At 46.2% G+C, this 269,810-nt stretch overlaps 3 protein-coding genes across 7 annotated transcripts; 2 read left to right on the forward strand and 1 right to left on the reverse strand.

The window, feature by feature from the left end:
* The first annotated feature begins 54,208 nt into the window (after positions 1-54,208).
* Positions 54,209-209,065, forward strand: Flnb (filamin B). 5 transcript variants are annotated; one of them, XM_070018781.1, is made up of 47 exons: positions 54,209-54,622; positions 114,567-114,815; positions 117,376-117,473; positions 119,618-119,765; positions 131,013-131,131; positions 131,854-131,931; positions 133,700-133,862; positions 133,958-134,155; positions 137,764-137,901; positions 139,526-139,652; positions 141,034-141,170; positions 142,535-142,728; positions 143,748-143,861; positions 144,956-145,099; positions 145,293-145,416; positions 145,737-145,897; positions 146,917-147,007; positions 147,254-147,423; positions 154,580-154,697; positions 156,990-157,252; positions 158,336-158,933; positions 159,526-159,699; positions 160,914-161,076; positions 162,967-163,127; positions 166,222-166,389; positions 167,626-167,718; positions 168,482-168,605; positions 169,453-169,609; positions 170,634-170,823; positions 174,778-175,025; positions 177,890-177,928; positions 178,656-178,758; positions 179,330-179,470; positions 181,707-181,835; positions 183,341-183,514; positions 185,661-185,819; positions 186,336-186,539; positions 187,414-187,566; positions 187,667-187,789; positions 190,722-190,988; positions 191,582-191,719; positions 193,692-193,807; positions 197,446-197,578; positions 199,987-200,163; positions 204,013-204,231; positions 206,173-206,376; positions 207,416-209,065. In XM_070018781.1, the coding sequence occupies exons 1-47, from the start codon at positions 54,331-54,333 to the stop codon at positions 207,601-207,603; spliced, it is 7,869 nt and encodes a 2,622-aa protein (XP_069874882.1). In that variant the 5' UTR covers positions 54,209-54,330; the 3' UTR covers positions 207,604-209,065. The 5 variants fall into 5 exon arrangements, with proteins under 5 accessions (XP_069874882.1, XP_069874886.1, XP_069874883.1 ...); XM_070018785.1 differs by lacking the exon at positions 204,013-204,231; XM_070018782.1 differs by lacking the exon at positions 177,890-177,928.
* A 9,555-nt stretch (positions 209,066-218,620) lies between these two features.
* LOC138824744 (protein SPMIP1) lies at positions 218,621-222,565 on the forward strand. The gene is made up of 2 exons (XM_070018934.1): positions 218,621-219,119; positions 222,447-222,565. The coding sequence occupies exons 1-2, from the start codon at positions 218,621-218,623 to the stop codon at positions 222,563-222,565; spliced, it is 618 nt and encodes a 205-aa protein (XP_069875035.1).
* A 5,160-nt stretch (positions 222,566-227,725) lies between these two features.
* On the reverse strand, positions 227,726-251,122 carry Dnase1l3 (deoxyribonuclease 1L3). The gene is made up of 8 exons (XM_070018786.1): positions 250,846-251,122; positions 245,151-245,239; positions 239,940-240,029; positions 239,146-239,258; positions 238,094-238,206; positions 233,520-233,677; positions 229,836-229,932; positions 227,726-229,155 (listed from the first exon to the last, which is right to left on the reverse strand). The coding sequence occupies exons 1-8, from the start codon at positions 250,993-250,995 to the stop codon at positions 229,039-229,041; spliced, it is 927 nt and encodes a 308-aa protein (XP_069874887.1). The 5' UTR covers positions 250,996-251,122; the 3' UTR covers positions 227,726-229,038.
* Positions 251,123-269,810: the final 18,688 nt, after the last annotated feature.

The following is a 269,810-nucleotide window of genomic DNA, read 5'->3' on the forward strand; positions in this document are numbered from 1 at the left end:
ACCAGAGAGGTTCAGGAGACTATCACTAATTAGCAAAAAAAAAAAAAAAAGCTGAACGTGTGGCTCAAATGGTAGAGTGTCAGCTGCATAAGCAAGCCTAGTGAATTCAAGGCCCTAAGTTCAGCCTGTGGTACCACAAAAGAAAAGCAGTCTGATGATCAGTAGTCCTAACCTAGCAGTCAACTCTAGTCCTGGGACCAGTGGCAGTGGCAGCTGGAAAGAAAATGAGGCTCCAACTGGAAGTATAGCTATTTAGGACTGTTACCAATGTCCTCTGAGTTTTCAAGAGCCCTGGGAACTGGACTTTATTTCATTTTCTGCATTAAGAGGGGGAGGGGTAGAGAGGTCTGTGCAAGATGAACCATGCCAAAGGCCATTTGCCAGCCGTCACCCTCTTTCCTAAGCAAACCTAGTTTATAAAACATCAGCGGTAGGGCTGGGAAGGTGGCTCAGTAGTAGAGTGCTTGCCTTGCATTCAGGAGGCCCTGGGTTTGATTCCTCAGTACCACATAAACTGAAAAAGCTGAAAGTGGCACTGTGGCTCAAGTGGTAGAGCGCTAGCCTTGAGCTGAAGAGCTGAGGGACAGCGCCTAGGCCCAGAGTTCAGGCCCCACGACCGGAAAAAAAATAAAACATCAGCGGTGACTTATGTTGCAGCTGGACTTCTCAAACAAATTAAATGTTCTCAAAATCTTAGTACTAAATTCACAGTTGTCAGACTTTAGGATTTTACCATGCTTCTTTTGGATTTTGTTAAAAAAAACACACACACACAGCTACTATTAACACATCATTTCATCAAAACCATTATAATTCTAAACAAAGACACATTTCATGTACTAATACATCTAATCTGCAATTCCTTCTGAAACTGTAAAAGCCAATTAGAATTGAAGGTTTATATTTTGAAAGGTAATGTGTCTACACTCCATAATAAAATGCAAGTTTCTGCAGTAAACCTTACAAATATTCGATTAAGTGGAGTAAGTAAAAGCCATAAATTACCATATGTCAGTTCAAACCAGGCCATTCTGCCAAATGAGTTTTGGTGTTGAACCAAAAAACTTGGTTTTCAGAGACTTCAGATTTTGATCCTGTATCATGAAAGGAAAAGTTTCAAGTTTATAATGAACATCCAGCCTTGCAAGTCACCAACCATGCTTAGAAAATTTTTGCCTCATGTTGCCCTGGTTTCTAATCATTGATGCCTTATAATTTAAGCAAAAAAGCTCAGGGACAGCCCCCAGGCGCTGAGTTCAAGCCCCGCTGTGGGTACACATACACATAAAAAAATAGCTGGGGGCTGGGAAGGTGGCTCAGTGGTAGAGCGCTTGCCTTACATGCAAGAGGCCCTGGGTTTGATTCCTTAGCACCACATAAGCAAAAAGAAAAAAGCCGGAAGTGGCACTGTGGCTCAAGTGATAGAGTGCTAGCCTTGAGCTGAAGAGCTGAGGGACAGCGCCCAGGCCTAGAGTTCAGACCCCACAACTGGACCCCCCCCCCCAAAAAAAAAATAGCTGGGCACCAGTGGCACAGGCGTGTAATCCTAGCTATACAGGAAGCTGAGATATGATGATCGCAGTTCAAAGCCAGCTTGGGCTGAAAAGTCCCCATGAGACTTTTATCTCCAATTAACCACCCAAAAACTGGAAGTGGCACTGTAGCTCAAAATGGTAGAGCACTACCCCTGAGCAAAAGAGCTCAGAGACAGCTGCCCAGGCCTTGAGTTCAAGCCACACAACTGACAGAATAAAAATTAAAAAGTCGTAACAGACAAGCTTTAGGGCTATTTGTGGAGTTAAGAGATAATGCCTGTGCTCAGCATGTTACCCTTCTCTTCTTAGGTCACTAGACCACTAGAGACTGCACTAGTGATTGGACGTCTAGGTGCTTCTGATTGGCCAAGGCAAGGGAAACCTTGCCTTGTGTACACACACACACACACACACACACACACACACACACACACACACACACACACACACACACACACACACACACACACACACACACACCGTTTACCCTACTCCCTCTTACAGCATGGAGCGCTCACACACACACACACACACACACACACCGTTTACCCTACTCCCTCTTACAGCATGGAGCGCTCATGCTTAGGTGTGTGAAGTATTCTTGCCATTGGAATCCCAGTCTGTCTCCTAGCACCTCAGCTGTGTGGGCCCTGGTTTCCCACTCTGTGCGCCCAGACTGACTCCTCTTCAAGTACTGGAACACACCTCTCCCAGCTGATACAGGCCCTTGGACCTGGCTGCCTCCATGTGGCGAGGTTGCCCTTCGTGCTGAGTGCCCTGTTAGCTTTCAGTGATGGCTCTCTAAAGGATCTGAACTGCAAAGACGGTGGTAGGATTGGTCTGTTCCTGTCTATACATCCTGAGGGAGCATAAAATGTTTGACCATTCAAGTCATATTGTGTTTTTCATTGACTCTGAATCAAATGACTTCTCCAGGGAGCAGTCTGGCCAGATAGAAGGGAGTGAGGCTTCCAAGACAGACCTTGGAAGACAGGCAAGATTTGAGCTATCAGAAGAATGTACGAGTTGTTGGGGAATGCCATTCAGCCATACATCCACAGGTTCTCCCATGCAGATACAAAGGGCATGAAGGCTATCCCATGACAGATTTGTGCTCTGCATTATGAAGAGCCAGGGGGGAAAAGGTAGGTAGGTAGGTAGATGTTATCTATGAGAGGCATATCTGTTTCTGTCCCAATGTCTATCAGGAATTGCCAAAGCAGGCCAGGCATGGTGTTTCATGCCTGTAATCCTAACTATTCAAAAGGCTGAGGCAGAAGGAATATGGGTTTCAGGACAACTTGGGCTACACAGTAAGACTTTGTTTCAAAAATAAGAGCCAAAATGACCCCTTTTTGTTCTCAACATCTGGAAGGCTTCGTCTGTGTCTTTCCCATTGCCATGAGCATTTCCCACTTCATGGTAATGGCTCTCCTTATTAAGCTATAAATGTCCAACAGGGCTGTGTATGGGTCAGTGCCACCCTTCGGCCCCCCACAGCCCTGGGAGGCAGAGCCTGCCATTTTCAGATTTTCCTCAGTTTCCTCTTGCGTATTAACTCCTTGCAGAGATTCTGGCTCCAGACACTTACTGCATTTTTCTGATCAAAGCTTTCTTCAGAACAGGGTGTTCTCCATACCAGGAAGCTTAGAGGGACCTGGACTGAATCATAGGAGGAAGGGCTAGGCAGTCACAATCCTCTCCAGTTCCTGTATGTGTTGGTTTAACCGAAGGCAATGCTGCTGCTTCCATGAGCTCAAGGTGAGCAAGTTAGTTAACTCAGCACATAGACTTACTTTTTGTAGTAGTTTTCTATTGATGGCAGAAACTCTGGCAGAAACTTCAGCCTGGCACGGGAAGTAGGCACTACTATCTGTAGGTTGCTGCTTCATATCAAGTGGTCCCAGACAGTTTCTTTGAAAAGGTGAAATGTGAGCAGAAATGAAGAAGCTGTGTGACTATCAGAGGAGAGAACCAAACTGGCAGTGGGAATAATATGTGCAAGGGCCCTGAGGCAGGAACATGCCCGGTATGTTGTGTAATGCCCATTTCTGAGACCTTCAAAGACCACCAGAAGCCAACACCGATGTAAAGGCAAAAGAGTCTTTATTGCAAGCTCGAGCTTGGTTCTCGCGCACTTGGTTGCAACCAGTGATGCTAAGCAGCCCTGAGCTCAACTTTTACAGCATTTTTATACTAGTGAATAAACAAGTTTAGGGACCTTCCAGCTTGGCAATTATATGATTGGTTGGCATTTAAAAAGTGCACCTGTCTGTCTATCACTGGCTAGTGCACCCAAACTGAACTGCAGAAGCTATTGAGCACAATACCTTTAGGTTAAGGTACAATTCTCCTTTCTGCTGTTTGGCTTTTGCTAGGGCCGTTGGGACCGTTGGAACACTTTGTGATTTTTTTCGGGAATATGAGGTTATTCATCGGTCACCCTATTGTTCCCTAAGATGGTGGTTAGGTAGCTAATTTTTAAGATGGAGTCACTTTGGTCTCACAGTTGGAGGACAATAGGAGAGGCCTGGGCTGAGTGGGTAAGGGAGCAGAAAGGGCAGAAGTCAGGGAAGTAACAGGAATCCAACTAGCAGGACCCCACCGGGCTGTTGTAAGAATTGTAGCCATTCCTCTGAGTGAGAAGGGGAATGTTAAAATCTAGCCCTTATTAGATCTCAGTATGGATGTGTCTGCTGTGGTTAAAGTAAAAATCTGTGCACAGCTCCCTGGAACCATTGGAGTCACAACAATAGACACACAAAAAATAAAGAATTGTCTCAGCAATATAAAAATCTACTTCTGTGCAGAAGGGCAGGCCATTAGCCAAAAATCTGGCAAGCAAGCACACAGAGCAAGAGGGCTGCTCCCTTATTATCCCTAAACCCAGCCGGCCCTGTCCATTTGATCAGATTGGTAGAGCTCAGGTTTACAACCTGCTTGTGATTGGCTAGTTTGAATAGGGTAGAATGCATTCCCATAAGGTAACTTTGACATCAGGTAATCTCAAAATATATCCACACTCTCAGCTATTTGTGGAACAGTTTGAGGTATGTCTTACTACCATCTTGAAAAGAAACCAGTTTAAGACAAAACGTTACATTTCAAAAACTCTTGCTGGAAGTGGTGCTATGGCTCAAAGTGGTAGAGTGCTAATCTTGAGCAAAAGAGCTCAGGGACTGCAGCTAGACCCTGAGTTTAAGCCCCATGTCTGACAAAATATAAAAACAAAAACAGGTAAAACTCATGGGGCTGGGAATGTGACTTAGTGGTAGAGTACTTGCCTAGCAGGCATGAAGCCCTGGGTTCAATTCCTCAGTACCAGATAAACAGAAAAAGCTGGAAGTGATGCTGTGGCTCAGGTGGTAGAGTGCTAGCCTTGAGCAAAAGAAGCTCAGGGACAGTTTTCAGGCCCTGAGTTCAAGCCCCAGGACTGGCAAAAACAACAACCAGAAAACCCTCTTTCTTATCCCAAAGGAGGAACTAACACAGTTTGATAGAAAATACAGTTTTTCTCACAACTCTAACAGCAGCCCATGAACAGCTCTCCTTCCCCAGTGTATCACTTATTCCACAACTTGCTAGACATATTGCAGCTACCCTACAACCATCCCCTGTTTCTCTGTAGACTGACATTCAGGCAACATACCCACATGCTCCCAGTCTAGACCATGGTGTGCCAAGCTTTAAAGCAATCATGGCAGCTAAAGACTGCCATAGAATAAGATATAGCCAGCCTCTTACTCCTTCATCTTCATGCCCAGCCTTCCAGACAGCCATACACTGGTGCTATGATTAACTCCTTCCATGTTCCAAAGCTGGCAGTCTATCAAATGCCCAAGGACGTGGGCACGGTGATGAGGAAAGCATAGTACCTGCTTGCCTGGCACACCTCCATCCCTGGCCACCCAGATAGAAGACTGTATGGATCTCTGCTCTTTGACCTTCTCTAAACATCAAGAATACGTCTGAGACAAGCCAGGCACAGTAGCTCAGGCCTGTGATCTGATCTACGTAAGAGGCTGAAATCTGAAGATCATGATTTGAAGCTGGCCCAGGTAGGAATATCCATGACTTATATCTCCACTTAACTACAAAAAAAAAAAAAGTGGGGGGCTGGGAAGGTGGTTCAGTGGTATAGTGCTTGCCTTGCATGCATGAGGCCCTGGGTTCGATTCCTCAGCACCACATAAGCAAAAAGAAAAAAGCCAAAAGTGGCGCTGTGGCTCAAGTGGTAGAACGCTAGCCTTGAGCTGAAGAAAAAAAAAAAAGTGGAAGTGATGCTGTGGCTCAAGTGGTAGAGTGCTAGCCTTGAGCAAAAGAAGCTTAGGGACATGCCCAGGCCCTGAGTTCAAGTCCTAGAATGAGAGACAGAGAGAGACACACACACACAGAGAGACAGAGGTCTGAGCCAGCATTTTCAAACTATTAAACATTACCCTCATATGGGCGTAGTTCTGAATGAAATGAGGTGTCTGAAACCTCAGGCTCTGGTTGGCCTCTTGCTTTTCTGCTTTCTGCCTTCTCCTAAGTTAGCATGCTAGCCCCAAACACCTGAGCATCCTCAGACCTCAGCATATGCCCCTTCACCACCTTCTCCTTTGCTTTGCTTCAAACAAAGCAGGTCTTTTCTAAGTGAGGGAGGGGGTGTATGGTGGACTTCCCATGGGGAATAGGCCCTCCCTCCAGTTCATTGTTTCCATACAGAATTCCAGATGCACTGGCCAGGCAAGCAGAAGACTCATTCATAGCCAGAGTCCCCAGGCTGGTGTTTCTATGTCTCCTTCCCCCTCCCTATCTTCCCAGGCTCCACAAAAGGCCATAAAGGTAGACTCAGGGCAAAGGAGATTTTGTATGTCTCTGATGGGGCAGGGAAGAGGTGGCCATACTGGAAAGAATCTTGGTTGGATTTGCATCCACATAGACTAGACCACACTCAAAGTAGCTTCTAGCAAGTGCTCCTGGGAAAGTCCCTTCTTATCCCTTCTCTTTTAACATGTGATTCTCTTGCTGGGTACCAGTGGCTCACACTTGTAATCTTAGCTGCTCAGTAGGATGAGACCTAAGGATCACTGTTTGAAGCCAGCCTGGGCAGGAAAGTCTATGAAACTTTTATCTCCAACTAACTACCAAAAAAAAAAAAAAGGCCAGAAGTGGAACTATCGCTGAAGTGGTAGAGGACTAGCCTTGAACAAAAAAGCTCAGGCACAAACCTCAGGCCCTGAGGTCAGTGACCCACACTTATAATCCTAGCTACTCAGAAGGCTGGGATTTGCAGACTGCAGTTTGAAACCAGCTCAGAGTGGGAAGGCTGTGACACATTTATCTCCAATTAACCAGCAAAAAGCCAGAAATGGAGCTGTGGCTCAAATGGTAGAGGACCTGCTTTGAGTAGAAAGAAAAGCAAAGGGAGAGTACCCAGGCCCTGAGTTCAAGCCCAGAATGAGCAGAATAAAAAAAGTATTTTCCATTTTTTTGCTGGTGGACTGTGGGGGACGGGGGTTACTTAAGATGCTTTTGCCTCCCATCTTCCTGTTCACAATGATTTCTCCAGCAAAGCTGAGGGAGTTGTTTGAGGATGACTTAATTTTTATCCATGCCAGTCTCATGTCAGACCCTGTGCTTTCTCACCGAATCTGTCAGGGCCTTTTGGGAACTAGTAGGAAGAGAGGTCATTCTCCAAATAAGGAAAGAGAAGATCAGGCTCCTGTTCCTGCTCTTACAGTTAATAAGCAAGGGATTCGAACTCATATGCTGCCTGCTCCTATTCCCCTTCTCTCCCAGGCCTCAGGTTTAAAGGTGTGAAAGGAGGCACAGTGGAACCTGAGCCCCCTCAGGAAGCATCTTCATTCGCAAACATCAGTGCTCAGGCTTGTTCCCAGCCTGTCCCACGAACTGACTGACGCTGCTCACATCTGCTTCCTCTGCCCACATTTCTCTGCCAATCTTTGTGACTCAGCTTCAAAATGACCTCCCTGTCCTCAGGGCTGTTTGCCTGTTTCATGTCATTGAACCCTGGTCCCAGTGCTTCCAACACAGTATAAATGCTTAAGGTTTGAAAAGGCCATCCTTCCCTTTGGCCTTTGCCTCTTAGCTTTCTGCTGCCAGACTAGTAATGCTAAAAAATAAAAATAAAGATGATCAAGGATTAAGAGGACTGTTTCTCTGGGGCAAGATGGGGGCACGAGTCTGCATGTTCCCAGTGCCTGGAAAAGGGGTGGATAACGAAGACCATGCTTAGCAGACAGTGGACCAAGTAGCAGTAGCAGCTGAATCTATACGTAGTGGGTTTGAATTGTCCTTTGCAAGTAATCATGTTGAACTTCTTTTTCTTTTGTTTTGTTTTTTTTTTTTTTTGGCAGTACTGAAGTTTGAATTCAGGGCCTTCTATTTGCTAGGCAGATGTTCTACCACTGAGTCCTATATTCCTAACCCTTTCCATTTTGGTTACTTTTAAAATAAGCTCTTGCTTTTTGCCTGGGCCATCTTTGGCTGCAATCCTCCTATTTAAGCTTCCCACCATAGCTGGGATGACACGTGCATACCACCAAGCCCAGCTTTTTGTTGGTTAAGATGGCGTCTCCATGATTTTCTTTTCCCCAGGCTGACCTTGAACCTTAATGCATCTGATCTCAACTTTATGGCATGAATCACTGCACTCACAGTGTTTACTTATTCATAACAAACTAGCAAAATGGCCTAGCTTGTTTCTGAGCAGGTTTGAGAAAGTGACAGAGTTTGCTGGGGCAGCCGTAACAAAACCACCTGCTGAGTTAGTTAAAACAACAGAAACTAATCTCACGACTCACACAGCCCCAAGTCTGCAAACCAGGTGTCAGAAAGTCTGGTTCCTTCTGGAGGTTTCCAGAGAGACTCTTTTCCTGCCTCTCTTAGCTGTTGGCAGCTTCTGGCAGCCCTGGGAACCCTTTGGCCTCAGACTTCCTGTCTCAGTGTTCTGCCTCTAACTTCACACATTCTTCTGTCGCTTGGAAGGATGGATGCCATTGGATGTAGGGCCTGTGGTGGTGCGGAATTAACTCATTTTGAGAGCTTTACCTTAATTCCATTGACAAAGTGGTGGCTGGATGCCCTTGGCATTTCTTGGCCTATAGAGGTATCACCCCAAACAATCACTGCTACCAGAACCAAGAAGCTTCTTCCTCATGTGTGCACCTGTAGGCTCTGAGCCTTCCTAAGTATAATGAGACCAGGCAAAACGAGTGCTAATGGCTTACACCTGTCATTTTAACTACTCAGGTGGCCAAGATCTGAGAAGCACAGTTTGAAGCAGCCTGGGCAGGAAAGTTCATAAGACTCTTATCTCCAATTAACCACCAAAAAGCCAGAGGTGGAACTGTGGTTCAAGTGGTAGAACACTAGCCTTGAGCATAAAAGCTAAGGGGCAGTGTCCAGGCCCTGAGTTCAAGTTTCAGAACCAGTTCAGACTTCAGAACCATCACGTGCCTCACAAAGCCACAAACAACTTTGGGGTCAATTTTGATCCATTCTAGGATTAAGCACTTAATCCTATTAATAGGGTTCAGCAGAAGGCAATTACTGAAAAGCAGTCAGTACTGCACAGGAAATAAAGAAGGACCTTAGAGTCAACCTCCTGGGCAGCAACTAGATCCACCCCCTAGCCATCCAAACTCCCTGCTCCCCACCCTGGCCAATCCCAGTTGGATGAGTCCTGACAGTACCTCACCTCTCTGGGCCTCAGTTACCTCCTCTGTGAAATGTGGTGCAGATTGTACATATCCCTAAAATAGTACTTAGCATAGACAAAGTGCTGATGAAATGCTGTGTGTGTGTGTGTGTGTGTGTGTGTGTGTGTGTGTGTGTGTGTGTGTGTGTGTGTGTGTGTGTGTGTGTGTGTGTGTGTGTGTGTGTGTGTGTGTGTGTGTGTGTGACTGAAGATAAAAGTCTCACAGACATTCCCGTCTGGCTAACTTCAAACCCTGATGCTCAAATCTCCTGAATAAGGGCACACACTAGCATATGGCTATTAACTGTTTATTATGATGATCCTAATTGTCTCCACTGACATTAAAATTTGCTACTTTTGAGGTGAGAAAGGCCATTCTGCAGGACACACTGGAAAATCTCCAGTCCCCTCCTCCTTTAAAACATGGCAAGATAAATTCCTAATACAGACAACAGAGACCTCTCTGATTTTTTCCTGCTCCAGTGATTTGTAGGCCAAGGCCAGCCCTGTACCACTGGCCCTCCTTCCAGCTTGCCCTACTTCTGTAAATAAGCTCTCCTGATGTTCATTCTGGGTCTGATTTAGATGATTTCTCCCATCTCATGGTTGGTGCAGTACCTTTCTGAACATTAATGGCCATGGTCAGCTTGGATGAGTGCTTTCCAACTCAGGGGCAGAGTTTGGGCACCACAGCTTTTCTAGCTGGACCTAGCACTGCCCTGATGAGAACCAACAGTCCCTCTAGCACCCAGCAAGCAGATTAGAGGCCTAAGCAAGCACTAGGCCTAGCCCTTGCCATCCAAGCTTGAAGAAACAAGATATGTCGTATGTATGTATGTATATATGTATGTATGTATGTATGTATGTATGTATGTATGTATGTATGTATGTATGTATGTATGTATGTAAGTATGTATGTATTTTTGCCAGTCCTGGGGCTTGAACTCAGAGCCTCAGCACCGTCCCTGAGCTTATTTTGCTCAAGGCTTGAGCCACAACCACTTCTAGATTTTTCTATTTACGTGGCACTGAGGAATCAAAACCAGGGCTTCATGCATGCTAGGCACGTACTCTACCATTAAGCCACATTCTCAGTCCCTTATTTTTTATTTTATACTTTCTGTCCATTTTGTGGCTTGAACTCAGGGCTTATGTGCGGTTCCTGAGCTCTTTTGCGCAAAGCTAGCATTCTACCACTTTGAGCCACAGCTCCCCTTCTGGTTTTTTGGTGGTACATTGGAGATAACAGTTTTATGGACTTTCCTGCCTGGGCTGGCTCTGAACCATGATCCTCAGATCTTAGCCTCCTGAGTAGCTAAGATTTCAGGTGTGATTCACTAGCACTCAGTGTGTCACATGTTAAATGGCCTCTGGGTTGGTCTTTAGGGAGTGAGGGCATTCTGCCTTCTGTCTCCAGATCTCTCTTTTTTCAAGTAGTCAACAGGTGACCAGGCCAAGCCAAAAGAGAGACTGCAGCTGCCCTTGCTGCTGTTTCTGGTACATGGAAGGCAGGCGTGGGCTGATGAGAACCCATAGGCCTGAGCCTAAGGCTCATCTGAATTGAACCAGGAGGAATCTGGCCAGGTGTCCCTAGCTAGCCTCCTTCTTTGCCCTGCCTCCTTCCTGCCCTTTTCTGCAGGAATAGGAGAGGGCAGGGGTTTTTTCTCAGTGGTTGGTTTGTTTTTGTCATTTCAGAGAGAGAAATCTGGAAATGTAGCCCAGGCTGGCCTGGAACTCAATATCCACTGCCTCTGCCACCTGGGTGATGGAATTAGAGTCACTTTGCTTGGCTTCTTTTGGAGCAGGTTGGGTGGGAATGAGGATAAATTCTGGAAAGACTATGATTTTCCCCAGGGCTAGTATGGGGTTGGCTTCAGATGGAGATATGGCGTGAGAAACGTATATAAAAACTGCTCGCTAAGGAGATATGACAAAGTAAACAGGCCTCAAGAAACAAAGGACCTCTACTTAATTTGTTGCATCATTTCTAAATGACTCCATGTTCTTGATCTCATATATGGTAGATACATGTGCACATCTGAGGGAAGCTAGGAGGAAGGCACAGAATCAGAGGGAAACAGAAAAATACAGCAGACGGACCCATCAGCTGCACTGACATTGATGAAAATAAACTAAGCAACTCAAGGGCAGCGATGGGAGGGAGGGAATGAGAGGGATAGAAGGAACAGCTTACACTAAGCAAAAGGAAATAAATGTATCACCCAATTTGGAAGAAATAGTTGTATTGTCAAAGTTTATAGAATTCACAAACGTTACAGACCATGATAATGACAATTTGGCCTTGTGAAGGTTAAAATGTGTTTGTGCACCAGCAGCTCATGCCTATAATTGTCGCTACTCAGGAGGCTGAGATCTGAGGATAATGGTTCAAAGCCAGCCTGGGCAGCAAGGTCCATGAGACTCTTTTTTTTTTGGGGGGGGGGAGGTGGAGTCTAGTCATGGGGCCTGAACTCTGGGCCTGAGCTCTGTCTCTCAGCTCTTCAGCTCAAGGCTAGCACTCTACCACTTGAGCCACAGCTCCATTTCCAGCTTTTTTCTTTTTGCTTATGTGGTGCTGAGGAATCAAACCCAGGGCCTCAGGCATGCAAGGCAAGGACTCTACCACTGAGCCACCTTCCCAGCCCCTCCATGAGACTCTTATCTCCAAAAAACCACCAGAAAACTGAGAGTGGCGCTGTGGTTCAAGTGGTAGAGTACTTGCCTTGAGTTGAAGAGCTGAGGGACCAGCGTCCAGGCCCAGAGTTCAAGCCCCATGATCGACCAATAAATAAATAAATAAATAAATAAATAAATAAATAAATAAATAAATAAATAAATAAATAAATAAATGTGTTTGTGCACCGGGCACCAGTGGCTCACGCCTGTAATCCTAGCTACTCAGGAGGCTGAGATCTGAGGATCACAGTTCAAAGCCGGGCTGAGCAGGAAAAGTCCATGAGACTCTTATCTCCAATTAACCACCAGAAAACCAGAAGTGGTGCTATGACTCAAGTGGTAGAGGGCTAGCCTCGAGGTGAAGAGTTTAAGCCCCACGACCGACAAAAAAAGAAAATTTCAATTGGTGAGGACTGCCGTCTACTAAGTACTTTCTAAGATGGCCTCAGTGATATTGAATTAGATCAAAAGAGAAAGAGAAGCTGAATGGGAAGGTATGGCCTATTATGTGACTGAAGCAAATCCATACCCATTCTGGCCTCAGTTTCCCCATCTGTGACATCCTGATGCTCTTAGGCAGAGTGACAGATACTAGGTTGCTAGAGATATGATTCCTATGCCTCCTTCAAAAATGCTGTGGGTGTTGGGGTCACCCCAGATGCCACTGCAAGCTTTGTCCTTGCCACAGGAGCACTCTGTCTTCCTGTCTTTGTACAGAGAATTTCCTCCCTCCAGCCCCATGCGGCAAACATGTGTCCAGGAACAATTGGAAAATCTGGGTTGGCCTAACCTTGTTCCCCCTCCTCCTCTAGTTCTGGCCCTTACCTTTGACCTAGACCAGGACAGCAGCCAAGACTGCCCTTGAGAAAACCCTCATCACAGATGGAGTGGACCAAGCACCTGCTGGCATTTGTCCATCCTGCCCACTTTACTTGCTAGGCGCTGGCACTGCTGTCAGGCAGTAGCAGCTCACTGTCTAGAAAAGAAGCCGTTTATTAGTCTCACAGACTTTCCTGCCCAGGCTGGCTTTGAACTGTGATCCTCAGATCTCAGCCTCCTGAGTATCTAGGATTACAGGCATGGGCCACCAGCACCCAGCATAGCACAGAGTTGATTATTTGGGAGCTATCTTTCTTCCTCTCCTACTTTTCTTCATGTCATAATACCAGGACATTGGGATGCCAGTGGCTCAAGCCTGTAATCCCTACTATTCAGGAGGACAAGGTTTGAAGATCAAGGTTCAAAGCCAGCCTGGGCAGGAAAGTGCATGAGGCTTTTTTTTTTTTAACCAGTCTTGGGGCTTGAACTCAGAGCCTGGGCACTGTTCCTGAACCTCTCTGTGCTCAAGGCTAGCACTCTACCACTTGAGCTAGAGCGCCACTTCCAGCTTTCTCTGTTTATGTGGTACTGAGGAATTGAGCCCAGGGCTTCACACATGCTATGCAAGCACTCTACCATGAGACTTTTATCTCCAATAAACTACCAAAAAACAAAACAAAACAAAACTGGAGATGGAGCTGTAGCACAAGTGGTAGAGTGCTAGCATTGAGCAAAAGAAGCTCAGGTACAGTGCTCAGGCCCTGAGTTCAAGCCCCAGGATTGGCAAACACACACAAAATATCAGAATAACCAAAATGCTACCTTCTCCAGGAAGCTTTCCGCCAAGGGTCTATTCACTCAACTGTGAGGCCAGGAGGACCTGGGGTGGGTACTTCTTAGGAAATATGTATGATTAGTTTCATAGGAGACCTTGGGAATCAGGAGGGGGGAAAAAGCTGGTGCTGTGGTCTATATGTTTATATTCCCCTAAAATCCCTGGATTATAAACCACCTGATTAGTCCATGGCATTCTATATGGTTTAAGACCTCTGGCTGCTCCCCCAAGGGCAAGTGGGGACCAGCACATGTGATTTAAAAGAAGGAGGCTCTGGGGCTGGGAAGGTGGCTCAGTGGTAGAGCGCTTGCCTTGCATGCATGAGGCCCTGGGTTTGATTCCTCAGCACCACATAAGCAGAAAAAGCCAAAAGTGGCACTGTGGCTCAAAGTAGTAGAGCGCTAGCCTTGAGCTGAAGCACCCAGGCCCAGAGTTCAGGCCCCATGAACGACAACAAAAAAAGAAGGAGGCTCTGGCTTCAGGGTGGATGGAGGGTGGAAGGTAGGAGTGGAATCCGGAAGCTGGAGGCTGGGTGAGGAGGCCTCAGCAATAGCTAGAGGTGTGTGAGGCACACCTCAACTTTTACCTTTGCCCTGCCCCTCCTTCTCCACTCTTCCTGTCCCCTGCCCCACTAGGGCCAACCTGCAGGATAAATTCCAGGGAGTGCCCACTTCCTGGCCACCTGCCCCTCCCAGGGAGTGTTGTAGCCTGTTTCTTCTGATAGGTGGTGCTGGAGAGCTGAGTGGTTAAAAAGTCAGGCAGTTTGGTGTGGGGCAGCAGGAGGTCAGGGCAGGGCCTGGAGCAGGCCCTGGGCTGGGGAGAGTTCTGAGCCAGCTACTCCAGGCTGACTCAGACCCTCCCGTCTGTCTTATCAGCAACAAGGCCAATTCCTGGACTACTGGTTCTAGGCCTTTGTTTGGGGCCGCCAGGAAGTGACTTGAGGGTTTTGCTGTAGCTTAAAGAGTGGGCTGACTCATAGGGGCGAGGGGCTGGGTGTGGTAGGGGAGCTTGCAAACACCAGGCCCAATGCCCAGCACCAGCAGACTAGTAGGGAAGTCCCAAGGGTAGCCATTGGACCTCCACACCCTGCCCCTGACAGTCATGGGGAGGATTCGGCCCCTAGCTAGAGAGGATGGATGGGCCCAGGGTGTCTCCTCTTTTCAAACAAAATATTTTCAGAATATGATTATTATCCCCCAGATATGCTGGCTGTTTGACAAGTGACAGACATGAAGTTCTTCACCTGTCCATCTCCTTTCATCTTTACCCCTGGGTGGCAGGCCCCATGGGAGGAGGGGGGGTCGGGGGTTGTCCTAAGTCCTAGCTCCATTTTGCAGATGAGAAAACTGAAGCTCAGAGGGAGGAAGGAAATCACTCAGATTCATTCTGCTTGGAAGCAAAAGATTCAGCGTTCAAAATTCATCAACAGTCAACAATCAATTCATCAGAGATTAGGATAGGGTGGACAGTGGGCTTCAGTGATGTGAATCCCTGGGGAGCTCTCTCCGGATTCCCCTCCCTCCCCCCCAGCAGTTTTCAGAGTCCTCAAATGAGCCCAAGCCATCCCGCCAGTGATCCCACCAAGATGACAAGGGGTCATTCTCAGACACAGGTCCCCTTCTCTGTTCAACAGAGAAGCAAGCTTCAGGTGTTCTCCGTAGGCCAGAAATTCAGAGAAATTCAGTTCATAAACGAGTTGTTGGGTAATCTTGGACAGCCTTGGATTCCAGGCTCAGGAAGGGAAGGTTGAAAGGAGGGCGTGGTGCTTGAGAAGATAAAAGAGCAGGAAATTCCCAGCCCAGTGAGAGGGACCCGGCCTTATTAGTCAAGACAGAAAAGCAATTCCAAAAAAGGGAAGGTTCTGACTCAAGTCACTGAACAGTCTAGAGTCTTGAGGGCTCAGCCCCTCTCAGCGTTTATCAGTGACGTCAGACATTGTTCCCTACAGGCCAACCAGCACGTCCATCGAATGACGCCCCCCACTCAAATCCTACCAGCATCTGGCCCTAGCGGAGAGGCTCTGGCAGAGAAATTCAGAAAAAGAGTCCGATTGGCTTATTTAGAATCACATGCCATCTCTGAGCCAATCACCATAGTCTGGGAAAGAGGTTTTTGGATTGGCCAATCCAGTCGTGCATGCTCATTTTAGGATGAATGGCCAGGTAAGGCAGAGATCTTAGGTGCTAAAGAAAGAAGTAGATAGGCAACACCAGACTATTACCTTCCAGGGCTAACTCCTCACTCATACTGCTTTCCCACAGTCAGGCTCTACTGGGCCGTCCCTGGGAACCAGGGAAGAGCCACTGAAAGTTCTTCATTTTAGGTCCTGGATTGGTTGTTTTTGTTGTTGTTTTGTTGTTGTTGTGCTGTTACTAGAGCCTTGAACTTATGGCCTGGGTCTTAGAGCTTTATTGTGCAAGGCTAGCACACTACCTCTTGAGTCACAGCTCCACTTCTGGCTTGTTTGGTGCTTAATTGGAGATAAGAGTCTCCTAGAGCCAGGCACCAGTAGCTCATACCTGTAATTCTAGCTATTAAGGAGGCTGAGATCTGATGATCATCATTCAAAGCCAGCTGGGTCAGCAAAGCCCATGACACTCTTTAATCTTCAATTAACTACCAAAAAGCTAGAAGTGGTGCTGTGGCTCAAGTGGTAGAGCACTAGCCTAAAGCAAAAAAAGCTCAGTGACTTTACCCAGGCCCTGAGTTCAAACCCCAAGAGTAGCCTGCCAAAAAAGTGACCTTGAGGAGGTAATGAGGTCCTGAAGGCTCTAGGTGGGATTAGTGACTCATTCATAAAAGAGCTTGGGAGTCAGCTTGACCCTTGACCCTTCCACTTTCCATTTAAGGATTAATATTGTAAGCTTGTCAGCTAAGAGTGGCCTCAGTACACTGATCCCGCTGGAGCCCGAATAGTGGTCTTGCCAGCTTCCAGAACGGTCACAACATACATTTCTTACAGGAAATGGAAACAAGAGTTTTTGTTTTGTTCTAAATAAAGAAAACAAATTTCTGTTGAAGGGTTGGCTAGTAGTGTATCTCAGTGTTAGAGTACTAACGTAGCATACAGGAGGTCTAGGGTTTGGCCCTCACCATTAAATAGACAAATAGATTTGGGTTTTGACATTGAAAATAAATAAAACACCCAGTGTGAGGTACTTTGTTACAGCAGCCGAAACAGACTAAGACTGTGTTATGTGGGTTGAAAGCATCAACATGCCATCAGTAATACAATTAGCTAACTTCACTGTCTCTCCTCCCATTACAGACTGCAAGACTCTAAGGGAAGATTTGTCCTGCTAGTATTCACAGGAGAGCCAAAGCCAGGACCTTGAAGGCCCTCCTTCAGTCTAGGGACAGTCAGCTATCTAGAGAAGGCTGAGTCATTGCACAGGGAGAGGTCCAAGAGGGAGTCAAGAACCCTGTGCACTGCCGTTGGCCAATTGCAGTCCCCAAGGCACTTGCCCTGGATGGAGCCCGAAGGTTCCCACCCACCAATGCTTCCTCCAAGCTCTTAGGAAGCTGACAGCACTGATGAGAACTTGTAAGCAGACCTCTACCACTGGCCACTGTGTGATTTAGACTATTGTCCTTCACCTCTCTAGGCTCTTCCTCCATCTAAAAAATGGAGACCACTGGAAATGTTTTTTGTTTTGTTGTATGGTGAATCATCCCAGAAGCCACATTTTGTGTAAGCATTAGGCTTTCCTTTGGTCCTCAGCTCCACCCAGACCTGAGCTCCTCCCAGACCTGGAGTTCCCGCCCTACAGCTGGCCCCTCCCCCTCTCCACCCAGACTCCCTACCTCACTTCCTACCCCCAGACTCTCCTGCTACCTGGATAGCAGGGGGCCAAGTGCTCCCTCTCCTGGGAAATAGGGCTCCTCTAATAAACCCTGTAATAATCTTTCTCCTGTGCCTAACTGCCTCTGTGTGGTCCCCTGCAATATAGACTATTGGAGTCTTTATTATACAGTTAGCAGGCTGCAAGCAGCCAGTTGTTACAAAGGCCTGCAACACTCATACACATAACACAGTTAGGAAATAGGCTAAAGAGGAAAAAAGGAACAAAACCAATACAACAGGGCTGGGAAGGTGGCTCAGTGGTAGAGTGCTTGCCTTGCATGAATGAGGCTCTGGATTCGATTTTTCAGCACCACATAAATAGAAAAAGATGGAAGTGGTGCTGTGGCTCAAGTGGTAGAGCACTAGACGTGAGCTGTGAGGGGCAGTGCCCAGGCCCAAGAGTTCAAGCCCCACAACCGACCAACAAAACAAAACAAAGCCAACCAACAATCCAATGAAAAAATTACCAACCAACAATCCAATGAAGAGCTGAATTGGGTCGCTGTGATGACTGGAGACAAGCCAGAAGATAGGACACAGGAGACAATCTCGGAGAGACATGTGACATGGCATAATGGTGGCTGGGCTGGGCTGGGCCTAAATGGAGTCAGTGTAGAGGGCAGATCCACAGGAAATTCCCAGTCCCAGTCACTGGACTGACAGGTTCAATAACCTATCAGCCAAGTGTCCACTACTGCTTCCAGGGATCTGGGTGTACCCATCACCTGGGGGGAGAAGAGCAGGGGGTTTCTCTTTCCCTCAGCATGAAGACAAGATGCCAGACCCTACAATCCACCATCTGGCCAATATGGCACTAGCAAGACTGGACCTCCTTACTTCAATTTTATTCTTTCTGAGGCATCTCCCTAGGTAGCCCAGATTAGTATTGAACGCTTGATCTTCCTTGCCTCCACCTCCCAAGATTATAAGTGTATACCGTCATCTCAATTCAACTGGAAGGCTTTTGCCAGAGATAATCACAAAATCTGGTGCTTGTTAAGCACCTGCTCTGTGCCTGTGTTACATGTCTGAATCTTGACAAGATGAGGCATCCTAAACCAGGCGCCAGAGCTCACACCTGTATTCCTAGTTACTCAGGAGGCTGAGATAGGAGGCTGAGATCTGAGGATCACGGTTCAAAGCCAGCCCAGGCAGCAAAATCTATGAGACTCTTATCTCCAATAAACCACCAGAAAACTGAAAGTAGTGCTGTGGCTCAAGTAGTAAAGCGCTAGTCTTGAGCTGAAGAGCTGAAGGACAGCGCCCGGGCCCAGAGTTCAAGCCCCACGACTGACAAAAAGAAAAAAAAAAAAAAAGATGAGACATCCTATTCTTCTCTCTATTTTACAAAGATGGCAACTGAAGCTCAGAGGAAGTAGAGTGGGGACATCATTCAGAGGTGTCGTCCCCTTCCTGCAGCTCCACTGGAACACTGGAAGGGGGATGCTCAGGCCGCTGGGCCTATCCCACCCTTGTCAGGATCTGAATCCAGCCCATGCTGAGAGTCTTTCCCAACCCACCAGAGGTGCTGTGACGTCAGCAAACAAGCTCATTCTAGAGAACAGGAACAGGCTGACATCACAGGCTAGTACGAACTGATTAGACAGGAATTGAACCCAGAGCAATCAAGTTGTGTGAACTGACAAGTCCTAGCTCCAGGCCCAAGCAGGACCCAGCTATGGAGGTCCTGGTAGTCTCAGCATGGAGAAGCTCCTCTGTCAATCAGGACTGAGAGGCCCAAAGACTATCCCTGGCCAGAGAGTGAGTGGCTGCCAGTTTGGGTACTGCCCTAGGAAATGGGCACTGTGTTCCCTCACTCCCAGCCTGCTTGCTCAGGAGTGAAGGCAAGGCCAATACCTGGGCCTAAGCAGCAGTGGGTATTCAGAAAGAGGAAAGCAGATCACTGTGAGGGCTCCACCATGTGGGAACATTACATGCTCACCTGGAAGAGTTTTACAGATTTAATCCACCACCTCCATGAAACCCTTGTGGGCTGTCTATCACTAGCTATCCTCCTCCATTCTGCCTCTAATAGGCCTAAGGTATTCCAGCTTAATCAGTGACAATTGGTGGATTTTTGAGTCACTAGGGTGAGGTGAGGGTTCTGCACATCTAGAATAATCTAGAATAATCTAGAGGCTCTGGGACTGTTCCACCTGCAGCAGAGTTTACTTTGCATAGAGCAAGTGCTAAATAAACAGACAGACTGACAGATTTCCCCCACTAGCTAGTAAAAGTGGAAATGATCACCCAAAACTTCTATTGAAGTTGATTGCTACTGGCTCACACCTATAATCCTAGCTTCTCAGGAGGCAGAGATTTGAGACCAACTTGGGCAAGAAATCTCCAATTAGCCATCAAATCCAGAAGTAGGACTGGGAATGTGGCTTAGTGGTAGAAGTCCTGGGTTCAATTCCTCAGTACCATATAAACAGAAAGAGCCAGAAGTGGTGTGTGGCTCAAGTGGTAGAGTGCTAGCCTCGAGCAAAAAAAAAAAAGAAGGAGAAGGAGGAGGAAGATGAGGAAGAAGAGGAGGAGGATCTGAAGAAGCGGCTCAGGGACAGTGCTCAAGCCAAGTTCAGGCCCCAGGACTAGCAAAAACAAAAACAAACAAACAAAAAACCCAAAACATAAACAGAAGCTGAGTGCTGGTGGCTCCCACCTGTAACCCTACCTATTCAAGAGGCTGAGATCTGAGCTCACAGTTAGAAGCTAGCGAGGGCAGGAAAGTCCAAGAGACTCTTATCTCCAATAAACAATCAGAAAAAGCCTGAAATGATGCTGGGGCTCTAGTAGAAGAGCACTAGTCTTGAGCGGCTCAGGGACAGACCCCAGGCCTTGGATTCAAGCCTCAGGACCTGGAAAAAAAAATCCAGAAATGGAGCTCTGGCTGAAGTGACAGAACACCAGCCTTGAGCAAAAAAGCTAAGGGATAGCACCTAGCCCCAGAATTGGCACCTAAATAAGTAAATAGTATGGTGCTGGTGCCTCATGCCTAATCTTAGCTCTTCAGGAGGCTGAGATCTGAGGATCATAGTTCAAAGTCAGCCTGGCAGGAAAGACTGTGAGACCTTTATCTTCAATGAACCACCAAAAACTGGAAGTGGAGCTGTGGCTCAAGTGGTAGAGTGCTTGTTTTGAGCAAAAAAGCTCAGGGCCTTGCACATTCATTCAACATTTTCCCTCACAGCTATCACTCTACCACTTGAGCCATGCCTCTAGTCCGCCATTTTTGCTAGTTAATTAGAGATGAGTCTCACCAATTTGTTTGCCCAGGTTGGCTTCAAACTTCATTCTTAAGATTTCAGCCTCCTGGGACTGGGAAGGTGACTCAGTGGTAGAGCACTTGCTTTGCATGCATGAGGCCCTGGGTTCGATTCCCCAGCATCACATAAGCAAAAAGAAAAAAAGCCAGAAGTGGCACTGTGGCTCAACTGGTAGAGAGCTAGCCTTGAGCTGAAGTGCTGAGGGACAGCGCCCAGGCCCAGTTCAGGCCCCACTGTTAAAAAGGTATGAGCCACCAGTACCCAACTATAAACCATTCATTCATTCATTCATTCATTCATATATGTGTTTATTATCTCTCTTCCTATTCCTCCATTAAAATATAAACACCAATACAGCAGGAATCACATTCATCTTGTTCTCTGTTGCATTCCCCAGGTACTAGAATAGTGTGCAGCATATAATGAACATACAGTAAGTAGTTGTTAAGTAAGGTTTTCATGTAGGAAGCTCAAAGCCTTACTATCTTTATAGTAAGTGAGGGGATCCTCAGGCTTCCCACCTCACTCCTGGTCTCTTCTTAATCTTACTTTCATTTCATCTTCTTTTTCCTACTTATTTATTTATTTATTTATTTATTTTTTGGTTGGTCGTGGGCCTTGAACTCTGAGCCTGGGTGCTGTCCCTCAGCTATTCAGCTCAAGGCGAGCGCTCTACCACTTGAACTACAGCACCACTTCCAGTTTTCTGGTGGTTTATTGGAGATAGGAGTCTCACAGTCTCTCCTGCCTGGGCTGGCTTTGAACTGCGATCCTCAGATCTCAGCCTCCTGAGTAGCTAGGATTACAGGCGTGAGCCACCAGCGCCCGGCCCTACTTATTTTTTATCTGTCTTACCTTGCTGTAAAGAATCCTGAGTATGAGAATTTATGGGCTTCTAGTAACATCACTTAGTTTACTAGGTTGCCTTAAATTATAAGCTCATTTCATTCAGCAAATATGTATTGGGCCATTCAGTATATGTTAGGAACTGTTCTTGGCCCAGTGATATTTCAATAAACAAAAGTCCCTTCCCTTGTAGAGCTGGTAGCCGAATGAAGGCAGATTAAGAGCATAGCAACCAACACAGCAAGTTCTGTGGTACACTGGAAAGTAAAAGTTAGAGCAATATGACGATTGAAAGACGAGAGGTTGTAATTTGCAAAGCTTCTAAGGAAAATAGGTTGCATTAATTTTATTAGGTATGACAATAGGATTAGGGTTATATATAAAATGTCCACTTTTTAAAATTTTTCCTTCTTTTTTTTTAAATTTATTTTTTATTGTGAAAATACTGTACAGAGGGGTTACAATTACATGGGCAAGATAATGAGTACATTTCTTATCAAGCATTGTAGCCTCCTCCTTTGTTTCCCCTTCCCATCCCTTCCCAGCCTCCCCCCCCACTCCTCCCCCCCCCCCCCCCGCCCCGCCACCAAAGTTGTAAAGTTCGTTTTCGACATGACAACTTGTTGTTTTATAGTGGGGAGGTCTGAGAATTTGCACTGAGATTTGTGCTTCCTAGGCAGGGGCTGTATCGTTGAGCCACACCTCTAGCTCATTTCAAAAACTGATGTTCACGTGTGTGTGTGTGTGTGTGTGTGTGTGTGTGTGTGTGTGTGTGTGTGTGTGTGTGTGTGTGTGTGTGTGTGTGTGTGTGTGTGTGTGTGTGTGTGTGTGTGTGTGTGTGTCCTGGGGCTTGAACTCAGGGTCTGGGCACTGATCCTGAGCTTTTATTTGCTCAAGGTAGCGCTCTACTTCTTGAGCCACAGCTCTACTTCTGGCTGTTTTGGAGATAAGAGTTTCATGGTCTTTCCTGCCTGGGCTACTTTCAAACTTCAATCTTTAGGTCTTATCCTCCTGAGTAGTTAGGATTACAGCTGTGAACCACCATTGCTCTGTTAACATCCACATTTTTCAGGAGCTGAATATTGAGATGGAAGGACGTGAGATCAGGAATTTGCTTTCAATACTTTGTTACCCACATTATGTACAAGTAAGAGAGAAAACATGGAGAAGTGAAACAAATCTGAGCAAATCGTATTGATGATTCAAGTGAGATAATAGGTATATGGAAACGTTAGCTAATGTCATGGGTTACCAAATACCCATCAAGTAAATGTGGTGGTGGTCTATGTCTAAGTCCCAGTCCTGAAGAGGAGGGTTTCAGAAAGCTGAGATGCAAGGCTCAATGCTAGCCTAGGTTACACAGCAAGACTGTCTCAGAAATAAAGGCAAAGACAATTCTGCACAGAATGTGGTTTCCATCTGGGGTGATTTGGGGAAGAGATCAAATTGAACAGACTAGCCATACGAAATCTGCAGAAATCTCCCAATGGGGGAGGAGTCACCTCAAACATTGGTGGGATGCCATCACGATTGGAGCTAAAGCTGTTCAATCCTAGAGAAGAGGGGACCCTGAGGTCATCTTGCCCAGCCTCCTGACTACACCCCAACCAGGCCTGGAGACACCCCACCCCCGAAGTTTCACTGGAATGGGAAGCTAGCTCCCTTCTTATTCTGCCTTCCAGGAAAACTGGCCTTTCCACATACCCAGGGGCCTCGCGTGGAGATGGGTGGGGGAGGAATTGGGGGAGGCTGACCAGATCACATCCTTACAGCCAGGGAGGATGGGAGGCCTTCCCCTCCCATCTTCCCCAGATCTGCACCTGTGAGTTATGAACTGTGACTTACAGATGGGATAAGAATCAAGTGGGTAGCCAGGCGCTGGTGGCTCACGCCTGTAATCCTAGCTACTCAGGAGGCTGAGATCTGAGGATCGCGGTTCAAAGCCAGCCCGGGCAAGAAAGACCATGAGACTCCTATCTCCAATAAACCACCAGAAAACCGGAAGTGGCTCTGTGGCTCAAGTGGTAGAGCGCTCGCCTTGAGCTGAAGAGCTGAGGGACAGCGCCCAGGCCCAGAGTTCAAGCCCCACGACCGACAAAAAAAAAAAAAAAAAAAAAAAAAGAATCAAGTGGGCCCCAGAAACCCAGGAAAGTCTCTGCAGGAAGGGGCCTGTGCTACCTCTAGTGGCACAAACCAGGACTCCATGTCCTGGAGCCTGCCATTGAGCAAGATTCTTAAGCTGACTGAGCCCAGTTCCTTCTGCAAAATGGATAAGCTTCGTGTCTAACACAGGCTTGTGCTGCGGATTAAATGAGATATCTCAGGGCTAGGGATGCTTTATTCGGCCAAGGGCTCTCTGGGTATTTAGAACATCATTCCAACACCAAACAAAATTATCAGTACAGCTGAGCGCTGCTGGCTCTAGCCTGTAGTCATAGCTATTCAGGAGGCTGAGATCTGAGGATTATGGTTCAAAACCAGAAAAGTTCTTGGGACTCTTTTTTTTTTTTTTTTTTTTTGGGTCCAGTCGTGGGGCCTGAACTCTGGGCCTGGGCACTGTCCCTCAGCTCTTCAGCTCAAGGCTAGCGTTCTACCACTTGAGCCATAGCGCCACTTCCGGCTTTTTTCATTTTGCTTATGTGGTGCTGAGGAATCGAACCCAGGGCCTCAGGCATGCAAGGCAAGCGCTCTACCACTGAGCCACCTTCCCAGCCCCTCTTGGGACTCTTATCTCCAAATAACTACTCAGAAAAAGCCAGAAGTGGCACTATGGCTCAAGTGATAGAATACTAGCCTGGAGCAAAAGGGATAGGTTCTGAGTTCAAGCCTCAGCACCTGCACCCACACAGAAATGATCAACACAGGCAGACAGACAGTTGTGGGCAGCAGATGGAAGCCTCCATGCCTGTCTGGTCATATACCAAGTGATTCTGAGAGCCTTGTGTGTTCGCCACTACTGCATCCTTTGCATAATTCCTGTTGGTTTGTTTTGTTTGGGTTGATCATAGGGCTTGAACTCAGGGCTTGGGTGCTGCCCTTCAGTTCTTTTTGCTCTAGGCTAGCACTCCACACTTTGAGTCACAAGCTCTACTTCCAGTTTTCTGGTACTTAATTGGAGATAAGCGTCTCACAGATATTCCTTACCTGGCTGGCCTTTTCGGTATCCTCAGATCTCAGCCTCCTGAGTAGCTAGGATTACAGGCATGGGCCACCAATGCCCAGCTTGGCTATGGGGTTTTTTGTTTTATTTTTCTGTGGTTTTCTTTTTGTTTTCGTATTTGTATTTTTGCCAGTCTTGCGGCTTGACTTTAGGGCCTGGGCACTGTCCCTGAGCTTCTTTTGTTTAAGGCTAGCACTCTACCACTTGAGCCACATGCCACTTCTGGCTTTTTCTGTTTTTGTGGTACTGAGGAATTGAATCCAGGGCTTCGTGCATGTTAGGCAAGCACTCTACTACCAAGCCACGCTGTGGTTTTTGTTTAGTCCTTATTAACTAGTTGGAAAGAAAAACAAAAGTCAAACAGCTTTTTCCTGAGGCCATGGGGAAGCAACAACCGTTCAGGTAGAACTAACTGTGCTCCCTGCCCGGGGAAGGTTCAAGGCTGTGTGGAGGTGGCTGAGAGATAACAACATGGTAGGCAAGGTTTAGCCTTGAAGCCAAACTGTCTAGATTTAAACCCTGTTCCACCAGCTATTACCTGTGTAATGTTGGGCAAGTCATGGAACCGCCTATGGGAACCACAGTTTCCTCCTCTGTAAAATGGAGAAAATAGTATCTGCCTCCCAGGGAAAGCATGCGAATTAAATAGTTTCAAAATGAGCACTTGGATCAAGGGGCTGATGATTCACACCTATAATCCTAGCTACTCAGGAGGCTGATATCTAGAAGATCACAGTTCAGAGTCAGCCTAGGCAAAACTTAGATTTCATCTCCAAAATAATGAGCAGCTGGATGCTAGTGACTAACACCTGTAATCCATCCTAACTACTCAGGAGGCTGAGACTGGAGACTGTTCGCTCATAAACTACTCAAAAAAAAAAAAAAAAAAGCTGGAAGTGAAACTGTGGCTCAAGTGGTAGAGTGCTAGCCTTGAGCACAAAAGCTTAAGGCCAGTACTAGGGCTCTTATTTCAAGAGCCAGGACTGGCAAATAAAAGCAAAAATCCAGGTTAAAGGTGTGGCTCAAGTGATAGAACACCAATGGAGCCATCAAGCTAAGCAAGGACAAGGCCCTGAATTCCAAACCCAGTACTGTTAAAGAAGGAGGAAGGCAGGGCGCTGTTGCTCACACCTGTAATCCTAGCTACTCAAGGATCCAAGTTCAAAGCCAGCACGGGCAGGAAAGTCCATGAGACACTAATCTCCAATAAACCACTCAGAAAACCGAAGTGGTACTATGGCTCAAGAGGTAGTGTGCTTGCCTTAAGCTGAAGAGCTGAGGGACGGCACCCAGGCCCAGAGTTCAAGCCCCACAACTGACCAAACAACAACAAAAAAAAAAAAAAAAAAAAGGAAGAAGGAGGAGAAGGAGGAGGAGTAAAATGAGGAGGAGAAGGAGAAGAAATCCTTACAATTAACCCAGAATCTGGTAGGTTGGCATTTTTGTACATGTGCTGGTCCTGGGGCTTAAACTCAGGGTCTGGGTGCTGGTCCTGAGCCTTTTTTCCCCCTCAAGGCTAATGCTCTATCTCTTTTTGTTTTTTGGTTGGTCTTGGGGCTTGAAGTCTGGGCCTGGGCACTGTCCCTCAGCTCAAGGCTAGTGCTCTACCACTTGAACCACAGCACCACTTCCAGTTTTCTGAGTGGTTTATTGGAGATAAGAGTCCCACAGACAGCCGGGCGCTGGTGGCTCACGCCTGTAATCCTAGCTACTCAGGAGGCTGAGATCTGAGGATCGCGGTTCAAAGCCAGCCCGGGCAAGAAAGACCGTGAGACTCCTATCTCCAATGAATCACCAGAAAACCGGAAGTGGCGCTGTAGCTCAAGTGGTAGAGCGCTGGCCTTGAGCTGAAGAGCTGAGGGACAGCGCCCAGGCCCAGAGTTCAAGACCCACAACCGACAAAAAAAAGAGTCCCACAGATTTTCCTGCTCATGCAGGCTTTGAAACATGATCCTCAAATCTCAGCCTTCTGAGAGGATTACAGGCGTGAGCCAGTGGTGCTCTGGCTAACCATAGCTCCCGGCTTTTTGGTGGTTATTTGGAGAAAGGAGTCTCTTAGACTTTCTTGCCCAGGCTGGCTTCTAATTGCAATCCTCAGAGCTCAGCCTCTGGACTAGCAAGGATTACAGGTGTGAGTCACCTGTTGCCCAGCTAGGTTGGCATCTTTTCTTTTTTTTTTTTCTGGCCAGTTGTGGGGCTTGAACTTAAGGCCTAGGTGCTGTCCCTGAGCCTCTTTGTGGTCAAGACTAGTTAGTGCTGTACCACTTGAGCCATAGAGCCACTTCTACATTTTTGAGAGGTTAATTTGAGATACGAGTCTCACAGGGAGTTTTTTCTGCCTGGGCTGGCTTTGAACTACTATCCCCTGATCTCAGCCTCCTGAGTAGCTAGGATTATAGGTGTGAGCCACCAGTGACCAGTTCAAGTTAGCATCTTTATTGGCTGCTAACATCTGTATCATTCTATCCACAGTTTTTCTCATTCCCCTCCCCCTAGTCAAAATAGTAATGTCTGTGTCTGGTATTCTCACTTCTACATTATCTCATCAAGCCCATACCATCAACTTTACCTCATAAGTGGGAAACTATGACTCAGGAGTGGAAACTATGACTCAGGAATGCTAAATAAGAGTCCCAAGATCACACTGTTGGAGCCAGGATTCAAACTCAGGTCTTTCTGACTCCAGTGCTCACACTCAGCCAATTACAATACGGAATTTCACTTTTTCAACTTAGTTGGGCACAATGAAGGAGGTGAACACCTAGCACAAAAACCACCATAGAAAAGAAGTTGAAGCCGGGAGCTGATGGCTCACACCTATAATCCTAGTTACTCAGGAGGCTGAGATCTGAGGGTTCAAAGCCAGCCTGGGCAGGAAAGTCCATGAAACTCTTATCTCCAATAAACTACCAGAAAACTGGAAGTGGTGCTGTGGCTTAAGTGGTAGAGCGCTAGCCTTCAGCTGAAGAGCTGAAGGACAGTGCCCAGGCCCAGAGTTCAAGCCCCATGACAGACCAAAAAGAAAAACAGAAAAAAACTTGAAACCATGCACCAGCCACACATAGACTCTGCTGTGGCCTGTTGTGCTACAAGTGTTCAGAGGAGAGCTAGGGGCTGACCAGGCTCGGGTCTTCAACCAGCATTTGGATTGGAGCAGTGAAGGAAGGGGTTTGGTTTTAGTGGAGCAAAGGTGTGGAGCTGAGTGAGAAGAGCAGGCACCGGAAGGAAGGACGTGTGAAGCTCGCCAGAGGCAGTGTGTGTCAGGTCAGGGGCTGGGAAGGGGCTGGCCAGCATCCAAGTGGGATCCAGGCACCAGAAGAAGGCCAAGGCCCAGGCCAGGATCTAAGTGCCTTCATTTCCTGTAAGCGGGGTGTCTTTCTCTGACACCCAGAGGAGGAGCTCTGCTCAGAGTAGCAGGTTAACAGGTGTCCCTGGTCAGACTCAGCCTTGAGTGGAGATCAAGAATGCAGCTGGAAGCTTCAACTTGTTTATTGGTTTATTATGCTCTCACAGAGAGTACACCCAGCTAGTGGCTGGAGTCAACCCAGGCTCTGTTCTTCCCTCTTGCAGTGATGTGAAATGGGACTCACCCTCCCTCCAAAACAAAGTCCAGTGCTGGGTACCTGTAGCTCATGCCTACCCAGGAGGCTGAGATATGAAGATCAAGGTTCAAAACCAGCCTGGGAAGGAAAGTCTGTGGGACTCTTTTTTTTTGGGGTCCAGTCGTGGGACCTGAACTCTGGGCCTGGCCGCTGTCCCTCAGCTCTTCAGCTCAAGGCTAGCGCTCTACCACTTGAGCCACAGGGCCACTTCCGGCTTTTTTTTCTTTTTTGCTTATGTGGTGCTGAGGAATCGAACCCAGGGCCTCATGCATGCAAAGCAAGCGCTCTACCACTGAGCCACCTGGCCAGCCCTCTGTGGGACTCTTATCTCCAATTAACCACCAAAAAGCTGGAAGTGGAGCTGTAGCTCAAGTGATAGACTGCTAGCCTGGACAAAAAGCTAAGGGGCAGAGTTCACGCCCCAGTTCCAGCATATACGCCTTACACACACACACAACTCTCACTGAAGGTTTTTTTCCTTTCTCTCCTTCCTTCTGTCTTTCCTACCTTCCTTCTTCACTCTCTTTCTCCCTCTTCTTTCTCTCTTCTCTCTTTCCTTTCTCCTCCCCCCTCCACCCCCAGTCCTAGTCTTGGGGCCTGGGCCTGGGCACTGTCCCTCAGCTCTTCAGCTCAAGGCTAGTGCTTTACCAGTGAGCCACAGCACCACTTCCAGCTTTTTCTGCTTATGTGGTGCTGAGGAATCGAACCCAGGGCCTCATGCATATGAGGCAAGCATTTTACCACTTGGGAAGGTGGCTACCTTCCCAAGCCCTCTTTCCTCCTTTCTATTTTTTTTTTCCTGTCCTAGTATTTGAACTCAGGATCTCATGCTTGCTCAGCTTGCCAATCTGATCATCTGGAGCTCTCTACTTGAGCTATACCTCCAACCACACCTCCAGCATCTTGCTGGTTATTTGGAAGATGGAATCTCCAAGGCTTCTTCTTCTTTTTTTTTTTAACCCAGACTGACTTCGAATCTCACTCCTTCAGGTCTCATCTTGAGTAGGAACGATTACTGGTACCGGGCAAGATTTTTCTTAGAAATTTAAAAGGTAAGGCCTGGAAATGTGGCTTAGTGGTAAAGTGCTTGCCTAGCATGCAGGAAGTCCTGGGTTTGATTCCTTAGTACCACATAAACAAAAAAAGCCAGAAGTGGCCCTGTGGTAGAATGGTTCAAGTGGTAGAGTGTGAAAGTAATTTAGGGACAGTGCCCCAGCCCTGAGTTCAAGCCAGAGGACTGGGGGGAAAAAGAACTTCAAAAGTTGAGACTTCCAGTTTAATAAGAATTCCTAAGACGTTCATTTCCCATTCCAGGTCTTCTCGGGAATGTCTCCCTGCCCCCCTCCACACCCTCTCCCACACCCTCTCCCACACCCTCCCCCACACCCTCCCCCACACCCTCCCCCACACCCTCCCCCACACCCTCCCCTACACCAAAGCTGCAGCCCATCCCTGCTGCTCAGCTCATAGCCTCCTCCCTGCCCATCCAGCCATTCCTCCTGCTCTTCCCTGGCCCTCGTACACGTACAGCCAGTATAGACGATGGAGAGCATCGTTTGCAGAGCCTGATGCAAAAGGAACATGTGGAATGTTTGATTAGAAGCTACAAAGAATTTTCAGCCACAGCAGAAATTCATGTGCCAGGCGCTGCTGTGCACAGAAGCCCATGCACAGTCACAGGCCCATGACCCTGACTGTGAGCTCTGAGTATAGAACGTCAATTTCTCATGAATTTTAACATTAAAAAAATCTGAGCTTCCTCCTGTCCTCGTCCTCAACAGCATATTTTGAGAAGGGCTGCTGGGGACTTCCCCACCCCCTCCCTCTCCCCCTCACTTTCCATCCTGTCCTTAAGCGAAGCTTGAGGTCTCTTTCCAACAGATCACACCTTTTGCAAAGTGCTTTCCAATGGCCTTGATGAGAGGGATTTTTGGTCCCATTTTACAGGTGGGCACATTGAGAATAATTCAAAAACTCCTCATCCCCTTGCTGGACAGTAACAGATGCAATATTTGAACTCTAGCCTCCAGATCTTCCCCTTGAGCCATGTCCACCAAAGGAAGCCACTGGCCCCCATCTGAAGGGAGGTACAGATGCTGCAATCCTGGGCAGTGAGGGGACTCTGAGCAGAGGTCAGACTCTGCTAGGGGTCAGATGAGTCAGGGAAGGATGGAGATGCTCCTCGTGTTTCTACCTCCAGAGTTCTGCTGACCCTGTGTGACGTAAGTCTGGCCTTCATCTAGGATGGGGCTGTTTCAACACAAGAAATGGCTGTTACCATCAAAATAAAAGATGAAGATGGCCCTGCTGGTTTAGCAGAAGGCAAGTGGAGGCAAAAAACTCTGAGGAAGGGGATTCTGTAGAAGAATATAGAGCAAACAGGTCCCAGCTAAACCCAGAAGGGGTTTAGCACCTTCTGAAGGGACATGTGGGCAGCTAGTAAGGGATACCATACAGGGCTCATAAACATGAAGCTGTTTAACTTGGCTTTCCTGGTTTATTTATTTACTTATTTTTGGCCAGTCCTGGGGCTTGAACTCAGGCCTTGCCTCTGAGCTGCTTTTGCTCAAGTCTACCACTCTACCACTTGAGCCACAGTACCACTTCTGGCTTTTTTGTTGATGTGGCACACTAGGCCAAGCACTGTACCATTAAGCCACATCCAAGCCCCCTGGTTTACTTGAGTGAGCTACACGATCACTGTGGAATGAAATACATGTCCATAAAACAAGCTCACTACTCTATTACCAGGAAATTAATCACCTCGCTGACAGTAATTGGGCATTCTCTTTATGCCAAGCATGTAACAAGGATAAAACAGTGTCCCCTTCCCAAAGATGAGGTCACAGAGGCCAAAAGGGGAATCCATGAATTTATGCCCAGGGCTCCCCCAAAAAACAACCCCTTTATTCAAGAAAGTTTAGGGGGCATGGCTCAAGTGGCAAAACACTTGCCCAGCTAGCTAGAAGCCATGTGTTCAATCCCTAGTACCTCTAAATAATGGTACATAAATGGGATATTTTTCTTGTTTTACTCCACTAAAAGTTGGGAGGCCCTTCCTTTTTTTCTTTTCTGTTCTTTTTATTGTTGTTAATCCATCTTGGAGTATGAACTGAGGGCCTCACACTTATTAGACATGCACTTTCCTACGTAGCCAAACCTAAATATTTATATGTTCCTCCCCACATGGCAGTACTGGAGTTTTGAACTCAGGGCTTTTTGTGACTTTTTTGTCCCAGTTGGCTTTAAATTGCAATCCTCTGAATCTCAGGTTACAGCATAGTTAGAATTGCAGCAGAAATGTTTATCCTTGTAATCTGGTAGCTTGTGGATCACTGTTATCCTAGCTACTCAGGAGGCTGAGATCTGAAGATCACCATTCAAAGCCAGCCCAGGCAGGAAAGTCTGCAGGACTTTTATCTCCAATTAACCACCAGAAAACTGGAAATGGTTCTGTGGCTCAAAGTGGCAGAGCACTAGCCTTGAGCAAAAGAGCTCAGGGACAGTGCCCAGGTCCTGAGGTCAAGCCCCACCGTCACCAAAAAAAATTTTAAATATATGTTTATATATACACAATGCCAATTTAATTACCTTAAAATAATCAGCCAGATACTGTGGCTCACATCTGTCATCCTAGCTACTCAGGGGGCTGAGATCTGAGGATCTCAGTTCAAAGCCAGCCCAGGTAGGACTCTTATCTCCAGTTGACCATCAAAAAAAAGCCAGAAGTGAAGCTGTGGCTCAAGTGGTAGAGTGCCAGCCTTGAGTGGTAAGAGTTAAGCAAAGTGCCTAGGTCCTGAGTTCAAGCCCCAATACTGGCTCTCTCTCTCTCTCTCTCTCTCTCTCTCTCTCTCTCTCTCTCTCTCTCTCTCTCTCTCTCTCTCTCTCAGGAATGCAAAATATACCCAAAAATAGAAGTCTCTCCTAGCTCTGTCACTGTTTTCTTGTGACTCATTCCAGAACTATTTTGTGCACAGGCAGGCCATAATATATGTTTTGTTCCACCTTTATTTCACAAAGACAATGGCTAGGCCACAATGTTCTGCACCACCCCAAGGCTGCTTGGACCAGTGAGATCCTATAGGCAGCTAGTTGTCCCACACACAGGAACAACCTTCTGTATAGCAAGGGCCTGGCCATAGCCACCAGCAGTTACACAAGCTAGTATCTCACCTCATGAAAACATAAGGTGAGGGATGAAGATAAAATTGAGGGAATGTACATTATGATTCCAATTGGATGCACATTAACTTTTACGAGAACCAGGGGTGAAATAAGCACAGCAAATGGCAAATGACTGAGATGAAGTAAAGGCTGTGAGCTTTATGTTTCCTTATAGATAAAAGGGAAATGGAAAGGTGGGATTGTGCCCTCTGTGGAATACAAAATTCAGGATTCTGAAGCCAGCCACAGGTAATAGCAAGATCTGTTCCCCTATTTTCCTGTTCAAGTAGGAGGGCCCGTTTGGCCTTCTAGAATCTGTCTCCTTGGATTGACAGTGTTTGCAGTTAATTGCCTTGTGGAAATGAAAGGAGAGCAAACACCCAGACCAGGGCAGGGACAGGATGTAGATTCTTAAGGCTTGAAGTTCCAGAGTGAGGCAACTCATTTGTGAGGGCCATTTGTGAGTGTTGAATACCCAGTGCTGGGGCTGGGAATGTGGCTTAGTGGTAGAGTGCTTGCCTACCATGCATGAAGCCCTAGTTTCAATTCCTGGGTACCACAGAACAGAAAAGACAGAAGTGGCTCCAGTGGTAGAGTGTTATCCTTGAGCAAAAGAAGCTCAGGGACAGTGCCCAGGCTCTGACTTCAAGCCCAAGGACTACCAACAAGTACATAAATACATAAATAAAGTATCTAGTGCTATTCACAGTCTATAGGACGAAGGCCGCCCTTTAGCCTGGCACCTGTTCATCTGTTCATCCATCCACTCATCCCTCCATCCACCCATCCATCTCTTCATCAGTCCATTTATCTATCCATTCATCCATTTCTTTTTTCCTGCAGACTAGTATATTCTGTCTGAAGCTGTTTTCCTCAGGCTCAGATGGTTCCCACATTGTGTGTGTATGTTTGCATGTGCGCGTGATCGCATGTGTACCTGTATTGGAGCTTGAACTTGGGACCTGGGCACTGTATCTGAGTTGTTTTTTTTTGTTTTTGTTTTGTTTTTTTTTTGGTCGTGGGGCTTGAACTCTGGGCCTGAGCGCTGTCCCTCAGCTCTTCAGCTCAAGGCGAGCGCTCTACCACTTGAGCTACAGCGCCACTTCCGGTTTTCTGGTGGTTTATTGGAGATAGGAGTCTCACGGTCTCTCCTGCCCGGGCTGGCTTTGAACCGCGATCCTCAGATCTCAGCCTCCTGAGTAGCTAGGATTACAGGCGTGAGCCACCAGCGCCCGGCTTCTATCTGAGTTATTTTGAGAAAGGTTAGAGCTCTACTACTTGAGCCATAGCTCCACTTACAGCATTTTGTGGTCTAGGGTGGCTTCAAACCATGACCTTCAGATTGCAGCCTTCTGAGTAGCTAGGATTATAGCACGAGCCACCAGCACCAGGCTGATTCCCACATTCTTTCCTCTCAGTAGAGAATCCTCACTATTTGTTGGCTCTTCTTCCTTCTCTTTACATCTTTGTCATGGTGTTCCTGCTTCCTGTTGGTTGAGGAGGTTGAACTCAGAGCCTGGGTGCTGTCCCTGAGCTCTTTTGCTCAAGGGTAGTGCTCTACCACTTCCCGGTTTTGAGTGGTTAATTGGAGATAAGAGCCCAGGCTGGCTTTGAACTAGGATCCTCAGCCTCCTGAGAGGCTACCAGCATCTGGCCCATCAACATAATTTTATCCTTTAATTTTAAGTCTTTTGAGAGCCTGTTACTATATGGCCCAGATTGGCCTCAAACTCAGTATATAGCCCAGGGTGGCATGGAACTTGTGATCTCCCTACCTCTCAGATTATGGGATTATAGGCATAGAGTATTATGCCTGGCTTTGGGCCTTTATTTGAAGCCCATTTCAAACACAGATCTGAAGCATAGGAGCGGCCTTTCCTCTCACCAGCCATGTGACCGCAGCAGTCGCCTTAGCTGCTGGAGCTTTGCTCTTGTTTCTACAATGGGCATTGGGAGCATTCTCTCCCTTCGGGGTGTTATGATGTCCCGTGATGATGTCCTGCGGCCATGTGCCTGTGCAGTCATAGGTCAATATGAGTCACTAGCTACTAGTCCACTAACATTTTCTTTCCTATTTTATTCATTGGCTTCATAAATATTTCCTTTTATTATCTTTAAATAGTTGTGCAAAGGGGTTCCAATTCATCTCGGTCAATGTTACCCCTTCTAGTATCCTCATGAATATTCCCAAGAATATTGGCCCAAGGCCAAGCAGACAGAAGGTATTTAAGCACTGCAGATGGAGTAGAATGACATGAGCTAGACTCTGAATGTTGAAACAACCTGCCCCCATCACTGGGAAACAATGAATTTGTCTCTGAGACCCTCCACTGAAAGCTTCTTGGCCTTTCAAACGGAAACCCTCTCAAAAAGACCATTTTTACAGAAGTTAAGATGTGTGGTAGGTGGGGGCCATGGTCACTAAGTCAGAGTTGGCAGCTCAGGGAGATTGTAGGGGAAAGTTATGATCCATCACAGCAAGGTGGTTTACTCTGAGGGGCCATATAGGGTGCTTGGAGACCCAGCTTCAATCATTATCAAAATGCATAGTCAGGCACCAGTGGCTCACACCTGTAGTCCTAGCTATTCAGGAGGCTGAGGTCTAGGGATTGTGGTTTGAAGCCAGCCAAGGCAGAAAAGTCTGTGAGACTCTTATTGCCAATAAACCATTCTTAAAAAGCTGGAAGTGAAGCTGTAGCTCAAGTGGTAGAGTGCTAGTATTGAAGGAAATAGCTAAACAAGAGCCTAAGCCCCTGAGTTCAAGCCCCAGTACCAGCATTAAACACACACACACACACACACACACACACACACACACACACACACACACACACACACACACACACACACACACACACACAAAACAGGCCATACACTGGTAGCTCATACCTGCAATCCTAGCTACTCAGAAGGCTGAGATCTGAGGATCAAAGTTTGAGGCCAATGCGGGCAAAAATACATGAGACTCATCTCCAGTTAACTACTCCCCAAATGGAAGTAGAGCTGTAACTCAAAGTGGTAGAGCAATAACCTTGAGCACAAAATCTCAGGGATAGCACCAAAGTCCCAAGTTCAAGCCCATGACCAACAAAAAACAAAACAAAACAAGGGACTTGCATTTGAATCTTGAAACTCAAACTCAAACTAACACAATGTTTGTTCTAATTTTAAATTTTTTTTCTTGTTCAGCCATTCTGGAGAGCAGTTTGTAGATTCCTTAAAACACTAGACCTAGAACTACCCTATGATCCAACAATACCACCCACACTTGGGCCTTTATCCAAAAGATTGCAGATCAGGACATAATAATACTACTTGCACAACCATGTTCATTGCAGAACTCTTCACCATAGCCAAGGTATGAAAACCGCCTAGATGCCCTCAATGGACAAATGGATTGAACAAACATGGTATTGAAACACAATGGAATTTTACTCATCCATTTGGAGAATGCTATCACATCGTTTGCAAAGTGGATGGACCTGCAAAATGTCATGTTAAGTGAAGTCAGTCAGGCCAAGAGAGACAGACAAAGGACGCATATTTTCTCTCATATGTGGAGCCAGAACTAATTTATAAATGTTCAAGTAAATGCACACAGGGTTGTAGACAAATGTACACAATGTATTAACAAAAGTATGGTATTTGCAGGGGAGAATTCAAATGGTGTAATTCAAAGGTGTAGCTAGTTAGAAAAAGTTGGGGTCCAGCAAAATGAATCACAAGAAGCGGATACCTAGTATGTAGGGTTAAGGTCAAGGAGAGGGGCTAGAAAAATGAAGAGAGGGAGTCACAACATTCAATGCATTTCCTAAGAAATGAGGAAAATTAAGGGAAGGAATTGGTATGGGAGGGATGGGAAGGAGGGATGTTGGACAAGATACATTGTATTCACATACTACTTTGTTGAATGGCAACTCCTTTGTACAACTACTTAAAGATAATAACATAATTTCTAAAAGTTGCTTTTTGCAGAGCTGTGGATGGCACCCGGGGTCTGGTGCATGTCAGGTAAGCATGCTACCACTGCGCGACATGTCCAATTGCCAACATTTACTGAGCTCACTTTCTCTATGCCAAGCATTGAGGTTAGCAGCTACTCTGTCTCCACTCATTTAATCCTAGAACAGCCAGTGCTGTGAGGTTGGGCCTGTCACCCTGTCACCAGGGACTTTTACTCATGCGGAAGCTGACTCAGAGCCAGGGCTCACAGCCAAGACCTGCCCGTGAACCACTCCTGGCCAGTCTAAATTGCTCTCAGTTTTTCTCCGGGTACTGCCTGACCTCTGCCTCGAGGCACGGGGAGGTCAGATCCTTTTGTCTCATACTTGGGGAGAGGTTGGACCGCCTAGTTTAAGAGCCACTGCCTCCAGGCTGTGCCTGCATGAGGTTCTGAGGTAGGCAGAATAATGTCCCTTGAGAGGTTCTTGTTGTCATCCTGGGACCTTGGAATGTTACCTTACATGGTCAAGAGACTGGGCAGATGTGATTCAGTTCGGAATCTGGAGTTTCTCCTGGATAACCCAAATAAGCCCAGGTAACCACAGCATTCCTTAAGAGAGGGGTTTCGCTCCTATCTGTCTGAAAGATAGATGACAATGTGGTGACAAAGCAGAGGGACAAAAATAGTGTGGGGGAATTTGGTTTCTTTTGAGGTAGGATCTTAGCCCAGGTTGGCCTCAAACTGTGATCCTCCTACTTTGGGCTCCTGATTGCTGCGATTATAGGCACGAACTACTACCCTAAACCAAAAACAGATTTGAAGATGCTACACTTTTGGCTCTAAAGATGGAAGGAAGGGCCAGGAGCCATGAGATTAGAGACAGACTTTGGAACCTAAAGGACAAGGAAACAGATTCTCTCCAGACCCTTGGGTGGCCTCAGGCCCTGCCAACACCTTAATATCAGTTTAGTGAGAGTGAGTCCTAACATGAACCTGAGAACCGGGGGGGGGCGAGGGGGAGGGAAGCATATTTGTATTGTCTTAGACAATTTCATTTGGTGATATGTTTGATCATTTGTCATTTTCTAAAAAATCAGTTTCCTTAAGAAATTAATTTCTGGGGGCTGGAAAGGTGGCTCAGTGGTAGAGTGCTTGCCTTGCATGCAGGAGGCCCTGGGTTTGATTCCTCAGCACCACATAAACTGAAAAAGCTGAAAGTGGCGCTGTGGATCAAGTGGTAGAGCGCTAGCCTTGAACAGAAGAGCTGAGGGGTAGCACCCAGGCCCAGAGTTCAGACCCTACGACTGATAAAAAAAACAAACAAAAAATCCCAACAAAATAAAACTGCAGTTTCACCAACCTAGATGTTTGTTTTAGGCTGTGTGTGTGTGTGTGCGTGTAGTTTCCAGAGAAAGTTATTTATTAAAATCGATTCAATATACCATTATCATCTGGGTGCCAGTGGCTCATGTCTATAATCCTAGTTATTCAGGAGGCTGAGATATGAGGATCAAGTTTAGGAGCCAGCCCAGGCAGATAAATGGAGAGACTATTATCTCTTATTAACCAGCAAAAGGCCAGAAGTAGAGGTGTGGCTCAAGTGGCAGAGTGCCAGCCATGAGTGAACTCTAGGTCCAGGTCAAGCTCCTATGCTAGAAAAGAAATGCCATTATAATGTTGTGCTTTTTAAACTCTGAATTCTATCAGAAGAGCCCTGTAGACAAAGGGTGAACAAATGCAGCAGTGCTACTCACTAGACACTATGCTGAAAATGAGCTATCCAACTTGTGGGTGGGAATGGGAGGGAAAAACTGGGAGAGAGAGGGGGAAAGGGAGACATTGTCCAAAAAGAAATGTACTCATTACCTGACCTACATAGCTATAACCCTTTGTACCTCACCTTTATAATAACAATTTTAAAAATTAATGAAAGAAAGAAAGAAAGAAAGAAAGAAAGAAAGAAAGAAAGAAAGAAAGAAAGAAAGAAAGAAAGAAAGAAAAGCCCCATGTGTGGGGGATGGATCAGATGCCTCCTGATTTTCACCATGGCTGTCAGCCAGTCAGAACGACCTTCCCACCAAGCACACCAAGAAAAGTGTTCCAGGCTGGGAATGTGGCTTAGTGGTAGAGCACTTGCCTAGCATGCATGAAGCCCTGGGTTCAATTCCTCAGTACACATAAACAGAAAAATAAATCCAGAAGAGGCTCTGTGGCTCAAGTGGTAGAGTGCTAGCCTTGAGCAAAAGAAACCCAGGGATAGTGCCCAGGCCCTGAGTTCAAACCCCAGGACTGGCAAAAAAAAAAAAAGAAAAAAGAAAAAAGAAAAAAAAAAGAAAAGTGAGCCACACAAGTAAGCCTAGAATTTGGAGTTACCTTCAGATTATGAGGTAGGACTAGGAACTATGATTTAGGAAATTAGATGAGAAAAATTTCAGCAGAAAACTATGAATATATATATACATACATATGAGTCAAATATATGACTCATATATATGAATAGCTATACATATATAATATAACTGAATCACATATATGAATATATGAATCATATATACATATATGTATATATATGAATCAGATATCCCAGAACTGAAAAACATAAAACAAGCCACTCAGCCTCCTGATTAGGTAGGATTACAGGTGTGAACTACCAGCACTCAGCACAATTAATGTATACTAATAAAAAACTTGGAAAAAAATGTTTTGCATGTGAACCATATACCTAGAATCAGGACCTATCCCCAACCTGTACTGTTTATAACACCAGAGCTTGTTTCCTTCCTTCCTTCTTTCTTTTTTAATTAGATGAAATCGTGTAACATACACTGAAGTTTTTTAAAGTGTCCAATTTAAAGGCGCTGAGTATATTCACAGTGCTGCCTAAATACCAGCTCTCTCTAGCTTAATATCTTTTTTTAATTTAATTTAATTTTATTTGTGAACATACTGTACAGAGGGGTTACAATTACATGGGCAGGATAATGCGTACATTTCTTACCAAGCATTGCAGCCTCCTCCTTTGGTTTACCCTTCATGTCCCTTCCCAGCCTCCCCCCTACCCCCCTAGCTTAATATCTTTTCATCACTCCACAAAACAACTTGAACTCATTGAGTAGCGCCCTTCCATTCTGTGCCACTCCATCCCCTTGGTAACCTTCAATTTTCTTTCCAGTTTTTTGGATTTGCCTATTACATCACAGAAGTAGATCACGCCAGATGCTCACCCTTGTGATCCTAGCTACTCAGGAGGCTGAGATCTGAGGATCATGGTTTGAAGCCAGCCTACGCAGACTCTAATTAACCACCAAAAAGTTGGAAGCAGAGCTGTGAAGCCAGCCTACGCAGACTCTAATTAACCACCAAAAAGTTGGAAGCAGAGCTGTGACTCAAGTGACAGAGTGCCAGTCTTGAATGAAAATGCTAAGGGACAGTGCCCAAGCACTGAGTTCAAAGTCTAGTAGTGCCCCCTCCAAAAAAAAGTCATGTAACCTTTTGTGTCTGATTTCTTTCACTTGTTGTAATGTGCTTAAGGTTCATCTAAGTTGTAGCAGGTAGCAGAATTTGTTTCATGGCTGAACAATATTGCATTGTCTGTCTATACTGCATTTTGTTTATCTGTTCCTCCTTCTGTGGACATTTGGTGTTTTGGCTTTTTGGCAGTGTGAATAATGTAGTTTTTGGCATACAAGGTAGGGGCTGAGAATGTTGCTCAGTGGTACAACATGTGCTTAGTATGTATGTCTCTGGGTTTGACCTTCCCCTACCCCCCCAGAAAAAATCCATGCACTACTCTGTGTGCACATACATCTTTATTGCTCTTGGGCAGACACCCAGTTATGGACTATCGCTTGCTTGCTTTTCTTTCTTTCTTTCTTTCTTTCTTTCTTTCTTTCTTTCTTTCTTTCTTTCTTTCTTTCTTTCTTTCTTTCTTTTTCTTTCTTTTTCTTTCTTTTTCTTGCTTGCTTGCTTGCTTGCTTGCTTTGTCAGTCATGGGGCTTTAACTCAGAGCCTGAGAACTGTCCCTGAGCTCTTTCCCTCAAGGCTAGCACTCTACCACTTTGAGCCATAGCATCACTTTTGGGTTTTGAGTGGTATTTCTGTTTATGTAGTACTGAGGAATCTAACGCAGGGCTTCATGCATTCTAAGCAAGCACTCTACCACTAAGACACATTCCCAGTAAGTGTATGAAATTGTTACTGAGCTGGGTGCCAGTGGTGCACACATGTAATCCTAGCTACTCAGGAGGCTGAGATCTGAGGATCGAGGTTCAGAGCCAGCCTGGGGAGGAAAATATGTGACTCTTATCTCCAATTAACCATTAAAAAGTCAGAAATAGAGCTGTGGTTAAACCGGTAGAGCACTGGCCTTGGGCACAAAAGCTCAGGGACAATGCCCAGGCCCTGTGCTCAGAACTGGCACACACACACACACACACACACACACACACACACACACACACACACACACACACACACACACTCAAGGCTGCTGGTGGCTACTTTACAGCATTACATGAGAGAATGCACCTTGCTTACAGTGGCTGAGAGCCTACTTAGTCAGGTTGGAAGTATTTGTTGACGTGTCTGTCTCCAGCTAGCCTCCAGGTTCCCGGAGGGCAGGAGCTGTCTGACACTCACTTGCTGGAGCCTGTGTCAGCATCTGGCAAGGAGCAGACCCTCAGCAGCTGTGTCTGGAGCATGCGCAGGTGGCCCTTTCCCATGCCTACCGTGCCTTCCCCTTAGGCTTTGCCAGTGACATCAGAATCAAAGATGTTACTTCTCTTTCTCTACTGAGGAACACAAGGCAGAAGTAGACGATTTGATTAATGTCGCCAGACTGAGAGAAGCCTCTGATATAAAACCTCTAGTAAGAATTCATTTATTTGTGTGACATTAATAAATATTTACAGAGCATCTGCTATACACCAGGTATGTTCTAGGCAATGGCATCTTTTGGGTGGTATTTAGGAAGGCAGATATATGCAAGATCCATGAGTTCTACAGGGCACGTAGTGGACACTATGAGCTGATGTGTGGCCTGGAAAAACATGGCCAAAAGGGAGGTAGGAAGTTGCCAAGGCTGCAGTGAGAGGGCGTCAAGTCCATGGGGTTGTCAGAGTTAAGAGAGCAGAATTGTTGAGCTACAACCTCAGCTCTTGTTATTTTTGAGACAAAGTCTTGCGCAGGCTAACCTCAATTCATAATCTTCCTGCCTCAGATCTTTCTTTCTTTTTTTTCTTCCTCCCCCCTCGTTCTCTTCTTTCTTTCTTTCATTTTTTCTTTTTTCTCTTTTTTTTTTCTTTTTCTTTTTCTTTTTTTGATTGGTCACGGGGCTTGAACTCTGGGCTGAGCCATTGTCCCTCAGCTCTTCAGCTCAAGGCGAGCACTCTACCATTTGAGCTACACCACCATGTCTGGTTTTCTGGTGGTTTATTGGAGATAAGAGTTTCACAGACTTTCCTGCCTGGGCTGGCTTTGAACCTCGATCCTCAGATCTCAGCCTCTTGAGTAGCTAGGGTTACAGGCTTGAGTCACCAATGGCCAACTCTAATTGTTTTCTTGTTTGTCAATAATCTTCTGTAGTCAAAAGCTTCCCTAGTTTAGATGGCAGGGAAATCAAGTTGAAAAATGTAGTATTGGCTCTAACCCCACTCTCTTAATTAAAGATGAACAGACAGCATTTGCAGCAAGAACTGACCTCCAGCTAATTTGGAACGACCTATCTTCTGTCAGGAGCTGTTGGGAGCCTGAGTTAAAGATATATTTACTGGCCAAAGTCTACTCCAAAGTAAACACATCATCACATTCCTGCTTGACTGGAACTTCCAAGGGGAGAGGCTGGGCTCCGGAGGTGAGGAAAGCTTATCTGACTCCATTTCAGCAGGATCCCACATCTTTAGCTCTTGATTCCACTTCATTTGTTCTCCTGGGAGAAAGGAAGACATAACTTTCAAGAAACTCAATAGTAGAGCTGAAATGATGGCTAGGGGCAGCAAGAAGATTTATTTAGAAAGCAGACATGTGAGGAGCATATCTTTATGAGGGTGTTTGGTCCTTGTTGCTTTTTGTCTGTCCGTAAGAGATTTGCTTTCTTCCCTTTTGTCTTTTTTCCTTTGTCTTTTATAACTAAAGTGTATTACACATGAAGTATACAATCTGATGTTTTATACACACGTATGTAAACGTGTGTGTGTGTGCGTGTACATGAAGATATACTATAATAAAAATGGTGAGCACTAGGTGCTGGTGGCTCACGCCTGTAATCCTCGCTCTCAGGAGGCTGAGATCTGAGGATCATGGTTCAGAGCCAGCCAGGACAGGAAAGTTCATGATACTCTTATCTCCAATTAACCACAAGAAAATCAGAAGTGGAGTTGTAGCTCAAAGTGATAGAGTGCCAGTCTTTAGCAAAAGAGCTCAGGGATAGCTCCTCTCCCAGAGTTCAAGCCCCATGACTCACCAAAAAAAAAAAAGATCAATATCAATCACAGCTGTGGGACTTGAACTCTGGGCCTGGGCGCTGTCCCTCAGCTCTTCAGCTCAAGGCTAGCACTCTACCGCTTGAGCTATAGCGCCACTTCTGGTTTTCTGGTGGTTTGTTGGAGATAAGAGTCTCATAGACTTTCCTGCCTGGGCTGGCTTTGAACTGCTATTCTAAGATCTCAACCTCCTGAGTAGCTAGGATTAGGGGCATGAGCCACCGGTGCCCATCTTCCCATAAGTTTCTTTACATTTCTCATCTGTAATCTCTCCTGGAATCCCTCTCTCCCAACCCTCTACATGCCAGGGCAATACTGTTCTATTTTATGTTACTATAGATTACTTTGTTTTCGAGAATTAAAAAAATTTCATGGGTTGGGAACGTGGCTTAATGGTAGAGTGTTTGCCTTGCATGCATGAAGTCCTGGATTCGATTCCTCAGTACTGCATACATAGGAAAAGCTGGCAGCTCAAGTGGTAGAGTGCTAGCCTTGAGCAAAAAGAAATTCAGGGACAGTGCCTAGGCCCAGAGTTCAAGCCCCAGGACTGGCAAAAAAAAAAAAAAATCATAGCCAGGCATTGGCTGGTAATCCTAGCTACTCAGGAGGCTGAAAGGAACACACACACACACACACACACACACACACACACACACACACACACACACACACACACATGCAGAGATTAGTATTTATAGGAATGTCAGCATATAAACATATATGCCCCATAGCAAAATACACAAAGTACCACATTCTTTAGACTTCTTTTTTCTTTATTGTGAAAATACTGTACAGAGGGGTTACAATTATTCTTTAGACTTCTTTTATGGTAATTTCTACGTTCTGCCTCTTCTGATAAAAAAAAGACCAGCAAAAAGTCATGCTGAAGATATGGTTTAGATGGTGGAACATAAGTTAAACAGGTCAAACACATGAATTCTAGCCCTAATACCACCAGAAAAGAAAAAAGGAAAAGAAAGAAAAGAATGCACTATTGTGGTATGTGTTGTTTTTCTCCCGTTGGTGTGGCTCCTTTCGCTTAGCATAATTATTCATTCAGGTCATTGTGCACATTACAGTTATCTTCTTTCCCTTGCTCAGGTCTGTTCTGTGTGAATACACCACGTGGTTCATCCATCCACTTGTTACTAGTCTGTGGGTTATTTCCAAATTTGGACAATTATATATAAACCTGGTGTAAAGATCCAGATGTAACAAAGGACTTCCACTCATCTGGTAGAATCACTACTAAATAACCCCATGCTGCTGATCACATGTATGGTATATATATATATATATATATATATATATATATATATATATATATATATATATATATGTCAGGGAAAAAACATATAACGGGGGACCTAACGGCTGCACTGGACATTGACCAAAATGAACTAAGCAATTCAATGGCAGCGATGGGAGGGAGGGAACAAGTGGGAAAGAGGGAACAGCTGATGCTATGCAAAACAACAGAAATGCACAGATCACCCAATGTGGAAGAAATAACTGTATCGCAAAGCTCACAGAACTCATAAATGTTATGGACCATGATAGACAATTTGCTCCAGGAAAGTTAGAATGTGTTTGTAACTTTAACTAAGCATTACTATCCCACAATACTGTGAAATTTGGGAAATAATGTAACCACTTAATCACAATAAAAAATTTGGAAAAAAAAAGATCCAGATGTAAGATGTGTAATAGCATCTGTTTTTGCTTTTTCGGGGTAATGACCTGTAAGTGGAATGGCTAGATCATATGGTAGGTAGGCACATGTTTAACTTTTCTTTCTTTGCTGAGGACTGAATCCAGGGCCTCTCACATGCTAGTCATGTTTAACTCTGTGTGTGTGTGTGTGTGTGTGTGTGTGTGTGTGTGTGTGTGTGTGTGTGTGTGTGTGTGTGTGTGTGACTTGAACTCAGGGCAGAGCCTGGATACTCTCTCTTAGCTTTTGTTTGCTCACTCTTTTTTTTTTTTTTTTGTCATGAGGCCTGAACTCTGGGCCTAGGCGCTGTCCCTCAGCTCTTCAGCTCAAGGCGATCACTCTACCACTTGAGCCACAGCGCCACTTCCGGCTTTTTCTATTTATGTGGTGCTGAGGAATTGAAACCATGGCCTCATGCTTGCAAGGCAAGTGCTCTACCACTGAGCCACCTTCCCAGCCCCAAGAGTAGCACTTTTGAGCTACACTTCCATGTTTGGCTTTTTGCTTGTTAAATGGTGAAAAGAGCCTCATGGACTTTCCTGCCTGGGCTGGCTTCAGATCTCAGCCTCCTAAGTAGCTTGGATTACAGGTGTGAGCTGCCAGTGCCTGCTTCATGTTTAACTTTCAAAGAAATTGTTTTCCAAAGTAGGTTTGCCATTTCACATTTGCACATATATATATATATATATATATATATATATATATATATATATATATATATGCATACACACACACACACACACACACACACACACACACACATATATATATATATATATATATATTTAAGATTGTCAAACCACTTAATGTCGAAAAAATCTCTAAGGTAGAAAGTAAAAGTTCTTAGTTTGCTTCTTTAATGATTACCCTAGTTCACTGCCAGAAATTCTTCCATGTTTTTTCTTTCCCCAGTTGTGTGCAGAGCCAGACTGAACCATGTGCTTGTTATGGATCGTCTAATTATCTGGCATCCTCTCAATCTGATATTAAAAAAAAATTACACAAAATTTATTTAGGAGAAAGTAACTTTTCGTTAATAAAAGATAACATTCCTCCTTCTTTTCAAAATAAAAGATTTTTTTCTAACGTATCCAATGTAACTTGGCCTTTTAGCTCCTTTGGAATGGTCCTGGAATAGCAGTCAGCCAAGCCAGTCAGCATCTTGTCTTAAAGGGATGCAGTTCAGGCAATGCAAAAACGAATTGCTAGGGGCGGCGGGGTGTGGTGATACACTCTCAATGCCGGGGAAGCTGAGGCAGGAGGATTGCAAGTTCAAGGCCAGCCTAGGTTACATAGTAAGACTATGGACTATGTATTAAGACTATGTCTAAAAAAAAAAATCTCTAGCCAGGCGCTGGTGGCTCACACCTGCAATCCTAGCTACTCAGGAGGCTAAGATCTGAGGATCGCGGTTCAAAGCCAGCCCGGGCAGGAGAGACTGAGAGACTCCTATCTCCAATAAACCACCAGAAAACCGGAAGTGGCGCTGTAGCTCAAGTGGTAGAGCGCTCGCCTTGAGCTGAAGAGCTGAGGGACAGCGCCCAGGCCCAGAGTTCAAACCCCACGGCCGACAAAAAAAAAAAAAATCTCTAGAGCTGGTTACTGGTGGCTCACACCTGAAATCCTAGCTACTGAGGAGGGTGAGAACTGAGGCTTGTGGTTCAAAGCCAGCTGAGGTAAGGAAGTCCAAGAGACTCATCTCCAATTAACCACCAGATAACTAGAAGAGGTGCTGTGGCTCGAAGAAATAGAGCAGTGCTGGGCACTGGTGGCTCATGCCTGTAATCCTAGCAACTCAGGAGTCTGGGATCTGAGGATCACGGTAAAAAGGCAGGAAAGTCTGTGAGACTCTTATCTCCAATTAATCACCAGAAAACTGTGGCTCAAGACGCAGAGCACTAGCCTTGAGCTGAAGAGCTGAGGACCAGCTCCCAGGTCCAGGTCCAGAGTTCAAGGCCCATGATCGACAAAAAGAAAGAAAGAAAAAAAAAAGGAAATAGAGCACTAACCTTGAGCAAAAAAGCTCAGGGACAAGGCCAGGCCCTTCATTCAAGCCCCATGACTGACAAACAACAATGACAGCAACAAAAATCTCTAGGTGTTAGAAGCATGATGGGACCTGTCAGCTGGACTCTGTCTTGGTGGAAAAATTAGATCAATGGTGCAGTCTATGTTTCAACTTCCCCTGGGTTGGAGCAGTGCTGTCTACCTCTCACTACCTCTCACTTCACATTGGGACAGGTCTGTCCCTGTGGCCACCTGAGGGGCGGTTTAGCTCCTCTCAAGACTGGCACTCTGAGAAACTATTTAGCTTTCTGGCAACTGAATGCAATGGTATACATATAATTAACATGTATTAATGCTATGGTTTGCTGCTGGTAATTTTTTTCTTTTTTTTTTTTTAGATCCAAGATGGGGACTTGAACTTGGTACCTGACACTTTCACTCATTGACTAGCATTCTAGCAACGGAACTATGCCTCTAACCCCAATTTCCTCGTGTTTTTTGTTTGTTTTTGTTGTTGGTGGTGGTGGTTTGGAGGCTGGAATTGAGGACTTGGGTGCTGTCCCTGAGCTGATCCTCTTTGTGCTCAAAGGTAGTTCTCTTCCACTTGAGTCACAGCACCATTTCTGGCTTTTTCTGAGTAGGGTATTGAAGAGTCTCATGGACTTCCTACCCTGGCTGGCTTTGAATTGTGATCCTCAGATGTCTGCCTCTTGAGTAGCTAGGATTACAGGTGTGCACCACTGGTGCCTTACTTGCTGATTGTTTTTAAGACAAAGTCTCAGGAACTTTGTTTTTTGGTCTTGGCTGGCCTGGACTGATATCCTCTCATTCTCAACCTCTCAAGTAGCTAGAATATAGACATGAATCACCCAACCTAGTTTTTTTTTTTTTTAATTAATTTTATTTTATTTGTGAACATACTGTACAGAGGGGTTACAATTACATGGGCAGGATAATGCGTACATTTCTTACCAAGCATTGCAGCCTCCTCCTTTGTTTACCCTTCACATCCCTTCCCAGCCTCCCCCCTCCCCCCCAATCCCAATCCTTCTGCTTCCCCCCCCTTCCCCCCCCCCCCCCGCCCCATGGACGTTGTAAAGCTCGTTTTCTACATGACAACTTGTACTTCTCATTGTTGCAACAGGTCTGCCTGTATCCTTAAACAACTGGTTTTTCCCCATCTCCTCCACAAGTTATACTGACATCAAATATAGTGAAAGCAGGCCAACCTAGTTTTTGTTGTTGTTGTTGTTTGTTTTTAAAAGACAGTATCACCCTATGAATCCTAGGCTGACCTTGAACTCACAATCTTCCTACCTCAATCTCCTCAGTATTAGAATTACAGGTATGGGCCACCATGCCCAGCTGTTGCAATAAACATCTTTGGACATAGGTTTTGGATCAGGAGTCAGGCTAAAGAGTATCAAGGTGTAACGTTGAGTTCTGATTGTGTGGCCCTGTGACTTCATCTGTGACTGCCAGTCAGGCCTTGCTCAACGCTAATTCATAGTAGTTCCAATCACAACCTCTCTATTAGACCAGCAGGATCAAGATAAGCAGTTTCAGTCCTTGGGAGGGCTGAGCGTAAAGCTACTTCCAGGCTTGCTGGGGATAAAGACTGGAAGGGGCACGGGGGGGGGGGGGGGGGGGGGATGCGGGGTGGGGGGGGAGGAGTGCTGTTCTATTTGGAAGGCACACTGGGTTTGTCAGGTGACCAGAGGCTAGACAGAGCTTTCTTTAGCACAAAAGTTCTCTGTAGCATTTGTCTGCAGTAACAACAACAACAAACTCATACATAAATCTTAGGAAGAAGTGAAAGCCAAACTGGGTGGAGAAAGAGAGCCACAGCCATTTGCATTTTTTTCCTTCCAATTCCACCCAGGCCAGGGATGGAGTAAGCTTTGGCTTTGGGTTCTGCCCTGAGCTGGGCAGGCCCTGGGAGTTGAAATCAAGGTCCTCAGCAGGCCCTGCCTCCCGGTCTTGTTGAATGAACAGCACACAGATGGAATGAGCAGTGGTTGGCTTCATTCCTATAGCCTCTGGGCAATCAAGCTGTGCTTCAGGCAGTCAGTGAGGCCTGGGTGTTCGGAGGAACTGAAGAGCTTAAGGATTTAAAGCTGCTTCTAGACAGGGTTAGACCAGGTTTTTTTTTTTTTTTTTTTTTTTTTTAATTTGTATATTTATTTTTTCTTTCTTTCTTCCTTTCTTTCTTCTTTCCTTCTTTCCTGCTTTCTTGCTTTCTTTCTTTTTGTCAGTTGTGGGGCTTGAACTCTGGGCTGGAGTGCTGTCCCTCAGCTCTTCAGCTCAAGGTGAGTGCTCTACCACTTGAGCCACAGTACCACTTCTGGTTTTCTGGTAGTTTATTGGAGATGAGAGTCTCATGGAGGGCTGGGAAGGTGGCTCAGTGGTAGAGCGCTTGCCTTGCATGCATGAGGCCCTGGGTTCGATTCCTCAGTACCACATAAGCAGAAAATTAAAAAAGCTGGAAGTGATGCTATGGCTCAAGTGGTAGAGCGCTAGCCTTAAGCTGAAGAACTGAGGGACAGCGCCCAGGCCCAGAGTTCAGGCCCCATGACCAGACCCCCCCTTTCCCCCCCAAAAAAAAAGAGTCTCATGGACCTTTTCCTGTCCAGGGTTAGCTTTGAACTGTGATCCTCAGATCGCAGCCTACTGAGTAGCTAGGATTATAGGCATGAGCACCGGTGCCTGGCTATATTTATTCTTTTGGTCAGGCCTGGGCCTTGAACTCTGAGCCTGAGTGCTGTCTCTATACTCCTTTACCATTTGAGCTATAGGACCACTTCTGTGACTAGTTGAAGATGAGTCTCAAGGACTTTCCTGCCCGTGCTGGCTTTGAACCACAATCCTCGGATCTCAGCCTTCTGAGTAGCTAGGATTACAGGTGTGAGCCACTGGCACATGGCTTTCATATCATTCTTTTTTTTTTTTTTTTTGTCGGTCGTGGGGCCTGAACTCTGGGCCTGGGTGCTGTCCCTCAGCTCTTCAGCTGTAGACTAGCCCTCTACCACTTAAGCCGCAGCCCCACTTCCAGCTTTTTCTGCTTATGTGGTGCTGAGGAATTGAACCCAGGGCCTCATGCATGCAAGGCAAGTGCCTCTACCACTGAGCCACCTTCCCAGCCCCTCATATCATTCTTGAGGGAAAAAAAAATGTTTTTTGGCCAGTCCTGAGGCTTGAACTCAGGGCCCAGGCACTGTCCTTGAACTTCTTTTTTCTCAAGGCTAGCACTCTACCACATGAGCCACAGCACCACTTCCAGCTTTCTCTATTTATGTGGTACTGAGGAATCAAACCCAGGGCTTCATGCATTCTAGGCAAGCACTCTACCACTAAGCCATATTCCCAGCCCGAGAAAAAGTTTTAAAAAGATGATTGTTGTTAAGGTGCTTATGTGCTCTCTCAAAGTCAGGCACAGTGATGTAGGCATGTAATTCCAGTACTTGGGAGGTTGAAGTGGGAGAATCAGGAGTTTGAGTCCAGCCTGGATTACATATCAAGACTCTGTCTCGAAGAAACAACTATACAGCCGGGCACTAGTGGCTCATGCACAAAGTCCTAGCTAGTAAAGAGGCTGCCATCTGGAGTGTTGCTGTTTGAAGCCAGCTGTGCAGAAAAGTCCATGAGACATCATCTTCCATTAACTAGCAAAAAGGTGGGCTGGAGGTATGGCTCAAGTGGTAGAGTGCCAGCTCTAAGCAACCAAGCCAAGCAAGTGCACAAGACCCTGAATTCAAGCCCTATTACTGACATACCATACTCACAAAATGCCTTACCTTAGCTTTTGGGCTGGTAGTGGAAAAGTTGGGTGAGAGAGCCAATGCCTTCTTTAAGAAGCGTGCCTGCCAGCAACCTCCACCTTATCTCAGGGCCAGGCTGGCAGGATCCTTTGGAACTTCAAACTCCATCAGCTTTCTTTGGGAAAGCTTGCTCTCCCAGCACCCTCCTCCCCTTCCCACAGAGCGGCTTTCTCCATGCAAGGACCTAGTTGGGCTTAGGTCCCCACAGCCAGTATTAGAGCTCTGTGTGTGTGTGTGTGTGTGTGTGTGTGTGTGTGTGTGTGTGTGTGTGTGTGTGTGTGTGTGTGTGTGTGTGTGTGTGTGTGTGTGCTGTCATGTACTGTCACCTTTCCAGTGAGTTGCTAGGGGTATGGGCTTCCTTCCCTGGGGGGGAGAGGCTGAGCAAATATTTTAGGATAGATTTTGCTTTCCTTTCTTGCCAACAGGGTGTGGACAGTGGAGTAAAATTACCACTAGGAAGGCCCCACCCTGGGGCAAAGAGGCCTGGAACTCCACCCTGGGGAGAAGGCCAGTGGTTTTGCAAGGCCAGGTTCCCTTATCTTATCTTTGTTCCTTGTGGAAAGAGGGCTTCACCCTCTGGAACTTGGTGTCGGGGATGGAGTTTAATGATAGAGAGCCCAGCAACCTTAGCTCTCACCAGGCCCTGGGCTGGATCCCCAGACCTCAAAACCAACTAAAGTCAATACGGATCAATGGATGTGCAGCTTTCAGCCCCGGTTTTTTGGGTGATTATGATATAGCTGCAGCAGCCCTTCGGAGGGCATTTCTATGCTGCATGCTCTAGCTGTTTCTCACTGATTCACACTATTGTACTTTGTTCAGTGTTGTTCCAGCTGGTCATTTGGGGGACAGAAGCAAAGTCCTGGAGCTTCATGTATCTGCTTTAATTTTTTTCATCTTCTAGAGCTGGGAATCAAATTTAATACCCCCCCATTCCTACCCCACTAGTAGAGGGCTTTATGATTGTGTTACATTCCCAGCCCCAGGCCCCAGTGCTAAATCATGACTACGGCCTTGCTTCACATCTGTGCTCTGCTGCTTAGTGACCTTAAGTATAGAACTACCTCTGCCTGCCTCAATTTCCTCACCTATAAAATGGGAATAATCAGGGCTGGGAAGTTGGCTCAGTGGTAGAGTGCTTGCCTTGCATGCCTGAGGCCCTGGGTTCGATTCCTCAGCACCACATAAGCAAAAAGAAAAAAAGCCGGAAGTAGTGCTGTGGCTCAAGTGGTAGAGCGCTAGCCTTGAGCTAAAGAGCTGAGGGACAGTGCCCAGGCCCAGAGTTCAGGCCCCACGACCAGACCCAAAAAAACCCAAACAATAAAATGGGAATAATCATACCTCCTAGTGCTCTACCACATGGACCACAGCTCTATTTCCAGCTTTTTGCTGGTTAATTGGAGATAAGACTCTCTGGGACTTTCTTGCCTGAACCAGCTTTGAACCTCAATCCTTAGATATCAGCCTCCTGAGTACCTAAGATTACAGGTGTGAGCTACCAAGGTCTGGCTCTATTATTACTGCTATTTTAAAGTATTATCAATATCCTAACATGTTATAATGGTAGTAAACCCCAAGATAGCAGAGAATTGAGATTCTCCTGGGATGTTCCTCATACACTGAAGTTCCAGAGGTGGATTTCACAGACAGGGATAGAAGCCCCACAGTCAGGACTCTAGACACGTACTGCACATCTCCAACTTACAAACTGGCTTATTCACCATCAAGTGTTTCTATCCCTGCACTATCCACTATGATAGCCACTAGCAGATAAGGTGACCGTTCAGAGGTGATACATGTAATGAGCAGAACATATACATCACTTCAGACGTTGACTTCAATCCCCAGCCCTGCAAAAACAAGCAGGCAAACAAACAAAGTACACATTGAGCCAGGTGCAGCTGGCTCACACCAGTAATCCTAGCTGCATAGAAGGCTGAGAGCTGAGGATCTAAGTTCAAAGCCTCAGGCAGGAAAGTCAGGGAGACTCTTATCTCCAATTAACCACCAAAAAGCTAAAAGTGGAGCTATGGCTCAAGTGGTAGAGCCTGGACTGGAAAAATGCTGAGAGACAGCACCTAGGCCCAGAGTTCAAATCCCAGGACTAGAGAAAAAAATGGGGGGAGGGAGAGGAAGCACACATCAGATTTGAAAGAACCAAAGGAGAAGAAACTTGAAAGCATTTGCAAATATTGATTGCTTGTTGACATGATGGTGTTGTGCATGTTTTGGAGGTTCTGGTTTGCCAGGGGTTCTCCTGCTTTTAGCACTGAAAGACCTGCATCTCAAGAAATGCCTTCATCCTGGGTTACTATGATTAATTTTATCTTTGTCTTTGAAAATATTTTTAGAGGAATCTTACCCCATAAGTAGCCTGTTGACTGGGCTGAGTTGATCCCTCTGGCTGATAAGTTTTGCTGGATGAGTTTGGATAGAGCAAAGTATGTGAAACTGAGCTTTGGGCCTGAGGGGAAGCTGAGATTGCTAATTTTGCCTTCAGTAAATCTGCTGAGGGGGAGGGGAGTGATGAGTCCTCATGGGGACAAAGGCTAATTCCAAGGGATTAGGGGACTTCAGGGAACAGTATAACCGTGTTTAGTCTTTACCAGCTGGCCTCCAGCAAATTGCTTTGCTTAAGCACTAATGGGGGGAATGAGAATTTAAATCATCATTGAGTCCTTATTGAGCCAGGCACTATACTCTTTCCTCCAAACCTAGGTTAAGAGCCCCTTCTCTGGACCCAGATTACCCCAAATCTTTCCTCCAGCCTTAGCTTTCAGTGATGAACATAAAGCCTGCAATCCTAGCTACTCAGGAGACAAATTTGAGGATTGTGTTCCAAAGTCAGCTCAGGCAGGAAAGTCCTATAGACTATTATCTCCAATTAACCGACACAAAATTGGAAGTGGTGTCGTGGCTCAAAGTGGTAGAGTGCTAGCCTTGAGTGAAAAAGCTTAGGGACAGCACCCAGGCCCTGAGTTTAAGCGCCATGACTGACAAACAATTAAAAAAAAAAGTTTATCGTAACCTATAAGTGGATGATGAATGCTCCCCCAGCAATGCCATCTAAGCAGCACAGTCCCTGCCTAGTTTATCTACCCCTGCCTCAGCTTGCCTTCTTATTCTAGGATTGTTCCGGTGACTTTCTCCTTAAGGAAGATATCCTACTGGGGAAGCAGTGTCTCACCTCTGCAATCATGTTCTGAAGGCTGAGATCTGAGGATCCTGGTTGGAAGCCAGCCAGGCAGAGCATCTGAGGAATTCATCTCCAATTAACCATCAGAAAGTGGCCTGGACGCTGGTGCCTCACGCCTGTAATCCTGGCTACTCAGGAGGCTGAGATCTGAGGATCATGGTTCCAAGCCAACCTGGACAGGGAAGTCCTTGAGGTTCTTATTTCCAGTTATGCAGCAAAAGCTGGTCATGGAGCTGTGGCTCCAAGTGATAGAGTGCCAGCCTTGAGCTAAAAAGCTCAGGGACAGCGCTCAAACCCTGAGTTCAAGCCCTAGGACCCACGCTGGGAGTGGAGGCGTGGCTCTCGGAACCAAAAAAGAAGTAAAAGAAAAGATACCCTGCTGGGGTGGTAGTGGGAAGGAAGAGAGGCCCCGGGACACGTCGGAGACCCTGGGCGCAGTGCCCTCTTCGGGAGGCAGGGGGCGAGCGTGGCCAGGGAGTTCTAGCTCTGGGGTCGGACGGGGCGGGGCTCTGGAGGGCGGGGCGTCGCAGCGCGCAGGCGCGGGGCCAGGCGCCTCTCGCGCTTTGGGTCGGGCGACCTCAGAGCAGCTCCGGCCGCGGCTCTGGTAGCAGCGAGTTCGAGCCCTACTCCCGCTCCGCTTTGGTTCTCTCTCCCTTGGCCTGTGGGCCTTCGGACACCCGTCCCGTCAGCTCGTTGCGCTTAGCGCTCTCTCCCTGCCGCCAGGATGCCGGTGACGGAGAAGGACCTGGCGGAGGACGCGCCGTGGAAGAAGATCCAGCAGAACACGTTCACGCGCTGGTGCAACGAGCACCTGAAGTGCGTGAACAAGCGCATCGGGAACCTGCAGACCGACCTGAGCGACGGGCTGCGGCTCATCGCGCTGCTCGAGGTGCTCAGCCAGAAGCGCATGTACCGCAAGTACCACCAGCGGCCCACCTTCCGCCAGATGCAGCTGGAGAACGTGTCCGTGGCGCTCGAGTTCCTGGACCACGAGAGCATCAAGCTCGTGTCCATCGGTGAGCGCCCTGGGCCGGCCCTGGCACCGGCGGGGGGGGGGGCGTCTTCCCGCCCGTGCGCCCCCGCCACACGCGGGGTCTCCCTGCGGTGCGCCCCACCGCCGCGCCCAGGCCTGGGGAGTCACCTTGGGGGCGATCTAAGGACTCAGGTGCCACCCCCGGTGCCATCCCTGGGCTGCGCCCCCCGCCGTGCGTCCTGGAGTTAGCTGTGGGGTACCCGAGGGCGAGGATGGAGACGTGCGTTCTCTCTGCGCCTGGGGCGCCCCTAGGAGGGCTGGGGGAGATCGGGACCCGGATCTGTGGTTCGTCCCCGTGGGCGGGTCCCGGAGGACTCGTGGGGTGCACCCCGGCCTGTGCGCTGGCTGCCCCTGAATGGGCGTTGGCTTGGAGTCGGGCCGCGGAGACCCGGGAGGGAGCGTTCACCGCCGGGGACCTCCGCGCCTGGGTGCGGACGGGAGCTGGCGCGCGCCCCCGCCGTCGGGCAGGCGCCGTCGGGCAGGGCGAGGGCACGCGCTGCGCAGCGGATCGCGGAGGTGTGCCCTCCCAGCTCCCGCGCGCCGCCTCGCTGCTCGCCGCTGGCTGGGATGGTTTGGAGACTCGGAGGTGGTGTGAAGTAGTCATTAACCCCCTCCTCTCCCCCCCCCCCCCCCCCGTGGAGAGCCCAGCGGCGACTCTACCGTCTTCCAGGTTCATCGCAGTCATCTCAGCGGCGGAGGGGGCCTGAGACCCCTTTTACAGATGGCAGGTCCGGAGAGTTGACTTATCCAAGGTCACACGAGTAGGGGCCAGACAATTGGAGACAATGGGGAGTTTGTTTTCCTCTCCCCCCCCCCCATAATCTTCCTGAGAAGGGAAGGGGAGTTGGATTTGGGCACCTCTTCCCCCCGCCCCCCCCCACGCCCTGCACTGAGGAGCAAGAATGGGGATGCGGTCTCTCTTAGGACCTGGGGTAGTTGAGGGCTTCTGAGAGGGTCACAGAGGATGAGGTTGGGGCTTGTTATACTAAGGACAATATAATGTATGTTCATGTGTGTCCATTGTCAGCACACATACACTAGGCATGTAGGAGCGCACTGTATGAATGTACTCTGCATATTTAAAGAGTACACGTGCAGTGTGAATGTGCAATTATGTATAGTGTGTGTGTGTGTGTGTGTGTGTGTGTGTGTGTGTGTGTGTGTGTGAGAGAGAGAGAGAGAGAGAGAGAGAGAGAGAGAGAGAGAGAGAGAGAGAGAGTGTTAGAGTTTGTCTTTCTGGAGAAATACTGACCTGGGGCTGGGGTCTCTTCCTGAGGAAACCAGGTCATTCTAACCACTACAGCCAGAAAGAAAGGACTCCAGTCAAAAAAGGGTGTGGCTGCTGGGACTTTCTCCGGTGCAAAAGGGGTTCCCTCTGGGCTGAGCCGCCTGGCAGCCTTGCCCTCCCCCACACCTGTCCTAGCAGGTAGAGCCGCTTCCTGCTTCCTGGGCCTAGGCGGCTGCTGCTACCAAGCCAGACTCCGCAGGCCTCTCTTCCCAGGGCTGGTGTCTCTGCAGAGGGGAGCTTGGGGTGGGGGAAGCTGTTGTCTTTTTTGGGGGGTTCTTCCCTTATGTTGGAGCAGAACCTCAGAATTCTCCTGGAACTCTTTCCTCTTCTGAGGAATGAATCTCAAGGTCTCAACTTGGATCTATTCTTCTTTGTTTAAAAAAGTGTGTATTTATTTAATTAACTGAGCAAAGAAACTTAAAGTAAACCAGGAGAATCCAAACATGACATAGAATCTCTTAAAAAAGAAAAAAAGAAAAAAGAAACCACAGTTCAGAAAAAACTCTGGGCTGCCTAATTGACCAACTATTTATACAGCAGCAGCTGTGTCCAGCATGGCTTTGCTTTAGTGCTCTGGGCTTGGGTATGTCATTCTCCAAGCTGGACAGTGCTAAAGGCCACCTTTACATTTTTCGACTTGGTCCTTGTAATTTTCATTCCTGAAACCATTCAGGGCCCCAGGCCTCCATTGCCCTGGCATTGCAGGAATGGCTTCCTTTCCTCTACTGGTGGGGCTGTGCGCTGCTGACAGCCTTTTTGTAGACCTCCACAATTTACATTGTGTGATTCTTCTTTTTCTTTCTTTTCTTTTGTGTTTGCTGGTCCTGGAACTTGAAATCAGGACACTGTCCCTGAGCTTTTTCACTTAAGGCTAGGGCTCTACCACCTGAGCCGCAGCTCCATTTCCAGCTTTTTTTTTTTTTTTTTTTCTGGTTTGCTAGAGATAAGCATCTCATGGACTCTCCTGCCTGAGCTGTTTTTGAACTGTGACCTTCAGATCTCAGCTTTCTGAGTAACTAGGATTACAGGCATGAGCCACTGGTACCTGGCTTTTCATTTTTCTTTTAAAATATTGCTTGGTTCATATTCCCCAAGGTGGCATTCCCGGGTCAATGGGTATGACCATATATATGACTCCTGCCTAGTTGCTGTCCAGAAAGATCTCATAGCAAACAGGTTTTCCAGCCTCTAGAGACAGACAGTCATGCAAGTTGCCCAGAGGGCTAAAGCCTGAGTCTTCTTCCCACTGCTTCTGGGACAATACTGAAAAAGACTTCAGTTCACGTATTCATTGCTGATATAATGTTGGCTTGGACTGAGAGTGATGCTAGCTAGTTCCATTTGGAGTATGCCAGGTATTGTGTTATATTGATTCCTGCCATTGAATACCCATGAAAGTCATTGGCAGATAGCAATTCTTACCCTTTTCAATAGAGATCTTTTCTGAAAACTCTGGAAGGGTAAAGTTTGGCTCTATCCTGCCTGCCATATGGAAGGTACTAAGAAAGTGGTTGCTGTGGTTACTGTTGATGTTGCTTGTATTATTGTCCCTAAAGAAGGGAAATGGGAGGGAAGGAACTTGTAGAAGTGACCCAGCTAAGCAAGCCCATCGCTGTGATCAGAACTCAGGTTTCCCAAGCGATTTAAATTGAGCCTTGACTTGACTTTGCTTCTTATGTCAGAGAGTGGTAAAACTGAGCCCTCCTTCCTCTATCAAAGGGCCCCCTAATCCACTACGTTTTTTCCTTAGGTCTGGGTTGTTGGGATGACAACTGGATACCCATACTTTAAATCTCTCTCATCAGAGAAGACAGCTCTCTGAGTGACAGGATTAGTGCTCTGAGCTATAAAGAAGGTCTTAGGGTTTGAATTTAGTGTCACCTTAGGAGGTGGGGTCAGCTGGCCTTGATCTGTTGAGGAATGCCTGCTGTATTATCAGTCTTCATTGGTGTGTGTGTGTGCACGAGCGTGCATGTGTGTGCCTGGGTGCTGTCCCTGAGATCTTTTACTCAGAGCTAGTGCTCTACCACTTTGAGCCACAGCACCACTTCCGGTTTTCTGGTGGTTAATTGGAGATGAGTCTCACTTCCTGCCTGGGCTGGCTTTGAATCTTGATCCTTAGATCTCAGCCTCCTGAGTAGCTAGGCTTACAGGAATGAGCTACCAGTGCTCTGCTTATTGGTGTTTTTTGTTTTTGCTTTTGAGATTTCCTGATATCAGTACATCATGTTTTGCTCCATAATGAGAGACCATACCATTGGATGAATACAGGGTTTTATGGGCCTTGGGTAACTCCCAACAATATACATTATGGGAACCATCAGAATTGTGTATATGAGTCTGCTTATGAGACCACAGGATACCAGAGGGCTGGCATGTCTGTCTAGAATCCACTGAAAAGTCAACTCTGCCTATTTAATTACTCACATTTGTGGTTCATCAGAAGATGGGCCCACCCTAAAGCTCCATCCCAAAGTTGAAAATGTTTCTTTACTTTCTTGTTATAGCTGGAGACTTCAGCATATTTAGCTCTACTTGTTTGCTAGAGCTGGCAGTTTTATTTACTTGTCTTTCCAGAAATCTTTCTGACTCTGGGCAGCCTAGCTAACTTGGAGAAAAAAGGGTCTCCCAGAGTCTCATTGACTTTCCTGCTTCAGGTGGCTTCTAGCTGTGACCTCTGATCGCAGCCTCCTGAATAGCAAGGATTACAGGTTTGAGATACAGATACTGACGGATGGATGTGGCCTGACCCTAAATGCTTAATTTACCTGCTTGTGGGTGGGCCTACCCAGGAAGGTCGCTGGGCTGGGTCTTTTTGTGGCATGCGTGTTGGGGGTGGAGGAGGGGGGGATAGTGGATTAATTACTGTTCTTTCTCTTATCTCCCCCTTTTGTCTCATCACCATTGAATTAGGTTCCCAAAACTCAAGTTCTGCTTGTTTAACTGCTCAGTATATGTTAGTGTGCTTTGGACACAATGTAGTCCAAACCCAGAGAACACTTAAAAAGTAGTGAAGTGAGGCACTTTGTTACAACCAACAAGTCCTGTGCCATTTGCAACAATGTAGCACATGACTGTATACGGTTAAGGGTGAGGAGTCTTGATTCAAATCCCACTTGTCACAAAGTAGCTATTAAGAAATTTCTGAGAAGTGGCACTGTGGCTCAAGTCATAGAGGATAGCCTTGAGCTGAAGAGCTGAGGGACAGCGCCCAGGCCCAGAGTTCAAGCCCTATGACTGACAAAAACAAAGTAAAAAGAAATTATTGCTAAAATGAGGATAATAACTACTTCTTTGAAAGGTTGTTATAAAGATGGAACAAGTTCATATGTTAAGAAAATGCTTGGGACAGGTTCAGGGTATATAATAAGTGCTCTGTGAATACTTGTTGACTAAACAAGGTACCATCCCATAATATTCTCAGAAGTCATGCTGGAGGACTTGCATGCTGAAGGGATATTTAAAGTCAGTGCCACGCTGGGAGATCAGCTTGGTGAGCTGATGTTGATCCTCCTCCTTGCCAAGATTGAGTTGGGAGCTGTCTAAAGGGTGCCCCCCCTGGGAGAAGGGTGACCCCGGTATGTTATGGCTGCCTCAGGGGCCTATTCACACCCACTTTGTTTCCGAGCTGGACAGGAGCTCCAGGCGGCTGGTCATTCCAACTTTCCACCCCGGTCAGGAATATCTGGGCCAAATCACTTCCAGATGGTGGTCCGGCCTCTGCCGTGTTCCTCTAGCAACAGCAGGGCCGGCATGCCAGCCAGCAGCCGCCTTCATTCTTGGAGAGTGTGCTTTCGGAAGGAGGGCTTTGATTTGGAGCCAAGTATGCCTGCAGGCCCTCCCACCCACGGGCCTGGGCGCTGCGCTGAGAGGCGGGCATCCAGGGCTGCCGGCTTACTTGAGGGTTGGTTGTCTTGTTTTTCAGAGCAGTAGATGCTCAGAGTTGCCTCCAGCAGCTCCACGGCCACTGGTCCTATTCATCTTGCACATAGTCATCTATATTCAGCCTCCAGGTCCACACTGATGAGGCTCTACAGAAAGCCACATGATTCAGGGCATGGGCCTGAAGCTGGCCTACCTGGATTGTGATCCCCACTATTCTCCTAATCGCTGTGCAGCTCTGGCTTGGGGTTTTAGCTTTTCTGAGTCTGTTTCTCTATAACTTGTAGGAACACTGTAGCTCTGACTTAATGACAGCATTATATTTGATTAGGTTAAGTTAAATAACAGAATACTAATATTATCATTATTAATACTGTGTGTGTGTGTGTGTGTGTGTGTGTGTGTATTTGTGGTGGTACTGAGGTTTGAACCCAGGGTCTCACACATGCTGGACTGGCACTCTATACCACTTGAGCCACACCTCCAGTCTTTTTTTCTTCTGTCTCTGTTGGTCTCTGCTTCCTTCTCAATCTCTCTCTCTCTCTTTCTTTCTGTCTGTCTGTCTCTCTCTCTCTTGCTGTTTGTTTTTGAGATAGGGTCTCAAGAACTTACTACTGTGGTCCCCAACCTCAATCTTTCTGCTCTTAGCCTCTCCAGTAGTTAGGATTACAGGTGTGAGTCACTGGCATTCATCCTGTGGTTTTTTTGTTTGTTTGTTGTTGCTTTGAGACTGTCTCAAGTGAACTTCTGCTCCTCCTGTCTCAGCCTTTAAAGAGTGCTGGGATTATAGGAATGTGCCACCACACTTGGTTTATTATTGGTTTTTGAACCCCAGCCCAGATCTTTGTTCTGCAGCCAGTTGAATGTGTTGGAATCCTGTTGCTTTTGTCTGCTGTTAGGACTAATGCTGAACCAAATCCAATTCTAGTTGCAAAAGCCCATAGGAGGGCTGGGAAGGTAGCTCAGTGGTAGAGCGCTTGCCTTGCATGCATAAGGCCCTGGATTCGATTCCTTAGCACCACATAAGCAGAAAAAGCTGGAAGTGGCGCTGTGGTTCAAGTGGTAGAGTGCTAGCCTTGAGCTGAAGAGCTGAGGAACAGCGCCCAGGCCCAGAGTTCAGGCCCCACGACTGACCAGAAAAAGAAAAAAATGTAAACTTGCTTGAGTGGGGCTGGGAAAAAGGCTGAGGTCTCCTTTTCCTACCAGCTCTGGGCCTAAGCAGTGAGGATCCAGACGCAGCCCCTCACAGGAGGTGCTAGAGGCTGAGGCAGGAAGTTCAAGGCCAGCCTGGGCTATGTAGTGAACTCTCCCCCCATCTTATTTTAAGGTACTTACCCCCAGGCTGGAGTGGGCAATTTGGAAGATTCCTTGGAGGAATGGACCTTTATGTAGAAAAGCTTGACTAAAATGAGGTGAGCAAAATAGGCAGTAGGTGAGCACCAAAGAATGGGTCAGGTTGAAGGTCAAAGTACTTGGGTGAGAGGGATGTTGGAGAGGTAGGCAGGGTTATTTGCGGCTGGAAGGATGTCTGTCCAGTGACAAGTTTAGGACAGGGTGGGTGAACCCAGTCCAGGTCATCTGAGCTGGGGTGTCTCTGGTGTGGTGTTCTATCATTCCTGTCAAGGAAAACTTTAAATGTTCCCCTTTCTTATATATGTCTGGGGTGTGTGTGTGTGTGTGTGTGTGTGTGTGTGTGTGTGTGTGTGTGTGTGTGTGTGTGTGTGTGTGTGTGTGTGTGTGATATGTATATGTGTTTGTGTATCAGTGTGTATATCAAGTATTAGTAAAGCTTAGTCACTTTGGAAAAGAGATCCAAATAAATATCTATGGCCTGGTGACAGTGGCTCACACCTGTAGTCCTAGCTACTCAGGAGGCTGAGATCTGACAATCATGGTTCAAAGCCAGCCAGAGCAGGAAAGTCCAAGACTCTTATCTCCAATAAACCACTCAGAAAACAGAAGTGGTGCTGTGGCTTAAAGTAGTACAGTGCTAGCTTTGAGCAGAAAAGGCTCAGGGACAGTGCACAGACCTTGCCTTCAAGCCCCAGGACTGGCCCCCAAAATAATAATCTGTCATTTCTTGGCTATATGAATTAATATGTGTCTTTGGTATCCTTAGGGTGTCCTGAGGGCCCACATTTCTACCTTTAGTTTAGTTTTTCTTTTAGTTTTGTTTGTGTGTGTGTGTGTGTGTGTATCTGGTATTGGGATTCAAACCCAGAGTCTTGTGCAAAAACTAGCAAGTGGTATAGTACTTAGCTGTTTCTGTAGCCACTTAATTTTCCTTCTTTTCCCATATTATTTTGAATTTAATTTTCTTCTTTGGTTAATCTAAGGAACCGGACCCGTGTTGTATAACCCCATCCCCCAATAAGTTTAACCGAATAAATCTGGTGGAATGAGCCATTTCAGTGTAAGTCAGTGCTATTGCCTGTTTTGCAGTGATTGCAGTTGCTTTTCTTGATATTTGACTAGAAGCTAGGTTACCTTTCTGTTGTAAATCTAGTTATTCATTAACGTGTTTAGTGGTCCTAAATGAGTTTAGGCTATTATATAGTGAGCAACAGTACTTCAGGGGTTGGGAAATGGGCTTCCCTGTGGTTTTTAGGAGCCTAGTTCACTTTCCATGGGAAATGAACTCCATGTTTTTGGAGAACTTGAGAAAGATGCAGAAAACCACAGTTTTCCTTAAGAGTTCAGTGATGAAAGGGAGAGTAGCTATGCACAGGGTAAAGGAAAAAGCTGGGTATTATTAATTAGTTTTTTTTTGAAGTACTGGTAGTTTGAACTTACTTGCTTTGCCACTTGAGCCATGCCTCCAGTCCAGCATTTTGCTGGTTATTTTTGGAGATGGAGTCCAGTGGACTTTTCCACATGGGCCAGCTTCAACTCCTAATACTCTAGATCTCAGCCTCCTGAGTGCTGGGATTATAGACATGTATTGTCATGCTTGGCTACTACTAGATAATGACAAAACATACTGAAGGACAGTTGTCATCGTTCATCTCCTTCCAACCAGTCTCCAAGCAGAAGAATATCCTTGACCAAACTTTCTTGTACCATATATAAGTGAAGAAATTGTTTGCTTGTTTTTTTGGGTCTAGTCGTGGGGCCTGAACTCTGGGCCTGGGCACTATCCCTCAGCTCTTCAGCTCAAAGCTAGCGTTCTACCACTTGAGCCACAGCGCCACTTTTGGCTTTTGTGTTTGTTTTTTTTTTTTTGCTTATGTGGCACTGAGGAATCAAACCCAGGACCTCAAGCATGCAAGGCAAGCGCGCTACCACTGAGCCACCTTCCTAGCCCCTGTTTGCTTGGTTTTGCTTAATCAGTACTGGTGATAATTCTGAATTATTTTGACAGAGCATCTGATTTAACCTGGCTTTTTCTAAGCAGTGCAGCAGGTAGAAAGCTTGGCAGGGAAGACCCTTGTCCTTCATTTTCCTAAGGCTGTTCTTGATACCAATAATGCATACTGATGTTGCTGCTTGTGTGCACAGAGTTGACGTGATGTTCTCATCCAGCTTCATATATACATAAAATACAGAGTATGTTTGCATGTCTCCTCTGCTGAGCATTGTCTGCATGCCTTTTGTTACTTCCAGTCCTTATTCCAAACTCTTCAAGTCTTTATTTATTGAAACAGTTTTACTACGTAGCCCAGGCTGGCTTCAAAACTCATCCTTCTGTGTTAGCCTACTTAGTGCTGGAAGTAAAGGAATGTGCCACCATAACCAGCTACGAGTAGCTTCTTTCTTTTTTGTCTGTTGTGGGACTTGAACTCAAGGTCTGAGTACTGTTCCTGAGCTCTTTTGCTCAAAGCTAGTGCTCTACTTTGAGACACAGTTCCATGTCAAGTTTTCTGGTGTTAAGTAGAGATAAGAGTATCATGAGCTCACGCCTGTAATCCTAGCTACTCAGGAGGCTGAGATCTGAAGATCATGGTTCAAAGCCAGCCCAGGCGGCAAAGTCCATGAGACTCTTATCTCCATCCAATAAACCACCAGAAATCTGGAAGTGGCACTGTGGCTCAAGTGGTAGAGTGCTTGCCTTGAGCTGAAGAGGTGAAGGACAGCACCCAGGCTCAGAGTTCAAGCCCCAGGACTGACCAAAAAAAAAGAATATCATGGACTTTTCCTGCTCCATCTGGCTTTGAACTGTGATCCTCAGATCTCAGCCTCCTGAGTAGCTTGCATGCATGAGCTATCAATGCTCGGCAATCTTTTTATTCTTATAGATGAGAAAAGCAAGACTCAGACCTGCCTCACCCCACAGGTTGGGCTTAATGCTTCCCCTGCATCATGCTGTTAAGTATTTTTATGTGTCTGTGCTTGGCTTGCACACATTGTAAGGTAAAGTAGGTTGATTGTATAGTGAGAGGTGGTAGGAAGGACTGTTTTCTACTTGTGTCAGTTGTGTTTGGTTTGTATCATGGTTTGTTTTCCTCCAAACTTTACACATTTGTGCTTGATTAATGTGATGCTGGAATTGCCTTCCATAAGACAAAACTTCTGGGTTCCATCCTTGATCAGGGCCTCTCCCACAGTTTCTGGAGCCATTTCTCTTTCCTGGCCATTAGTTCCCTAGGGCAGTGACATCATTGCAAATGTAGACAGTAGGGGCCAGCTAAATAAAAGTTGCTTTGCTTGGAGGGGGCTGGGCAGCACTTGTGGTGTGAGGCCAGAAGACAGAGGTGAGAAAGAGGGTGTCTTTGGACTTCCTCCTGGCTTCTCTCCTGCATCCCAGGGGCTCCAGTGCATCCCACAAGGCAGGGGTATGTAAGTGACACCACACACATGTGTGTGTGTGTGTGTGTGTGTGTCTGTGTCTGTGTTGAGGAGAGTCAGCATGCCAGGAGATCTTGGTGACAGTGGACATTGGCCCAGCTGGGATCTATCAAAATGACTCAACCACATCCCTTCCCTGTGCTACCTTTAAACATTAACCCGGGAGAGGGTGCCTTTCTTGACCTGGCACTGGCCTTTGTCAGGCCAGTGGCTCTGGCCCAGTGTCCAGCTTGCTTGCAATCCAAACAAGAGGCATTGTGCTCAGTTTTAGGCAGTCTGGTCGGCAGGCAGGCTGTTCTCGGCTCCCACAGCAGCTGGGAGCCGGGCCTGTTCCCCAAGGGCTTCTCTGAGAGAAGGTGGTGTGTTCAGCTGGTTCAGCGCTCAGCCTCCACAGCCATGCAGGGCTGGCTTGTTGAAAGGTCTGGGCGTTAACACAACACTCCTGTTCTCCTTCTCTGAAGGCCCTTTATGCTGGCATGAATTCCTTTTCTCATGGAGATCTGAAAGCTCTTTTGACTAAATGGGTCACCTTTCTGGGTATTTTCATAAGGCCCAGGCAGCCTTTGCCATGCCAGACAACTTTTCTGGAATTTCCTTTTAGATATAAAGGCAACCAATGAGGTAGAATTTATTTGGAACCTGGAGTGGAATGTTGGCATTCTCACTATATAGGGAAGTGGGTGGGGATTTGTGGCAGGGCAGTGTAAATTTGCTGTGGCGCATGCATTCAGCTTTTTGGATGCACAAGGCCTGCAACAGGGCCTCCTTCTGCCTTGTGCCTAGTGGACATTAGACTCCACAAGGTTTCCAGTGACTACAATCAGATCCTTGATGTCTCCTTTAGGTATTCCCTCAAGAAAACAGTCCAACTTCTATCAGGCTGGTATTATGCTTGTGTGATTTGAGTGTAAGTCACTTCCTTGTGCCTCCCTGTAGTAACTTATCAGATTCTAAGGAAACAAGAATGATTTGGCTTTCTGCAGCTTATCAGGGTGCTGGCTGCACCTGGGACTTCTTGCCTGAGAACAAAGTGATTGTATATAGTCTTCCTTGGGGTAAAGCAGCCAGAGGAGGACTTCAGGGGCTGAGACTCTAAAAGGCCTTTTGCCACCTGGCAGTTCCAGGAATTGAGCAGAGATTTGGATTCTACCTACAAGATACTTTTTCACAAGAGGGCAGTGGGCAGATGCACGAAGGGCAGGAACCTCTAGCTGAACTTCTTCATGGGGGGTGGGGCAAAGTGCACGGAGAGCCAGGCATTGGTGGCACACACCTGTAATCCCAGCCACTCAGGAAAGGCTAAGCTCTGAGGATTGCAATATAAAGCCAGCCCAGGCCAAAAAAAAAAAAAAAAAAGTCCAATAGACTCATCTCTAATTAACCACCAAAACCAGCTGGAAATGGAGTATGTCTCAAGTGGTAGAGTGCCAGCCTGGAGCAGCAAAGTTCTAAGGGACAGTGTCTAGGCCTTGAGTTCAAGCCCCAGTACCAAAACAAAAAATGAAACAGTGTGTTCTGTGCCCAGGAGCCTTGGTGGGTCCTGGCTCGGAAGCGCCTGTATGTGGCTTGTCACATTCCTCATCTCGGCTGAACGAGCCAGCTGGCACCTGGGATGCTCCTGGGTCTGGGAGCCCTTTACTGGAGGCATCCACGTGTCATATTACACTTCCTGCAGGCCTGCCTCTCACCATAACCAGCTCTCTGTCCCTGTTCCTTGGCCTTCGTGTTGGGCATTCATGGAGAGTTACTCCCTAGTTGAAGGCCAGACCCCTCTCTTGGCCCTAGTGCCCTTCTCCCTGTTTCCCCCATATCCTTACATGAATAATGTTCTTATATTGACTTGTTTGCAATGCTTCTGTTTGAAGAAAATGCAAAGCACTGGGCCCTTGCAGCCTGCAGTGAAGCAGGAATGATGTCTAGTGGAACTGGACATGGTGTCCCTGTGGTGGTACCACCTTGGTTTGGGAACTGTGACGTGGAGCCTGGAGACCTCAGCACTTCAGAGGCCTCTTTCCTGGACATCGATGGTTTGAGAACAAGGTCTTTTCCTAGTTGCCCCGTGAAGTTCCAGAAACAGATGTAATAAGAAGCCACTGAGAGCCACAATAATCACAGTATCAGTTTCAGGAGACACAGGGACTATGTATGGAGCTCATTCACCGTGTACCAGGCGTGTGATTAATGCTTCCCCACAGTAGCTAAAGGAAACCTCATGGCAACTCTGCAGCGTAGTTATTGTAGTGATCCGTTATACTGATGAAGATGAGGAGACCAAGGCACACCCCACCTAGCAAGTGGGGATGTGCAATACTCCTATTACTCAAACTCTCTTTTGAGATTAGAATCTTGTCCTACTGGCTTTCCCTTGAAAGCCTTCGGCTTGGCTCAGAAGTCTTTGAGATTTACTTCCAATGCTCAATTTTTTTTTGGTTAGTACAAAATTCTATTTGTTAGCCAGGCAACAGTGGCACGCATGCTTAATAATCCTAGCTACTCAGGAGGCTGAGAGATCTGAGGGCCTTGATTCAAAGCCAGCCCTGGTAGGAAAGTCTGGGAGACTCCTATCTATAATTAACCACTAAAAAGGCTGAAAGTGGAACGGTGACTTAAGTGGTAGAGTGCCAGCCTTGAATGAAAATGTTAAACAAGAGTGCTTTTGTCCTGAGTTTAAGACTCAATATTGGGGAGGGTGGGAGGAAGGAGCACAGATTTCCCCTATAACTAATGTATACTACTAAAGAGAGAGAAAGGTAGAATATTTTAGCTGGGTGCTGGTGGCTCATGCCTGTAATCCTGGCTACTCAGTTGGTTTGGATCCCGAGGATTGTGGTTTGAGGCCAGGCAGAAAAGGCAGTGAGAGTTTCCAAAATAACCACCAGAAAAAGCTGGGCTGGCATGGCTCAAGTGGCAGAGCAAAGCACGAGGATCAGATGTGGATCCAGAGAAAAGAAAAATCACCTGTGAAGAACAAACTTCTTTCTCCTTTCAGAGTTTTGCTAGTCAATTGCCTTTTGGTTGGAATGTGAAGAGGGAGATACATTTTCCCATGGAAGAAGGAGACTGGACTAGAAATGTCTTGTGAAATTATTTTGGTCATAACGGATGGTGGTAACAAGATTTACTTTTGAGTTATTACTGTGCATTGGCCAACACTAAAATTGGAGGTCTTATTAGACTCTTATTATGGTTTGGAAGTCATTATTGGTCCAGGAATTTGTACTGGTCAACCATAGAGCTGGGGTGCTTCAGCTACTTTCTGTCTCTTGAAAGTTTTTAGGACCAACTTTTATTGGAATTGCCAGGTTCTGTTAACAGCAGTTATTATGGTTGGTAACTCGTGACTTATGTCTCATGGTTCGCCCAGCATAAAAATATAGAAACAGCATAGTTTTTAGTTGCTCAGCTCCATCTGCAATTTAAATATGTTTTGAAAGTGCCCAGATGAGCCAAGTATCAGTGGCTCATGCCTATAATCCTAGCTACTCAGAAGACTGAGATTTGAGGATTGAGTGAGGTTCAAAGCCATCTAGGGCAGAAAAGTCTGTGAGACTCTTATTTCCAATCAACCAGCAAAAAACCAGGGCTGAAAGTGTGGCTGAAGTGATAGGATGTTGGCCTTGAGCAAAAAAAGCCAAGGGAAAGCTTGAGACCCCCCAGTTTAAACCCCAGTACTGGTACATGCTGCTCATGTATGTGTGTACGTGTGTGTGCACACACACACTCCAAATAAAAAAAGAAGAACAAAAGTACCCAGATAGGTCTGGGCAGCTTGGCTTTCCCCTTGCTGCCCTTCAAGCTTCATAGTACATTGGGCTCCATTTTCCCATCAGCCCTCTGGACACCACGTTCATGGAATCACACATTAGCCTTGCTGGAAATAAAGGTAATGGAATGGAAACCAGTTTCTGAGTGACTGGGATTATGGATTCTGAGTGATTGGGATCGTGGATCAGACAGACTGTGCTATTGCTTATTGCTGTGGCAGTCAGTACTCAGCCCCCTGCTGGGGCTGGTGAAGATTTTGTGCTGTAGTCCCAATTGAGCCCAGCCCTTGTCCCAGGGAGGATTATAAGTACCCTGTGAATGGTCGTTGTGCCCACACCTCTTCTTTCCCTACATCCCTGCCATGTAGCTCTGATGCGTCCCTCTTCCTCAGGCTGGAGGAGGAGGTGTCCGAAGTATCAGTGAACAGATGGGGTGGAATTATGCCAAGAAATTGCCCATACATGTTCCTATTGGAAAGATTCTTTTCTTTTCTCTCTTTTTATAATATTACTGCTATTATTAAGTTCTTGTAAAAAGGGGTTATGTTTCATAATTCAGGTAATGAGTACATTTCTTTTTGGACAGTGTTAGTCCTTCCTTCACTTCCCCCAAGTTTCCCTCTCCCATCCCTGCCCACAAGTTGCGTAATTGGTTTTCCACATAGTGTCCACTGAGTACCATGCCTGCATTTGTTCATCCTTCCTCCATTTCTGCACCAAGTCCCCCCAGGCCTCTAAAGACTATTGTCAGAAGAAGAGGTCAGCTGAGTTCTTAGTAAGTATTAAGTAGGAACCATGGTCCAGTGGCATTTTCTTGTCTTCTGGACAATATTACTTTTCCAGCCCGGGCTGGCCTCATACGTGCTGCAGCCTCTCCACAGAAACCAGTTCTTCTATGTGGCTTCCTCGGTTTCTCTTGTTATCTAGTTTCCTGTTTGCCTAATTGATTTTTTTCTTCTTACCTCCTTTACCCTCTCCCATTCTTTCTTTAACCTGTTCTTTCTTTTTGTCCCTTGGAATGCCTTGCCCTCCCCTCTCTTTCCTGGTGGTGTTTTATTTCAGGACCACCTATGGAGAAATGGTCTTGTGAAAGTGGGTGTAAATGTAGCATCCTCCTCACTGTTTGCTCCTGGCTCTGAGCCTCGGCTCCGCCCCTTTTTAGCTGGCTACTCTAGGAATTGGTCTCCCTCCTAGAGCTGTCTTTCAGATGCAAAATGTGATCATAAAATACCTTCCCAGTCAGGTGTTGTGGCCTGTAGTCCTAACGACTCAGAGAATGGGAGGGTCATTTAAGCTTCTGACTTAGACACCACCCTGGGCAACAGAGTCCTTGTCTTTAAAAAAGGGAAAGGTGGTTGAAGAGAAAGATCTGGAGTTCCAGGGCAGATTGGCTTATATAGGGTGAGACCTCAGCTATAAAGAACAGAAGCAGCCAGGCACCTGTGGCCCACATAACAGTTAAAACTAGAAGTAATAATAAAATAGAAGTGGGCACACTGGTAGCCCATGCCTGTAATTCTAGCTGTATAGGCTAAGATCCAAGGATTGCGGTTTGAAGCTATCCTGGCAGGTAGATCTGTGAGACTCTTATCTCCAATTAATCACAAAAAAGCTGGAAGTGGACCTGTGGCTCAAGTGGTAGAACACCAGCTTTGAGTGATCCTGAGTGGATCTGCTTAGAGACTGCTGGGTGCTGTTAGCTCACACCTAATCTTAGCTACTCAGGAGGCTGAGATCTGAGCATTGCGGGTCGAAGCCAGCCTGGGCAGGACAGTCCATGAGACTCTTATCTCCTAAAACTACTCAGAAGTGGTGCTGTGGCTCAAATGGTAAAGTACTAGCCTAGAGCACGAAAGAGGCTCAGGGACAGCTTCCAGGCTCTAAGTTCAAGTCCTAAGACTAGGAAAAAAAAAGAAAAAGAAAAAAAAAAGCCAGGCGCTGGTGGCTCATGTCTGTAATCCTAGCTACCCAGAGGGCTATTTTAGGATTATGGTTCAAAGCCAGCCTAGGTAGGAAAGTCCTTGAGACTCTTATCTCCAATTAACCACCAGAACACTGAAGTGGTGCTGTGGCTCAAGTGGTAGAGTACAAGCCTTGAGCTGAAGAGCTCAAGGCTGAGGGACAGCACCCAGGTCCAGAGTTCAAACCCCATGACCGACCAAAAAAAAAAAAAAAGGCTGAGAGACAGTGCCCAGACCTTGAGTTCAAGCCCTAGTACAGGCATAAAAAACCAAACCCAAACAAAGAAAAATACCTAAAGCAAAAACAGAAACACACATACAAAAAGACCCATTGAAAATCCAAACTACTCTCTCCTCACAGAGTTCTAAGATAGGAAAGAGAAAGTGAACCCAAGTTCTTCATACTATGCCTGGTGCATGGTGAGTGCTGGTGCTTAGCAAGTGTGCCATCAGCCGAGGCCACATTACTGAGTCCCTGTACCTCCTGCTTCCCATTAATGCTATGGTGGCATTTGGCCTCAAGCCAAATGAGAGGTATGCCAGCCACTCCCACTCTCAGAGTCTGGTTGTCGCTGCCTTGGCCCTGGGCCTCTTTTTCTCTTCTTTTTTTTGGGGGGGGGGTCGGTCCTGGGGCCTGAACTCTGGGCCTGGGCGTTGTCCCTCAACTTTTCAGCTCAAGGCTAGCGCTCTACCACTTCAGCCATAGCACCACTTCCAGCCTTTTCTGCTTATGTGGTGCTGAGGAATTGAGCCCAGGTCCTCATGCATGCAAGGCAAGCACGTTACCACTGAGCCACCTTCCCAGTCCCTTTTTCTCTGACTTCTAAGCCTAGCCTTTTGATATCTGGGTACACCATAGAGCTATATATACCCCTTGACAAGATCTTCACTGTCCTGGGTGTGACCTTAAACCTGGCACCAACAATCCAGCCTTCACTCAACCTCATGTCACGTCATTGTCACTGTTTTTACATGACAATGTTTTTACACTAGTGCTTGAAGACTAATCTTTTTGTAGATTGATGGGCCAGGGAAGTGGCCAAGATGGCAGGTCAAGTTCTGTGGCTCTTAACCCAGAAAATGTGGGAAGTAAGTGGTGCTTGGGTAGGGGTCGAGAGGCCAGTGTTTCTGACTTCTTTTCGGGGTCAGGCCAGCCTTTCCCCTGCCAGGATGAAGATCCAGCTGCCTGTGACTTGTGTAAGCCGCCTACTTCCCCAACTTGCTCCTTGAACACAGCTGATTTCCATGGATGGGACAGGTCTTCCTCTCCTTCCCCACCCCTCCCTTCACTTCTCCTCCCCTCCTTTTTTTTCTTTTTTCTTCTGTGGCAGTGCCAGGGTTTGAATCCAGGGCCTTGTATAGTAGAGACAAGCAGTCTACCACAGGTTTTCTAACAGTGCAATGTGACGAGGTCATCTCTCCTGGGCTCAGGAAACACCCACCACCCCTCCCAAAGGTGGACTTTGGAAAGGTTTAACTGGAGTGAGTGACTAATGCAGATCATTAGTTTTAGCATAGGGAGAAATTAGTCAGCCCATGTGACAAGGCAAAAGTGTAAGCCCTTGTACAATGGCTTTTGTTTCTCCAGCTATTAAAATTGACTCTCAGGTGTGATCGATAAAAATCAGTAGGTGTTAACCATTACCCCTCAGCAGGCCAGTCTCTGACCGTGGGAAAGGTCTGGGCTTGCAGGTGCCAGGTGGATGGTAGGCCCAGACTCTAGCTCTTATTCTCAGCCTGGCTTCCAGTATCAGGCTTACTCCCATCTCTGAACCTTTTTCTCTGTCTGCAAGACAGAGAGCAGACTCGGCCTCTGTTTCCCACACTTAAGTCATTTGGAGAGGAACCTTACCTTTACCATTTTGCCATATCCTGTGGCTGTCTCCATGTCAATTTCACTTCATATTATTCTTCCCTGCAGTTGACTCACCTTTTACAACAGCTAAGTATTTGCAAAGGAGACTCAGTATCACTATCATAATGGAAAAGCAGTGTCACTAAGTAAATGGAAGGTAACCACATAAATAAACCCAAAACAGTGTTATTAAATTCCAGCCAGCAGCTTGCCCATTCTCAGCATGAGGCCTACACTTTCTTCTAAAAGGAAACCAGCCAGGTGTTGGTGGCTTTCTTCTGCAATCCTAGCTACTCAGGAGGCTGAGATCTAACTCAGGATGTTTGAACTCAGCCTAGGAAAAAAGTCTGTGAGACTCTTATCTCCAGTTAACCAGCAAACATCCAGAAAGGGGTGTGTGGCTCAAGTTGTGGCATACCAGCCTTGAGTGAAAAAGCTAAGGGCCCGAGTTCAAGCTCTAGTACCAACACACAGGCATACAGACACATCCTATGCAAAGATTGCTAATCTACCTGAAGAATTATGAAGGACAGGGTTGTTTGTTCTAGCTTTATTGAGATACCTCAGATTACAGAGCTACTGCCACAATGCACAAGTACTTAGTTAAAATGCAAAGGCAGCTGGGTGCTGGTGGCTCACCCCTGTAATCCTAGCTACTCAGAAGGCTGCGATCTGAGGATCAAGTTTTGAAGCTGGTCCCGGCAGAAAAGTACCCATGAGACTCTTATCTCCAATTAACCACTCAAAAACTGGAAGTCACACTGTGGTTCAAGTGGTAGAGCACAAAGAGGCTCAGGGACAGTGCCCAGGCCCTGACTTCAAGCCCCATAAGTGGTCAAAACAAACAAACAAACAAACGCAAAGGAAGATATGGAGTTCAGTACTGTCTGCTTTGACACCCAGTGGGAGTCTGGGGAAGGATTCCCCATAGATAAAGTGGGGGAGGCTAGGCTACTATGTAGACGTTGTTCAGATACCTGCACAGCCTTTAACACATGCTTGGGAGTGTAAAGGTGACTTTTTTTTTGGGGGGGGAGTTGGTCGTGGGGCTTGAACCCTGGGCCTGGTGCTGTCTCTGAGCTTTTCAGCTCAAGGTGAGTGCTCTACCACTTGAGCCATAATTCCACTTCTGGCTTTTTCTGCTTATGTGGTGCTGAGGAATTGAACCCAGGGCCTTATGCCTGTGAGGCAAACACTCTACCACTGAGCCACCTTCCCAGCCCCAGAATCTTTTTCTTTTGAATTTGAATTTCCTGTGAAGAGTACACTAAACTTTCTTCAATCCAAAATGATTGTGGAAACTCAAGAGTTTTATGCAATGGGATTACGACATAACTAACTCCCTTAAAAGCTAGCTTGAATTTCAGGCTCTCTCAGAATTATGTTGATTTTTTTTTTTTGGGGGGGGGTCCAGTCATGGGACTTGAACTCTGGGCCTGGGTGCTGTCCCTCAGCTCTTCAGCTCAAGGCTAGCACTCTACCACTTGAGCCACAGCGCCACTTCCAGCTTTTTTCTTTTTGCTTATGTGGTGCTGAGGAATCGAACCAGGTCCTCATGCATGCAAGGCAGTGCTCTACCACTGAGCCACCTTCCCAGCCCAGAATTACATTGATTATAACTAGATGAGATAAACAAATTGTGCCAAGCCTGGTAGCAGTATTGGGAGGCTGAGGCAGGAGGATAAGGATTTAGAGGCTAGCCTGGGCTATATAGTGAGGCTTTGTTTCAAAAATCCTCCACCACCACCAAGAACAACAACGCCTTCCAAACAACAGAAAAACCCAAGATGTCTTAACAGAATCTTTGCAAACTCACCCCACCCCATTAAAGTAAGGCGCACGTCAGGAATGGGTCTCTGCAATGCTATTAATCTTAAGACTGAATAATGTCCTCTGAGGTAATACAGTGTCCTTTGATAGGCAGGTGTGATGTTTCTGCCTGCCAGTCAGGTAGCTGAGGGAACCACTTGCTTCTCTAAAGTTTCTGAGAGAAGACAGCCAGGCAGCTAGCTCTGAGGCTGTCTGGGGTTTGCTCTGGGACTCAGAGTTGAGTCTTATCGTTTCTGTGGACTTGGTAAACTGGGGAGAAACATAGTCTCCCAGAGAATGAGTGTGAAGATTTAATGAGCTAATTTTGTTTTATTAGAGTACAGTAGTTGTACAAGGAAGAGGGGTTCTGTGACATTTCCATACCTCTCTCCTGGTCAAACTTACCCTTCTATCACTCTCCCTCCCTCATCCCATTCACCTTTCTAAACAATTTCAATTTTTTTTGGGGGGGAAGGGTCGGTTTTTATCTGTCTGTCTGTCTGTCCATACATCCCCTTCTCCCTCCATTACTAGTGCTTGAACTCAGGGCCTGGGTGCTGTCCCTTAGCTTTTTCACTCAAGGCTGATACTCTACCCCTTGAGTCATACCTCCACATTTTTTTTTTTGGGTCCGATCATGGGGCCTGAACTCGGCCTGAGCACTGTCCCTCAGCTCTTCAGCTCAAGGCGATCACTCTACCACTTGAGCCACAGCGCCATTTCCGGCTTTTTTTCTTTTTGCTTATGTGGTGCTGAGGAATCGAACCCAGGGCCTTGAGCATGCAAGTCAAGCGCTCTACCACTGAGCCACCTTCCCAGCCCCACCTCCACATTTTTTTGAGATAAGAGTCTCACAGACTTTCAGATCTTAGCCTCCTGAGTAGCTAGGATTACTGGTATAAGCCTGCATGAATTTTCTTTTCTTTTTTAATTTTATTTTATTGTAAAGGTGATGTACAGAGGGGTTACAGTTACATGAGTAAGGTAATCAGTACATTTCTTGTCAAACAGTGTTACCTCCTCCCTCATTTACTCCTGCTTTCCATCTCCCCACATTTTCTTTTAATTAAATGAATTTATTACTATGTATTTCTTGTATTAATATGTATTTCTTGTAGGATTACATCATGTGATTTGGAACAGTTTCTGGATAGATACATTTTTGTGAGAGTGCATTTAACAAAGTTGGAATCCCAAATCCCACCACTAAATCTTTTTTGATTATTTCATGACACACATACCTTTTGATTTGGGGAGGGAGGGAGCAGGCTTATCATGCTGTTAGTAATATTTCTGTCACTTAAATATAATTTTTTTTTTTGGTCGGTCATGGGGCTTGAACTCTGGGCCTGGGCACTGTCCCTGCACTCTTCAGGTCAAGGTGAGAGCTTTACCACGTGAGCCAAAGTGCCACTTCCAGGTTTCTAGTGGTTTATTGGAGATAAGTCTCACGGACTTTCCTGCCAGCACTGGCTTTGAACCATGATCCTCAGATCTCAGCCTCCTGAGTAGCTAGGATTACAGGTGTGAACCACCGGTGCCCGGCTCATTTAAATATAATTTTATAACATTTATTCTTTTTTTGTGTGCGTCAGTCATGGGGCTTGAACTCTGGGCCTGGGCCTGGCCCCGAGGGCTTCGGCTCAAGGCTAGAGCTTTACCACTTTACCACTTCCTGTTTTCTGGTGGTTTATTGGAGATAAGAGTCTCATGGACTTTCCTTCCCCAAGCTGGCTTTAACCTGGATTCTCAGATTTCAGCCTCCTGAGTAGCTAGGATTACAGGCATGAGCCACCGGTGCCCAGCAGCATTTATTCTTTTTTTTTTTTTTTTTTTTTTGGTCCTGTCGTGGGGCCTGAACTCTGGGCCTGGGCCCTGTCCCTCAGCTCTTCAGCTCAAGGTTAGCGCTTTACCACTTGAGCCACAGCGCCACTTCCGGCTTTTTTTCTTTTTGCTTATGTGGTGCTCAGGAATTGAATCCAGGGCCTCATGCATACAAGGCAAGCGCTCTACCACTGAGCCACCTTCCCAGCCCCAGCATTTATTCTTTTCCTAGATAGGAACTATATTTTTTAACACAAAAATGTGGTTGTGTAATCTGGTATAGTGGTTCAAGCCTGAAATCTAGTCTCAAGGAGGTACATTAGAGAATTCATGTTTTGAGGCCTACTTGTGCAAAAATTTGTCCAGCCTATGCAACATAGTGAGATCTAGTCTCAAAAACAATGCTGGCTGCAGGGGACAAAGCCTATCATCCCACCTCTGCAGAAAGCATGAGGGGATTATAGCTGGACCCAAGCAAAGATGTGAGATCCTACTGGAAAAATAACTAAAGCAAACAAAGCTAGCAATGTGGCTCAAGTGGTAGAGCACCAGTTGAACAAGCAAGACTGTAAGGTCCTGAGTTCAAACACAAATACTAGAGAGGAAAGAAAGGAACCCAGGAGGTTGGGGCTAGTCTGGGCAACATATTGAGACCTAGTCTTAAATAAATAAACAAATAGTCTTGGTACCTTGTTCAGCTTGACCAGGGGAAGGAGAAAAATACTTTTTAGGTTTATTATTTTGTTGGTCTTCATTAAAGACAAGTTTGGGCCAAGATTGTAAGAATGAAATAGACCGTCAAGCTGTCAGGAATGATATTAAGACAAAGGCATTCATTTGTGTTTAGCAAGATTAACCTCCATTCCCCCCTCCCCCCCCCCCCACCTCTCCATTTCCAAGTGTGTTGAAATATTTGAGTCAATTACCTTCCAATGTAAGGCTCTCCAGTGGCTTGTGAACACGGCAGTTTGGTGTTCTCAAAGTCATAGAGTTTCAGAAGTTTGCCTCGGGAGCTTCTTCCACTCAATAGCTTTTTGTCCAAGTGCAAGAGATGTTTCTCAAGGCAGTATTTCAAGAGACTGCTGAAGCATTTGCATTGTCTCTGAAAGTAGGTGAAAGTCCAGGAAAAGGATAGTTCAACAGTGGAATGAGTGTTACAGAGAGAGGATACTAGTACTGGGGCTTGAACTCAGAGCTAGGGCATTGTCCCTTAGCTTTAAAAAAGCCCTAGTAGCCTACCACTTGAGCTACACCTCTTTTTCTTGCTTCTTTGGTGACTAACTAGAGATAAGAGTCCCACAGACTTTCCTGCCTGGACTGGTTTTGAATCTTGAGCCTCATTTCAGCTTCCTGAGTATCTGGGATTACAGTGGTAAGTCACCATTACCCAGCTGAGAGGCATGTTCTAGGAATACTTTTGTACTGTGGCCACACTTTGCTGATGTAGTAGTTGTCCCCACTAGTGTTTGGATACCTAGCATCAGGACAAATGAGCTCAAAAGTACTTTACTGAATATGACTTATGTGTAACAGGTGGCACTTAAAAGCATACCATTTTACAAGTTTATGCATACCCCCACATATATTGTATTATATATATATATCTAACAGAATATGTCACATTATCTATTTATATGTATAAACATATAAACATATGTATAAACATCACCACGATCAAGACAGTGAACATAGCTAGCTTCAAAAGTTTGTGTCTTTTTTTTTTTTTTTTTTTGAGATGAGGGAGATCTTATTATGTAGCTCAGGCTGGATTTAAACTCATGATTCCCTGCCTCAGTTTCCTGTGTGCTGGAATTATACTGTGTGCCACTACTTCCACTTTGTGTTTTATTTTGTTTCTTTTTTTTTTTTGGTGCCAGTACCAGGGCCTGATCTCAGGCCTCATGTGGTTGCTTCCTGGCGTTTCCACTCATGGTTGTGACTCTACTACTTAGCCAAAATTATAATTCCCAGTTAACTGAAGATAAGGTTCTACTGCATTTGTCTCCCTGGTCTGGCTTTGAACCTGGATCCTCAGATGTCTGCCTCCTGTGTGGCTAAGTTTATTGTTTTGAGCCCACAGCTGCCTGGCTCAGCTTTTTTTTTTTTGGGGGGGGGGTAAAAATTGTATTTTTAAAACTGGTTGTTGACCTTTAGTCACTTTTTTATTTATCTGCCCTCTGTCCATAGTTTCTATGACTAATTACAAGAAAACATCCTTGTGGTCCTAACCCAAGGCTTATTGGGGTGGAGTGTGGACACTTCTTGCAAACAAAATATAACCTGACACAGCCATCAAAGATGGGCAAGGGAGCCAATATCTACTCTGTCTCTGGGATTGTGCTAACTTGCTGCTTTGCATCACATATCCCAACTAATTCTAATGCTCATCTGAAATGGGCATTACCTCCCTTTTAAACATAGGGAAATGGAGGCACAAAGAGGTTAGGTAACTTGCTGGGCAGCCAAGGAACAGTACAGATAGCCTTTGAATGTGTACCAGTTAGAATGTATACCATTAGTTCCAAGTCATAAGAAATCCAGCCAATTCAGGAATATATACAAAAATCATCTGATTGGCTCCAAACTGTGAAGTCTAGGAATAGGGCAGGTGGTTTGAATGGAAGGTAGATCACCCGAGAGCCCTGGCTCTTAGACTCCCTGAGACACACCTCATACTACTCTGAAAGAAGGTAGGCATGGGTCCTAGCAGATCCAGAAAAGCCCGAGCTTCAGTGTGATTAGTCTTACCTATGTCACCTGCCCATTACTCGACCAATCACTGGCCAGGGTGTTTATTGGGCTGGTTTCACATGGATCACAGGTTGTGTAACCCCAGTCTGGAATGGGAGATACTGAAGAGGAAAGTCATAGAACCCACTGTTACTTACCATTTTCTCCCCTTAATTTTGGGAAACACGGTGTCACAGACTGTGACGCAGGATTAGTACCTTGTCTGCATCTGTGAAGGAAGACTACCTCTTCATGGACAGATCAAACAAGATGCCTGTGCATGCGTAAATTGTAGAGTGTTTGAGGTTTCTTTTAAGCTGTCTATATAATTAAAAGGCCTTAGATGTGGATAGGAAATAAAATCTGATTTCAAACTTAAGTGGCATAATTTCCATGCCTTCTAAAATACAAAGTAACTTCATTCGTGAACCTCAGGCTTACAGACTTGGATTCCCATTTGAAGAGGAGGCAAAATGGCATCTTAGTGAAAGCACCCCACCTTCACCCCCCCCCCCCCCAGACTTGAAAGGAAGAATGAAAGTGTGTCGAGGAGCTGGTTTGAATGTGTTCCAGGGATTGTGTTGAAGGAGAGGAAAATGTAGCTCAGCCACAGTGACTCTCCCCAATTAAAAACTAAGAAAAGATCGTGGTTATAGCGCTTGGACTTCTGACAAGCCAGCAGCCTCAGTCATTTTGAATGTTATTCCAGATGGGAGGTTCTGTTAGTAGCAAAGTGGAAGCTTGGAGAACTCCTAGTTGGAGTCAGAATGGCCTCTTATGACAGAGCACCATCTTCCTCATCTGACAGATAAGCTGGCCCAAGGCTTAGCTTGGGGTGGTAACAAGGAAAGATTTTGATTGGGGCCAACTTTCTGCAGATACGTACTTGCAGTCAAGATCATCCTTTTCTCTCTGGTGAGCTCACCAGAGCCCTTATTCCTCAAAGCTTAATTGTTTTGAATGCATAAATGTAAGCTTCTTAATTAATTGCCTCAAGTCTTAGGACAGATTTATTTTCTTTATAAATAAATCCATGGTCTTAACTGCTTGTGACTCAGATGGAAGAGGATCCTGGAGCACAGAACAAGAAAGTCAGGGAGTCAGAATCTCCCCCCCCCCCCCCCCCGCCGTGTGTGTGTGTGTGTGTGTGTGTGTGTGTGTGTGTGTGTGTGTGTGTGTGTGTGTGTGTGTGTGTGTGTGTGTGTGGTGTGTATGCTAATATTGAACTCTGGATCTGGGTCTTTTTTTTTAATTTTTTTTTTCTGGGTCTTTATCTTAGCTTTTTCACCCAAGGCTGGTGTTCTACAGCTTGAGCCTCATCTCTACTTCCAGATTATTATTATTATTATTGTTGTTGTTGTTGTTCCAGATTATTATTATTATTGTTGTGGTGGTGGTGGTGGTTGTTAATTGGAAATAAGAGTCTCATGGATTCCTACCCTGGTGGCCTCAAATCATGATCTTCCAATCTCAGCCTCCTGAATAGCTATGATTGCAGGTGTAAGCCAATGAGGTCTGGTTTCCCAGTTTTTCTGGTGACTGCTCATCACCAGCTCTGTGTCCTTAGGCCTCTGTTTCTTCATCTGTTAATTTTGAGAACCATATCAGAATCAGGCTCAGTAAGTCATGAACACTGTTTCTGTACTTTCTCTATGACAGATATCCCAGGTCAGTCATAATGTTCTTTCCTAGCTAACCTAAGCTTGACACTAGTTTGATCTTAGATATGAAATCTATTTATATCTTGATAAAACTACCTGAGGGTTGGGCACCATGATGCATTACCTATAATCCCAGCTAAGCAGGAGGCAGAGGTAGGAAAATCCTGGTATGAGCCCAATTCTGGTCAAGAAGCTTAATATCTTATTTGAAAAGTAAACTAAAGCAAAAAGCACTTACTTAGCAGGGAACCCTCTAGCTAGGCAAGTGCTCTTACCACGGAGCTACATCCCTAGCCCCTGTCTGAGGTTGTTTGAATTTTATCCTGGGAAATGCCTGGGAAGCAAGTTGGGTTTGGTGAACTGCTGCCACGGACTTCAGCTTCCCCAGCGGCGGTAGCAGGTTCCTTCCTTCTGGGGCTCCTTGCTCTTGTCTCTGGCCACTGATTCCTTCTTGTAATTCAAGAACCAAGTGTGTTGGATGAGGTTGAGATCTAAGGATCCCAGTTCAAACCCAGCATGGGTAGAAAAGTCTGTGAGACTCTTTTTTCCCATCATTCAGCAAAAAAAGGAAGAGCTGGAGGCATGGCTCACGTGGTAGAGTGTTAGCCTTCAGCAGAAAAGTCAAGTGAAAATGATGTAAGGCTCTGAGTTTAAGCCCCAGAACTAGAAAACACACACACACACACACACACACACACACACACACACACACACACACACACACACATCCCCAGAACTAGAACACACACACACACACACACACACACACACACACACACACACACACACACACACACACACACACACACACACACCCCACCCCCTCTCTAAGACGTCCCATTATTCCTTATGGAGCCCTCCTCTAGTCCTGACAGTGAGTCATTTCTTCCTGTGTGTTCCCATAGCACTGGACATACAGATTACAATCACATGGTCATGATTCCATTTATGATCATGGCTCACCACCAGCCCAGCCTCTAAGCATTTGGCTTTGTTCTGTCACCACCGTTTTCAGTATTAGTTTCTGACTAGTTTTCTTTACATCTACGCATTTTTATGTTCTTTTGCTTCAAAAGGAAATTATAGAACTTAAATATAAATAGAAAACAACTATCACTTGCCAAAAGAACAAGCAGCTGCTCTTTAAATGGCAAATAAAGCCAGTGAAAGTAACTATTACTCATTTCTTGAAAAGCTTGTTGAAGATTGTTCTTAACTGTTATAGATAGATTAGTGTGTAGTTACTGAAGTGTTTTTTTTTTTTTTTTTGAGCAAATTAAGATGGGTTTGCTTCTTGAACGAATATGCCTCTTTCTTTCTTTTTTTTGCGGGGGGTCCGGTCATGGGGCTTGAACTCTGGGCCTGGGCGCTGTCTCTCAGCTCTTCAGCTCAAGGCTAGCGCTCTACCACTTGAGCAATAGTGCCACTTCCGGCTTTTTTCTTTTTTGCTTATGTGGTGGTGGGGAATCGAACCCAAGGCCTCATGCATGCAAGGCAAGTGCTCTACCACTGAGCCACCTTCCCAGCCCCTGCCTCTTTCTTTTTTATTTGGAAGTGGAGATTGAACCTTGGACATCACACATTATAGGCAAACACTTTTCCACTGAGCTATATCCTCCACACTACAGTGTGATTTGTGATTCTTTGTGAATGAATGGATTTTAAAGGTCTATCACACTCCAATCCTTTTTTTATTTTTTTATTTTTTGGTCATGGGGCTTGAATTCTGGGCCTGGGCACTGTCCCTCAGCTCTTCAGCTCAAGGCAAGCACTCTACCACTTGAGCCACAGCATCACTTTGGGTTTTCTGGTGGTTTATTGGAGATAAGAGTCTCATGGACTTTTCTGTCCAGCTGGCTTTGAACTGCGATCCTGAGATCTCAGCCTCCTGAGTAGCTAGGATTACAGGCGTGAGCCACTAGTGCTCAACTCCATTTTTTTTTCTTGTTTCCATTTTCCTATATACTTTGGTTTTTTTTTTTTTTTTTTTTTTGGTCCGGTCGTGGGGCCTAAACTCTGGGCCTGGGTGCTATCCCTCAGCTCTTTAGCTCAAGGCTAGCACTCTACCACTTGCGCCACAGAGCCACTTCCAGCTTTTTTCTTTTTGCTTTTGTGGTGCTGAGAAATCGAACCCAGGGCCTCAGGCATGCAAGGCAAGTGCCCTACCACTGAGCCACCTTCCCAGCCCCTTTTTTAAAAAATAGAGTTTTGAGTTTATATTCAAATTGGTCCAGAATCTCCATCCTTCTATTGGTGCTGGGGTGATAGATGTATGCCACCACGCCCAGCTATGAGTTGAGTTGAAACTTTTGCCTGGCTGGTCTTAAACTACTCATCCATGTCAGCTAGGATTACATGCATGAGCCATGGTGCCTGGCTTACTTTTGAGCAGACTCTTAATGGAAGAGGGCATTTTTACCATTTACTATTTTATAAACGGGGAAGTGATGAGGTGCTCCCAGTTGAGCTGCAGCCAGTCTGACTTGTGTGGACAGACAGGAGATGATCTCTCCATGCCTTGTTCCTACTCTATTTCCTACTAGATTTTATTCTGTTCTCCTTTAACAATCACCCACCACAGTGACATTCAACAGAACTTTCTGAGGTCTCAAGTGGAAACCTATTGATTCTTTTCCTCACAAGGAATCGGAAGAGCTCTGACTTGCTCTTGGAAAGACTCCAGTTATGTCACTGTCTAGTATTCTCTTTTTGCCCTGTACAGACAGTACCAGGTTATTCTGATGGGCAGGGGAGTTTCAGCTTTGGCTCAGTTGTTCAACAGAAGCCCCTGGCCCTTCCAGGAGGCTTAGTCTCCTACTGTGAAGAAGTGGCAGAAGGTAGGCAGATAGGGGTCAGGGCAGGGCCCCCTGGTGCTCTGTGGCAAGGCCCCCAGCCCCTCCAGCAATGTGTTTAACAAGCCCTAGGCTCTCCTGCAGGATTCATAGTAAACTGTTCAGGACACTCTGACCCAGGGAGCAAAAGTAAACAGGCAGGAACTCTGCACTAGGCAGGAGATTGAGTAAACAGTTTTACCTTCCACCCCCATGGAGCTGGCCATTTTACGGCTTATTCTCCTGGAGCCTTTGGCTTTACTTAAGTTGAAATGGGGGATAGGGTAGCGTCTTTTGCTCTTTGCCTATAGATCCTCATGGATTAGGGGCTAGGTTGGAGGAAATGGTTTTCTTTAAAACATATATCTGCCAGGCAAGGTGGTACATACATACCTAATCCCAGATAATGTGGGAAAGGTGTTTGTCTGGGCTATAGTAACTTCAAGTCCACTGAACTGATGCTCACATAGCAAGACTTGGCTTAAAACAAAACAAAACAAAACAAAAACAAGCAACCCCTTCCACAAAGCTAGGCATCAATAGACCATGCTTATAATCCTAGCTCCTAAGGAGGCTGAGATCTGAGTATCAGAGTTTGAAGCCAGCCAAGATAGGAGAGTCCAGGAAACTCTTACCTCCAATTAACCACCCCAAATCTGGAAGTAGAGCTGTGGCTCAAGTGATAGAATACCAGCCTTAAGCAAAAATAGCTCAGGGACAGCACCCAAGGCCTGAGTTCAAGCCCCAGTCCTACAACAAACAAACAAATAAGTAAACAAAAAACCACCCCAAACCTAACAAAAACAAAAAACAAACAGCTCCAACCTTCTTTTTCTCCAATTCATAAATAGGAATTGAATGCATCTGTTTTTATTTTTTCTCATTTTTTCCTAAGTTTTTTTGTCTCCCCCCACTCCTACCCCAGGTACTGGGGAGAACTCAGGGCTTCCTGCTTGCTAGGCAGATGCTTTGTAGCTTAGTGGCAACCCCCCCCCCCCCCAGTTGGCTCCTTAATTTTTATTGTTTTTGGTAGATCATAAAAATAGATACATTTGCCGGGCGCCGGTGGCTCATGCCTGTAATCCTAGCTACTCAGGAGGCTGAGATCTGAGGATCGCGGTTCAAAGCCAGCCCGGGCAGGAAAGTCCATGAGACTCCTATCTTCAATAAACCACCAGAAAACCGGAAGTGGCGCTGTAACTCAAGTGGTAGAGCGCTCGCTTTGAGCTGAAGAGCTGAGGGACAGCGCCCAGGCCCAGAGTTCAAGCCCCACGACCGACCAAAAAAAAAAAAAAAAAGGTACATTTTTGTTTACAAAAAGTTTGATCCTTTTAGAGACTTAGAACACGATTTGGTTGCTAACCATGTGATTGAAGGCCTATCCTGTGGACCAGGGCTTTTTGTTCCTCATCTCAGGTAATCCTCACATGAGGTCTGAGGAATGGTGCTAATTCCCACTTCACAGGTAAGGACCAAGGCATCATCGAAGGTTACCCAGCTGGTAAGCAAGTGACTGAGTCTGGTCCTGGAGTAAATCTGCGTGGAATCCACAGACCAGAACTTTGGGATCTCCGTGGACAGAAGGATTTAACTGTAGCCAACTGCCTGGTGTGCTGCTGGTTTGGTCTCTGAGCCCAAGACTCAGAGTCAGGGCCTCTGGGCTGTCTGGGGACTGTTGGTCTTCAGAGGGGTTGGAGCTGGACCCAGAGGTCTCCTTGCTTTTCCCAAAGGACTTCCTTTTCCCAAGTGTCTCACTTTTCTAACCAGGACCCCCAATGGGGCAAGTGTCTGACCTCTTCATTGCTAACATAGTATCTAAATAATAGGTAGAGTACCTGCTCCTATGGCTTTGGTATCTGGGGCATTCATCAAGCTGGGGGAATTAAAATGCTTTCTTCACCCCAAATCTGCCTCGAGCTAAACAGCCCTGGGGAGCAGAACCCCTCTGTGTGAACAAACAGAGGTTAAAGCAGCTAGATGATTGCTAGGGTCATCTGGCTTGTGTATTTGAAATTCCTCAAGTTTACCTCTCCAGCCCTTCCTGGAGTCCTGCTTGGCTGTTCTTTGTGGTCTTTCCGCTGCAGAAATGCCTTCCAGCCTGGTCCTGACTGTGGCCCACTGGGTGGTTCCAGACTCCCAACTTCACTGTCAAACAGCCCCAGAAAGGGGAAAGAGAGGGCCCTCTTTTTTCTTTTCAGAGTTTCTGTGACTCATTAAGAGACTGTAGAGATTTTAGCATTCCTGAGATGTTTTCTGTGGCCTACTTGGTAAACCATTTTATTTCTTCCATTTCCCAGTTGGCCCCATTCTACCCCATGGTCCGTAGGGACCGTTTGAGGTGCTCTCCAGTTTCACTTTAGTACTCAGTGAAGCTGCTTGTGTTTGGTGCACAAAGTCTTCTAGAATCCTGAAAGACTTCTGAGGTGTCCCAGCTTGGTTTCCCAAGTTGGCTTGGAAAGGCTGCAGTGGATTGGCTTGCTGTTTTACACAGGAAAACCTTCAGATAACAGCTCTGTTTGATGAGAGGATTGTCTTAGCTTGTTTTGTTGTTGCTTATTTACCTTTAAGAGGAGATTTTAGTGTCTGTAGACTCACCCTTCCTCCCCCTCCCCCCTGCACCCCCCCCCCCCCAACTTCAGTCATCTCTTGCCTCAAAGCAGCTCTTAGGTTCTTACCCTGTTGGGTTTGTTGTTGTTATTTGTTTGTTTTCCTGTACTTTCTAGGCATGAACTCAGGGCTAGGACACTCTTCTGGCTCTTTTTTTTCTTTTTTGGTGGTTAATTGTAGTTAAGAGCCTCACTGACTTTCCTGTTCAAGCTGGCTTCAAACTATGATCCAGCCTCCAGAGTAACTAGGATTATAGGCCTGAGCTATTAGAGGGCACCCAGCTCCTCCTGGTGTTTTTTATTCTGGGAACGTTAATGAAGGTGAGAGCAAGTTGTTGGGAGGAATCAGCCCCAGGAGGCCCAAGAGTGAACCTATTTCATACTTCTGGAGTTCAGCTTGTCTGATGGGCTTCCTTCCTGATATTATTGGGTAATTTTGCAAAATTAAGCCTTAAATTTCAGCTGTATAGACTGGGAAGGTTATACTGGAAACTTATTTCACGACATTCTTTTGAGAACAACTTGCTAGCTTAAGTGAAGAGACTTAGATGTATGATTTTTTTTTTCTTTCAGTGGCAAGGCGGGTAGAAATCCATTTGGAAGTACTTAAAGACAAAAGCAGCCACTTGCCTAAGAACTGTCCCTTGGGTTTAGGGTTCAAAAGGGTCACCAGACTCTGATCTGATCTCATCGCCTTATTGCTTCAGGCTTGAGTTGCATAAGCTGTGTATGTGTGTGTGTGTGTGTGTGTGTGTGTGTGTGTGTGTGTGTGAGAGAGAGAGAGAGAGAGAGAGAGAGAGAGAGAGAGAGAGAGAGAGAGAGAGAGAGAGAGAGAGAGAGAGAGATCATACCTATAATCCACTGGTAAGTCTGGGGCTGATATAAGAAGATCAGGATCTACCATCCAGGAGACCTTATCTGAAAAACTAAAAGTAAAAAGGCTTGGGGTGTGGTCCTTTTGGTAGAGTACTGAGTCCAACCACCAGTGTTAAAGGAGAAAAAGTGGAGAAGGAGAAAGATGTAGAGCAGCAGCAGCAGAAAACTTTCAACTCTCATACAAGTCCCAGGATTTACTGTGTAGACTTCATAAATGATGTGCCTTTCTTTGAACTGTTCACTGCTTAGGTGGTATATGCCCACCTGCATATACCATGTCAGAAACAACCACTGCCCTGGTGCTGGTGGCTCTCACTTACACTGTAATGCTCGCTCCTCAGAAGGGTGATATCTGAGGATCAAGGTTTGAAGTCAGCCGAGGCAGGAAAGTCTGAGACTCTTCCCTCCAATTAACTACCAGAAAACCAGAAGTGGTGCTGTGGCTCAAAGTGGAAGAATGCTCACCTTGAGCAAAAGGGCTCAGGGACAATGCCCAGGGCCCTGAGTTCAAGCCCCACAACCAACCAAAAAAAAAAAAAAAAACCAGACAGGGTGGGTGGGTAGGTAGGTGGACAGAGCCTGCCCTGAAAGTGGTTATTTACATAGATAACTCTGTTGGCACAGATAGGTCTTCTTGTCTGATTGAGAAGCCGTAGGCATCTCTTTAGTCCAACATGTTGATAATAAACAGTACCTAGACCCTCTCCAAGCTAGCAAAATGTCAGCTGAGGTTTCCACCCAGCAACTTAGATGGCTGCTTCCTGCTCTCTCTCATGTGGGCCCTTCCTTCCTGCAGAGGAGACAGCACTGCCCGAGAAGCATGAATGGGAATTTCCTCCTCCCTGGCCCTAGTCAGCATGACTCGGAATGGCTTTGACTGGAAAACCTGAATCAAAGTGTCTGTTCAGGCCAAGGAGTTCCCCAAGCACTAATCAGTGCTGATGACTTCCAGTGTCTTGCCTTTGGCTCTGAGGAGTTTTGTCCATTGTGGCTCCAGTGTCTGACTTCTGTGGCCCTGAAGATCAACAGTGAGTGTGCAAGGATGTGTTCCATCACCAGCCTGACTTCTGCTAGGTGTGGAAAGTCTGGTTACCAAATTTCTAGGTCAGTGGTGGGCCTTGCTCCCAGTATTAACACTTGCCAGGACAGTTGGAAAATGATAATATTGCTTGTTAAATGAAATACTGAAGGGGTGTTAGGGAAAACTTCCATATGAGTGCTGAATGTCATTGTCAGTGTTGAAAAGGACTTTTCTCTCACTTCTTTTTTTGTGCTTTATTTTATTTTATCTTACTTTTTTATTTTAACGGAATTGCATTGCCCGTTGTAAGTAGAGATAACCATGTTATCATGTGTCAAAGATCATCTGAAGGGAGTAACTGTGCTGTGATCTGAAGCTTGATCTTAGATAAACCCAGTGAACTTTCATTGTTCTCTCAAGTCAAGGGAAGTTCAGTGATTACTGTTTAAAATAGAAGAATTTAGAATTGGTTTTAATTGAATAAGTCTTGGAGATCCTTGAAGTGCTTTCAGATCCAGAATCCAGCCCTAAGTTTTCAGACTGGAAGATACAATCTCAGAGAGGGCCAGCCACTTTCATGGTGATTGGACTACAATCCAGACCCCTAGATTGGTCCCAAGTCACAAGGATTCAGCTTGTCTCATTACAACTGTAGCACTCTTTCCTATTAGGAAGAATAGGGCAGAGCTTATAGCCTGGAGAAATAGATAGTACTTTCTTTATTATAAAGGTGATATACAGGGGGGTAACAGTTACACAAGTCAGATAGTAAGTACATTTCTTTTTTGTTTGTTTGTTTCTTTTTCTTTTGCTAGTCCTGGGGCTTGAGCACTGTCCATGAGCTTCTTTTGCTCAAGGCTAGCACTCTATCACTTGAGCCACAGCACCCCTTCCAGCTTTTTCTATTTATATGTTACTAAGGAATCAAACCCAGGGCTTTATGCATGCTAGGCAAGCACTCTACCACTAAGACACATGCCCAGTCCTAATGAGCCCCTTTATCAATGGACTTGCCTACTTTGTAGTCCATGGAGGATCCATACAGCATGCTTTCCATTTTAGCAAAGGGTTTTCAATGTTCATCCACAGTTGTTAAAGTCACACTCCATCCCTTTTTATGGCCAAAAAATAGAATGTATAAGATTTGAGTTTAAGAACAAAGTTATGGGGCTGAGGATGTATGTAGCTCGGAGGAGGAACTTAACATGTGCAAGGCTCTGGGTCATAGCATGGCAGAAAACAAAACTATGATGTTTCCAGATTTATTTTTCCATTGCCTGTTGAAGTTTTGTTGTTTTTTTTTTCCTGGAATGCTTGGTCTCTTCTGTCTTTGGAGATTACATGGCCTTCTTTCTTAGCCTGCTTGTACCTGAGTAGTTGCTGCTTTTGAAATATTTTGACAACTGGAAGAAAAGTTACTTTCTGGAAGAAGGGAGATCTCTCTTGTGTTGCCAAGAAAATTAATCCATGTTAATTAACGGCAAAGTTCACTAGCCAGAGTAGTAATAAACCATTTCCTTATATTTTATTTTCCAAATGCTTGACTGACTTTGAAATTTTCTTTTTTTAGCAATGATGTAATTTTTTTCTCTTTCCTTTCCAAACTTTATTGGAATCCTCAATCCTACAGATAATACAAAAAAAAAGTTACAACAAACTCTCCTAAAAAACCATTGCTAGTGTCTTGCTACATATGCTTGTTCTGTTATTCTTTCTAAAAGTACACATGCGTGTTGTTTTGTTGGTACAGTACCAGAAGTCAAAGCCAGGAACATGTGTAGGGTCACACACACACCCTGCCATTGAGCTATATCCCCCGTCCTTCTGTACATTTGTATTTCATCGAACAGTTTGGAAGTTCTAGCATATATCATGTCCTTATACTTCAGTAGACATCTAACAAGACTATCTACCACAGTATCACTGCATACCCAGGAGGCTGGCTATGATACTAATAATATTTCATATCAGGCTTCTCTAAGTGCTTCCATATAAGCCTTTATGTAAGCTTTTTATTTCTTCTTTCTTTTTTGCCAGTCATGGGGCTTGAACTCAGGGCCTGGGCCCTGTTGAGCTTCTTTGGCTCAAGGCTAGTACTCTACCAGTTGAGTCCCAGAACTACTTCTGGCATTTTCTGTTTATGTGTTACTGAGAAATCAAACTCAGGGCTTCAGGCATGCTAGGTAAGCACTGTACCACTAAACCACATTCTCAGCCCTGGTTTTTTATTTTTAATTTGCATGTTTGAGGAGCCAGAAACCAATGAAATATTACCAACTGTTAATTCATCTTTTTTCTTTAATCTACACAAGTCCCTCTACCTTAGTTTTTAATCTTTCACGACAGTGACAGTGTTGAAGAAGCTACCAAGGTAGGCCCTTGGTCTTGTAGGACCAGTACTTCTTCAATTTCAGTAAGGTAAAGCAACATCTTGGTAACATGCAAGACAGTATAGAAGACTAGAATATTATGTCTTCTGGAATTCACTGTGGTCTGCTTGCCTGCCCCCTCCCTCCCTCCCTCCCTCCCTCCCTCCCTCCCTCCCTCCCTCCCTCCCTCCCTCCCTCCCTCCCTCCTTCCTTCCTTCCTTCCTTCCTTCCTTCCTTCCTTCCTTCCTTCCTTCCTTCCTTCCTTCCTTCCTTCCTTCCTTCCTTCCTTCCTTCCTTCCTATTTGTGCTAATACTGTGTCTTGAACTGAGGACCTGGGCATGGTCCCTTAACTTTCCCTTAACTTTTTCACTTAAGGCTAGCACTCAACCACTTGAGCCACAGCTCTATTTCAAGGAGTGATTAATTGGAGAGAAGAATCTCACAGACTTTCCTGCCCAGGCTGGCTTCCAGCCTTGAGCCTCCATACTCAGATCTCAGCCTCCTGAGTAGCTAGGATTACAGGTTACCTGTTAATCTAGCAAGAGAGCCTGCATTTCTAGCATGGTTCCAGTTGATGTCAACATTGGCCGCTTCGTACCCACACTTGGAATAATGAGGCTGTAGACTTGTTTTGCATTCTAGAGCTTTTCTTTCCTCATTATTCAATTCAGGGAAAGGTTTTGGCAAGTGATCTTTCTGAGGTGCTCCAGCTCCTATGGCCCCACTCCAGCAAGCACATAGTATCAATTTGTCCTGTCATTAGTGGTGCTAAGTGTGATCATTTGGTCTAAATGGCGTCTGCTGGCTGATGTTGGGATGGTACCTTTCCCCTACTGTAATTATTTAATAATCTGTAATTACAATTAATAATGAAGCTCTGAGACTGCATGGAGATTTTCTTGCCCAGCAATTTTCACCCATTAATTAACTTTTTTGGGGGAGAAAAATGCCATCTCCCATTTATAAGCTCCTGCTGGCAACACATGCTTTTATGTAATAAGCAATTAATTATATGAATACTTTTTATTTTTAAAAATGTGACTAGTGACTGACTAATCCCATTTGAAATGTAAAGGTTGGCCTTCACAGCTTCCCAGAATTTTGATACTTTTGTCCTATTTTTGTATGATTCCTGTGAGAAGTGTCCACTTTTTCCTCAACCAGGGGCTACAGTTGTAGGTATGTATTGTTTTGTCAGTACTGGACTTGAGCTCAGGGCCCTCGCCATCTCATTTGATTTGTTTTGGTCTAAGGCTGGCATTTTACCATTTAAGCCACACCTCCACACCTCCTAGCTTTTTGTTGGGTAATTGGAGATAGAGTCTCCAATTAATGGAGATGGAGTCTCCAATTAACTTTTCTGCCTGGGCTGACTTTGACCCATAATCCTCCAGGTCTCAGCCTCCTGAATAGCTAGTTGTTACTGTCTGACAGTATGTTGTATTAAAGGAAATTAGTTTAAAAAGTTTTGTGGGTTTTTTTTTTTTTTGAGAATCTCCTGATCTTGCTTGCAAGCAGTTCTCACATATTATTATTATTTATAAAGAGTTAGTTGACCAAATGGTGTATCTAAGCATTTACTTTAAGTAAAAGTGTCTCTGGATTTTCAGAGTGCTCCTGGGAATAATCTGCCTTCTCAGGACCACATTCCCTTCCCCCTCCTGAGAAGCTGTGAGGACTCTTGATGTATAAGGTCTAGGTGCTTGACAGTCTTAAAAATAGAGCAGCTCCTTTGCCTTGTTGCTTTGCTGGTCTAGGTACAGGAAGATTAGGGTGGCAAAGTATTTAAGCTCATAGGCATAAGGACCTGGTTCTTAATCCAGCAGTGTGTGGCCTTGGGCAAGTTTCTGAACCTCAGTTTCCTTGTCTATGAGTTAGGATAATAATGGGTTTTAGTTTCCTGGGCTTGTTCCAAGTATGAACTGACTTTGTGAAATGCTTAATATAAGGCCTGTTCATAGTGGATATGCATAAGCTATGTTAATTGAATTAATTTCTAGTTTTTTTTTCCCTTTTGTGATGAGGATGGAACCCAGGTCCTCATACATGCTGAGCATGAACTTTTACACTGATCCTACATCCCAAGCCCTGGTTGCTTCTGCTGCTCCTGCTCCTGCTCTTCCTCCTCCTTCTCCTCCTCCTTTTTTTTTTTTTTGGTGCTAGTACTGGGGCTTGAATTCAAGGGTTAGGCTCTAACACTTGACCCACAGCTCCACTTCTGACTTATTTGGTGGTTAATTGGACACAAGTGTCTCATGGACTTTCCTCCCTGGGCTGGCTTTGTACCATGATCCTCAGATCTCAATCTTCTGAGTAGTTTAGGATTTAGGATTACAGACATGAGCCACTGGTCCTCGGCTTTGCCCCGGTCATGGGGCTTGAACTCTGGGTTTGGGCACTGTCCCTGCTCTCCTCAGCTCAAGGTGAGTGCTCTACTGCTTGAGCCACAGTGCCACTTCCAGTTTTCTAGTGGTTTATTGGAGATAAGAGTCTCATGGACTTTCCTGCCTGGGCTGGCTTTGAACTGTGATCCTCAGATCTCAGCCTCCTTAGTAGCCAGGATTACAGGCATGAGCCACCAGTGCCTGGCTCCTCGGCTCTAGTTCTTATTTCTTTCTTTTTAGTTCTTTCTTTCAATCAAGGGCTCTTGATTTTATTTATCTTTTTTTTTTTTTTTAAACAAAGTAACATATTCCATGTCATCCACAGGTTTTCTGTGTATAAAATGTTGGTTTACTGAACGAATTCAAGAAGTGAAATTCCAATTTACATATATTTATAGCTGCCATCTACCTGATACCCCTTCAAAGTGAGTGGTAGATGACTGGGTTACTTTTAGCCACTTTCAGGAACATCATTATTCCCTCATGACACCTGAGCTTCTGTTCTGTGGTTGGTGCAGTTCCAGGCCAGCATATGGATTCTTGCTCCACAGACATATTCCTTGTGTTTTATATAGGGCCAAGACATTTGCCCCAACAATCAACACATTGGCTGGAGGCTATGGATTTTCTTACCTAAATCATGTTGATACTCCTTCATCTAATTTCCCACAGCTTCCAAATATGAAGCAGAATCATTCCAAATTCTAGTCAATACTTTTTACCATCTCCATTTCGTCAGTACTTCACTTATACATTTCAACAGCCTCTAATCTGTTTTCTAAAGGCAACTTTGTCTTTCCTTTCCTTTCCTTTCCTTTCTTTTCCTTTCCTTTCCTTTCCTTTCCTTTCCTTTCCTTTCCTTTCCTTTCCTTTCCTTTCCTTTTCCTTTTCCTTTTCCTTTCCCTCCCTCCCCCTCTCCTCCTTTATATCCCAGGCTGGCCTGTTTCTGTTTCTTCCTCACCCCTGCATTTTTCACTTGCATACTGAGTATCTCCTATGCTATTGACCTGTATCACCAGCCTTTTTTAGTTGTATAATTGCCAGATTAGGAAATCAGATAAGCCAAAGGAAGAGTAGGGACTCACACATATTTGCACTAGGGTGGCCCTGGAAAACACAGATCTGAATTTCAGGTAAACAGCCAATAACTTTCTAGTTATTATAGAGTGCCCCATGAGTGGCAAGCAGTTCTTATGTGTTTTCAGTCATAGCATGGAGCAGACTTATACTCCTTTACCTAAACCCATATTTAACTGGATATCCTATATTTTTATTGCAAACCTTGGCAATGCTAGGGCTTACTGACAGCTCAGAATGGCCCCAGTTTGCTTATTTGCTGTGAGCTGGTGTTTGCAGCTACACATGGTCCCCAGGAGCAGGCGGAACCTGGAACTGTCCTGGCACCTCATTGAAATGGCTTTGGGCACTGGGGTGGGGGCCAGATTAGCAATTAGCTAAACATGACCTCATGGGGGAAGAATGTGCTCTTGCTAGGTATTAGGGAGGTTTAGGCTCTTGGGAGCCATTGTCAGGAGCTTGTCAGTGATGTCATCAGCTGGAACTGCCAGCTTCCAGGCCTCGGGAAAACCTCCAGAGCCAGGGCTCCAGTTTTGGTAATAAATGGGAATGGAGTTTCACAGGTGGGGTGTGGAGGAATTTATTATGACCGGAAGCCTGATGAGCCTCCTGCCTGTGTGCAGCCCCCAGCCAGGTTTCTGGGTTCTGATGAGCAACCAGAAGCTTCTAATGTGGCCAGTGATTACACTGTTGGCCCCAAGCCCTGGAAAAGTTGGCACGCTCTCTGCGAACACTCCAGGAGCTGCAAAGGGGGCGTGAGGACTCTTTGGCAGCTCTGAATGGGGCCCTTAAATTGGGAAGGTTTGGGAGGCTGATGTGGAAATTGTTCATTAGGCTGCATCAGCATAAGTTGTAGAAAATTCACATTTTGTAACTGTCTGGGTCTGTGCCATCTCGTCTCACCCTTGATTGTGGTTGTGAGGGCTTCTTGTGCTTCATGGTGGGGAGGGGAGGGGGTCTCTGGGCTCAGACAGTACCCCTCATTTACCTTGGGAGTCGGAATAAATATAACAGACTTTCAGATTCCCCTCCCCCCCACAGTTTTAAAGGGTAATTTGCTGTGTTGGAATGAGCTGTCTGATGGAGGAGGGTACTTAAATGAAGTACTGAGTATGGTAACCACAGCCACTTAATTTTATTTGAAGTCTCCCATAAAACAGTCTGGGAAAAGGAGCTCCAGGGATTGGGGTCGTGTCGGGGTGGTGTTCTCATCATGGATGAGTGTTACAGTTCATGTCTCTCTAGGCTTGTTGGACGTTCCAGCTAAGGAGTTAGTGACCCCTGCTGTAGGCATGGCTCAGCAGTAAAGCACCTAACTTAGTACTGTTGAGTTAGTTGACCTAAGTAAGCAGTTCTGCCCAGTTGAAGTCCTGACTGCCTACCTGTTGTCCAGTGGGTATGGGGGCTCTGAGCCCAGGCTCTAAAGCTCAGGCCTCCATCCCATCTGGCTTTTTTTGTCAGATGAGAATTTGGGAGTACCCTCAATATTGTCCCCCCCCTCACAAAGTTGGTGCACTAGTTAGCTCCTGAAATGGAAGTCTGGAACAGACTCCCATGTTGCCTTTTTCCCTCCATGTGTGTTTGTGGGCAGTGAGGAATTCCGGAGTCCCACTGGGCAAATAGTGGAGCCTGGACTAGGTGAATGAATGACATCTTAGGGAAAATCCATGTCAGCATCACACTTTTGCTTTTGTGTATTTCTGGGCCCAGACTGGCCAGTCATCACTGTAAATGGTTGCGGCTTTAATGTGGGAACAATAGTCATGGTCTTTCCCATGAGTGTTTGCCTCTTTTTTTTTTTTTTTAAACATATATACTTTTATTGTTAGTGTTGTACATAGGGGTTACTGTCTCTTACATCAGGTAATGAGTACATTTCTTTTTGTCACCTTTTCCTTCACTTTCCCTCAGTTTTCCCCTCCTGTTTCTGCCCACAAGTTGCATAGCTCATTTTCCACATAGTGTCTACTGAGTACCATGTCTACATTTGTTCATCCTTCCTCCCTGCATTTTATATGCCCCTTGCTCTCTGCAAAAGACGGAAGAAAGGAGAACAATAAAAAAGCAAAAACATATTACCACCATCAAAAATCCATGTTTCCATTTCCTGGAATTTGTTTCTAGAAATAGTATTTTAAATGTTCAGAGTTGTTATGTCTTAGAGTTCTTCCCCTAAAAATATCCTCTTTTAGTTTCACTGTCTTGTGTATGAGTGCCTAGAGTCCTGTATAATTTATCATGTCCTGGTGTATTTTACATCTAGCTTCTGCATATGAGAGAAAACATGCACTGTTTGTCTCTCTGAATTTACCTTGCCTCACTTACTATGATTTGTTCTAGGTCTACCCATTTCCCTGCAAATGATCTAATCTTATTCTTCCTAAAGGATGAGTAAAATTCAGCAGCAGGGTTCTGTTCTGCCCTGTCTCATTGTCATGGCCAGTTTTTCTTCCTCCTCCTCCTCCTCCTCCTCCTCCTCCTCCTCCTCCTCCTCCTCCTCCACCTCCTCCTCCTCCTCCTCCTCCTCCTCCTCCTCCTCCTCCTCCTCCTCCTCCTCCTCCTCCTCCTCCCTCAGCTTTTTTGTTCCAGGCTAGTGCTCTACCACTTGAGCCACACCTTCACTTCCCACTTTTTGGTGGCTAGAGATAAGAATCTCATGGACTTTCCTACCCAGGCTAGTTCTGAACCGTGATCCTCACATCTCAGCCTCCTGAGGAGCTAGTATTACAGGCCTGAGCCACTGGCACCCAGCTTCAGTTTTTCTCCTTTAAGAAAGAGAAATTGAACCATTGCAACATATTTATTCAAAGGTACTGGCAAAACCACCCTTTTCTTTGTTTGAGCGTGGTTTCCTTGCCTTGAGACAAGTGGTATACTTCCTCACCCAAGCAAGGCGAGTCTCATTGCCTTGACACACTGCAGAGTCCTGGCCCATACACTTCTTGGATTTTCTTCTTGGTCTGTCTCCTGGGGTTGTGTCTCTGGCTCATTTACATAAGAAGAACAAGTCTTCCTCCTGGGTGGTAATTTTGGTGGGATTCCTGTAAGGCCTATTCACAAAGACATTGCTTCCAAGTGCTAGTTGTCATGAGAATCAACTGAAAAGTTGTAAAATTGTGGCTCCATGTTCCACACCCAAGAGATGCTGATTTTATTTTCTTTTGTGTGTGGGGGGGGGGGGACTTAAAAAATTTTAATCTGTTCCACATTGAGACTGTGAGCTGAGACTATGAGCTGCAGTAGTATTTGAGGCTTCAGAAGAAAGTCATGTCTGGTCTGACTAGGCGGGACCCCCCTACCCCTCCTTGAGGTCATGGACCTGGCAATAGCACTGAGCAACCCTGACCTGTTAGAGAGCTAGCTGGGTTTGCAGGATAGGGCCAGGGGAAGAGAGTCCCTTCATTATATTGACATGTGCAATAAAAGTTTGATCGCCTGTGGTGGAGTATTTTGTAATTGGGAAAATCTAATCATCAGAAAAAAAGAAATCATATAGTGTATCTCAACACTAACATGTGTCTGCAAATCCAATCCTTCAATTAAAAACTTGCCAGGCACCTCATGGTTCAGGCCTGTAAATCTTAGCTACTCAGCTGGCTGAGATCTAGAGGATCACAGTTTTGAAGCCAATCCAGGCAGGAAAGAATCCATCTCTTAATTATCCAACAGATCACCTGGTTAGGGCCATAGCTCAAGTGGTAGACACCACCCAGTGAAGCTGAGTTCAAGCTGGAAATCAAAAAAGCCTTTTTTTTTTTCAATGAATCTGTTTGGGTCACAAACCATTCTTGCATCTAACTTCAAAATGACCCTGCCTCAGCCTTCTATGAGGGTGAGTTTGATTGTTGACAGTAGCTGATGAATTGAGCTGTCCATTCAAAGAAGCTGCAGACTTCAACATTTTGTTCTGAGTGTGACATCTAGCAGGTGACAGGTTGTCATCTGAGAAGTCAGGGTAACAGCCCATAGCTTTATAGCTCATGGTTGGTTGGTGACCCAACAGATGCACTGACCCTTCTCAGATGACTTCAGTGCTGGGGTCAGGGATAAGAGGAAGTACTAATTAATGGGGTGAAGGATGTGCACTCTGAGGGTGTCAGGGTCACATTCGTGGGTAAGGGTCATGCTCTACCTGGTCAGGATAGACCTAATAGTTTCCACTGGAGCCCATGGTGCCTCTTCATCTGTTCCTGCCAGCTCTAGTTCAAGTACCTCCTTCCATGCACATGCTTGGTGGCAGAACCGTGTTAAATGCTCCCCCTTTAGGTCAGCTTGTTTTCAAGGTCTTAGGAGAGTAAGCAGGATCATGGGATGGGGTGGGATGATAACATCAGTGACTGACCTTCCCTTTCTGCTGCACTGTGAGCTGAAATCCAGTGGCGCTTTCCATTTCCCAACGTTGTGTAGATTCTCACCTCCAAAAAGCCCCAGACAGATTTTTAGAGAAACCTTTTTATGTCAAAAATATTTGTGTGTTTCTTTGTACAATGTTAGAAGCCAGGCTCCAGTGGCTCACGCCTGTAATCCTAGCTACTCAGGAGGCTGAGATCTGAGGGTCATAGTTCAAAGCCAGCCTGCCAAGAAAAGTCTGTGAGACTCTTATCTCCAATTAGCCACCAAAAAGCCAGACAGAAGTGGTGGTATGGCTCTACCAGTAGTGTGCCAGCCTTGAGCAAAAAAAGTTACGATAGAGTACCTTAGCCCTGAGTTCACACACACACACACACACACACACACACACACGCACACGCACACGCACACAAGAAAGAACTTCTGTTAGGTCTTTGGCTGCAGTCAGTATATTCATTTAGAAAACTTTATGTACTCTAAGGATAGGGCCTTGTCTTAGAGAGAAGGAAAATGCACAGGTTGCTGTGGGGTGTTTTACAGGATTTGGCTCATTACAGAGCCTTGCAGATGGGTGTCAGGAAGGCTTGTGGCCCGTGTGAGGCTGTGAGCTATTTTCAGGAAACAAAGAACATTCTGGGTTGCAGAACTTTTGGAGCAAAGAGCCTCGAAGTGGGAGGTGCAGGAGTCCAAGGGGCCTGGAGTCACCCTGGCTGGCAGCAAGGCTCAGTTGCTGGGGAGTAAAGAATCTCAAAAATGATTTATTTATTTTACAGCACTGGGGGTGTCCCAGAGCCTAGTGCATACTAGGCCAGTGCTCTACCACTGAACTCACTCCGCAGCCCTAAAATGCTTAGGAACAAGATCAAACTGTGAGCCTAATAAGTAACCATCATTTTGATGAAGCCATGGACATAAAGGGTACTTCAAGCTGTCTCCCAGCACTGTGACATGATAGGATGACAAAACCACAGGCACTGCTAATATTCCTGTGTGTAGTATGGGCTTCATTCTGTGACTCAGTTGATGGAGTGTTAGAGTGGAAGTGGCCGGGTACTGAGTTGGAGTCTCCATCTGGGACCTAAAAGAAAAAAAAAGAAAAGAATGGTAGCTTGCCTTGCTAATTGTCCTGGACATTGAGCTTCCTCCAGCACATTTTATGGGAAGGTGTACTTGGTGAGGTCTTCTCTGAAGTCAGAAAGCACAGCACCAAAGGGAAGGATGTGTGTCACAGGATGCTGAACCTTGACAGATGGGTGAGAGGTGAGAGTGTGGCCCTCAGGCACAAGACAGCCATAAGACAGGCACAAGAAGACTCCGGCTTTGTCTAGAACACTGGGACTCGTGAAGACATTGGTTCCTGAGCCCTGCATACCAAGTACCATAAACACACCTACCTTCACACTTAAAATAAAAAAGCATTTGTGTATTACAATCACATACTTTGCAAAAGTAAGAATTAAAACCTAGAGCAAATGTAAGAGTTAAAGCATAGAGCCATAAGCTTGCTTGGCAGTTGCTCTATTGTTTGATCCATGCCCCCAACCTGAGTTTGTGTTTTCTTTGTTTATATTTATGTTTTTGGCTCTGGGTAATTCAGTTATTTTATACTTGACTACTTTCTTAGCAATCATAATGCATACTTGGAGGTCCTTAGATACAAGAAAATTAACCTGTAGCTCTTTTTTTCCCAGTGTAATGAAATTTCTATGAATATTAAAATTAGCAACTGATGAAGGAAGTATGCACTTGTTCTGATCTGACTCACCCAGCTTTGGAACTGTTTTGTAGTCCCTGAGAAGGATCTGTCTGTGCTGAGTGGGATCAAAGGCTCTCTTGGGACTTGTGGAAGATGTGGGAGGAGTTTGCATCTTCGATGGCATCTAGAGGGAGCCTGGCATTGGCTGGGCTGCAGAACGGTTCAGTTCTAGCTAGCAGGACTGGGGGAAGAGGGGACTTGGTAGAAGATGGTAGGCAGGGATGGGGTCATTGGGGTTTTTAGGGCTGGTTTGGTAGTTGGTTAACTGGGTGGCCAGTCTTCTGGTAGTTTGTTGTTTGTTGTTTGGTTAGTTGGCTGATGGGTGGTGGTAGTTTGGTTGGCTTGGGTTGATGGGTGGGTGGTTGTTTCATAGCCTGTGATTATTTGTTTAGGCTGGTTTATAACTCAGCCTCCAGAGTGCTGGGGTTATTACAGGAATGCACCTCCACCCTTGGCCACCATACTAGGTTCTAGAATCACAGTGATGCTAAAGACAGAGCCTAGACCCTGACTCTTGATACTTGCATTATAGCTGACTGCATCTCAGGTTTAGAGCTAATTCCACATGGCAGCTTTGGGAATGACTTTCAGCACCCAAGCTGGGTGCTAATGCTATTTATTATTGTTATGCTCATGAATAAGTTATGTATAAGCAGCACTGTGGATGCCCCTTGGATGTCTTTCAGTATTGTAGAACTCATCCTTAGTTTTCTTTTTTATTATTTTATTTTTTAGCTTTTGTTTATTTTTTTGGGTCTGGTCGTGGGGCCTGAACTCTGGGCCTGGGCGCTGTCCCTCAGCTCTTCAGCTCAAGGCTATTACTCTGCCACTTGAGCCACAGCACCACTTCCTGCTTTTTTTTCTTTTTGCTTATGTGGTGCTGAGGAATCGAACCCAGGGCCTCAAGCATGCAAGGCAAGCGCTCTACCACTGAGCCACCTTCCCAGCCCCCTCATCCTTAGTTTTCTAAAGACCTCTTTAGAAAGTGTAAAGTGGCAGTTGGGTAAAGAATCTGGAAGTTTGCCCTGCCATAATTTAAAAATATTTTTTTGTGTGCTAGTATTGGAGGTTGAACTCAGGGCTTGGGCACTGTCCTTAGCTTTTTGGCTCAATGCTGGTGCTCTGTCCATTGAGTCAGAGCTCCACTTCTGACTTTTTGGTGATTAGAGGTAAGAGTCTCATGGACTTTCTTGTACGGACTGGCTTCAAACTATGATCCTCACATTTCAACCTCCTGAAGAGCTAGGATTTAATTTGATATTCCTGTTACCCACATCAGGATGTATCTGTTTAAATGGTGGACCAATTTCTGGCCTTTCCCTTTGCCTCCTGCCACTTGACAATGTGTTCTCTGCTGATGAAAATTTTGACACAAGAAGCTCTAAAGCAGATCTGGCAGGGAGGAGGCTGGTTTGGGCCCAAATTCCTCTAAATCATTGCCTGTTGTTTAAGAATTACAGTTTGCCCTGGAATAAGAAGATGTCTCAATGTGCTTGTGAAGGGAGTTGGTTATCAGCAGGGTTTCATAACTGCTGTGGTTTAGGGCTGTGCTTCATTTTGCACCCTTAATTATGAACAATTCTGGGGGAGGGGAACTGCTCTGTCCCTCATCCACACAACGTGCTGATTCCCAGTGGCATGTCTCCACTTTCCTAATCACTGCCACAGATGCAGCCGCAGATTAGCAAATGCTGCCCGGCCTTGTTTCCTGAGTTCTTTCTTTAGTGTTTATTTCCTTTCTCCCTTGCCTCATACCTCACTGTTTTATAAGATGTAAATTGCCCAGATTTGGGGAGAGTTGGGAGAAAGTGTTTGTGGAGGATCTGAACAGTTTAAGCTAGAATTCCTTGAACTACTTTCTGTAGAGTATTAATTTACTTGGAGAGTGACTATGTACTCATTTATTTATCTCTTGGTTTATTTTTATGGTGTTGGGGATTAAGTTTAGGGCCCCACAAATGCCAGGACAAGTACTCACATCCCAACCCTTCTTGGAGATACAATTTGTTTGTTGGTTTATTTTGATATAATACTAAAGTTTAAACTCAAGGCTTTGCTAGGCAGGTACTATATCACCAGAGCCATGCCTCCAGTCCATGAGATAAATTTTTTTTTTTAAAGTTCTCTAATCCAACAACATTTAGAAATACAGTGTCACATTCTAGCCCTCTCAGGAAGATTGCCAGTGTCTGTTTACATATTAAAGGCTCTGACAAGTCCCGCAGCAATGTTCAGTAGCATTCATAATAAATAGCACTCACTTGGCATTGGCAGATGACTTGAGCTCAGGCATTTGGAGCCAATCCAGGTGACATGAAACTTTTGTGTAGGCTAGTTCTGGTGCTTGAACTCAGGGTCTCTTATGAGACTTTTTTTGCTTATGTCTGGTGTTCTACCACTTGAGCCACACCTCTAGTGTGGCATTGTGCTGGTTAATTGAAATGGAGACTCATGGACTTTTCTGCATGGATTGGCTTTGAAATTTGGTTCTTTGGGTCTCAGCCTCCTGAGTAACTAGGTTTGCAGTCATGAGCCATCAGTGCTAGGCTCATAATGAAACTTAAAAATCAAAAGATAAATCTAGTGTGTCCTAGCTATTTGTACACAGAAACCCTCTTTGTCTGGAAAAAACCAGTGAACAGCTAGTTTGGTCTTTTCTAAAATGTACTCAGGACGATACTGTTAACAAACCTACTGTTAACAGTTGTAACAGGCATTTAAAAAATACAACTAGTATCTTAGACTTATAATTGCAGGACTTATCCCTTGAAGACGTGTAAAAAAAGTGAATTGATTTAAGGAAAACACTAGTAGAAGAACACCATGGGCAGAGGCTAGAGCAAGATTTTTGTGTGGTTTGAGAACCCAAATTCAGACGGCAGCTCTGACTGAAGCCAGACTGTAGATGAACTGGCAAGAAAGAGATCTGGCTGCAAACTGTGTGTCTTTACTCACGCAACAGCTGGCGGTTGGGGTGTTGGCGTGAATGTTAATGTGTGTCACTCACTTGCCCTGTTGCTTGGACAGTGTGCCTCAGGAATGTTAGAATGTGTTTCCGCTTTTGCAGTGAGGGTGTCCTACTGGTTTTGACTGTTTATCTTAATGCCATGATCGTTTATCATGGGACAGAGTTCAGGGCACTGTGATAAATCTTTCGTAGGAAGATGATGTAATCCTCAGTGGCTCCCCCAACTCCATCTTCATGCTCCCAGTTTTGAAACATTTGTTAACACCACAATACCTATGTATGGGCCTCTTTGCAGGCTTGGTCTGGTCTCTAGGAGTGGAAGAAAGTTGGACAGCAGATCCTGCAGTTAATGATCTGGGTTCAAATATCTGCTCTACTGCTCTTACTTGTTTGATTTGGGACTCTACTTGTTAGTAAACTTTAAATCTAGAAGATGGAGCTAACAGGGCTACCTCCTATAGAAGTGTGAGAATCTGGTGGGAGTAACTACCTGGCCAGACCCGCAGGTTAGTTCTACATCATGGAAGACTGCACTTACAGGACCAGGAAACAGGGAATAAAGGGAACAGGAATATGGGTGGTTGATTTTGTTGTTGTTGGCTTGAGAACCTGCTTGAAGGCAACTTGCAATGCAGTCTAGTCTTTAGCATCTTCTCTTCTCTGACAAGCTGTTTGGAAACGGCCAAGGCTAGCTCCTGAGAACCATAGGCTGCTGGTCCAGGAAGGTGCCTCTCGTGAAAAGAAATAGGAAGGCATTTTTAGATGATCACTGTGAGAAGGTGAGCAAAGCAGAGCCTCAGAAAGACAACACGCCAAGTATCATGTGTGGATAGGGAACACAAAGAGCGAGTTACTTTTTTCACTTGGCTTTTTACAAGGCTGGCCAGCTACCATGTGAGCCCGCTTCCACTTCTGGCTTAAAAAAAAAATATTGTCAAGGTGACATATGGAGAAGTTACAGTTATATGTGTAAGAAAATGAGTCCATTTCTTGTCAAACATTGTTACCCCCTCTCTTGTTTCTCTCCTGCTTTCTCACCTCCCAACGCTCTTCCCCACAAGTTATAAAGTTAATTTCCAACATAGTGTCTTGTGAGTATCATTGTTGCATTGGTTCACTCTCACTTCTGGCCTTTTTTTGTTGTTGTTGGTTGTGGGGCCTGAACTCTGGGTCTGGGCGCTGTCCCTCAGCTCTTCATGAAGCTCAAGGTTAGTACTCTACCACTTGAGCCACAGCGCTACTTCTGGCTTTTTCTGCTTATGTAGTGCTGAGGAATCAAACCCAGCCCTCATGCTTGCAAGGCAAGCGCTCTACCACTGAGCCACATTCCCAGCCCCCTCACTTCTGACTTTTTGGTGGTTAATTGAAGATAAGAGTCTCAAAGACTCTTATCGAACTGTGGTCCTCAGCTGGAGTTCTTTATTTAATATGTGTATTAGTATAAGAGTTCTTTCTCTTCGGTCATATGTGGAAGGCTTATTATAAAAGGAGTAAATACAGCATAAACTTTAACAGTGCAAGCATTACAGAGGCGGGGCTCAGCAACCACAAAGGAAAGGCTGTCTTTGGCATGGCGTCCTTTGTCTTGCTCCTGGGGGTGGGGCCGGGGGGGATGAGCCTGCCCCTGGGTCTGCTGATCCCATGCAGTCAAGGCCTTTTCAAAAGCAGGATCGCATGTATATCCCATCCTTTGCTGTAAATGATTTGATTCCTATTTCTTTCTTATTCCTTTCCTAGCAGCCTCGTATTTCCTTGCTTGAATGTACAGTTTCTTTAACTACTTATTTATTGTCAAGGAGGTATTTAAGTAGTTTCATCCCCCCCCCAATCATATTTCTGTAGTGAATTGCTTTAATAGTTAAGAATCTCTTTAGTGCCCCAAACCTCTCTCATCTCCCGGTAGAAAAAAAAAAAAGTCATGTTAGGGAACTTTCTTGAATACTTTATGTCTCAAGTTGAATTTATTGACCCTGAACTTAATTTTCTGTCAGCAGTGGCCCAGCTTGGCCCCTGCAGATTGCTCAGGAATCTGCTGGAGGGGTCGAGGTAGCCTGCAGAGTTTTGTAGACTGCCAGTTCCATTCAGCAGCTCACTGAGCAAAAAACATCTTGATTCTATCAGCCTTAATCCTGGGTCCCTCCTGGGCCCTGCTCTTGTGGTTGTAAGCAGATGGAATGCTCTTCTGTGTGGAAGGCAGAGTTCTGGGGCATTTGGCTCTGGCAATCTTGAAGTAGAATAGGGCACTATTGAGTCTTGCTTATACAGTGCTTACCGGGCATCCTTAGTCCCCCAAGCTAATATATCATCATTCCCTGATAGTGTCATTGGACAGGGCTGGGAAGGTGGCTCAGTGGCAGAGTGCTTGCCTCTCATGCATGAGGCCCTGGGTTCAATTCCTCAGCATCACATAAGCAGAAAAAGCCAGAAGTGGCTCTGAGGCTCAAGTGGTAGAGCACTAACCTTGAGCTGAAGAGCTGAGGGACAGTGCCCAGGCCCAGAGTTCAGGCCCCACGACCGAAAAAAAAAGGACAATTTGCTACCTGGTTTACTGCACTATGATACCAGGGCTTGATAAAAGTGGGCCTGGTTATCTCTCATTTTTCAGATGAGGAGATCAAGCCCACAGAACTGGCCAATTTATAGTCTCCCTCTTCCAGTTAACAAATTGTGTGCTTGGGAGGTGAGCCAGGCTTTTCTGACTTCTATGCAGGACATATGAACTTCCAACTGTCCCATTAATCACTAGCCTAATGGACCTGAGCAGCTTTACTCCCACCCCCCAGTTACTTGGCCACCAGTGTTTTGAACAAGTGACCTACCTTTCACTGGTGTGAGTTCGAGTCTGCCCACTTCCATGAACCACGCATGGGTGTTGGAGGTGTGGAATTCTACCTGCAAAAAGGCAACCAGCCCCTGGGCTGACAACTCTTTTCAGAGAATTTGATCCTGACTGAGGAGAGACACGATTGCCTTCAGAGTTTGCCTTGTGTCATTGTGAGTTGACAGGTTCAAATTCATGGGCACAAATTCTTGCTGTCAACTGAGTTAAATCTTAGTATGGGGAAACCAGTTTTATTCAAAAAGTGGCCATATCTGGAAGTAGTCCTTTGAGACTTTCTTTCCTCCAGCTTTATCGTCTTTTTCTTGGTGATGCTGAGAACTAGTGGTTATAAATTATTTGCAATTTCCCTCAGCTTGATTCTAGTCATGACTTTAATTTGGGAGTTTTGTTCCTTTTATGACTTCACAATCTTTGGGCAGGCTGCCATCTCTGTAACAGGCTTGTATGAGTTGTAACATGAGCTGAGTTACAGGGGGAAAATGGAAACTGATGTCTTCTTCCCTTTCAAGCCAAGCAAGCCACTTTGATCTGATTTTGTAACCAGATTCAACATTTACAAGTTTGCAACTGAATACCTAGCCTATTCATTCTTACTATATTTAACTTTTACTCTCAATTATTAAAAAAAAAAAAAACCTTCAGAAATCTTAATCTAGTATGAAAGACAAAAGACACAGGTTTTCTTTGTTCCTTTAAATAAATTATTTAATGTATTTTCCTGTGGTAGACCCTTACATTGTCTCCTTATGGAGTATTTTAAATTATTTTCTTTTTTAGAAGTATAATTTGTATCCTGTCCTGGGCCTGGCTCTCCCTAGACAGTTAGGAAATTAGTGTTGGTTATGAAAACAGAGGAGAACAAATTGGGTATTCAAGACTATGAACAACCCTAATTTCAGTTTTCCAGGACAAAAACAGACAAAAGTTTGCACTCCTGAGATGGAACTTCAGGTTCTCCCAAGCATGGCTCAGGGTGACTCCTGCCTGAACACGGAGAAGTCTGGGATGGAGGAGGAGAACTCAGTCACCAGACCCTCTGGAGAACAGTAGAGGCTGAGAAAGTCTTGGTTTTTGCCTCCCATGCTGGTATATGGTCTACCATATTTTCTCCCTGTCCTTGTAGGTGAAGGAGGGTCAGAATGATTGGAGCAGGCAGAAATCCAGAGGCTCTGCCCTGGGGGTCAGAGAAGCCTGTTTTTTCTTCCAGGCATACAGTCTTCCTGTCTGTACAACTAATAATACCCAGTCACATTTTCTGCAAACAGTTATGACTAGATTCCTCTTATTGGCTTGTTGTCATAGAACATTCGTAGCACAGTAGAGCTTTGGTTGTGCTCACAGAATCTACCACAATGGCAGTAAAGTTTGACCTCTGCTATGTCATCTGTAAAATGGGATAAACCACCAAAGCCACTCTCCTGAAGCTGTGGTTATGGTGGGGTGGGGTGGGGGTGGGGGGTCCAGAGAAGAGAGAGCTGCCGGCATCTTTCCCCTGCCCTCTGCCCTCACTCATCTCTTTCTAAGGCTCTCCTCCGCCTCCCCTTCCTGTATTCCTCCCCCTCCCGCCCTACCTCCAACCCGGGCTGCACATGGACCCGGCCAGGGGTGGGCCTGACTTAGCTGCTGAAGCAGCTAGCTGCATTTCAGGTGAGGTGGCCTATCCACATGACAGACTGAGCTGGAGTGAGGGTCACAGGGATCTCCATTCACAGCCAGCACTTGTTTTTTCAGCTGGACTTATTCTCAGAGGCAGAGCTGTGAGCCAGAGGCTGGTGACCACCGTGGTGCGGGTGAGGCCTCATGCTGGAGTTTATCTTGAGGCTCCCAGTGGCTGGACTCTGGACCCCACACCTTCCTTCTTCTGCTTAGGAGTCCTTGGGGGAGGGGGGGATCTTGTCCTGTTAGTCACCCAGGAACTCTGGCAACAACAGAATGAATTAGTGGAGGGACCTAAAGCCTCATCTACATGAACTCAAAATGTTTGAGTGGTTTTGATTTTCTCTTTCCTACTTGAACCCAGTCCTTATTCTAACTTTTAAATGACTTCTCAGGAAGATTAAACTCAAGGACATTTGCTATATTCTAGGACCTTTAACATACGCTCATCTCATTTATTGCTTTTTTAAGTTTAACTTTTTAGTGTTATTATAAAGATGAGGTACAAAGGGGTTGCAGTTACATGTCAGGTAAAGAGTACATTTATTTATTTATTTATTTTTGGACAATGTCACCCCTTCCCTTGCATTCTCCAGTTTTCATTTATTTTTTTTTTCAGTAAGGGTATGTTGTTGAGTTTAAAATAATCCTTAAAAGTGATTTAAAAAAATCTCTTCAATGCTGGGAATGTGGCTTAATGGTAGAGTGCTCGATGAGCATGCATAAAGCCCTGGGTTTGATTCCTCAGTTCCACATAAAGGCCAGAAGTGGTGTTGTGACTCAAGTGGTAGAATGTTAGCCTTGAGCAAAAGAAGCTCAGAGACAGTGCCCAGACCCTGAATTCAAGCCCCAGAACTGGCAACAAAACAAAACAAAAAACTTTTCAAAAGTGATATTGACAAGAAAATCAGAGTGAAAATGGAACTTTTAAGTAAAATGATGCCCTTTAAATGGAAAATTGGGTGTTTGGGGCAAATTGGTAATCAGAACACACTTACCGTAGTATTTATGATCTGAAAATTCACTAAACTCTCTATGCCAGAAAAAAACCAGGTATTTGTGAAGTAGTTTGTTCTGATTGTTTTTATTCTATGGAAAAATTGTTGCATATGTGAGAAGGAATAGCTTGCAAAGTAGGAAATTTGAAGGTGAGGTTATGCATAAGGAATGTGTTCTGGGCCTATAGTAGAAATCTCACATCAGGGCTTTGGGAATGCTTACTCAATTCTGTTGCAGAGAAATAAGGCCCCCCTCTCTCCCCACCATGGCCAGTGTAGGCATTGCCAATCTGCCACAGTGATCTTGATGGCAGGCATGGGTAATTCATAGTCTCAGTCTTTCTTGCCAAATCCAAGTCCTCCATGGTGAAAGATTCTTCACAATATGTGCCTATACCATGTTTGGTTGTATCATCAGTTGAACAATTAAATATAAGAAGCCTTGATATGGCACCCACCTGTAATCACAGCTACTTGGGTGGTAGAGACAGGAGGACCAGGGTTTAGAGGCCACATCAGCCTCCTCAGCAGCTGGGATGACAGGTGTATGTACCACCATATCCAACTGCCTGCTTTTTTGCACTACCTCTATAACATGCAATGCTAGGACTCTGAAGAAGGAGACAGGATCTGAGTGTGCCAGCTTGTACCCCAGAGAGCTACGTACTGTGTGAACAGCAGAGAGCAAAACTGACACCATTCCTGACTTAAGGGAGCTGATCTTTGTGCAGAGGAGACCAATGCACATGGTGATTATTTAGCCACAGTTCCAAGGTGCACTGCTAGAGAAGGGCTCATACCTGAAGAGAGCATTGTCTACAGCCAGGCCAGAGGGGATGGATTAAGAAAGAACTTGGAGTACAAGGAAGCCCAGAAGTCAAGAGAGAACCCAATAAATAGCTGGCCATGTGAGCTGCTCTTAGTACCGCATTCTCTTTCAAAGATCTGTCCAGCTGTCAGTCAGCTGGACAGTCTCTCAGGCCACGTGGGCCTCTCAGCTGAGGGTCCTTCCTCCTAGAAAGAAGCCTTGCATGCACTAGGTTTACTGCAGCATGGATTAAGACATGATCCCTTGGAACAGCAGAGCAGAGGCCTTGGCAGCTAGGGCCATGGTTTTTCTAATGATTTGCTTGGCCCCCAAATGAAATCAAACATTTCAACCACACGTAAATCCAGAGTACTTCCTTTTGTTTCTTGCTCGCACATAACTCTTGGATTATGGCTTCTGCTCTAGGCTAGGGAGTTTAGCAGAGCAGGCACTGAGATGTTTGGTGAGTAAATACTGGAGGGGAGAGAGGTAACATTTATATGAAGCACTTAACTGTGTGCCAGTCCTCAGCCTTCTCTAACCTAATTACTCCTGTTTGGTGGATGGGGAAAAAGGCTCAGTGACTGAAGTAAAAATGGCATACAGTTGAGCTGCTGCTTCTAAAGCTCGTTCTTATTGCTACCCTGCCTCTGAGTGGGTGTTGCTGAGTAGTCAGAGAGTAGACTTCCCCAGATGGCCAAGCCATAGTGCAGAATGGGACTTAGGGACGTGTTCAGGCATGCATGCCATCATTCCTCCTTTCCTGCAGTCACTAGTTGGCTGTATCAAAGCCAGAGAATGACCTGTTGTTCTCACTCAATAGAGCAAAAATCTGGATGTCTTTCCTCATAGGTTACCAACTCCTGCTATGCAGGTGAGAAGGTGTGGGATTGGCTGTGGGAACCCCAGGGATGGTTCAGTGTTGGTTGAACAGATCTGGCCCAGCAGAAGGAGGGGAAAAGCCACTAACTCTCTGATCCCTGGGAATGGAAGAGTTTGCCAAAGAGAGTTTTTCTAGGATGCTTCTGAAGAAGGCTAACAGGAGCTGATTTGATACAAATCTGTAACAAGGATTGGAGTACTGATAGACAAGAGTGACCTACGTGTAAGACACATACGCATCTTACTCCTTGGGTTTGAGCCCTAGCACTGTCCCTCCCCCCCCCCCCCCCGCCCCCAAAATCTATCTTATGTTTCCAGTCCTCAGGCATGCAAGGCAAGCACTCTACCACTAAGCCACCTTCCCAGCCCTATGGGGTGGCTTTGAGGGTCAGTGTTGTCCAGAGCCAGGAGTAGTTATGTGGGAATTGTGATTGGTTGGATTTCAGAGGAATCCTGGGAAAGGTTCCAGCCCACCAGAATCTGAGCTGATGTTGAGAGGCTGGCTGGCTGGGCGTTGGCTTGTTAAGGCTGCGTGGAGAGGCTTCTTGGCTGATCCAGCCTTTTCCTCCTTTGCAGTTCTCTTCCATGCTTATTAAAGTCACATCAACCCTGCAGAACAAATGCAAGGCTGAGAGTGCTGACGTCCCTGCATATGGTCAGACATTGAGGCTGTGATGCTGTTTAGCATTTTCTCTTCCAAGCCTGGGGATTCTCCTGTTTCCCACGGATAGAAACTGGGGAGGCCTTTTGGGCAGCTCTCCATCTTTCTTATTTTTCCAAGAATTCGGTTAAGTATTTGAACCTTCACCTGTCAAAATCATTTTTGAATGGGGACTTCTCTCCCCCTGGCTTCTTAGAATAGCAGAATGGAGGTATCATTTATCCCTGGGAGACTGTAATGGGGGTTTTCCTGTTTGGACACCCACCTTGAATTCATTGGAAACAGAAGTCCTGGGCATTGTATATTCCATAAATTTGGCTCAGACTTTAGCTGGATCATATTTCCCCCAGAATCTTTTTGAAAAAGACTCTTGTCTCATTCCTTTAGAGCAACATGTGTAAGTTGGGTAAAAATAGAGTGACTGGCTTCGTGTTTTGAGTTATGCATTCAACCTACAGTTTTGCTTGTGAAAAGCCTTTAACACATAACTTGGGGGAAATTTGAGTTTTGAGGACTGAGGCCTGAGGCCGGGTGAGACTTTATACTCCATCTGAAACCCTCCCGTGTGCCTGGCCAGCCACCACGATTATCCCATAAGCCTTACGGTGCCTTTCTTCTTTTCTCTCCCTCTTGTTCTTCTCACCCCACCTCGTCCTCCTCCCACAGCTCTTGCTTTAGTTTGAATAGAGGAGTGTGTGAAGATGGTTGGATATGGACTTTCAGCTGACCACTAGGTAGAACTTGGTACTCAAAGACAGGATATCTCATACAAAAAATTTAGTGGCCGGGGCTGGGAAGGTGGCTCAGTGGTAGAGCGCTTGCCTTGCATGCATGAAGCCCTGGGTTCGATTCCTCAGCACCACATAAGCAAAAAGAAAAAGCCGGAAGTGGCACGGTGGCTCAAGTGGTAGAGTGCTAGCCTTGAGCTGAAGAGCTGAGGGACAGTGCCCAGGCCCAGAGTTCAGGCTCCATGACCGGACCCCACCCCCCCCCCCAAAAAAAAAAAATTAGTGGCCAACAAGTACTGCTAGTGGGAGAAATGTCTGGTCTGTGTGGTAAGTTGCTCAGATGTCTACTTCTAGTGGAGAGTTCTGAGTGCTATATAGACCATTTCTGCCACATTGACTGTAGGACCTTAGGAACTGGTCTGGTCTCATGGTCAGATGCCCAGTGCTTGACTTAATGCTTTGCTATCTCTAAGTTCTTAGTGGTTTTTGGACAAAGAAAGAGGTACTGCATTTCCTTTTTTCTTTTCTTTCTTCTTTTCTTTTTTGCCAGTACCAGAGTTTAAACTTGGGATTCATGCTTGTTCTGCATGCTTCTTTAGCTGTTCTTACACTTAAGCCACTGCTCCACTTCCATCTTTTTTCTTCTTTTTTTCCCCTGGTCCTGGGGCTTGAACTCAGGGCCTGGGCACTGTTCCTGAGCCTCTTCGTACTCAAGGCTAGTGCTCTACCACTTGAGCCATAGCTCCACTTCTGGCTTTTTTTTTTTTTTTTTGAGTGGTTTATTGGAGATAAGAGTCTCATGGACTTTTCTGCCCTGCCTGGCTTCAAACAGCCATCCTCAGATCTCAGCTGGAGTAGTTAAGATTACGGATGTGAGCGCTTGGCACCCAGCTCATTTCCATCTTTTTTGATGGTTAATTGGAAAAAAGAGTTTCATGGACTTGCTTGTCTAGGCTGGCTTTGAACTGTTATCCTGGGTTGCTAGTATTACAGTTGTGAGCCATGAGCACCTGGCCTCTGGTTATTTTTTTTTTTAAGCCCCATACAGCCATTCAGCTGTCCTTCGGAGCAGCATGTGCTGACCATGTGGCTGTAGTTGGGTTTCATTATGTGCAGTTTGGCATGTGCTTAACCAATGTTCAGGTGGCTTGTGGGGAGGGGCAGTAGGGCTGAGTTTGGAGACGCTCTAAGATGAGGCAGGCCTAGTTCCTCTCACGTGGGAACTCTTTCTGGAGTGGGGGTGGGAGGCAGAGGATCAGATGGACTGTCCCAACAATATTGAAGGAGAGGGCCCTGATGTACTTACACATGATAGTGTGAGTATAGTGCCACCCAGTCTGGGGATCCTGACCCTAACAGAGCCAGATGTGTCCCAGAGGAGCTGGAGGTGAAAGATCTTCCAGCAAGGGGATATCTATGTCTTTATCCATCCATCCATCCACCCACCCATCCATCCATCCATCCATCCATCCATCCATCCATCCATCCATCCATCTATCCATCCATCCATCCGTCTCTGTCTCTGTCTGTCTGTCTGTCTCTCCATCTCTCCATTTCCCTCTCCCTCTTCGTCTCCCTCTCCCTCTCCCTGTCTATTCATACCTGTAGTGGTCACTGGACCCGAGCAATCTGTCATCTGGGCATGGGTGCCTCTGACTGTCTGGGACTTGCATGGGTCTTGAAGTGGCTTTGTTTTAAGGACTTTGACTATGGACAGCAAGGACTCTCTGTGAGTGCTGGCTGGAAAGATGGCACTGAGGCTGTGTGAAGAACAGTTCAGCCTCATGTTCAGGTTCAGCTTCAAGGCAGTCAGAGATGCCAGGAGAGGGGACAAGGGCTGCAAGTTTATTGGGAACATATAGAGAGGACTTCTTTTCTTGTCTTTTTGTGTGCTGGTACTGGGGCTCGAACTCAGGACCTGTCCTTGAGCTTTTTAACTCATTGCTGGTTCTCTACCACTTGAGCAGCTAGGAGTACAGGTGTGAGCACTGATACTCAGCTGAGAAGACTTTTTGGTAAGGAGAGATGCCACATTGTAGGAACTGTACCAGAAGCTTGAAGGAGAAGTCTAGGGTGGTTCTCATGTTTACAGCTTTGGGTCCTGGTGGAATAGCGGTGATGTGGGGGATGTTTGGTGAGGAGGGAGAGGGAGATGGGGACTCTAAAGATAATGTTTGAGGGTTTTTTTTTTTTTTTTTTTTTTTTGGTCTTTTATAGCTCCTCTTCCCCCCGCCCCCCAGCTGAGGACTGAACTCAGGGCCTTGCGCTTGTCAGGCAGGCGCTCTTCCACTGAGCTAACCCCCCAGCCCCAATGTTTGAGTTTTGATGGGTGGAGATGGAAAGAAGATAGAGAGCTGGGAGAGCTGGCCTGTGTTATGGTGTCCTCCGTTGAGCAGACTGAAACAGCCATGGCTTGGGCTCACTTGCATTAATTTAACTTTATTTTTGGGTCCATTCGAGGGGCCTGAACTCTGGGCCTAGGCGCTGTCCCTCAGCTCTTCAGCTCAAGGCTAGCGCTCTACCACTTGAGCCACAGCGCCACTTCCAGCTTTTTTTCTTTTTGCTTATGTGGTGCTGAGGAATCGCACCCAGGGCCTCATGCATGCAAGGCAAGCGCTCTACCACTGAGCCACCTTCCCAGCCCTAATCTAACTATTGATAGTTTTTGTTGTTGCTCTCTTTGGGCTGGCTTCAAACCCTGATCTTCAGATCTTAGCCTCCTGAGTAGCTAGAATTACAAGTGTGAGCTACCACTGCCTGGCTTTATTAATAGCTTCCCCCCCACTCACCCCCCAACTGCCATGTCAGAAAAGCAAAGATGACACTGGCAAGATGAAAGGGGAAGTAAGCCTTGCAAACATATAGGAAGGAGCAACCTAGAGGGAAAAAGATAACTAGGCATAGTTATAAGTGAAAGGGAGACATAAAAGTTGCTTGTAGCTGGGCATGCTGGCTTAAAGTCCCAACTACTTAGGAGGCCATAGGTGGGATGATTGTAGGTTGAAGTCTGACTGCCAAAATAACCGATATAAAAGAGCTAAGTATGTGACTCAAGTGATAGGTAGCTGCCTAGAAAATATAATGCCCTGAGTTCAAACCCAGTACTGCCCTCTCACCCTCAAAAATGTTGCTTGTGAAGAATAATAGAAATCCAAGACAACAAATACAAAGACATTAATATGTACAAATATGTAGAGAATCTGATAGACCATGTGCCATTAGGTTAGCCGATGTTTATCTCTGCAGTCCAACCCCGTCTTTATTGTTTATAATTCTAAAATGATTTGTTTAAATTGTTATGGGAAAAATGTAAGCACACACAAAAGCAGAGACAGATTCATGCATTCCCATGTGGCACCAGTTAACAACCTTTTGGAATTGTTCTTTTCCCATCCTTAACTATTTTGATACAGCTTCCATCATCATGTCTTTTCACACTTAAACATCTCGGTACAGTTCTCTGTGGATAAGAACTTCATTCACTTTTTCAAAAAGAGCGTGATCTACACTTGTGTAACCCAGAAGAATGACCAAGCCTGTGCCTGTCTTTCCAGATAGCAAAGCCATTGTGGATGGGAACCTGAAGCTCATCTTGGGCCTGGTGTGGACACTGATCCTCCACTACTCCATCTCCATGCCCGTGTGGGAGGATGAAGGGGATGATGATGCCAAGAAACAGACACCAAAGCAGAGGCTGCTGGGATGGATTCAGAACAAGATCCCCTACTTGCCCATCACCAACTTTAACCAGAATTGGCAAGATGGCAAAGCCCTGGGAGCCCTAGTAGACAGCTGTGCTCCAGGTAAGTCATTGTTGTCAGTTGCCTAAACTGTTATGTTCAAGATGAGATTGTACAAGCCCCATACATCTGGTTTTCCTGAGGGAAAGCTAGCTTCACAGTGATTGGTGGGTATCTCCTTTAAAACAGACAGATATGGGACCAAACTGGTTTGTTCCTCTCCCAGTATCAAATCTTCTAGCTCTATCTACATGGCATGCTTGAGTGTTGATTCCAGTGTTTATTTAAATCCCCAAATGCAGGCCTTAACACTTTAAGCCTAGAGCAGACCTTAGGTTTAGATACAAAAGTCAAAAAATCGTATGTCTTCCTACATCAGTGCCTAGTTTCTTGTTGGCTTTGGCAGAAATATGTGGCCCTCTTAGGTGGCTTGGCATGAAAAAAAAATCTAAAAACTTCATTGAGTGAAACGTACCCATTTTGATTAACCACTGGTTTGACTATATATGGCTCTCTTTGCCCTTTTCTTTCTGTATTACTGTGGAGTAGTGTTTGGTCAAGATCCAGCTGGAGCCTTTTCTACCCAGATGGGTTGTTTTCTGAGTGGTTGGGTATACAACAAGATTATAATTATCTTCATGGAGGGTTTAAGATTGATGTGTTTTTCTCAATAGAAAAAAAAAAACAGCCAGTGTAAGCCATTCAAATAATCATATTTTCTGTTTACCAAGTACTTTTTATTTTACATATGTATATATTATTTAGTTATTTATCTTCTTATTTTTTGCCAGTCCTGGAGCTTGAACTCAGGGTCTAAGCACGGTCCCTGAGCTTCTTTTGCTCAAGGCTAGCACTCTACCACTTGAGCCACAGCACCACTTCCAGCTTTTTTTCTGTTTATGTGGGACTGAGGAATCAAACACAGGGTATCATGCATGCTAGGCAAGCACTCCACCACAAAGCCACATTCCCAGCCCTATTTGTCTTTTCAAAAGTACTTTTTGGTATTAGGGATTGAACCCAGGGTCCCATGTTTGCTAGGCAAACACTTTACCACTCAGCTCTGACGAGTGTTCTTTATGTGCCAGGCACATCATGTTTAGTAAGGTAGAACTGCAGAACTGCTGTCTAGTGTCAATTCGGTAAAGAAAGAGGGCTGCTACATTATTCTCCTTCTAAGTTGGTATCATCTGAGAATAATTCAAAGGACAGTATTAGTATAGCATTTCTAGTGCTTTCTTCCTTCCATCTGAAAATATACTTTTTTAGTTTAAATCTGAGGATTTTTACTCCAGTTTTAAATGACTTGTACTTTGAAAGTCTTTTGAAGTAACCTTTTTATACCTTTAAACAGATGTTTGAATTACACAGGATACTAGTTTAATCTTCTTTAGGTGTACACAGGTATACTATTAAAAAGCATTTTCTTGCCAGGCACAGGTGGCTCAAGCCTTAATCCTCGCTCCTTCAGAGGCTGAGATCTGAAGAGCAAGGTTCAAAGCTAGCCTATGCAGGAAAGTCCAGGAGACTCTTATCTCAAAAAAAAAAAAAAAAAAAAAAAGCCCGAACGTGAGCTGTGGCTCAAGTGGTAGAGTGCTAGCCCTGAGCAAAAAAACTCAGGGTCAGTGCCCAGGCCCTGAGTGTGACACACACACACACACACACACACACACACACACACACACACACACACACACACACACACACACACACACACACACACACACACACACACACACACACACACACACACACACACACACACACACACACACACACACACACACACACACACACACACCTTGGGCTTGAAGTGTAGTAGATTTCCTGTCTAGAAAGTGTTAGTGCCCAGGCCCTGAGTGTGACACACACACACACACCCCTTGGGCTTGAAGTGTAGTAGATTTCCTGTCTAGAAAGTGTTAGCCCCCTGAGTTTCAAGCCCATTATTAAATAAATAAAATCCTGGCACAAAGGTACCAGGCCCAAATGGTGCTTTTTGGGGGGGGGGTGCTGGTGGCTTTGTACTGAGTAGTTAAGAATACAGGCTTGAGCCACCAACATGTGGCATCCAAATGGTTTTATAAGCCTTGTTTGTTATATACCCTCAAAGAATAGATCTTACCTATCTTAATGCAAGATAACAGGCTTATGGAAAAAAAATCCTTGCTAATGTACATTTATTTTTTATTTTTCCCCAATGTATAATTCCGTGTTTTGTGGGGTTTTTTTGTTTTGTTTTGTTTTTTGTTTTGCATTACTGTGGTTTGAACTGGGAACCTTGCATTTGCTATACAGGTGTTTTGCCACTTGAACCATGCTTTCAGCCCTTCATTCAGTGAAATTTTGGAGGCAGTAGTTTTCTTTGAGTTCAGAGACCAAATGACTGTCCAGATAAACACACTGTATTCAATATGTAAGGTCTACTTAAAAATAATAAAATAAAAACATATGTAAGGTCTTAGGTATGTGGGTTTGATTACAGAAACTAATACACTAGTCTCTAAATTAAAAAAGGGGGAAAAGGGGAGAGACCAAATGGGTAAGTGGGTTTAGTTTTGGGCACATGGCTTCTTTTAATCTCTTCAGTCAACTGATGCTGTTGTTTGTGTTATGTTAACAGGTCTGTGTCCAGACTGGGAGTCCTGGGACCCACGAAAGCCTGTGGATAATGCACGAGAAGCCATGCAGCAGGCAGATGACTGGCTGGGCGTCCCACAGGTATATACATGTCTGCCCTGTCCCCCTGAGACCATACTGGCTTGTGGTGGTCTTGGCCTTCCACCTTCAAAGAGTATTTTTTTGTTTTTTGTTTTGGGTCCGGTCGTGGGGCCTGAACTCTGGGCCTGGGGCTGTCCCTCAGCTCTTCAGCTCAAGGCGAGCGCTCTACCACTTGAGCCACAGCGCCACTTCCAAATTTGCCTCTCTTGGAATCATGTCTCTTCTTCTTAGCTTGCCTCTCCCCACTCAGGAAGTTGAATGATGTGTTTTTCATCTCCTGTTAAACTTGAAACCATCTACTTTTGACGTTCATGTGATGTTGGCACAGTACAGTTGTTAAAGGAGCCACTGGGAAGAAATGCCAAATGAAAACATCCTACTTTTTAATGGAATGTACTGTAGGCAGCTGTTCAAATCTCAGTAATTATTTTCCTCTTGCAGGCTAAGCATCAGAATGGTCTTATTTTTCTTTTTTCTCTTTCTCTTTTCTCCCTCTCTCCCTTCCCCCTTTCCTTCCTATTTTCCTTTCTTTTATCCCTTCTTCTTTCCTCTCTCCTTTCCTTGCTCCCTCCCTTCCTCTTTTACTCCTTCCTTTCTTCTCTTTCAATCATAGGGAGAGGAATGTTGGTATATCTTTTCATCATATTTGGTTAACTTAACACATGAAAAAAAGCCTTATCTTCTCTTGGTGAGGTGTGGCTTACCACCTGGCACCATTGGTAGGGGCAGGGAGGACTTGACATGCCATTAGGGCTGGGTCAGATGGTAGAACTGGACCCAGTCTGTGAAAATCTTCAGAGCAGCTACTCATCCAGCCTGGGTCTCATCATGCTCCTGAACTGAATGTCAGGAATTGTTTTCTCTCTCCCATTTTTAATGGCTACTAAGATATTGCCATCACATATCTTATGTGTATCTGTGTTATCCCTTACTATTTTTTGTTGTTTTCTCAGATAGGATTTTACTATGTAGTCCAGGCCAGTTTCATGTCACCATACCCAGCTTATTTTTGGTTTTCTTTATATTTTTCTTTGAAGTAAAGTTAATAGAGATGTGGACACTGGATAGATGAACAAGAGAAGCTAGTTTATCTATGCGTCTTCTACTTCTATTTTGGTAGGGAGGGAGGTATGTGTTTATTTTTTTCTTCTTGATTTGCTGCTGTTTATTCCTTTATCCTTTCTAGAACATTAGGCCAGGGGAGTGAATGGAGTCTTTGGAATCTCTGGAAATAACATGCAGGATTTTCTGGATAGGATGCCCCAGCTTCCAATGGGGACAATAACACCTTTAAAAGGTTGAAATAACCAATAATGTTGGGTGTCTTGTTTTTTTTTTTTTTTTTTTTTTGTTTGTTTTTATTGTAAAGATACTATACAGAGGGTTACAGTTATGTGAGCAAGGTAATGAGTACACTTTCTATTAAGCATTTTTACCCCCTCCTTTGTTTTCCCCTTACCATCCCTTCCCTCCCTACCTTCCCCGAGGTTCTTTTTTTTTTTTAATTGTGATTAAGTGATTACATAATTTTGCAAATTTCACAGTATTGTGGAATAATGATGCTCATTTAAAGTCACAAGTTCATTCTAACTTTCCTGGAGCAAATTGTCTATCACAGTCTATAACATATAACGGTGTACACATATATACCATACATGTGATCAGTAGCATGGGGATATTTAGTAGTGGTTCGACCAGATGAGTGGGAGTTCTTTGTTTCTTAAGTCCTGTTAATTTTGTCGTATCACTTAACATTTTGGATTTAGCATCCACTTATCAGGGAGGGTGTCTTGTTTTAATGTAATTTTACTTAAACGAAGCACTGACTCATTTTCTTAGTATTTGGTTTAAGAGACAGTCATAAAAAGCTATATGGAGGGCTGGGAAGGTGGCTCAGTGGTAGAGCGCTTGCCTTGCATGCCTGAGACCCTGGGTTCGATTCCTCAGCACCACAAAAGCAAAAAGAAAAAAGCCAGAAGTGGCACTTTGGCTCAAGTGGTAGAGCGCTAGCCTTGAGCTGAAGAGCTAAAGGACAGCGCCCAGGCCCAGAGTTCAGGCCCCACGACCGGACCAAAAAAAAAAAAAAAAAAGCTATGTGGATTTCCAAGTGATAAAGGAATTCACCCACCATGTTGTCATTCTAGGTCATCACTCCTGAAGAAATTATTCATCCTGATGTTGATGAGCACTCGGTGATGACTTACCTTTCTCAGTTCCCCAAAGCCAAGCTCAAGCCAGGCGCTCCTCTTAAACCCAAACTCAACCCAAAGAAAGCCAGGGCATATGGCAGAGGTAAGTGTTGGTCCTCTAGTTGTAGAGAGTATCTATCTATCTATCTATCTATCTATCTATCTATCTATCTATCTATCTATCATTTTGTTACTACTGCAGTTTGAACTCAGGGTTTTGTGCTTGTTAAGCTGGCACTCTACCGCTCAGCCATGCCTTCAGTTCCTCCTTCTCCTAGATAAGCTTCATTCTTAATGATACCATACTAAGCTGGGCGCTGATGGCTCATGCCCATGTCCTAAGTGGCTGAGATGTGGAAGATTGTGATACGAAGCCAGCCTGGACAGATAATTCCTTGAGACTCCATTTCCAAAATAACCAGCAAAACATGGTAGACTGGAGGCAGGTATTAAGTGGTAATACCATAGGAAGCCTAAAGGCTCATTTATATTCTGGCTTGAAGAAATGCTTTTGCTTTCATGTAGCAGAGCATGAAGAACTTGCTGTACTTTCAGTGCAGTAACCCTGGTACTACAAAGGACCATTGCCTCCATTTTTCAGAAGAGGAATCGGGACCTAGGCCACTTGGAGAAGGGGGAGAAGAAGAGTCTTGTGTCAGGTTACCAGTCAGGGATGGGAGTGGGTCAAGAGTCTGGGCCATCTGGCTGCTGATTTATTTCTCCTGGTGGGTGAAAGCTGCCTCAGCTTTCCAGATAGGATGGAAGCTATTGTTAACCCCTGGGAACACTTCCTTGCTGAGACATCCTGTTTATGACAGGATCTGCAGGACACTGCTGCTTACAGTGCAATGACCAAAGCCATTTCGAGCCCTTTTGTGCTGTGGGTGACATTTGACTTCAAGCACATGTTCCTTAAAAGAGAACAGTCCCCTGGTAGCCCAGTTTTGTTTGTGATAAAGATCAGCATGGTAAGATCTCATATACACATACAGTATCCTGTGTATCTCCTCATCTGACTCTTAGGCCATGGTGCCTGCCATCGCCCCAGCAGACACACTTGCCATTCACAGTTCTGTCTGGCCGGATGTTGGGGTCTGTGCAGGCCTCTGTGTTACTGGTGTTAGGGGACTTTGTTGTAGTTACTGGGAGGTTGGCATGTTCATGCTTGCTTTCTCTGTGTCATAACCAAAGGTGGTAATTAGAAAGATATAGCAGCTAGGCGCTGGTAGCTTCTACATCTAATTCTAGCTACTCAGGAGGTTAAGATCTGAGGATTGTGGTTCGAAGCCATCCTAGGCCAAAAAGTCTGAAAAACTCTTATCTTCTATTAACCACCAAGAAACCAAATGGAGATGTGGCTCAAGAGGTAGAGCGCAGCCGGGCGCTGGTGGCTCACGCTTGTCATCCTAGCTACTCAGAAGGCTGAGATCTGAAGATCATGGTTCAAAGCCAGCCTGGACAGGAAAGTCCGTGAGACTCTTATCTCCAATAAACTACTAGAAAACCGGAAGTGGCGCTGTGGCTCAAGCTGTAGAATGCTCGCCTTGAGCTGAAGAGCGCAGGGACAGTGCCCAAGCCCAGAGTCCAAGCTCCATGACCAAAAAAAAAAAAAAAAAAAAAAAAAAAGAGGTAGAGCACCAGTCTTGAGGAAAGAAGCTAAGGGACAGTACCCATTCCCTGAGTTAAACGGAAAGTAAAGAAGTGCAAGACTAAAGATTATGCATCCTTATTGGCAGAAATGTTGCAAAGAGCCATATAAATCCCTTGTAACTTAATTGGCCGCATGGAATGAATCAATTCAGAGCATAAAATGCTTGTTTGAAATAACCTTATCACTGGCTATCCTGTTTTCCCATTGTTAATGTCAGATGGTTTTCCTTCACAGTGCTACAGTTCAGGAATGTGGCTGCTCATGCCATTTCCTCTGCCTCTTTGTAAGTGTTGTGTGCTGTGGGAGGAAGCAACCTTTATTTTCCCCATTCATCTCTGTGTGTGTGTGTAGTTTGTGCATTGTTTTTCAGTTAATCATTGTCAAATGATTACCGTTTAGCATACCATTCTGTGACTGTGTACTGGTCATGCAGTCACCAGCACTGTTTATCTGCAGAAGGGTTTCACCTTCCCGGAGTCAAACACCATGCTTACTAGGAGTTACTCTCTGTCCTCCCCTCCCCCATTTCCTGGTGAGCTGTGTTCTTCCTTCTGTCTCCCTGATCTGCATTGTACCTCCTAGAAATGGAATCCCACAGTCGCTGTGCTTTTGTGGCAGCCTTACTTCACTTAGCATATGTTTTTCAGAGTCTAACCATGTTGTAGGATGTATCAGAATGTCACTCATTTTTATGGTTGTATAGTATTGTATCACATAGCTGCCATGTTTTGTTTATCCATACATGTGTTGATGGACATTGGGGTTGGTTCCACATTGTAGCTTTTCTGAGTAATACGGCTGTGAACACGGGTGGAAAGTATCTTGAGACCTTGTTTTGAACTGTTTGGGTATAGCCCAAGCATGGAATTGGAGAACATGTGATAGTTCCATGTTTAGCTTGAGTGGGGGAGGGGCAGTGCTGGAGTTCGAGGTAAGGGGTTCACCTTTGCTAGGCAAGCCATGCCTCCAGCCCTTTATTTAGTGCCCTGGTTATTTTGAGATGGGGTCTTGCTTTTTGCCTGGGCCTGCATCAGAACTGTGACCTGCCTACTTTAACCTTCCAGCCATAGCTGGAATGACTGATATGCACCACCACACCCTCTTAAGATAGAGTCTCACAGATGTTCCTGCCTGGGCTGGACTTGAACCACAGTCCTCCTGATCTCAGCCTCCCAAGTAGCCAGGATCATAGGTTTGAGACTCAGATACCTTATTTACATTTAACTTCTTTTGCCCTTTAAAAGTAGGAAGACAAAACACTGATTTCAGGTGAGAGGGCTACAATGTATGGCTATTAGGAGACAGTGAGATAGACTAAAGCAGTTTTGCTTTCTCTCCCATGTAGAAACATTGCTTAGTTTCTACTGCTCCAAGTAGGAATGGAGAATATCCCATCTGTTTTCTAACAGACTTGAAAAGTTGTTTTTGTTCTTTTTTTCTCCTTCTGTATGTTGGATAGATTCCTGTGGCCTGTCAGTTTGTACTTACAGATCCATTCACAGAGCCCTGACTTACCTGGTCTGAGTGGGGTGAAGGAGAGAGGGCTGGGTAAGGAGAATCTACTTCCACACAGAGGTCTTTGTGGTGGGCTTCCTCGTGGGGGTAGGTTGGTTGAAAGTATCCATGCATGACTTAAGTAGAAGCAATTTTCAAAACCTATGTTCTATATGAAGCATTTACTGCATAGCCAACCTTATGCCCCTTCAGTGTGAATAATGAAAGGGAGTTGCTGTCTCTCTGCCTGGCCAGCAAAGCTCAGCTCTACAGTTACAGTGTGGGCATGTGGTTCAGCCTCCTAAACAACCATGGTTAGCCAGGAGACCCAGGTCCCGCCCAGCCTTTGACAAGCTGTAGAGTAAGTTGTTTCTGAGTCATAAGTGTGGGTGTTTGTCAGTATTGCAGGCACATGTTTAAATCTATTTGTTAAATGACTCAAAGCACAAGAGAAAATTAAAAGTAGAAGGCAAAGTCCACTTTACAGTTGCCAGTCTCTATCTTTTTTTTTTTTTTTTCCTTCAACATTGGAGTCATTTCTTTCTAGTCTTTTTCCTGGGATGAAATGATTTCAAATTGTGTGTTTTTTCCACCTGGCATTTCTTCCTTAACAGTGTGGGCTATTTATACTAACACATAATCCACTGTCTTTAACAGTGAAGAAGATAGGGAAAGAAATAGAGCAACATTAAAAAAATTGAATGAAATGTAAGACATTGAGGAATCTATGTGAGCCTTGTTTGGATCCTGTTCCAAACTGACTTTTAGGAAAACTCATGTGTAATTGGAAACTTGAATGCTGACTGGAGATATGAAGACATTATTATTATATTTTAAATGTGATAATTTGTATTGAAGAACATCTTTTAAAGATAGTGAATTATAGATGATGTATGTGAGGTCTGGGGTTTGAATGACACAGGAGGGGCGTGTCCACGCGTGCTGGTGAGAACACTAGCTGGAAGTTGATAGTTGTACAGGCAGGTGACAGGTACACAGGGTTCATGCCTGTAATCCTTGCTTCTCAGGAGGCTGAGATCTGAGGATCACAGTTCAAAGCCAGCCTGGGCAGGAAAGTCTGTGAAACTTATTTCCAGTTAACCACCAAAAGGTGAGAAATGGAACTGTGGCTCAAATGGTGGAGTGCTAGCTTGAGCACAAAATGTCAGGCATAGCATCTAGGTCCTGAGTTCAAGCCCCATGACTGACTTCCTTGCCCCCCCCCCCCCAAAAAAAAAAAGTAAGTGCTCAAGACCCTGAGTTCATGCCTCATTAGCAGTGTGTGTATACACACGCGTACACATACACAGTAACACTTGAGATACTGCTTCTGGGTAGAATGGGCATGTATGTAAGTTAAGTACAAGTAGAATTGAAAAAGAAAAGACCAACAAGGCAGACTAGCTAAGGACGTGGGTCCAAGGATAGACAGACATGAATGCCTGGGTGTCTTTTGCCTTGAATATACCAGATTTAGGGCTGAAGATGGCCATCTAGTTAACGAACATAGACACAAAAAGTCCCAGAAAAAAGCCTATTGTCCCCACCCAAAAGGTCAGGAAAGACAGCCTAGGAAGCCTGAAAGAATACTTTTAGGTAATATTCTACTCCAACCAAATACCACAGGAACAACCCCTCCCCCCATGTTCACCTGCAAATGCTCATGGAGAGCCTGGACTTGGACTTAGTGTGTTGGTAAGGAAGTGATAATGTCAGCATAGGAGGACTAAGGAGGGACCCCTCTCTCACCCCTCCCAGCCACTAATGGAGGTATGGTGGGAGGCTGGAACCCCTGCCCACCAGAAATGAAGTGCCCTCTCACCTCAAATGTCAGTAAAGGTTGACCTGGGATCCTGGGCTTCCTCCCTCATGGACAGCAATGTCAGGAGTTTACAAAAACTTCAGTGAGCAACCACAAGCATTCTTCAAACAAATGGAAAAAAAAAAAAAAAGAACAACCCCAGCATGGAAATAGAATAGCTAGTTTGGACATTTCAGTACTGAGAAATGTAATAACTGAAAGAAAAACTCATAGGATGTACTTAAGAGCAGGATGAGAGGTTGGGGCAAAGAATTGGTGAACCAAAACAGCAGACATTCGCAGTCTGAGAGAAAGTAGACTGAGAAACTTGAGCAGAGCCTCTAGGGACTTGGGAAGACTAGAACAAAGCACCTAATACTTACATTAGAGAAGTTCCTGAAGGAGAACAAATAGAAGGTGGTGAAAAACAAACAAACTAAGAAAACAGAACTACTTGAAGAAATAATACTTGATTGAAGAGTTCCTAAATTTTGAAAAGACGTAATCTTATAGAGTCAAGAAGCCAAGAGAAGTCTCAGCAAGGTAAATAACTCCACCACCAGTAATACGAGCACGCACGTGCGTGCGCGCTCGCATACACACACACAGACACACAGACACACACACAAATAAACTTCAAAAACACTATAGATCATACAAACTTAAAAGCAGTAAGAAAGAACCAATAACTTACCCAATGGGGAAAACAGGACAATGGATTTCTTATGCAAACCATGCAGGATGGAGGGAAGTAAATAGGACAACAGTTTTTCAAGTGCTGAAAGAAAAGCATTGGCATCCTAGAATCCTGAATCCCAGGAAAATACCCTCTAGGAAGAAGAGAAAATTACTACATTTTCAGATAAAGGAAAACAAAAAAAAAAAATTGTCACCTGTAGTTTTATCTTCAAAGGCCTGGGGATGTTGGTTCATATCTACAATCCCAGCTATTCAGGACAGGAGGCAAGAGAATCATGAATCAAGACCAGCCTGGCGGAAGTGGCGCTGTAGCTCAAGTGGTAGAGCTCTCGCCTTGAGCTGAAGAGCTGAGGGACAATGCCCAGGCCCAGAGTTCAAGCCCCACGACCGACAAAAAAAAAAAAAAAAAAAAAAAAAAAAAAAAAAAAAAAAAGACCAGCCTGGGCAAAAAGTTTTGGACATGCTATCTCCATCAATATGCTGGTGATGCATAACTCTCCTCCCTGCTCTGTTGGAGGTTATAGGTAGGAGGATTATAGTATGAGGCTGACCTGGGCAAAAATGTGAGCCCATGCTTGTGAAAATATTGAAAGTTGGGGCTGGGAAAGTGGCTCAGTGGTAGAGCGCTTGCCTTGCATGCCTGAGGCCCTGGGTTCGATTCCTCAGCACCACATAAGCAAAGAGAAAAAAAGCCGGAGGTGGCGCTGTGGCTCAAGTGGTAGAGCACTAGCCTTGAGCTGAAGAGCTGAGGGACAGTGCCCAGGCCCAGAGTTCAGGCCCCACGACCAGACCCCCCCCCCAAAAAAAAAAAAAAAGAATGAAAATATTGAAAGTTCTGTCCATGTTCTTCCTCACAAAAAAGAAAAAAAATGTCAGACACATGGCCTCAAATAGCAGAGCACCTGCCTAGCAAGCAGAGGCCAGAGTCTTAGTGCTGCTCTTTTCTTCTTTGCTCCCTCATTCCCTGAAAATGGCCTTTTAACAGAAATTCTTGGAACAGATAGAAAACAAAAGAGATCTTGGGATAACAGGAAGAAAGACCACGGTAAACAAACTGACTGCAGTTACTTTCCTCAAAAATTACAAACTTCCAGATTTAATCAGAATGAAGTAGATAACTTGAATAATACCGTAAGCACTCGGGGAGGTTTAATTTGTTAAAACTTTTAAGCTCTTGAAATGGAAAAGCTCAGATGGTTTCACTGGAGGATTCTGCCAAACATTTAGAGAAGAATTAAAGCCAATTTTATAGAAAGTATGAAGAGCAAATGAGAAATTCATAACAAAACCAAGGATCACAGCAAAAGAGGGGAGAGCGGTGTCTCTGAGTATACAGATGTAATATCCAGGAAGACAATGTAAAGTCCAGGAGCATCCAATTAGTAATATGTGAAGTGAATTACACATCACAACCAATCAGAGTCTTCCAGTGATGCCAAGCTGGGTCACTATTAGAAAATCTGCCAATAGAATCTGCCATATTATAATAAAGGAAAATTATATGATTTTGTGTTGATGCTGAAAAAGCAACTGACAAATTTCAATAGCTGTCTATGATAAGAACTAAGCAAAGAGGAAAGGAGGGAACTTCCTCAATTTAGTATAGAGTCGCTGCCACAAAAAACCCACAGCTGATGTGGTCACAATCAGGAAAATGTAAATGTGTTCTCCCAAGACTGGGTCAAAGCAGACATGGCTGCTATCGCTGATCCTGTATAGCATAATGCTAGGAGCTTTGTGTGTGTGTGGGGAGGGGTGGAGTGGAGGGGGGGGCTGAACTTGAGCTCTTCAGCTCAAGGCTAGCACTCTACCACTAGTGCCATTTCCAGCTTTTTCTGCTTATACGGCGCTGAGGAATAAAACCCAGGGACTCATGCATGCAAAGCAAGCACTCTACCACTGAGCCACCTTCCCAGCCCAATGCTGGGAGATTTTTTTTTTTGGGTCCAGTCGTGGGGCATGAACTCTGGGCCAGGGCGCTATCCCTCAGCTCTTCAGCTCAAGGCTAGTGCTCTACCACTTGAGCCACAGTGCCACTTCTGGCTTTTTTCTTTTTGCTATGTGGTGCTGAGGAATCGAACCCAGGGCCTCAGGCATGCAAGGCAAGCCATCTTTCCAGCCCCCAGTGCTGGGAGATTTTAACAGCAGATCTCTTTAGATTGATCCCAGAAGCACAGTCCACAAAAGCAACAATTGATAGGTTAGATCATCAGAATAAAAACTTTCAAAGTTTTAACTAATTGTCTCAGCTGGGTACTGGTAGTTTACACCTGTAATCCTAGCTACTCAGGAGACTGAGATCTGAAGATCAAGGTTCAAAGCCAACCTGGGCAGGAGATGCTGTAGGAATCTTATCTCCAATATACTAACTGGAACTGACACTGTGGCTCAAGTGGTAGAGCATTAGCCTTGAGCAAAAGAAGCTGAGGGTCAGCCAGGTGCCAGTGGCTCATGCCTGTAATCCTAGCTAGTCAGGAGGATCACAGTTCAACACCAGCCTGGATAAGAAAGTCTGTGAGCCTCTGATCTCCAATTAAATCACAGAAAAAGCCAAAAGTAGTACTGTGGCTCAAATGGTAGAGTGCTAGCCTTATGCAAAAGGAGCTCAGGGACAGTGGCTAGACAACCCCCCCTCCCCTTCCCTCACCCCCTCCCCCCAGCCCCCAGCCAACTCTGACATTGCAGCCGGATATATGCACTGGTATGCTGCTGGGCTCTTTCTCCCCCCTACCCCCCCTTTCCTTTTCCTTCCTTCCTTCCTTCCTTCCTTCCTTCCTTCCTTCCTTCCTTCCTTCCTTCCCTTTCTTCCTTCCCTTTCTTTCTTTCTTTTCTTCTTTCTTTCTTTCTTTCTTTCTTTCTTCCTTTCTTTCTTTCTTTCTTTCTTTCTTTCTTTCTCTTGAACTCAGGGTCTGAGCTCTTTTTTTGTTCAAGCTTAGCACTACTGCTTTGAGCCACAGCTTCACTTTCAGTTTTCTTGTAGTTAATTGGAGATAAGAATTCCACAAACTTTCCTGCCTGGCCTGGCTTCAAGCCTACATCCTTAGATCTCAGCTTCCTGAGTAGTTAGGATTACAGGTGTAAGCCATCAGTTCCAGGCCGGGGCTGTGCCCCCCACAATTACCCCCTCTCCTGGGGCTTGAACTCTGGATGCTTTCCCTGAGTTCCTTTTGTTCAAAGCTAGCACTCTACTACTTGAGCCACAGGACCACTTTCAGCTTTTTCTGTGATTAATTGGAGAAAAGAGTCCCATGGACTTTCCTGCCTGGGCTGGCTTCAAACCATGATCCTCAGATCTTGGCCTTCTGAGTAGTTTAGGATTATAGGTATGAGCCATTGGCATCTCGGTTGGACTTTTTTTTTCCTCCAGTTGTGGGGCTTGACCTCTGGGCCTAGGTGCTGCCCCTCAGCTCTTCAGCTCAAGGCGAGTGGTATATTGGAGAGAAGAGTGTCATGGACTTTCTTGCCTGGTCTGGCCTTGAACCTTCATCCTCAGATCTCAGCCTTCTGAGTAGCTAGGATTATAGGCGTGAGCCACTGGTGGCTGGCATGGGCTGTTTCTTTAAAACAAAACAACAAAAATCAAAACACGCACCTTCCATGTGACCAAGCAAGTAAACTCTTTGGCATTTATTCCAGAAACATGAGATCTGATTATATAGGAAAAACCACTTGTCCTTTTATTCTCAGTCACAACTAAAGAAAAGCAATTTCTTCCTTTACTTCCATCCTCAGTACTTTTCTCCTTGCACCAGACTTTTCCCTACACTGACTTATTCTCTGATTCAGAGCAGGGACTGGGGATTGAACTCTGCACCTCCTACTTGCTAGGCAGGTACTCTACACCTGAGCTATGGTCCACTTTATTTTTCATAGGGAGTTTTGCATTTTTGTTCAAGCTAGCTTTGGACTGTTTTCTACCTCCCAAGTAGCTGGGGTGACAGGTATGAAGCTTGTCTTTCTGGTTCCCAGCCCCAAGGCTTTCTGAAGCCTTTGGAAAGTTGCCTTGTTAGAACAAAACATGCTGTCACTCACAAATCCAAGAGTGTAGCAGTCTATCAGGACGTGGGTTATCCCTCGAACCCTTCCTATTGAGGAACTTGCAAGAGTATTAGCTGCTGTTTGTAGAATCAGCAGCAGATGAGATGGGTTTCAGGAATTATTATCTCACATTTACATTCTCACAAAGCCTCTATGTGAGTTACAAGTCTCTGATACCCGGAAACAACCCAGATGTCCTTTAGTAGGCAAATGATTAAACAATTCCACACTCTGGAATATTACTCAGTGTTAAAGAACTAGTCTGGATCATTCTACAGAGCATTCTTGGTGGAAACGGCTGTTCCCAGAGGGTTGAAATGTGTCTGATTTCATTTCTGTAACTTTTTTTTTTTTTTTTTGCAAGTCCTGGGCCTTGAACTCAGGGCCTGGGCACTGTTCCTGAGCTACTTTTGCTCAAGGCTAGCACTCTACCACTTGAGCCACAGTGCCACTTCTAGGTTTTTCTGTTTATGTGGTAGTGAGGAATTGAACCAAGGGCTTCATGCATGTTAGGCAAGCACTCTCTCACTAAGCCATTTTCTCAGCCCTCATTTCTGTAACATTCTTGAGAGATGGCAAAATGACAGAAGTGGAGAACAGATGTGATTAGTGTATGTCAAGACAAGAGTTGAGTGGGGTAGGAGGGGGGTGAGTGGGGATCCAAAAGGGCAGCCTGGAGGATCTGTATCATAGTAAGTCCTTGTCTCACAAGCACCTTGGCAGAGTGGAATCTTCTTTTTCTGGTCTGTTGTGGGGCTTGAACTCAGGGCTTGGGTGCTGTCCCTCAGCTCGTCAGCTCAAGGCAAGTGCTCTACCACTTGAACCACAGCACCACCTCCAGTTTTCTGGTGGTTTATTGGAGATAAGAGTCTCATGGACTTTTCCTACCCAGGCTGGCTTTGAACCACGATCCTGAGTGGAATCTTGTACTGTATTGTTGCCCTGCTACTATAGGAGCAACTGAGTAAAGGGTATTAATTCTTACACCGACATGTGACTCTACCTGAGGTGGATTTGCCCAGTTATCTTACAATGTAACAGTCTAATGGAAGAAATGATCATTGTAAAATGAGAATGCCATGCAGAAGAATGTTTAATGAAAAAATACACTATCTTCTTTCCCAGCTCCTGCCTCCACCCAGGCTGTCTTTGCTTGCTAATTGCCAACCATGTTGTTCACCATTATTATCTGCATTTCTCTGAATATTTCAGAACTGATACTGCTTAAAGCACACAAAGCTGGGTGCCAGTGGCTCACACTTGTTATCCTAGCTACTCAGGAGGCTGAGATCTGAGGATGATGGCTTGAAGGACTCATATTTCAAATTAACTACCACCCCTCACCCCTGCAACAACAACAACAACAACAACAAAAGCCAGAAATGGAGTTGTGGTTCAGGGGATATAGTGCTAGTCTTGAGCACAAAAGAAACAGCTCCTAAGCTTTGAGTTCAAGCCTCAAGCCTGGCGTGCGCATACACACACACCCAACAAAATTTAAACCTCTGGACTTGTTTGATTACCCTGCCCTGGTAGTTTGTCCTTGTGTTTCACAAGAGATCTACAGGGCCACTTTCCATCCCTGGGTTCCCTGAAGGAGACACAGCAGGTGGTGGTTTATGCCAGGGCGGGCCCAGCTGACAGTGTGCTATGTATACTCACGACAGGGATTGAGCCCACTGGAAACATGGTAAAGCAGCCAGCCAAGTTCACTGTGGACACCATCAGTGCTGGGCAGGGAGATGTGATGGTGTTCATTGAAGACCCCGAAGGGAATAAGGAAGAGGTATGTGCAAGGTGCTGCTCTCCTCTCAGAGACTGTGCCTCTGTTTCTTCCCTTATAGCTCAGCCAAAATATTCTTTACCAGAAAGGATACTGAGGCTTTTGGTGGTTAATTTGCCCAACAACTGTGCCTTGTATCTAATCTACATTGATTCCCAGTGCAATAATGTTTAATAAGATGATTTTTGGATTGAGTAAAGGTCTTACTAGTTGAAGTGTGAGACTGTGGTGTTTATTGCCCTCTCTTCTTACAACAATCATTGAGTCTATCTTCAGGGTCTTTGCATATGCTATTCTCTCTGTCCACTTACTTTCGTAAGGCCATATTTTATTCCTAGCATGTAAGCAAGTTCTGAAACACCAAGTTTCCTAATTAATTGTCTGTTTTCCCTTCTAGAGCAGGGCTTATGTTCGGCTTGCTTATTATTTTCCTTTTGGTCGCTAACACTGAGTCTGGTATTTCACAGGCTTTTTTAACAACTTGGTGCCTGTAAAAGTTTAAGGTTCTCTCTCATCTAGAGAGTGACAGTTTGGAGACAGTGAGAGTCCTGGCTTGGCTGTGTGGTTGTGTAGCTGCTGCTGTGCTGGTATCCTCTGAGGGAGTGAGGAACAGAAAGTAGCCAGAACACCAGGGTTCTGACCTGGCAGCTGGTGACAGGACCTTGGTTGTCATTGCCTGCTGCTCACTCACACCTAGCATCTACTGTTTCTATCTTCTCTCCTAGGCACAGGTGACCCCTGACAGTGACAAGAACAAGACATACTCTGTTGAATACCTGCCCAAGGTCACAGGGCTTCACAAGGTAAGATGAGGTGTCCTGGCTCCTGGCCATGTCTTGGATGTTCCTGGGACTTGTTCAGAGAAACATAAGAAGAAAGAGATCTTGGGAAGAAGAATGAATAGTCTTGGGGGGAGTGGTTGTGGTCCCAGAGAGAAAACCCCAGATGGGTCTCTCACGTGCTAGAAAATGCTCTACTACTGAGCTACCCTTGTGGGGTTTTTTTTTTTTTTTTTTGGCTAATCCTAGGGCTTGAACTCTTCAGCTGCGCTCTTCAGCTCAAGGTGAGCACTCTACCGCTTGAGCCACAGCACCACTTCTGGTTTTCTAGTGGTTTATTGGAGATAAGAGTCTCATGGACTTTCCTACCCAGGCTGGCTTTGAACCACAATTCTCAGATCTCAGCCTCCTGAGTAGCTAGGATTATAGGCGTGAGCCACTGGCCCCTGGCTCCCCTTGTGGTTGCTTAAAAATTAATTTCTGATGCTCTTTGAGAAAGTTTGAAATCCTGGTAAATCAAGCTCTAGACATGAGCTAACCCATATTCACTGCTTAAATTCCAATGGGAACTTATTTGTAATATCATTCTATTTGTTTTATTTATGCCAGTCGTGGGGCTTGAACTCAGTGCCTGGACATTTCCTCTTAGCTTTTATGTTTAAGGCTGGCACTTATCACTTAAACACATCTCTATTTCTGGCTTAACCATTGTAGATAAAAGTCTCACAGACTGCTTGCTTGGGCTGGCTTTGAACTACAATCCTTAGATCTCAGCCTCCTGAGTAGCTAACATGAAAAGCGTGAGCCACTGGTGCCTTGCTCATTTGATTTTTCTAACTTTGTGTGAGCACCCAGCATTACAACTACAAGGCCGGGGTGTCGCTTGCTGCCAGGACTAAGCTGTGGTCTCTGTCTTCCTGCTTCTTTACGTCTTTCCCTGTGAGATAGCCTGCAGGGCTCAGCAACCTGGAGCCTAAGGACACAGGAGCCTGGCTGACTCTAATGGAGGGAAACAGTTCCCCTAGCATGTAGGGACATGGCAGTGATCTAAGCCTCAGCCCCTTGATGTCTACTACATCATGTGTTTGAGATGGTGTCCAGGCAGGAGTGAAGAGTACCGAGGCCTGCAGGAGAGGATGATCCTGGACACCTCTCACTAGAAGAGTCCTGTCTAGCACAGAAAGGCTATACCATGCTCAGGCAGACAGACAGGCAGACAGACAGACTCACTCTGTTTACTACCTCAGGCTCTTATAAACTCACCTGGAACTCTGGCCTCAGCTGCTTCTTATATTCTTGGAGCACCATGAATTTGGAAGAAGAAGTATTTGTGACATAATAAATTCATTCCTGCCAATATAGGTTCACATGAATCCCAACACAGTTCTCGTGAGAAATTCCAGGGTGAGAACTGGGATTCGAGTTTTAGACAGAAATCGGTGTAATTTTGTCTCAAACCCATCTTTGTCCCTGGGAAAGCACTTTGTGCTTGAACTCTTGGGCCTGTGCATTTTAATATGGACCTCATGTCTGGAAGCTCAAGGACAAGAGGTTACACATTTCCTTCTAGAAAAGCTCAGTGTACCTGACATGGGCAGTTAGTTTGCTCGAGGTCTGATGACATCCCATGCATAGCCATATAGCAATGTGAGTTGATTCCAGGGCATCTGGTTGCAGCCCCTTGGACCATCCTGAGACATGTGGAAAAGAATATCGTCAAACATGGGACTACTTGTTAATAGTCTTGCTAGGCTTGGAGAGGACATCACATTCTCCTATCTGTCCCCTGCAGGTCATAGTGCTCTTTGCAGGACAGCACATCTCCAAGAGCCCATTTGAAGTGAATGTTGACAAGGCCCAGGGAGATGCCAGTAAAGTCATTGCAAAAGGCCCAGGCTTGGAAGTTGCAGGGAACATCGCCAATAAACCCACCTACTTTGACATCTACACAGCCGGTAATGTGCCTTTCTTCTTGGCCTGAGCTCCTTAGGAACTTGAAGGTTTGTCTGAGAGGGGCTCCTGAGCTAATGGAACACTTGTTCCTTCTCAGGAGCTGGTGTGGGTGACATCGCTGTTGAGGTTGAAGATCCCCAAGGCAAGAACACCGTGGAGGTGCTCATGGAAGACAAAGGCAACCAGGTGTATCGGTGTGTGTACAAACCAATGCAGCCTGGCCCCCACGTGATCAACGTCTCCTTTGCTGGGGACAATATTCCCAAGAGTCCTTTTATTGTGCAGGTTGGAGAAGGTGAGTAGTGCCAGGTGGCGAAGTGCATCTACTTCTGGAGTGGAGATTCACTGTGTGATTGGGCACTGGGGCCATGAACATGGTCAAGGCCCAATACCTTGCTTGCTCCTATCCCCTTCTTGCTACTACCCCTGGAGGAGGAAGTGATCTACTTTGTTCTCAAGATATTGATAGTAATAATTTGCTGTGTTTTGTCAGTGTTCCTCACTGTGACAAAATTCCTGAGGTAATCAGATTAATAGAAGAAAAGGTGTTTGTGTCTCATAGTTTCAGAGGTTTCACCCTTTATAGTCTGTTGGTTCCATTTCCTGTGGGCCACACGTACTGTGGCAGCACAGTACATCTTGGTAGGAGTGTGTGCTGCTGGAGCTAATTGTATCATAACAGCTGGTAAGCAAAGACCCAGGAAGGAGCTGGTATCACATAATCCCCCACAGGGCCATGCCCCCAGTGACCTAACTTATTTCTATTAGGCTCCACCTCTTAAAGGTTCTGACATCTTCTAGAAAGAAATGGAAGCGGGGGACCAGTGGCTCATGCCTGTAATCCTGGCTACTCAGGAGGCTGAGATCTGAGGATCACAGTTCAAAGCCAGCTGGGGCAGGAAAGTCCATGAAACTTAATAAACCACCAGAAAACCAGAAGTGGCGCTGTGGCTCAAGTGGTAGAGTGCTTGCCTTCAGCTGAAGAGCTGAGGGACAGTGCCCAGGCCCAGAGTTCAAGCCCCACGACCAACCCAAAAAAAAAAAAATGGAGACATGGGCTTCTGAGGGACATTTTAGATTAAATCTATAGCACAAGTAGGACATTCCTAATCTAAACATTTGAATCCTACTTTCAGAATCCAAGAATTTTGGGCATTTGGTGTGATGTTCAAACTGTTTCAGATTCAAACATCGGACTTTCAAAGTAGGGATACTCAACCAGTAAAGTCCCTGCCAATGTTAAAAAGAAAATCTGAAATTTGAAACACTTTTGTCCCAAGCGCTTTGGATAAATGATAGTTGATCTATGTCTTCCAAGGGCCACACAGGGTCCTAAGTGTGTTACCTTGTATTTAACTCATTTGATGGATCAGATGCTTCCCATACACAAACAGGGAATTGTCATATGTGACCAAAGCTGGTTTTTACTGGCTTCTGGGCACTTAGACAGTATCCGTTTCACAGCCCATGTCCTGCAGATGCTATTCCTATTCACAGTACATAAGTAAAGACACAGAGCCTTGGATAATATAAGGTATTGGTGCTGTGAAGCATCTGTAAGAGAGGAACTACAATCTCTGTTGACCATGTCCTTAACTATTCTGCCAAAGTCCCTCTATAACAAGGAACATGCACAGTATCTAATATTATACTTGCCTTCTGACTTTGTTCCTCTCTGTTTATTTGTTTTCCAACTATGCTGCCTTTTCTAACCAGTGCTTGCCTTTCCCTGTTCTATCCACATCTGCATCTGCAGACCTGGCTTCCTCTTCTGAATCCTGCCTCTGGGCCAGCCTGGATCCCAAAGCTGTTGGCTTCCTAGTTACGAGCTAGGCCAGAGGCTCTTGCTTGGTAAGGGCTGGTGGGATGGGGTGTCTTTGCTGGTTCTTTGTGTTGTTTGTGACTAGTAGCTGAGCCTGTGCTGTTGGTGACTTCAGGAATTCCTTTGCAGGTGCTTTTACAACTTGTGTGGGCAGACCCCAAATCTGCTCTCTAATTACATTCAGACATATCTAAGATTTTGCAAGATGGCCAAGGATCTGGCAGTTTCTTCTAAACTCTTAAGTTCCACTGAGTGTTTATGTGAACTGGGTGGCTACCCTTTTGATGTTGAAACTATTGGCCAAGTTCAGCCTTTCCATGAGTGTGTGTGAGTGTGAGTGTGTGTGTGTGTGTGTGTGTGTGTGAAGACACATTCAAATGTTCTGAGGAAGTCCTGTCATCCTGTTATGACTTATTTTTGCTGAGACCAACTTTTCTCCCTTTGACAAAGAAAAAACAAGAAGAAACTCCTGACATATCTATAATAAGCAAAATTCTTTCATGTAAGAAAGAATTTGGAATAGCTTTCCTATTTCTACTAGTGCTTCCCAATCTGTTCTCATTCACGAACTGCCTTTCGCATTTCTGGAATATTTATCCTGTCTAACCGTCATTTAGACTGTGCAGTATTTAATTAGCATCCCTTTGCTCTTGATTTACTACTTCCTGCTTTATTGATTTTATGTTAAAAGAAGCCTTAGCTCTGTGTCACAATGGAAAACGAATGTCACTTGTCATAAAGTGCCACCTTAAACTTACATTCACTCAGGAACTACCTAAAGTTACCTCTAACTCCAAGGGTGAAGTGGTTGTTGCCACGAAGCCTGCAGAAAGCATTGTAGAGAAGAGGAGCCAGATAAAGAACTTCCTTCCTTTCCAGTAGCAGCAGAGCCTTGTCTTCTAGTGTATGTGATTGCTCCCAAGTGTCTAGGGAGCTGTCAAATATGCAGGATGACATTTGCACAGAAAAAGCTACCTCTTAAACAACTAGAAATTTTGCCCATTCCTTTTCCATTTCCAACTGATGAGAAAGTTTCCTGTGCTGGACAAAATTGCTGGGGCACAAAGAAACAAAGATGTCTTTTCTTACCCTCTGAAGAGAGCTTTGTGTACCTCTCAAAAGCCACTTTAGTCCTTAACTTTTACACTTAAAACTGTGTGTGTATGTGTATGTGGTATGTGTATGTGTATGTGTATGTGTCTGAATGGGTGCTGGTACTGGGGACTTGAGACTCAAGGCCTGGGCACTGTCTTTTAGCTATTTGCTCAAGGCTAACACTCTACCACTTGAGCTATACCTCCCTTCCAGCTTATTAATGAGTCATTGGAGATAAGAGCTTCATGGACTTTCTTGCCTGGGCTGGCTTTGAACCTTGATCCTTAGCTCTCAGCCTTTTGAGTAGCTAGGATTACAGGTGTGATCATCAGTGCCTGACAAAAACTTTAGCTTTTTAAATGAGACACAGAAACGAAGTCAGGAGTGGCATTTACTGCTGATGTCTGCTTTTTCAGCTTCCCAGATTCCAAGGGTCTTGACAAAGCCAGCACCACAAGCCTGATTTGCCTTGCTCCAGCTTGCTTTTGAGGCCCTTTTTGTTTTGCTTGTTCACATGGATGGCAGCAATGTTTAGACCTCTAGCAATGGCTGAATCCCAGGCTTGGAACCCACACAGCCATTTTCAAGCACTACATTTTCCAAGTAGACTTGAGGCAGTTTGGTCTCACCAATTACTGGGCCCTTGAGTATGGCAGTCAGGTTTGAATAGCATCCAGCCATTGGTCTTCCTCCCCCACACAAATGAAAGGATACATGCCAGTACCAGGGGCAGTGTGGATTTGCTTTGCTCTCCTGGTCTCATTGCCAAAGTAATTTTTGCCTAGCTCTTCTGCGGTGTGGCTGGACAAAGTTATGTTGTATCGGTCTTTACTAGCTTCTGTGTTTCCTCAAGTTGGACCCCTGGACTCTCTGCATCCTCTCTGTAAAGCAAACCTTCTCCTGGTGGGTAGCTGTAAGTTACCTTTCCTTTCTTGTCACTGGGTAAAGAATGAAAGGCTGAACTGATGTTAAAACTCTGCTTGCAGCTTGCAGTCCAAATGCCTGCCGGGCCAGTGGCAGAGGCCTGCAGCCCAAAGGCATTCGTATCCGGGAGACTGCGGACTTCAAGGTGGACACCAAAGCTGCTGGAAGCGGGGAGATCGGCGTCACTGTGAAGGGTCCTAGTAAGTGATCCTTTCTTTCCCCATCTCATGTGATTTCTGTGAACTTTTCAGCCACAACATGGATTTCACCCCATGGTCAGTCATGATTCATTTATCCCAGAAAGCTATGAGTAAGAGTTGAGGTTGTCTGGGAACAGTGGTTGATTAGTAATGCCTGCCTTGGATGTGAGTGAGAACAATGGTGGCTTGATATCCTTTCATTATATGAAGGCCTCTGGGAGTAGAAGAGCAATGAATGATGTAGAGGAGTTGGGTAAAATGCTGCTGTTAGAAGTGGCCCCCAAACTGAAGCGGCCATTTTGTTACTTGAGGAGATGTAGGCCCAGAGCAGAAGATTCTTGCCCCAACGTCAGAGAGCCCGCAGCCTTCTGAGCTGGAATTCATTCTATGATCCCTAAGATGAAGTTTTCTTTGTAGGTAAATGCCATTTATGGGGAGTGGAGATGACATCTCGCAATCCTTCCCTCCCTCCCTCCCTCCCTCCCTCCCTCCCTCCCCCCCTCCCTCCCTCCCTCCCTCCCTCCTTTCCTTAGGCTTTTTTCCCCCCCTTTTTTCCCCTGCTGAAGTCTGGTCACACAGCTCTGCTTGGAGCTTGGTTAATTGGAGGTAAGAGTCTTATGGACTTTACTGCCCAGGCCGACTTTGAACCTCTATCCCCAGATCTCAGTCTTATGAGTAGAGTTACAAGCAGGAGCCACTGGCTCCTGGCTTCAGTAGCCCATTCTTGTGGACATGGGGACAAGCATCTTTTCTATCCTCAGATTTTCCTCTAGAGCAGAGAAGCCATTCAATGTTGCTAGTTTGCAGAGGTAGCAGCTTTTGGTAGTTTTAGTTCCATGGTTGTTTGCACAGTGTCAGGGCAGCTCTCGCCTTTTGTATTGCCATCAGATATGGGTGGGCTGGTTCTGAGCTCTGGAAAACAATGATTTGGTCTCAGAACAAGCTTTGGGACACACCCAGAGGAAAACCAAGGTTCTAGACTGCCCAGACCGGGAGTCAAGTCTCTTTAGGGCTGCCCTTGCACCCGGCTTGTTGCAACAAGAGCCAAGGAGGCATATTTTCCTGACCTTGGAGACTTGCTTGACTCAACAGTTTTCCTGGCCAAACCTCAGGGCTTGACATAAAACAAGTTCCTGCCTGATGGCTGGGTCTGAAGCTTGTGATATAGCCATGAAAAACCGCCTTCTCATAGATAGCACACAGAGCTTTCTTGCTTTTGTCGTCGAGCCTTACTTAGCAGACACTTGTGCCAAAATACTCACAAAGCTTTCCTCCTTCCCTCTTTCCCTCCTGAGTTTTAGGGGCTGAGGAGGATGGGCTACAATTGTTAGGAAATCGTGAGATGTGATTAGATTTATCTTTAGGCAGCTGCTCCAAGACTTCTCATAGCCAAGACTGTCTCTTAAAGCCATTTCTCACGCTTTGAAGCAGCGCTAGGTCTGCTTCTTAGCTTTGGAGTCTTCTCACCTTACTAGCTTTGGGCAGGTCCAATAGTCTGAGGTAGCTTCTGTTAGTTTTCCTCTGTGGATTTATGTTGTGGGCCTCATTGCCTTTCTGTTGTTGCTTTCCTGGTTTTTGTATACCTAGGATTTTGGTAGAAACATTGTCTGTTTCCTTCTCACAGAAGGCCTGGAGGAGCTGGTGAAGCAGAAAGGCTTTCTGGATGGGGTCTACGCATTTGAATATTACCCCAGTACCCCAGGCAAATACAGCATTGCCATCACATGGGGAGGACACCACATTCCCAAGAGGTGAGTATATTGGGCTAGGAATGGGGCTTCTCTGGAGGCGTGGCCTCACTGGCTGCTGGAAGGAGAGAGATCTGCTTTGTTGAAAGCTTTGCTTTTTTTTTTTTTTTTGCTTCTTCAGAGCAGCACATAGCTATTTGGCCTGTTCTCAAAAGCAGCAGTAAGTTGCTGTGGTTTCAGTTGCCTTCCTTTAAATCAAATGCTGGTGGTTTGGGCCTGGTAGGAGGCAAGAGCAGCCAGAAGGAGCTAATAGAGAGCAAATGGACTGTATGTCTGTCCACCCTTCTATAAATGCAGGCTCTCCTTTTCAATGAAAGCCTCTGTTCAGAAAAGCACCAATCTGCTATGCTTTGCATTAAGCCCGTCTACATAAAACCCTGTCAGGGACCAAGGGGCACTGCTGGCAGCTTTACCTGTGGCCTTAGAGATGAATCCTCTCTACACTCATGTGTTTCTAGCCTCTGAGGCAACTTTAAACTCTGAATGCATTTATAAATACATGTTTGCCTTGAGAAATAGTTGGGCATTGTTCATTGTTCCCGCCTATCCATTCTAAGGCAAGTACGTATCAAAACTATAGACAGTTCCAGATGCTCTATATGCAGTTTTTCCCCAGATACGCACACCTATGAGAAAGTTTAATTGGTAAAATAGGCACAATAACAACTTCACAACAATAATAACAGAACTGAGCAATGATCACAGCCTGCTGTAATAAAAAGTAGATGAATGCAGAACTTCTGAAGGTATCTTATTGTACTGTTCTTGCCTTTGGAGATGAGATGTGCTCTGGTTGGCCTGTGTGGCGGGGTGAGGTGAATTGCGGTATAGGCATCATGATGGATTTCTGGGCTGTCTTGAGCTTCTGTTGATGTATATTTTGGATCACGTATGACTCAATGTCACTGAAACTTTAGGAAGCAAACCTGAGCACAAGGAGTTACTATATAAGGTTCTCAGTATCCAAGCACACATACTTTAAATCTCCCAGTATCAAAATTAAAAACACATTTGTTCACATAGGAGGCAAAACCTATTCAAACTAGTTTTGGGGTTAGAGCATAGATAGGCATAGAGAAGTATGGGCTTTCTTACCTCTAGGGTTCACTGTCCAGAGGGCTGTGTTGGATGAAAGGTCCCTGACAAGGGCCTTGAGTGTCCGCCCAGTGCCCTGCTGCTCCTGAAGCAGCCACACTGCATGATATTGTTGACATAACAATGGCTTCAGAAGGAAGGAGGAAATGAGGAGGAAAGGCTTGCCCAGAGCGGGCGATCCCCACTGCAAGGATCAGGCAGGTAGAATGAATGTATGTTAATGGTTTCCTGCTGTAGTTACCCCCATCTTTGCTCTTCGTTGAGGCTTCTTCTGTTCCCTTCTTTCTAGCCCCTTTGAAGTTCAAGTTGGCCCTGAAGCAGGCATGCAGAAAGTTCGAGCTTGGGGACCTGGTCTCCATGGCGGGGTTGTTGGGCGGTCAGCAGACTTTGTGGTGGAGTCTATTGGCTCTGAAGTGGGATCTCTAGGTAAGTGGAGGCAACTGACCAGAAGCTTCTTGAGGGCTGAGGGTGATGATCTGGGTCTGGAGAGTGGCTGGGTGTTAGGGCCTTACCCAGCCTCACTACTGTTAGCTTCTTGGCCTCCTGACCACCCAAGACCTTTTCTAGGTGCTGCTGTTGAATTGTAGTTCCCATTTTCCTCCTCCTATCTTGCCCACAGCCTCTGTCTCTAGCAGCCATTAATCTACCAGTGAGGTTACATGCCTTTTGTTATGCCTAAGCAGTACTTAGAACACTTAGGTGGGCACTTAGTTTCAAAGAATGAATTTTGCAGAAATTTATCATTTGTGAAGTAGATATGTTCTTGGAAGCATAACTGAATATATTTCAGATATACCTCTGATAGTTTCCTTCCTTCCTTCCTTCCTTCCTTCCTTCCTTCCTTCCTTCCTTCCTTCCTTCCTTCCTTCCTCCCCTCCTCCTTTCTTTCCTCCCTCATTCACTCCCTCTTGCCACCTTCTCTCTCTCAAAATCTATGCTAGGTAGCCCAGTCTAAGGGCAGTACAGCCTGGAACTCATGGTCTCATGATGTTCCTATCACATCATCCTCCCAAGTACTGGCATAATAGGCATGTGGCACCAAACTGTTTCTATAAAGGGTCAGATAGCAGATGTTTTCAAAGACCATCTGGTCTCTGTCACAATTATGTAACTCTATTGTAAGTTGGAAACAGCCATTAAAGAATAGGCACACAAACGGAATGGCCATAGTCCTGTAAAACTTTATTTACAAAATTAGGCAGGGAGCCAGATTTAGCCTTTAATTTTTTCTACTAGAAATATTAGTCATCTTGGTATATCTTCCAGGTCAAAGGTAGTATTTTATAGCCTTCCCAGGTTTTTGCATGTACATGCATGTACAAATGTTAATTTGCTACATATACCGTGGGGGAAGTATTCATATCTTTATGCATCCATTTTCTGAGGTTTTGTGGAATTCCATTGTGTGACAGTGTCTATTCTTTGGCTCTCCAAGGTTTTGATATATGAACCACAGTGAGTGTGTATCCTTAGTTCTTTAGGTAAAAGGCCAGAAAGGAGTTGAGTAGGGAGATGGGGATGACAGGGTTTGGATATTGGCTTAAGATTTTTGACACATATTGACAAACGGCTGAGAGATTTGCTCATCTATTCTCCATCTCTTCTTGCTTCTTCTTAGCTAATATAAAATCCTAAAGTATCTAACCCTTCTATTTCTTGTGAAGACTTAGTACATTTCAATCTTGTGGCCAGTATTTGGCTCCTAGGAGGCTGAAGGCACAAATTGGTGGCAATGTGGAGTAGATGCTTCCCACCATTGTAACCACAGAGGCCCTTCTACTGTCACCCAGGTTTTGCCATTGAAGGCCCTTCCCAGGCAAAGATCGAATACGATGACCAGAATGATGGATCATGTGATGTCAAGTACTGGCCCAAGGAGCCAGGAGAATATGCAGTTCACATCATGTGTGATGATGAAGACATTAAGGACAGCCCATTTATGGCCTTCATCCACCCTGCCTCAGGAGACTACAACCCAGATCTGGTGAGCAACTTGTCCTGTTTCTGTCACCTCTTCTCTCCTCCCCCCCCCCCCCCCCCATCCTCATCTCCATGCCTGAAGACACAACCAATCATGTTGGGAATGACAGAAAGGAACTGTCTGGGTTTTTGAAAGGAATTGGGCCTGAATTTGAGTCTTATTAGTATTCTTAGTACTTTTATAATGTTGGCTAAGTCATGCTCCTCTCTACCATTTGGTCTTTTCCTCTATAAAATGTGTGTGTGTGTGTGTGTGTGTGTGTGATAATATCTACTTCTTAGAGCTTCCGGGACAATCCAAGGTCAAGTTCTTTAGTAAAGTGCACGGTCTGTGTAGGGGCTCCAGAATCATTGTTTCCTTACAGATTTCAGTCTTGCTACTTTCTGGAGTATTTCAAAATATTCCATAGATAAAAATGGTTTTCCTCCAGTCTTGCTTCTCTTAAGTTGGAACAGTGTTTCCAAGGGCTTCTTTCCAAGTCCTTATTAGCAAGCTGACAGACAGCAGGTGAATCCTGCACCCATGTTTACTTCTGTTGGCCCACTTGGGCAGCTGTTCCACAGGCTGGCATCAGTTCACACTGGTAGTGATGCTTCTTTGGCCACTGCTGCTCATTTGCTTCTTGGGGACTGCAAACATTTGGAATGTTGTCTGTGGTAAAGGTTATGTGTATTGAAACTGGGCATGGCTGGAGCTCCCTGACCCAGTTACTAGAAGTTCTTTCTATTAATTCAGAGTAAGGCAGAGAGCTTGGATTGGTTAAGGCCAGGTTTTATAGCTTTTCTTCTTCATGAGAAATTAGCAATACTATTATTTTAAAGTTACAGCCTGCTTTTGCATTTCACTTCCCATAGCCATCTTATTACATGTACACCATAAAATTAAATAGGAGGCATTTTGTCATGCCTGTCCCTGCCGGTGCCCGCCTCCCTGCCTCATTGCTTGGTGATCAGGCTTAGTGGGCTGGTCTCAGAAAGACAGCCATTATTAGAAAGATAGTCCTTTTTGGCCTTTTGTTCCAGGTTCAAGCATATGGACCAGGTTTGGAGAAGACTGGGTGCATCGTCAATAACCTAGCTGAGTTCACTGTGGACCCTAAGGATGCTGGAAAAGCCCCCTTAAAGATATTTGCTCAGGTAAGTTTCTGGGGACCACTCAAGCACATAACTGGCAGACTGTAAGACTGTATCTGTAATAGCAGCACAATGCTCAGTGCATCTTTTTTTTTTTTTTTTTTCCTTTTTTTTCTTGAACTCAGGGCCTAGGCACTGTCCCTGAGCTTGTTTTGATCAAGTCTAGTACTCTACCACTTGAGCCACAGTGTTACTTCTGGCCTTTTCTGTTTATGCGTTCATGCATGCTGGGTGAGCACTCTACCACTAAGCCACATTCCCAGTCCTCAGTGCATCTTGACTTTTGTTTTTGTTTGTTCATGCATTGGGAATAATAATATCTCAGGGATTATATGAGGATTAAAAAGGTGTTTTTCATGATCTTTGTAATTTGTATACTGTGGAAAGAAGGCTGGTTCTTTCACATTACCCTGTAAGCTCTTTCTTTGGGTTTTGTATCTACTTTGGCTCTGATGGGAAGTTTGTAAACAAATTCCAGAATCCGTTTATCTGTTTTAATTGAAACTAGCAAAAGGACTTGAAATTAAGAAGCCAGTATACTAGTGACTCATGCCTGTAGTCCTAGATACTCAGGAGGCTGAGATATGAAGATCACCTTTTAAACCAACCCTAGCAGGAAGGTCCATGAGATTCTTATCTGCAATTAACCACCAAAATGCCAAATAGTGGGGCTGTGGCTCAGGTGACAGAACACTAGCATTGAGCAAAAAGCTCAGGGATAGTGCTCAGACCAGGTCAAGTTGAAACCCCAGAACCAGCACATTGAGTAGACACTGCTTTTTTTGTAGGGTGAGTGGGAGGGAAGTACTCTTAATAGTTTAAAAACAAATAAATGTAGCAAGGGATAGATGTATCCATAGTCCCAGTACTTGGGAGGTTGAGTTATGAGGATCAGTCAAGCCAGGAGCTTAAGGCTGATCTTGGCAATATAATGAACATATAATATTTTGTTATTTGCTATTGTATTGTGAGCATCTGACATGTATGTCATGGTTGCTCCTTGAAGTTTTGCCTTGGCTGTGCTGGAAGGCTATGCTGGCTCTGTTATAGGAGACAGCATGAGACCATCTCTGTTCCTAGCTCTGGCTCTTTTGCAGGATGGGGAAGGCCAACCTATCGATATCCAAATGAAAAGCCGGATGGATGGCACATATGTCTGCTCATACATGCCGGTGAAGGCCATCAAGCACACCATTGCTGTGGTCTGGGGAGGTGTGAACATCCCACACAGCCCCTACAGGGTAAGTTGTGAGGCAAATCCTGGTTATAGAAAAAAGCCCAGTTGTGCTCCAGGCTTGAGCTCTGTGGCTTATATGTAGAACAGACCCATCTTCGCTGGGCACTGAAAGATGGGATGGCCTGATTCCTTCTCCAAGGGAATCAATGTATTGTTTGGTGGGATGGATGCTCAAACTTTCTCCGTGTTTTTTCTAGGTCAACATTGGGCAGGGTAGCCATCCCCAGAAGGTCAAAGTGTTTGGGCCAGGTGTGGAGAGAAGTGGTCTGAAGGCAAATGAGCCCACTCACTTCACAGTGGACTGCACAGAGGCTGGGGAAGGTAAGAGCAGACCGCACCCACTACAGTGGTGATTGCTCCTTAGGGAAGAAAGTTCTTTCCATAAGGCTTGGAGGGCAATGAACATTAACCTGGAAAGTAGTCCGTCTGCATAGGCAGTTACTCACCGAATGCAATCATGTTTTGGTTTTGGGTAGTATCTGCAAATATCTTTACCCCTTTTCCAAAATCAGCTTCCCTTTCTTAGGTTTCTTACTGGAAACTTCTCTGTTGCTCTTTGGGGGTGTTAGCCCAAGCTGGAAGTGATTGCCTAGGGCATGCTGTTTCTTGCTAACTTGTACTAATAAGCCAGTCTGTTCCAGGTGATGTCAGTGTTGGCATTAAGTGTGATGCCCGGGTGTTAAGTGACGATGAGGAAGATGTGGATTTTGATATTATTCACAATGCCAACGACACGTTTACAGTCAAATATGTGCCTCCTGCTGCTGGGCGATACACCATCAAAGTTCTCTTTGCCTCACAGGTGTGCATTGGGCCTGGGGTGGACTGAGGGGAATGGGCTAGACCACCTGGGTGTTTATTTCCTGAGAACTCCCTTTTTCCCCTGCTTTTTTGTGCCAGTCCTCAATTCTAGTCTTACTCTACCACTTGAGCCACAGCTCCATTTCTGGCTTTTTTGATGGTGAGTTGGAGATAAAAGTCTCACAGACTTTCCTGCCTGGGCTGGCTTTGAACTGTGATCCTCAGATCTCAGCCTCTTGAGTAGCTAAGATTATACGGGTCGGCACCCAATGTAGCTTACCTTTTTATCTCTGATTCCTTAACTAAAAAGAAAATAAAAATGCCCAGAAGTAAACAGTACATTCAGTGGTTAAAAGCAGGACTCTGGAAAGAGCCTGAATTGTAAATGTTTATCAAGCTTCTGATTGAACCATTGTCCTATTGGAAGCAATTGCTCTGGCCTCTGCCCTTAGATTTTTTTTTTTAGGGAGAGGCTTTTTGAAGTATCAGGTATGTGCTAGTGGTGATAAAGTGCCACAAATCCAGATGATTAAAATTAACTTGACATAAAATAGGAAATGAAAGAGAACATTCCATGCCTAATGCTAATGGCCTTCAATTTGACGTCATCTATTTAATCTCTCATGCCTTTATTCTGACTGTCTGCAGCATTCTTCTCCAAGAATTATGGTGGTTCTGATTCTGATTACTTCCTTGTAGTCCCAATACCGAAGCTCTCAGCTGTCTCTGTACGGACATTTCCTTCCCCTGACTCCCCATACATTGTTTCAGATTCTGGCTTTATCCTGGGTAGTACTTTTCTCATATTCAGTACCCAACATTTTGAGTCTCACGATCTTTGGATTATGAGTGAGTGGCCCACAGGGTCTGTTCCTGATACTAAGCATGTGCAGAATCACCTTCTTTCACCTGACAAAGTAGATAATTGTACAAAGGTTCACCCCTGGTGTTTGGGCAGAAAGCTAAAGCTCTGGCAGTTGCTCAGGGGCTTTTCCTTCTGAGACAGTGTCTTTGCTACAGGAAATCCCCGCCAGTCCTTTCAGAGTCAAAGTGGATCCTTCTCACGATGCCAACAAAGTGAAGGCTGAAGGCCCAGGGCTCAGCAAAGCAGGTAAGAGGATGGGGTGAAGCTGTCTGTGGTCAAGGGTGTTGGTCTAGACCCAGAGGGACTGATCTCCACTCAGAACTCTGATGTAGCAGCACTGTGCCTGCCTGAGAGGGGACTGCCCATGTCCCTGGCCGCCTTTGTTATGGGTGATGAGTAGGTTATGGGTGATGTTGGACCTGTCAGACTGGTTCTAAAAGTGAAAGCTGTCCAGCTAACCCCGCCTCCCCACTTCACGATGTGTTCTTCCAGGTGTGGAAAATGGGAAACCCACCCACTTCACTGTCTACACCAAGGGCGCTGGGAAAGCCCCACTCAACGTGCAGTTCAGTAGCCCCATTCCTGGTGAAGCAGTGAAGGACTTGGATATCATTGATAATTACGACTATTCCCACACCGTTAAATACACACCCACCCAGCAGGTAGGATTCATCTCAGCCCCCTGCTTTGCTGGACAGGTCCCTGTGTAGAAGTACACAGTGCCAGGACCCCAGGAGTGTGAGTGGCGCATGTAGGGGTGGGCCACTGTGGGAGATGACTCTTTAGACCTCTCATTCTAAGTCTCTCTGGGACCACCCAAAGCCTGGTGGATGCTATGGGAATAGCCTTTGGGAATTCCAAAGGACAAACATCTCTCAGGTTTTATCAGAGAAGTCTTAGATGCTTGATAAATTAGGGCCTAACAGTTCTACCTTTCTCTCACACACATAGGTTTGTATTCACACACACACACACACACACACACACACACACACACACACACACACACACACACACACACACACACACACACACACACACACACACACACACACACACACACACACACACACACACACACACACACACACACACACACACACACACACACACACACACACACACACACACACACACACACACACACACACACACCCCTACCTTTGCCTGAGGCCTCTGTCTGTCATTAATTACTCACAGAGCCCTGCCACATTTGCTCTCCCTACCCCTAGCAGCCTTTTAGCCTACTTCTACACCTTTACAAGGTGTTTTACTGAGGTCTTTTCTCAAAGAGCCTGTTCAGCTTTTAGTCCCTGAGGGCTGCAGTGCTATTTAGGGTCACAAATTGTTCCCTTTTATAAAACCATAGGAATTCTTAGGGGACTTTCTATCTAAGCTGATTTATTTTGTTATGATATGCCACAAGGGCCTTAAAGAAAAAAACTATCCGTCTAAACAAGTTCATGTCTGTGTGTTTAACTTTGTAAAATTTATTATTTTTGTATTGGAGCAAACTCCAGAGAACATTTTCCAGCTTGGGCCTGCTGAAGTGCACACTTCAGCGACATTAAATACATTTTCCTGTCGTGCAAACATGACCCCCCATCTACCTCTCCACAGCTCTTTATACCCTGCACAACTGAAATTCTGTGTCCATTATGTTCCTTTAAGAGTTTGTTTTGCTTCATGTTCACACCTCCGGAGTCTGGACAGCAGACATCCTGGCAGGAAAGTCTGGATTTTAATACCCTTGCCTAGTGTGGTAAACTGTTGTTCTAAGTCTCTGAGATTCCTTCGTTTTGGAAGAAGGAGTCCCCTGTGTGGGAAATGGCATTTGCAGGACCGGAAGTGCCTGCTGGCTGCAGAAACACTGTTCAAGCATCACCCCACCCAGGCCCACTCGGCATGGAGCCAGCAGGAGTGAGAAGGAACAAGGGGTACAGTGAGCAGGGTGTGGCTACGCCTGCTGCTTGAGAAGGGGGCACTATACACTCTTTGAGAACTTCCCTGGCAGTGATCAAGTTGTGTTTTTTAAAATTTTATTGTGCCAGCAGTGGGGCTTAAACTCAAGGTCTTGTGTACTTACTTGGTTTCTTTGCTCAAGGCTGGCACTCTACCACTTGAGCCACAACTCCACTTCCAAAAAAGATTTTCTTTTTTTTAGGTAGTGCTGGAGTTTGAGCTCAGAGCCTTGCATTTGTTAGACAAGCTTTTTACTGCTTGAACCACATTTCCAATCTTCTTGTTCTTAAAAATTCTAATGAAGGGACTGTGCACTGGTGACTCACACCTGTAATCCTAGTTACTTGGGAGGCTAAGGTCTGAGGATCAAGGTTTGAAGCCAGCCCCAGCAAACAAATCCAAGAGATTCTTATCCCCAATTAACCAGCAAATTACCTGAAGTAGAGGTGTGGCTCAAGTGGTATAATACCAGCGTTAGGCAAAAAAAATCTAGGCAAGAGTGTTGTCAGGCCCTAAGTTCAAACCGAGTACTGTACCACACACATAAATCCTAATGAGCATGGTAGTATGTGCCTATAATCTCAGCTATGTGGGAAGCAGAGGTAAAGAGTATCTTGGTCACAGCCCTGGTTGTTGGCAAAGCATAGGTAATTATTTCCCCACTGACGCTTCTGAGGGCTGTTTGGGAGGTTTGCACCAGGAGTGATGGCTTGATGTCATCTTTGTTACCTATTTTCCACATTCCTTAGTAGAAGGTACCAGAAAACTATGGCCATGCATACTGACCAAGTTCACAAGGATAGATGCTTCTGAAAACACTTGGTGACTTTTTCTTATCCTGTATCTATATACCTCCCTGTGTTTTTGATCAAGCTGTTAGAAAGTAGGTTTCAGACATTGGGGAAGGTGGAGTTGGCCTGTACCCCCTGAAAGAATGGTAAAATTTGTTGTCATTTGTCACCAGCCACCCCTGGAGGTGGAGGTTAAGAGCCCAGATCTAGCTTTGTTGCATTTGTAGTGATGGGAGAAGGGGAGACTCCTTACTTGAATCACCTCAAGGTCAAGTTTGTCTAGCTCTGTGATAGCGGCAGGTTTGAGAGCCCTTGGCAAACTCAGTAATCTCTTTGGACTATTTATTCACCGACATTGAAGTGATAAGTCCTAGGAGCCTGGTGCAATCTTGGTGTTAATTGCTGCCTTTCATGTAAATGTTTTGTGCAGTGTCTCTGGGGCCTTTTTTGTTGTTTGTTGTTTGTTGTTTGTTGTTTAGAGCACGGCTTATGGTTTCACTATTTGGGCTGCTTGTAATTATTCAATTGTGTGTGTGTGTGTGTGTGTGTGTGTGTGTGTGCGTGCGTGTGTGCGCGCGCGCGCACCGCGCGCATGCAATGCTAGCACTCTTATCATTTGAGCCATAGTTCCACTTCTGGCTTTTTAGTAGCTAATTGGAGATAAGAATCTTACAGACTTTTCTTACTCAGGCTGATGTCAAACTGTGATCCTTAGATCTTAGCCTCCCAAGTAGCTACTATTACAGGGGTGAGCCACAGGCACTGGGCTAATTCTGCATATTTCTCTTTGGCAAAGAAAACAGATGGTGTCTCTTCCTGGAGGATGATATCATCATTCCTGGAGGGTGTGATATCATGTCCTGCCTGTATCTTCCCATCCCCAGCCCCAAGCGCCAGACCTGGAGCCATAGGTGTTACCTGTGGATTAGCAGCTGAATGAGTGAATGGCTTCTCTCTTTGATCCACAAGCAAGATTGGCATGTTCTCATTCTCCTTTGAACTTTCATTCTGAGGAGTGGCTGAAACCTCATGGTGTGCTCTGGATAAGGGGCCTGGCCAATCAGAAAGTTGTCCTTACACAGGAGAGGGGGCACACTTTGAGCCAGTGACCTCAAAGCGGGACATGCTGATGATTGGAACTGCAAGAAGGCAGCTGCTTGGTGTGTCTGTGTGGGGGTGGGCGTGGGGTGGGGCAGGTATAGGTACATGCTGGTCTGGCCAATAAGAAACTATATAGCCTGTCTGCTGAGGAAGTCAGGACTCTGATTCTTAACTCTGGCTGTTCAATGCTTGGGGGCTACTGTAGGATCCCTGAGTGACAGATTGCAAGCCTTCCTGGAGTGGTTAGTGTTATATACCCTGATGCACTTGTTAGTCCAGTTATAGTCCAGAGCTCTTTCTGCCTTAGAGGAGTGGATGTGGTAGGGTTGGGGCTTAACAACCCTCTCAGAGCTGGCATTTTACAAAATGTAAAGCTACGTTTAATTATTTAGTGGCAGTTCTGGGTCTTGGACTCAGGGCCCAGGGCTCTGTCCCTGAGCTTCTTTCACTCAAAGCTAGTGATATGCCACTTGAGCCACAGTTCCCACTACTTCCAGCCTTTTCTGGGTAGTTTATTGCAGATAAAAGTCTCACAGAAGCCGGGCGCTGGTGGCTCACGCCTGTAATCCTAGCTACTCAGGAGGCTGAGATCTGAGGATCACGGTTCAAAGCCAGCCGCCAGCCCGGGCAAGGAGAGACCGTGAGACTTCTATCTCCAATAAACCACCAGAAAACCGGAAGTGGTGCTGTAGCTCAAGTGGTAGAGCGCTCGCCTTGAGCTGAAGAGCTGAGGGACAGCGCCCAGGCCCAGAGTTCAAGTCCCACGACCGACCAAAAAAAAAAAAAAAAAAAAAAAGTCTCACAGAGTTTCCTGCCTGGGCTGGCTTTGAACTGAGATCCTCAGATTGCTCAGCCTTTTGAGTAGCTAGGATTATAGATGTGAGCCACCAGCACCCGGCCACAATTTTTTTTTTTTTTTTTTTTTTTTTTTTGTCGGTCCTGGGGCTTGAACTCTGGGCCTGGGCACTGTCCCTCAGCTCTTCAGCTCAAGGCGAGCACTCTACCACTTGAGCTACAGCGCCACTTCCGGTTTTCTGGTGGTTTATTGGAGATAGGCGTCTCACGGTCTTTCCTGCCCGGGCTGGCTTTGAACCGTGATCCTCAGATCTCAGCCTCCTGAGTAGCTAGGATTACAGGCGTGAGCCACCAGCGCCCGGCCACAATATTTTTTTTAATGGTAACTTTTTTTTGGGGGGGGGGTCCGGTCATGGAGCCTGAACTCTGGGCCTGGGCGCTGTCCCTCAGCTCTTCAGCTCAAGGCTAGCGCTCTACCACTTGAGCCACAGCGCCACTTCTGGCTTTTTTCTTTTTGCTTATGTGGTGCTGAGGAATCGAACCCAGGGCCTCAGGCATGCGAGGCAAGCACTCTACCACTGAGTCACCTTCCCAGCCCTTTAATGGTAACTTTTTATTCCAGGACTTTGCCTTCTTGCCTTTGGTATAGCCTCAAGTGGCTTAAGTTTCTTACTCAAAGCTCCCATCTGCCCAGCAGTTTGAGAAACTGGTGTCTGTAGCCCCATGATCTCCTCTTTAGGATTAACTGGGAAATCAGCCCCTCCATCTGCTCTGTGGCACCTTCAGGAACCCCCTGGAGCCTCTCAGGGTAGCAGTAAGATTGTGGCTGCACTCCAGTGGGGGGAGGGGGGAGGGAGACTCTGGAACAGAGGAGCCCATCTTCTGAGCTTCAAGGTCATGCTCATGTGTTTTGGGTGTAAGAGCCAGGCTTCAATAGTGCATGGGACAGTTATCATGGTCATGTAGCCTGCCCGATCTTGGTGAAATGCACAAGTACTCACAGCCCTCATGACCTAGATGGGGTTGGGGGGCAGGGAGCTCAATCCATTCCTTATCTGAGCCTCCCGGGAAACTGGAAATACTGTAAGTATTAGAGGCTAAATCTTCTAAGATTCTTTTCCTCCTCCTGGTGTGGTTTTCTAACAGAGTTCATTTTCCTTCTGAGTTTTTTTGTTTTGCTTTTGTGTCTGGTAATTAGAGTATACTTTTCTTGTATGGAATGGGCGGGCTTAACTGGAAGAGGACTTTCCCTTTTCTCCTTAGCACTCCAGAGAAATGGCCAGAAGTCTTATGGGGGTGGGAAGTGGTATTTCCAGGACCCCTGGTTGGATTTGAGCCTCCCTTGATGGACGCTTTGGGCAAATGCAGCTGGGGAAGAACCAGAGTGTCAGAAAGGTCATGTCGCTGAAGTAACAAGTCAGTCCTCCCTTAGGCATTCCAAGGGGACAGTTCTTGTCCCTTGGCCTGCACCCAGCCCTGTTGAATTTGACCCGTGCACATTTTAGCATGAAATGTTATACCCTTGAGGTAGGGGGCCAGTTGGTTTCATGTGTAGTGTTAAAGAAAAACCTGGAAAAATCAGTCATTCATTGATGGCAACTAGCCCTCCCTTCCCCACTTTCCTTGGCTCTTTTCCCCTTTATTACAAAAGGAATGTGAGAAAATATACATAAGCCAAAAGCTACACCCTCTTAACACCAGATTAGTGACAGCATTCAGCAGAGCCTGCACACCAGCTGAGCCTGTGGAATTCTCAGAGAATCTTGTCTTCTACTTTCTTCTCCTTTGTGTGCTGCAGCGGCAAGGGGGGAGGGGTGTTGGGGGTGCCCTGGAGGCTTCAGTTCAATGCCTAGATACTGTTCTTGAGTTTTTGTGCTCTAGGCTAATCTATCACTTGAGCCACAGCTCCACTCCCAGCTTTTTTGGTAGTTAGTTGGGCCTAAGAGTCTAGTCTCATGGACTTTTCTGCCCAGGTAGCTTTGAACCATGATCCTCATATCTCAGCTTCCAAGTGGCTACGATTATAGGTAGATCCATCAGCACCTGTCCCTTGCATGCTTTTTATATTATGCCTGGATGATTGAGGCAAAAGGGGCCTTGCCCACTAAGAAGGCAATGGGCTGCCAATGGGTTTTCATGGATACTTACTTGGCCTGGAGGGGACTCTGCTGATGGTAGTGAGAAGCCAGCAGTGAGCTGTTCTGGAAGCAGGGCAAGGAGAAGGACAGTTACACAGTATGACTGCCTGCAGCAATCCTGCAACACAGTGTGCCTTCACACTTACAGGCTTTGCTGTCCTTTATGAGAACAGCAGTTAGACGGTGTTCTGGTCTAGAACAGCTCCAGGTGAACCACTGCAAATCCCTTTTGCAACTAAGGGGGCTGAAACAGATTGCCAGGACATGGAAAAACTGGTTCTGTTTGTTTGGAGGCCCCAGACCCAGCAGCTTTATCCACAACTGGGGTAGCTGTGTGTTAGGTAGCGAGGTGGCATGGCAAAGCAACAAAAACACAGGTTTGAGGACCAGAGGTGTGAGGCCCGGCACACACACCAAGGTGTGACAGAGCAACGTTATTTACTCACTGAGGCATGCGTTCCTCTTTTAGAACAATGAGGATGATGGTAGGGACTACTCCTTAATACACTTTTGAGATTGAATAGAGGAAATGCATAAAGATACGTTTGGCGGGTTGTAAATGATTATTAAGTTGTCTTTTGTTAGTAGTTATCTTGAGTGTTTGTGAGTGTGTGTGTGGGTGTGTGGGTGTGTACTGGAGTTTAAATTTGAGGCCTAGGCTCTGTTCCTTAGCTTTTTCACACAAGGCTGGTACTCTGCTACATCTTTACTTTTGGCTTTTTTGGTGCTTAATTGGAGATAAAGAGTCTACTGGGCTTTTCTGCTTGGTCTGGCTTTGAACCTCAATCCTCGGATCTCAACCTCCTGAGTAGCTAGGATTACAAGTGTGAGCCACTAGTGCCCAACTTCTTATTTGATTTTATTTCTCGGTTGTTTCTCTGTGCATTCAACAGCTGAAAGAAGTATGGCTGGTGTGCTTTCTAAAACCACTGGGTCTCTTTGGCATGAAGGTTCTAGAGGGTATGTGCGAATAGCAGGTTAGTGTGTTGCCATCCAGTAATGACTGTTTTTAATCTCTTTTTTTTTTTCAGGGCAATATGCACGTTCTGGTGACTTATGGTGGGGACCCCATTCCTAAAAGTCCTTTCACCGTGGGTGTTGCTGCCCCACTGGACGTGAGCAAGATAAAAATCAATGACCTGGAAAACAGTAAGTGACTAGTAGAGAAGAGATGGATTGTTGAAGACCAACAAATAGGGCTGACATTAGATTTCCTTCAAAAGACAGAAGACACAGAGAAGAGCCATCTTCAGAGGCTGTAGACAGACTTGGGTTTAATTCAGACCATAACATCATGAAGTAGCTCTGTGACCTGCTGCATGGGATAGGTTGGCTGAGAACACTTGCCTTCCTGAAAATGTGAAAAGCGAATGAGCCAATAATTCAGAAGGTGGCACATAGTCAGCCCTCTGTGCCCGGTGACATCATCACTGGAGGCCGCTGTTCAGAGAAACTGGAGCACGTGGTTTTTGCATGAGTTTCTCACTGCGCCAATTACCCTTGGCATCTGAGTCAAAGTGAGGTGTGTATGTATTCTAAACCTGGTGCTGATGGCTCATGCCTATAGCCCTAGCTACTCAGGAGGCTGAGTGAGATGCGGAGATCTGAGAGTTGTGGTTCAAAGCCAGCCCAGGCAGAAAAGTCCATGAGACTCTTACCTAAAGTGTTAGAGCACCAATTTTGAGCAAAAAAAAAAAAAAAGAAAAAGCTAAGGGAGAATGTGGGGCCCTCTGTTCAAGCCTCCTTTCCCCTCCAAAAAGAAAAAAAATATATTGTTTAATTTTTTTTTATTGTAGTGTTAAGGATGAAACCCAGGGCTTTACATCAGTGAGTAGTATACACTTACACTCTGCTTCACTCTGCTTCAGATGTTCCTTCCACTCATGCTCTTTAAATTGTCTTTCACACTGTCCTGTTTTTCATCTAGAAAAGCATTTGAACTGTTGTCACTGACTCCCTTCCAGGGGTTGACTACAGTTATCAGTTCCCTTCACATTCCCCATCTTTCCTACTCATGGAGACATGCAGGTGAAAACATTTGGGTGTTTACTAGCATTGTCCTGCTCTGTCTGCATGTCTTTAGATTGCATTCCACAGTCAGCATTGCATCCTGGAAACCATTCACACCTAGACCCCTCCCTTCACTGGTATTAGCTGCTTGGTGGTCCCAGATTGGATGCCTCAGTAGCACTCAGTGGGTAATGCTCAGGGTAGACCGCCTGTGTCCCTCTGTAGGGCTGCCCGGCATCTCAGCAGTGCCCTCAATGAGCGTCTTCATTGCCCTATGACCCAAATGCACAACTCATGACTGAGGCTAAGTCCCAATTCTGGGGCTATTGTTTAGTTTATCAAGATAGGATCTCATTATATAGTCGAAGCTGGCTTCGAACTCATGATCTTTTTACTATTAGTATTACAGACATATACCAGCACACCCAGCCACAGCTCCCAGTTTCAGAGGTCCCGAAGTGTTGGCTTTTGTGGCTGGGGACAGCCTATTCTAAGCATATGGATGCTCACTGTCCAATACTTTGACTTGTCCTCTTGCCACTTCTCTGTTTTTGTCAAACTAACACTTGAATTTCCTATGGCTTAGCTTTGCAAAGACCTTTTAAAACCATCAGAGTCAGGGCTGGGGAGGTGGCTCAGTGGTAGAGTGCTTGTCTTGCATGTATGAGGCCCTAAGTTGGATTCCTCAGCACCACATAAACAGAAAAAGCTGGAAGTGGTGCTATGGCTCAAGTGGTAGAGTGCTAGCCTTGAGCTGGAGAGTTGAAGGACAGTGCCCAAGCCCAGAGTTCAGGCCCCATGACCAAAAAATAAATAAATAAACCCAGAGTCAGTTCTCAGGATTTGCTTCAACACTCTTACCTTTACCAGCTCTGTTACTTTTGCCTTCTTGGGGGGAAGGAGAACTGGAGGATCAAATTCGCTGCCAAGAATTAGTAAATAATACATTGACTTATGGAAGTGTTTAGATAGAAGACTGTCATCAAAAGAAAGTCAAGAAGAGATCAGTGCTAGATTATAAATTACTGGCTATACTCTATCAAAGTAGTGTGTGTGTGTGTGTGTGTGTGTGTGTGTGTGTGTGTGTGTGTGTGGTAAAATTTGAATTTAGGCTTTGTAGCCTGTTAGATATGCCAACTCTAGACAAGTTACTTAATCTCTCTGGGCCTCAGTTTCCCTATCGGTTAGGGCCATTTGTTAGTGTTAAGTACCTAACAGGTTAAGGTGAAAATCCAGGAGACATGTGATGTTATTGGTGTGTAGCATTCAAAGTACATTTAGTAAATGACAGTAGTTGTTTTCATGGTTGTTGTGGAGGCTGAAATGTGATGACAAAGCCCTATGTCCAAATCACCACCCTTTCTCTGTTCATGATTGTTCTTGCTGCCTGAAAGGAGCCCCTCATCACTTTGGCTTGTTTCCCTTCCCCAGGGGTCGAAGTGGGAAAGGATCAGGAGTTTTCTGTGGACACCAAAGGGGCAGGAGGCCAGGGGAAGCTGGATGTAACAATTCTGAGCCCATCTCGGAAGGTCGTGCCATGCCTAGTGGCTCCTGTCGCAGGCCGGGAGAGCAGCACTGCCAAGTTTATCCCCCGGGAGGAGGGGCTGTATGCTGTCGATGTGACCTACGATGGACACCCCATCCCCGGGAGCCCTTACACTGTGGAGGCCTCATTGCCACCGGATCCCACCAAGGTCAGCTTTTGTTTTTGTTCCAGAACTTCTCAAATGCAACACAGTCCTCTGGTTCTACCTGGCAAAGGCTTTTGGAAGGGCTTTTGTTGTTGTTGTTGTTGTTTTTGCCAGTTCTGGGGCTTGAACTCAGGGCATGGGCACTGTCCCTGAGCTTCTTTAGTTCAAAGCTAGCACTCTATCACTTGAGCCACAGTGTAGCTTCTGGCTTTTTCTGTGTATGTGGTCCTGAGGAATTGAACCCAGGGTTTCATGCATGCTAAGGCAAGCACTCTACCATTAAGCCACATTCCCAGTCATTTTTATGTGATAAAAATCAGTTCTTAATGGCTGATGGTGGTTCTGGTACATCTCAGTGTGAAGGGTCCCCTGTAAAGCCACTCCTGGGTGGTTGGGTCAGACCCTTGCTCCTCCTCTGTCTCTCTTAGTGAGACTTTGGGTCCTGTTAGCATAATAACATTTTTAACCAGCCCCTGGGGTTAAGTCTAGAGAGAGCAAATATGGAGGCATCAGCCAGTATCCAGCATACAGATTCAACTCATCTGTAGAAGCTCTAAAAGCTTCATTAAAAAATACCCTCACTATCATTTCTTACTGGCATTCTTGGCTCAAAGGTTTAGGGGATTTCCAGTGGTCTGAGTGGCATGAATCTATTAATCTCTGTGATTTGTTGAGTCAGAAATGAAAGCATCATTCCTCCCTTTCTTTTTTTAAGAAATGGTTTATTATGCAAGCTTTGTTGACTTTAGTTAGCAGTCTGAGCTATAGTAAGGAACATGAAATCTGTTCTATAAGCTCTCAACTCATATGCATTTGTTGGACAAGATTTCAGGTCTCAGGTCCAGCCCTGTGGTTCAGAAGATCCATTGGATGGCATTGTCCAGGAAGGGCTGGACTCCTGCTCTTGATGCCCAGGGCTGTGGCTCCTGCTAGCTACTTGCCATACCTTCTGCACTGGGCTCTCCCTTAGTGAAGGGAAGAGGAACCATGTAATGGAGCTGTGCTTCAGCGTTGGTTGTGATAAGTGTTGAGGCTGTCAGCAATGCCAGCTCCAGGTAGAATAAAGTCTTATTCTTGTTCAATCAGGTGAAGGCCCATGGTCCTGGACTTGAAGGTGGTCTTGTGGGCAAGCCTGCTGAGTTCACCATCGACACCAAAGGAGCTGGAACTGGAGGTTTGGGTCTAACCGTGGAAGGTCCGTGTGAGGCTAAAATCGAATGCTCTGACAATGGCGATGGGACCTGCTCTGTCTCTTACCTTCCCACAAAACCTGGGGAATACTTTGTCAACATTCTGTTTGAAGAAGTCCACATACCGGGGTCCCCTTTCAAAGCCGACATTGAAATGCCATTTGACCCCTCCAAGGTCATAGCATCAGGACCAGGTCTCGAGCATGGGAAAGTGGGTGAAGCCGGAATCCTTAGTGTTGACTGTTCAGAAGCAGGGCCTGGGGCCCTGGGCCTCGAAGCTGTCTCAGACTCAGGAGCAAAAGCTGAAGTCTGTATTCAGAACAACAAAGATGGCACCTACGCAGTAACATACGTGCCACTGACAGCCGGCATGTATACCCTCACCATGAAGTATGGTGGCGAGCTGGTGCCACACTTCCCTGCCCGGGTCAAGGTGGAGCCTGCTGTGGACACCAGCAAGGTCAAAGTCTTCGGACCAGGAATAGAAGGAAAAGGTGAGTTTCCATAACAAAAGAGGCTGAGATCTAAGGGCCAACATGGCCAAGCCATGGGGTTCTCTCAGTTTTCTGCAGGAAAGGATGCACTCCATGGCTTCTGTCTTCAGTGAGAGTTGTGGAAGAATGGGGAGCACAAAGCTCCATTTTCCGTTTCTCCATGGGGAATGGGGCCCGCAATTATAGGTGGAATAAAGCCAGAAAACTTGATTTTTTTTAATTATTATTATTTTTAGTGTGGTAGCAGCATGTTATATTGTTGGCTCATAGTTGGAATTAGATTTAAAATGAGTGTGCTAGAGTTTGGTCTGCAGTACAGCCCAGCTCCCCCTGAATGCCTTTCTCCTCTAAAATCATGGCATTGGGACTGGGTCTCACACAGTAACAGGAGACGTTCCTTTAACTTGCTTTAGGCCCCTACCTTTGTGTTTTTCTTTAGCAAGACTACCCTTGGAAGAAGCGGCTTCTTGTGGGACTCTGATGGCACTGAAATTCGACTTAATATGTGCCGAAGTCCTAAGAACCTTCATTCTGCGGTTTGCTTTTGGGTCCAAATGTTGGTGAGGTTGTTAACTCTGGTTCCTCTACACAGATGTATTTCGGGAAGCCACCACCGACTTCACAGTAGACTCTAGACCCCTGACCCAGGTAGGGGGTGACCACATCAAGGCCCACATCAGCAACCCCTCTGGGGCCTCCACGGAATGCTTTGTCACTGACAATGCTGATGGCACCTACCAGGTGGAGTATACACCATTTGAGAAAGGTGAGGAGTAGTCTTCTTCTGGGATATAATCCTGGTTCAAAGCTATGCTTGGCTTCCTCCCAGTGGCTGATGATGACCTCTGACCCCTGTGCTCAAACCACCTCAGCAAGGGAAGGTACAAAGGAACATGAAAAGTGTAAAACCTTTGGGGCTAAGGGCTCAGTGGTAAAGCCCTTATCTAACATGCCTAAGGTCCCCCTAGGTTCCAACCTGACATCACAGAGGGGAAAAAATAGAAGGAAAAGAAAAAGAAAGACATGAAATCTCTCCAGCAGATTACTTACCTGCTTGGTACCTGAGTTTCTGATCTTGTTCTGTAGTAGGTGGGCTGGACCTTAGTCTGAGCCTTGCAAGCAGGTTATGGGTGATGTCATGGAATGTTGCAATACACAAGTTGTGTGACTTTTGTTGTATGTTAATTTCTTTTTTGAATATTAGAGATGGTAAACTTAAACAGCATAAAGATAAAAATGAACTCACCCATTACCTAGACAATATGATCCTAAAAATACTCTGGTGCAGATATTTTCATTTTTTTCTCATCATGCATCTATCTTTTCTATTTCCTAGGTTTCTAGTGGTCTTTTGATTAATAGCTAGTTTTCCCAAATCAAGGCAATATGCTTAGGATACATAGGCTTAGTGATGTTTCTTGGGGATAGCATGGGTGGTTATATGACTGACAAGTATACAGAAAGAATAAATAGCATATATGTTTAAAGTAAGGTTATAGCAAAATTGTCTTTTCCATAACTTGCTCTTGTTTTTTTTTTTTTGTTTTTTTTTTTTTAATTTTATTTTTCGTGCTGGTCCTGGGACTTGGATTCAGGCCTGGACCCTATTCCTGAGCTTTGTTTGCTCAAGGATAGCACTCTACTACTTAAGCCACTGTTCCACTTCTGGCTGTGTGTGTGTGTGTGTGTGTGTGTGTTGTGTGTGTGTGTGTGTGTGTGTGTGTGATTAATTAGAGATAAGAGTCTCATGGACTTTTCTGCCTGGGCTTGCTTCTAACCTCCATCCTCAGATCTCAATCTCCTGAGTAGCTAGGATTACAGGTATAAGCCACTGGTACCGAGGTATAACATGCTTTTTTTAAATAACACAGTATACCACACAGACTTAAATGCTAGATGAAACCCTGAAGTAGTAGTGTTATTTCATCCAAATAGGTGACTTGTGTGCAAATAGGTCTCTCTGTTTGTTGTTTTGAGCAGGTCTCCATGTAGTGGAGGTGACATATGATGAGGTGCCTGTCCCAAACAGTCCCTTCAAAGTGGCTGTAACTGAAGGCTGCCATCCATCTCGGGCCCAAGCCCACGGTCCTGGATTGAAAGAAGCCTTTACCAACAAACCCAATGTCTTCACTGTGGTTACCAGGTACAAAGGATCCTGGATTCAGTGTGTTGATTCTCTGAAAGGAGCAGCCTTGTATAGTTTCCATGCTTTAAAAGTCTGTGGTCTCGGGCTGGGAATGTGGCTTAATGGCAGAGTGCTTCCGTAGCATGAAATCCTGCGTTTGATTCCTTAGTACCACATAACAGAAGAAAAACTAGAATTGGCGCTGTGGTTCAAGTGGTAAAGTGCTAGTGTTGAGCAAAAGAAGCTGAGAGTCAGTGCCTAGGCCCTGAGTTCAAGCCTCAGGATTGGCCAGAAAAAAAAAAGTCTGGTTCTGCCAGGAGCTGGTGTCTCATGCCTATAATCCTGGTTACTGAGGAGGTCGAGATCTGAGGATCATGGTTCAAAGCCAGCTATGGCAGGAAAGTCCATCAGATTCTTTTTTGTTTGTTTGTTTTTTTTGGGGGGGGTCCGGTAGTGGGGCCTGAACTCTGGGCCTGGGCGCTGTCCCTCAGCTCTTCAGCTCAAGGCTAGCGCTCTACCACTTGAGCCACAGCACTACTTCCAGCTTTTTTCTTTTTTCTTATGTGGTGCTGAGGAATCGAACCCAGGGCCTCATGCGTGCAAGGCAAGCGCTCTACCACTGAGCCACCTTCCCAGCCCCAGATTCTTATTTCCAATTAACTGCCCAAAAAAAGCCAGAAGTGGAGCTGCCAGAGGTGGTAGAACTCTAGTCTTGAGCAAAAAAAAAAAAAAAAAAGCTCACTCACACATAATGACCAGGCTCTGAGTTCAAGCTCCAGGACCAGCATCAAGACAAACAGGAACAGTCTTTAGTCTTAGCTGGGTGCTGGTGGCTTACACTTATAATCCTAGTTACTCAGGAGGCTGAGATCTGAGTGTTGAGGTCCAAAGCCATTCCAGGCAGTAAAGCCCATGAGATTCTTGTTGTTGTTTTTTTTTGGGTCCAGTAGTGGGGCCTGAACTCTGGGCCTGGGCGCTGTCCCTCAGCTCTTCAGCTCAAGGCTAGCACTCTACCACTTGAGCCACAGCGCCACTTCCGGCTTTTTTCTTTTTGCTTATGTGGTGCTGAGGAATCGAACCCAGGGCCTCAGGCATGCAAGGCAAGCACTCTACCACTGAGCCACCTTCCCAGCCCTGCCCATGAGATTCTTATTTCCAGTTAACCACCACAAAGCTAGAAGTGGAGCTGTGCCTTAAGTTGTAGAGCACTACTGTTAAGCCATCTAGCTCAGGGACAGCACCCAGAACCTAAGTCCAAGTCCCAGGGCCAATACCAAAGGGAAAAAAAAGAAGGAAAGAAGAAAAAAAGGTGTATGGTCTCCTAGCTTTCAGTAAGGTACAATTTGTCTGATGTATTTTCTTCTCAAAAGACACATATTGCAAAGTCCCAAGTATACGTAAACACATACCAGAAAATTGATCATAGTTATGATTGCAGAGCAAACAGACTAGATATAAGCTATGCTGCTCAGCTTGATAATACAGAAATATAAATGTGTGTGTGTGTGTGTGTGTGTGTGTGTGTGTGTGTGTGTGTGTGTGTGTGTGTGTGTGTGTGTGTGTGTGTGTGTGTGTGTGTGTGTTAGAACTGACCTATTGGAATTGACCACAGAATGAGGGTAGAGTGTAGCTTGGTGCCAGAGCACACGTAAGGCCCATGCCTGCATTGTGTTCACAGTATTAGCCGGTGCAATTAGATAAGAAAAACAAATGAAGGATAAGCATCAGAAAGGAACTCTTGAGAAATGTACCATGTAAGAAGGGTTATCACATTGGCTGAGTCAGGTTGACTCATATCTGGGACAACTGGTTAACTGGGCTGGTATATAGAGGGATTTTAAATGAATTCTGACAATAAGCCACTAGCACAGGTTGTATGCATTTCACTTTTTTCTCTACCCTTTCCAGAGGGGCAGGAATTGGCGGGCTTGGCATCACTGTTGAAGGACCGTCAGAGTCCAAGATAAACTGCAGAGACAACAAAGATGGCAGCTGCAGTGCTGAGTACATCCCCTTTGCTCCAGGGGATTATGATGTTAACATCACTTACGGAGGATCCCACATCCCTGGTAAAGCTTGAAAATAGGCTTGGTTTTGCTTCTCTCTCTCTCTCTCGTTCTCTCTCTCTCTCTCTCTCTCTCTATTTCTCCCTCCCTCTCTCTCTCTCCCTCTCTTTCTCTCTCTGGAGTAGAAAAAAATGGTCTGATATTTGTAGCAACTGCAGATAGTTTTCCTGAGAACATCCTAACTCCCAGTGTAGCCAGTGACATGATAGAAAACATTCGCTTAAAGTGTTTGCTGGAAATAATAGCTCATGTGTTGGAGGAGCTTTGTTCCTGATTTAAGGCAAAGCTGGTTCTTTACCAAGTTGAAAATTTTCTACTTTAATTTGTGCTTATTCATCTACTTTATGGGTCTCTTTCCCCATTAAAAGTCCTGGCAGCTTGACAGACACACACTAATTCAACTTCTTGTTTGTTCAGTTCTTTTCTGACATTGAAGATATTTACTATGAACAGGGGACACTGAAGATATTTACTATGAATAGCCTGGGTGCTGTTGGCCTTTTACATTACTATTGTTACTACTGTAGGGAATTTCAGCCACAAGCAAAACAGAAAAGCTCCTGGCCCTGAAGTGTTTAGGTGCTTGCCTAAATACTTTAACACCTTGCTTAGCATTTACATAGTTAAAACTTGTAACTGCTAAGAAGTAAGAAAATAGAACTAATTGACAAAATAGGGATCCCCTTCAGAGTTTTACCACAATGAACTGTATGAGATGAGAGAGAGAGAGAGAGAGAGAGAGAGAGAGAGAGAGAGAGAGAGAGAGAGGAAAGAGAAAGGAGTATCAAGAACAGGCAGACATGTGTCCCCACGGGGTTTTCTCCAGGAAGGGAGCAACAGTAAAGATGATGGAGTTGTGGTTGCAATCAGAGCTGTTCTGACTGTTGGGAGAGCACTAGATGCCATAAACTTAGATTCAACCTGCAGAAGGGTTAAGAGTGAATTTGGGCTGAACAGCAAGGCCAAGGCAAGTGGCAATTTCCATAACTTTCTCAGGCAGAGATGTTTAGTAAGTTGTTGGTTGTTGTGATTGCATCATGTATTTAGCTTATGAGGTACTGAAACATTCAGTTACCTGCTTCATTCCTAATTTGTTTCCTGAGAATGCTAGGTGGTTAAACATGAAGACAGTTTTTCTTGGCCTAGTACAAACCTCCAATAGGATTATGTTAATCAGAGTATCCTATCTTACCCATAACAGCTTATTTGATTTTTATGATGGGCCAGCAGTAATCTATTGGTGGTGGTTGCCTAGACTCCTGGATTGGCTTGGGTTCAGAGCATGTCAGGAAGAAGAGCTGTCATGATCAATTGGTGATGTCTGCCAAGGACAAAGGACAGTTGTCTGGCAGATAATGTTTGATGTCTACCATCTTGGGCCAGATTTTATCTTACCTGTGCATGCTGTTTCATGGTTTCTTTCATGCTGTGTTCAGATGATTTCTAATGAAGGCTGAGACTTAGAAGCTAGCCTCAGAGGCAGTTCATGGCCATCTTGTGTTCATATTCAATGCTCCAACTGTCACTCTATTGATTAAAATCTCCATTTTTGTTTCCCTAAACTCATGTTTGAAGGGTTGTACTTGTCCTTACCAGAGTCAGCCACTTATTTAATTTAACTGAAAAACTGGACTCCATAAATACCTCGCCGTTGTTAGGAAACCAGAGTCTCAAATTTCTTTGTGCAGTGTTTATTATGTGCGTTCCCTAATTCCACAAAATACAAGCTTTCTGGGGTGCCATAACAGAGAGACTCTGGCTTCCATAGCAGATGCCTGGCAGTTGCCAAAGGCAGGACTCCAGCAATGGCCAGGGGTGCATGAAGCCACCTCAGGCAAGGTTCTGGGGACACTGGAACTGCCATTTCTGAGGAGGCACCTGTTTGGGGGGAGGCCCTTCGGATTCATGACCCAGCCTTGTTCTTCTGTTTAGCACTTCTCTCACAAATTCCAGCCTCCCTTTGTTCTCCATGTTTGATTAATTTTTTTTTATTATAGTTGGCACCCTCAAAGAGTCAGAGGCCCACAGGGTTCCCAGGGTTCGGCCGTGCAGCAGGACAACAGAGAAAAGCTTATCCTCAGAGAGAAGCAAGGCAAACTGCTAGATGATCAGGGATCCCAGAAGGCCATGTGTGGTTTGGAGAAGAATCTAGGGGGGGCACTCAGGAGCCATTTGTAGAATAGGAGGTTGGATGTTCAAGCCTTCTGTACCCTCTCTGGCCTTTTCCATATGCTTCTACCACTTAACTTGCTCCTATAGTTCTTCTAGTAGCCTGTCTTCTCCCTTACCTCTGGGCCTTTGCACTAGCTGGTGTCACTGTTCCAAGCACCTCTCTATCTACTTCCCTGGTTGTCAGCTGCTCCCTCCTGTGTCTCAACCCAGATGTTACAGTCTTGCAGACTAGGTTCATGGTATCCTGGATGCTCCCTGATATACTCCTTCCCATGTTACATAAGTCAGAGTGACATGCTCATATTATCATTTCCATACATCGTGGGTCCTCAGTGGACCAGTAGCCACTTAGACCTGGCACAATGTCTGCATGTAGTAGACACTCTAGATGCTTGTTGAAACAGTGAGTAGGCACATAAGTGTACGCTCAGCAGGGAAAGAGGGAATCAATGCCTATACAATCAAGATCTAGCTGGATCAAGAATGTAGATCTCCAGATGGGTAGCTTATGCCTGAAATCGTAGCTACTCAGGAGGCTGAGGTCTGATGATTATAGTTCAAAGCCAGCCCAGGCAGAAAAGTCCCCGTGAAACTACTATTTCCAATTAACCACTCAAAAAACTGGAAATAGCCCTGTGGTTCAAGTGGGAGAGAGCACTAACATTGAGCACAAAGAGGCTCAGGGACAGCGCCCCCGTTCTGAGTTCAAGCCCCACAACTGATCAAAAAAAAAAAAGTAAGTATAGATTTTGGAGGTGTGGCTCAGTTAGTAGAGCACTTAGCATCAATGAACAAAAGCATTAGGTACTGAGTCTGAGTCCCAGTCTTGGATCAAACAAAGAAAAAGAAAAGAATATAATTCTAGGTATGCACAGGGCCAGTACCAACTGCTATGTTCTCAAAAAACTCTTAACTTCTTTTCCAGGAAGTCCCTTCAGGGTTCCTGTGAAAGATGTCGTGGATCCCAGCAAGGTCAAGCTTGCTGGCCCCGGCCTGGGCTCTGGTGTCCGAGCCTGTGTTCCACAGTTCTTCACAGTAGATAGTAGCAAAGCCGGCCTGGCCCCACTGGAAGTAAGGGTCCTGGGCCCACGAGGTGAGTATGTGTGCCCTTCCTCTCTTCCAATATCCATCTATCCTGCGCTCTGACCCAAAACTGGTGCTTTACTTTTGAGCTCAATCATGGTCTTAAATTCTTAAACTACTTGTTCCTCTATAGTCTAGGTAACCAGTAGAAGGTCCGGTTTAAAAGGGAGTAGGCCTGTTATTTCTCCAGAAGCCTTTCTCTCCCCCTCTTTTAATAATATGGCCCTAAATTTCTTTTGATTTTTTTTTTTTTTTTTTTTTTTGGCCAGTCATAGGGCTTGAACTCAGGGCCTGGGCACTGTCCCTGAGCTTCTTTTGCTCAAGGCTGGCACTCTACCACTTGCCACAGCACCATGTCCAGATTTTACTGTGTATGTGGTACTGAGGAATCAAACCCAGAGCTTCATGCATGCTAGGCAAGCACTCTACCACTAATCCACATTTCCAGCCTAACTTTTAATGCTTTTAAGTAGCTAGCTGAACAGTTGTGTGGGGACTTCCCATATGATGCTGGTTTGGCTGACTCTTTACCTAGTGAGTTGTGGAGGTCAGGGAAGTTCAGCTGAGTATGGGTTCTGGGGTTTGGAAGTATTGACTCTCTTTGCCATGCCTGGGTGCTCATGTGGAGCCTACTAGAATCTTGGAAATGCCAAGGATGTGACTGTCATTGTCACAACTCCCTGGAGAGAAAAGATCTCTTGGGAAGTGGGTTATGGGCAGCCATTCTGCCCTTTTGGCACCCTGAAATTCAGGTTTGCAGTGGCTAGCAGGCCATTTGGGGACAGAGCTCTGAAGTTTGTTGAGACCTGCCTTTTTTGGTGAGCAATCACATTTCTTCTAGCATTTAAGAAGTGCCTTTCTTCCCAGCTGAGGCACAGTGTGCCTAGTTTTTTAAGTAATCTGAACTTTCCCCTCCCACCCCCTCAATGTGTTGTTGGCTTCCAGAAATGACAAATAGAGCTTCCTCCTTTAAAGAGGAACCTTCTCCTTAATGTCCTTAATGGGGTTCAGCATGAGGTTATGCACTTTGAAGCTCAGAGCAGAAGTGGTTTGGGTAAAATGAGGTCATGGGGCTGGAATCTCATTCTGTGAACTTTCTGATCATCAAAGATGTATGTGAGTGTGCATGTGGGGGGGGGGACATGTTGTGTATGCATGTGTGTATACCATTCATGTGTGTGAAAGCTTTACTTGGTCATTGACCTCTATTATGGAGGACTTTTCAGTAACAGCTTTTTAATTTTAGCTGATGAGATGGATTCCCAGTCATGGCACAGCCCCTCGAAAGTCATGTCAGAGTTCTTTAAAGATGACCCAAGGGGTGACTTTATGGAGACAGGTTCGGATTTCCTATTGGCTGCTGCTTTAAATTATGTAGTGTGAATGTCTCTTGCTGGCTTCTCCTCTAAAATCAGTTTGTCTCTGCCACCATGCTTGATTAACTTACCCTACTGTTTACGCATCCCTGAGAATCGTATTCTGAGCTGGAATCTGGGATCTGATCAACACAGTACATACCTTGATTGTGCTTCCACATAATCCCTCACCCCTGCTGGCATCCTGTTGAGGGCCACCTCACTTCAGGAAATTGGTACCCTCCCTTGCCCTGTACCTGTATCCTGGCATGTTGGCACCGTGGTGGTCTTTGTCTAACTGTGGCTACATTAACTGTCCAGCCGATGGGTTAATTTTTGCTGTTCAGGCTTCTGGAGTCTTTGGCATTTTCTCAGCTGTAGAGTGAAATTGCCACATCCCAAGCATGCCTAACCAGCTTGAAAAGTTATAGGGTGTCTGCAGCAGCATCCTTACCATACGCCCTCAAGGAGCAAGCATGGGCAGTCTCCTTAATTACACCCTAGGGCAGACCGAGTGTACTTTCGCCAACAAAAAGCTAAAGGTGTCTCTTGGGGTCATTTCTGCAACCAGGAGTTGTGGATCCTGTGATTTCTTAGGCCTGTGATTATGGCCTGCTTGCCTTGTGTTACTCATCAGTGAAAACCAATAGCTTTCAGGGATGGTTGTGATCCTTTTTCAAACTGAGCCAAGGGTGGAGTGAAGGGGAGGGCAAGCAGCCGCTCAAAACCTCTCATCTCTGTCCTCAGGCCTGGTGGAGCCAGTGAACATGGTGGACAATGGCGATGGCACACACACAGTGACTTACACCCCCTCTCAGGAGGGGCCTTACATGATCTCTGTTAAATATGCTGATGAAGAGATCCCTCGGAGGTAAGCACCCCGCCCCTGAGGAATGGGTCCAAGCTGGCCTGAAGCCCACGGCCTATAGGAATGGCAAGCACCACTCTTCTCTGGTGCTGCTTCTTCCTCTCACCCACCATTCATTTACCCAATCAGCAAATACTTCCTGGTCCTTGGGTTCCTATCCTATTGTTTCCTTTTATCCATGTTTGATTTAAAGGGGAGCTGAAGAGGATGGGGAGGAAAGAGAGAAAGCTGAAATTAAGAAGTTAGGGCATGTATTTTCCAGAGACTTCCTTTTGGTGACCCTGCAAGTCACCTTCTGATTAAGACAAAGGTGTTTCCCTTACCTTGAGATTATAGTTGACCATAGAGTCCTCAAAAGATGTTGGATAGAAGCCTTATTACCGGTTAATAATAATATATTGCATGAACTCTTCACCTCTGAAACACCTCCAAAGTTTTTTGTTTGTTTTAAAAACCATATCCCCAGTGATAGAAAAGTTACCATACCCTCAACATGCATGTTTTGTTTGGATATTTATATACCTATATTTCTAGGTATGTAGAAATTTTTAATTTAAAAATCACCTTTGTCAGCTGGGCTCTGGTAGCTCACACCTGTAATGGCTGAGATCTGAGGATCACAGTTCAAAGCCAGCCCAGGCAGGAAAGTCCATGAGACTCTTATCTCCAATAAACCACCAGAAAACTGGAAGTGGCGCTGTGGCTCAAGTGGTAGAGTACAAGAATTATGTCCCTTTGATCAAACTTCCTGTCTGGTCTGCTGTAGAAATCCTGCATTTGGTCCCAATCTCTGTAAGAGTTGGATTGATTGGTATCCTTACTCACCTGGGGTGTGTATGTGTCCATCAAGTCCCTTTAAGGTCAAGGTCCTGCCCACGTACGATGCCAGCAAGGTGACTGCCAGTGGCCCTGGCCTCAGTTCCTATGGGGTGCCTGCCAGCCTGCCTGTGGAATTTGCAATTGATGCCAGAGACGCTGGGGAAGGCTTGCTTGCTGTGCAGATAACGGTAACTCTTGAGTTCTTTTCTGCATTCAAACCTTATTAGTAAGACTTGATTTCCAGGCCAGGAATGAAATAAGGACCTTCATAACAACCAGTTTCAACCCAATATAAGTGTTTGTTAGGGTTCCCCTTAGTATTTCAGTGAGAAAAGAAATCTGCTCACCTGAGAGGCTTACAGATGTGTCTCTAGGCACCACTTTGTAGTGAGTGTTATGTCTCTTTCTATGTTTTTATTTTTTTAATGTTTTAAGTCACCCATGGGACCAATTGGCACTAAATACTGCAGTATACCAAACACATGGGATTATCCTTTCTTGATAAAAACACTCAGAGGTAAGCCACTAAGTCCTCTGTGGGTCACCAAGGAAGAAGACTCCATCTGCCTGGGACTTTAGCCATGTGTGGCTGGCTCTGCCTTTAATGTCCTCATGGTTGGTGAGCCTACCAGAACTTTGGCCATCATATCTACATGGCAGAGAAAGGAAGAAAGAAAGAAAGAAAAAAAAGAAAGAAAGAAGAAAGAAAAGAAAAGAAAGGAAGGAAAGAAAGAAGAGAGAGCAAAAGACCTCCGCTTAGCCAGTTTATCAATTCTATGAGCACCTCCTCATAGCCTTCCACTACTATCTTATGATCAAAATTAATCTCACATCACACAACTCCTACATGGCAACGAGGCTGGGACATAGAGCCTTGTGTTCTGGTAGCAGGGGCACCTGGCTAAGAATGAGGGTCTTGCTGGTATAGGAAAAAGAGTGCAGATATGGTAGGTTGTGAGCTGAGCTCTTGCCCCTTACTCTACGTACTCAGTGTGTTTAGAGCCACAACATTTCATTCATTTAACAGACTATCAAGGTATGATCAGTGACCCTCTCCTCTCTCTATAAGACAAAGCAAGAGTGTACTGAGCCATCACTTCTGTCTCTTCCTGCTAGAGGTGCCAATTAATGACATAATACATCAAGCTTTCCACGGATGTTTCTTGCATGTTGAGCACAGCATCCTATCTAGCATTTCTCTGTGATTCGCAGGACCAAGAGGGAAAACCCAAAAGAGCCATGGTCCATGACAATAAAGATGGCACATATGCTGTCACCTACATCCCTGACAAGACCGGGCGCTACATGATTGGGGTCACCTATGGTGGAGACAACATCCCATTTTCTCCTTACCGCATCCGGGCCACACAGACAGGCGATGCCAGCAAGTGTCTAGCCACAGGTGAGTGCAGGGTAAGAGCAAGGTCAGGAGAGTGGCTTTGGAGTCAGAAAGCCAGACTGTCGGTCTGTCCCATGTAATGTCTGTGATCTGGGCAAGTTCTTCATTGTTTGTTTGTTTGTCCATTGAGAGCTTAAATTCAGGGCCTGTGTGCTGTCCCTGAGCTCTTTTGCTCAAGGCTAGTGCTCTACCACTTTGAAACACAGCTCCACTACTGGTTTTTGTTTTTTTGTTTTTGTCGGTCATGGTGCCTGAACTCTGGGTCTGGGCACTGTCCCTTAGCTCTTCAGTTCAAGGCTCAAGGCTAGGGCTCTACCACTTGAGCCATAGCACTGCTTCCGGCTTTTTCTGCTTATGTGGTGCTGAGGAATTGAACACAGGGCCTCATGCATGTGAGGCAAGAACTCTACCACTGAGCCATCTTCCCAGCCCCTTCTACTACTGGTTTTTGAGCAATTAATTGGAGGCTTAATAAGAGTCTCATGAGGACTTTTCAGCTCAGGCTGACTTCAAACTGTGATCTTCAGATCTCAGCCTCATGAGTAGCTAGGATTACATGCATGAGCCACCAGCACCTAGCTAAGTTCTCCTGTTTTAATTAGGCCCAGTCATACAAACTTTTCTTTTCCTTCCTTCCTTCCTTCCTTCCTTCCTCCCTCCCTCCCTCCCTCCCTCCCTCCCTCCCCCTCTCTCTTTCTTTCTTTCCTTTCTTTCTTTCTTTCTTTCTTTCTTTCTTTCTTTCTTTCTTTCTTTCTTTCTTTCTTTCTTTCTTTCTCTCTTTCTTTCTTTCTCTCTTTCTCTCTTTCTCTCTTTCTCTCTTTCTCTCTTTCTTTCTCTCTCTCTTTCTCTCTCTCTTTCTCTCTTTCTCTCTCTCTTTCTTTCTCTCTTTCTTTCTTTCTTTCTTTCTTTCTTTCTTCTTTCTTTCTTCATTCTCTTCCCTCTCCCTTCCCCTTCTTTCTTTCTTTCTTTCTTTCTCCTCCCTCTTCCTTCCTTCTTTCTTTCCCTGAGCCTCTTTTATACTCAAAGCTAGTGCTCTACCATTTGAGCCATGGTGTCACTTCTGTTTTTTTCTAAGCAGTTTTCTTTTTTGATATTTGGGTTTTTTCTTTTTTGTTTTGTTTTGTTGGTCTTTTCTGGTACTGGGGGTCAAATCCAGGACAGTGTACTTGTTAGACACTGGGTTTCTTCCCAGCCCACTTCTGGCTTTTTCTGAGCAGTTATTAGAAATAAGAGTCTCACCAACTTTTCTGCTTGAGCTGGCTTTGAACTGTCACCTTCAGATTTTTATTTATTATTTTTTGAGCAACATTCAAATTCCAGAAATTCTTCCAAGGACTGTAGACTTTTGACAGGGTTATTGCAAGATTAGATGCAGTCAGGCAAGAAAAGTGCTGAGTATGGGACCAGGTACTTGAGAACAATTTTATTACTTTTGAAGTGGGTACATTTGTTGAGGTCCCAGGTTTGATGGGGATTCCCATGAGAACAGTAGGTGTTTCACTTAATCAGTACTCATTTAAGAGAATTTCAGGTCAGCATTAGAAACATACATTGAAGGATTTGGGGGTTTCCTCTCAGGAGCTCACAAATATTTAAGCCTCAACATTCATTCAGTTTCTCAGACATGACTGCCACTAGACTTTCATTTATTTTTATTTATTGATTTCTTTTATTTTGGTCAGTCATAGGGCTTGAACTCAGGGCCTGGGTGCTGTCCCTGAGCTCTGAGCTCATTAGCTCAAGACTAGTTCTCTATTGATTTGAGCCACAGCACCACTTCCAGTTTTCTCATGGCTGATTGGAGAGAAGAGTCTCACAAACTTTACTGGGATGGCTTTGAACCTTGATCCTCAGATCTTATCCTGCTGAGTAGCTAGTATTACAGCCTTGAGCCATCAATGCCTGGCTAGCCTGTCCACTTTTTTGTTGTAGTTGTTGGTCGTGGGGCCTGAACTCTTGGGCTCTGTCCCTCAGCTCTTCAGCTCAAGGCTAGCGCTCTACCACTTAAGCCATAGCGCCACTTCCAGTTTTTTTCTGCTTGTGTGGTGCTGAGGAATGGAACCCAGGGTTTCATGCATGCAAGGCAAGCGCTCTACCACTGAGCCACCTTCCCAGCCCCATAGCCTTTCCACTTCTAAGAACATCTCCTGCAGCTCAGTGTTGGCTGCTCAATCCCATTTCAAAATATGATTCCCCTTCTCTGAAAGAAATGTATTTGGTTCTTGTAAAATAAGGAAACTAAATGGGATGGCTTCGTTCTTCCATCCCATCCTGCGTGGAAGCCATCTACTGGCTTTCAGTACAAGGTTTATGAGTTGCTTATGTTGGCCCTTTTTGTCTCACCCATGGCAAAACTTGAGACATACTGGCTGGACCGCCTTACCTCTTGTGGTGGATGCAGTGATCTGACAGCCTGCAGGCACTTGCTGACCCAAGGGCATGCTATCATGAGCAGGGCCTCCTTGCTTCCTCCCCTTGTAATGTCCTGACCTGGTGGTGCCTGGTGACTGTACCTTTTTGCTTTAGCATCCAGGGCCTTGCACAGACTAGCTTGTCTTTTCCTCTCCTCACTGTGTGAGCAACATTCTTAGCACTCCTCATTTTCCCATTATGCCTACACACTTTCCTCATTTGGGCCAATGTTATTTTCCTACATACTTTTCTGTGCCTTCTGATTTATTTATAAGGAGGTCACAAGTCAGAGAAGATGGAGTCTGGCTGTTTTCGGGAAGAGAGCACAATACTCCCCTGTCCTAGAGCACACATGCTTCGGGGTTGAGATATTTTTGTTCTTTTCAGGAAGCTCTGTCAGTGTGACAACCAAAGAAAGAAATTCTTTTCCTTTTTTCCTGTTTTTGCCACTAATGGGATTTTGGACTCTGCCGTGCACTTGCTAGGCAAGCATTCTACTTGAGCCACACCACTACCCTTTTTAAATTTCTTTCTCTGTGTGTGTGTGTGTGTGTGTGTGTGTGTGTGTGTGTGTGTGTGTGTGTGTGTGTGTGTGTGTGTGTTGTGTGTTGTGTGTTGTGTGTTAGTATTGGGGCTTGAGTTCAGGGCCTGAGTTTTTCACTCAAGACTGGCTCTCTACCACTTGAGAAACAGATGTACTTCCAGTTTTTTGGTGGTTAATTGGAAATAAGAGTCTCACAGATTTTCCTGCACAGGATGGCTTTGGACCTTGATCTTCAAATCTCAGCCTCCCAGGGGCTAGGATTATAACAGGAATAAGCCACTGGGGCCCAGCTTTAGTTTGGTTTTTTTTGTTTGTTTGTTTTTGTTTTGTTTTGTTTTGTTTTCCTTCTGTTTTTGAGATGGGATCCCACTAGATTGTTCCCTAGACTGCTTTCAAAGTATGATCTTCCCATCTCTGCCTCCCTAGGAGTTGTGATTACAGGTTTGTGCCCCAATGCTCAGCCACCCTGAGATAAGAATTCTTAGAACCTTGGGATCAATGAGCAGCAGGATACTCCTGGAAAAATGAAAATGGATTTTTCTGTAACATTGTCCCTCCTCCTCTTTCTGGTGTCAGGTAGACCTGTCAGTCATGGCACTGGCCCACCTCCATCTGCTCTGCTAGACTGTGTGTGGTGTGTGTGTGTGTGGGGGGGGTCTGCTTCCTAACCCTTGTGGGTAGCTGGCCTTTAAGAAAGTGCTCAATAAGTCTACCAATGAGTTGCCCTTCATTCCCTTATCATTGGATGCAGACAGTCAGAGCTGACATTCATTTGAAGCCCACAGAGCTTGCAAACACTTTTGCTTCTTAAGGACCCGGTAGGCTGTTCCCTTGATCAGTACTGTTCGCCAATGGCTGAGGGACTGTTCACCTATCTGGCACCAGTGTCAAATAGTTGTAGATACACACAGCCCACACAAATGTGATTTCTTCTTTGGTCTCTGGGAAAGTGTCCACCCATGACCAATGCTTCTCTTCACTCTTGAATCCTTTTTCTCCAGGTCCTGGCATTGCCCCGATTGTAAAAACTGGCGAGGAAGTAGGTTTTGTGGTGGACGCCAAGACTGCTGGGAAGGGGAAAGTGACCTGCACAATTCTGACCCCAGACGGGACCGAGGCTGAGGCTGATGTCATCGAAAATGAGGATGGCACCTATGATATTTTCTATACAGCTGCCAAGCCAGGCACCTACGTGATCTATGTGCGCTTTGGAGGCGTGGATATTCCTAACAGCCCTTTTACTGTCATGGTAAGCACTCTTTTCTCCAGAGCCTGTTGTTGCTAGCAAGTACACCTACAGCCAGCCATATGTTAAATCCTGACTGGGACATCCTTGCACACAGACTTGACCTTGGAGAGCCCTCAGTGTGATCACTAGGAACACCGAAACCCTTTAGCACTAAGAGTTTTAGGAAGATCTCTTTGTCCACCAAGATATCTATCAAACTTAGGGACTTGGACAATATCTTGGCCTACCCTCAATTCAGAAAGAGACACTTTGTAGAAATCTACACTTCTACTCTTTTTTGTTGTTGTTAGTTGTGGGGCTTTAGCTGAGCTTTTTTGCTCAAGTCTGGTTCTCTACCACTTTGAGCCACAGCTCCACTTCCAGCTTTATGGTGGTTTATTGGAGATTAGAGCCTCATAGACTTTTCTGCCAGGACTGGCTTTGAACCTCGATCCTCAGATCTCAGCCTCCTGAGTAGCTAGGATTACAGGGTGAGTACACCAGTGCCCAGCTACTTTCACTCTTTAGCAAAGGGAATTGGACAGTTTTTGTCCTGATAGTTCTTTCTTCTTCTTCCTGTCCCAGGGCTAGAAGAGAGAGATCCTGATGCTCTCTTGTCTTCAGGCTTGACTGTTGGTATTTTAGAATTCAAAATACCTCCAGTCCTGTTGGGGAAAGACTCAGATTTTACACAGGGTGGGAAGAGCCTTCTCTTTTGAAGCTGAGAAATCTGGAATAGAAGGGAACCATCATGTGGATGTCTGGGCTACTGAATTATCAGTCTTTTTTTGTTGTTGGTCATGGGGCCTGAACTCTGGGCATGGGAGCTCTCCCTCAGCTCTTCAGCTCAAGGCTAGTGCTCTACCACTTGAGCCATAGTACCACTTCCAGTTTTCTGGTGATTTATTGGAGATAAGAGTCTCATGGTCTTTCCTGCCTGGGCTGGCTTTGAACTGTGATCCTCAGATCTCAGCTTCCTGAGTTGTTAGGATTACAGGCAGGAGTCACTGGAACTCGGCTTTTTTTGCTCTGATTTTTAAGGTTCATCTAGCAGAAGGGTTAGTACCATAGGAAAATTACCTCAGGTAACCTTCAGAATCAAGCACAGTTGGGCTCGTTACAAATGAGGCGTGCCTGGTCTAGACAGACACCAGGTACCATGTCGGCTTCTTCCCCGAGTCCTTTGATGCAAAGGGGCAGCCATCCTTGACCATGGGTTCCTTAGTCCATGCTGGTCTAGCCCAACCCACAGCCAACAAAATACTTTTTAATTATTTCACATTGTACATCAATGGAGGAGGGCACAAAGCCCTTCCAAACAGAAGCCCAAGGACTTGCTTCCAACAAGTCTATAATCTGTTGTAGCTTTTTTTTTTCTTCTCCTGACATTTGTTTATCTATAAACATCATGCCAGAGATCTGCAGGCTCTTTTGTATCTCAAGAATGTAAACACTTGTCAGCTTTGGATGTTGTCCATTTGGGAGTGTTTTTATTCTCCGTGGGGAAAAAAGAGGGCAGCAAGAAAGTTAATGTCCTGTTTACAGAGAGAGAAGGGTCCCAGTTGTAACTTTAAAGATGATTTTTTTGGAGGTGGGGCTGGGCAGGGGAAGGACACAGCCTCAGTTTTCAGGATCTTTTTATATTATACAGGAGCTCCTCTGATTGGCTGGATTTAGACAACTATCTTCTATCATGGATGTCTTAGTTCTGCTGGTTTGCTGGGCTGGGGATGAGAGAGCCCTAGTGCTGAAAAAATCAGGGTGAAAATATTAGGGACCATTTTAGCAGCTCAGCAGGGATCCAGACTCTCAAGAATAAATGTCCCCAGCCCTTGAGCAGACACAAAGCAAACATACTTCATGGATGTGCTGTACCTAACTGCTCTGGTCAGCAAAAAGGATCAAGAAGACTGCAGGCTGGCTTGTTAGGGACATCACACGTGTGGGATGTGGCAGCATGGGTGATCAGCTTAACGACCTTGCCACTGGAAAGCCACAGCCCAGCTCTTGTAAGATCTAGACTCCGAGATGAGGGTTGTCTTAAATTGGGCAGCATGGTCACTAGAGACACCACAGCACACCTTGAGGGTTAAGCTGTGCACCATGGCCTCTTTACATGATTGCCCACCCCCCACCCCTCACCCACATTTCTTGTTCTTTATTATGTTGAGGAGGGGTGATGATAGATGAGCCCTTCACTCAGTTGGATCAGGAGCATGTAGTTTAAGAGTGTGTGTGTGTGTGTGTGTGTGTGTGTGTGTGTGTGTGTGTGTGTGTGTGTGTGTGTGTGTGTGTGTGTGTGTGTGTGTGTGTGTGTGTGTGTGTGTGTGTGTGTGTGTGTGTTAGGGTGAATGAACCCAGGATAATCAATGAGTTTATTAGAACTTTAGAACCTGGAGACACTTATTTATCAAATGAACAGCCACTTCTTTTCCTGACTCCAAGCTACAGAGGTGATTGTGCTGACACACACTTTGGTCCTAACATATATGTTGCTTCACAACTTGCTCCCTACACTCCATAAGCTATAGATAGCCTTGTCTATGAAGCCATGAGACTAGCATCTCTTCAGACAAGCTGCCTGGCGCCCTCCACCCCCACAGGCCTACTGTGACTTACTAGACCTGTCCTCTCACAGATGGACATTCGGTCACTTCATGGCCACAGATGGCTCCAGTATGATTCTTACTCACTAGAAATGGAATCATGGTTCAAAGGACATGTGCACTTGACATTAATGACAGGATACCAGCTTCCCTCCATAAGAGTCATAAGAATGTCCAAAAAGCAGTGGGGGAGGAGGCAGCTCCTGGATTTATACGCTGTTAAGTAGCAATATCCCTCCAATGTGAATTCCCAACTAATCACCATTTGCCACCGACCAGGCCACGGATGGGGAAGTGACAGCCATGGAGGAGGCACCGGTAAATGCATGTTCCCCTGGATTCAAGCCCTGGGTACCTCTTTTGGGTTTACCCCTACCTCTTGCATTTCTGTGTTCATTCAGCCTTCATTTCAGAAAAGCTACCACCTGCTTATGGGGTTTGCTTAAGCCCTCTGGGTGTTTTGGCCATTGGTGTGACTCTTCCCCCCTCCCCACCCCCCCATCAATCCATCACTATGATCATGCTTTTCTGTAAGATTCACCTTTGCGTCACCATCCGCGCTCCATGAATCACCAGCCATCATGTCTGATCACGCTGGGTGCAGTTTACCTCCATGTGTAAAGAGCAAACTGGACAGCTGTCCTCAGGCCTCCTTCTGCCTCTGCGCTGCCTCTTGTACATTTAGGTTTATGTCCAGGGGCAAGGCCACTGCTGCTACTCTCTGCCACTTAAAATGCACCTTCTTTTCCAGGCCACAAGCAACTAAACCTTTCCAGGTGGAGCCTTTTGGGACTCAGACATTGCTGTCTCTCACTCCCCTACTTACCCATGGGTACTGCTGGGAATTTTACAAGCGGATTGTCGGGTGAATGCTAGCATTTGTCCGTGGGACTTCTTTTTTTCCTTTGGGCCCAGGGCCAGTTAGCTAAAGCCCACCCCCACATCTCGGCCTCACTTGCAGAATTCCCAGCAGCCCTATCCCTGTAATTGCACAAACCCTCGCTGTTGTCCACTTTCCCCAGTGACCATGGCTTCCTGTTTTTAGGTGACTGAGGAGGCCTATGTCCCAGTGAGTGACATGAACGGCCTGGGATTTAAGCCTTTCGACTTGGTCATTCCCTTTGCAGTCAGGAAAGGAGAAATCACAGGTAAGCCATGGTGAAAACCATTTTCATCTCCCTTGCCATAGTTGCCCAGAATGGTATCAGGGGCTTCACCAAACCCTGGACCTGAACACTTTATCTCCATGCCCCTGCTTCTTGCATAAAACCCTAAGATTTCTTGAGAGCCTATAATTTCTTTTGATTAGTAGCTCCTATTATACCCTCCCCCCACTTTTATTCACCTCCCTTTTCAAATGCAGTTTGACACTGAAGTCTGTCATACCAGTGTTACTTGCTCTCCTCTTGCTTTTTAATGCCTGCTTCTCTTCTGGTTGATGTTCTACTTATCATGCTGGTCTTCTCAAGTGTCATCTGAGTTTCTAATTTGCCACTTGTAGAAACCCTTTATTATGAGTTGTCTATTGCATTTTATAGGAGCTAAATGGAACCAGAAAGAGCAAGCAGATGTCTTGTTTTCCCGCTGTGGGATATTTTAGGCAGCATGTGTGTGTTCTTGGTCTGAAGACTTTGGTTATGAGGGCATCTGTGGGCCCCATTCAGCTTCTCCTGGAAAGTTGCTCATGGGCTTCTTACCCTGTGTCCCTGTGTTCCACAGGAGAGGTCCACATGCCTTCTGGGAAGACAGCCACACCTGAGATTGTGGACAACAAGGATGGAACAGTCACCGTCAGATATGCCCCCACTGAGGTTGGGCTCCACGAGATGCACATCAAGTACATGGGCAGCCATATCCCTGGTATGTCAGGCCGAGAAGCCCACAGGACTCCCCAGTCCAGGGGCTGGCAGAGGTACTAGCCAGCCACTGTGCAGCAGTGGGTTTTCTGTATGGCATCCTTGCCAAAGCAAATAGGTGCGGACCTGTGGCCTACGCTACCATTCTCCCAAGGAGATAAGTCAGCTCAGCATCCTGGGTCACGGTGCAGATTCTCAGGCCTGTGGTTATTTGTCTTTGTCATTATGCTGAGTGTGGCCAAAGGTCAGGCTAGAAGAAAAATGTGAGGCGCAGCAAGGGACTTTCCAGCTTGGCCTGCAGAACCCTGTGGGACAGGGAGTGCGGGGTATGGGTGGATGGAGCAGAAGATGTAGTGAGAAGAAGATGGATGCCACTGGCCGGACAAGAAAACACACCTCCTACTTCTTGGCCAGAAACCAGCACAGTCTTAATCTTGCTCTTTTTTCATGATTATTGAATTTTTAAAAAATTTAATATCTTGGGTAAGTAACATATTACCTGTGTCTTCCATCCTTCCATCATCCATGTCCTTAAAGCTGACTGTTGTTAGTTTTTAATGTTTGATTTCAGACTATTTTTAAGACTACATGAAAATGACATTTTATTTATTTATTTATTTATTTAGTGCCAGTACCGGGGCTTGATGCTCTCACTTGGCTTTTCCACTCAAGGCTGGTCACTTCTACCCCTTGAGCCAGAGCTCTACTTCTGGCTCTTGGACCTGCCTGGCCAGGCTGGCTTTGACTTAGGATCCTCCGTCAGCCTCCTGCGTAGCTAGAGTTATAAGCACAAGCCACCAGCACTGGACAATACAGATTTTTTTTTAAGTCAGCCCCCTTTTATAGATAGTATTGTACTCTACACATTCATCCTTACTCTTTATATATGTCAGGATGTCCAGGAATGCTTTGCAAGTCCACATAAAAGATTTATCTATACATCATAGTTCCCCCCACACCCACTGCCATGGATGAGTCATTGCCTATAGTTTCCCATGGGACCTTTCATTTCTTCCCTCCTTTTACTAGTCTTGTCGTTTATATCCAGCATCTTGCAGTGTGCTCCTGTGCCACAGTGTGAGCACCTATGCCTTCGACAGTTCTTGCCATGTTGCCGTTGCTGGGGGCTTTTCCATCCCCAAATCCCAGTAGCAGATGAGGGCGCTGCCATTCCACAGCCTAGCCAGTGGCTTCTGCTGTCAGATTTTTGGATCTTTGCCAGTCTGATGAATGAGAAACACAGTGCCTCGGAGTTGCTTTATTTGCATTTCTCTTGTGAATGAGATTGAGCAACTTCCTAGACCTTTAAGAGCTGTGCGTTTTTTTTCTGTGACCTGAACATTGGTAATCCTTGGCCAGTTTTTCTATTTGATTGTCAACCTTTTTGTCCTGTCAGTAATTAAGTTCAATTTAAATATTAGCTACATTAGTTCTTTGTGATAGGAGTTGCAAATACTTCTATTTGCTTTAGTTTCTATTCATATGCATATGTAATAATTTGCTTCAAGCAAAAATGGTGTGTAGATGTATAGAGAACAGAAAACTCCTGCTAATATGGTCTTTCCACTAACATGAGTATACATCTTTTAGATATTTCTAAACCTAACATGCATACAATTTTGTTTCATTTTGTTTTGTTTTATTTCAAAAGGAATGACATCATACATTTTCTCTTTAATGCAATACATTATGGAGAATCTCTCCAGTTCACACAGAGATCCCTCCTTCTTTTTAATGACCCACCTGTGGGACCGTGGCTTTTCCCAATTTGCATATAAATGCTGTGGGAATTAAAGTGTTCATTTCAGGCCAGGAGTGGGGTGGGGTGGGGATGGAGATCTTTGGGGGTGGGGGAGGGTCCATTAATAGAGATGGATTCCCTAGATCAGGAGACAGAAACAAAAAGATCTTTCCAGATGTGTTTCCTGTTGTGGTGGTCCATTGGTCCACAGCTGTCTACTCCTTACTTGCCAGGTTGAGTTGGATTCTCCCTCCCTCCAGTCTGGAGCAGCCTCGGATACTTTTTCTTGGGTGACAAATCAGTGAAGGAATGATACTGAGTAGAACCCTCAGGTGTTTTGTAGGGTTTTGTCTTCTGTCTCTGCTCAGGAGGTGCCAAATCTGTCTGCTGATAGAGTCACATTAAGGTCCTACCTGGTCCCAGGTACTCCTACCTGGTCCCAGGTACTCCGTCTCCACTTAATGAGCCCCGGTTTTGTTTATGTCTTTGGCAAATGCAGAGAGCCCCCTCCAGTTCTATGTGAACTACCCCAACAGTGGCAGTGTTTCTGCCTACGGTCCAGGCCTGGTGTATGGAGTGGCCAACAAAACTGCCACCTTCACCATTGTCACCGAGGATGCAGGAGAAGGTATTGTGTGGCTCTGGCTTATACATTTGTGGTTTTCATTTGGGAGATGTAGGAGGGCAGGGTTAAAACTGTTAAAACTGGATGTGGTGGTGAGTACCTGAAGTCACAGCGACTTGAGAGTCTGAGACAGGAGGCTAACTTGAACTCTGGAGTTAAGATCATTCTCTACACCATATCTAGACTAGTCTCAAAGACAAACAAAAAACCCCCAAACTATTACATAGTAGTATTTGTCATATTTTCTTCTCATATAAGTCTTGTGTTCTATAAAGCTGTTCTGTCTTCTAACCATAACCGAAATTTTTGAAGTCTTGTATTTTGAATGAAGTCCAGTTTGTACAATAAAATACTTTATGTGACTAAGTGAGAATTTAAGTGTGCTTTGGTTTAGAATGTTTTCTTTTTTTGTTATTCACATGAATCCACGGGACCTCACGTGAGCTATTAGTGGCCCAATAATGTTCGGGTCCATTGATAGACAGGTGCATTACCACTGAGACATCCCTCCAGCACTTTATTTGTGCTGCTTATTTTGAGGGGGAAGGGGTCTTTGCTTTTTTTCTGGGCCTAGCCCTACTCCAAGATCCTCCTCTTTTATACTTGCCTCCTACTGTAACTGAGATGATACCCAGTTTGTTCTGTTAAAGTGGAATCTGGTGAGTTCATAAGACTCCCATGCTGGCCTGGAACCACAGTCCTCATGGTTTCAGCCTCTGGTATAGTTGGGAAGACTGGTCTATACCACTCTGCCCAGCTATGTATTGAGAAGAGGTTTCATGAAACATTTTACCTGGGCGGCCTGGAACTTTGAGTCTCCAGATGTGAGCCTCTGAATAGGTAGGATTAGAGCCATGAACTATCACCATCATTATTATCTTCTTCTCCTTCTCTTTCTGCTCCTCTTCCTCCTCCTCCTCCTTCTCTTCCTCCTCCTCCTCTTCCTCCTCTCCTCCTCCTTCTCCTCCTCCTCCTTCTCTTTCTTCTTCTCCTCTACTCCTTCTCCTTTTCCTTCTTGTCTTCCTCTTCCTCTTTCTTTCTTCCTTTCTTCCTCTTCCTCCTCCTCTTCCTTTTCCTCCTCTTCCTCTTCCTTCTACTCCACAAGTTCTTGCTTTGTAGCCTAGGCTGGCCTTCAACTCCCCAGGCTTCCTGTCTCATCAGTGCTGGGATTATAGCTATAAACTACCATGTCCAGTTAGACCTTGGGTTCTAATGGGGTTTCTGTAGTGAGATTGAGCTGGACCAACAGTGACAGTCTGTTTCTGGCTTTTCTGTGTATGGGATAATCACGTAGGGCTGTATCCTTCCCCTCCTCCACATCCTGAAATGCTAGGGTTATGTGAGGGCAACAATTCAAACAGTAAGGTATCTTCTGTAGACAGCTCTGCTCTGACCTAGGCCCCTTTCCTGAGATTCACATGGGGTGTGTCATGTGTTATTTCTGGAGCTGCTGTGGAGAAGTTGTTACCTGTGTGGTAACTGCCCTTCCTCCCTGTTTCCACTTGCAGGTGGTCTGGACCTGGCTATCGAGGGGCCTTCCAAGGCGGAAATCAGCTGCATTGATAACAAAGACGGGACATGCACAGTGACCTATTTGCCCACGCTGCCAGGCGACTACAGCATTCTGGTCAAGTACAATGACAAGCACATTCCTGGCAGCCCCTTCACAGCCAAGATCACAGGTGGGAGTGCCTGCCTATTAGGGCTTCCCTGTGGGATGGATGTCAGGTGTCTGTCTGTCTGACACCTGATTGAGGGAGGCACCAGGATGTGAGTTACTAAATTTCTCCCATAACTGATAACCTGGGGGGGAGGATGGGGGGGGGGGGAACAGAGCAACTACCATTGGACAGCACGTGTCTAGATAGAGATATTTCAGTAGTCTCTGAGTATCTGAGCTCAAAGAAGCCCTTCGGCCTGTCACTACTAGACAGGTTGCATGCTGTCCATTTTCTAGGTGAGGCAGCAGTTTAGCTAACTTCCCAGGTGGTATTCTGGGCATCAGAGGCAGGCCTTCCATTGCGAAGCTCCTGCCTCCCGCTCTGCTGCCCGATGGGTTAGACCTTGTCCTCAATGCTTTGAAGGAAGATGCATAAAGCGAGTGAGCTTCCTGCCTCTGAGAAATTTTGATCTGCCTGAAGCCGCTAACTGCACTGGATTGAATGGGATGAGCACTTACTTGCAAAATCAAGGGCCTGGACATAAATGGGGAGGTTCTTGCCCCTGCCAAAGATGCCTTTAAAAAGTGCTCCAGGAAGTCTGGGAAGGTGGCTCAGTGGTAGAGCCCTTGCCTTTCATGCATGAGGCCCTGGGTTCGATTCCTCAGCACCACATAAGTAGAAAAAGAAAAAAAACTGAAAGTGGCATTGTGGCTCAAGTGGTAGAGCGCTAGCCTTGAGCTGAAGAGCTGAGGGACAGTGCCCAGGCCCAGAGTTCAGGCCCCATGACCGGACCCAAAAAAAAAAAGTGCTCCAGGAGCTAGGGCAGTAGCTCAAGCCTGTAATCTTAGCTACTTGGCAGGCAGAGATTAGAGGATTGCAGTTTGAGGGCAGCCCAGGCCTAAAAGTTTATGAGACTCCATCTCATTCAATGGCTGGGTATCACAGTTATCCCAGCTATGGGGAAAGCACAGTGGCTCGGCACAGTGGTAGCCACTGCCGTCCTCATCCTCATCCCCAGCAACACAGGGAAGCTCAGATTAAGACTGCTAAGGTGGCCTGGACATAAAATGAGACCCTATCTCAAAAATAACCAATCAAAAGTGGTGGGAGGTAAGGCTTAAGTAGCATCACACCTGCCTAGAAAGTGCAAGGTGTTTAATCCCCAGTACTACCCTCCCTCCCCACAAATTGGTTCATGAGCCAGGCACTGGTGGCTCACTCTTATAATCCTAGCTACTCAGAGGCTGAGTTCTGAAGATCATGGTTTGAAGCCAGACTTATCTTCAGTCAACCACCAAGAAGTTGGAAGTAGAGTAGTGGCTCAAGTGGGTAGAATGCTAATCTTGAGCAAAAACAGCTTAGGAACAATGCCCAGACTCTTAACTTCAGACACCAGAAGCAGCACATGCCGTGTGTGTGTGTGTGTGTGTGTGTGTGTGTGTGTGTGTGTGTGTGTGTGTGTGTGTGTGTGTGCGTGTGTGCGCGCGCGCGCGCGAGTGCATGCGCGCAGACACACACACACACACACACACACACACAGAGTCATGAAGCCGGTATGGTGGCATATATAGATGATCCCAGCATTCAGAAACAGGCAAAAAGATCTCTGAGGACAGCATGGAGCATACAGTCTTTGAGACTGTCTCAAAGAAACAAAACCGAAAAACTATAAAGTGGTCCATTAAAATTCACATCACTACCCAGGTGCCAGTGGCTCACATCTGTAATCCTAGCTACTCAGGAGGCTGAGATCTGAGGATTACGGTTCAAAGCCATCCTGGACAGGAAAAGTCCGTGAGACTCTTATCTCCAATAAACCACTCAGAAAACCAGAAGTGGCGCTGTGGCTCAAGTGGTAGAGTGCCAGCCTTGAGCTGTATTGCTGAGGGACAGAGCCTGGGCCCAGAGTTCGAGCCCCATAACTGACTCTCCCCACCCCACCCCCCCCCCAAAAAAAAAATCACATCTCTAGTTGCTGCTGGGCTCCTAGCCTTCCCTTGAATCAGAAGCAAGTACTGATCATTCTTGTTGGTCTGGTCTGCTCATTGTCAAAGGCATATATTTTATCACTTATTAATAATGAACTCTTAACTCTGTCTGGAATGAGCTCTCTGGGGAACTGGGGTGAGCCCATGTAACAGAAGCCATGTTGGGGACTGTTTCCCAGATGACAGCAGGCGCTGCTCCCAAGTGAAGCTGGGCTCCGCTGCTGACTTCCTGCTGGACATCAGCGAGACGGACCTCAGCACGCTGACTGCCAGCATCAAGGCCCCATCTGGGCGCGATGAGCCCTGCCTGCTGAAGAGGTTGCCCAACAACCACATTGGTGAGTTAGGGTGTCTGCATGAGTGGGAGACTGGATCCTAAGGACCGTCCTTGGGAAATTGGTGTCACCTTGGAGTATGATATGATAAACACATGTATGTGATAAAAGTTCAAGCACAAGCCGTGTGCTGGTGGCTCATCCTAGCTGCTCAGGAGGATGAGCTCTGAAGATCACAGTTCAAAGCCTGGGCAGGAAAGTCCATGAGACTCTTATCTCCAATTATCCACCAGAAAACTGGAAGAGTAGCTGTAGCTCAAAGTGGTAGAGCAGGAGTCTTGAGCAGAAAAGCTCAGGGACAGCTCCCAGGCCTGAGTTCAAGCCCCACAATCAACCCCCCACACACACACACATACAAAAAAAAAAGTCCAAGCACATTTCTGCCATGTTAATATAGACATTCTTGCACCCTGGGTTGTTCGAAAGAAGTCATTTTTCATTTGGGCGAGTATGTTATTTCCCTTTCCCCCACTTTGTCTCCTTTATCTTCTCTCACCAACCATCTGTGTTCTCATCCAGGCATCTCCTTCATCCCCCGGGAGGTGGGTGAACACCTGGTCAGCATCAAGAAGAATGGCAACCATGTGGCCAACAGCCCAGTGTCTATTATGGTGGTTCAGTCTGAGATCGGGGATGCACGCAGAGCCAAAGTCTATGGCCGAGGCCTATCGGAAGGCCGTACTTTTGAAATGTCTGACTTCATCGTGGACACAAGGGATGCAGGTCTGTGGGTGGTTCAAGGCCAAATGCCCAATGCCTATAGGAACTGGCTTCACTCAAGACTGCTTCATCTTCCCCTTGTACCAACACCTCTTTCTCTCTGAGCATCCTTCCTGTTTTTTTACCGTCTACCTATGTTACTATTTAAGCCTTGTGACCATGAAGAGAATAGGTTTTGTTTTATAGATGAAGAATCCAAAGCTTACAGGGGCTACAGACCCTTGTTCTGTTGTCTACATCACCATTAGTCTCAGCTTCCCGGGTCTCCTGGACTGGTCCTAAGCAAGGAATGTTAGGACAGCTGACCAAGATTCTCTTCATCTGAGAAGTGCTTTCTGGGAGATAAAGCCTCCCTTCCTGTCCCTTACTCAGATAAGTTAAGTTGGGCTCCACAGAGCTATGCCACGTCCTCTGCCTTCTTGAGTGATGGCCAGATTGCTGAACTTTGGGACACAGAGTGGTAGAATTTCTGATCCCAATAAATGGGAGGCTCCTAGTTGATTCTTCACATTGCAAAAGCTCTCTGATGTCCTGCCCTCCTCAGATGGAGGCTGTTGAAATTCAGCTTCTCTGGCTCTTGGCTGGGGCCAGCCTTTGAGGCAGCACTTGCTGTCCTGGAAGTCCTGTGGGTTGCACAGGACTTGCTCCACAGGAGACCGGCACATGTCCTCAAGGGAAGAGCTCTCTTATCAAAGCCATGTTCTGTACGTTATCTCACTACAAGACTTCTCTGAGCCTTTTGCCTGCTCCTCTGCCCAGGCTACAAGTAGGTGGAAATAGTGAATTTCAAGGGTCAGATGCCCCTTCTACATTCACGGATGGAGTTCCTCCATCCCCAAGACTTGGTGGCAGAGCAGCTGGGATTGCTTTGTTGCAGGTTATGGTGGCATCTCCTTGGCAGTGGAGGGCCCCAGCAAGGTGGACATCCAGACAGAGGACCTGGAGGACGGCACGTGCAAGGTCTCCTACTTCCCCACGGTGCCAGGGGTTTATATTGTCTCCACCAAATTTGCTGATGAGCATGTGCCTGGTATGTGTTCCCCTCTGCCCTCTCTCTGGGATTCTTGGGTTTGTGTCTATACCAGGCCATGGCCTTTGGGCTGCTTACAGGCTCTTTGCCGGTCTTATAGGGAGTCCCTTTACTGTGAAGATCAGTGGTGAGGGAAGAGTCAAGGAGAGCATCACTCGGACCAGCCGGGCTCCATCTATGGCCACTGTTGGGAGCATCTGTGATCTGAATCTGAAAATCCCAGGTGAGTGCAGGAGGCTGGGGAGCCTGAGGGACAAGCCTAGAGCATGCTTATCCAAGCACGCTCTGCTGACCTTTCCAACAATTTTCTTTGATGTGTATGTTCACAGAGATCTATTTAAGAAAAATAAACCTTTATTTTTTTTCTTCTGCTAAGTGAAAGTAGCTTTATTATGTTACTTGGGGGGGAAAAAAACATAGATTGCCTTTGGATTTTCTATTGTATATTTGTTGAATAGAAGAATGTCATTGAGAGACCCTTCCCTGTTAATGCAATTATCTGGAAATAGTTAAGAGGTGGTAGCCCAGCAGTAGCCTTCTAATGTTTCCACTTGGTTCTTTTATTCCTAAAATTAGAACGAGGGCTGTGCTGCAAATCTGGGTGCGCCACATGGAACCCTTTGGCCATGAATCGCTCCTCACGTTGCTACAGTTAACAAGCCACCCAGTCTGTCTGAAATTTGGCCTGAGTTCTTCCTATGGGGGATCCTCCTACAAAGAATTCACTGTTGGTGAAAGTTTTGAGGTTTCTCTGCCTCCAGCTGGCGTGTGCTCCAGAGTTATACATATTCTACTGAGAAGTCTAATCTTAAATGATCCTTGGGTGTGACTTTTTTTTTTCTTTTGGTATGCCTACCTCCCACCACCACACCATCCATTATCCGTTTGCTTTCCTCTTTTAGGGGATATACATACATACATATATATATTTCTCCCCCTGACACTAGGGCTGCAATTCAGAGCCTGGGTACTGCCCCTTAGCTTTTTTGCTCAAGGCTGGCATCCTACCACTTGAGCTATACCTCCATTTTCAGCTTTTTGATGCTTAATTGGAAATGTCTCGTGGATTTTTCTATCTGGGGCTGGCTTCAAACCAAGATCCTCAGCCTCCTGAGAATCTAGGATTTTAAGTGTGAACCCCAGTGCTTGGCTTTGCTGGTGGGATTTTATACAGACACATCAACATAGAATCACGAGTGAATGTGGTAACAATGTGGTAACATAATTTTAAAATCAAGGCAATATCAATTCCTTTCTTTCTTTCTTTCTTTCTTTCTTTCTTTCTTTCTTTTTCTTTCTCTCTCTCTCTCTCTCTCTCTCTCTCTCTCTCTCTCTCTCTCACTCTTTCTTTCTTTCTTACCTTCTTTCTTTGTTTCCTTCTTTCTTTTTGGTTGGTCATGGGACTTGAACTCTGGGCCTGGGCACTGGGCCTGGGCGCTGTCCCTCAGCTCTTCCACTTGAGCCACAGCACCACTTCTAGTTTTCTGAATGGTTTATTAGAGATAAGAGTCTTGTGAACCTTTCCTGACCTTTCCTGCCCTGGCTGGCTTTAAACCACAATCCTCAGATCTCAGCCTCCTGAGTAGCTAGGATTACAGACGTGAGCCACCACACCAGGTGGCAATATTACTTTCAAAAGAGCTGTATGGATTGTGTGTGATTACAAAAGGCTCATGTGCCTCAGAGTGGAGGGAATACTGATGGCCTGGGGCTTGGGTTGCTGACTGGTACATTTCAGACGTGACTATCCCTTTGGCCAATCTGGTGGGAAAAAATCTCATTTTTAATTTCATTTTTGGGATTTGTAATGATGTGGGCATGTTATTCATTTTGCCAATGTTCAGTTTACTTGTTTCTTTGCAGTGTGAACATGTGTCCTTTCTCTTAAGCCTCTTCTGGCTCTCCAGTATTTTGTCACTCTTTTTAGTTACTTGGTTTCAGATGACTCTGGGAGAGATCGTTTGCCCCTTTATCACCCACCTGGAGCTCTGTCATCAGTTAGAAGGGTGGACACCTCACCAGATCCCAGATGTTGTCCTTAGTCCCCCAGGCTATGTGGCTTCTATTCATCAGTTTGGGCTGCTATAGCAAAGTAACATAAACACCAACCGATAGCCATTTATGTGTCACAGGCCAGGGGAGCCTGGGTGGGACTTGCATGGTCAGGCTCTGGTGAGGGCCCCCTTGCAGGTTGCAGGTGACATCTTGTACGTATGCATGGACAGCAGAAAGGAACACTAATCTCATCACAAGGGACGACATCTAAGCCCAGGAGTTCTCCAAATGCCTCATCTCTTACAACTTTCACACTGGGGCTTAGTGTTCAAAGTGAGAAGTTTGAAGGGACATACAAGTTTGGTCCTTAGGATAGCATGACCTGTCTCTAACCAACTCTGCCTTTCTCTGTCCTCAGGGCTCAGTCTTGAGCTTCTCAGCTCAGCTCCTGTAGGGCCGCAGCCTGCAGTTTCATTCAGGCTCTAGGTGATGGCAATGCTCAGTGCCACGGGCCCTTCTCCATGTCACTACAGGCACAGTTGTTGGCATGATGTGAGCAGCCAGTAGCATAGCTGTGGTCTGGGCTCCTGTGCTGGTGGCCCAAGGCACTGCTTTTCTGAGTGTGGCCTCTGATCTTTGGTCTTGCTCCTGCATGGTTTCCCCTTTTGCCAGTGTGACTGTCATGTGTTCACCTTTGTCACAAAATGCATCTTGTCGTGTTGCCTGAAAGGAATGCCCTAGATTCAGAGCAATCAAGGGTGAAGACTCTTGTGCTTTCTACCCTTGCATACCCAGACAGAAGAGCCTGTCTAAGCATGGCAAATGGCCTTGTCACCTTTGTCCTGGAAACACCTCCTGGACTACTGTGGGTTTTTATTACATGCTGAAACTTCCAGTTCTGAGCTACCAGTTTGGCTTCAGCCAAATTCTCAGGGGGCCAAGAAGTATCAGAGCCTTCAGAAGGCCATCTGCACTGGGAAGCCTTGGAAGACCTTGCCCCTCCACGCTGACCCCTGCCCCAAGAGAAGGGAATCCGAGCTCTCTACATCCACCACGCTGCACCTGCTCACCTTCTGCTGCTTTGTCCTGCATGTCCTCGGCCCTGCTTCAGGCCCTCGCCCTAACCTTTCTATTTCTCCCAACCTCCCATTCCCTTTCAGAAATCAACAGCAGTGACATGTCAGCCCATGTCACCAGCCCCTCTGGCCGTGTGACTGAGGCAGAGATTGTGTCTGTGGGGAAGAACTCACACTGCGTCAGATTCGTGCCCCAGGAGATGGGTGTTCACACGGTCAGCGTCAAGTACCGTGGGCAGCACGTAACGGGCAGTCCCTTCCAGTTCACTGTGGGGCCCCTTGGTGAAGGGGGTGCCCACAAGGTACGCGCAGGAGGCCCTGGCCTGGAGAGAGGAGAAGCAGGAGTCCCGGGTGAGTGTTCCTCAGGTTCTCACTGGAAAAGAGTGAGCTGAGTCTAGTGCTCTGGGCACTAGCATCCCTCTGCCATGCTCTACAGAGAAGACTTGTACTTGGCATTGGTAGGGAACACTTCATGGCTTCTGTGGCTAAGTTTGGGAATCCTCACTTACCCAAAGCTAGACAGGCTTACAGGGAGGGAGTTCTTGGAGCCTGTAACTCGTTCGTGTGCATCTGAATCTCGTAAGGGAAAGCAGAGAAATGGCTGCTTCCAAAGTATCTTGAGAGAATGTGCTAGAATGCTGCAAGACCAATTTGCAAGGGTCCATTCCTATGGCGGCTGCTGGTGGTTAGGTCTGTGGTGAATAACCTGAGCATTCTCATTCTTTTTCTGGCTTGGTCTGGGTGTGTTCCAAAATTCTATGAACTTATAACCTTGATGGTGCTAAGGAAGCCACAGTGATGGCCCTTGCTTGGGTCCCGCTTGGGGTTCAAGGAAGAAGAATGTGCTGGCAAGGGGCTGAACCTGGCATTGCAGGCTTGAGCAAGAAGACGCAGGGCCTCTCCTGGGCATGCTCACTACTAACCGGGTGTTTCTTTGCTCTCAGCCGAGTTCAGCATCTGGACCCGGGAAGCAGGCGCTGGGGGCCTCTCCATTGCTGTTGAGGGTCCCAGTAAGGCCGAGATTACATTTGATGACCATAAAAACGGGTCATGCGGTGTGTCTTATATTGCCCAAGAACCTGGTATGTACTCAAGGCTCGATTGAGGACATTTTCTGTGTTTAGAAATTGTCATGTTTCAAAGAATAGAATGAGCTAGCTAAAGTAACTAAATCATGTGTATGGAGGGTGGGGGCATGTGGAAAAACCTTCTAGAAATCCAATGACAGTAAACAGCTGGGCCTTAAAAGGGCCAGGAATTCTTTTTTATTTTTGTCAAGGTGATGTACAGAGGGGTTACAGTTACATAAGTTAGGTAATAAGTACATTTCTTGTCAAACATGTTACCCCTTCCCTCATTTTTCTCCTACTTTCCCTCCCCATTCCCTCCTCCCTCCCCCCCAGGAATTCTTATATCACCTCTTGGCCTCTCTGCTATTTTTTTTTCTTTTCTTTTACTTTTGTGTGTGTCTGTGTGTCTGTGTGTCTGGTGTCTGTGTGCATGTGTGTGCATGCCACTATGGGACTTGGAACTCAAGGCCTGATGCTGTTCTTTAGCTTTTTTTCTCAAGCTGGTGCTCTACTACTTGAACCATGGCTCCACTTCTGGCTTTTTTTGGTGATTAATTGGAGATAAGAGTCTTTCAGACTTTCCTGTCCAGCTGGCTTGGAACTGTGATCCTCAGATCTGAGGATGCCCGGACTGCTGCGTCTTTTTTTTAAAGCTGCTTTTGTATCCACTGGCCAGCCATACTCTGCCCCATGGCCTGTGGCCCGTTCGGTCGCCTCAAGGGAGCAGACTCCGTGGAGCCAGAATGCTTCATCTTTTCTGCGCCAAAGACCCTTTGGCATCTAGTACTAACACCTAGGAGGACTGTTCTCAGGCAGTGTGTTGGAACACATAAAAATAATACATTTGATTATAAAATAAGTCCATTGTCGTAAGATACATCTACACAGATTATGTTAAAGTATTGTTTTTGTAGTTACCAAATACGTAAAATAGCAATGTTGGCATGTCCTTTTTTTTTTTTTTTTTAATTTGAGTCTGTACTGGGCCTCCACTGTCCTTTCACTTTTCACACAAGGCTGGTGCTGTACTATCTGAGCCATAGCTCCACTTCTGGGTTTTGGGTTTGGTGTTTTGTTTTTTTTTTTTAAGAGGCTAGTTTGGAACCATAATCCTCAGATCTCATCCTCCTGAGTAGCTAGGACTACAGGCATGAGCCACTGGTTCACCTATCTTCATGAATACATTAAATCATGAGATTTGGTGACAATATACTGGTGATCTTAATTTCAAGTAGCAGTGAGTATAAATGCTATCTATAATAGTAAAAATAGTATAAAAATAAGAGCAAAGGACATCACTCAAGTGATAGAATACTTGCCTGACACATACAATGCCACTGAGTTCAAGAAAAAAAGGGGGGGGGTATAAAAATAACTGATTTTTTTTAACTGGTGAGAAAAAGTCACAGGTACTTCTCCACAGCAATTATTTCTTCCTGATATTTCTAAACAAAGGAAATGTCAAATTTCAATTGAAATTAGTGAAAAATAAAGATGTATGTACCACCCCCCGCCCCTACCCCACTATCACGAGGGGTCTGTTATACACAGACCCCTTGGGGACCCTGTGGAATCAATGAACAATTGCTGGCATTGGCCAGCTGAGAATGTCACATAGGCCCTCTCGGGGTTTTTTGGTTTTGGGTACTAGTACGGGGGGCTTGAACTCTGAACCTCACTCTATCACTCAGCTTTTTCACTTACAGCTGGTACTGTTCCACTGATCCACATCTCCAGTTTCAACTTTTTGCTGGTTGACTGGCTTTGTCCGCTAGGGCAGCTTTGAGCTTTGTTCCTCCGATCTGAACCTCCTAATTGGCTAGAATGATAGACCTGAGCCATCAGTGTCTGGCTCAGTTGACCCTCTTTCCATCCATCAGCTGTGGCCATGAGGAGGGCTGATCTCTGAAACTAAGAGCGAGAGGCCACACTGGGAACACCTTTCTAGAATGTCTGAAATAACAGGGCTTTCTTGTCCCCACAGGTAACTACGAGGTGTCTATCAAGTTCAATGATGAACACATCCCCGAAAGCCCCTACCTGGTGCCCATCATTGCCCCCTCCGACGATGCCCGTCGCCTCACTGTTATGAGCCTTCAGGTGAGACGCAAGGAAGCATCCATGCCCTTGGCCACAGGCCGACCAGTGAGATCCCTGGACTCCTGAGGCCACTTCAATCCCCCTTGGGTGCCCAAGCCCTGGCTTTGTTGTGACTTCAGGTGTGGCCAGCTGTAAGGGAGCATTCCCACGGCAGGGTCACCTCCCTAGATCCTTAGGACAGAAGACAGTTGGAACATGTGAAAACAGACTCATTCAACCAACACACCTCACTGTTTGGGGCCAAGTTTGCTTTTAAATATTTATTCAAGAGAAAACAAAGGAAACCTGTTAATTGTCAGTTAAGGGATAAGGAGGGCTTTCAAAACAGAACAGACAAAAGTGAACAGTCCAGTCACTTTAGCCCACTCTTGTTGGCTTTACTTTTTGCAAGAAAGTCTACTGCAATTTCTTTGTTAGGATTATTTATTGATAATCATTGTGCAAGGAACTGTGCTCAGACCTTTATTGGGGTTACTTCAGTGGTTTCTTATAGCAGCCTGCTGAGAAACCTCTTCACTTCACATTAGACATGGTATAAACCAGGCACTGCTGGCTCATTCCTGTCATCCTAGCTACCCAGGAGGCTGAGACCTGAGGATCATGGTTGGAAGCCAGCCTGGGCAAAAAAGTCCATGAGAGGCCGGGCGCTGGTGGCTCACGCCTGTAATCCTAGCTACACAGGAGGCTGAGATCTGAGGATCGCGGTTCAAAGCCAGCCCGGGCAGGAGAGACCGTGAGACTCCTATCTCCAATAAACCACCAGAAAACCGGAAGTGGCGCTGTAGCTCAAGTGGTAGAGCGCTCGCCTTGAGCTGAAGAGCTGAGGGACAGCGCCCAGGCCCAGAGTTCAAGCCCCACGACCGACAAAAAAAAAAAAAAAAAGTCCATGAGACTTCTTTGGTCTCCATTTAACCACCAAAAAGCTGGAAGTAGAGTTATGGATCAAGCAGTACAGCACTATGAGCACTAAAGCTCAGGGATAACACCCAGCCCTGAGTTTAAGTCCCAGAACAGGCAACAAGAACATTAAAACAAACAAACAAACAAAAACGATGGTGCAGGCATTAGTGCGGTGTTTATGCTGCCAGACCTTTGGCTATTGACTATAGCTTCAACCTCCACCTCTTCCAACCAGCACCTTGGTCACTTAGTTGAAGTTTGCCTTGGTACCCCAGCCAATTTAAACACCATGGGGAAAGTCTTTGCATCTTTTGCTCAGAAAACTGAAATTAGTAGAAACAACTGGGTTGTTGAATAACACCAGAATCCCAAAGTAGATTTTTTTTCCCCCCATTGAGAGGCTTTCTTAATAGCCTTTAGCTGTCTCCAGTTTTGGGTTTGAATCCAATCTAGACTCTTAGATTGGTGAGATCTAGTCTCATCTGCTTGGGGTTCACAGATACCAACTGAGTCTTTTGGACTAGGGACCCAGACAAAATACAAACCAGAATCACAGTCCACAGATTGAAGAGGCCTCGTCTGGAGAGAACCAGGGTACTGACTGGTCACTGTGGTAGAGATGTTTTTCTTGTGTTTCATTTAAAGGCTTTCTAACAGAAGTTTCTTTTGTGACCAACTTGGCTAAAACCTATGGAGGGAGATAAACCCAGCATTTGTTGAGGGCAAAGAGCTGCCTTCACGCATCTAGAAGATTTCTTAAGGATCTTCTAAGGTGTTTATCTCCCTCTTGAGGATTTAGTGGCAAGTGGATTCAGGTAACAAATGATTCTGTCCAAAAGGATCTGGTTTGGAGAAAACACCTCCAGAAAGCTTTTCTGTAGTCTTTGCATCACAGTAAGTATGCAGAGGGGTGTATTTCATGCATTTGTAACCAGTTACTACAGCAAAACAGGCCCGTGTGACTGCACAGTCCCTGTTGTTCTGGGTCATTTGATGCAGACAGATGTGTGAATTATTTATCAGAGCCTCTGTGGAGGCCTGAGCGGCAACATCTGGTGTGGGTTACACAAGAGAGACATGTATTACTATCTTGCTTTTGAGACTGCAGAAAATTGGAGTTGGCTGATGCCTTGTCAGTGATGGAGGGGAATAGGGAAATCTGGTTATCAAAGAATCCTTAATTTTGCGATCTGACCTCCTGCTGTAGGTCAGCTTGGTCCAACACAAAATTCTTCAGCAATGGAAGTCATTTAATATGGTAGTAGTCATTAGCTGATACGGCTACAGAATACTTGATCTGTAGCTAGAGGAACTACATTTTTTATTTATATGTGACTAGCTACACTCAGCACAACTTTAGGACTGTGTGGTTAAGATGTAGTCCTTGGACCTGCACACTTGGTACCACCAGACTCACTGGGACAGATCCTGTATTTTATTAACAAGATCCCCAGATGGCTCAAGTGGTAGAGTTGCTGCCTAGCAAGCAGAAGGACCTGAGTTCAAATCCTACTACCAGCAGAAAAAGAAACCTGATTGTCATCTACATTCTTCATCCCCCACCCCTCTAAGAAGTATAGGAGTGAAACTGACCCAGGGAAAAGCAGAAGCTCCACTTCTTTGCTTTTTAGCAAGAACAGGTATATCAAAAAGCATATAATTTTTTTTTGGGGGGGGGGTCCAGTCCTGGGGCCTGAACTCTGGGCCTGGGCTCTGTCCCTCAGCTGTTCAGCTCAAGGCTAGCTCTCTACCACTTGAGCCACAGCACCACTTTGGCTTTTTTCTTTTTGCTTATGTGGTGCTGAGGAATCGAACCCAGGGCCTCAGGCATGCAAGGCAAGCGCTCTACCACTGAGCCACCTTCCCATCCCCAAAAAGCATATAAATTCTTGACAGTAAACTGGCATTTTGAAACTTTATGAGTCAGGCTGTAGTCTGTTTCACTTGCACAATTTCCTTTGGCCTCTAAGATAGATTCCCTTATGACTTCCATTTTACAGATGTGGAAACTGAGACTCAGGGATTTGACAACTTACTTTTTTTTTTTTTTTTTTGCGTGTGTCTGTGCTAACACTGGGTCTTGAACTCAGGGCCTTGTACTCTGGGTTGTCTCCCTTGGCTTTTTCACTCCCACTTGAGCCACACCTCCACTTGTGACTTTTTACTGGTTAAATTATAGATGAGTCTGTCAGATTTGTATGGCTGGGCTGACTTTACACTGGGATCCTTAGGTCTTAGCCTCCTGAGTAGCTAGGATTATAGACGTGAGCCACAGCTCCCAGCAACAACTTAGTTTTATTTCTAGGAAGCAGTAGTAAGCCAAGATCTAGCCTTGCATGCAAAGCTTGTTATATTTGAAGTTTTGTCCATTCCTATCCTTGAGATTGGACAACAGTAATGTATATGTGGTTAATGTAGTGACTTCATAGTCCTGACTACAGCACCTCATAAAACGGGCTTCTAGTTTTTCACCTGTTTTTTCTAGCCTGCATGGATCTTGTTTGAGAAGCTCTGACTCTAACCCTCTTGACTTGAGTATCTCAAGTCTCCAGCCCTATCTTTTTGCTTGAGTCATGGTAGTTTGAGAATACAACTGCAGATGAGTCTCTCTGTGCAGACATGCATATATTTTGTATTGGGAATGTGCAATGGGACCCCAGACTCCCAGGCCCAGTCAGTGTTTGGCACTGGACGGGAACACCAAGCACCATAATCTGTCTAATACATTGAATTCTCAGGAATCGGGATTAAAAGTGAACCAGCCAGCATCCTTTGCTATAAGGTTGAATGGCGCAAAGGGCAAGATCGATGCAAAGGTGCATAGCCCCTCGGGAGCTGTGGAGGAATGCCATGTGTCTGAGCTGGAGCCAGGTAAGCACGGGCCGGTGTGGGAGTGTGGCGGTGCCAGCACCAGCACTTCCGGCAGAACTTCCTGCAGCTGTGCCTCCCAGGGGAGCACTCACGACTGCCAGTGAGCTTGCTGCCACACACTGTTTATCAATTAGGAGAGAGATGTTTGCCTGGAAATGGCGCCTCTGAACTTGAACATACAATGCTGCTCCTCCTCCCCGCCCCCTTCTCCTCTTTACTTCTGCCTTACTTTCTGTTAGTTTTTCCTTTTGCATACATTCATCACTGTATTTGTCTCAGGTTTTATTACATTTTTGACTTTATGACATAACTAAATCCATTTTGATCTTACTTTATATAGTCTGAGAGAAAGGCAGCTGGTTGTTCACCTGTAAAAAATAGAATCTAGAGCCGGGTGCTGGTAGCTCACAACTGTAATCCTAGCTACTCAGGAGGCTGAGCTCTGAGGATCATGGTTTGAAGCCCACCTAGGCAGGAAAGTCCACGAGACTACCATCTTTTAATGAACCACTGGAAGAGTTTAGAAGTGACGCTGTGGCTCAAAATGGTAGAGTCCTAGCCTTGAGCAAAACAGAGTTCAGAGACAGCACCCAGGACCTGAATTCAAGTCCCATGACCTACCCTTCCCCACCCCACCCCCCAAAAAAAATAGAATCTAGATTTTACATTTTTTTTCCCCTGGTGATTCATTGGAAATAAGAGTCTCATGGACTTTTCTGCCTGAACTAGCTTCACACCACAATCCTCCGATCTCAGCCTCCTGAGTAGTTAGGATTACAGGCTTTAACTACCAGCACTCAGATAGAATCTAGATTTTTTTTTTTCCCCAGTCCTTTCTTGATACCCAGAAACTTGATCATGTTCTCCATTTTGCCATTGGACATGCATTACTTGTCAGAGACTTGGCGGGAAGGTGAGACAGGAGAGCCCATAATTCCTGTCTTCACAGAGCTGCTCAGAGCAGCACACACCCGTGATCCAAGCAATGGGGGAGGATGAGGCAGAGGAAGATCATGAATTCCAGGCTAGCTTGGGCCCTATTGAGAAAACCTGTCTCAAACAAAACAACACAAATCTAGCAAGAACAAAGCCAGAAATGGACAATAACTGGAGACAGGCAACCACCACAGGACGGCAGAGAAGTTGATGGGGAATATGTCAGAGCAGCAGAGAAACAGGCCGGACCTTGGTGAGGTCAGGAGAATCTTTTGGAGGAGGCATCACATAGTGGTGGTGGTTGTTTTTTAAATTGGACTCAGCAGTAAGTAAAGCTGGTGTTTGTGTCCTCATGCAGTATTTGAATCTCTGTTGTCTAAGATCATCAGTGTTCCACAATTAGGGTGCTATGGGTTTTTAATTACTGAATACCCAACTTAAACTGAATTGGACTAGTCATTCATAGTACTAGAAACCTTAGGGCCTAAGAAGGCTTTTTGGCAAGGATTTGATTTGTTTGTTTGGAACATTCACTTTGCCAAGGCCTTTACTCTTTCTTCTGCTTTGTGGGCCTTAGTCTGAGGCTGGCCTTTCCTCTTGGTGGCAACACAGCTGCAATAGCACCTGCTATTCCATCTTCACACCACAGTCAACAAGAAAACTTTGCATCCCATCTCAATGAACTTGGACATATGCCCGTTCCAGAATCACTTCCTGTGGCTCAGGAAATGCCCTGCACTGATTGATTTAGGCTTAGGGAAACAAAGATTTTCCCCCAGCCAATGTCCAGGAACCATACCTAGATGTTAGGGTGAGCTCCACCTCCCCGAAGCACATTGGCTTTAAGAGAGGAATCAGCTTGGGGTGGTGGGAAGTCAACTTAGGGGGAAGGGCAATACTGAGGGTGACTTTGTCTCTGTAGAGAGAGCCTGAAGAGAGGGTGTGAGTCTTAGGTTCTGAAGGAGATGAGGGGTCCAAGGAGCCAGGGAGGGGGCTGAGAGGCTGGTGAGGAAGAGGAGGAGGAGGAGGAGGAAGAGGAGGAGGGCACGGCTCTGCCTTCTAGGCTGGCATGGTCACGTGGTAAACAGAGCACGGACAGCCAACGTGCCTGCTTCCTTGTGACCCAGAACACACCGCTAGAGAACCTGGCTGCTGCCCTTGGAGAACAGTCGCTCACATTGAGCTTCGGAAAGCAGCTCGGATGCCAGCTGGAACCATTTTGTTCCCCTTCAAGTTTCCAAACAGGGAAATGTTGTGAGCAGCGAGCTCTTCATAAAGAAAGTTCTGAGGCCCTGGGGAAGAGTGGGAAGCGGAATTTGAGATGTGAGTAGGGACACACAGTGAAGCCCAGCTGGTTTGGAAATCCATGCCTGCGGTGCCAGGCTCGCGCTGGCCCATGATCCTCTGTCCTCACCTAACTCCTCGCTGTCCGTTCGCCTGGTTTCACCCTGGGCCTTTGCTCCTTTCCTCAGACAAGTACGCCGTGCGCTTCATCCCCCACGAGAACGGTGTCCACACCATCGATGTGAAGTTCAACGGGAGCCACGTGGTTGGAAGCCCCTTCAAAGTGCGCGTTGGGGAGCCCGGACAAGCGGGGAATCCTGCCCTGGTGTCTGCCTATGGCACAGGCCTCGAGGGGGGCACCACAGGTAACAGCACGGCCCGGCATCTTTACCTGAGCTGGCTCCAAGGCAAAGCCAGGGGGAGGCCCCTACTAGCCAACCACTTGGGAGATGAGGTTTGACCCCTGGTGGCTAGGTCTGTGTGCTGTGATCCCAGGCCTTCCTTCACCAACCTCCTCTTCCCTCGTGGCCGGGCGCAGCCCAGTGGCATTTATTCTGGGAGTTTTCTTTGCCTGCACAGAACTCATAATGCATTATGCATCTTGCAAGCCTCCTGGGCGCTCTCTTCTTCTTCTCATCTATTCTTTCGTGGTCCTCTATCTCCCACAAACCATCAAAGACCTGTCTCGGCTGTCTCCTCCTCCTCCTCCTCCTCCTCCTCCTCCTCCTCCTCCTCCTCCTCCTCCTCCTCCTCCTCCTCCTCCTCCTTCTCCTTGTGCTCTCTGCTCCCCACAGAGAACAGGCTGGAGTGACCCATATTTTCCTACTGCTTTTTGGATCTCTTCAAGTGTGGTTCCAATCTTTGCCCTTCTGACTGGGAAGACAAGGGCAGGGGAGTGGTAGGTAACTGAAGCCCAGCACTCCGGTGTGCCGTATAGGAATAAACACTGCTCGCAGGTTGAGAAAGGCCTCCTTTCCCTCCACCTGTTTCCCATCTCTCTTCTCGGCCAGGTTGGCCAGCTACTTCTCCACTGGCAGACAGAGACACTCTGAGGGCTTGGATTTTGCAGAAGTCTTCTTATTGCATCAACGGGGCAGGATGCAGCTTGCTTTATTTGAGTGGACATCTTTAGGGACTTTCCATGTCAGAGCCCCGAGCTGTCCTTTCAATGGCTGCTGTGAGTGCATGCCTTGAACCTAAAGCTTCGGCCGAATCAGCTAGGGTACAGACATGGCTGCGGTCCACTGCGTCTCTGTTTTGGAGGATGCTAATGTGGGAATTTGGCGTCTCTGCAGGGCAAGTCCAGGCATGCACGTGGCTTGCATTTGGTGTTCTTTGGGACTCTCTTTGGGAACTGCCTCACACCTGCATGCCCCTTTCATCCTGTACCCTACGATGGGTGGAATGGAGCAGACCACCAGGGGATGAGTGGCCATGATCACCTGGCACCCAGCTCTAGAGAGCCAGTTTCCTTGTAGCCAATGAGCCCCACCCTGCTTCAGGAGTGCCTGGCCAGCTACCAGGGAGTCTGGCCAAAGCAGAGGCCTTGGGGAACCCCACCCTCTCAAGGAGAAGGGTGACATTGGTGCTGCCAGCCTTCCCCGGTACATTCCCAGGTACATTGGCTTCCTCCCATGCTGGCCCAGCTGCTTACCCTTTGCGGAGAGCCCTGGGTGATGATCACTGTACAAATGGGAAGAGTGAGACAGAGAGGTGGGTCATTCCGCTAGAAGAGCTAGAACCAGGGATCAAGCAGGGCCCATGACCTTGAAGCCTGAATCCTTAGCCCCCGAGCTTTACCCCTTTCCTAAGCAGCTGCTTGCCCCAGTGTACCCCCCCCTGCCTGCTTTGTGGGGTGTGCTAACCCAGGAAACATGTCCCAGCTGCTTATAGAGGTTTCTGGGGTACAGGGGAGACCTGGGGATCCATGGAGGGCTTACTGGGGTTCTGACAGTATAGCATAGGCAAGCCTCCAGCCCTGCCCCTGAGGTAGTCTTGGGGCCCCCCAGGCCAGCCAGAGCCATGTGACCCTCCTGCTGGCTGGCACTAGCCCAGCCCTTCTCCAGCAGAACCTTCCCCACTGCCTCATGGCCGTTTGCACACCTCAGAAGCTTGGGTGTCTGCTCTGTGCCGCGAGTGCTATTCTTGCTGGAGCTCCAGGCCGGCTCAACCCTGTGTAAATATTGCTCTTGTCAGGGGCAGGGCGCCGTGTTTTTCTAGCCCTCCTGCTCCCAGGCTTTGTTCCCAACTCTTCATCCAGAGATGACACAGCTGCGGCCTGAATGCAGCGAGAAGGGAATGGCTTGGCCACCGGAGGGCTCGGCGTCCTGACCTTTGGAACAAAGCAAATGACCCTGTATTTTTCTGGGTGGGTTTGCTGTATGTCTTGGCTCCATCTTTAAATGGTCTCTTCTGCAGATCTAGAAGCAGAGAATGTGGAGAATTCGAGGCAGGACTGCTCCAGGGGAGAGGGCAGGAGTTAGACCTGGGAGTTCCAGACAATTTGGAGCAGTCTGGGGGGTGAGGGCAAGGGCGGCCTGCTGTGCTTACGGATGATGGGCTGTGCTGTCCGAGCACTAGTTACAGCTTGAAGCTGCTTGTGGGTTTCCTCTCTCCTGTCTTCTTAGCTCCAAGTGGCACATTTACTTCTGTTTCTGCTGAGCCTAACGGTGTGACACTGGATGAGTTAGGTGACCTCTCTGTGCCTCCTCTACTTTCTTTCCTGTAAAGTGGGAGTAATAGGCTTGTTTGGAGCACATGAAAGTTGACCGCTAGGTGGCTCTCATCCTGTAATCCCCCATTTTGCTCCAGGAACCTGGTCTTGGCCTCCCCAAGCTAGCAAGGTCCTAGTGAATGAAGCTTATTAAAGAGGGTGGAGTGTCTTTCTACTATAGCCAGGTCTTTTCAACTTCACTTTGTAAAAAATACCTCCTTATGGCCATCTCACAGCCGCTTCCTGGCCCCCTGGCTGCTGTTCCCTCCCCCGCCCTCCCATCCCCCAACCTCTCAGCCACTGCTGGAGGGGGCTTCCCCTGCACTGATTAGAGGTTGTGACTAGACCCAGACCGTGGGGAGAGACCTTTGGGATTACAGCCTCAAGAGCCTCCAGAAACAGCTGGATTGTGTTTGAGGGTCACACATAGCAGCTCCTTTGTTTTATTGATAACCAGAACAATAATTCTTTCTCTGGCCCAGGAGCTATAATTAAGCCAAAATATGTCCCAGCTGGGTTGGTTGGTGGCTCAGGCTCTCTCTGGCAGCGCTGGGTGGAGAGGCTGTGTCAGGAGCGCCCCCTAGAGGACACTGCTGAGGACACCAACCCAGCAGCCCAGCCCATCTGATCTCCTCCTTCCCCTCTGGTCTGGATTGGGAACTTTTATGGGGCACCTCTGTGATCATAGGTCAGCACCCTCTTTTGTCTTTCCTTCTGTCACCAGGCAAGATGTCTGCAGTCAGGTGTCGGGGCTGCCAAGTAACCCCATTGTCCATCCAGTAGTGGAGCTGCGTCAGGCAGCAGGGCCTCATGGCGCACCACTTTCTAGTGGTGTAACATGATTGGCAGCCTAACCTCCCTTTGTTTGTGAACCTGGACCCACTGCAGAAGGATCCCGTGCAGCCTTGCAGGGCTGTGTGCTCAGCAGGAGCTGCTGTTTGTTCTTGCTCTCCGCACTGGTATTCATGGCACAGTGGGTGGGCTGGCAGGTCCCCAAGCCTGGCCTCAGCCTCAGCCTCAGCATGGGATGGGGAGTCTGAGGAGGATGGGAGGAGATGCTCGGCTTCTCTCGGTCCACCCAGAGGAGAAGGGAAAGGGCAGAGGGCCCACGCCTCCCCTGCATCAGGAAACAAAGCCGGGCCCTGGCAGCTGAGGCCAGACTTCAGGCTCTCACTGATTCAGAGCCCCCGCCCTCTGCACAGCTCATGCTCAGAGCAGAGAACAGAGTGTTCAAGCACCCAGTGCCGGTGGGCGAAATGTCAGCAATACTCCTGCCCCAGGCTGGGAAAGGGAGTTACCACCCCACAGCCCCCACTAGCTCAGAGCTAGTGCACGTGGATTCCCATGCCACCAAGGCAAGTGCCCCATGAAGGGATTGTGTGTGTGTGTGTGTGTGTGCATGAGTGTGCATCCCCACTGCTTCCTCTCTCTCAGACAGCCACCCAGTCATTCCCCTGCTCCCTTTAAACCATCCACATGCATTCCATCTTCTCTCTCCCAGGCATCCAGTCTGAATTCTTCATCAACACCACCCGGGCAGGCCCAGGGACCTTATCCGTCACCATTGAAGGCCCATCTAAGGTCAAAATGGATTGCCAGGAAACCCCTGAAGGGTACAAGGTCATGTACACACCCATGGCCCCTGGAAACTACCTGATCAGTGTCAAATATGGTGGGCCCAACCACATCATGGGCAGTCCCTTCAAGGCCAAAGTGACAGGTAACCATGAGGCACCTGAGAGGTTTTTACTCTACCCCGTGGAACTGGTCTTATCGAATTAACAACAGTAGAAACTACAGCTGATTTTTGATATGTTGAATCTACTTTGAAACTTGAATGGGGAAAAAAATGGCATGTCAGAAGCCACACTGTTCAAAACTTGTAATAATACATTCCCAGAGTGAGGATGTGTAAACTGAGAAAGAATACTAAGACAGTTACCAGTGGCTTATACCTGTAATCCTAGCTACTTGGAAGGCTGAGATGGGAGGATCATGGTATGAAGCCAGTCTCGGCAGAAAAGTTCACAAAAACCTCCCCCCTTTGAACCCATAGCTAGCACAGTGGCAGGTGCCTGTCATCCCAGCTAACCAGGCAGACGGCAGTACAAGCAGGAATTAAGACCCCATTGCAAAGAATACCAGTACAAAAGAGGCCTGGAGGTGTGGCTTGGTGCCCTCCTAGTAAACTCAAGGCCCTGAGCTAAAACTCCAGTACCATCCGCCCACAAAAGATGTTCGATGGTGTTCTGTCTCTGATAGAAAAAGAAGAAACATTTGCATGTTTGTCACCTAGGACCAAAAAAAAAATCTTGATCTTTTTTTAATTAGCAAACACTGTTGTGACATTCCCATACACTCAGACAACATACCTTCCTTACCCACTCTATCAATCACTCTCCACCTTCCCACTCTTCCTTCTTAAAACAATTTCTATAGGTTTCATAGTTCTATTTTCATACATGCCAACTCAACTACTTCAATCATGTTCATCCTCATTAACCCTTTCCCTCCCCCCACCCCGCAACAGAGCCTGTTTTATTTTTCTGCCGTTTTCTTAAAATGCCTGTTAATGGCACCAAGAGGTTCCATTGGGGTGTTTTAGGAGTACATTTATTACTTTTTGTTCAGAGTAACCCTCTCCACTGCTTTATAAGACCTTTTCATTTCTAACTTTCACTTTTGAAATAATCAAAATGTGCTATTCAATTTGTAAGTATATGCTTCCCTTAAAATCCTGGGAAATGACACACAGTAAAAGAGGACTTCACAGCCCTCACCCAAGACCATCTCCATAAATATGTGCTAAATCTCTTCCATGAGCCAGGATTCATACGTAGTTCAGCCCAGAAAAATTAGAAAACTCAGAAGAATTCTCACATGCATACAACCAGCATGGTATTTTTTTATTTTGTCTTCTGAGATGTTAGTACTACTCCTATGAACAGTTTACATTAGTGAAAAGATGTCAGTTCTACAGGGTTGTGTGTCTTTAATTTTTTTGGGGGGGGGGTCTAGTTGTGGGGCCTGAACTCTGGGCCTGGGCGCTGTCCCTCAGCTCTTCAGCTCAAGGCTAGCACTCTACCACTTGAGCCACAGTGCCACTTCCGGCTTTTTTCTTTTTGCTTATGTGGTGCTGAGGAATCGAACCCAGGGCCTCAGGCATGCAAGGCAAGTGCTCTACCACTGAGCCACCTTCCCAGCCCGGTTGTGTGTCTTTAGAGGGGAGGAATTTCTAGGCCTTGTCAACCTAGGCCATACTGGCCCATTGGCCCAGAAAATCATACCCTAGGAAGTTTGGAAAAAATTATGAGTAAGCTGAGCATGATAGCACATGCCTGTAATCCCAGCACATGGGAATCAGAGAGGAGAAGATGGCATGTTTGTGGCCAACCTGGGCCTGCATAGCAAGTTCAAGGTTTATCTGAAACCATGTCTCAGGACTAAGGACATAGCTCAGTGGATAGAGTTCTTGTCTCACATGTGCAAGGTCCTGGGTTCAATCTCTAGCACTAAAGAAAGAAAAGAAAAGGAGCATGTGAGCTACAGACACAGTGGCTTTTGTATCTAGGAGTTGGGACATGGGAACTTCTGCATGGGGCACTCACCCATCCTCTAGCTGAGGCCTTTAGTGTGGCCATTCATGCCTTCCTTTATCTAGGCCAGCGTCTGGTCAGCCCAGGCTCAGCCAACGAGACCTCATCTATCCTGGTGGAATCTGTGACCAGATCCTCAACAGAGACCTGCTATAGTGCCATCCCCAAGTCGTCCTCGGATGCCAGCAAGGTGACCTCCAAGGGGGCAGGGCTCTCAAAGGCCTTTGTGGGCCAGAAGAGCTCCTTCCTGGTGGACTGCAGCAAAGCTGGTAGGCACTCAGACCTGCTGGGCTGATGTGGGTGTGGGGGCCAGGGAAGGCTGGGATTCTCATCTGCTTTCACCTCCCATGCCAAGACTTTCTTCATTGTATGTGTACACACACACACACACACACACACACACACACACACACACACACACACACACACACACACACACACACACACACACACACACACACACACACACACACACACACACACACACACACACACACACACCTTCCAGCTATTTGGAAGTAACCACGTTTCTTACCCTGCTCTCAATATTTGAAAACGATTTGCCTCTCATGTTGCCTCGATCCTTTCACCGAGGCCCCCACAGTGAGTTAGGAAAGTTACAAGGCCTCATTATCAATGGCAAAGCTGAATTGGTTACCCGGGCCCTTCTCTCTCTCAGGTAATTGCTCAAAGTGTGACTTGAACTTGGGTATCAATTACGGTAGCCACAGTTGCCTAGTTCTGGCATCCACACATAAGGGTTAGAAACCCAGCTCCTTGCTTCCTTTGTTTATTCATGTATTCATCCGTTGGAAAACCAGCTCTTTGACTCCATTCATCCATGGGTCCATCCATCCATCCATTCACAAAGCTTGTCAGGCCAGTGACTCCAAGCCAGTTAATCTCCTAAAAGTCAATTTCTCTTCATCCCAAGTGGGGATCCTAATGCTTTAAGTTTCTCATAGGAATTAATGAAAAAAAAGTAACAGCCAACATGCTGTAGCACTTGCTAGGAGCTAAGAGCGTAGCTTGGTAACTTCTGTGGGCCACACGAGGCGCTGTTGTCCTCCCAGGGTTGCCGGTGGGGAAAGGTGAGCTCCACATTCAAGGTCAACCAGGCAAGAAGTGGCAGGGCAGGGATCTGAACCCCACCACAGGCTCTGGGTCTCTGTTCATCATCACCTTGCTCTGCCACCTGCCAAGGGGTCCCAGCATCATCGCAAGAGCTCAACCAATAGTTCCTAGTCTCTCCCTCCCGGTCCACCTGATACAGTCACACCAAGTAACAGAGTTTTCTTCTGCCTCCAGGTTCCAACATGTTGCTGATCGGGGTCCATGGGCCCACCACCCCCTGCGAAGAGGTCTCCATGAAACATGTGGGCAACCAGCAGTACAACGTCACATACGTGGTCAAGGAGAGGGGGGATTACGTTCTGGCTGTGAAGTGGGGGGAGGAGCACATTCCCGGCAGCCCCTTTCATGTCACAGTGCCTTAAACCAGTTTGCGTGCAATCCCAGGGGGGGGGGGGGGGCATCATTCTTGTGGTTGCTTTTGTGGCTTGTTTGTAAATTCGTTTTTATACAGTGTCCGCGGCCTCTTGGTGGCTCTGAAACCCCATCCCCACACATTGCCCATTCGAGGTGCTTTCCGAAGTCCGTTCTAGACTTGCCTCTTGAGGGCTGCGGTGGAAAGTTGCAAGCCATGCAGACCCATCCAAGTGGGCCCTTGGCACATTCACCGAGACAGACAAGAACACCAGCAAGACCGACTTCCACAGTGAAGCTGGCTAGCCCACACTACTGGTTCTCTCTTGAACATTTCTGAAACAAGACTCTTGTGCGGCGAAAGGCAGAGGAAAAGAGGAACCCTCATTTAGGTTGTCTTTTAGCAAAGGAGATGGCTTAAAACCAGCCTGATCTAGTCCAGGGCCTGGATTCCGTGAAGCAAAGCCTGTCCCGTGGTTGCCATCTGACACATCGCCCCCGCTTGCCTCGTCCCCTTCCCGACCCATCATCATGCACCCTGGCCTTCTGACATTTCCTCACGGGTGGAGTGTGCCAGTGACAGATGGCTTCCCCCTACCTCTGCCCCACTTCTGCTGATCATTCCCTTGTAGACAGAGGGACTATTGGCAGCCATGTGTCTGCTTTTGTTTCCAGGTCTGTTTCCGTGTTTCCATTCCTTAGCCAAGGAAATTGTGTGCAGGGGGAAGCAGCAGCCACTTGCCAAAGATCCTTCCTAACACACTAGCCTTTTTTTTTTTTACACACATGCCCCAGCTGTGCGGCAGCCTGGCAAGTCTTACCAAAGCCTATAAGAGATCTCAGATGGGTTCTGTGTGATGAGCCCTGTCCATTGTCAGAGCACACACCCCAGCCAGCCTCCTGGGTTGCTGTTTCTGGAAAACAATTAATTTTTTTTTTAAATATAGGAAAGAATGAACTTCTTGCTGGCGTTTGGCCTGAAAGGGAACTGGGGGGGGGGGGGGGGTGTGGAGCGGCTCATTGGTGATCTCTTTACCATTTGGCAAAAACAGCCACAGCTGTGGAGCTGCCCGTGGTCACGCTTTGACAACGACCCAGCATCATTCAGGGCTGCTGGGGAAGCGGCTCACAGTGGGCCTCCCACAGCGGGTGCAGGGCATTTTCCAAGGCTTCCCTCAGACCCGAGCCGGCTTGAGGGCAAAGTTAAAGCAACAGAAGACTTTCCCCCTGCGGCATCGTGTGGTCTGATGGGTAGACGTTCTGATTTGCTGCTGAGCCCTGAGCAGGTAGCTGTTGTGGTCCCAGATCGGGCAGGGGCCAGGGGCCCGCCTGGGCTCTGAGGCCAGGCACCAAAGCCCACTAGGGAAGGACCGCGGGGTTGTGAACTGGGATCTGGAAGCCAAACTGGAATCAAATGCCGACTGTAAATTGTATCGTATAACTTATTAAATAAAATGTGTGCTTCATAAAGTTCCCATGGTGTTCTCTAGTGATGTATGTGCATGCCAGTCCTGGCGCTTAAACTCAGGGACTGGGCACCGTCTCTAAACATTTTGTGATGAAAAGCTAGTGCTCTACCCCTCGAGCCACAGCTCCACTTGTGGCTTTTTTGGTAGTTGATTGGAGATAAGAGTTTCATGAACCTTCCTGCTGGAGCTGGCTTCAAACTACAATAGGTGCATCTCATCCTCCTGAGTAGAGAGGTCTGAGCCAGTGGCACCCGGCTGGGTGGTGTCTTTTTGGATCAATGGTCTGAACACTAACCAGCTCTCCTAAGCCCTGGCTGAGAAGACGCGAGCAAGCCGCTTGCTGTGACACTGAGCCCGTCCTCTGTTTGCAGGGAGAGGCCAGCACACTCAGAGGCAGCTCTGTGGGCCCCAACACCATCATCACAGGTGAAGCCCTCCCAAGTTTCACAGCTGTGCCTTTTTCTTTTGAGACCAGCTCTCACTGCGTAGCCCAGTATGTGTCCCGTCTCAGCCTTGTCGATCAGGAACCTATCACCAGTCTTCCCACCATCTTGATGAGCAAGGTTGTCTGCCCCTCCTCTCTGCCCAGAGGAGCTTCTGGCAGCTGAGAGCTTAGGATATTCCTGGCACTGGCTCCTCCTCACAGCGTCCCCAGGCCCCATTTGGAAGGATGGCAAAATCCAACAGGTACAGTCAAATCCCCGTTGACCCAGCGCTCGCTTGGACACAGGTCCTAGAGCCTGCCTTTTGAACCCCAGAGTAGGAGTTCTGCTTTTGGTCCCACCACCAAGGAAGCAAGGGCATGGAAGAGGTTGCTAGAGCCCCATGAAGCCCTGCTGTCTGGGGTAGGGGACAGAGAAGGCAGGCAGGGATGCAGAATCCTGGTTTCTTGTGCCACTTGGCTATGGATCAGAATGATTTGTTTTCTGCTGCGGGTGGACACAGAGTCCCTTGAAGGACTGTCCAGGCTTCCTGGCAGAGTGGGACCAGGCAGGTCCATTCAGGCTCTGCCACAGGCCCCGGGCACGGGCCTTGATCTTTCCACCAGGCCTCACTGGGTGGGTTGGAGGTGGTGGTATTTGTATGTGCACAGCATGGAATTTGACATTGGTATCAGCGTTTCAGTGCGCTGTGTGAGCCTCAGGAAGTCACTCCACCTCTCTTGAGTGGTGAGCCGAAGGAACCTTGCTGTGTTTTCTGTTGCTTCTGGGACCAGCACCTGTTGCTGATTCCCCTTGCCCAAGGCAGGGCCTGACTGCTGGCACCTGGTGGCCTCCTGCATGGGCCTGGGGATGGCTTCACGTGGAGCCCAGTCTTCTCTAAAGGCCACAGCTGCCGGGGACATCTACTGGGCCGTGGGTTGAGGGCCACTTTTATCTGCACCTGGGCTTGGCTGCTATGGAAACCACTGTTGTTTGGGAAAAAACCTTGAAACCTTTGAAACTTGACCCCAGGACAGCCTGGTGCTGTGTCTTTTCTGGTTTTCACTGGTTAGCCTTGCCCCTTTCCTGGCAGGAGCTAATTGGGCTTGACTCCGGTGATCTGGGGAGGTTACATGGAGATGCGAGGCAGAGGGGGCCTGGTCAGCCCCGTCCAACCCCAGGGCCCATTCTAGGTCATCAGATTTCCCTTCGCCATCCAGGGCAGGAAGAAAACATTGTGTTAACTTGTCTTGGTTTCCAGTTGAGTGTGCAAACCCTTGTGCTCTTGGGTCCTTGAAGCCACATTTTGATGACTTTGGTGTAAGCTAAATTAGGCAGCTAGAAGTTTTAATTCCCTTGGAAAACTGCTCAACCTTACAAATGAGCAGGCTAAAGGCTAGAGACCAAATGTATGCTCTAACTTGAATTTGAAAATGGGGAACAAACACATTAACCAAAGCACTCTTTCTCCTCAATCTTGGGTCCAGAGAGTCAAGCGAGTATAGACTTGCAAGGATCCCATCCACCATGGAGGAAGGGGTTTTATAGTCCTTAGTTCACGAATGAAGACACCTTCCCTAAAATTATCTTATTTAGGGTTTTTCTGCTCATAAATGTCATGCTGGAGGCAGAGAAGGCCTCGGGGAAACCTGGATTCAATTTTCCTCTCTGGTAGGAGGGATATTTTCCCCCCAACAAAAGGATCCTTCTTTGTTTTGTATGGGCTTTGTCTGGATCCCCAAGCCCACGGACACCAGCTCATGTGCATGGAATTTGGGGTGGGGGAGAGATACACCCGCCTCTCACACCCTTTTTCTCTTCCTGAGAGTTCTGAAAGGCAGGCAGGAGATGGGAATTTATGAGCCTGATGTATGGAACGAATCCCAGGGTGCTCTGAGCTTTGGACTTGCTTATCTCCCCAAGACAAAGAATCCAGCCTTTTTATTGCATTTGGCTTCCCCTCAGCCCTGACTACCGCCTTCCCCAGGCACCAGGATGCCTTGCCTCGCCCGGTCAGGCACTGCCCATCCTATCCAGTGGACTGAACCCACTCAGGATGTTCTCAGTGAAGGAAGTCTGGGCAGAGTTATGAGGCCAGGGACTTTAGACCCAGCTACAAGCTGAAGAGTTGCTGTGGGGTCTTGTGAGAAAAGCAGAGGTTCACAACTGGGCTCAGATCTAGATTCTGGACTCGACACTGCCACCTACTGGTGGAGACAGTGCAGGTAATGACTACCTCAGTGCCCACTGGAAAATGTAGGGATTATGGGGGAACCTCCATTCAAAGCAAATGGCTGTATCATTATTCCCTAACTCTGCCTGGCTAACTCATATTCCTAGTTTAGATCTTAGTTCAAAGACACATCTTCTGGGAAACATTCTCTGAATATTCCCCTCTACCCCACACCTGATTACAATTTTCTTTCTTTTTTGGTTGGTTGTGGGGCCTGAATTCTGGGTCTGGGCGCTGTCCCTCAGCTCTTCAGCTCAAGGCTAGCGCTCTAGCTCTTGAGCCACAGTGACATTTCTGGCTTTTTCTGCTTATGTGGTGCTGAGGAATCGAACCCAGGGCTTCAGGCATGCAAGGCAAGCACTCTACCACTGAGCCACCTTCCCAGCCCTATAAATTTCTTTTGACTTCTGGTCTGAAATTGTGGTCCAGAAAGCAAGTAGGCTGACTCTCATCTACCTTGATTCCTGGTGCCAAGCACAGGATCAAGAAGAGAATTCCTGTTTGTTCAGGGAATAAATGAGCTCACACACAGCAGAGTGCGCAGCACATCTTGGGTAATCTGCTTCTTACTGGCCTTACCAGATCCCCTGGTCAGAGAGACAGAGGCTGTGAGGACAAACAGACTGGCCCATGGGGCTGCTGGAGGCTCTGGTGAGCTTTCCTCTGCCCTAACCTTCCCAGCCCCCTCTGTGCTTATTACTCTTCAGGGGAATTTTGTGTCTGCATTATATGGTGTACATTGGTTTGAATATGAAATGCCTTCCCTCTAACCCCACCCCACACAGCCTCATCTATTGGGGATCTTGATGCCAGCTGATGGGCTTTGAGGAAATGATTGGATAAAGGCTAGGCATCCCAGACTCCTTCATTTTGAATCTCTGTCCCTTGTCCTGAGCCATCCCTCCTACAGCTAATTTGCAGCCATCTTGGAATCCAGGCAGGGCCAGATTTAGAATGAGAACTAGGAGCAAAATGCAGAGAAGAAAGAGTTGGGCCAGAAAGTCTGTGTAAAATTGGAGCTAAGAAAGGTGTGTGGTTGCTAAAGAGATTAGGGCCATTAGAACAAAGCCAAGTACTTTGCATTGGACAATAGGAAAGATTTTTGAGAGCATCCCAGAGCTCACCATGGCAGGCTTGAGGTGTAAAGATTTTTTTTTTTTTTGCTTTTGTCAGTTGTGGGGCTTAAACTCTGAGCCTGGCCACTGTCCCTCAGCTCTTCAGTTCAAGGCTAGCGCTCTACCACTTGAGCCACAGTGCCATTTCCAGTTTTCTGGTGGTTTATTAGAGGTGAGAGTCTCACGGACTCTCCTGCCTGGAACTTTGAACTGTGATCCTCAGATCTCAGCCTCCTGAGTAGCTAGGATTACAGGCATGAGCAACCGGTACCCGGTGGGTGTAAATATTTTTAACTCATTAGTGTGTGTGTGTGTGTGTGTGTGTGTGTGTGTGTGTGTGTGTGTGTGTGTGTGTGTGTGTGTGTGTGTGTGTGTGTGTGTGTGTGTGTGTGTGTGTGTGTGTGTGTGCCAGCCAGTCCTGGGGCTTGAACTCAGGGCCTGGGCTCTGGCCTAGACTTACATTTTGCTCAAAGCTAAGGCTCTACCATTTGAGCCCTATCTCCACTTCCAGCTTTGTTGTTAGTTTAGTGGAGTTAGGAGTCTCTCAGACTTTCCTGCCTGGGCTAGCTTTGAACCATGATAGGCACATCTCAGACTCCTTAATAGCTAGAATTACAAGCATGAGTCATGGGCACTCAGCTTAACTCATTATTTTAAAGACTACTTTTGGAAAGAGATCACCTAAGGGTTCCCTGCTTGGACTGGGCAGCTAGGGAAGCATTTCCCCATGTTCAGCCATCCCAGAGTTCAGTCATCCAGGCAATCAGAAGCTGCTGCAGCCATGGCCCAAGGGCACTGCCTATCACTCAGCCACACAGACTATCAGAGTTACAGGGATCACAGGGCTTCTACCCACATTTCAAATACAGGCCTGAGAGGCCAGGTACTGTATACTACAGTCAGGATTCCTGCGGCTTTGTAACTCCTGAATCAGTAAAACTGCAGCCTAAGCTACAGTTGAGACCCAAGGAAGTTAGAAAAGCAAGAAATGCAGAATATCTGCATGGGAAAGTCATAGGCAGGCAACAAAGCCAGAAAGTAACAGAGTTCTAGGGTAGAGGCCTATCGCCAGCGGCTCCCCATGTCAGGTCTGGCCATTCCCACCAATTAGATCAAACAAGTAGGTGAATAACATGAAACACAGAGAAAGGAGATTTATACAAGGCATGGACACCCTGTGGAACAGGCAAAGAATGCACTTCAGCCCATCTTTAAGATACAAGTGTGGCTTGGTGGTAGAGTGCTTGCCTAGTATTCATGAAGCCCTGGGTTTGATTCCTCAGTGCCACATAAAACAGCAATAATAAAAATGTATTTTAAAAAAGATATAGACATGAACTAACGCTATAAAGATTTAGATAAAGAATTGGGGCAAGGAGCAAGAGGTATGCATAATTATTAGAGGCCCAGGCAAATATATGGTTTGGTTGATTACTATCTTGGAATGGTCAAGCAGCCCTGGCGCCTGGTCATGATAAGAAACTCATTGTTGTCTGAGGGGATGATCTGTTTTGTGGAGGCTCTCATATTTCTTTCCTTGAAAGTAGCTTCATCCCTCATCGTAAAGATGTTATCGATTGGTCTTGTCCTTCCTGAACTGCAAGAGAGTGATTGCAAGAGAGAAAGACTCAGAGGAAAGTTGTAGAATGGCAGCAGAGAGACCAAAAGGAGCCAGTGCTTTTTAGCACAAATAGTCTTTAAGTCCCTTTTATAAGCACCAAAGAGAGGCCATGTGGAGTCAGGTACTGGTGGTGCATACCTGTAATCCTAGCTACTCAATTGGCTGAGATCTGAGAATCATGGTTCCAAGTCAGCCCCTGGGGAAGGAAAGTCCAAGAGATTCTTATTTCCAGTTAGCTACCAAAGAAAGCAAGAAGTAGAGCTGTGTCTCAAGTGGTAGAATGCTAGCTAGCCTTTAGCAAAACAGCTCATAGATAGCAGTCAGGCCAGGAATTCAAGCCCCATGACTGGTGTGCGCACGCACACACACACAAACACACAAACAATTGTCTTGCTGGGTTTCAGACTTGCCATGGTCCCATCCTTTTCTGTATGTATCCATTCTTCTTGTTTGGAATGGGAATGTTTACTTTGTACCACTATAACCAATATAAATATAACCAATATAAAGTGGGTTTGATTTTACACAGACTCACAGCTATGAGTTTACCTTGGATCTCTAAGGGAAACTTTGAACTTGGACTTTGGTAGCATTCTGAAACCGTTGAGACCACAGGGACTCTTGGAGATGGATCGAATGCATTGTCCATTATGAGACAGATCTGGGCTTTTGGGGACTGGGGGCAGCATGTTATGATTTGAATATGTAATATTCCCTACCGGCTCATTTCCTGAGGTTTCAGTTGCCAATGCTGGGCTTTTGGGAGATGATTGGTTCCTGAGGATGATGACCTAACCAATGGAAGGATTGCTTGGTGGATTTATAGCGTGATGGCATGGTTGGGAGCTGGGGGGAGTGTGGAGTGGTAAAAGCGGGAGGTGGGGCCTAGATAAAAAGAAGGGAAGCTGGGTGTTGATGGTTCACGCCTGTAATCCTAGCTTACTTAGGAGGCTGAGATCTGAGGATCACAGTTTGAAGTCAGCCCCAGCAGGAAGGCCCATGAGACTCCAATTTACCTCCTAAACGCTGGAAGTAGGGCTGTCAGTTGTAGAGTGCTAGCCTTGAGCACAAAAGCTCAGGGACAGTGCTTAGGCCCTAAATTTAAGCCTCAGGGACAGTACCATAAAGAAAAAAAGAAGTAGGTTACTTGGAGGCTTATCATTGGTATCTGTGTCTTGTCCTTGTCCCCTCCTAGCTTCTCTGCTTCCTGTCTGCCATGAGGTAAAGAATAAGTTTTTCCTCCCTTTAGTTGCTCTCTTGGGTATCTTGATCACACCAATGAGAAAGTCTTGACTGATACTGTGGTCGATCCAAGGGCAACCATTTAGCATTATTGAGCCTCTGTTTCCATCTGGAAAAGTGATATTAGATGGCCTCTTTGTACATTTCTGTAATAAGTGAGAGAGTGCAGTAAAACTCCCTGTCTGCGGCCTGCCTAACTCCACCTACTGACAGTGGGCCCTGAAACATCTCCACACCAGTAATGAGGCTATAAACTGGGCACGGTGGCCTAGGCCTGTCATTTCAGAGGCTGAAGCAGGGGATTGTGAGTTCGAGATCAGCCAGGATCACTCAATGAGACTGTCTCAAAATAAAAATAAAAAAAAAATCTTTATGGCATTGGAATTCTCCACCAGAGAAATAAGGCAGGAAAAGGAGAAAGAGAGATAGAGGAAGAGGAAGAAAAGGAAGGAAGGAAAGAAAGAAGGAAAAAAATTTCAGATAGGGAAGTCCAATTATCCCCTACTTAAAGATGATATGATCCTCTCCTTCAGACCCTACAGACTTCACCAAAAAACTTCTAGATCAGGTGCTAGTAGCTCATGCCTATGGATCATGGTTCAAAGCCAGCCCAGGCAGGAAGGTTCATGAGACTCTTATCTCCAATTAACCACCAAAAAAGCCAGAAGTGGGGCTCTGGCTCAAGTTGTAGAGCGCTAGCCTTGAGTACAAAAGCTCAGGGACAGTGTCCAGGCCCCGAGTTTAAGTCCTAGGACCAGCACAAAAAACCAAATAAACAGCAACAACAACAATGAAACTAACTTTCTTAGATCTGATAAACACCTTATAAATGTAGCAAGATATAAAACAAACCTTCAAAAATCAAAGGAGCAGGGCTGGAAAGGTGGCTCTGGTAGAGTGCTTGCTTTGCATGCATGAGGCCCTGGGTTCGATTCCTAGCACCCATAAACAGAAAAAGCCAGAAGTGAGACTATGGGTCAAGTGGTAAAGATCTAGCCTTGAGCTGAAGAGCTGAGGGACAGCACCCAGGCCAGCACCCAGAGTTCAAGCCCCGTGACTGACAACAACAACAACAACAACAAAAATGCGCCAGAAAAATATACTGGAGAAAAGATGATCTCTTTAAAAAGGTATGCTGGGAAAACTTGATATTCACTTGCAAGAGACTAAATCTTGGACCTATTTCTCACCTTTTACAAAAATCACTTCCAAATGACTCAAAGAAAAAGTAAGAACTTAAAATTTAATATAGTTAAGTATAGAGAAAACTCTGGAAGATAAGGACATAGGAAATTATTTTCCAAATAAGATTCCAATTGCTCAGAAAACAAGAACTGACAAGCATGTATCAAATTTAAAAGGTTTCAAGCATAGACCTTCCCTAGAACACAGCCATACCACTCCTGGGCACCTACCCAGAGCATCACAAGTGAGGATACCTTAAGACATTTGCACATCCATGTTCTCTGCTGCAGTATTCACAAAGCCAAGCTATGGAAACAGCCCAGATGTCCTACAATAGATGAGTGGATTAAAAAAATATGATATCAGCTGGGTGCAGATGCCTCATGCCTATAATCCTAGCTATTCAGGAGGATGAGATCTGAGGATCATGGTTCAAAGCCAGCCTGGGCAGGAAAGTCCGTGAGACTCTAATCTCCAATAAACCATCAGAAAACTGGAAGTGACACTGTAGCTCAAGTGGTAGAGTGCTAGCCTTGAGCTGAAGAGCTGGGGGACAGTTCCCAGGCCCAGACTTCAAGCCCCATGACCAATTATATATATGGATAGACCTAGAACAAATCATGTTAAGTGAGGCAACCCAAGCTTAGAGAGACAAATGACTCATGTTTTCTTTCATGTGGAAACTAGATAAAAATACATTGGGACATGATAAAATATACAGGATTCCAGGCATTCACACAGTAAGATCAAAGGATATTCTTAGGAGAAGAACACAAAGCACAATGCCTATGTGCATCTGATCATATAATATTTATAGAAATGAACTCCAGGGGGCTGGGAAGGTGGCTCAGTGGTAGAGTGCTTGCCTTGCGTGCATGAGGCCCTGGGTTGAATTCCCCAGCACCACATAAGCAAAAAGAAAAAAGCTGGAAGTGACACTGTGGTTCAAGTGGTAGAGCGCTAGCCTTGAGCTGAAGAGCTGAGGGACAATGCCCAGGCCCAGAGTTCAGGCTCCATGGCCAGACCCCCCCCAAAAAATTATCAATTATGATTATGAGCATAGCTTAGCTGTCCAAGGGGAATTCATTGTGATATCTTTGCTTATGTGCACCTCCATCTTGTCAAACCGTAGCTGATGTTGATGGAGCATGCCCACTAGGCCAGATTCTGCTCCAAATACTGAGTACGCTATTGAACTTCACACTCCCTACATTAATGGACACACCTGCTGCCATCTGTGTCTAGACGAGGCCGTTGAGTTAGCAGTGGCAGAGCTGAGCAGTGAGCATCACTGCAGCAGAGTTACTATGGCAAAGCCTCAGCCGTGGACCTACCCACAGGTGGAGAGTGGGCCTGTTTTTGGACCCTCCTGGCTTCCTGGTGCATTATGATAGGTGCACATCAAGGTCCACTGTGTGGACTAGAGGCTGCGGCTCCTTGTACCCCCTTGCCCTAAGGGATCTTTAGGTTTGAGGGTGACACCCCAGGCCCAGTTCCCTTGGTATGGGACAGGCCTTCCCTGCCAAGTACCCATGGCAGGTTGTGACCATATTCTGTCCCCCTATTCTAGCCTAATTAGTCCTGCCCGTGTGTGTCCCCTCACTAGCCCAGCCCCTCCAGTCCAGCAGAACCTTAGCAACCTGGCTCTCATTGGCTACTCGTTTCCTTGGAGATAGACACTAGCCCTCAAACACAGGCCTCAGGGCTATAGGAAGCATTGTTCTTTCTTCCCACCCTAGCCATGAGGGATCTGCTTATTACCCAGGCCCAGAACTGTTGGCAGGAGCGAATCCAGAAGGAGGCTGCCATTAGGGCCAACTGGAGAATCCACTATGGCCAACAGTACCTGAAGGACAGGACCAAGGCAAAGAGACATACCTGGCAGGTTCCCTTGAACACATCCTTGCCAGTGGACCCAGTGCATCCTGGCTGCAAGAAGGTACCAGAAACCCAGAGGATCCAGGACCAGCTGCCCAGACCAAGGAGTGTCCAAGGCCACCCACCCAAGGGAGAAAGGTTTGGGCAGGCCAGAGAAGACACACACAAGCTAGCAGAGCAAAGAAAGCAAGAGGACTTTCTCATGAAGCCAGTCCCCTCCAGCACCCTGAAGCTTCTGTACCAAGGCGTGTCCTATGACGGCCAAGGCCGGGCTCAATACTTCAAAGAGCGATACCAACAGACACCAATGGAGAGGTTCCAGTACCCCATCTTGTCATCCTGGGAATATGGCTGGCACGTGGGTAAGGCCACAACCCTCCTGCCATTCCAGGCGCCTCCCTCCCCCGCCCCCTCCACCTTTCAATGCATAGAACTAGCTCAACACCCCAAAACAGGCCAGGAATCTTCTCACTTGTAGGCCTGTGCATCGTCTGTCTGGTCCTCTTCACTTGTCCCTCCCTTTGCCCGACTGAATTTCTTACCATGTCCTCAGCAGATTCTGTAGCTTTTCCAGTCCATAAGAGTATACAACCGACTCTATCCCAATTCCAGAGAACTTTTGGGCTCCAGGATTTCTTTGCAAACTTTATGCAGGTCCTCTCAGTTCCCAATTTGAGATTATGGTATGAATGAACAAATGTATGAACACAGATTTGAGAATGACACCTTGATTCGGAATCAGGAGGTATGAGTTCAAATCCTAATCCTACCACTTCTGAACTGGGTAACCTCAGGCAAGTACCTTAACTTCTCTGGGCCTTAGCAACCAACAGATTTGGGGGGGGGAATGGTTCAGTCTGAAACCAAGAGGCTTGGGTTGGAATTCTTATAGATTCATTCATCCATTCAGTAAATGTTATTGAGTCAAGAGACAGTAACTCATGCCTGTACTCCTAGCTACTCAGGAGACGGATCTGAGAACTGAAGTTTGAATACAGCTTGGGCAGTCAAGTCCATGAGACACTTGTCTCCAATTAACCAGCAAAAAAGCTGGAAGTCAGGGTGTGGCTCAAGTGATAAAGCACCAGCCTTGAGTGAAAAAGCCAAGCAAGAGCAGGAAGCCCTGAGTTTAATCCCTAGTATGGACACACACACACACATACGCATGCATGCATGCACACACACACATACACACACACACGTACACACACACACACACACACACACACACACACACACACACACACACACACACACACACACACACACACACACACACACACACACACACAACTCTGATATGTGTCAGGCACCTTTTGCTCCTGGAGACAAAAGTAGATTACATGATGTAGTACTGAGGGAAGGGGGCAAGGGGGGGGGGGGCGGGAGAGGGATATGCTTTTCAGGCTTTTCTGTGCACAGGAACTGGTGGGGCCTTGTGGAAAGGCAGGCTCCCAGGCAGCATGCACCTTGTAACAGGGAGGGGCAGCTACTACTGCTGTCCTACAGTCTTTAAGAATCAGGGCTAAAGCCGGGTGCTGGTGGCTCACACCTGTAATCCTAGCTCTTCAGAAGGCTGAAATCAGAAGAACATGGTTCAAATTTTTTTTTTTTTTTTTTTTTTTGCCATTCTTGTGGCTTTGAACTCAGGGCCTAGGTACTGTCCTTGAGCTTCTTTTGCTCAAGTCTAGCACTCTACCACTTGAACCACAGCACCGCTTCCAGTTTTTTCTGTTTATGTGGTAGTGAGGAATCAAACCCAGGGCTTCATGCATGCTAGGCAAGCACTCTACCACTAAGTCACCTTCCCAGACCCTCTGTGCGATTCTTATCTCCAATTACTCACCAGAAAACCTGAAGTGGGGCTGTGACTCAAAGTGGTAGTGTACTGGCCTTGAGCTAACGAGCTCAGGAACAGTGCCCAGTCCCTGAGTTCAAGCCCCAGGACTGACAACAACAACAACAAATCAGGACTATAGATGAGAAATCAGGACAGGACTGTGAGCACAAGGGGAGCTGCCCCGGTAGGTGTGTGGTCAGGGAGGGGACTTGTGAATAGTGAGCTAGGAAGCATCTACTACACAGAGCAAGTCTCAGTGTAGGCCCCACGGGATGTCTTCCTCTCCTCCCTCACCCACAGGTCTCTGTCTGTGTCTTCCAGTAGGTAGCAGACCTAGCAAGTGAAATGATAGGACTCGTAAGTTTCTGTCTGTCTCATCTCTCATCTCTAGTCTAAGTACTAGGACTTGAACCCAGGACCTTTCGTTCTCATTTAGCATTTTTGTTCAAGGCTAGAGTTCTTCTGCTTGAGCCTTGTCTCTGCTTCTGGCCTTTTGCTGGTTGACTAGAAATACTAGTCTTTTGAATTTGTCTGCCTGTTTTTGTTTGTTTGTTTTTGCTTTTGGTCAGTCACGGGGCTTGAACTCAGGGTCTGGGCACTGTCCTTGAGCTTTTTTGCTCAAGGCTAGTGATCTACCACTTTGAGCCACAGCCCCACTTCTAGTTTTCTGATGGTTAGAGAGGGTCTCATGGAGTTTATTTATTTTGTCCAGGCTGGCTTTGAACCTCGATCCTTGGATCTCAGCCTCCTAAGTAGGATTATAGGCATGTGCCACCAGCACCTGTCCTGGATAGGTTTTTGAACCTTGATCCTCAGATCTTAGTCTCCTAGGTAGCTAGGATTACAGGCATGAGCCACTAGCTGCCTTGTCTCCCTTGAGTTTAGATAACATTTTTTTTTCAGTAAGAGAAAACCCCTAAATATGCATAAAACATATACTAAAAGTCATTTGTCATCATCCGGAATTTGGAGGTAACTGGGCCATCCTACGTGTGACAAGCGGCCTAGTCACTGGTCAGGGTCACATGGGGGGGGGGCTGACTCAATACTCTTGACTGCTAGGGCCATCACCGCTTTGCAGCCGAGACAAGGAGACTGGTATCCTCCAGAGTTCTATTTAGCTTACAGTTCCTCCCCGAATCTCCAGAATACTCTATAAGCCTGCTACCTTACAACCCTAATTTGAGATGTGTATGGAGGGGGGTGGTGTCTGATGGGGAACAAATGACCGAGCATCTCCTCCTACCACAGTTACATCCTCCCAGCAGATGCAAGCAAACAGAAAGAGGGTTTCCAGGCATTATCTTTTCAACATGCTCAGCAAAAAGTACCTCTTTCATATAGAAAGACAGCAAGAGCCCAATGCCTGGCTACAAATGGTAACTGATATTACAAACAGTATTACTATTGCCTCCACAGGCAGGCTTTGCAGCCAATGGGCACTCTAGGAGCTAGTATAGCCTGGGGCACACCTGGAGGTCTTCCATGTGGAGCAGTGGGATGGGCGGGGTCTTGACCATGGCTGGAAGATGATGAGAGATGAGTGAGCCTGGGCTAGGGTGAGACAATGTTGGAAAGAGCAACGCTGCATGATCCTGGGCCAGGTGTTCCCGGAGAGCCTTGGCGTTCCTGAGCTACCCCTGCCCCCAGCATTAGCTTTTAGTTATTGGATCACAGATGTGGGGAGACTGAGGCAGGGATGGGAGACTAAGAGGACAGTGGCCATTCTGGGGTTTTGTAAGTGTCCTCTAGTCATAGCAGTGTGTCTCTGCTGCTCCCCCAGGCCTTTGGGAGAGGGGGTGCTGGCAGGAGGAGGTGAGCCTCGCTCACAGCCTCCGCTATGTTTCAGGGCCTGTCATGAAGAACTTCAGGACACCAACTTATGCCAGAGTCCATCCCATCTCCAAGTCATTCTACACCACAAATGGCGCCTTCAAATTTCCACGGCGGACAGACCAGGTCATGTGAACTGGGCGGCGGTGGCTGTCCTTTCTGGGGGCTCCACCGGGACTCTCTAGAGGAAGACGGAGCTAGCTGGCCTCACCTTGCTCTGCGTTTGGTTGAGCTCTGCCCCCTTGGCTGCAGGAGTTGGGTAGGAGGGAGGCCAAGCATGCCTGGAAGATGTACTGGTGGCTCCCTGGGGCTCTTGTCTCTGTGCACAGACCTCCACTCCTGCTCCAGAACTACCCAAGCCCCACCCGTACTAGCAAGTGTGGGCCTGATCCTTTCTTGGGGACCCCAGGTCGGGGGCGGGGGAGGTTCTCAAAGCTCTATCAGCAGGCTTGGATAAGAGAGGGACTTGCTAAGTCCTCAAGATGCTAAGGGAAGTAAATCTCTCCCTCTTCTTCATGTCCCTGCATTTCGTTGAAGGGATTCCTAGCCGGGTTTGTTTGGTCCTAGTGTAGTTTACAGTTAAGAAGTAGCTACCTTTGCAAGTTGTTGCTTTTCTCACTTCTTAGAGGTTAGCCAAAGCTCCCTTGTTGCTGTAACAAACACCCCCGAAACCTCAGTTTCTTACACCAACAAAGTTGTCATTTTTCTACCACGGTCTCATGTGATGTTCTGTGGATACCCTCCCTCATGCCAGTCAGAAGAGAGGCTGTTTCCCCCCACCCCCTGCCTTGCCTGGTCACATGACTTCTAGGTGGGAGATGGCTGGATTGTGCCCTCTAACCAGAAGCCCAAGAAGAGAGGAAGAGATGCCCTTACAGCAAGACCATCTGTTCCAGAGCCTGGTGTAGCCACTGGTTGCCCTGTGGATGAATTCTAGGCATAATCACCACCTCAAACTCAACATTGCCTCCTGTGTTCATTTTCTCTGGCTACTATACCTGGTTGGGATAAGGCAACAGAAATTCACTGTATCAGATTTGGAGGCAAGGGGTTCAAAAATCAACGTGGTATCAGGGCTGTGTCCCCTGTGACAGTTATGGAGGCGTCTGGTGGCTTGCTGGAACTCTAGTACTCCCTAGCTTGCATCTACATGGTGGTCTTTGCTGGGCACTGGACACTGGTGGCTCACACCTGTAATCGTAGCAACTCAGGAGGCTGAGAGCTGAGGATTATGGTCCTCAGCCAGCTTAACGTAGAAAGTCTATGAGACCCTTATCTCCAATTAACCACCAAAAAAAGCCAGAAGTGGAGCTGTGGCTCAAGGGGCAGAGTACAAGTCTTGAGCAAACAGTCTGTGGGACAGTGTCCGGGCCCTAAGTTTAAGCCCTGGTACTGGCACAAAATAATAAAACTAAACATGGTCTTCACATGCCATCTTCCAATCATGTGGGATTAGGGTACTCATGTCACTCAATATGACCTCTTGTCTGCAATGACTTTCTTCCCGAATCAAGGCACGTTCTGAGCCAGTGGCCGTGAGGATGTATCTTCTTGGAGGAACACAAAACCATCACACTTCCCTTCCGGCTGCCAGTTCTCGGTTACTGGGGCCAACTTGCTAGGTTTCCTTCTCTCCTTGGAAAGGGTTCTCAAGCAAAACCCCAGACACATAAAAGATGGCCCCCAGAGCCTGTAACATCTCATTGTGTAGAAGCCCCAGCATGGAAGGAGTCCAAATCATCATCCTCAAAGAGCACAGCTCTTGGCCAGACCACAATGCTGGTGGGTAGGCCCTGCTGAATCAGGCCATCCCTGCCTGGCTAAAAGGGCAAACCCTCAGTCTAGACAAAGAGTAGCACGTAGAGGATCCCCCGTGGAGGAAATCTCCAGGTCCCTACTGCTCTGTTCCTCCGCCTGCAACCTCACAGAGGCCTTAGACCCTTAGAACTTCAAATATAACCAACTGGCCTGGTTTTCTCTAGTCAGCCTTGCCAACCATTCTGAGTGAGAACTTGCAAGGGGCTCCCATGGAAATGGGTTCTTCTGAAACACACGTGGTCGCCTCGAATGCCAGAGCAGATGGGATTATTTTTAGTGTTTGGCAGTGAAGGGTTTGAACTCAAGACCTCACACTTGCAGCCACTCTACCATTAGCCCCTTACCCACAGTCCTCCTTCAGATATCATGTTTTTGCCTAAGTCCAGCTTTGGACCCAATCTTCCTACCTCTGGCCTTGACATGCACCTGGGATCTCAGTTGTATATGACTGCATCCGGCTTATTGGTTGAGATGCAGTCTAACTTTTTGTCTTTGCTAGCTTCAAACTGCAATGCTCTCTCACCTCTACTTCCCGAGCAGCTGATGTTCTAGGCCTGAGCTACCAGGCCTTAGGCCTGACTACTTGATTAACTGAATACCAAACATCTTGTTGGGTTCTCTGGGGGTCATTGGGTTGAATGCAATAAATATTGATGTAGCCAGGCCTAGGGTGGAATCTTGGGGCCTAAGGGGGCAGATCTTGGGGCTCTCAGAATGGAGTGAGAAGCACTGTGTTGAAGCAAGAGGACACCTCTGGGGCACAAATGAAACTTCTTTTGCTTCGTCAGTGCCTGGCTCTGGACACGTGAATTACACATCATGATCTCATCAGCCCCGTGTGCCTCAGCTGCTTAGAAGACACAGCTGCCCCTGTGTAGCTTTACAAACATATATCAGACACTCCAAAAACGATCTGAGTGGCTGTTTTCCCTGCTATTCCAGGGTGGCACTGTATGGCTAGTACCATTCTGGAGAAAAGAGGTAGATTCAATACAGGGGTTTAATTCTCTCCAGGTAGCCAGCTAAGGAGGGATGGAGGGATTCTTCATGTATCTAGTGACCACCTGTAGAGTGTTCCTGAGGCGGCTCTAAGCACTCACTGATTCAATAGCTAGGACCTTCGTGTGTCATCGAACATTTAACAACACACGTGTCTTATCGACCCACTTTGGCACTTGGAATGATTTTTTTAAAAAGGTACATTTCAAAGCTTGTCTGACAAGAATGTGAAGTATCTCATTAATTATTATTCAATTGAATCATAGCGGAGCGTGGATGGCTCACATCTATAATCCTAGCCACTCAGGAGGCTGAGATATGAGGATCACAGTTCAAAGCTGGCCCAGGCAGGAAAGCCCTTGAAAGTCTTATCTCCAATTAACTACCAAAAAGCTAGAAGTAGAATTGTGGCTCAAGTGGAAGAGTACCAGCTTTTTGTGGGGGGAAGAGGGAGAACTCAGGGTTAGTACACAGGCCCTGAGTTCAAGCCCCAGGACCAGAAAAAAATCATGTGTTGAAATCACCACACCTGGATAGATAGGTTAAGTCAGGGGGTCCTAGATAGTGAATATTTTCATCTTTGTGAGGTGTCTGGTACCAACCACAGGGACCACTTCACTGGGCTAGTGTAACACAGCCTCAGACAAGATAGAAACGAGCCATATTGGGACAAATAACTTCTAAAAATAAATACATGGTGGGTTTTGCAGAATGCTGGTCACTGGGTTTAAATTTGTAAGAGAAAATTTCATTTGTTTTTTGTTTTTAAAATGCAGTTTCTAACGAGCTTTACAACGTCAGTGGGGGGGAGGGAGGAAAGGAGAAGGCTTGGGATTGGGGGGAGGGGGAGGCTGGGAAGGGATGTGAAGGGTAAACAAAGGAGGAGGCTACAATGCTTGGTAAGAAATGTACGCATTATCCTGCCCATGTAATTGTAACCCCTCTGCACAGTATGTTCACAAATAAAATTAAATTAAATTAAAAAAAATAAAATGCAGTTTCTAGAAGATTTTAAGTTGCATGTTGGCTCACTATGCTTGTGTTGGACAAACCAATCTAACACTTTACTAGTGTTAATTGAGAATGGGCTGTTACTCTGGGCGTACGTGGGGTGGGATGTGTAATTCCTAACTGCAAAGGGGCTCAGGCCGCTTCCTTCTTAGTTTTCCCAGGTGGCTAAGGGGGAAGCTCTCAGAGAGGCCACCAGGTGGTGCTATCAGACCACACACTACTCTCAGTGCACTTCTGACACCCCTTGGCGACGGGTCTTAGAACTCTTAATTTCCTCCCCTGGCAACACGTCTTTGAACTCTTAATTTCCTCCCCTGTAAAATGAGTTACACCAAGTTTGTGAAAACATGAACAGTGGAGGCAGACAGATCTGAATTTGAATGGACCCCTAGGGACTCTGGTGCACATGAAGCTTCAGATTCTCTAGACTAAAAGTCATGGCTGAGAAAGGTGAATTGATGGACCAGGGATTGTCTCCTTCCTGAAGAACACCTCAGTTCCTTGCCTGGGCTAGGCTGGGCAACCTAAGATATACAGGAGGTTTGCAACTAGGTTGAGGATGAGCCCATTCTGTGCCCTCACACAGAGTTTGCCAGAATGAAAACTGGCACATGCCAGTCATGCTGTGTGGGCTGCTGGCAAAGACAGAAGCATTTTGTTTTTTCCCTCCAGGACAGAGCATTAGGACTTGTTGACCCCAATTCAAAACCCTACTCAGCAGTCTAGAGGCCAGTGGCCAGCAGTTTGACTCAGACATGTCAGCTGATGGAGGGTTTAGTAAAGCTCAGGAGTACAAGAATAATCTTTTCTGTCTAGGAAAAAGCCTATCTGTGAATAGCTGCCTTGACCCTTTGAAGCCTTGTGGAATGGAGCCTGGAACCAAGAGTCCATCCAGCCTTAGAGGAGAGCTGACAGAGGGGCTTTGCTATCTGCTCAGGAGAGAATCTCAGGAGAGAATTGGAAAATAGAAATCTCAAACCAGGCACTGGTGTGTCAGGCCTATAATCCTGGCTACTTAGGAGACTGAGTTCTCAGAATCTCGATTCAAAATCAGTCTCTGAGTTAAAAAAAAAAAAAAGAAAAAAAGAAAAAAAGGGAAAAAAACCCCACCAAACTCGACCCTCAGCCCATGCTGGAATTGGAAGGATGAGGAATTAAGAGATGGGGCCTAGTTAGAGGAAGCCCCCCACAGGAGGTGTGGCCTAATTGCTGCTGGTCTCTCTCTGCTTTCCAGGTTGGTGAGGTGAACAGGGCCTGCTCCATCACCCACTCTGTATCATGACATTCTGCCTCACTATTGGCCCATAAAGCAGTGGGGCCAACTGGCCCCATGAGCTAAATGAAACCTTTCTTCCTTTTAACTTGATTACCTCAGGTATTTGTCCCAGTGCAGAAAGCTGACTGACACACAGATGTTAATTTCAGTGCTGCAATGTTTAGGGGAAAAAAGAAAGTCTCAGAACGTGCTTGTGGTATGCCACACTCTGTATTTTTTAAGGTTACACATGGTGCTCATTTATGCAGGCTCCCTTGGAGGAAGCAGAGGGGCTGCTTCTCAGACAAACTAGGGGCTAGGCCCGGCGTGGCCATGCTTTCTTCTCTTCCTTCTTCAGCACTGCGTGTGCACTGAGACATATTCATGTACTATTTGAATGAGGGGAGAGCATCAGAAGAAGAGAGCAAGAGCTACAAAATAGGGGCTGGGAGTATGGGACAAGTAGTAACATACCTGCCGAGGAAGCATGAGGCCCTGAGTTCAAATTTGAGGAAGAAAGACAGAGGGGGTGGTGGGGAGGGAGAGAGGGAGAGCGAGTGAGCACAAGTTCCATAGAAATGGGCACCTTGAATACAGAAAAAATGGTGCGATGGTGCTGGACTACAGGAAAGGGTTTTTTTTTTTTTTTTTTTTTTTTTTAAAATCCTTGCTTTCCAGTCAGCCAGAGGGACCTTTGACCTCCCAGGATCCCCTCAGGAGATCTAACAATAAGGATTCCTGGTGACAAATGCAGGGTAGTAAATGTTATAAGGGAGGCATGGGACAGGGGGTGGGCACTTAAGCAGCTGAGGCTCTGAGGTAGTGTAGAACACACAGAGTAGAGTCAAGACCTGAAGAGAAGATGGACACGAATGAGCAGGGAAGAGCCAACCTGCTGGGAAACAATACAAGATGGATGCCAGGTAATCGATACTTTGGTGGTTAGGCAAAGATTGAGCTCACTCTGCGCAGGGAAGGGGGACCTGAGAGCTTATGGGCAGGGGGTACAAATGAGGAATGGTACAGCGTTGTGGTGACTGTGCTGGCTGCACTGGAGGAGGAGGATCCCAGGCAGGGAAACCAGGGGAAGATGCCTTCATCTTCATTCTTCACCCCTGTGAGAGCCTAGGGTGGCTTGACTCCAGACATGGAGGGGCAATCGTAGAACAGGAAATTGTTCAAGTCTTGAAGTGTTACTGGGGTCTTGCTGTTCCTGCTCATTTCCCAGAAACAGTATTTCCTTGTGAAGATTGACAGCCGATAATCGTGCTCCTGCAATCTCCCATGTGGCAGGATGGAGTGAGGACCAGTGGTGATGGTGGCGGCAGTCTAGCTCCAGGCGCCAGGGCCATGGAGGGATAACAGAAGATTTTTCTTCCTGATTTGGCTCAAGGCAGCTTTGATGCAAGTGGAAATTGAAAGCATTTTGGACCAGTTATATTTCCTGAGCATGCAAGGAGAAGTTCATACCTGTTACAGCCATTTATTGAGAGGCAAGAAATGGTTAGCAAAGCTGCCCTTGGATCTAGGAGAGATTCCCCTTTCTTCTCTTCTTCAAAGGAACAGACTTTTTGCTGTTGGTGAATGCTCTTGAAGACTGTAGTCGGAATTCAACTGGAAAATGGTCGCTAACTTCCAGAGCCTGAAAGGAGAAAAGGTAGGTAGATTCAGAGGCCAGGAGATGCCCCGGACAAGCTATCAGTTTAGGAATGAGCAAATTCAGAAATAAAGGGAAGGTGAATGCATGATATCACCCAGCCAACCAGTGAGCATCATCCTTGACCCCACTTGGTTCCTTGGTCAGGAACATTAGCAGGTTATCAAATCAAGGTTCAGTGGCTCAGTGTGGTGTCTTCCATGGTGAATTCAGAAGGTAACACCAGCCTACCTTTCTAAGATGGTAGCATGGAGGGCAAGGTGCCTAGTACTCAGAAGGCTGAGATCTGAGCACCAAGGTTTGAAGCCTGCCTATGCACAAAAGTCCATATGGCTCTTATCTCAATTAACCAGCAAAAAGCCAGAAGTAGAGATATGGCTCAAGTGGTAGAGTACCAGTCTTGAGCAAAAAAGCCAAGCAAGAGTAAGAGGCCCTGTGTCCAATCCCTAGTACAGAAAGAAAGAAAAAGAAAAGGGGAGGAAGGGAAGTAAGGAAGAAGGGAGGGAAAGAAGGAAGGAAGGAAGGAAGGAAGGAAGGAAGGAAGGAAGGAAGGAAGGAAGGAAGGAAGGAAGGAAGGAAGGAAGGAAGGAAAGAAGGAAGGGAGGGAAGGTGGGAGGGAGGGAGGAGAGAAGGAAAAGGGAAGAAAGATAAGGTGACTGCCTTACCTCCTCTTCAGACAATCCGTAAGCTTTTTGGAAGTCAAAGACACCATTTGAGTTGGGAACCACAGAGTCAACAATGTCTCGGCCTCGAAGCACGATCCTGGATCACAGGGAGGAAGACAAACCTGTGAATCCACACTGTGGGTTTCCAAGGTCAAACTGTGTGTGTGTGTGTGTGTGTGTGTGTGTGTGTGTGTGTGTGTGTGTGTGTGTGCAAGGTCAAACTCTGTGTGTGTGTGTACAAGGTCAAGCTGTGTGTGTGTGTGTGTGTGTGTGTGTGTGTGTGCTGCAACTGACAGCATCCTGGCCCTTTTGTGTGGCACTCCAAGTCCACACCTAGCTTTAGGTTGTGACTCTAGAGGACAGTGCCTATACCTCCAAAAGCATCCTGGTTTTTTTAATATTTACTTTTTTATTGTTATTATAAAGGTGATGTACTGTGGGTTACAATTATATAAGTCAAGTCAAGAAAGTCAAGTCAAGAGTACATTTCTTTTTGGACAATGTCATTCCTTCCTTTGCTCTCTCTCAGTTTTTCCCTCTCATCCCCACCCACAAGTTGTGTAGTTCATTTTCCACACAGTGTCTAGTGCGGACCACTGCTGCATTGTTCAGCCTCTGAAGGACAGGTTTTCTACAAGCACACAACTCCAGGCAGCAATGGAGTAGATACGAAGATGATCACTGCCCTTTTGATTCTTTTCTGCGTTTCCTGCCTGGATTGGACATGCTAGCTTATCCTTCCTACTTCCTGCAGAGAACTAGAGCAAGTCACCACTTCCAATATTTTGTAGGCAAGAAAATTAAGGCAGAATTTAACACTGGGCAGTTTTAAATGGCCTTTTAGTTGTCTTTATGACAAGCAATGCTGCTTTCTTACTATGGTATTAGGATATTTTCTTAAAATCACTTTCTTTCACATGGATGGATTTGTAGGAACACATGGATAAACCCCCAAAGCAGGGTCTGCGCAGTGTGACCCCCCGGAGGAATGCAGCAGTCTACTGAGTGTTGGAAATGGGGTCCAGTGGGTGGGACAGGTGTAGCCTATGTGGTTCTGACCTCTGCCTGAGCAGGAAGTGAGGCAGACTGCCCTCCCTGCCTAGCTGCTCATCTATTCAAATTCAGACTGGTGGCTGGCTTTCTGAGTTTGTTAACACCACATCTTGGTTGTTTTTGTTTTTTGTCAGCCATAGAACTTGAACTCAGGGCCTGGGCACTGTCCCTGAGCTCAAAACTAGCACTCTACCACTTTGAGCCATAGCTTCACTTCCGGTTTTTCTGGTGGGTAATTAGAGATAGGAGTCTGGCAGATTTTCTTCATCAGGCTGGCTTTGAACTGTGATCCTCAGCTCTTAGCCTCCTGAGTAGTTAGGATTACAGGCATGAGCTACCAGTGCCCAGCTTTTTAAAAAATTGGTTTTGTGGGCTGGGATGTAGCTCAGTGGCAAAGCGCTTGCCTAGCAAGTGCAACGTCCTGGGTTCGATCCCCAGTACCAAAAAAGAAAAGATAAAAAAAGTACAGTTAAAAAAATTGGTTTTGTTTTTATTTTTATTCAACTCAAATGTAAACTCTTTATGAAAGGCAATTTTTCAGACTCAGAGAGCAAAGAGCCACACAGGTACTGTTCTGTTTCAGAGCTCTGCTGTCTCTGTGTACCGGTCAGCTGTGTGGATTAGGTTTGCACAAGCTGAGCCAAGGCATACAAGGCGAGTCTCTGTGATCTCGATGCATCCCAGCAGCGCTTGGCACAGAGGTATTCTATAAATATATGAACCCAGAACAAAGACCAAATCTATTTTTACAACCTTATTTGTAAACCAGAAAAAAAGTTATACATGTTGTTATGGAAACCAGAACATTTAAAGCATCAAATAAGAAGGGAGTCTTTTAAAAGATCCTATTCAATTCCACCATCCTTTGGCAAATGTGTATAAAATCAGGTTTCTTTAAGAAACCTCTTCCTCACTGGCTCTGCCAGCCCATCTGGACTGCATGGCTCCCTCTCCTAGTGACTGCCTGCTCTGTCAGATCTCAAAGGCCAGAGAGAACAGTGGGGTCGGGCCAGTGACCTGTCCAAGGTCGCACACCTGGCCTGGGTAAGATTGCAAGTGACATTCCCTCTAAGTTTGGCTCAAAACCCTTCAGAATGAGATGGATGGCTCATGCCTATAATCCCAGTTACTCAGGAGGCTGAGAGCTGAGCATCAGGGATCAAAGCCAGCCTGGACAGAAAAGTCCATGAGACTCATCTCTAATCAGCAAAAAGCTGGAAGTGGAGGTGTAGCTCAAGTGGGAGAGCTCTAGCCGAGAGTAGATAAAAAGCTAAAGGACAGTGCCCAGGCCTGAGTTCAAGCCCCAGGCCCAGCGCGCGCGCACACACACACACACACACACACAGAATAAGGATGTAGAGACCCCCCCCACACACACACATACACACACACAGAGAATAAGGATGTAGAGACCCCAGGTTCTGGTTCGTCAATTATCACCCTAGTTTCCTCTTTCAAAGGCTGGAGTGAAAGCAACTGAAAAGGAAACTCCAGCCCCTAAGTCCCCAAAGAGGAATGAGGAAGCCACACAGGGGGCCTGGGAGGAGAGCAGCCTGCTGAGTTCCCATGGTCCCCACCCAGGACCAGGCTCCCAGGGGCTTCCCTGCCTGCAGGGACAATCGTTGACACCCTTGGTGATCACATGTTTCTGAAACTTCCATTTCCCTCCTTGCTCAAGATGAAAGTACTTGAAAACCCCACAGCAGATGTTTAAATTTTTTTTTTTTTTTTTTTTGGGTCCGGTCATGGGGCCTGAACTCTGGGCCTGGGCACTGTCCCTCAGCTCTTCAGCTCAAAGCTAGCACTCTACCACTTGAGCCATAGCGCCACTTCCGGCTTTTATCTTTTTGCTTATGTGGTGCTTAGGAATTGAACCCAGGGCCTCATGCATGCAAGGCAAGCACTCTACCACTGAGCCACCTTCCCAGCCCACGTTTAAATTTTTTTTGTGCTGGTCAGCTTGAACTCAGGGTCTGGGCACTATGCCTAAGCTGTTTTGCTCAAGGCTAGTGCTCTACCACTTGAACCATAGCACCACTTCTGGCTTTTTCTGAGTAGTTTATTGGAGATAAGAGTCTTTTGGACTTTCCTAACTGGACTGGCTTCGAACTGTGATCCTCAGATCTCAGCCTGCTGAGTAGCTAGGATTACAGGCAGGAGCCATCAGTGCCTGACGGGCTAGCTTTTAACCTCAATCCTCAGATCTCAGCCTCAGGAGTAGTTATGATTATAGGCATGAGTAGACATTTAAAGTACAATGAAAGCTATGACATAAAGAATGCATTTGCACATAGGGTCCTATAGCAGAAGTCTTAGGAGTATGAGTACTCTAGCCTGACTGCTATCACTTTTTAAGTGGTCCCCTAAGGAAACCCACAAAACACCCAAGTAAGAAAGATGCTCATCTCAGTAATGTTTCTAATGGCACACTCTCCATCATAGTATACAGTCCCTCGCAGGGGATGGGTGAACCATCGGTACTTTCCCTTGATGAAGGAGCAAGTAACCATCAGTGGATGCACTGAGCCACCTGGAGGGTGAGCTGGCTTTTCTACCATGCACCACTCCCCCCCCTCCACTAGCAGCAGGTCTTTCCCCCCCCCCTCCCCCCCGCAGGGGTCTTCCACCTACCTGTCGTAGGCACAGTTGGTGCTCTTCTTGACTGTGGTGTCTTCTTGGTCTCCAATCAGCCAAACAAACCTGGGGTCAGTTCTCAGGCGAATGTTCTTCCAAGCCTTTTTGGGGACGTAGCTGCAGCCGGCATTGAAGTCACCCATGAAAATGAAATTCTGGAAGGCAGATGTTGGAACTGTCAGTGGTCCACTGGTGGGTGCTGCTACATGAGCTTCTGCTTGAGCTGCTAGCAATAAGTGTCCCCCACATCCGGGGAAAGGGGTTCTCCAGAACCCTAGAATGTGACTGTAGTTGGAAATAGGTTCTTAAAGCAGTAATTAAGTAAAATAAAGTCAGGTGGCTAGGCCCTAATCCAATCATATTGTGTTTTTTCCCCCAATGCTTTATTTTAAAAAATTAATTGTTATTATAAAGGGGTTACAGTTACACAAATCAGGTAAAGAGTACATTTTGGGGGGGGGGACAATGTCATCTTTTCCCTCACTCTCATTTTTCCTCCTGTCCCCACCTACAAGTTGTATAGTTCATTTTCCACCTAGTGTCTAGTGTATCTGTCTGCTGTATTTGTTCACTAGTGTATCTGTCTGCTGTATTTGATGAACCCTCCATTTCTGAGCCCCACATTACCCTCCCAAAGACAGATAAATGAACAAACAAGACAAAAACAGTAACAGTAACAAAGAAAAAACCTTTTGTTTCCATTTCCTGGAGTTCATTTTGATAAATAGTATTTTATATGATCAGATGCACATGCAGATTGCATTTTTAATTTTTTAAAAAGAAGAGGGGCTCTGGGAAGTGCACTTTTTTTTTTTGTCGGTCGTGGGGCTTGAACTCTGGGCCTGGGCACTGTCCCTCAGCTCTTCAGCTCAAGGCGATCACTCTACCACTTGAGCTACAGCGCCACTTCCCATTTTCTGGTGGTTTATTGGAGATAGGTGTCTCATGGTCTCTCCTGCCCGGGCTGGCTTTGAACCGCGATCCTCAGATCTCAACCTCCTGAGTAGCTAGGATTACAGGCGTGAGCCACCAGTGCCCAGCCACTTTTTTTTTTTTTTTTTTGTCGGTTGTGGGTCTTTAACTCTGTGCCTGGGTGCTGTCCCTGCACTCTTCAACTCAAGGCAAGTGCTCCACCACTGAACCACAGCACCATGTCCAGTTTTCTGGTGGTTTATTGGAGATAAGAGTCTCATGGAGCCGGGCACTGGTGGCTCATGCCTGTAATCCTAGCTACTCAGGAGGCTGAGATCTGAGGATCGCGGTTCAAAGCCAGCCCGGGCAGGAGAGACCGTGAGACTCCTATCTCAAATAAACCACCAGAAAACCGGAAGTGGCGCTGTAGCTCAAGTGGTAGAGTGATCGCCTTGAGCTGAAGAGCTGAGGGACAGCGCCCAGGCCCAGAGTTCAAGCCCCACGACCGACAAAAAAAAAAAAAAAAAGAGTCTCATGGATGTTCCTGCCTGGGCTGGCTTTGAACCGCAATCCTCAGATCTCATGAGTAGCTAGGATTACAGGCCTGATCCACTGGTGCTTGGCTACATTCCTTTTGTGTGTGAGTGGCAGGGGTGGGGGAGGGGGTGGGAGGGTGGGAGTGGGGGGGGCCAGTAGTGAGGCTTGAATTTTGAGCCTGGGCACTGTCCCTGAGCTCCTTTTTCTCAAGGTTCACACTCTACCACTTGAGCCATAGCTCCACTTCTGGCTTTTTCTGTGATTAATTGAAGGTAAGTGTCTCATGGGGGCTCTTTGCCAGGGCTGGCTTTGAACTGCAACCCTCAGATCTCAGCCTCCTGAGTAGTTAGGATTACAGTGGTGAGCCATCCTCACCCCGCCGAGCACATTCCATCTGAAGACCTCAGATTTGATATCCAACGCCACATTAGAAAGGAAGGGGAGAAAGAAGAAGAGGAGGGGGAGGTAGAGGAAGAGGGAGGGAGGAAGGTAAGGAGAGAGAGAGGAAAGAAGGGAGAGAGAAGAGAGGGAAAGAGGAATCAAGGAGAGAGAGTAAGGAGAAGGGGGAGAAGGGGATGGGAGGAAACAGAATGAAATGGAGTGGAGATTAGAACAGAGAGACAGGGATGTGGAAGAAGATGGTCATCCACAAGACCAAGAGACCCAGAGGGAAGCAATTGAGTTCATACACATGGATCTTGCACTTGGAGTCTCCAGAACTGTGAGGAAACAACTTTGTGCTTTTCATTCGTGTAGCCTTTCCGTATGACAGCCCTCGCAAATCAATCTGAGAATCTGCCTTAGTCTCCCTTTTAAAAGAAGAGGCCACAGTTTAAACTGAGTGAGAGTTCTGGTAGTGAGTACAGACGTGTACAGAGGCGCTGTGGCTTCACCAAGTCCTCCTGGTCTTAGTCACCTGTCTACAGTTCTACAGCTCGTGCAGGCTTGTGGGTGGGGCCCAGAAATACAGCTTAGATCTTCCTTCACATCTTTTGTCTCTGGCTAGAAGTACTGCAGGCTCTATACATATTTAAATGAATCAGCACCACTCTCTTTCTCTCCCCTACTCATTTTCTGTATGTGTGTCTGTGTGTGTGTGTCTGTGTCTGCGTGTCTATGTGTGTGTGTGTGTGTGTACCAGGACTTGAACTCTGGGCCTTATGTTCTTGCTTGGCTGGTACTATACCACTTGAATCATACCTCCAGTCTAGTATTTTGCTGGTTATTTGGAGATAGAGCCTTTTGGAATTTTCTGCCTGGGCGGGCTCTGAACCTTGATCCTCCAAGTCTCAGCCTCCTGAGTAGATAGAATTACAGGCTTGAGACACTGATGCCTGGATGTCTAATTGTTTTGAGGTTTAGGAATATATTCTTTGGAGGAAGCGGGGAGAATCCTAGGGGGAGAGAGGAGCCACAGGGCACTGGAGCCATTACCTTCCCAGACCACTAACAGACATTTTCTGTTTTGGAAGTACTCCCCTCCCCCACAGGGCCCTTGGACCAGAATTTTCCTGTTTAACAATGGAGGGGAAGTGTTAGATTTCCTTGTTTATGCCATGGTGTGGGAGTGGTTGCTGATTTTAAGATTTCTTCAAGAATACTGCACCTTGACCTCTGTGATCCCCTGAGATAAATGGACACAGCCAAGAGCAACAGGATGTCACCTTAACCTGACAACACCAGACTTGTGCTAATACAGGCATGCTCTGGTAAGCCTGCACGTGTTCCGGCCAGCATGAAATGTTTGGTAACGATGAATCTGTGTCTCACAACATTAAATGCTAGGTGATAGAAGGCACCATTAAACTCTGTAGAAACAGGATAGGGAGATTAAGTGGACTGTTCAATGTTAGATCAAGAGTCAAATCCCAGCTGGCACCTGTAGCTCAAGCTACTCAGAAGGCTGAGACCTGGAGGACTGAGATTTGAAGCTGGCTCAGGCAGAAAAGTCTGTGAGACTCCATCTCCAAATAACCAAGAGAAAACGAAGCTTGGAGGTGTGGCTCAAGTGGTAGAATACTAGCCATGAGCAAGAACACCAATGAGTGTGAGACCTCTAAGTTCAGGCACTAGTCCCAATGCTCAGTGGATGCTTGAATGAATGATTTTGCAAATGTTTTGAATGAATGAGTCTTTCTCTTGTCCTGCTATTCACAAAGAAGCAATGAAATGCACCCCTCATTTCCTTAGTACCCCAGCTCTGATCAACATATTTACCCTTGACTCATTCTGTACCTCAAGTAGCGGAACTGGGGAGGAGGGCAAGGAGCATGAAAATCACATCCCAAAAGGAGAAAAGGGGAAATTGGAAGGCCAGCTCTCTGGAGCACTTCCCGTAGCAGTTAGGAGCTTTCTCAGATTCCCTCACCGCCACTGATGGGGCTGGCCCTGTATTCTGTAGGAGGAAATAGTGGAGAGGGTAGGGGAACAACTGTTCCTCTTTTCCACTAAGATCCCATCACTTGCCATTGAAGCATTCCTAGCTTCTCTGTGTCTTACTTTATTTGTCTGTCCTGGGGCTTGAACTCAGGGCCTGGGCACCATCCCTCAACTTTTCAGTTCAAGGCTGGCTCTCTACCCGTTTTCTGGTGGTTAACTGGAGATAAGAGTCTCATGGACTTTCCTGCCCAAGCTGGCTTTGAACTGCAGTCCTCAGATCTCACCCTCCTGGGTAGCTAGGATTACAGGCGTAAACTACCAGCTCCCTGCTTGAGCCTTACTCTTAAGGGCTGCGAGGTATGGCACAAGTGGCCCAGCACAAGGCCGATGCCTTGAGTTCAAGCCTTGGTACCACCAAAAAGAAAACCTACCAAAGATCTAGGCCTCATTCTTCTCAGCTGCAAAATGGATCTGATGAAAGAAGCCATCTGTGGATTGCTGGGCACCGGGCCCAGGGCCCGCTCCTCACTCAGCAATATTGCTATCCATTATAAATGGGTCAAACTATGAATTCTGAAGGCCACCAGGGTGGTCCAGGCAGATTTGGCACAAAGGATGTTTAAGACTGAGGAGAAGACCTAAGATAGGTCTGAGACGTGGTGGTGGCCTGCCCCACCTCCACCTTCTCTTCCTCCAGGACCAGTTTCTGCCCCACAGGAAACAGACCACACGCAAGTCCTCACCTGTGTCTCCCACCGGCGCTGCACATCGGTGTGGACATCAGCCAGCTCGTCGATCTCTTTCACAGATGTGTCTGGGGTGGAGTGCAGGGGAACGATCACAAAGTCCTTGACAGCTGAGGACAGGACAGGAAGGTGGTCACTCCTTCCTCTGGTAGACTTCTGACCCCCCTCCCTCAACACTGGGGAAACTGGCTCTCCCTTCTAGCAGGTGGGGCCTGCGTCCTGTGATTCCCTGGTTCCCAGGGTCCAGCAGTGGCTGAGACTGTAGTGATCTTAAGGTCTGTAAGCCTGCTTCTCCCACTTGCCCTGCATGGCTAAGAGAAAGCTGGTACACAGTGTGTTCCTGGCTGGCACGGTGGCTGTTCCATTCTCTGTGTGTGTGTGTGTGTGTGTGTGTGTGTGTGTGTGTGTGTGTGTGTGGCTGTTCCATTCTGTGGTGTGTGTGTGTCTGTCTGTCTGTCTTGCAGTCTGTATATTTCTTCTGTTTACTTTTCTTCTTCTATACTGACAAACAAAAATAGTAGTCTTAAAACCAAGAAATCTAACTAAGCCAGGTGCTGATGGCTCGTGTGTGTCATCCTAGCTACTCAAGAGGCTGAGATCTGAGGATTGCAGTTCAAAGCCAGCCTGGGGCAGGACAGGCCATGAAACTCTTATCACGAATTAACCACCTAAAAACAAAACAAAACAAAACAAAAACCTAGAAGTGGAGCTGTGGCTGAAATTAGGGGAGTGCTAGCCTTGAGCAAAAAAACAAAAATACTCAGGGACAGTGCCCAGGCCCTGAGTTCAAGGACTAGTTCCAAAAAAAAAAAAAAAAAAGCAAGGAGGAGGAGGGAGGTGGGAGAGGAGGAGGAGGAGGAGGAGGAGGAAGAAGGAAGAAGTACTACATCTTCTCCTCTCTAGAATGAGAAGAAGCGCCCGGGTCACCTGGCGCTTCGTGCGTCCCCAGAGACATGGAAGGAACCCTCAAACCACTGCGCCTGCGCATACCAGGCCGCTGCCTGTTCTCGGGTGGCTGGGGCAAGGCAAGGGCGTCCTGCAGTTCTCACCAGTGTGCGGGGACTGGAACCAAACCACAAAGGGCTCCCTGGAAAACACATCTGCGTCTCCATCCTGGTAGTCATGGTAGAGGTACTTGTCTTTCACCGTCACCAGCTTTTCCCTAGAAGAGAATAAAGGAAGTCCTCTTTGCTGAGCCCCAGGTTTCTTACTGGATTCCCAGGGCAGACTCTAGTGCAGACAGGGACTTCAGCCTGGCAATCAAGGCTGAGTCAACTGCTCTCCACAGCCAGAACCTTTCAGGACTAGGAAGTTCAAGAGGGAATTGTGAGCCAGGTGCTTGTGGCTCATTCCTGTAATCCCAACTACTCAGGAGGCTGAGATCTGAGGATCAAGGTTCAGAGACAGCTGGGGCAGGAAAGTCTGTGAGACTCTTTATCTCTAATGAATCACCAAAAAGTAGAAGTGGAGCTGTGGTTCAAGAGGTAGAAAGCCAGCTCTGACCAAAAAAGCTAAGGGACAGCACCCAAGTCCTGAATTCAAGCCCAATACCGGCATTTAGAGTCGGGATGGCGGGGAAGAGAGGGAGAGAAAATTATGCAGGGCATGACCATGGAGGGTAAAAAAAAAAACAAAAAACAACAACTCCTGACTCTGGCAAAAAGCAGATGTGAGGAAGTGGTTGGAGTTTTTCAGTTTGAAGATTAAGACTGCATCAGGCCCAATTTTAACTGCAATTGTTTTGCTGATAGAGACCTGGTTAGAGACCAGACCCTGTTTTTGAAGAATGGAAGTATATTTTAACTTGCCATCAGATGCCGGTGCCCCAGCGGGTTATACTCACTTGTAGAGAAAGGCATACTGTTCTTTGTAAGTGTTTCTTCCAAGTCGGGAGCTAATCACATAGTTGTATGTAATGCCTCTCCTTGAATTTCTAGAAAACATAATATACATTGTGTCTTAAACAATCAACCTGCTGGGCTACATCTGTCCCCTCTCTCCCATCGTTTTCCTGCTCCCATGGCATCATGTGGATCTTTCCACTCATTCTACCTTCGTTCCAGCCATCATGGCATGGAACTAAGATGTCTGCCAAGATTGTCAGTCTTTGGTGGACTGGCCCTCTTTCCTTCTCACCTTTTCTCCTTTCTCTCTCCCTCCCCACTCCCACCTTCATTGAAGCAAGATTTTACTATGTAGCCCAGGCTGACCTCCAATTTATAATGCTCCTGCTGTAGCCTCCCCAGTGCTGGGATTACTGGTGTGCACCACCATGCCAACCTTTAGTTCTATAAAGCTGGGTGAAATTTTAAACCCTTTTAACATTTGAGAGTAAAAACTGGAAACCAAGTGCTAGGGACTCAGACCTGTAATCCTAGCTACTCAAGAGGCTTATCACAAGAGGATTATGGTTTGAAGTCAGCCTGGGTCGAAAAGTCCTTGAGACTTCATCTCCAAATAATCAGAAAAATGCAAGATAGGAAGTACAGCTCAAACAGTAGAGTGCCAGTCTTGAGTGAAAAAATTGAGTAAGAGCATGAGGCTCCAAGTTCAAGCTCTGGTACTAGCACTATAACTACACACATATACTTAAAAAGTAGAGAGCTGCTATTGGAACCCAGATCTTCCTATCCCAAACCCTACAAGCTTTGGCCTGCTGCTGTGGGAACCATGGAACCTTTTGACAATTAAGGCAGACTCAGAAACCCCTTCTCTGGCCCTCACCAGAGTTGTAGTTCAAGCTTCCTGGAAGAGTCAACCTTAAGAGGCCGCCTTGTCTTTCTGCCCTTCTTGAGCATTTACCAGATGGAAGAGCATGTTCTCCTCCAAGAGAATTTCTTATATTCCTGACACTAGCAACTAGGATTTCCAGTCAATATTGTTGATAGGCCAGGGACTAGAGATTCAGCCATGAAGGGGCTTGGGCCCCGCCCCTTCCCTCCATGAGGGAAAACTGTGCTTGCGCCAAACCTTCTTCCAGCCCTACTCCATTAGGGCGAGACCTGATTCCTAACATTTGCTCGAGAAGGACCTGGGGCATGACCAAAGCAGCCTCGAGGACAGTGGGAAAGGAAGGGAAGTGGGGTTCGGGATCAACTTAGACTCTACAGAAGTTCCTGAGACTTCAAATATCATGGGCCCCCGGGAGTGAAGGTAAGAGGTCCTGCTGAACTAGTGTGTGGGGCCTGAATTGGCCCAGGGCTTGGGGTGACCACTGGGAAATGTCCTGCCCTAGAGATGGACAAGACAGTAGGGGTGGTGGGGAGGGGGGAGGTTGGTGGGAGACGGCTCAGTGGCAGAGCGCAGGCCTGAGTTCGAGCTCTACCTGGAGTCCTCAGAAGAGTCTGGGAAGGTTGGGGAGTATACCTCGTATTGACCATGGAGGCTGGAGCCCACCTGTCCCCTCAGCCCCCCACACTCCTGGAAGGTGAAGGGGGACACTCCAGGAGAGGCTGGAAGAGAGAACTGGCTTGGAGTCAACTGAGATTCAGGTCCAGAGGTAGGCCTGGCTGGATTGCTTGGGCAGATCCTTCCTCTCTGGGCCTCAGTTCCCTCAGCTTTTGTTGGGGAGTAAATGTTCTGGACATGTAAACTGATCAGCAGGATGCCTGGCCTGGAGTTTAGGGTACCTGTGTAGCTGAGGCATTTATGTCCCCAGACCATCACCTGCTATTCCAGTTGCTAGAGGTACCACTAGCAAGCCCGGTCCATGGCCACCCATCAGGCTTGGCTCATGCTTCTGGGCAGGGGTTCACTTAATTTTCCTGGAAGCCCAGAAAGATGCTACTACATATCTCCACTTTACACATGGGGACGTTGAGGCACAAAGAAATCCAAGATCCAGACCCAGGTGGTTCAATTCACACATCTCTACTCCCTCCATTTCCACCTTTCTAAGGTCAGACCCAGAAATCTGGCCAGATCAAAATCCAATAGCTCAAGTGCAACCCTTTATTTCCAGATGAGAAATGGGGGCCCAGAGAGGCCTAGGGGCCTGCTGTGTGCCAGCTTTCCCAGCTGTCCCTTCCCAGGCCCAGGGAGCCCAAGCTGCTTATCCACTGATGAAACCAGGTGAGTTTTCCTAACGCTAGAAAGCTAGCCATAGCCAGCTGTTACTGCTTGTCACTGACAAAGATTAGAATCTTCTCTGTGCTTCTAAGTATGTTTGAGATACTCTGTAAGAAAAAGGAAAGATACAGCATTCTCATTGGAAAACATAGAAAAAGCACTCTTCAGTTCCTTGTAAATGTGTACTCTGGGATAGGCACCCACATTTGGTGCATTAACTTTGACTTTTTACAGTCTTAAAAACATAATTAGAGAGAGAAATGAAAAGGGTAACATTGTCCAAAAAGAAATGTACTCTTTACCTCACTTATGTAACTGTAATCCTTTTGTACATCACCTTTATAATAACAAAATTCTTAAAAAAAAAAAAACATAATTGAGCGGGGCACTCATGGCTCAGGCTTGTAATCCTAGCTAGGCAGGAAGCTAAGATCTGAGGATGGTGGTTCAAAGCCAGCCCAAGTGGGAAAGTCCATAAGACTGTTATCTTCAATTGACCAAAAAGCCAGAAGTAGAACCGTGGCTCAAGTGGTAGAGCACTAGCATTGAGCAACAAAGCTAAGGGATAGTGCCCATCCCCTGAGTTTGAGCACTGGTATCAACATACATACACAGAATTGTAACTGAGTAAACATATTCCATATTATGTACTCTAGCTTGTTGCTTAATCTTACGATTTATCTACAATATAAGCATTATATAGAGGTTTTAAAAGCACATCAAGCTGGAGGTATAGCTTGGTGGCAGAACACTTGCTTCAGGGGCTGGGAAGGTGGCTCAGTGGTAGAGCATTTGCCTTGCATGCATGAGGCCCTGGGTTTGATTCCTCAGCACCACATAAGCAAAAAGAAAAATGCCGGAAGTGGCGCTGTGGCTCAAGTGGTAGAGTGCTAGCCAAGAGCTGAGGGACAGTGCCCAGGCCAAGAGTTCAGGCCCCACAACCAGACCCCCCAAAAACAAAAAAGAACACTTGCTTCAATCTTTCACATCAAGGAAGCTTGTTAAAATGGAGATTTTACTTATTTATTTATTTATTTAGTCAGTTCTAGGCTTGAACTCTGGGCCTGGGCACTATCCCTCAGCACTTCAGCCCAAGGCGAGTGCTCTACCAGTTGAGCCACAGTGCCACTTCTGGTTTTCTGAGTGGTTTATTGGAGATAAGAGTCTCTTAGACTTTCCTGCACAGGCTGGCTTTGAACTGCAATCCTCAATCTCAGCCTCCTGAGTAGCTAGGATTACAGGCATGAGCCACTGATGCCTGGCACATGGAGATATTTTGCCAAGTGTGGTGGCATCCATCTGTAAGCCCAGCACTCTGGAGGTCAGGGCAACACCAACTTGGGCTACTTAGTGTCTCCTCCTTCTCTTTCCCCAGACTCTTGATCCTCTCACAAATATTCTCACCCAGTGGTGGGAGACACCAATGCAAGTTTAGCTCTCTTTTGGAGGGTACTCAGGTGGGTGGGGACTGGGGTTTGATGTGTCCCCCAAAAGCCTTATGCTTTACAGGCTGGTGACCAAGGAAGTGGTGGAGGGTCTAGTGGGAGGAAGTGAGGTCACTGGGGGCGTTCCTTGAAGAAGAAATTGGGATCTTGGTCTTTCTTCTCTTTCTCCTTCATGGGTGCCAAGATACTCACATACCTCCTTAGCCACACACTACTTCCACAATACACAGTTTTACCATGGGACTCAAAATGACGGGCCAACCGGCCATGGACTGAAACTCCCCAGATCGTGAGCCCAAACCTTTCTTCCCCAGAAATTGTTTATTGCAGGTGTTTATCCCAGTATGGAAAGCTGAGGAGGCCATGGGGCTGCTGCCCATGCAGAAAGATGGAAATTGTCAGTATCAACAGCTGTCACCTGACCTATTTAAGGACATTGCTTTCTTGAATTTTTTTTTTTTTTGGGGGGGGGTTGGTCCGGTCGTGGGGCCTGAACTCTGGGCCTGGGCGCTGTCCCTCAGCTCTTCAGCTCAAGGCTAGCACTCTACCACTTGAGCCACAGTGCCACTTCCAGCTTTTTTCTTTTTGCTTATATGGTGCTGAGGAATCCAACCCAGGGCCTCAGGCATGCAAGGCAAGTGCTCTACCACTGAGCCACCTTCCCAGCCCTCACAGCCATCTTTTTATGCTGGAATATTTAGCTTTAAGTTAACCTGTAGTAGGCATGATTTTTTTTATTTAATTTTATTTGTGAACATACTGTACAGAGGAGTTACAATTACATGGGCAGGATAATGCATACATTTCTTACCAAGCATTGCAGCCTCCTCCTTTGTTTACCCTTCATATCCCTTCCCAGCCTCCCCCCTCCCCCCCAATCCCAATCCTTCTCCTTCTCCCCCCTTCCCCCCCCCCCCCCGCACCAACGTTGTAAAGCTCGTTTTGGACATGACAACTTGTACTTCTCATTGTTGCAACAGGGCCACCTGTATCCTTAAACAACTGGTTTTTCCCCATCTCCTCCACAAGTTATACTGACATCAAATATAGTGAAAGCAGGGGTTATACTGTGGGGGAGGGACATACAAAGCAACAAAGAGATAATCTTATAAATGCGTTAGAAACACATAGGCATGATTTTTAACAGCTGCATATTTCAGCCTGCAGGTACACATGATGATTTTACTCACTCTTGTTTACATCCAATCTTTTCTTTCTAATTGAACTTCTTAGCTCAGCCTCTTCTCTGCTAGTCTCATTTCTCACTGCCCCAACCTCTCACCTGGTTTCCATAGATATTTCCATATATATGGAATTATATTATGTATATTATCTATTATGTATTTTATATACATATAAGATATATACGTATATATATATATATAAAAGTTTTCCTATATCATACTAAACGAGCCCATGGAAAGTTCCTAGGCTGTGGCTAAGAGAGGTGGGGTTATTGCTGGCGCTCACACTGGCTTCTGTTCGCCTTTGCTCTACAGTACTCTTCATCTGGGCCTTCAGCCCTCTGGGGCCCTCCTTACCCGTTCAGCCTCTCCATCAGCATGGGGCAGATCTTGTTGCTGCTGTCCTTGATCTCCATCAGGAGGATGAGGTCACAGCGCTTGATGACCTGGAGAGAGAATTCCCAGGGGTTTGAGGCCATTTATCAAAGGTCACAAAACCTTTTATTGTGCATTTATGATGTTTAGAGTGTGGCACTAAATGCTTGTGAAAAATAATTCAGTTTCTTGCCTGAATTAGATGAAGGACTCCCTGTGGTAGGTGTCATTGTGGTTTGAGACAGGGTCTTGCTCTGTTTCCCAAGCTGACCTTGAACTTCTGGACTCAAGTAGTTTTCCTGCCTCAGCTTCTCAAGTAGCTGGGATTACAGGTGTGCATTAGATGGCCAATGCATTTTGTGATTCTTATTTGATTTTTTTGTGTGTGTATCCATTTTAAAGACAAGGAGGCTGAGGATCAGGAGAGATCACATATATTATATGACACCCAGAAGCTAGAAAGTAGCCAAGGCAGAATTTGAACCCAAGCAATCTTGAATCCAGTCCTGCACATCCTGCCTCTTCATTTCAACAGTCCTACAAATAATAATAACTGGGTACCATTCGCTCCTGCCTGTAAACCTAGCTACTCAGGAGGCTAAGATCTGAGGATTGTGGCTCAAAGCTGGTCTAGGCAGGAAAGTTCAGGAGACTCTAATCTCCAATGAACCAGCAAAAAGCTGGAAGTAGAATTGTGACTTGAGTGGTAGCATGTCAGCCTTGAGGGGCAAAAAAAAAAAAAAAAAAAAAAAAAAAAAAGCTCAGGGACAACACCCAGATCCTGAGTTTGGGCTTTATGAAGCTTCCTCAGAAGCTGGGCACTGGAGGTTCATACTTGTAGTCCTAGGTACTTGGAAGGCTGAAATCAGTAGGATCATGGTTCCAGGCCACTCTAGGGAAAAAAGCCCAGGAGATTCTATCTTAATGGAAGAAGCTAGGCGTGGAAGAACTAGGTGAGCCACCAGGGCCAGGCAGAAAGTTACACTTTTTAAATTAAGTTTTTATAAGCAATTGGACTGCTGTTTTTAAAAGGAAAAAATAAAAGTAATTGATGAGGAAGGAATTGTAGGGAAGGACATGTTGGCCATAGTTGCTTAGGACATGGCCCGTACTTATAGATTTGAACATGGCTTAAATGAGTTGTCTTGTAGGTGAAACCTAATATGGTACCTGGCATATAGCTCTTAGGGCTGGGGTTAGCTCAGCGGTAGAGTTTGGTATAGTACTTGTCCAGTTGCCAGAATGTCCTGGGTTTGATCCCCAACTCCAACAACAACAACGAAGTTGCTTTTACCAGTGACTCACTGATTTTCCTAACTAAACATCATGTGATCCATCTGTGCTATGTACTTTATTCATCTGAGGCCCGGGGGGGGGGGAGGGACAGGGGGGAGAGGGATGTCAATAATCTGAACACTAAGGGACCATGGAGTAACAAGACTCTCAACATCCAGGGAGACCGAAATGACCTTGTGATTGCCCTTCCTCCAGCACCAAAGAGCAGCACCTTAGTGCCAATGCGTGGAGAGGATGGGCTCGTGCTCACTTCCGTGAGCGAGCCGGGCTTCAGCTTCCTGTTTCTCGTCCTGTTCTTGCTTACCAAGCACATGGGAGCCTGCCTCCAGCTGCTTCTAGCTTTCACTTCCCTTGCACGTGCCCCGGGTCTAATTCCTACACAGGAATGATTCCTACACAAGAGAATCTGTGCTGTAATGAGCGATAGCTTAAGCTCCTAATGGCAGAATTCTGGGGATGCAATTGGCAGCCATCCATCCCCGTGGCATTAGCCAGGTAGCTTCATCCACCCATGCATCCCTCCTCCCTCTCATCTAGCCATCCATTGGCTTTCCCATCCAGTGTCCCAGCACATACAAGGCCTTCACATTTCCCACAGCTTTATCCTCAACTTCTGCCACAGCATCTGGCATGAGTGTCAGGGCACAGGGGGAGAGGAAGGACTGTGCTAGAATCAAATTTATTCTTCTGGCGTTGTAAGAAAATTGTGAGAGGGCTGGGAAGGTGGCTCGGTGGTAGAGCGCTTGCCTTGCATGCCAGAGGCCCTGGGTTCGATTCCTCAGCACCACATAAGCAAAAAGAAAAAAGCCGGAAGTGGCGCTGTGGCTCAAGTGGTAGAGCGCTAGCCTTGAGCTGAAGAGCTGAGGGACAGCGCCCAGGCCCAGAGTTCAGGCCCCAGGACCGGACCCCCCCCCCCAAAAAAAAAAAAAGAAAAGTGTGAGAATGACTTTCCTGCTTGATTGTTTACAAGTCATTTTGTGGAGCTGAAAGTGTAGCTCAGAGTGGGCGGTGGGCTGCAGGTATGAGGTCCAGGGTCCATCCTCAGCACCTTGAAAGGAGTTTTGTTGCTAGTTTCTAATTATGAAATAATATTGACAATCAGGTGCCAGTGGCTCATGCCTGTAATGCTGGCCACTCGGAAGGCTGAGATCTGAGGATTGAGGGTGGAAGCCAGCCCTGGAAGACAAATCTCTGAGGCCCATATCAAAAAGCCAGAAGTAAAGGTGTGGCTCAAGTGGTAAACTAAAGCAAGAGTGTGAGGCCCTGAGTTTAAGTCCCAGTATCAGTATACACACACACACACACGCACACACACATGCATGCACACGCACACGCACACTAATAATATTGGTATTGTAGAGAATCTGAGAAATTCAGAAGAGTCAGAGAGGACTAGAAAAGTCCCAGGGGACCTGCAACCTCACCACCCCCAGCCCTGTGATTATATAGTTACAAAGTAGAATCATCATGAGAAGCCTATTGGTCCTAAGGATGGGCTATGTTTTTTCTTTTCTTTTTTTGTACCAGTCCTAGTTCTGAACTCAGGGCCTGGGCACTGTCCCTGAGCTTTTATGCTCCAGATTAGTCCTCTACCACTTGAGTCACAGTCACTTCTGGCTTTTTTGGTGCTTAATTGAAGAAAAGAGTTTTATAGGCTTTTCTGCCCAGGCTGACTTCCAACCAAGATCCTCAGATCTGAGCCTCCAGTGTAGTTAGAATTATAGCATGAGCTACCAGTGCTTGGCTTTCAATCACATGGCCTTGAGTTCACATCTTTACTTTATCATTTATCAACACATGACCTTAGGAGATCCCCAAGCTTCATGAGCCCCCAGATGCCTTCCCTGTGAATTTAGAAAATAGCCAGCATCCCAAGGACTAATCTCAGCTAGTCCCTGGCACGGTAAGCAGTGGTAATGTTTATCAGTCAGTTTTAGCCTTGCTTCGCTAGCAGAATACTGTTGCGAACTCTTCTTTCACTGTCCTGAAGTATTCAGTTTTCAAGTCTAGTCTTGCTACACATTTTCTCTGGTCGCAATTTCAGGCTAGATGACCAAGGGAAAAATATTTCTCCTGGCTCCATCTCCTGGGTAGGAGGATCCAAGGATGAACTTCTCCCTCCCCCCGCCCCCCCCCAGAAGGCCCTGAACCTGAGATTTCCCTAAGGCCAAATTTCTGCATGTTCATAGGAAGGAGGGGAAAGTTTAAGGCACTATGCACATGACATCGTACAGTGCACATTGTGTGCACATTGCACATAGAATTGATGGAATCTGGGTGATGGTATCACGAGCAGGCCTGGGAAAAGGGAACACAGACTAGCTGGGTCTAGAAAATTCTTGGGCAGAGGGTGGCAAATGAAGCCCTAATTTGTGCCTCTAACCAGGGAGCATGTGACCAGAGACCCTGGGATGGGTATGGTGCCTCATGTCTGTAATCCCAGCTCCTGGAGAGCAGAGATCTAAGGTTCAAGGCCAGCCTAATAAAAAGTATTCCATCACAACAAACAAGCCAGGTGCAGTGGCCTATATCTATAATCTCAGATACTCTGAAGGCATAAGTAGGAAAAGTAATCTCAAGTCCAAAAGGCTCAAGTGATACACTACTTGTCTAGCAAGTGCAAGGCCCTGAGTTCAACCCTCAGCACGATCAAAACAACAAACCCATAAAAGACCATGGCACTGAGTCTCCACCCTGCCCCTTCCATGATGCTGAACCACCTCTCTGAGTTCCAAGTAACTTAGTCTTAAAATGAGCATACTATTTGGAGTGCTGGTAAAGCTCAACATGGGTGCTGTTTATTAAGGACCGAGCATCCCCCCCAAATAAAGACTACCATGAATGGAAACTCTCTGGGCCTCACACGTGCACCACCCCCCTACGTCCCCCCACCCCCAGCCCCAGGGCCCTGGAGCACTGAGCATGAGCTGTGGCCTCGGTGACTGTGTGGTGTTCCTGTGAGGACATGGACGCTCACCGGGGCAGGGTTTGGCATTTCCACAATGGCACTTAGCAGGAATGGAGCAGCTCGGTGGGAAAGGCAGCCTTCTCCTGCTCCAGCCTCCCTGAGGAGGCCAGAGGGCGGCGGCATGCCCACGGTGATGAATCCGGAATGACAGAGTGAGGCAGGCGCCTGGCCTGTGTTCTTGGCTTTGGTACCCACTCTTCCCCTGTCACTGCTACACTGAGCCCGTGTTCTCCATTATAAAGGGGGGAACGCTGTCTAGCCCCACTATTCAGTCAGTGTGTAGGGGCCCTGGCCTCCCCAATCAGAGGTGCCCAGCCCATGGACCTTAGAAGCCAGCCTGGGTTGAAAGCCTGGCACTTGGACATGTGGTGTGAACTGGCGCTGGTCCCCCAGGCTTTGAGGCCATGAGGCACGGTCCTGACACAGTCCTCAGACATGCTGAGTGGGAGAATGGAGTCACTGAGAACAAAGAGCCCGCCCGGGGACTGTGGGTGCTCCATGGGTTAAATAAACCAGGAAAGAGGTGGGGACTCGGGAAATAGTTTCCTTGCCTGGCACAGCTCCCTCTTAGCCACGACATGGTGTGGCTCCCACAGGCTTGGCACAGCTGTCCTGGGAAAACAACATCTGGAGGCCTTAGGGTGTTGTCCAACAGGCAGGGTGACCCAGAGCCCATCTCAGCAAGACCAGCGCAGGCTGGCCCTCACTGCGTCCCGTCTCCCCATGGCTGGTTCTGCTGGGGTGTGGCTCACCCAAGGGCTCAGCCGCCCTTGTCCCACCAGGCAGACCAAAAGGACCCCTGGCTTCTCAAAGCTGATGGATGGATCAGAACCCAGAGCCCCACCTCACACAGGGTGACCAGCCTGCCAGTGTCCTGGGAGAGGTTTTATTTCCCAGCATCAAAAGGACAGAGCATCTCCTGATCGAAGTGTCCCCAGACACGGGTTGTATGACTCAAGGACAGCATCACCAGGTGCAGAGAAAGAATGGCCCTGGTGCTGGAGGGAGGGAGGAAGAAGAGAGGAAGGGCTCACCTCCCCGATGCTCACCCAGCATCCTCTTCATATCTCTGCCTACCCAGCTCCTCGGATGACATAGTACCTGACATGAGCACTCAGAGGTAGCAAAAGCCATCAGAAACAGCCAGCATCCACCTAGAACCTACAACACGTACTTATGCCTATGAAGGGGAAGAGCATTGTCAGTCCTGTTTGTAAGACCTGACAGGACTCCCTTCCCCCTCATAAACTGACCCTTGTCATTCATTGCTGCCATTCTCGATGTGATCACATTCTGAGCCAGCAGCTACCTGCACCTTAAGAACAAACTTTTAAAAATGATTCCTGAGTCTCACAGAGCCTTGCAGATAGAGAGAAGGCATAAGAGGGGTCCAGGAACAAGCAGGGGGCTCACCTTCACAATGACATCCATGGCCTTGCCATTATCCTTCTTGCTTTCCCCAAAGGACCTCACATTGAAGGAGCAGAGCCTGAGAGCCAGGGCGTTCTGGAGGGCCAGCAGCAGCAGCAGCAGCACTGGGAAAGCCCGGCTCCTTGGAGACATCCCGGCGTCCTGGCTTGGGCTGGGTGAGGCTCACTGACTTATAAAGGCAGCAGATAACAGGAATGACCGGATTCCTCTGGGCTTGCTTACTTTCACTTCTCTGAGGAACTGAAGATTGAACATGGGGAGGGGGGGGTTATCCCCAAGGAAATAAGGTACTGCGTTGGTCTTGGGAGTGAGTCCTTATTTTTGTCACTCTGGTGAGGGACAGTGACATGCCTAATTTAGACACCAGCCTCTGCAAAGCCACTCACATCGAGAAGAACCAGCTGCTCTGACCTCTGGCCACCTTTCCTGTGGTCTGACAGCTGATGAAATGGCCAGTGGCCTCTCCAAGAGAGCCCCTGGGGTGGCAGGGGACCCCTACCATCCTCTGGAAGCAAGGGAAATTCCTGTTTTCTCAAAATCACTGGGGTAGGATAGCCAGCTGTCCCTGGGTGCACCCACACTGTAATTCTGGAAACACCCGGGTGGGTATCAATTAAGATCAGATTTAACTTTTTTTGGATGACATCATCAAGGCCCATTTTACAGTGCCCAGTTTACTGTACTAAATGCCGCAGTGGCCAGCTAGACTGGCCCTGTAGAGCAGCCCCTGTAGAGAGCCCTGTGGTTCTGATGTCTGCAAGATTCCCATGACCCTGGGAAAAGAAAGTTTTGCAAGAATTGAAAGATTTCGAGATTTGGGAGAGAGAACAGATCTGCAGATCGGTAAAGCAAGAGAAACAGGAAATGTCAGGATGTGCTGTGGGCTTTGGCCTGGAGAGTTCCTCAAAGCCAGCCTTGGACCAATGGGGAGTGATGGGGTTGGGGCAGTAGCCATGGCAACAATTCCGTACATCACCAAGGAACATCCTCACAGTTAGCATCCAGGCCAGGCAGCCAGGAATTGTAGAGATGACCCAGTGAGTGGTCATGGTTTCCTGAGGGGAATCTCTCAGCTCAGGCCTGACTGGGTCTCTGAAGAGTTAGCAGGATGGTAAAGTGTCTTCCAATTAGAGGAAGACAGAATTAAGTAGCACCTATGCCTATGGGACTCAACCACCACACCTTGTTTTTGTAATGAAAGATGTAATCTGTATTGTGTTTAGAATTTTATGAACTTACAATGCCAGAGAGATTTTTCCAGCCCATTAAGTGGATGTTCTTATAACTAACGTAAAATGTGCAGTTAGATAGATCCATTTAGATTCATGCCTTTACTTGAAATCTACGGACAATTTTAGAACGTTTTTAAGGACCCTAGGGTAACAGGGTTCTTTTTAAAAACAAAACAAAACTCATACGCTGTCTCTGAGCTTTGTCGCTCAAGGCTAGTGCTCTATCATTTGAGCTATAGCTCCACTTCCAGCTTTTTGGTGGTTAATTGGAGATGAGAGTCTCAGACTTTCCTGCCCAGACTGGCTCTATGAACTGAGATCCTAAGATTTTGTCAGTTAAGGGGCTTCAACTCTGTCCCTCAGCTCTTCAGCTCAAGGCTAGCACTCTAGCGCTTGAGCTACAGCATCACTTCCTGTTTTCTGGTGGTTTATTGGAAGATAAGACTCTCACGGACTTTCCTGCCCAGGCTGGCTTTGAACCATGATCCTCAGATCTCAGCCTCCTAAGTAACTAAGATTACAGGTGTGAGCCACTGGCTCCGGGCAGGGTTCTCTTTTATATATATTAAATACTCAGAAGTGTTTAATATAAAAAAGGTGACTTTAGGCTGGGAAAGTGGCCCAGTGGTAGAGTGTTTGCCTTGCGGGCATGAGGCCCTGGGTTCGATTCCTCAGTACCACATAAGCAGAAAAAGCTGGAAGTGGTGCTATGGCTTCAAGAGGTAGAGTGCTGGCCTTGAGCTAAAGAGCTGAGGGACAGCGCCTAGGCCCAGAGTTCAGGCCCCAGAACCAAAGGGGGAAAAAAAGTGACTTTTTGTTGATAGACAATTGAAAAACTTTTATAAGAGTAAGTTATATTAAATTTGTAAAGGAAGTTTAAAATGTAAATAGCTCCAAAACCTTTTTATAGCTTTTGTTGGATTCAAGATTACCAGCTTTATCTAGTATAAATACAAACCAGAAGATAAATATGGATTTTTAGATAATTCAGATTTAATTGGACAGCCTGTTTCTTATCAGGAAATCCTAAATGAACTTACAAAAAGAGTAAGAACTTTCATAAGCTGAACTTGAGGATGGAATTTTATAGGGTAACAACCTCATCAGAGACCTAGAAACATCTGTAGAATAAACGAATTCAGCTAATCAGTTTTCAAAATAACTTTAATGCTGTGAACTTAAGTTTTTTTGCTTAAAAATTTTTTTTTGTTGGTCATGGGACTTGAATCCAGGGCCTGGATACTGTCCCTTTTTTTTTTTTTTTTTTTTTGCTCAAGGCTAGTGCTCTACCACTTGGGCCACAGCACCACATCTGGTTTTCTGGTGGCTAATTGAAGTTAAGAGTTTTATGGGCTTTCTTACCTGGGCTTGCTTTGAACTGCGATCCTCAGATCTCAGCCTCCTGGGTAGCTAGAAATACAGATATGAGCCACTGGCTTAGAACTTAAGTGTTAAATGGGAAAATAAGCCTCTAATTTGTGGAGTCTGCATGTAGAAACTGCTTATAATGATTAAAAAATATACCCCACAATGGAAGGTGGCTCATGACTATAATCTTTTGACTGGGGAGGCAAAGATTGAGAGGATCACAGTTTGAAGCCAACCCAGGCCAAAGTTTGTGAGCCGGCATCTCAAACAAAAGCTGTGCACAGTGGTCCCTACATGTCATTCCAGCTATGTGGGAAGTGCAAACAGAAGGATTGTGGTGCAGTTTAGCCAAGGCAGACATTGAAGATCTATTTGAAAAATAACCAAAGTTCAAAGGTCCAGAGAGTGGCTTAAAGGTAGAGTGCTTGCCTAGCAAGATCCTAAATTCAACCCTCCAGGGCCTGAACTCAAATAAGATTGCACAGTCTGAGGAGTAAGACCCAACTCTGTACGTCCATGTTCATTTCACAGAGTTAGACTTTTATTTTTTGTCGGTCGTGGGGCCTGAACTCTGGGCCTGGGCGCTGTCCCTCAGCTCTTCAGCTCAAGGCTAGCACTCTACCACTTGAGCCACAGCGCCACTTCCGGCTTTTTTCTTTTTTCTTATGTGGTGTTGAGGAATTGAACCCAGGGCCTCATGCATGCAAGGCAAGCGCTCTACCACTGAGCCACCTTCCCAGCCCCTTAGTTATTTTTATAATAATTATTTTGTGCCAGTATTGAGGCTTGAACTCGGGCCTTGGCTTTGAACCTGATCCTTAGAGCTCAGTCTCTTGAGTAGTTAGGATGACAGGCATGAGCTACTAATTCCCAGCTTAGCTTTATGCTTTTTTAAAAAAAGAAATGTTATTTTAAAAAATTACTAGATGAAAGAATTGTGGGAAAGGAGATGATAGCCACAGATGCTTCGGGCCCAGCAGGTCCTCATAAACTTTAGCTTGCTTTAAATGTGTTGAAGAAGCCTAATATGGTACCAGGCACACAGTGAACCCACAGTGAGCTACTCAGCCTCCTGTGTAGCTGGGATTACAGGCCTGAGCTGCCAGCATCTCCCCTAACTAACCACTTCTGGTTTTCTAGTGGTTAATTGGAGATAAGAGTCTCATGGACTTTCCTGCCTGAACTGGCTTTGAACCTAGATCCTCAGATCTCAGCCTCCTGAGTAGCAAGGATTACAGGTATGAGCCACCGGCACCCGGCGCTCTCCCCATTTTCCATAACCAGTATGTTCAGGCTAGTATTTGATAGTTTTAATAAACAAAATTGGGCTCAAGCCCCATGACGGACCAAAAAAAACCCCAAAAGAAACAAAATCATAGCCGCGTGCTGGTGGCTCATGCCTGTAATCCTAGCTACTCAGGAGGCTGAGATCTGAGGATCTAGGTTCAAAGCCAGCATAGCCGCGTGCTGGTGGCTCATGCCTGTAATCCTAGCTACTCAGGAGGCTGAGATCTGAGGATCTAGGTTCAAAGCCAGTTCAGGCAGGAAAGTCCATGAGACTCTTATCTCCAATAAACACTAGAAAACTGGAAGTAGCACTGTGGCTCAAGCTGTAGAGTGCTCACCTTGAGCTGAAGAGTGCAGGGATAGTGCCCAAGCCCAGAGTTCAAGCCCCATGACCTACAAAAAAGAAAAAAAGAAAAAGAAACAAAGTCATATACTTAAGTACTTAGGGAAAGGAGGTAAAAGCCTTCCCTTCTTGTAAGGAGGTTGAACTTCCATGCAACCCCACCTTCTATCTGTATACAGTGAAACTCAGGGGAAACTCTCCTCAGCTTTGGGGAGTGACTGGGAAGGTTGAGGTGGGAGTGGGGAGGTCAGGTACCCAAGACATAGCCCCTTCCTATAGTTGCCTTGAGACATGGTCTGACTATGTAGGTCCATCCCTCCAGCTCATGATCCCCTACCTCAACCTCTCCGTTCCAAGGGCTGGGATTACAGATATGTATCATCACACTCAGTAAGTTGGGAAGTTTGAGGCCATCCCTCTGAGAACCTGGGAGGAAAGGAGACCCTTGCTGACCACTCTGAAGTGTCATTTGGTGGCTGTTTCCTGCTGCATGGACTTCCAAACACCAGTCTGCCAGACACTCCTGGAATAAAAGTAAAGGTGTATCACTCTTTGCTGGAGAGTTACAGTGCATTTCAACATAGTAAATGTCCTGAAAAGTCCTGCAACTTTAAAAAATTTTCTGTTAGTATCAATTATTGGTACAAGAAGGAGTATCTTTTCTCTCCCTCCCTCCCTCCCTCCCTCCCTCCCTGCCTCCCTCCCTCCCTTCCTTCCTTCCTTCCTTCCTTCCTTCCTTCCTGTCCTTCCTCCTTCCCTCCCTCCCTCCTTCCCTCTTCTTCCCTCCCTCCCTCCTTTCCTTCCTCCTTTCCTTCCTCCCTCCCTTCCTTCCTTCCTCCCTCCCTTCCTTCCTTCCTTCCTTCCTTCCTTCCTTCCTTCCTTCCTTCCTTCCTTCCTTCCTTCCTTCCTTTCTGTCCTTCCTCCCTCCCTCCCTCCCTCCCTTCCTTCCTTCCTTCCTTCCTTCCTTCCTTCCTCTCCTTCCTCCTTCCCTCCCTCCCTCCTTCCCTCTTCTTCCCTCCCTCCCTCCTTCCCTCTTCTTCCCTCCCTCCCTCCTTTCCTTCCTCCTTTCCTTCCTCCCTCCCTTCCTCACTTCTTTCCTTCCTCCCTCCCTTCCTTCCTTCCTTCCTTTCTGTCCTTCCTCCCTCCCTCCCTCCCTCCCTCCCTCCCTTCCTTCCTTCCTTCCTTCCTTCCTTCCTTCCTTCCTTCCTTCCTTCCTTCCTTCCTTCCTTCCTTCCTTCCTTCCTTCTTTCTCTGCAGGTCCTGGGACTTAAACTTAGGGCCTGGGTGCTTTTTGGCTTAAGCTAGCACTCTACCACTTAAGCTATACCTCTACTTCTGGCTCTTGTGGATAGTTAATTGGAGATCAGAGTCTCACAGATTTTCCCGCCCAGGCTGGCTTCAAACTGTGATGCTCAGATCTCAGCCTCCTGAGAAGCTAGGATTGCAAGCGTGAGTTTCGGGACATTGGCAGAAGGGTTTCATTTTAACAAGCCCATTTATATACACAATGTTTCTCAGTTGTAAGCCCTCAAGTCCTACAATTTTCAGAAACTGCTTGGCTGAATTGGAACAAAGTGTCCCACATATAGAGTCCATGGGAGCCCTTCCTTCCCATGATCCCTTGAGGAACGGACACAATAGGAATTGTGTCTCTGATTGTGGAGGTCCCCACAAAACGCCCCACCCTGGGCCCATGCATGTCACACACATGGTCAGGAATGCAGGCGGGGAGTCCAGACATGTGATCCAAACATCACAAACAGCCACAGCCTTGAAAGGAAGGCGGGGGACAGGGAGAAGAGCCTGAGAGGCTGAGTCATTAAAAGCTGCAAAAAGAAACAAAGCATGTTTAGAAAGCCCCATCTCTGGGCAGGGATGGGCCTGGAGACCCAGGCGGGAGTAGCCAGTGACTGAGGAAACGCTTTGTCTAATGATGAGTGGGCTTGGTGCTAATCTTATTATGCATGCAGATTGCTCCATCAGCACGTGGTGTCCCTAAGCTGAGAGGAAGGTGCATGACTGAAGGTTGTGTCACTGTGATCCACCTCCCTTGGTGTGGGTGAAACAGGCTCTGGATTTCAACCTCTCATGACACAACTCTGCCAAGTCTCCACCTGATTAATATCCACCAAAGAATGACCAGGATCCTCACAGGGCCTCTTCCTACCCACATTTTCATGAGTGTATGTTTTGTTTCCCTCCCCATTTTCCCACTGCATGGCCTCCTACTGTCCAGCTTTGAGTTCCCACCCCAGAGCCTTTGCATGGCTGTTTGTTGCCTCCACCTGCAGTGCTCTGCCTTCCTCTTACCTTCAGGTTTCAGCCTCAGAGTCATTCACAGAGACCTTCCTGGCACCCCCCCCCCCCTTACCCCATCTTAATCTCTTTCGCCACACCCGGGCCTTCTGCTTCCCAACATGTGTCAGGAGCTTGTGTATTTTCTCCTTGGGTGGCTGTCTCTCTGCTGGGTAGCTCCCTGGGGGTGAGGACTACCTGTGTCTGTGATGCCCTGGCCAGGACAGGCATGTGACAGGTGCTGAGTGAGTCACATACATGCGGGACAGACTCCAGGTTCTCCGTTAGTGGGTGAGTGCCGAGCAGGGGACTGGAGCAGCTAAATGTGACTCTAGCCTCAGCCACAAAATCCAAACAACTCAGTAATGAAGGTGCGTAATGACACAATGAAATGCTTTGTGAAATCAACGTTCACACAGAGGAAAATGCTTGATGCATGAAGTAGCAACATCTTAGGAGGGTTTAGGTTTGGGTTTTTTGAGACAAAGAATCTCATGTGGTAGATCAGGCTGGCTTGGGACTCACAATCCTCCAGCTTCAGCATCCCAAGTGCTGGGATTACAGGTGAACATCACCACACTCGATATTAAACATCTTAAATAAATATACCACCAGAACCTACACATGAAGTAGACCTTGTCTCCCTTCTTCCCACCCTTATCCTGCCCCTGGGATCCGCTGAGTGAAACCACTCAGCGGTTCGAAGGTGGATGTGAGAAAGCATAAAACACTGCCCTCTTTTGGCCGATGAGGAGCACTGCGCCTCTCCTGGGAAGCTGAATTTAGCCCCTGCAGGCAGCAGCTGAATGCTAGAACACTTTCCCTTCTGCCATCATGAGACAGTTAGGTTCATAAGGTGAGTGCTGGTCAAAAAAATATAATTGGAGTCCCGTCCTTATCCCTTTCCACCAGATGTACCGCATCGGATCCATTGCCATTCATCTTCATCTGTGCAAACGTGTGGAAGGTTCTGTGTCAATCACTTCTATTCTAAAACAGACGGTAGATGTCAAGCTGGCTTTCCCAGGATGACCATAAGATGGCGCTGTGAGAACTGCACCAAGAAGTAGATGATTTCTCAATGAAGTTTGGCGGGTGGACCCAGTCAGGAGGTCACAGCTCCATCCAAAATATGCATTAAAAAAAAATTCTTCTACGGATAGTTTCTTAGCTGTATTTTATTTATGTTTATCTTTCTATTTTAAGATAGCTCAAGTGTGCCTAATAGCAGAAATGAAACAACCTATAGATTACCTACGCAATACTCAGTAGTGGTTAAGTTGGAGACTATGACTCTGATTTTGTTGTTGTTGTAGTGGGGATTGAATTCAGGGCCTGCTGGCTTGCTATGCAGGCACTCTACTTTTTGAGTCACCTCCAAGACATTATGTCTCTTTAACCTTAAAAATCAGGATCCCTCTGGGCACTGGTAGGTCATACCTGTAATCCTAGCTACTCAGGTCACAGTTCAAAGCCAGCTCGGGCAGGAAAGTTCATGAGATGCTTTCTCTCCAGTAAGTCACCAGAAAACTGGAAGTGGCACTGTGGCTCAAGTGGTAGAGAGCTTGCCTTGAGTGAAGAGCTCAGGGACAGCACCCAGTCCCTGAGTTCAAGCCCCATGACCAGCAAAAAAACAAAAAACCCCATCCTCCAGAACAAATTTATTTTCTTATATTAACACAGAAATATATATCAAAGCCAGAAAGTTTAAGGAAGAAGTAGCATTATTAATTAATCTGCAAGTCTTATTCTAGTTTTGCCAACAGATTTAATAATTTCCTTTATAGCATCCTCCCCCCCTTTCTTGTCAAAGATTCAATCCAAGTTTATTCATCAGCTTAGCAGTCCTGTCTGTGGCCCCCTCTTACCAGAGCCCTTCTTGGTCATGACTTTAACCTTGCCTGAAGAATGCAGAGCTGTCATTCAGTTGAAGCCCCTTCAGGCTGTTTGTCTCAGGATTGGGTTCAGGGGATGTTGCTTATGAGATGTATCTCATAATTTTTTTTTTGTTGGTCCTGGGGCCTAAACTCTGGGCCTGGGCGCTGTTCCTCAGCTCTTGAGCTCAAGGCTAGCACTCTACCACTTGAGCCACAGTGCCACTTCCGGCTTTTTCTGCTTAGTAGTGCTGAGGAATAATCAAACCCAGGTTCCTTATGCATGCAAGGCAAGCACTCCACCACTGAGCCACCTTCCCAGCCCCGTGTCTCATAATTCTTAAATGTCTCCTAGAATTCCCAGGGAAGCTGAGTAACTGACATAGAGGAAGCCCATATGACTTAAAAAGTCTTAATAATTAACTTATGTGCATTAATTTATTACATTTGATGATTATAGGAGGGTATTTTCTCCCTGGAACAATGATGTGTAGGCTGTTTTTGTGGGCTCACAACAGTTATAAAGCAATAATAGTCAGATGTGGTAATGTATGCCTGTAATTGCAGATACTTGGGTGGTAGAGATAGGATGATCAGAATCCAAAGTTTAATAGGGTCAAGGGACTATTTAAGGGAAGCAAAAAGGGCTAAGGTGAGTGCTTGCTTGCCAAGGGCAAAGCTATGAGTTCAAATCCCAGTAATACCAAAAAAAATAGTGGGGGAGGGGAAAGAAGAATGTGAGTACTGAGCTGTGTTGGGCCTTACATTATTCATCTTTTTTACATAGACAAGGTCCTTTAGGCCTTTCAGTTGCCAGGGTACTATGGTTCTCATTTATGGATGAGCAAACCTGCTCTCAGAAGGGGTTTTACAAGTGAGTCATAGCCAGAACTATGGGACACCAGAGTTGTAAGCACCTGGTTAGTCTCCTGAACTGTTTCTTCTCTGTGTGTAACTGACCAGGCTTGCCTCCAGTTCTTGCTGGCCACACTGAGAACAATCTATGACCCACCCCAGCCATATTCCCAGCAAATGGAAATTACTCCCTGTGTTCTGAAATGCCACAGCTTGGCTCATATTTGTCAACCAAAATAACCACCAAGGAGAGAATCTCCAAAGAATAATGCTGTTTATTTGGGAAGAGAGGAGTACTGCAGTGGGAATACATTTCTATAGTAACCTGGAGCATTATTCAAAGAGATTGAGGCCAGGGAACTTTTCTCCCCCTTAAGCTGGTACCAGTGCTTGAACTCAGAGCCTGGGTGCAGTTTTGCTCAAGGATGGGGCTCTATTACTTGAATCAACCTCCACTTGGCTTTTTGGTTGTTTTAGTTGGAGATAAGAAGGTAATGGACTTTCCTACCTGAGCTAGCTTTGAACCTTGATCCTCAAATCTCAGCCTCCTGGCTCTCTCCTCCATCCTCAGATAGATCTGAGGATTTTATAAGCCTGAACTACCAGTGCCCAGCTCAGGCAACATTTTTAAAGGTAAAATAAGGACCACACAGATTTTTTTGAAACACTATCCTTGGCACCAGTCTGAGGTGGAACTGTTTCTAGATGGCATCCTCACAAAAAATGTATGTGTTCTTTTTTTTTTTTTTAAACACAGAGTCCTGCTATGCAGCCAAGGCTGCCCTTGAACTTGAGATTCTCTTGCCTCTGCCTTCCTAGTTTTGGGATTACTAGGCTCTTCTGTAATGCCTGGTTTTGGAGTGTGTGTGTGTGTGTGTGTGTGTAGTTGTGATGACCTTGGCAGAAGGCAGTGGTTCTGACAGTCTTTTGTAGTATTATCTGTTAGGCAAAAGTGTTGGAGAATATTTCCTTTATGACCCGCTGTTTATTTTTCTTTTAGCATAAGTGACTCCATTTTGATCCTTACCACTGTCACATACGGAAACCACATGAATCACAAAGGATGGTGGGGTGGGGGAGGTATTTGAGCTTAAAGTACCCAGCCTTAATCGGTGACCCAGCTGATCCTGCCGGCCAAAAGCCCACTCCGCAGAAGCGCTGTCCCCTCTGGAGGCAGCACCTGGGCCAGTATTACTCATAACACCACCTTAAGTTAGCCTTGGAAGCTGTTGAGACAAGCAGCTCTTGACCTTGGGCTCCCTTTACAAGGTGAGTTTTGAAAGAATAATTCACCCTGCCAAGAGCTGGGGTGCTGTGATTAAGTGTAGCTCCTCCCTTCTGAAACTCCTGTTGATATAAGATCATGGAGATGCCCGGAGCCATTAAGACGTGATTGGGAGCCGGGCACTCATGGCTCACGCCTGTAATCTTAGCTACTCAGAAGGCTGAGATCTAAGATTGGCAATTCAAAGCCAGCCTGGACAAGAAAGTCTGAAACTCTTATGTTCAATAAACTTCTCCAAAAAAAAAAAAAGCCATAAGTGGCTCTTGAACACAAAAGGGACAACACCCAGGTCCTGAGTTCAAGCCCTGGGACTGGCAAATTTTAATTAATTAATTAAAAAAGAGGTGATTAGGTTGTTGAGAGAGATTAATGCTTTCCTCTGGGAGTAAATTTGTTCTAGCGGGAGTATTGCTAAACCAGGCGTGGTGGTGTGCACCTGTAATCCCAGCATTTGGAGAGGCTGTGTCAGAAGGATCATGAGTGCTAAGGCTAGCTGGACTATACAGCAAGACCTTGTCTCAAAGAAAAAAACCAAAACCCAAATAATAATAATTTAAAAAATAAATCGAAAATAATTTTAAAATAAATTAATTTTACATAAATCACTAATTTTTAAAATAAATAAAATTTTATTAAAATAATTTTAATAAGTAAAAAATAAATCCTTGCTTTGTCTTTCACATGCCTACTTCCCTTTAAACCTCTTTTTTTGTGTGTGGGGGTGTCCAGTCGTGGGGCCTGAACTCTGGGCCTGGGCGCTGTCCCTCAGCTCTTCAGCTCAAGGCTAGCACTCTACCACTTGAACCACAGTGTCACTTCTGGCTTTTTTCTTTTTGCTTATGTGGTGCTGAGGAATCGAACCCAGGGCCTCATACATGCAAGGCATGAGACACCTTCTCAGCCCCTAAACCTCTTTTCTTTACAAATAGCCTAATGCCAGGTGTTCTGTTTCAGTGATAGGAAAGGGACTAAGAGAGGCCTAGCAGATGAATCAAATAGCTTGGACCATTGAGAGCTCAAAAGTCATTACAGAGACCCACCTCTGGTTTTGTTGAGTTTTCTGGGCCTCAGAGCTATCATTTCATACCCGCAGAGCTGTCAGGAGGCTGTAATAACTGTGTAAATCTTAGGCTTCTGCCACCGTTGCTCCAATGGCTGTGTGAATTACGTGACTGCAGTATTGGGGTATGACCAGCATCCCAGTCTGCCCAGTCTGGGGAGATCTCAGACCACCACTGTCCAGTACTAAATGAGTGAGAATGAGTTCCACCCCAGCCAGATTTAATCGGTCACTCTAATGTTGGGCACTGGGCAGCAGTTCCTGATTCAGTGGGAGAGGAATAATCATAACTAACAATGATTTTATTTATTTATTTATTGTTAAGAATCAGGCTGAGAAGGTAGCTCAGTAGTAGAGTGCCTGCCTTGCATGCATGAGGCCCTGGGTTTGATTCCTCAGCACCACATGAGCAGAAAAAGCCAGAAGTGGTGCTGTGGCTCGAGTGGTAGAGCGCTAGCCTTGAGCTGAAGAGCTGAGGGACAGCGCCCAGGCCCAGAGTTCAGGCCCCACAACCAACAACAACAAAAAAGAAGAATCACTGCTAGACCTTGAATTCAAGGCTTCCTTCTTGCTCTACCACTTGAATTATGCCCCCAACCCTTTTAGCTTTAGTTTTCCACTAGGCTCCCTACCCCCCCCCCCCCCGCTAGCTTTGACAGTGATCTTCCTATTTAAGTTTCCTGGAAAGCCAAGATGACACACCACTGCACCTAGGTTTTAATTAATTTAGATGGAATCTCCCAATCCTTTTTTGCCCCATGCAACTTCAAACTGCAATCCTCCCAATCTCAGCCACCTAGGTAGTTAGGATTATAGACATGGTCCACCACATCTGGCTTTCACGTTGACTTTATTTAAAAATGGATTAACACTTGTAACAAATGTAAGGGATAAGTACTATATGACCCCTATTTTATAGAAGTGTAAACAAAGACCCAGAATGTCCATTCCGTAAGTGGCAGAATGTAGCCCGCAGAAGCCCATATTCCCATCTGTTCCCTGCACTACCTGAGGCTTCGGGCCAGTGCGCTGAATAAAGTCCGGAAATGGTCATTGAATTCTCAGGGACCACAAGCAGACTCCTCCAGCACCAGAAGTCAGTGGATGCTGTGTTTCCATGGAGACCCATTCATAACCGAGGCTGTGTTCCGATGTAGCCATGATGGTGGGAAGCTGCCATCACTAAAATGAGGTAGGTTTCTTTTTATTTCTGTTTTGAGACCTAGGGTCAGCCTTTGTAGTAGGCTGAACTTGAACTCACCATCCTCCTACCTCTACCTCCTGACTGCAGGGATTACAGGCATGTGCCACCATGCCAGGCAATATTTCTTAAGGAGAGATCCTCAGGAGCATTTCCTGAGCTTCCCCAATGTACACTGTATCATGTGTGACTTTGGTGGAGTCTCCATGGCAACCTGCAAAGTGTGAGTGTGGCCCAAAGCCCAGCGAGATGCTCACCACACCATGGGGTATGGTGCCGCATGGCATGGATTTAGAGAATTTGCTCCTCTATCAGCCTCTGGCTATGTGATTCTGACCAAGTTACCCAGCTTTGAGGCTCAGCTTCCTCATTGTTACATGACAGAAATAATGACACATGTACTCACTGATGCTGGCAGCCACTCTGTGTTTTTATTTCTTTGAGTGCTCATACTTTTAGGGCTGGAACTCAGAGCCTTGCACTCTCACTTAACTGGCTTGCCCATGGCTGGTACCTCCAGTCCAGCCTTTTTCTTTGGCGCAGGGGTGGGGGGGTGTGGGGGGCAGTGGGGAGGCAGAAGAGCTGGTTAATTGGGGATAGAATCTTTGAATGAACTTTTCTGCCCTAGCTTCCAGCCATGATCCGCAGATCTCAGCTAGGTTTCCAGGCAGGCATGAGTCACTGGCACCTGGTTACTCTGTTTTTAAATGAAAACGACCCACTGAGAACTCTCAGGAAAGCACAGGAGATCGGTTCTCTACAACTGCCTGTCTCATCTAGGCGTGGCCTGTTCCAAGTGCATCTGAAGCTGTTTCCCTCTCTGTACAGCTGCCTGTAGCTTTGGGCCGGCTCAGCCCCCATGACTACCATTGTTCACTCAGCTGTCTTCCTGTATCTCTCTCCCCCATCTCTCCTTCTCCAGACAAGAGGGAAGTAGGAATGGATTTCCTCAACAAGACATTAAAAAGCACCAGATATAAAAGATAAACTTGACTACATGAAAATTAATGTCTGTTTATCCAAATCCATTAAACACAGGAAAGACACTTGCTACACATGTAACTACAAACCATGAAAACAGCTAGAAGGATGGGGAAATGGCCCGCACAGTGAGTTCACAGACACAGAGACGTGAACAGCAAAGAAATACAGGGAGAGCTGTAACCCTGGACGTGAAGATTGAGATGGTAATCAGTCACCATCTCACAACTACTTAATTAGAAGAACAGATTATGTCAAGCACTGATGAGGATAGTGAGATATTCTTCTTATATCATCTTTGCAAAGTTTGAAGTCTTAAGCTAAAGACTCAACCCATCTTGAATTGGCTTTTTGGGGGTAGGTGTTAAGGGCATTATTATTTACTACTTTATTTTTTTATATGGACACTCAGTTGTCCTAATACTGTTTACTAAATTGTCCCTCCTTTCCTCAGTGCTCTGAAAGGTCATTGATGTGCGAATCACATTTGTGTGTGTGTGTGTGTGAGAGAGAGAGAGAGACAGACAGACAGACAGACAGACAGACAGACAGAGACAGAGACAAAGACAGAGGCAGGCAGACAGGCAGATAGACAGACTTGACTGTTGGGGCTTACAGAGCCTTGTACTCTTACTTGCTTTTTTGTTAATGGCTGGTAATCTACCACTTGAGCCATATCTCTACTTCTGACTTTTTGCTGATGAATTGTAAATAAGAGTCTCAGATTTGTCTGCTTGGGCTGGCTTTGAATCTTGTTCCTCAGATCTCAGTCTCTTGAGTAGCTAGGATGACAGGTGTGAACCATGCCACTTGCTGTCATATCTACGGTGTTTTTGTGCTGTTGTGGTTTTTTTTTTTAGGGGTGAGGAGGTGTACATGTATGTGTAACAGTCCTGGAACTAGAATTCAGGTCATGAGCCACTGGTAACCGGCTTACTGCTATTTTTATCTATCTCTACATAAGTGCCATTTGTCCTAACAATTACATTGTAATACTGTCCTCTTTATTTTTTGCGAAAGCTTTGGCTTTTCTTGGCTGCTCACTCATCCCTATGACTCTCCTTATCTTCTTTGGAAAGCCTTATTGACATTTAGATTACAATTGTCCCATTTCTGACTTGAAAGGAAGCTTTCTACTTTTTCATCCCTCAGAGCAGTTGTTACAGGTTTGCAGTAAATGTTTTTTGCCTGTTTAAAAGAATTCTTTTCTATATTTTACAATAAAAACTTAATTAAAAAATAAAAAAAGAATTTTTTCTATACTAAGTTTCCTAGGAATTATTACCATGAAAGGTTGTTAAATTTTACTTAAAAATTATTTTGTATCTATTTAGATGAACTTATAGGTTCAGCATAGTCCAGCTCCCAAACATAGGATGAAACCTATTTTCTCCAGGATAGAATTGTTCAGAAAGTGTGCATCTGGCCCACCATATGCTGTGATGCAATTTGAAATTTAAAAGCTTCGAGGTGAGACTGTTAAATGTCATCATAATGTTTTTTGCCATCTTCTAAATTATCAAAACAATTTTGAATTCCAGGTTTCTTCTCTGCTACATTGCGTTTAAGTGTGTGTGTGTGTGGGTGTGTCTGTGTGTCTGTGGTCCTGGGGCTTGAATTCAGGGCCTGGGCTTTTGTGTTCAAGGCTAATGCTCTACAACTTTGAGCCATAGCACCATTTCCATACTTTTGGTAGTTAATTGGAGATAAAAGTCTCACAGATTTTCCGTTCCAGGCTGGCTTTGAATCATGATCCTCAGATCTCAGCCTCCTGAGGAGCTAAGATTACAGGTGTGAGCCACCAATCCGGCTTTGGGTCTAAATTTTCATAGGAGGCAGAGGTGTATCTCAGTAAGCATATGTTCAGCATACATAAGGGATAGGGTTCAACCCTCAGCACCCAAAATATATTTTAAAAAATATCATGAGAGGGGGCTGGGAAGGTGGCTCAGTGGTAGAGTGCTTGCCTTGCATGCATGAGGCCCTGGGTTCGATTCCTCAGCACCACATAAGCAGAAAAAAAAAGCCGGAAGTGGCATTGTGGCTCAAGTGGTAGAGCACTAGCCTTGAGCTGAAGAGCTGAGGGACAGTGCCCAGGCCCAGAGTTCAGGCCCACGACCGGACCCCAAAAAAAAAAAATCATGAGAGGTCAGGACTATTGTCCATCAAATTCTTTTTTTTTTTAATTGCAAGGACACAGAACAAGAATTATTAGAGTATAGCTTTTACCCTGATGCTGTCAGATTAAATACAACTGAGTCATTGTTTAACCTATGAACCTACCAAGTGGTGACATTTAGCAGTCTAGATTTCTTTATCTTGTTCACGAACAGATCATATAATGTTTTTCCAAAGCCTATTATCATCAAGGATCTGCATACAATATCCCAACAGTCCAGATCTATTAGTGTTAGTAACAGGAATCCATATTCCTTCAGTGTAATTATTTTTGGTTCAACCCATACCAGCTCTTAGAACTCATCCCTTTTGTTTGAGTTTAATAATCAGCTACAGAACTTTGCAAGAACCATAGCTCTTGGCTTTATGTGTTGGGACCCCTTGATCCCAATTTGAAATGGGATCCTCTCATGAAAGTTTACTAGGATAATTTCTCAGAGATCACAGACTACATTTCTTTTTTTTTTTTTTTTGGTCCAGTCGTGGGGCCTGAACTCTGGGCCTGGGCACTGTCCCTCAGCTCTTCAGCTCAAGGCTAGCGCTCTACCACTTGAGCCACAGAACCACTCTGGCTTTTTTCTTTTTGCTTATGTGGTGCTGAGGAATCGAACCCAGGGCCTCAGGCATGCAAGGCAAGCGCTCTACCACTGAGCCACCTTCCCAGCCCCCACAGACTACATTTCTAAGACCATATTGGTACCCTGGACAGTTATTTCTCTTGATCTGGTGGTAACCTGAACTAAATTTAAGTTGTTAAGTGTTCTTTCCCTATCTTGAGCTCAGTGTCTCTCTTTGAGGTATTCTAACCAGACCAAATGGAAGTCCTTTCTCCATGAGGAACATGAGTCAAATATGAAACTGGCAGTCAGCTTTCCCTGGGCCATCTGCTAACACTCCACATGCTCAGTTCCTTTTTTATTCATCTCCTTGATTCAAATCTGCCTTAAAGGGACCTTTTTCCGTCATTAGCATTTGAGTCCTAACCACCTGAGTTTTAGTCTCCTTTGTGTCCTCTCTTTTTCTGGTGCCAATCCTGTGGCTTGAACTTGGGGACTGAGCACCATCCCTTAGCTCTTTCGCTCAAGGCCAGTACTCTACCATTTGAGCCATAGCTCAGGCTTTTATGTTGTTTAATTGGAGGTAAGATTTTCACAGACGTTTAAGCCTGAGCTGGCTTCAAACCATGATCCTCAGATTTCAGCCTCCTGAATAGCTAGGGTTTTAGGCATGGGTCACAAATGCCCAGAATTCCTTTGCCTCTTCTTATAAAGATCCAGGTTAATTTTCTGGACAAGTTCCATCATCTTCCAACTTCCATTCAGGTACTTGGAGACGCTGCGCTTACTAGACTTCTACCTGTGCAATTCTCTCAAGTCCTCCCTGCCCCCAATCCCCCAACCCATGCTTAACCAAAATGTTCAACAAATAAATCCTTACCGTTCAAAGGACAGATTTAGAACTTATTAGTCTTTCTTTCTGTTGTCATACCCTACATTTTAATGTGCTAACTCTGTTCATTTTGAGGGATAGGTCTTGCTCTGCAGCTCAGGCTTTCCTTAAACTTGTGATTCTCCTGCTTCATATACCTGTGTCCTGGAATTAAAGATGTATACCATTACACCTTGTTTGGACCTGTGGATTTGTGATAGGTTCTTAGTACCTAACTCTTGCATTGATATTCTTCTTTCATGTGTATGGAAGTTATCTTATGATTTATTACTCCTTAAAGAAAGGAGTCAGATTGTATTTTCCCTAGCTTGACTCCTGTGCACAAGTAGAAGCTTGAGAAATATTTAATCCACAAATCAATGAATAAGCAAGATTTCAAGTCATTTGCAAAGTTATTTTTTGGCCTTAAAATGTTACTCTTCCATGGATGCTGAATGCAGTGTTAGACCCTTTTTTTGCATCTAATTCCATTGTTCCATACAGGAACAGGTGGCTGAGTGGCTAGAACATAGCTTTTGTGTTCAGACATACACAACTTGTTTGGATTTTGGCAGTATCTGGACCTCAATATTTAACCCATCCGAGCCTCAGGCTTTTCTTCTAAATAAAGAAAAGCTAATGATAGAACCTTCTCACAGGCTTCAGTGAGATGATACTCATAGACCCTGAGCACAGAGCAGGCATTCACGAAAAGCTAGTTGACATTTGCTTGTTCTATGCCATTCACTCTACTGTACCCTGCGGCCATGAATGTAGGAAAAAACTTCACAGCCCAGTGGAGTCCAGAATCAGCTACATGAATCCCAGGCCCATCCTACACCCTCACATTCAATGAACTATAGGGGGTGGATGACAGGGCATTTCATTTTGCCTGGAAAAGCAAGGAAAGGTGCTGCAAGCCAGTGAAACCTGAGTTGCGAAATGGGAACAGGGCTTGGTGGCTGGCTTAGGCTGCCATGCAGACACTAGTGCCTTCTGTGCTGCCTGCCAGCATCTGTGTGCACAGTGCCTCTCTCCTATTTCATTTCTCTTCCCTGCATGTCCCACATGTGGTTTTGTCACAGTGTCTGATTCCTTGATGGAATAGTTTCTAATACTTTCTTCTTATACTTCTTGTCCTTTACATCCTAGAGGACAAGAGGTGCATCTGTGGTCACACAGAGAGTATCAAGTTGTGCTCAGCTCTCAGTAATGTCTGATGAGTGGATGAGTGGGTGTCTTTGGCTGGTAGCACATGATCGCTGTGGGACCTTTTGGTTAAGCCCTGTGCCCAAGAGCACTTCTATCTCTAAAATGGGTTAGAGTCCACGTGTTGGTGGTTCACATGTGGTTTGAAACCAGCCGGAGAAGGAAAGTCTATGAGACTCTTATCTCCAGTTAACCACCAAAAAGCTGGAAGTAGAGGTATGGCTCAAGTGGTAGAGCACCAACTTTGAGTGAAAAAGCTCAGTGACAGCACTGAGTTCAAGCCCCAGTACAGGTACAAAAATAAATAAATGCTAAATAAATAAACAGGCTTAGTACCTCTCCGGGGGTGGT

Source organism: Dipodomys merriami, unplaced genomic scaffold, assembly GCF_024711535.1.
Source record: "Dipodomys merriami isolate MVZ:Mamm:240054 unplaced genomic scaffold, mDipMer1.0.p SCAF_13, whole genome shotgun sequence".
Lineage (NCBI taxonomy): Eukaryota > Metazoa > Chordata > Mammalia > Rodentia > Heteromyidae > Dipodomys > Dipodomys merriami.

Bases quoted from the DNA above. Each gene is read 5' to 3' on its own strand.
- Flnb (XM_070018781.1), top strand. From the start codon at position 54,331: ATGCCGGTGACGGAGAAGGACCTGGCGGAGGACGCGCCGTGGAAGAAG. The intron at 114,816-117,375 runs GTAAGTCATTGT...TTATGTTAACAG, and splicing joins AGTAGACAGCTGTGCTCCAG to GTCTGTGTCCAGACTGGGAG. The intron at 131,932-133,699 runs GTAAGATGAGGT...TGTCCCCTGCAG, and splicing joins AGGTCACAGGGCTTCACAAG to GTCATAGTGCTCTTTGCAGG.
- LOC138824744 (XM_070018934.1), top strand. From the start codon at position 218,621: ATGAGGGATCTGCTTATTACCCAGGCCCAGAACTGTTGGCAGGAGCGA. The intron at 219,120-222,446 runs GTAAGGCCACAA...GCTATGTTTCAG, and splicing joins GGAATATGGCTGGCACGTGG to GGCCTGTCATGAAGAACTTC.
- Dnase1l3 (XM_070018786.1), bottom strand. From the start codon at position 250,995: ATGTCTCCAAGGAGCCGGGCTTTCCCAGTGCTGCTGCTGCTGCTGCTG. The intron at 233,678-238,093 runs GTGAGGACTTGC...TCTGCCTTCCAG, and splicing joins AGCGCCGGTGGGAGACACAG to AATTTCATTTTCATGGGTGA. The intron at 229,156-229,835 runs GTAAGGCAGTCA...TTCTCCTTTCAG, and splicing joins ACGGATTGTCTGAAGAGGAG to GCTCTGGAAGTTAGCGACCA.